Here is a 283,538-nt window from a genome sequence, read left to right as displayed (position 1 = left end):
ACAACTTCTGGACAAATTAAATATTCTGAAAGCCCACTTTTATAATTTATATACACTTATAGGTATTTTGTTTAATTATAGGTAGATACTAAATAATTCCTTTGGGGTCAATCAATCATAGAGCCTCTGTGTTATTGGTCACTTCCCTGTGCTGACATTTCTCCCTCCTTCCCAGATGCAGTCCACGCCCACTTCATAACATCTGTAGCCTTCTGTTCCCTTCTCCAGTACCTCCACCCAGACCATGATCCCTTCAAACTTTCCTGGTTCTGTGGTTAGACTACATGGTATACTCATATCTGTAGATGTACAGCCTGGAACACAGGTGAGAGAGATCAAGTACCCTTTGCCTTTTGGGGTTTTGGTTACCTCATCCATCGTGATCTTTTCTAGGTGAACAGTATTTCAGTGTGCATATGAACTACACTGTCATTACCATTAACTATGCATCTATTGAAGAAAATTTTGGATGTTTCTATTTCTTGGCTTTCATGAATAAGGCAGCAATGAACATTGCCGATCAAGGATCTGTGGGGTGTGAATTTCGAGCACATGGTGTGGGGCATATGCTGAGGAGTGGTATATCTGGGCCGTGTAGTAGGTTTATTTTAAGTTTTATAAGAATCCTTCACTGTGATTGGCTGAATGGCTGCGCCAATTTGCACTCCCACCAACACTGAATGGGTTTCTACTTTTTTTCACAACCTCACTAGCATTTGATGCCACTAGAAACCTCCTTTGTGTGTTTGATCAGGGTGGTTTCGTGATCCATAAACAGTATAGGTTATAAGTGTAGTCTTTGGTTGTCGTTCAGGGGTGGAGAGTGGGCCACCATTGCTGAAGACAGCACACTTAAGGACTTTTGAAGGACTAAAACTGCATCTGACTGGAAAGCCTGGGTCATGGAGTTGAGCTTCAATGGACCCTGAAAATACTAAGTAAGCTTCAAAGGGAGAGAAGCAATTAAACTCTCACCCAGTTTCAAAGCCCATGAGCCATGAAAATTACTTGCATGGCAGATATACATATGATGGAGTGAGTGCTACTTGCATGCTGGTAGCCATCAACAGCATCTAATTAGACATAAGGCCTACTCAACATGAGGAAAATCATGCCTAATACTGGAAAGCTAGCTGGCTTCCCTATACCTGAGCCAGCTCTAGCTTCCTACAGGACCTCACCTACTTATGCTGACCCACAGGTCCCTTCCTGGCAGCCTCCACCATCCTACTAAAATTCCAAACTTCCCCCTTCCTCCTCTAGGGTCTAAGTTAGTGCCCTGACCTCCACACACACATACCTCCACTGCAGGCCACCATCTTTAGCTTAGTTTCAGATCCAAACTTTTACCAAGACGTTTCTACCTCTATAATCCAGGCTTTGGGCATGAAGGCACTTTCTGGATACCAGCATAGCTTTCACCTGACTTCATCCTATCCAAGATATTCCCAACCTCTAGACTCAACCTGTTTCCACATCTTCTCCTATTCCTCAAGATGTTTTCTCCATGACAAACTCAGAACTAACAAAAGAAGTTTAGATAACATTCCACAAGTAACAACAATATGAAAGATTAAGCTAGTATCATCTCCAAAACCTACCAGTCCTTTAAAATGATTGCCAATGAGAATTGCCTACAACAAGGCAAAGAATTTAAAAGAACAACCATAAACTTCATCAAAGGATTTAAAGATTAAGGAGTTTAAAGAAGACAATGAAATCCAGGAAAAAGAGCTTACAAAAAACTAAATATCTGAATGACGCCCAAGAAAACATAGACTAAAGTTTCATGGGAATGGAAAGATAGTCCATTGCTCAGAGATAGAATTCAATCAGGGGATATAAAACACTGAAAGAAACTCAAGCCAAACTGAAGAATTGGAAATCCAATACTCCATCTAGAAAATGCAAAAGAAAGCTTTACAAGTAGAATGAAGCAAGTAGCAGACACAATATCAGACCTTAAAGATAAAATAGAGGATCATACCAAATAATAAAAAGGAAAATTAAGAAAGTTGAAGACATATGAAATGTGAAACATCATTTTTTAAAAAAATTCTTTTGGATTTTAGGCATAGATGAGTGAGAAGAATACTAAGTCAGTGGATAGACCAAACTTTCAATGATACTTAGAAGACAACTTTGCCAAACTAAGGAAAGATACACCCATAGAAATATAAGAAGCACAAAGAACATCATATAAACAAGAACAAAAAAGGAAACCCTCCATAGCATATGATAGTCTAACATTAGATACACATAAAAAGAAAATATATTGAAAGCTGCAAGGGAAACAAATAAACAAAACAAACAAAAAGTTATGTATCAGAATAACAGCTGATTTCTCAGTGGAAACCGAGAAATCTTAAAAGCCTAGAACAATTAATTCCAAGTCTTAAAAGATAGGAAAACCAACCTAGAATAATATACCCAGGAAAACTATTCACCATGATTGAAGGAGAAAGAAAAACTTTCCATGGACACAAAATGCCTTTTAAAAATCTATATTCAACAATCCAAAGAAAATACAGAAAGCATTTTTTATGGCTGAAAAGAGGCATGAATTAGCAGAGACACAGTAGGAAAAATTATAAAGCCATAATAGCTCTTAAAACAAAACACAGGCCCAAGAATACACACACACACACACACACACACACACACACAACACACACAAACACACACAAAAACATATCAAAAGTCAACAACAGAATGACCATGACTAACACATATTTCAACAATACCTTTAAATATCAGTGGCCTCAATTCTCCCAATAAAAAGACACAGATTATCTGGATCAAAAAAGAAAATCGATCTATCTGTGGCCTACAAGAAACATATTTGCTTTAAGGTGGGAGACTGCTTTAGAGTAATTGAATGAAAAAAAAAGTATTCCAATCAAAACAAACTGCTACCATACTATCTGACAAAAGAGACTTCAATACTAATGAACAAATAAGAGGGACACCTCATTCTATCAAGAAAACAGTTAACCAAGAAGACATCACTAGCCTAAAACATACATTCACCCAATCTAGAATGTCTAATTTAATTTTAAAAAGGAAAAGAAAAAAAACTACCGCCAACATTTCAAGACATGCATAGACAGTGCTACAAGTAGCGGAGTAGCTGGGAACAGAGAGGTCTGAGCACTAGGAAAGTGCGCCTCCCCCCCACCCCCCGCTTGGTTGGGGGGGAGGGGGGGAGGAACAGGAACACTGCGTGCAGAACAGGCACTCAGGCCATCTGCCACCAGGAACAGTGGAGATCCAGGGACACAGGCCAGGTACTGACCTCTCTGTTCCCAGGCTACTCGGAGCACTGTCTCACCAGGCCTGTGTCCCTGGATCTCTGCTGTTCTTGGTGGCAGATGGCCTGAGCGCCTCCTGCCCTCACTTTCAAAGACCTCCCATCCCACCTTTCCCTTGCACTGTGCAATTACAGGCTCTAGACTTTATTGACCAGATGCGGAGAAGGTTCACGTGAGATCACGTGAGTATGTGATCAACTTCTGGTCAGGAGGCAACCTCTCTTGAGGAGGGAAAATTGACATCAGAATACAAACAGCAACATGACACGCCACAACACACTAATTTATTAAACCATCACTAACAATATATATAACCGTTTGTTCTTATACCCACAGGTAAGTGTAGGTCTTTACTTTAAAGAAACATTTTTTGGAAACAGATGTAGACCACTACAGAAAACCAGAGCCAAACAAAATGTAGAGTTGTGCAGACCAGTCCTAGCAGATCTACAACACAGCAGATCTGAACCTAAGGCTAATGGAACACTGCTGAATAAGAGGTTAAAAGGTGATAGCCAGAGGCTAAGGGAGTTTGCTGTGAGGTTGTATTGCCTGGCAATGTCAGGAGCTACACTTATAAAGTCTCCCTAATTCAGGCTAAACAACGATGTTACCATTGAGCTTGCAAACTATGTAGAAAAAAGCCCACAAGGCCTTAACACACTGCAGGCAACTGACTAAAACTGGTGGGCAGTAAAAATACAAATATGTGGAAAGCTTTTGACATTGCTTTGCAAGAATTTGACATTGGGTCAGGACAAGGAAGTAGGGCTACTTCAGGTAATAACATGACTTCAGGCCAGGACAGGGAAGTAAACTGAGGGAGGAATCTGATTTTAGGCTAGAACAAAGAAGGAGGTTTCATGCAATAATATGACTTTGGCCTAGGACAGGGAAGTAGGCTCAGATATCTTGGTCATCCTTATAAGCCCTTAGAAACAGTGACCATGGGACTTCGATGTTGCCTTGTTTGTTCCTTGACTATTTGTGTTTATTGTCTTGTTTGTTCCTTTAACCTAGAACTGACCTTATTACTTGCATGTAATTAAAAGGGTATAAAAGCAAACTAGGAAAAAATAAATTTCAAATAAAAAATACAAAACAGCCTTTCAGCCTCAGAACTGTAATGTTACAGTGTTGTCTAATTGTCTCTTTTTAATCCTTACTCTGATACTGGAGAACCTGTTGACTGACTGAGCTGGCTTGATCACAAATAAGTAATATAATAATATACTGAGCAGGTATATATTTAGGAATATATATTTATATATACATTATATATATGCATGCAATAACAATTAGTAAAAACAGGTCTTGTGAAGGAAGTGCTATGTGTGTGCTGGGTGGTTAGATATAGGAAGATTTGAAGGAAGAAAAAGAAAAGGAGACATGTTATGATTATATTATAATCTCAAAAATAAGATAAAAAAACAGAAAAGAGGAGAAAGCATGCTGGGAGGGAAGAAGGAGGGAGAAAAGAGGGGGAGGGAGGGAAAGAGGGAGGGAGGGAGGGAGGGATGGAATGGGGAGGATGACCCAGCAAATGCTACTTGCTTTAAGCTGTGCTTGCGACTGAAGGTTTCTCAGGAGCATCACGCTGGTCTGTATCAGCTATTGCTCAGAATCTCTTGGCTACATCCCCTGGTGCCAAGGTTTCCAAGAGTGTGACCAGTCTTTGTGCCTTAACTGCAGAGGTGCTGCAGTTTCTGTTCTGACTCTTAGGAATATGCTCATTTTATTTTTCCCAGTAGAGCTACATGTCAATCAGGAGACAAATCTCTTTGGTCAACTTTAAAGTTATAAAAGCAGTTTGTTCTAAAATAAACGAAGATCTATACACCCCAGACAACATCTGGGTACCATTTGCTGCCTTCAAACACTTTGTGTGCATTTTCTAAGGAAGTGTTGGTCAGTTGGAGTCATTTATTGCCATCCCCTGTTAAGCCTCTTGTTTTACCCATTTAAACCCTTTATTTTCAAATTTTGTTTTTCTCAAGTTTAACATGTATTTCTCCCCCACCATGCCAAGGGGCCATGCCAACTAACTGTGCATATGTCTCATAAGCACTTGATTTTACTGAGATCCTTCAGCACATTCAACTTATTTTTCATAGAAATTATTTTTCTATCCTTATACTTATTTGATGAAGTAAGATTAGTGATGACAACTTGAAGGATAAGTGGACAGGAGGGACTTAGAAACAAGTGAGTTGGCTCTTGGTTTGCACACAGTCATATGACAGACATTGTAGGTGCAGAAGTACGAGAAGATGAGGCTGAACAGATGGTTGGCTGTTCATACTCTGTGTTTGGAGAAGAAGGGGAAGAAATGTTCTATAAGGAGCCCAGAATGACACCGCAGTGAGCTCATGGTCACTAAGAGATTTCATGTTATCTTGCTCTCAGCTGTCAAAGCCTCCCTTCTGGTGGTAAGAAAGAATTCTCCAGGACACTTAATATCCATCTCTGAACTAAAATTCAGAGCTAGTAATTGGGCTGGCATGTAGGAGTTGAGTGGCTGCATATGCCAGGTACTGTTTTGGGCACAAGTTGACAGATGCATCTGTGGAACCTATCACAGTGGGTGTTCTTCTGAAAGACCAGGATAAATTCTAACCCCCTAACAGGTAAAGTAGAAGATCTCTAGCAGGTAGAGTAGAGCCAAAACTGTAGGATAGCCTGTTCAGTGACTCTTTTTTAGGAACTGACTGACCATAAAACCATAAAAGTTAAAATAACACCTTATAAACAATCTTGAGATATCGGGTGTTTCCCTGGTGATTCTTCACTGGTATTTTTGGCATTTTTCAATGACGTGCTCCCTCCCCCCTTGGGTTGTGTTTTTTTCCTTTAAAAACCCCTTCTCTCAGCCACTCAGGGTCAGACTCCTCTACCCCTGCATAGGATATGAGTCTTGACCCCAGTGCACTGGTTCATCAATAAACCTCATGTAATTGCAGCATGTACTTCTCATGAGTTCTTGGGGAGTCGTGTTATCCCGAGATTTGGGTGAGGGTCTACCCTCTGTGGGGGTCTTTCACTTCTACACTGAGGCTGTTAGGCTTGTCTTCTCTATTCCAGGAAAACTCATAAAGTTACATCTGCCTGACTCGGTCAGTAAAAGATTCTTTTATGGCTGTCCTGAGATGGGATGAATGAGGTGGAGAAATTGTCTCCTGTGTCTGGTTAAATGATGTTATCATTGGCTGCTTGTGCAGCATGCTGTTTATGGTACAGTAGACTGATGATGATGTCTGAACCAAGTGATAGATAAGACATGGTTGCAGTGGCAGCAGAAAAACAGAACAAGGAAAAATAGCTATAATTAACACATAGGGATGCAATTTTGTCTTCTTTTACTGAAGCAATTTTTAAATTTCATATGAGCCCTTTAATTAATGATGTAGCCATGGATTTTTTCAGTTTCAGTTTTTATATCTGCCTTCAAATGACTTTAAAAGTCCTGCTTGCTACTTGCAATAAAAAGTGTCTTGCCTTAATGATAAAAGGCTATTGAAAAGTTTACAGAAATGTTTGCATTGGGAAACATGGCAATTGGTTCAGACTTTGGGCTTTGTGTTATCTATCTGCCTGTAAAAACCAGCCCACCTTTTTTGCCTGTGACCAGTAACTATCCTCTTTCCCTGGCTCCCATACTTCAAGGTAGGGCATCTCTTTTGTATTCACACACCTACTTGAAGCTCTGATAACCCTGTTCCCACCAAGAGTAGCTTCTTCCTCCTTCTCTTAGAACTAAGCCCCAGACTTTGCTACTTGGCCCATGTCATCCCTCTCAATAAGCTTAACTTTCTGCCTACTTCTGCTTCATGGTGTAAACATCCGCTACATGAGCTACCTTTAGAAATGGCCAAGTTCAAATTCTTTAAAGATGACAATCACTGTAATGCTGTACAGCTGGGACAAAGCCTAAAACCTCTGTCTCCTTGAAAGGCCTATTTCCTGTGGTCTCACACTGTGGTGGCTTTTTTTGCTTAGCTCTTACTCATAGGGCACTGCCCTAAACCCAGATAAATGTGCCTCAGGTGCATGGACTGTGATCACCAGTTAGTACACAGGTCCCTTGAAGACAAGACACGCACAGAGCAGAAGGGCACTGTCTGAAGAGACTCGGAGGTAATTAGCTAAATTTCAAATCAGGCTCCATAAGCTCTTCCAGCAACCCCCAAGCTCCCCAGTAAGCTCAGCTGGCACGCCAGGGGCATCTCTAGACCCTTCTCCCCTCCCTGTGCTTTTGATTAACTTCGGAATTTTTTTTTCAGCCTTTGCCAGGCTGAAGAATCCATTCTTTTTCCCCAAGTGGGACCTAGAGCTGCAGGTAAAGGCAGTTAATAAGCTTAACAGGTAGGGACAGAGGCTCATTAATGGTTGCTCTGTGGTTTGTGGCTAGCTCCCCGAGCACCTAAATCTTGAAATAAATATATTCAGAGACTCTGTTATCCCGGAAGAGGACATGGATCATTTTTCTTTCATTTACAACGGGGCCGCTGAAGCAACATTTTTATTTATATGCACACTTCCAAGCCTAAAAGCTTGTCCCTTTAAACCTGCCCGCACTAAATTTCCATCAGCCCTTGATGAAAGAAGACTTATGGAAGGGAGACGACCTGGTAACCATCTGTGCCAGATGCATATTAAAGGGAATGTAAATCCACACAGGACTCCCCAGCAGGTATCAGCCTCTCCATCCTGGGAAGACTTTGCATGCTTAGAGAACCCATGATTGAATCCCCCAACTCAGGAAGCCTTGCTAATGAGGAATTCAGCTGAAGCTCACAGTGGGAAGGTTCCTTCAACAGAGCAAATGTCTTGATAAAGGGTAGATCTAAATTCCTTTTCTGTATATGATATGATAAATACTTGGGGGATGATTTAACTGTAAGATTCTGCTATGCACAGGAGCACACACAGGAACCTTTAAACTCTAAGCTTTGTGAAACAGACTCTGATAGCCATACTAACGTTCTTCAACCTTCCTTGTACACTGATGTACCTCGCTATGGCCTTAGATCTGTTCTGAGTACTGGATGCTAGTCATGTGCTGAGATTAGAACTCAAGATACTTTCCACAGCCTTCCCTTTGAAAACTTTCAGCCTCCTCTGACCTAACCCAAATCCATCAGACAGACTCCTTTCTGTGAATTCGCAGCTGATCTGGTAGGATGAGCTCCCCTGTGAGGCAAACTGGCTTTACTTAGTAGGAAGGTGAATGGCGGCCATCTTCTGACATGAGCATGAGGAAAGAGTGAAGTTTGGTGGGAGTAAAACAAACAAACAAAAACAAAACAAGCAAACAAAACAGACATACAGTGACAAAAGGTGAGCCAGCATTTTATAAGCCAGAGAGACAGGCTGAAGGAGAAACAGACAGACTAAGAACGTGAGACGGAAATTATATTGCTGCCCAAAGATCTTCATGTTTTGGGTCCATGCCTAGATGCAGTGTTTCCCAGGATTCTGGAGTTGGCCATTTCTCAAGTTTGCATCCTATGCTTCACTTGAGTTTGTGTGTGAAGAAAACTGAAGCAGTCTCACTTCTGAGAGAGAGAGAAAGGACAGTCAGTCCTGGCTCTGGCCATCTTCTCTACACGCCTTGGAGTAGATAGATCTTCTCATCCTGCAGAGAGTTGGGAGCTTGGTGTTTGGGATTGTTAGGAAAAGGATTAAGAGAGTGGGGGGGTTATGGCCCATGGAGGGGGGATGAGGCCTGGGGGCAAGGGAGATGCGGCTAGGAGCCCATGTTGGGATTCCTTTCCCCCTGAGGGACCAACCACACGTTGGTATAGTACAGAATAGAGTTTATTCAAGTCATGGGAGAGTTAAGTGGGTAGTAGAGGCACAGAGATAGAGAGAGAGTGAGAAGAATAGAGAAGTAAAGGCTGGCCATGAGCACATGGCGGGGGGGGGGGGGAGGGAAAGAGGAGGAGTAACAGGGAGAGCAAGGGCAAGAGAACAAGAGAGAAAGAGAGAGAGGAGGGGGCAAGCAGCCCCTTTTATAGTGTCAGGTCACTGTGGCAGAGCATACCTGGCTACTGCCAGGTAACTGAGGGGTGGGGTTCACAGAATCCCAATATTCCCCCATTTTGGTTTAATTAAAAAAGAAAAATTAGAGGTGATGGTGGATCAGGAATAGGGTTGTTGTGATCTCTGACTGCTTCATGCTTGTTTGGGGCGATGTTTCTAGAGAGTCCAGAAAAGTGGGGGTAGAGATGTTTATCCAGTCTTAGAGTTGGCTGTTTTCTTGTTGTCCAGGGTCTGTGGAACCATCTGAGGATAGGTCAGAAGGAACAGGTCCAGTGGAAGCATCTGTGTCTGCGAGAGAAGGCTGAAGCATCTGTAGGTTGCTTCTCTGGAGCTGTTCCAGATGTAATGAGCACCTGGACTTGACAAGATGCTGGAATGTCGCGCCCCACCTCGACCAGCAAGGAAGACACGACCCGGGGAAGATCTTCTCCAAGCAGTTTATTCAGGATCCTTGAACAAGTTTGTGCTTCTGTTTCTGCCTTGGTCTCTGCCCCCGGGGGAACGCCCGCACAGGCTTAAATCCCCTTGTGCCTACCAACCCCTGTAAGCCACGTGGGCCCTGCAGATAGGCTGCTTCAATGTGGAAGCAGGCAAGCTGAACAGGCACAGCCAAATAAGGACTTGTTTACTACTGAGAGCCCTCACCATCAAGGAGGTGGAAGGTAGAAACCAGTGCCATCTTTGGGGCACAGCACCTCGCAGCTCTCTCCACTGGAACACACATATGTATACATTATAGGTAGAGCTTAAGTGTATTTGGAAAAAAAATTTTTTTTGCAGGAGCGGTCCTAGTGCTGCCATTCTTCCCCTTCTCTTATCATAAAAAGGAGGAAAAGGAGAGGGGGAGGCCAAGTAAAAGGGGAATGGGGCGCTGAGAATCTCATTGGCTACCTCCTGCTGTCTTGGGGCATTGTAGGGGTACAGCTGGCTTTCACCATTGGGGGTCTGCCTGGCAAATGTTCACATCAGGCTCCTCTATGGACAGTGGCTGGTAATCCTGTAACAGGAACTAATTAATAGTTTGGTTATAAATTTTTATATCTATATATATTGAAGAAATGTAGAAGAAATGTAGAAACAAGATTGATAAGGCAGGAAGCAAATTTTTACACATTTTATTTCTATAGTGAAGAGTAAAATGTTGTCAAAGGACACTGATTCCTTGCCCTATGGCCCTCGCCTCTGCAGGTAATTACTCCCGGAAGTTTCTTGAGATTTGAGTTCCCAAAATAACCACAGAAGGTCCGGATGACCTCTGTGGAATGTTTCAACGCCCTAGGTGTGCCTGGGTATACGGCTGAAAAATGTATGATTCTTCCCCTTTGAATTTCCTCATTGCCCCCTTTGAATTTCCTCATTCTCCCCCTGTCCTCCCCTCTTTTGTGGTTTTTACCTTTATAAGCCCGTTACAAGTTCAAGCCGTTGTCGAACTCCTCTACCCCTGAGTGATGTATGAGTTTCGACCCCAGCATGCTAGCCTGAGATCTCACTCTGTTTCACTTTCAATAAACTTCCTCGTGCGATTGCAGCAAGTCTGGTCTCAGTGCCTCACTGGGTGCGCGCCTCTCCTGAGATTTGAGTGAGGGTCTCCCTTCGGAGGTCTTTCAATAGAACGTGTCCCGGATGTCTTAAAACAGTTTGCCATGCCATGAAGAGGAATAGAGGAAAGGTATGGAGTCATGGCAACATCAGAGTCAGAGTAGCTGATAAAGGGTGAGGTAAGCTTATTAGGCAACATCACCAGGGGAGAATGTAAGTGGCCATTGTGAGTTCGTTTTAGGGGGTATGCACAGCCAGCAGTCTTTAAAGCATCTGGGTTTGGTGACATCAATTGAGATGTATTTTTTCTGAATGTTGATAGTACTTAGTGAGGACCCTGGTTGATTTTTACAATAGAGCTTATCAACAACTTTTGTCTCCCACCTGGGATCCCATGGATCTTGTAAGTGGAAAAAAGAGTTGTAGGCATCTCGAGAATCACCTTAAAAGGGTTCTGGTAGGGTCTAGAAATTGGATGACAACAGAAGAATGATGTTTAGCAACAGACTCGGGGGTCTACCTGAGAAGCTGGTAAAGGAAACATGTTTGTGTTAGTAGGTTGACTAGCTAGGAGAAGGAGCAGAGGGGTTGCTAGCAATCTTGGATTCAGGCAAATAGCAGGAACAAAGAACATAGAGGCTCCCAACTTAGCTAGAAGTTCTCTTTCCCAATAAGGGGACAGGACATGTTGGCACTACCAAAAAAGAATGAGTGAGAAGTACCCCCCTGGAAATGTAACTAAGTGGGGTGTCTGGTGAGGAAGGTAAGGTTGTCATCCTACTGACAATAGGAAAATGGGAGGGAGAAGTGGGTCCCCGAAACTCTGTCAGTAAGTGGCTCCAGTGTCCAAGAGAAAGGAGATGGGCCACCCACATACCATGATAGCTACCCGCGGCTCCCTGCTAGTGATGGCAGTGGTCAGGTCAAGGGAGCCTGGGCCTCTTCAGTTGTCCGTAGCCAAGGCTAGAAGGCTGAAGGGTTATTTGGGTGTGATGTCCCTCTGTTCTGTGTGACAGAGGGCAATCGACAGCCTGATGTCCCTCTGGATCATACCTAGGACATGGCCCCTTTGGCTTGTGAGGGCTGGAGCAAGCTTTTGCCCAATGACCTGTTGAGCACATCTGTAGCAGGGGCCCGGTGGTGTAGCAGTGGCTGGGGCTGGTTGGGAAACCTTTGCCAGCATATGGTATTTGTTTGTGAGCCTTTTTACCTTTCCCAGACTTGTGCTTGTGGAGTTAGGGGTCCCCTCTCTAGCTTTTTAAGCTTGTCTCTTATGTTGGGGTAGCTCTGGGAAAAGAAATAGGTCATTAGACGTTGTTTACCTTCAGTGTTTTCAGGGTGTAAGTTAGTGTCTATCTGTTTGATGGATCTCGTCTGCATGCATTTTTTTCCTGCTCCCAAACTTGCCGGCTTTCCTCAGGAAGTAAATTACTAGTAAGAATTGTATGTAAATCAAGGAATGTCAAGCTATAAGATTGTGACACAGAAGAGGACAAGAGAGGGAGGGAAGTGTCATTGGCGGTGCTTGGGGTGGGTGTCCAAGCCCACACGTGAGTCTCGTGAGTCTCGAGGTGGAGGGGAAGGTTCTGTAAACCTTAGAGTAGCATGAGTAGAAACTGAGGTGGAGGTCTGGATTTTGCAGCCAAGAGTGAAAGGCTCATTGGCTGGGTGGAGAGTTGTGGTGTCATCTGCTGTTTGCCTCATTGCTAATGTCAGTTCACTGGGGTGGAGCATACCTGGCTATTGCCAGGTAGCTGAGGGATGGGGTTTACAGAATCCCAACAGGGATACCCACTCTGTACCCACTCACTACCTGTCTCAGAAGTAGGTCCTTCTGCTGGCCCTGTCTTGCCAGAGGAACTGGGGTTGGGAGAAACAGATACCTAGACACAGAGGAAACTTGGTCAGAGGTGAGAACAAATCCAGTGTTAGCTGTGGGCGACTGCCACTCTAGTCTGGTACCTGATGTTTCCCCACGGTACTTCTGTTTCCAGCCATTCACTGTGCAAGCTGCAGCCTTGAGTCCTGTGCCTGAACAGTGGGTCACAAGGGGAGAGCTATGTAGAAAACAAATGCCCTTCATCCCCCAAAAAGCTTGTTTGCCCATAGTATAGCTGAACCAAACATGTCCCCAGCCTGATCAAAGATAGGCTCTTGGTTGCAGCCCGTGTCTCAGGTACTGAAATCCGTAGGGAGAGTTCACCCTCTGCTGAGTCAACCAGAAGGATCTACTCCAGCTCACTTAGTGGGGAGAGTGGCCTCCCCATATTCCCTCCCCCACCCCTGCCACCACCCGGCGAGCTCTGGAGACCTTGACCAGCATTCCTTTCAGTCTTTGGACTGCCTGAATGAAAAGGAGCAATTGAGCTCCACATGGGACACCTGATCCTGGGAAGTCTAAATATGAGTTAAGACTTTTGACTCTTTTCAGCTCTAATCATGTACTAATTTCTCTGATAACGTCGCTGAAGCTTTCCATTGAGCCCAGACCCTTGGCATCAGGCTTTGGAGCTGTCCTGAGGCTAGGCTGAGCACACCCTGTGGTCTAAGCTCTGGCGGTTACCACATCCCTCCCTCCTGGAACCTTTCAACCTGCTTTGTTTTGATTATTTTAAAATCCTGCCAAACCCATTAAGACTAATGCTTAGCTGAAAGCAGCCAGGACCTCTTTGTTGGCATTTAGCACTGCCAGAGCAGTAGAAACAGGAGGGAGCCCTAGTCTCCTCTGAAAGGGGCCAGAACACCCTGGTTCCAAAGGGGGTGAGAGCAAGAGGAATTGGGAAGTACACCTCCCCCTAAACCTCTGAAGTCAGAGGCCTGCCAGCCATCTGCCCCTGAAGCTACTTTCAGCCCTTTGAAGGTTGCAAGCGGCTGCAGAAGCTCCAGGATTCACAAAAACACCAGCAGCTCTCAGTGTTTGTAATCAGAACACAGTACACTTGTGTTCTGCCGAACTTCAAAGCGGTTAGGAGGGTTAGGAGCTGTGAGGAAGAGCTACACTACAAAAGGAGAGCTGCTCGAAGCCCCATAGCTACCCAGATTATACTAGCGTTCTGCCACGTCAACTGCTCTGTGACCCTGAAGAGTCTACCCAGAGGACACCAGTCTTGTGAGGTCACACAAGATCAGGTCTTCTGGTAAAAAAAAAAAAAAAAAATTCCTCTGTCTCAGGAATGCAGCCCACAATTAAAGAACCCCCAGCAGCCTAAACTTCCGGTCTCAAACTGGCACCTTTGTTTCAGTGCTGAGTGAAAAGTCCCTCCTCTCCTTCTTACCACTCCCTCAGCTCAGGTCTGAAACATTCCGGAGATTAGGTTAAGTCACTTTGTCCTAGTTATGGTGATATCACTGTGATAAAATGCCATGACCAAAATTAATTTGGGGAGGAGAGGGTTTACTTAAGTCACACGTCCACATCACGGTTCATTCTGTATAAATTTGTGTCAACATAAGCTAAAGTCCTCTCAGAGAAGGGAACCAGAGAAGGGAACCTCAATTAAGAAAATGCATTCATAAGACCAAGCTGTAGGTCAAGCACATAGGGCATTTTCTTATTTAGTGATTTGTAGTAGAGATCCCATTGTGCGTGAAGCCACCCCTGGGCTGGTGGTCCTGGGTTCTATAAAAAAGTGGGCTGAGCAAGTCAGTAAGTAAGCAGCACCCTCCATGGCTTCTGCTTCAGTTCCTGCCTCCAGGTTCCTGCCTAGTTTAAGTTCCTGTCCTGACTTCCAACAGTCTCAAACAGCAATATGAAAGTGTAAGCCAAATAAACCCTTTCTTCCTTACTTTTTGGTCATGGTGTTTCACTGTAGCAGTAGAAACCTGAATTACAATACAACTGTTCATCATCAAAGGAAGTCAGGACAGGAACTCAAGCAGGGCTGGAACTTGAAGACTGGAGATGATGCAGAAGGCATGGAGGGAACTGTTTACTGGTTTGTTCACTGTGGCTTGCTCAACCTGATTTCTTATAAATTTCAGGACCACCAGCCCAGAAGTAGTACCATTCAGAGTAGGCTGGACTCTCCCCATCAATGTCTAATTAAAAACACAACTTACACCTGGATCTTATAGAGGCATTTTCTCAACTGAGGTTTCCTCTTCATATGTGACCTTAGCTTGTGTCAAGTTGACATAAAGCTAGCCAGGATGGCCCTTGAGGTCTCTAGGCTCTCCCAGCCCTGGAGGCTCCTCCTATGACTGCCTCAGAGAGTTGTGGGCATGGTGCAGTTACGGTTTCCTTTCTATTCTTCATGCTTGTATTCTCCGAGGAGAGACTGTGTCCTTCAGTATCACGGTCTTTGCCTGCTCTCTCGGGATCTATACTAACCTTTGGAGGAAAGTATTATCAAAGCCGTGGAAGGTACATCCCAGGGCTTGGCTTCCTTGCAACTCTGAGCATGGACACTCTAAGCTGCAGACATACAGCACTATGTCATTTCTAAAGGTCAGAAAAAAGTATTCACGGTTGTCCAGTGAAATCTAGAAAACCATAGCTATCTGGATATCCTCTCTTTCTATACTATACAATCTTCCTGTCCTAGTCTCTGGAGTGTTACTCTAACAAAATAGCAGAGGGTGTGTAACTGAGGAGGCAAAGAAGCTAATTTAATCCCTAATTTTGATTACCAGCCAGTCTCAAAAATATGGCACCCATGTCTTCCTGTAGGACCACTGTCTGAATTCTAACATGGTAAAGATGCAGAAAGGGGCACACACGTGGCAGTCTTCCTTTCTAATGATCTGCTTTTGTGAAAATTAACCCAGTCCTGGCCTAAGTGCATTAAGCCCTTCTGAGGGTGGCGGTATTATGCTTGCAGTAGCCCCGTCGCCCTTTTAGGGACCAATTTCCTGCATTTGAATTTTGGAAGACAAACTTTCTCCAAACCATAACACTCACATCAATGAACTCAGAGGTGTCAATAGTGGCAGCTTCCAATACTTAAGAGCAGTTTCTTTCACTAAGATACAGATAGAGAACATCTCAACTCTTTCCTTAGCAGGAAAACCTAGATCTAGTGTCCATCAACCTCAGGAAGTAATGGCACAAATCTACACCCACAAAGGACCAAGAGTGACCAGTAACCGCAGCAATGTCCACAGGAACGCTGACTGATTACTTTACCTTGGGTATTCTCAGAAGATAATTCTGGCTGAGGTGGGAATGGACAGAAATTGAAATGAGGCTTCACAATGAAGCTCTGAATAAGGATCAATTCACGAGGCTTCTTGGGTAAAAATCCCCAAGCAACAGCAAGAAAGCAACATACTCCTGCCACACAATACCAAGACTATCTGCGCAAGCATGCTTCTCACTAGGTCTCCTGATGCTACAGGAGGACAAGAGACAGTCTCTCATCAGCTTCTTGGGCTCTGTGTTTACTCTCAGGGCAGAAGTGGAAAAAAACAGGAGAATGTCCACTGAGAGCCAGATCCTAACAGAATTTAAATAATAGAAGTGTGAAGAGGGTTGGGGGTGGAGATCAGGTGAAGGTGGTGGATGAGGTAAAGGGTGGGGGGATGAGGTGAAGGGGGAATGAGGTGAAGGATGGGGGATGAGATGAACAGGAAATGAGGTGAAGGGGGATGAGATGTAGGTGGGGGATGAGGTGAAGGGGGGGATGAGGTGAAGGATGGGGGATGAGATGAACAGGAAATGAGGTGAAGGGGGGGATGAGATGTAGGTGGGGAATGAGATGTAGGTGGGGGATGAGGTGAAGGGGGGATGAGGTGAAGGATGGGGGATGAGATGAACAGGGAATGAGGTGAAGGGGGGATGAGGTGAAGGGGGAATGAGATGAAGGGGGGATGAGGTGAAGGGGGGATGAGGTGAAGGGGGATGAGGTGAAGGGTGGGGGGATGAGGTGAAGGGGGATGAGATGTAGGTGGGGGATGAGGTGAAGGATGGGGGGATGAGGTGAAGGGGGAATGAAGTGAAGGAGGGGGAATGAGGTGAAGGGGGGGATGAGATGTAGGTGGGGAATGAGATGTAGGTGGGGGATGAGGTGAAGGGGGGATGAGGTGAAGGATGGGGGATGAGATGAACAGGGAATGAGGTGAAGGGGGGATGAGGTGAAGGGGGAATGAGATGAAGGGGGGATGAGGTGAAGGGGGGATGAGGTGAAGGGAGATGAGGTGAAGGGTGGGGGGATGAGGTGAAGGGGGATGAGATGTAGGTGGGGGATGAGGTGAAGGATGGGGGGATGAGGTGAAGGGGGAATGAAGTGAAGGAGGGGGAATGAGGTGAAGGGGGGGATGAGATGTAGGTGGGGAATGAGATGTAGGTGGGGGATGAGGTGAAGGGGGGATGAGGTGAAGGATGGGGGATGAGATGAACAGGGAATGAGGTGAAGGGGGGATGAGGTGAAGGGGGAATGAGATGAAGGGAGGATGAGGTGAAGGGGGGATGAGGTGAAGGGGGATGAGGTGAAGGGTGGGGGGATGAGGTGAAGGGGGATGAGATGTAGGTGGGGGATGAGGTGAAGGATGGGGGGATGAGGTGAAGGGGAATGAAGTGAAGGAGGGGGAATGAGGTGAAGGGGGATGAGATGTAGATGGGGGATGAGATGAAGGGGGGATGAGGTGAAGGAAGGATGAGGTGAAGGGGGATGAGGTGAAGGGGGATGAGGTGAAGGAGGGGGATGAGATGTAGGTGGGATGAGGTGAAGGGGGGATGAGGTGAAGGGGGGATGAGGTGAAGGGGGATGAGGTGAAGGGTGGGGGGATGAGGTGAAGGGTGGGGGGATGAGGTGAAGGGGGGATGAGGTGAAGGGGGGATGAGGTGAAGGGGGGATGAGGTGAAGGGGGGATGAGGTGAAGGGGGGATGAGGTGAAGGGGGGATGAGGTGAAGGGGGATGAGGTGAAGGGGGATGAGGTGAAGGGGGGATGAGGTGAAGGGGGATGAGGTGAAGGGTGGGGGGATGAGGTGAAGGGGGGATGAGGTGAAGGGGGGATGAGGTGAAGGGGGATGAGGTGAAGGGGGGATGAGGTGAAGGGGGATGAGGTGAAGGGGGGATGAGGTGAAGGGTGGGGGGATGAGGTGAAGGGGGGATGAGGTGAAGGGGGATGAGGTGAAGGGTGGGGGATGAGGTGAAGGGGGGATGAGGTGAAGGAGGGGGAATGAGGTGAAGGGGGATGAGGTGAAGGGGGATGAGGTGAAGGATGGGGGGATGAGATGAACAGGAAATCAGGTGAAGGGGGAATGAGCTGAAGGTTGGGAGGATGAGGTAATAAAGGGGGATGAGGAGAAGCAGGGATGAGGGTGGTGATGTGTGAAGCTCTGAGGACCCAACTTGGAGCCTTGTGAGTAGAAACAAGCCCCAAACTGCTAAGCAGTTATCTTTAGTTCCTGATGGTTTTTGTTTAAATCAGTTTGTTGTTTGAATGTTTTAAACATACAATGTATGTATAATGAACACAGTACATTATAGTCATGCTCAGTACTCTAGCTTTCCCTCTCCTCCCCCACCAACAATCCCTGTCCTCCATTCCTTTCCCACTATCAGGTCTTCTGTTTCAGTTCCGGTTTAGTTTTGTGACTATGCTGATTGGGTGTTTTATTTGTTTGGTTTTGTTGGTTTGGGGGAGGTTTTTGTTATTTTAGGTTTGGGGGGGGTTGTGTTTTTTGTTCAACTTAGCAAAGGCTATAAAGAAAAATACCCTCAACTGAAAAAATACCTCCACCAGATTAGCCTTTAGATAAGCTATGGGCTATGGGGCATTTTCTTGATTAATAACTTATGTTATATGCAAGGACCCAGCCAACTGTGGGTGGTGCCAACCCTGAGCAGATGGTTTGAGTGACTTATGCTAATCAAGCCGGTAAGTGGTTTTACTCCATGGTCTTTGCTTCAGTTTCCGAACCCAGGTTCATGCCTTGAGTTCCTGCCCTGACTTCCCTCCATGATGGATTGTGACCTAGAAGTGGAAAATGATATTAACCCTTTCCTCCCACATTACTCTTTATGACAGTATTATAGCATGGCAGACACAAGGAAAGAAACTGGGGCCGTTACCCAGATGGAGATGGTTGTGGAGCTGTCAGCCACAGGGTAGGTCACTTGCTAGTGGCTGTGCCACTGAAGTAACTTCTTTTGCCCCGTTAGTCTGAAAATGATTTGCAGACCCAGCCACTGACTAATTATGGTCAATGGAGATTTGACACAGACATAGCATCACACAGACTCAACGTCACAAACGTCACATGGACACACTGCCACATGCTGCAGCTTCCACAGTGAGCTTTGCTTGTTTGTTTGGTTTTATATTGGGGAGGGGGGCTTACAAGGTGGAAGGCAGATAAGGAAGAACTGGGAAATGAGTGGGAGTGGGGTATTTGTTGTGAAATTTACAAACTATCAATAAAAATTGTGTGTGTGTGTGTGTGTATGTGTGTGTGTGTGTGTGTGAAAAGGAATGTCTTGTATTAAAATGTTCAAATACTATGGGAAATAACGTGTCTATTTAATTAGCTTCAGACTTCCCATTCCACCAGCCATGTGAAAAGTAGGGAGAAAAATAGTAGGGGCTTGGGGGGGTGCGTCCTATCAATGATATTTTCAATAATGATGAATATATATGAAAGCTCATCCTTTACCAAAAGATGTCTATGTCTTTCTCTTTATGACCTCCCCTTTCACCCCGACCTCAACCAGCTTTCACCCCCATCTCATTTAATTTATCCCCCATGCCATGTGCACTCAGAGCCACGGAGGACCAGAAGTAACTGTCCTGTGAGCTCGTTGTCTCCCCCCCCCCCCCGCCAACTAGTGCTTGTCACTGAACCTGGCAGTTGTGGGTCCTTAATAAATTCTTAAATTGACACTTGTGGTCACTGAGTCCAAAGAAATAGGTGTACAAAATGGAAGTCAGGGACTGATTTCCTGATGTGAAGTCTGCCAAGCAAAAGCTGTGGGAGATTGTGTTGACTCAGGCTCCTGGCTCACAAGGGATGCTGGTCATGAGGTACTCACTGGATGTGACCATATAGAAGCAACTGGTGGCTCTCCCAGATGATTTCTGAGGAGTACATCTAACAGATTCACACACTAAGCAGAAGCGAATAGACCCTTGAGGCATATGATCACGGCAAGTAGGGGACGGGTCAGCAGCTGAGGGAAGACACGAGACTTCAGACTGAACTAGGAAGCTGCCAGCCTTGCTTCTGCATTGTTAGTATAATCTTACTATATTGTTCCACACTGGACTCAGACAACTCTCCTCCCTCTGGTCCTCCTGGTGTTACTTGGATTAAGACTGAAAATAATTACCTGTAGGAATAACCCAGTAGAAGGAGGAAGTTAATGATGTGAGATAGCAAAGAATTACTACAGATCAGTAGATGGGGCCAAGCTTCTGTTCTCAAGTGGATAGAAGGGTTAACTGGCTTTTGGTAGGACAAGGCTTTTCAATATGTGTGGTTTTGTTTCGGAATAAATTACATTATCATTTCCATTCTCTCCATTAGTAAGGACATTACTTTGGTTTATATACAAATGACAGACAGTTCCTCTCACTTTTCCTGATCTACCATAGCCACGTTCTGGGTTTCCTGTGAGTGATTTTATTAAGCATGAAACAAGCAGAAGTAAAAGAATGAGTAGCAAGCAGCAGACAGCAAAACATCTTCAACCTGGGCACATAAAACCCCAGCAGAGGTGACTGCGGAAGGCCCGAGAGATTTCCAAGTAGCACCGAGTGGTTTCCCATGGGTGAACATCTAGCTCACCAGTTCCTCTACTGCTATTTTGTGTCGTGGGATAAACAGGGACAACAGTCTGTTGGAAGTGGCTTATGTTAGAGCTATTCTTTAGGATACATTATTTTTAACATGCTTAGCTGTTTGCTGCTGAGATTGCTCCCTTTACACAGCCAGGGGACATCCTGCCCCAGGACAGGGAGCCCTTGAAATAAGTGCTTGAGGCAGAGACAAGCGGCCCATCTCTTGTTCTCAGTGAGCTCTCACCAAAGCAAACAGCACAGCACATTTGCCAATATAATTTAGATGAGTCAAGTGACTTGTCCAAAGTCACTAGCTGATACTCCATTAGAGCCAGCGCTGATGCCAAGTACATGTCCGGACCAGAGTTCTTTCTGCTTTTCAACATTCAGCTTTAGGCAACAAGCAATTAAAACACCAGTCTCAGGGAGTTAGTTCAAAGAAATTGGGTTAGTGTCTTGTGCAAATTAAGTAAGCCAAACTTTGACAAATTCATTCAAAGGCAGTGTTTTTAACTTCAATCCACACCTGTCTTTCCCCCAGTTATCTTAGAGCAGAGCTTCAGAGCTGGCAGATGGCCGTTATCCCTTGTCAAGGGAGTGCTTCTCTCCAGACAGCCTGCCTGACCTTCCACATGCTTTCTTCTCAGACAGACGCCTTGTCAAGGTTAGTTTTCATCCTGCTAGCAAGCAGAGTAGGAACAGGCTAGAAACACATAGACAGACGGCAGGAGAAGATTCTCTGGAATTACCTGCTCACTAGACAGAATACTTAAACGCACAATTAGTTGACAATTGTTCTGGTTGGGTGATGTTATAAAGGTCAAATGAAGGCATAGTCGATAGTACTTAAATTCGGACATTTACAATTCTTCTCCTCTTAAAATAAATTAGATACTAGGAAGCTTTCTCCCTTTTACGGAATTTTTTTCTCCTCTTTTTGTCAACTCTACCACCACCTAACCTACTCTTTAAAATATGTGCAGAATCCTCCAAGGATTAAACCAAAGTGAGAGACAAGAGCATGCAAATCCGAAAGGTGGCTTTGGCTGTCTTGCCACGTCGGCTTGGAATTCTGCAGCTGGTGGTGTCCCCCTAAGGGGTGGCTAATGAGTCACACAGTCTTCTGTGCGCTGCTGAGGATGCTCAAGGATTTCACCACAAGCTCTGAACATCAAGCATGTGAAGTGTGAGAGCCACCAGACGCCAGCTTCCTCATTCCTCACCAGGTCGGAGTCCTTCCCCTCCAGCTGAGACCCTAACCAACCCCTTCAGCTGGGCTTGTTTTAAATACCTAAACGGTGCTCCCCCTTCCATGGAGATATCTCACACGGTGCTCCTCCTTCCATGGAGTTATCTCACACGGTGCTCCTCCTTCCATGGAGTTATCTCACACGGTGCTCCTCCTTCCATGGAGATATCTCACACAGTGCTCCTCCTTCCATGGAGATATCTCACACGGTGCTCCTCCTTCCATGGAGATATCTCACACGGTGCTCTCCCTTCCATGGAGATATCTCACAGTTCGGTGGATCTTGTCATTGATTTCCCAGAAAGTCACTCGAAATTCATCTTCTGCTAATTTCTTAACGTAAGTCCTGTTTATTCACTTTGGCAACTCACCGGCAAGCAGCCTTTCTCCCTTATTAGCAATGAAACAAGTGACTCTGAAAAGGAAGATCACGAGCCAATCACACCCTCCATTCCTTCTTTCTGTTTCCGTTTTAATGAACACAGTATGCCAAAATGCTTTGGGCTTTGAGCAGCCAGAGTTCTGCTTCCTTTCTGTGTTTCCGGGTTCCGCCTCATCTCCTCCAGTCACCGCTCGAACCGCTCTCAGCTACAGGCCTTGTAGGAGGCTCGCATTTCCTAACTGCACCTCTGAACCCTGTACAGATCAGAGATGGGGCAGACACCAGATGGTATCCACTATGGCCGAGGTCGGGGCGAGGGATTTTTCTCCTTTTCCCACAACCACCGTGTCCCGTCCATCTTTCTACAGCATCTCTCCACTCGGGACACCACAGACACTTTCCTTAAACTCACCCTCTTCTTGGACCACACACTTCTGGTCCCTTTGCTCTCCCTCAGTCTCCTTTCTTCTTTCCTCTGCCTCGGGGCTCTTCTTTGCAACCTGACAGCACCTGACTCTCTCTTTTCTGATACAGACAGCCTGTGTTCCAGGGTAAACATATGTGCCTCCCTGTCTTACAACTTGACGTATGGAGACAACGTGATTAAGTGATCTTAAAATGACCTTTCCAAAGTCATTCAACTATTATCATCGTCACATCGGTCTGCTGGCCTGCCTGTGTAGGCTTCCTTTTGATTATACACAACACACATGCCAGCAACATGCAATAGGAACCGGCTCTACAAGAAAGGGGCTGCACACCTGACTACAATGATTGTATCTGATTTTAGCTTTCTTTTATATAAGGATATGCCTTGGATACTGTCCTACATGCTTAAAAATAAAGGTATGGTTTCTTAAAAAGTGAAATCATTATTATCTTTCTTTTTCATTACATGTAGGTCAGATGTGTTTGCTGAGCAGAAATGCTGAGCAATTTGTAGGACAACTGGAAAGCACTTCACGAGGAGTTTAATTTTGAATAAAAAAAAAATCCATTAGACAAATTTCTAAAGACTATTTTCTTTTACTCAGTACTTGCTCAAATTAAACACCCACCCAGCCAGAAGCAAACACAAAGCTTCCTTTGTCTTGAGGAACTCACCACGGCCCCACGAGCTCTTCTGCTTTAGCACATAGAGCGAGAGAAAGGAAGCACGTCTGGAAGGAGAGCAGTGGCCGGGGGCGCTCACATGTCTGTCCACCGGCCAGCAGATCTCTTCTCACTTTCTGTACAGTGTGAACTGTGGCCAATTTATAAGTGGCAGTTTTCGCTCACATGCCTGTATGCACTCACATGCACCCACACACGAATGCATGAACACATGTCTGTGTTTTCACAGGGCCAACTGCTTATCCAGGACAAATTAAATGAAGCCCCTGGCATGCAACTAAAAGTTTGTCTCACCTAATTAAGCAGCTAATGGGTGTGAATAAATTTGAGATTCAGATAAAAATATTGCTTTCAAAGAGCCTCTCTGATTAGCATTTTATGAAATTGGCTAGGGAAATATTTTGTAAGAATGTTCCAGTATCAGAGAAGTTCCTCTCATGTGTCCAGGAGGGTCTACTCATGGTCGGAAGAACAGGAGAGCCTCTCTCCAGGGCAGGCCTATTTCCAACATGTCCTCACTCAGGAACTTGTGGGTCTCCGCTCCATTATCTCAGCCATTAAGCAGGCTCCTCTCATAAAGGGCCCTGGTGCTACTGGGTCACTGTCACAGCTAGTAGTGGAATGGAGGAAAGAAATGACAAATAGTCATATTCTTTGAGATTTTAATATTTGAAAACTGTTGCTATAATTTCCTGTCATTTGGCTGTGTCTGCTTTTAGAGAACTGAATGTCGGGACGATGATGTCTCTTCAACTAAAAAAAGTCTTTAAACATCATCCTTTATTAGCAACTAAGCTGATATATAGTTTCCCACAATGCAGAGTCATTTGAGAAAACAAAGCATTACAGTATTTAGACAATTTAGATGTCATTCTAAAGTTGGTGAAAACTTTAAAGATAACTGTTTTAAGTTACTGCCATTGTCATAGATTTATCTCAAAGCCTATATCTGTTATCATTGTTCATATTCTGGTTTCTGGGGGTCTCTGTTTGTGGCTTTTAGTTGTCTCTTGCCCATCACTGAATTGGGGAAAAACTGTACATGTGGATTAGTAAACAAGGCCTCTATGATCAAGTCAGGACAGTGCCCCAGCTAAGGGTTCTCCCATCATGCCCCAGGCACTTCCTTCATTAGAGTTACAAGTGAGTTTATCGTATTCTGCATTCACAAAAACTAATGACTCTTCCTAGTTCAGGGCCTTGCTGATCCTTGGTGACTGACTCCCTGTCAGATTTGTTCCGCCGCTAGGAAACATGCTTCTCTACCTGCATACAGGAACGGATTCGTGAAAGGACGGCAGAAACATGGCCATCGGAGAGCGATCTGACCCCTCTCTTGCTGGGATAAGAGTAAAGTGTCTGACAGTGCTAATTCACCATCTATTTTTGGGTGTCCTGAGTAGGCTTCCAGGTGGACAGCTGACAACCCCTCACTCTAGATGAGAAACAAAATCTGTAGATCAAGAGGTCATAGACATTTCTACTGTTACTGTCCACTGGACTCAGGTAGACTCTCCTGGGTTGATTGACAGAGCGCTGTCCTTGCTGAGACCTGTAAGACTGTAGGGTTTTTTCCTTCCTAGAGACTAACCAGAGCTCACAAGGTTGCTCCTGCTCATGCTGAAATTATCTTCAGTCACATTTCTCCTTGGTGCAAGCATGATAGATGCTAAGAATACATCTGCACATCATTTCATTGTTGTTCCTCCACAGATCAAACTGTCAAACCTCATGGCAGACCTTTCAGGGTGCACTGTTGCTCTTGTGGATGAGACAAAATGAGCTGAGAGCAACAATGGTCACTTGTGTTTGAGTGTCCTCTTCACAAAATTTATCACTGTGATCCTAGATATTGAATGGCACTTACTGTGTCCATTCAAGCTTTCTTCTCAGATATCGGGAGCCTGTAAAAGGTCTAGAAACAAGGGGCGGGGCCCTGATCAGCCCTTGTGCCCACAGCAGCTTCTCTCTGGAAGCTGGTGGAGCCGTAAGGGGGCACCTGGAGGAGGAGATTTTCTCCCGGTTGTCAAGGCTCGGCTCCCTATCCATCCATCTCCCAGGCCCAGGAAGTGTTTAATGAAGCTGATTTGGATCAGAGACCAGTCCTTAGGCCATTCTCCAAGATTGCTGAGTGGCTGGGAAATGTGCCCACCTTGGGCAAGGAGCTCAGCGCTTCTCCTAGTTTTATTTTATTTTATTCTATCTTTTGTTTTATGTGTATATTTTGTCTGCACATATCTCTGAGCACCACTGGTTGCCCGGTGCCAATGGAGGTTGGAAGATGGGATTGGATCCCCAAGGTGTGTGATTAGAAAGAGTTGTGAGATTCCTGTGGGTGCAGAGAATCCAGGTCCTCTTGAAGAGCGGCCATTGATCCTGACTGCTGGGCCTTATCTTCAGACACTAGTTTTATTAAAAAATAAAGTAAGAAAAGAAATGTGAGGGGAGCCATGACTAAGAAAATAGCCAAACTACAGCCATCTTGACACAGCAGCCTGTGAGCAGCTGCACCCCCTCCTATGGGAACCTGACCTTTCACCTGAGCCTTCCGGGAAGCACCACAATGGGCCCTGCCAGGAATAGCTACCAGGTGACAAAACAGGATGTTCCGGAAAAAGCACGAGACCATCGGCGCTAGACCACAGCACCACCCTCTTCCGTGTTCTGAAGATTTTGTAAAATTCCACTGCATCCTGCCTTCCCCCTGCTTAAGCCTATATAAGCTGTAAGCATTCTATCCTCAATGAAGCCTTGACACCATCCAGACTGACTCTGTGTCATTCTTTACATGCTTGGCTTCCTTTCTCTCTCGCCCCCATGACTTTCAGGACGAAGGCCTCTTTGAGACCTTAAATAACCTTACCTGCTGGACGGGTCAGAAATGACCCTCTTCATTTTTTAGTTTTCCATTCTCTCAAAAGCTTTCACCTGTTCAAGTCAAATCAATGAGAAGTACACAATGCCTCTCTTCTATGCCAACCGCAGCTGCTGAACACAAGAGTTACTACTCAAGGAGGTTGAGGAACCAGGAGATTATGAGGAGTTCCCAAGTGATGCAAGGAAGCAGAATCCAAGGACTGTGAAAAAAACACAGACAGAGGAATTCAGATCAAGGATTCTACAGGAGACACCGAAGATGCTGTCTGTGTATGTCAAGTAAGCACTCAGAAACCCATTCACAGGGTCATTCTGTGAACAAGTGCTTCATGGTCATTTACAAAATACCAGGCATTTAATAGAACTAGAAAGACAAACATGACCCCTCCCTTCAAGGCATCTGCCTTCAAGCCATAAGACAATGCGAAAACGAGTGAATGACTTCCATTTTGTATGGACAGTAGGATGTAAGGGTCTTCACTGGGTGTTGCTGAAGCAGTAATAAGCACACACTGCCTTATAACGCTGCTAGTCTCTCAGGGCGTCCCTCTCCTCCATATCCCAAGGTGCATTGCCCAAATGATGAACAACAAGGTCCAGAACAATGAGCATAAATGAAGTAAAACTATATGAGCTCCTTTATTTACTTTCCTTAAAGAAGTTTCCTCTGTAAGAGAAATTGGGAGGAGATGTTGAGAGTTATATTGTTTACATTTTAGGATTTGAGTGTGACTATCATTAAAGCCAAGGCCACAAACATTCTGCACGAAATGTTTTTACTATCCTTGTGTGAGGCATCTTGAGGCAGACAAGCACTTCCCACTATACTAGCTGCTTAAATGCAGCCTTCCTGTGGCCTCTTACTTCCCGGTCTTCTAGCCCACCAGTGGGTGAGGAAAGTGGGTAAGGAAGGCAGAGAGCTGAAAGCTAAGCATGAACCCCTGAAAAGTGGAGAGATGTTAGACATAAGCTCTTAGCAAACAAAAACCGGAGAACCCGATGTTAACTAGAAAGTCACAAAAGGTCACCGTGGTTTGAAGATGGAAAGTGCTTCAGGCCTTACAAGGCAGCAGGCCACCACAAGAAGTCTGCTTTTTTTCCTTAAGCTAGAGTGACCCTTGACTACCTTTAACTCAGGCAGTGGCCATTGTAACTTTAGAGTACCAAGTATCGAGCCGGTCTGTGCAGGAAGCAAGTTAAAAACAGATAGCATGGAATTATCTGTGTCTGTGTTTTACAAATCTAGAGGCGAATGGAGGAAATTCATTTGGGAAAAAAAGTAGCAAAAGAATTTACTGGATCATGTAAGGGAATAAGGTAGACAGAGCAGCATGAACAACAGCCTAGAGGAGAAGGCTGTGGGGCACAAATCTCCACTTCCTTAGGAAGGCACCCTCTGCTCAGCCAGTGCTGAGGGCATACAAAGGGACCCATCAAAATAACTAATAAAATAAAAAGTGCCCACAGAGATGCTGTGATGTAAAAATAACAAAGTTTTTATGGGCTCTGAGACTTTTCCAAAACACCCCATTCTTAGAATGTGAGACCCTAAAGACACAGAAATGGTTAAAGTCAGACTCAGAGACTGTCCAGTCATCCCAAGGCTATGAGATCTTTCCTGTGCCTAACAAATAAAAACAATGGCCCAGAGTAATTCTCAGAAACACACACACACACACACACACACACACACAATATGCTGACTGATAGCCACTTGACCTTCTAGAAAGCCCTAGATAGGGTCTTTACACTTGTCATAGTTAACTCATGCTCTAATCACCCAATTCTGAGAAACAAAACAAGGACAAAACCCTCAAAGTTTTGAAATATAGAAACAAGTTTCTGAAAATACAAAAACAAAGTTTTAGTGGACAGGTCAAGCTATACTGAACACGCTGAGTTAAGACAAAACAAAAATGACTGCTTTAGGAACAACTCCCCTACTCCTCCCTGTACTGAATTTCAAGGAGAATGCAAATTGTCAACAACCTTACTGCCAAAGTTTCTCCCCCCATTTTCTCTCCTTTCTCTCCTCTTTCTAAAAATTATACTACTGGTAAAATAGTAGTACACCCTCCTCACACACACACACAAAAGTATAAAAGATGTGTGCCTTTTGAGTTCAGGGTTGACTTTCCCTGCGAGGATGAGCAATGCCGTGTACATGGAATAAAAACCTATTGTTATTACAGAGGTCTATCATCTAATTGTGCTCTGTGGGTCTCGCTCCTGAACTAAGACTCCTCGGGGTCTTACAACAGCTGCTAATTGCCTAAACATATAGGCTACAGTTAGAGGACAGTCCCTGGATCAGTGTTATAGTTTTTTTATGCTTGGCCCAGGGAGAGGCACTATTTGGAGGTATGGCCTTGTTGGAGTAGGTGTGACACTGTGGGTGTGGGCTATCAGACCCATTTCCTACGTGTCTTTCACTAGCAGCCTTCAGATGAAGAAGTAGCTCCAATTCAACATTGTCCTTATAAGACTTGCCTCGGTCATGGTGTCTGCTCACAGCAGTAAAACCCTAAGACAAGCAGTATCCATCTTTGTGTGTGGAACTTGACTCTGATTCTGTTCCTTAATTCCAGCCTTATTCCTCCACCCTGTACCTTGTGGCTCCATTGACTCCTGACAACCATCATAACTTTCAAGAAACACAGGTTGTAGAGTTTAGACACATAAGCAAACACCAAACATCCAGAATACATCCTATGTTAAATTTAATGCACAAGATTATGCTTTTTATAAACTCTTTTTATTGGATTTTTTATTAGATACTCTGTATTTACATTTGAGATGTTTTCTTTTTAACCTGCTCTGCTCCCATCCTCCTCTCCCCCTCCAATTGCCTTCACAAAGGTGCACTCCCTTCTGTTCCCCCTCTCTACCCTATTGCCTTGGCATTCCCCTTCATTGGGAAAACATGCACTCCCTGGAACAAAAGCCTCTTTTCACATTGATGCCAGACACTGGTGTATCTCCAGCTACATATGGAACTGGATCAATAGGTCTCTCAAAGTGTACACAGAGCTTAGTGTTTTACTCCATGGGAGTTTTGGAGGGTTTGGTTGGTTGATAATGTTGTTCTTCCCATGAGGTTGCAACCCCTGTCAGCATCTTAGATCCTTTCCTTAGCAATCTCATTGGGTCCTCGAGTTCAGTCAGATGGTTAGCTGCAAGCATGCTCAGCTGTGTCTATATGGCTCTAGCATAGTCCCTGAGAGGGCACCTCTGTCTGGGTCAGTAAGTACGTTTTGGGATCAGCTATAATGCTTGGATTTGGTGGCTGCATATGTGGTATATCCCAAGGTGAGGCAGCTTCTGAGTGATCTTTTCTTCAATCCCTGTTCCTCTATTTGACCTTGAATTTCTTTCCATGAGAGTTTTGTTCTTTTTTCTAAGGAGGACTGAGGCATATCCATTTGGTCTTCCTTCTTTTTGAGCTACATAATCTCTGTGAATTATTTCTTGGATATTGGTTATTCAGAGCTTTCTGGGGCTAGTACGTACTTACCCGTGAATGCATACCATGTCTGTTCTATTGTGACTGGGTTACCTTACTCAGAATTATAGTCTCTAGATCCATCTATTTGCCTATAAATTTCATGAAGTCATTGATTCTAATAGCTGAGTAGTACTCCATTGTGTAAATATACCACACTTTCTGTATCCATTCATCTACTGAAGGACATCTGGGTTCTTCCCAGCTTCTGGCTATTATAAATAAGGTTGCTATGAACATGGTGGGACATGTGTTTTTGTTATACATTGGAGCATCTTTGGGGTATATGCCCAGGAGTGAAATAGCTGGGTTTTCAGGTAGGACTGTGTCCAGTTTCCTGAGGAACTGCTAGACTGATTTCTAGAGTGGTTGTACCAGCTTACAATCACACCAACAGTGGAGGAAGGAGTGTTCCTCTTTCTCCACATCCTTGCCAGAATCTGCTGTCACCTGAGTTTTTTATCTTAGCCATTCTAACTGGTATGAGGTGGAATCTCAGGGTTGTTTTGATTTGCATTTCCCTGATAACTAGTACTGTTGAGCATTTGTTTAGGTGCTTCTTGGCCATTTGATAGTCCTCAGCTGAGAATTCTTTGTTTACCTCTGTACCCCATTTTTATGATTTTATTCTCTATAGTCTAGCTTCCTGAGTTCTTTGTATATATTGGATACTAGCCCTCTATCAGATGTAGAATTAGTAAAGGTCCTTTCCCAATCTGTTGGCTGACATTTTGTCTTCTTAAACTTGTCTTAGCCTTACAGAAGCTTTCCAATTTCATGAGGTCCCATTTGTCCATTCTTGATCTTAGAGCATAAGCCATTGGTGTTCTGTTCCCTGTGCCTATGTGTTCTAAGCTCTTCCCCACTTTCTCTTCTAATAGTTTCAGTGTACCTGATTTTATGTGGAGGTCTTTGATCCACTTGCACTTGAGCTTTGTACAAGGAGATAAGAAAGAATCGATTTGCATTTTTCTATATGCTGACTGCCAGTTGAACCAACACCATTTGTTGAAGAGGCTGTCCTTTTTCTAGTGAATGTTTTTAGCTTCTTTGTCAAATATCAAGTGATCATAGGTCTATGGGTTCGTTCCAGGGTCCTCAAGTCTGTTCCATTGATCTACCTGCCTATCTCTGTACCAATACCATGAAATTTTTATCACGATTGCTTTGTAATATAGCTTGAGATCAGTGATTCCCCCAGAAGTGTTTTTATTCTTGAGAATAGATTCGCTATTCTAGGTTTTGGTTAATCCAGATGAATTTGCAAATTGTTCTTTCCAACTCCATAAAGAATTGAGTTGGAATTTTGATGAGGATTGCACTGAATCTGTAGATCACTTTTGGCAAAATTCTGCCAATCCACGAGCATGAGAGATCTTTCCATCTTCTGAGATATTCTTTTAGTTTCCTTCTTCAGAGTCTTGAAGTTGTTGTCATACAGATCTTTCACTTGCTTGGTTAGGGTCACCCAAGATATTTTATAGTTTTTGTGACTATTGTGAATGGTGTCGATTCTCTAATTTCTTTCTCAGCCTGTTTGTCCATTGAGAAGAAGAAGGTGGTTGATTTGTTTGAGTTAATTTTATAACCAGCCACTTTGCTGAAGTTATTAGTTGTATAAGTTCTCTGGTAGAATTTTTGGGGTCACTTAAGTATACTATTATATGATCTGCAAATAGTGATATTTTGACTTCTTCCTTTCCAGTGTGAATCCCTTTGATTTCTTTTTGTTGTCTAATTGCTCTAGCCAGGACTTCCTGTACTATATTGAATAGGTTGGGGGAGAGTGGGCAGCTTTGTCGAGTCCCTGATTTTAATGGTATTGCTTCAATTTTCTCCCCATTTAGTTTGATGTTGGCTACTGGTTTCCTGTATATTGCTTTTACTATGTTAAGGTATGCACCTTGGATTCCTGATCTTTACAAGAGTTTTATCATGAAGGGGTGTTGAACTTTGTCAAATTCTTTCTCAGCATCTACTGAGAAGATCATGTGGGTTTTTTTTTTTTTTTTTTTTTTTTTTTTTGAGTTTGTTTATATGGTGGATGACATTGATGGATTTCCATATGTTTAACCATCCCTACATTCCTGGGACAAATCTTATTTGATCATGGTAGATGATTGCTTTGATGTGTTCTTGGATTCACTTTGCAAGAATTTTATTGAGTATTTTTGCATCGATGTTCATGAGAGAAATTGGTCTGAAGTTCTCTTTCTTTGTAGTGTCTTTGTATGGTTTAATTATGAGAGTAATTGTGGCTTCAAAGAACGAGTTGGGTACTGTTCCTTCTGTTTCTATTTTGTGGAATAGTTTGGAGAATATAGGTATCAGGTCTTCTATAAAAATCTGATAGAATTCTCCACTAAACCCATCTTGTCCTGTGCTCTTTTTGGTTGGGAGGCTTTTGATGACTGCTTCTATATCTTTAGGTGTTATGGGGCTGTTTAGATGGTTTATCTAATCCTCATTTAACTTTGATATCTGTCTAGGAATTCATCCATTTCCTCCAATTTTTCCATTTTTGTTGAGTATAGGCTTTTGTAGTAGGATCTGATGATTTCTTGAATTTCTTCAGTTTCTGTTGTTATGTCTTCCCTTTCATTTCTGATTTTGTTAATTGGGATACTCTCTCTGTGCCCTCTAGTTAGTCTTGCTAAGGGTTTATTGATCTTGTTGATTTTCTCAAAGAACCAGCTCCTGGTTTTGTTGAGTCTTTGTATAGTTCTTTTTGTCTCTATTTGGTTGATTACTTCTCTAAGTTTGATTATTTCCTGTCATCTACTCCTCTTGAGTGTATCTGCCTTTTTTTTTTTTCTGTTCTGGAGCTTTCAGTTGTTTTTGTCAAGCTGCTAGTGTAGGCTCTTTCCCGTTTCATTTTGGAGGCACTCAGAGCTATGATTTTCCTCTCACTACTGCTCTCATTGCATCCCATATGTTTAGGTGAACTCACAGGACAGAAGAGGAAACCAACATAGCTTCAAACCACAAGGCTTTGTCCTTGTGAAAGTAAAAACTTCTGCTGAGCTTACTAAGCAGGAAGAGGTAGAAACTGTTGGGACCACTGCATGTGGAGGAGTTTCTTAGGAATGTCACCAGCACACAAGAGGTATGAGTCAGAGAACAGTGGGGTGGTGTCTAGGGGACATGTTCACTTTGACCACTAACTCAGCAGTGTTGCCTACAACTTCCTGTTGTGTGACTACATGTGTTACCTACAAGCGACTCATTTCATACCTAAATAGGCTTAAGGTAGGTCTTCATCCTCTGCAACTAATGAGTGTGGGCAGTGGCTATGAGTGCATTACACTCAGAGAATAAGCCGAGGGCACGGGCCTGATTACGTAAGCAGCAGCATGCTGACAGGTGCAGCTCTGAGGTGTGCCGATCCAGCATCGCTGACACCAGCCCATTAAGCTGGACTCAGCTCCTGAGGCTGAAGCTAACCTATCAACTACTGACATGACAAAATTAATGGTGAATAATTCCCGCCCTGAAATCCCATCACTTTGACAATGAGAGCCAACGCTGCTGGGTGATATGGGCACATACAGTGTGCTGTCAGGTCTGGGCTGGGGAGTCATCAGGCAGGACAGAACTCCACTCCTGTTGTCATGAGGAATGAGAACGCAATCGGAGAAGCATAATAAGGGAAGAGGAGACACTGTACAATAGTGCAAGTTCACACTGGTCCTTGTGGTGCCCTAGATATTTCCCTCTCCCCTCTTCTTTGTGTCCACACCCACCACACACACACACACACACACACACACACACACACTTTCTGAGCTCTCTCCTATTTCAAACGTGTTAGAATTATGAAAACTTACCCAAAAATGTCTACAGGCTGAAAAAGATAAGTATTGTATATTTATTTCCTCTTTTATAAAGAACCTCAACTATATAAACATATATATACACATATGTATGCATACACACATGCATATATATGCATGTATATAATAAAAGTATGATAATACTTGGAAATGAAAAGGTACTGATGAGAATGAGGAGGGAGCTGGCAGACAGTAACTGGATAGATATCAATCTACATGGTATACTTACAAAGATTGTTTGAAACCAATTATTTTGTAGAATAAAATTAATTACTTTTATATTTAAGCATTGTAATTTACTTCATAATAATAATACATGATGCTATAATAAATTATATTAATGATAATTTTATAATTGATTAAAATTAATTAATTAATTGATTGATTAATTAGGGAGTTGCCTACATTTCCCAGAAGCTAGATGGTGAAACATGAACCACATGAACTCTCATCTTCCTAAGCATGTGAAGCACGGATCGTTGCGAGCATAGTTTACAGGCTGGCGTTGGGGAGGTCGTGATAATGGAAGACTGTCACAAATGTAAGGCAGTGCAGTGCAGTGTTGGATGTGTGCCCAGCAGCAAGAACGTTTCCAGGTGCTTTCAGACTGCTTAAGGCTCTGCTGTAACTCCTGCAGCAAAACAGGCAGCAAGGTGAGGGAGGCGGGGCAGGGCTGGGAGAGGGAAATTTACCCAGAAGTCCTTGGGACAACTACACTGAAGTATAGCTGCAGAAAGAAGGGAGGCCTACCTCATGGACCTGGATCTCCGCATGCTCACACTGGTGCCCTGCTCGCCCTCACACATAAATACATACTGAATAAATGAATAACTTTTAAAAGATGCTCTCTTGGTTTACTGATAAGTGCTAAAATAACCTTTCTATATAGTTTTATAAGTATTTTCCGAGGTTATTTACAGTTAAAAACAGACACATAAAATGTTCGACCCTGAGGGATTATTTAACTAAATGCTGGTAATTTATGCAGTAAAACGCTAGGCATCCACTCAATGTCTCTTTCTTTGTGATAGCTGAATGTTGTAGGCTGCAGGATGCCAATCAGATTGAACACTTCTGGCAGGAAGGAAGATATTCTAACGAGAGACCCATCTGTCATACTATTAAAACAATGCTTCTTGAGAAAGATTCCCCAGGAATGACGGGAGAAGGCAGAAGATGAAGCTGGGGACCTCATCTATCGGAAAGACAGGCAACTTGCCAGACCACCTTGCAGGAGAGACCCAACAGAGACGGCGTAGATCCACACTCTAAAGAGAGTGGCCTGGCAGAAAGATCCAGGCAGCCCCAAAACCTCAGGATAGAAACCTTTCCTCAGTCTGTAGGTCTCCCCTATAGAATAATAACCAAAGACCTCCTATAGGGGTAGTCTGTATTAGTGGAAATAATCCGTGCAAAATTCGAAACCTTGGAGATGACAATGGCGCTTTAAAAACTCTAAACTACCATTTGAAGAAAAAGAAGACATCCTCAGCATTCAGTTGGAAAAGATCTTTAAGCCGTTAACGTTAGTAAGACTGAGATGATGGAGATATGTCACACAGCTTGGAGGAAGAAGTTGTGCTGTGTTCTGGAACGTGGTGGTGGGATGATCTAATGTTCTAATCTCTGTGATCTCATCTTCAGGGCCTGCCTAAGACAATGAGTCAGAGGATCTTGTTAGGACTGGGACAAGTGTGCCTTTCCTGACAAGAAATATTAGAAATGCCCACAACATCCAAGAATAGTAGAACAATTAAATAAAAACTAAAAATAATGCAACAAACTTGAGAGAAAAAAATGCAAGTTTTATTTCAAAGCTGATTTTTAAAGTTGTGTTTCAAAAACTAGCCTTAAAAAGCTAATAACTTAAAAACAGCTTTAAATTTCTAAAGTGTTTGATTTCATGACTATGTATGTAAATAAATGTAAAAAAACAAGAGACAGTAGGAATACCAGTAAGTTCACAGGCAGCTTTTGTTTCTTTTCAGCTGTCTACCATGAGTACATGCTGGTTCAGACGGAAAGCCAATACTTTTTTTTGAATGTAGAGGCTTTTCAAAAGAAAAAAATCATTTCATTCCCTTTGTAGATTTCATTGATCTCTAGAATGAAGAATGAAAGAAGAAGAAAATTCTTTGAAAAGGGGTGTATCTTAGATTCCTATTCCCAAAGCAACTTCAGAAAAGACAGTCCAGTGGACCTCCATCTCTTATTCAGGAAAGCAGCCATCGAAGGGGAATGTTCAAAGCCCCAAAATAGCCAAGCTCTCCTGTAGCCGCAAGAGGCAGGGCCAGAGCAGCCTTGTGCCGGCCCACTTTCCTGGTCTCGCACCTCTTCTAGACATGTATAAAGTACTTTCTGAGTACAGTATCCCCACCTGCTCGAATCTCCTCCATCCCCATTCTTCACTCATTAACTCCTCGCGTTCATGCCCTTTTGTTTCCTCAGAGGCGGGCATTTCCAAACGCAGTTTAGACAGAGCGGGCACCGAGGTTCACCAACTCCGTGAGCAGAGATGCCGCACGAAAGTCTGTGCTTTGGCATCATGTACATCTGCCACGCTTTCCAGGTTCCCGTCTTTCCTGTGTCCTAAGATGGTGGTAACATTACTCGGGTTCCTAGGTTACAAAATACAGATCATAATCTTGGTTCTTTTCAGACAGTGTACGCTGGTACAGCTAAATTGACCATTAAACACTTCCGTGCCAGACGGTGAGAAATCCTTCCCTCAGGTCTCCCCACAGCTGCCAATTCACATCTCTCACCAGCCCTACAAGATACACAGAGCAGCCCTTGAATCTTGCTCATGCACTGTCGCAGGTATCCTTGGAAGGATCCCTAGAGGAAACCAGGAGTTGTTCCGTGTTTTGAATATCATCTCTGGTTGTGGAAATAAAAGATGAGTTTTCTGAGTCACGTGGCCAAGATTATAGCCTGCAGAGCCTTGAACGAGAAGCATATGTACAGAGAACCTGTTCAAATCAAGAGGGTATGTTCCCCCTTTGGACCAATAGGTCTGCCCTGAAAATTTATGGAAACTGAATTATGGGATTAAGAGCACAGTGTAGCGAAACTTCAGAGATACTCTCTTAGCCTTTGAGCACTACTGTCTGCCCATGCGCAGAGGAGGGGCAGGCTCGGCGATTCATTAAGCCTCATTATAGCAGTTGGCTGTGTTTACCTTGCTCTTACAAAAGAAAAAGACTATGTGCAATAAAAGTAGTTGTTTTTTGTTTTTGTTTTTGTTTCTTACAAGAAAGTAAATAGCCTTAGACTTGAGCAGATCATCGGAGAGTTTCTGACATAGAAGAAGTCAAAAAGCAGATCTGTTCCACCCCACTTCAACACCGGCTGCCAGGTCTTCAGAAAACAGGGCTCAGAGGGAAAAAAGTCCTGGAGGTATGGCTCTGGTGTTTTCTCAAGGTTACTCACTCCAGTCCCTTGCAAACAGGTATATGTCAAACTTACCGAAACTATTCCAAGGGAGTCATTACTAATTCTGGTACTTATTGTCAGTACTCTTGGCCACCAAATAGTTTAGTGGAAGAGAGACTTTGTAAGGATAAAATCCAGAAAATCTTCTGATACTGAGGTTCCCTTGTTAATTAGTCAAGAAAAAGCATCAAGTCCAGACTTTAGAGACACATGCTCATTTCTGATACTTTAGCAAATGAAGCTATGTAAAAATAACTCCTGTCTTGTCCTTGAGGGCATATTACACAGCAGGCAGTTTCCTGGAAGCTGTGAGGCTTGGTGTTGGAGAGACCACTATCCTAATCTGAGAGCACAGAAATTAGAAAGGATTCAGAGCTGTGTTTCCATGTGTTCACACGACTTTCTGCTACACATTTCCTGTCTTAAGAGGTGTCTGATCACCTCAGTTCCTGAGTCTGGGGGAAGTCCACCACCACACACTAAAGCAGTATCTCTTCTGGGAATTTACATACCACTCTTGTTATATACTAATTTGAAAACTTGATACGTAAACGACTCCAGAACCCTCAAAGTCGATTTCATAAAGTATTAGGTTCTCTTTTTAATCCTCATACCTCAGATAACTTTCTGAGCTCATAACTAGTCTTTGCATGAGGCAACATATACTTAGCAGATGATCTGTCTGTGATAAATGACAAATTGAACTTCCAAAATGTCTCATCTGCTAGCTTTATCTGGTGACTTCTACTTCAAGGTCTTCTCTCTCTAATTAGCCTCCCAATGGGCTGTTTCATACGTAACCACTCCTGTTCTCGCTCTTTTCTCTGACTGGAGAGACAATCACACTTCACTCTGGTGCCATGGTGCCTGTGCTGCCCATTTATCAGCAAATGATATTTAGAGTCATTCAGAACTTCCTTACTGGCAATATTAGATTGTGAATTACTAATGACCAATACATAAACTCTCTTTAATATGCAACCCAATCAAAGACGTTCCAAATATTTAGCTTTCTAAATTCAAATAATTTTCCAAAGTAGATTAGTCTGCTGGAACATTCTTGATTTATAGGATGGTCAACAGCATGTAAAACATTCATACATGTTATTATTGATGTGTTATTATCGACAACAGCATGATTAACAGTGTTAACTCGAACAGCTTCTTAGCTCTGCATCTATGCCATTGTAATGCACTTTTTCATTTTCCTCTCAGCAGCAAATAAAATGTCATAAGATGTTTAGTCTGAAATAGACAGTTGTATCCATGTCTTGTCTTTCCCCTAAAGGCATTTTTAACATTCGCCTGTATTTGTTATTCTGCTCTGAAAGTGAGGATATGGAACAAAATTAAATACACAGCAGTTAAAATAAAACTAGCAAACCGACTTCACACCATGATTCTTTTGATGATTAATATTACAAGTTTTAGAAGCAGCAAACAGCTCTGTCTTACCAAATGAAAGAGAACAAGGAATGATGAGTTCAAGAATCTGGAAGGCTAGACCAAAACCGAGAGACTGGTCAACGTCCCTCCGCAGCACTGTCCAAATTTATAGCCCTGTCTTTTTTCTTTCTTTCCTTCCTTCTTCCTTCTTTCCTTCCTTCCTTCCTTTCCTTCATTCTTTCTTTCTTCTTTTCTTTCTTCCTTTCTTCTTTCTTTCTTCCTATCTTCTTTCTTTCTTTCTAAAATATACAATAGTCTGAGATTGAATAGAGAACAAAAATATTTTCCTAGGTTTGTAAGTTGGTAGATAGATAGCAAAAACTAATTGCATTGTAACAAGATAAAGAACCAAAGAATCAATAATGTGATGAAAAGTCACTGTGCCAATGATGTTACAGGAATAGGAGATGTTTAATTAGTGAGGCAGGAAGTAAAATCCCAGGGATAAAGAAAATGAAAAACCAAGTGAGAGATCAGAAGCAAATTTAAGTACATGCCTCATCCATATCTAAATCCATTACCAAGAGACATTACCGGATTCAACCATGGCTCTTTCCCATTACCTAGTGCAGTGACCAAGACCAATATTTTTGCTTTTCCAGACCTAAGCTTTATTATTTATTAAGGGAAGCTTTGGGCTAGATTAAAAGATTGAAATAAAACAAATAGGTGTTTTGTTTTGTTTAAGTCATACCCCAAGCCCCTCATTAGACAATTTGTGATTCAGGAGATAATAGGTGGGGTCAGTTGACATTCTTAACAGCTTTAAGATGATACTGAAATAGATGATTTGGACCACACATCATCTCTAAGGCCTCTAGCAAGGTTGATTCTGCCATCCATTTCAGTCTGTCACAGTTGCTTATTGAGAGTTATCAGGAGTGAAGTCTTATGACATCTAGTGTACTTCAAGTAAAGACTTGAAATCCATAACCCATGGGTGATGAGGACCCCAGCCCTCATATTACACCCCCACCTTCTGTTGAATTTGCACTAACCTGTCTTCCTAGGGGCACAGGTTAGCTACATGACTGGACAACATGTCCCATCAGCCACAAGATGATACGATTCTGGATTCGGATCCCAGGTCTCTCATCTCATTAAGTCTTGGAGTTGCCATGTCTTCTCTGTCATTTGCTAGACTATCTATTTATTCTTTCAGGAGGCATTGGAGAAATTCTCTGTGTGGCTAAGAGTGCCAGTAGAGAGGTTTTCAAAGTTACTACTCTGAGGATAGATGGAACTTTATTCTCTATTTTTGGCTAAAGACACCTTTGCTTTGGACAGTCTAAAATTTAATTTCTTCCTATGTATTATTCTGCCTCCTTTCATCTTACTCTTCCTATATTGGCATAAAGATGTATTTATATATGCTTCCCCTGTGATACACAATAAAGCATCTTCATGGTTATACATTGTTTTCTGGAACCTTGTCAGTTTTTAATACTGCATCGTTGGTTTGGTCCAGTGCCAAGGGAGCAGCATTGGCACCCACAGAAGTATGGTTTGTCCTTTTAATTCCTCATGCTGGCTATCCTATGCTGTAAGAACATGCCTGAGGCTGTAAGAACACACCCACATCCTTTGCTTAGGTCTTCTCTACCTCACTGCTTCTTTTATCTTCCATTTTCCCCAGAGATACAGCATCATACAGGATATGAAGAGACTAAGAACCAGCCATCAGCCCTCCAGATAATCCATGCCTTTACATGTTACACATGCTGTCATGCCAACCATGGGGGTCTGGACATGTGTCAGAAAGAAGCTGTTGTTGTCGAATAGGCTTCTATCATATCTTCATGGTTTCAATACCAGGAAGCCACGGAGTTGGGCCATCTATGTCTGATGACTTGTATCCTCTTCTTCCTCCTTTTACCAGCCACTCCAAAATGCAAAGAGCTTTCCCAGGTCCATTTGTATGGTTATATTCCCTGCAGCACCTAGCAACCCTGACTGCATGCTAGGGCTTATAATAAAATGTAGTAAGCTAGATTCCCTGGGCTCACATTTGATTTGTAAAAGAGATTTTACCAGAACAAAACAACACCTTTTCCTTTCTCAGCAAAGCCTGAAAGCAATACCATGGACCCACAGTGAACAGTTTAAAAATACAGTTTTGCACTGACAGCCAAAAGATGACTTTCTTCTCTAACCTCCATGAAGAAATGAAGAAGACTATTGATTTAAAAAGTGCAGAGCCAACAACAAATGATTTCTGGGAATGAAAATGTCCACTTACTGCCCACAAAAAAATATTTTCCTGTAAAATAGTGCTCCAGATAGGTCTGCCTCTGGGAGACTCGTCGCTAAGAGAAGGATTTATTGAAAAGCAACAGTTACATGTAGTGCAATAAATAGTAAGCTGCCTACAACCATACAGCTGAGCTGCGCTTCCTCTGTATCTCCTGCAGCCACTATGGCCCCAGCAGCCTGCATACAGGGCATTAAAGGGAAATACACTAGAACTCCGTGCAGTGAGGGCAGATGATTCCTTGTAGGAAACGAACGACACAGACAGTACCAATTCGTCACAGCTCAGTTTCAGTCTGGCAGTCCAGAATGTTCCCCATTCCTCACTTGTGTCACACACTTGTTCAAAAGCCGGGAACCCACAGACCGGCAGATCTACTGCAAGCATTCCAAGAGCTGTGGCGGCTCCTGAGGTTACTCATGGGAATGCCTAGGCATCGGGGCGTTACACGAAACAGTGAGAGGAAGGAAGAGGTATAAGCAAAGGTAAGAGATGGTAATGGAGTGCATGTGGTGTGAAAACATAAGGGAGACCCAATGGGAGGAGGAAGAGGTCCAATGTACTTGTGGGCTTTTCCACTTCTGCCTCCAGTTCCTAAAATGACTCAGTAACTTACTATTTATGAATAAATGTCTAGGCCACTAGATTTGGCTCAATCCCTGACTAGCTAGCTCCTAACTTAATTGACTCATTTATTCCATTCTAAGAGTGCCACGTGGCTGATTACCAATCCTCAGTTTCATGCATCTGTCTCCTCAATGGGACAAATCTCTCCCTGTGCCTGACTCTACTGGGACTTTCACCCCCTATTGCCTGCCTTTAGCTAATAGACCATCAGCTTTTATTGACAGGTGATGCTTCCATATGGGACACAAGGGATCTCCAGCAAGAGGGGAGAAAGAGAATTGGGGAGATCAATGGTGTAGGGGGTGGGGCAGGACAAAGTAAACATCATATACACATACACATACATATACAAACACACATATGTATCATATATTTCACACACACACACACACACACACACACACAAAGATGTCATAATGAAACCCATTAGGTAAAAAAGGTAATTTTAAAGGAGTATTGTAAAAATTGATGAGCATTAAAAAAATTACCACAACCTCTTCCACGGATTTTCATCAAAAACTTGTGTTGTTATGGGAAGGAGCTGCAATATTTAGTTAGACATTTAAAAAAATGGGTCATGATGATAGCTTACTTTGAGGGGAAAACAGATCGTGCATAATTACCATTTGCTATAATTTATCTATTCTTTAAGAAAAAGAAAAAAACAACTTGTGAGTTGGGGCCACAGGTCTGAGCCTGACTCTGGATTAAAGAAGAAAATGGAGCACAGGCACTGAGCCAGAAGCAGGAAGATGGTGTTTGTTACCATAGTGATGAATATCCACCCAGGAGATGATGTTGGTTAATATAGCAATGGAAATCCATCCAGGAGATGGTGTCCATAGTGATGAATATCCACCCAGGATATAGTGTTGGTTACCATAGTGAAGTACATCCATCCTGGAGATGGTGTTGGTTACCATAGAAATGGACATCCATCCAGGAGATGGTGTTAGTTACCATAGCGATGGACATCCATCCAGGCTGAAGGTGCTGTTACTGACTGTGCTGGAGAAAAACACTTTCTTTCTGGACTGTGTGGCTGAGGACAGGAAGATCAGAGATGTCAAAACTGACTTCCAGGTCAGCAGCCTGGATCATGTCTCCACGAAGACACCCAGCTATGGAATCTACGGGTGGCAGTACAGGTGCCAACCTTCTGTGGCCATCTACAATCTACAGTGGCCACTTCAGAGGACATAAAGTACACAAACTCAGAAAGCTAAAGACTTGAACTCTCATTTTAAGCATGAAGTACAATTTCAAGAGTGAAAATGATTTGTTTGGCATCTAACAAACTAGCTTGTGAAAGGACAGAGTTATGGTTTATACCCTGTCATGTCTTACTTCAATCTAACCATTTTGTCAGAGAAGTCCTATTTCTATCAGACCACATGTCATGGCAGAAAAACCCCAACCTCACCAACCATGCAGATGTCAGAAATCCGTGGTGGCTAATCATCACCTCTAGGCGTTCATCACTTCATTCTGTGTCTCCTGAGTTTTCTAGAAAAAGCTGCCGTCCTGTTTCTGATTTACTTTTCTGATTATTGCTTAATCAAATGGTTAGGAAATGATCACAAATGGCAAGTTTCAATGTTTTTCCATTAATGTGATTAATATCAGAATTCACTGGCTGTAATTAGTAAATGGAAGCATACATCAATGCGCATCTGTATACATAGTGCTCACCTAAATGGATTATGCTATACATATTGAGCTAGGATTCTCATCTGCCCAAATCCCTTAACAAACATTTACATGTCTTTATATATAATCTACTTTATCAATTGCTGCATAATGTTCTGCATTATGGATATACAATAATTTTAGACAAATAAAATGCATAAATATTCCAATTGTTTGTAATTTTAATCTACTGTTCAGAGGAAGGGCTGGCAAACTTCCTATGAAGGATCAGACAATAAATATTTCAGGCTTATGCAAACAGAAGGTCTCTGTTGCAATTATTCAATTATATTGTAGTGACAATAAAAACAACTTGAAATAATAAATTTAAAAATGAATATGGCTGTATTCTAATTATACTTGATATTCAAAATTAGGCAGTGGGCTGGACTTGGTCATGGTCCATGGCTTGCTAAGCTCTGATATATAGTTTTGATGTATGTTGTTATATTCACATGGTTTTTCTTCTTCTATTAACTTCTTTTAAATGCATACACACACACACACACACACACACACACACACACACACACACACACACACACTGTGTCAGATAAGGTCTTCATAACGAAGTACCATAGTCTGGAGCCTGAAACAATAAAGTGTGTTTTTACAGCTCTGGAGACTAGGGAGCTAGATGAACACGTGTGCTGTCAGTCCTCAGTAAGGGCTTCTTCCTGTCTTTCAGTTGCTTCCTGGTTCCCCAGATTGATAGAGGTTTTAGAGGTATAGGAAGAAAGAAAGGGTGAAATCTTTTGGGTATCTCTCCCTTCCAAAATTTCAATATACTTAGCTCAATATATTATTTATCTTTGTAAATTGTATAGTATTTAATCTAAAATATAATCATTTTTAACACTCTTGAGTACTGTGTCTTCAAAATTCAGCCTGAAAAAAAATTCAGCCTGTACTTTCCCCCTGACATCTTTCTCCATCCCTTTGCATTTGATTACCATTGTTACATATATACATGTGCTCACATTTATGTATACATATGAATTATAAGTGCAACCTGCTGAGTCCACCAAGTGTTGCTAAGACGTCTATGGTTTGGGGCTGACTACTTAGTGTGGAATGACCAGAACATTTGCTGTGAAATCGTGTCTTCCATACAGGATAGAGAAGTTGCATCTGTGAAATACCAACAGTGGGACAGTCTAAATCAGAACAGTAACAGCACCAGTTCACATACCAACAAAGGGGTGGAAATACCAAAAGCCCCACCCCTAAACATGAGTTATCGGCATTTAATGACTGCTTGTACCGCTAGTCACAAGGGCCCCATGACCATGGCTGTTCCTCTTTAAATGTCGCATTGTAAGTCAGTCTCCCTCACATGAGATTTGGAAGAACAAAACAGTTAAGTTTACAACACTGAATAAAAACATGGATTATAAAGTTATAAATATTAAGACATAATTATCAGATTTTTCAATATTATAAAGTCTTATCAAAGTCTGTGAAAGCCTCTAATTCCCTGCTATTAGCATTAGTAACTTATTACGGCTTATTTTATTATTTGGTAAGTTAGAGGGTAAATGTATTATTTTGGTTTAATTTGCATACCTTTGATTACTCATGGAGATAATAACATGTTGATTGGTGACCTACATTTTTAATCTGGGAATCTCCCATACACACACACACACACACACACACACACATACATACATATATATATATATGTATGTATGTATATATACACACTTTTTTTTCAGTTAGCTTACCTATGTTATCATCTGTCTCATTGATTTTAATAAGTTCATTTTACAAGACAGAGGTCAAGTCTCATTTACTTTCCACATTTGTATGTTGCTATGACAACTAGATGTGACCTCTAATACTCATCGTATTCTGAAGCACTTGTTCCACGTGGCCCCTTACTCAGCAGGTCAAGCTTGTTGAGGTCCAGATTACTAATTCTCATTTTGGTCCCAGCGGTGACTACAGCTTCTGTCTTATAGCTGGTGTACCACACGTGAATGGTAAATAAACTAATGACACATGCTGAAAATACTTACTCACTTTCTTTTGATTGTGTAGAATCTCTGACAATGTTATTTTAGTTCTTATAATCAAATCAGTTGATATTTCTTTGTATTGCTCAGGTTTATGCCAAGGTTATTCTCAAGCGGAAAAAAAAATTTATACAGCCTTGGCTATGCAATTGCATCTTTAGTGTACAAATCAATTTTCACCTGTTTAGGACAGATACTGTTTAGTTTTTCTAATTAGTGCCTTACTTAGCCCTTTACAATAGTATCAAATGTAGTTATCATCATAGCCTCGGTTGGAGTCATGTGGCACTGGCTCATTTTGCTATGTGATGGGTCTCTGTCTGTTTTTCCTCTTTTCTGGCTTCGCTCCTTACTGTATTCATGTAGGAGCACTTCCCCACATGGCGGGTTTCAGGAGCACTTCCCCACATGGCCGGTCGCTGCTGGGTCGGCCAGTCTTTACAGGTTGAGCCAATGAGTAGTGCACTGGATCGTGGAGGCTTCGGATTCAGCCTGGCTTCTTTCTTAGCTCTCCGGCTTTATGCCGCAAAACTTGGAAGGCTCCATCACCACGCAGACCTGACGTGCTTCATGGTTTCTGTGACGCAGCTGGGCGTCATCTGCATCTGAGAGTTAAAAAGCTCCTGGCGCATAAAAACCATATATGGGAATTAAGGACAACACCCCATGATGTCATCTCCGGGAGAATTTACTCAGGGTATCTGAGAAGCGTGGTATCTCGGGCAACAGAGATGAATCCTTAAAACAGCTCACATGTTCCTTCCAGGGATACACTAAACAGCACAGCTGTGCTGACGAGTTACCAGCAAAGCTGAGCCACATGCTACGATTTGTCTCTGCGTGTTACACTCTTGGGGTGGGGGAGCTATAAGCATGATTCACCCAGGTCTTCTCTTGGGTTGGCCTCCCGCACTCCTGAAAAGTTGGTCTCGGGGTGTCCTGAGCCTACTTGGAAGGTCCCTGTGGTTCTGAGCACCACTGTGATCTTGGCATGCGTGTGTCTGGGATTTTCATAGTGCCTCACGTAGCTCTTCCTTCTCTGGCAGGTCACAGGGTCACAGAGTTTATCACAGGAGACAAGCAGGATGAAAGATTAAAATGCTGTTGTCCTGAAGGGCCACCAACTGACTGGTTAACACACCAGAAACTTGTTGCACCCTCCTCTGGTTCCAACAGTGTCAGCCCAGCTCCTCTGGAGAATTTAGGGTCACTACTCTATGGCTTCAGCTTGGCAGCCCCTAACTTGCAGCTAGATCAGGACACTGTCACTGATCTAGTTGGTCTGAACCATGGTGTTCATGGGCTTTCAGGGTGGACTCAGTTGGGAACAGCTGTTTTACTCAACCCCTTCTGAATGTTTCATGGCGCCTTCATATTCTGCCTTCAGCATTCCCAGAGAAAGCTTCAAGAACATAGTTTTTCAGATTTAGGTTGTTTCAGGGGAAGAAATCCCTGGCATTTACAAAAATAAGGAAAACAAAAGTAAGGTTTTGCATTAAGATAATTCTATTCCCAACCCTAGACACCCAAAGGTGTCCAACCAAGACACAGAGACTTCAAAAGGTTATTTGGAAATAGCTGTAAGTGTTGTCATGGGGGAACCAGTTAAAATTCATTTTACTTCATCTGCTGAAGGAACTCTTTCCAATTCAGAAAAAGTGACTAGAAAACCTGATTTTGAAACTTAGCAGTGTGGCTTTAATTAGACCAAGGTAGGGGGACGATTTCCTAGGAGGTAGTGTCCTACAAGGTCCCACAGGAATGTCTAGTGTCATTAAGACTAAAATCCAGACCAGCAGACATCAATCCTGTGTTCCTTCTGTTACTGCCACAGCAAACTTCCTTTCCTTCTGCAGTGTAAGGTCCAGTAAACAGCCGTCCTCTGCTGTACACTAAGAGGTTATGCCCAGCTCCTCTTCCTTCCAATGCCACACAACCCAGTTCATTTGTAAGAACAGTCCAGGTAGCTCTGGCTAGGGTTTGCAGACCGCTGCATTAAACAGTTGGAATTCTGTCTCATCTGTTCTGTAAAATGAGGGTGACAGCAATGTCACATTGCAGTGCCACTGTGAAGGTGGAGGGCAGGAGACAGGTTACAATGTCCACCATGTCAGAATTCATGCTAGCTCCTGTGTGTCAGTGCAAGCATTTCACTTCCATGCCTTCTGAAGGAGGAAGGGAGCCAAAGAAATTGTTAGATATCTTCTTTCTCTTATTGTCCCCCGGCCACCACTCCAGCTCCCTAGTTTGCCTCCTGTATCTGAGATAAACACCATAAACTAAAAAAACAAAACAAAACAACAATAACAAAAAAGCAAAAAAAAAAAAAAAAAAAAAACTTGAAGAGGAAAGTGTTTGCTTCATCTTAAGTAGAGCTCCCTCCCTATGATGCTGCCCCTCTTCTCACTTCCTCATGTGCTTACCGCCAACCAAAACATTGTTGTGTTGATAGTTCATAACTACGATTTTGCGAGTCATGACTCTTAATGTAAATATCTGATATACAGGATATGTGACCCCCAGCTTCTCGGGTATTAAAGCTGATCCAGGAAGGAAGGCTGTTCACCAGCTAGCTACCTGAGGCTTGCTCAGCTTGCTTTCTTATACAACCCAGGACCATCTGTCCTGGGGGTGGAGGGGGGGAGAGGGGATGGAGGGGATGGAGGGGGTGGAGGGGGTGGAGGGGATGGAGCGGGTGGAGGAAGTAAAGAGGTGGAGGGTGTGGAAGGGGTGGAGGGGATGGAGGGGATGGAGGGGGTGGAGGGGGTGGAGGGGGTGGAGGGGTTAGAGGGAGTCAAGGGGTGGAGGGGATGGAGGGGGTGAAGGGGTGGAGGGAGTGAAGGGGATGGAGGGTATGGAGGGGGTGGAGGTGATGGAGGGGGTGTAGGGGATGGAGGGGATAGAGGGGATGGAGGGGGTGGAAGGAATGGAGGGAATGGAGAGGGTTGAGGGGGTAGAGGGGTGGATGGAATGGATGGGTGGAGGGGGTGGAGGGATGGAGTGAGTGATGGGGGTGGAGGGGATGGAGGAGATGGAGGGGGTGGAGGGGTTGGAGGGGATGGAGGAGGTGGAGGGAATGGAGGAATGGAGGGGTGGAGGGGGTAGAGGGGATGTAGGGGGTGTAGGGGGTGAAGGGGTGAAGGGGTGGACTCTCTCAATCATTAGAAACAAACTACACAAGATGCCCACAGACCAGTCTAATGGAGACAATTCATCATTTCAAATTTCTCCTGTGCTGGTCACTCAGTTTGTGTCAGGTTAACACACTGCTTTCTAACTTCATTGTCAGACAAGAGAGAGGCAGTGTCACCTTCTACACTCCCACTGTTGGCTGAGACAAGCAATTTGCCTTCTGTTTGAAACTCTGGGAAATTTTCAACTTTAGACAATATCCTGGCTCCTTGATACCAGGTGCCAAAATAGATTATTTTAAAAAATACTAATTCAGTTCATTTTCATCAGTCGTTTCTAACATTTTAGTGAACGAGGCACAGCATCTTCAAGACCGGCCATGTTTGCCACTGTTGCTCTGGTCCCTTCATTTTCTTTAATTTAAATTGTGTGCACAAAAGGGATTTGCTTTCCTGTACATGTTAAAGCATCAAGAATAAGTATCTGTGTCTCTGATAAAACACTCTAGAAAACTCTCAAACTTCATATCATCTAAACAGGGTGAATTTAGGAGATGGTGGCCCAGTCTTTATGTAGTGGAGTTTTTCTGAGTTGAACAACCTTATCCTTCTAACAACAGTTCAATGGCACAAGCCCAACAGACTGAATTTTGACTTGGTTCTAGAGAACATTAAAATATATAGCTCACCATCGAAGCTAAAACTAGTTCCAAACCTATCTTATTAATGTTTTAATGTTCTGTCTTTGTGGCAAATAGTCCTACCTTTATGGTTGACAAATTAAACTCTGTAGATAGCCCTAAAGTAGATTTACTGTAGACTAATGAATAGGGTTACTTTTAATATCCCATAATAATACCGCTCTGCCCAAACTTATATTTTATTATTCTGCTAACAGAGTGAATACATATTCATTGTATTATTTTATTACAGGGTTCTGGAGTCAACAGACTTGCGCACAAGGCATTTAAATTTCATAATTGTCTTAATGAATCATGACATGGCTATAATTAAAAAAAAACATAAACAAATTAGACATCCAGTCCTTTCCTTTACAATAGATTAAATGTAGCCAACCTAAAGGTTTCTGGAAACTACATACAGACATATTTCTTCTCATATGCTTAATATTTTTAAACCTGTATTAACACACACACACACACACACACACACACACACACACACACACACACACACACTACCACTTGGTTCCATCCATAGACTGGAACGTCTAGATCGGGAGAACAAAGATTCTTTCGTCAAAACCTCCTGTCTGACCTCTTTTCAGTTGTTCTTCCTAGAACTCCCACCAGAGCAGAGCGATCAGGCTTTGTGCTGCAGTTGTCAACCCTCTGCTCTTTTCAATCCTCCCTGGGGACACACTCACCCTTTAGGCTCAGTCCATACCACCTTCTTCTGAAGTCCCAGGGCATCTGTCATTTGTGCTAATTTGATCCTCTTGCTCTCTCATCTCAGGGCACCTTAATTCTGCCAGACTTCTTACTTTAGAGAGGAGCTTCCCAGAGCTCGACATAGGTCTCTTAGTTGAATCGAACACTTAGCTAATATTTATTAATAGACATTATGATAAAACCAAAGCCCAAAAAACTAAAAGTGGCTACCTTCAGACTTGATTAAAAATACCCCATAAGTTCTGTAAAAATGAAGTTGAAGAATTTACTTAAATTTTACATTTCAAAATAGTATTCACCTCACTTAGAAAATACATTTAGGGACTGGAGAGATGGCTCAGCAGTTAGGAGCACTGGCTGCTCTTCCAGAGGTCCTGAGTTCAATTCCCAGCAACCACATGGTGGCTCACAACCAACTGTAATGAAATCTGACACCCTCTTCGGATGTGTCTTAAGACAGTGTACAGCATACTTACATAAACTGAATAAATCTTTTTTAAAGGGGAGGTAAGTTAAATTAAAAAAATATGTAATACACTTAGAAAGATGTAAGACACAAGGTAAGGCACAGAGGCACGTGCTGAGTCTTCTGCTGCAGAACACCAAACAAGAGTCAATCCCCAACTTTAGACCAGATGTGGAAAGCCAACCAAAGACAGATACCTTTACACTAGTGAAGCATGACACACTTAGACACTAGGGACACACTGCCCTCACTAACCCTGCCTTATAGATCTTGGACTAGAAAATAAACCTCTCATCTCTGCTATGAATTAAATCAAACACATGAACAAGTAAACACAACTATAACACAATGCAGACCACGGACATGAAGAATACCAGGGCCCACAAAAATCAATCCTGTCATCCAGTACCATGGCTCTAATGCCTGCCTTACTTGCAGATTCAGAAACTCATGGCTGACCTTTCAATGATACGGTCTATTCAGAAAATGTCTGTGGATATTTAAGGGTGAGAGACTTCAAAGAAGCTAGCCACTACTGACTCACTGCTTCCAAGCCTTGCCTCATCTTCCTCCCTGCTCTGCCTGAGTTTCCTGGTTATCATTGGGAAGGTTCATTTTATGCCTTCGGAGCTGGTCCAATCTTACATGTGAGCCCAAAAGTTCTCTGGGTATATACATCAAATCAGCCTTTCAACCGCCAAGGACTTGTTTGTACTCACATTGTTGCTTATTTGGCAATTTAAAAATTCCTTCTTGACTGTACAATTGAGAAAAAAATCCTCCCCGGAACATAATGAATGAATTAATCTGTTTTATTAAATGTTGTGAAGAGAATGTGAAAGGCTGTCGGCAGCAGTAGAGTCAGCATGACAACCCACATTCGCACAGCTGGGAACACGGCCAGGACGAACACTCAGCGAGGCAGGTCTATGGAGGTTTGCTGTGGGGCAGAGCTGATGCTCAGGGTGTCAGCTTATACAAGCATGTGACACACCATTAAACTGGAGTGACTTGAAGGTAATGTGGTGGTTTGTCATTTCACAAGGACAGGTCTGGAGCTAGTTCACTCAGTGGCTTGTGCTCACAGGGTTGCAGACAGCCTCACAACTGGTTCTCCCACAGCACTGACTTTGATCCTGTCCCATGGAAGGAAGATGGTCACTTTTAAGACAGGGACAAGACCACTCACACGCCTTCCGTTAACTTCCTCTGACAGCTCATTAGCTGCAGTGGGCAATATGTCAAGTCTTAAAAAAAAACAAATGGCCCAGGAATGGAGTTAGACCAATTCAGAACAACATGGTCCAATCCCTGAAGTCCATGATACTTAAATAAAACCAGGGTTTCATCACAAAAGAAGATGGCAGACACAGCATGTTCCATGAAAGCACAACCTTGGAAGAGTTAGAAGCCCAGCTTCAAAAACTTTCATGTTCATTGTGGCCTGGAAATACCCTGAGGGTTTCAAGCAGAACACCATAAGCAAACAACAAACAAAATGCTAAGGAACTTTCAGTCTTCTATTCTTTATCAATTTTTTTGCTTCTCAACATTTCTGTGGGCCAAGCCTGTTGTTTACTTATTGAATAAGTAATTCCAGGACTCCTGTGCTCAACCTGCAAAGCATTACAGAACTAACAAGATGCAGACCTCGCATTTTGGGCAAGTCCAACCTATTAGATGTTGAACTTGGAAAGAAAAGCAAATCAAGAACGTGACCTGAAGAAGAGTTCTTGCTGGGTAAGGGACACCCACATGGTGACCATGCTTTTCCTTCTTCTCGTTCACGCTCGCACGTGCTCCAGAAGAAGAGCCCCTGCTGTGTTTCTCAGCAAAACGGGCACCTGTTAGGTTTGAAATACCCAGGCACCACACAAGGCCAGAGGCTACCGCGTCGGACATGTGCAGAGTTTTCCCTTGTCCAGATTAATCCTTTACAATTTACAAGATTGTTTCTCCTATGAAATCTTTTCTTAAAGTCAAATGAGGTAGATACTCTCGGCTTCCTTTAGTATTCCCATCTAAATCTAGAGTTCCTCAGCAATGCGTTTGATATACTTTGCCTGTCTGACATTGAAATGCCAACTCCCATTCACACATGCTCATCTTCCAGATGCCTTTGTCATAGCCATGGATCCTGATTTTATGTGGGACCATCCACTTTCCCATGTAGCTCTCCAGCTTCTTACCTCTAGATCATCAGTGCAGTCATTGGCATGTGCACTAAAGACAGCCCATGACACAAACGGTAAGACGTACTACAAACAAGGAGATACAGAACTCTTTCTACCAAGCTCTCTGTAACATCTGGATCGACTGGTGGCCATGTAGGCAACCGATGGACAGTCTGAGAATGAGGATACAGTGAAAGGCCAAGCCAAGAGATAAAGTCTGAACCTGGAAAACCTCACACTAGAGGTTTTGGAAGGAATTCCGCAGCCCCCACAGCTGTGCATTCACCTGGGTAGGGCAGCAGCATTATCTAGAACTCTCTCTTACTACCAGCTTTATTTTCTGGATCAATTTGCAAGAAACTCCTTAGCTCCGTGTGCTGATTTGCCCCCATTTCCTGTTCTGCCCTGTTTTTTCCATATATAGAATCTGACCAAAGTCTTCCTTTTACCTGGCTGAAGATGGATCCACGGATCCTACTGCCTAAAAGGTCTCTAGACTCCAATCCAAAGGTGTTCCTGACAGATGTGAGACTGACTAGTATTCATCTGCTACCTGTTCACGACAGAACCAAGAACAGCTACTCCTAGCCCCCACTTTACTCTTCTTGGTTATTAATGTGTTAATATATCTGTTTGCAAATAGGATTAAGAATTACTCAAGGAGACATTGTGCAGGATAAGATTATATTTTATTAGAGATCTTATATTACATATTCCCAAAAAGTTATAAAAATCTTCCAAGAGAAAAATATCAAAACCTGTTGATTTCAATGAGCAAAATAATCAAACGAAAAGTAAACATTTTCTCCTAGACAGAGGACCATGAAAACATTTCAGCACAAGAAAAACAAAGACACAGGAAGAGAATTACAATGTTTTATAACATCATCCAGCATTTTGTTTAAATCAATAATTTTAGAATGCTGCTATTTGAACCATGCACCTCTAAATTAAACTTTCAGCAAGTGGGGAGAGAGTAGCAAGACAATCCTGGTCCATGAGCATCTGGGGTGACAGGTAGGACAATCCTGGTCCATGAGCATCTGGGGTAACAGGTAGGACAAGCCCAACCAAACAGACCCCTGACGTCACATCTGAAGTGTGGCTGGCTGTCCATGTGTGCCAGAGAAACTCAATTGCTTAATTAGTTCATGACCATAACCAAAGCAAAAACCACCCTCTCTTCATTTCCCCGATGTTCGTAATGTGAAAATAACTTCAAAAAGCAGAAACTTTCTGGTTAGATAGAATTTCTGCTTCACCTGTGAGTAAGTAGCTGGTGGCAAGAACACAGGGCGAGCCCTCTGTGTCTGCTGTTTCATCATCATCATTATTATTATTATTACTTATGTGAGCCTCTTGTTTCATTTGGCCTCATCAGAACTTCTGTAGTGATTAAGCACAGCCACTTAACCACAGAGCACAGTGAACGTCCACAGGAAGGTACACACTTAGATACAACAAGAATATAGATCATATTCCTGGGATTTGCACGTGGCAATCCTAGCCAGCATCTGCAGAGATCTACAGAAGGAAGTGGTTTTGCTGTATTTTAGTTGCTTGTTCCCCAACAAGTGAGGAAGGGAATGTACGGCACATGCTTATTGCACGAAATTACACCCTTGCAACATTCCTGTCAACTCTGGTATTTCTTTAATGATTATAGGCAAAGGATTTTATAAACTCCACAGAGCAGTGAATGTAGGAGCTGCATCTTGACAAAGAGTCCATTTGACTATCAGAATAAACAGTGAGGCAGAAATGCTTTTCTCTGTAATGTATTGGAATGACAAGAGGTAAATGGAAGTTTAAGTCAAATAATACTAAACTAGGTTAAGACACTGAGGAGAATTTTTCAGCAGTGTATATAGTCAGAGAATCCTTTCTATACTGAAATTAAATACTATTATTCTACTAAAGAAACAATGATCTCAAGTGAACTTCACAGTCCTGTGATGGTGCGTGGGCTAGAGTAACAGGCTGAGCTTACCACGCACACATCTGGAACATATTCTTTAGTAAGGAACATGGAGATGAGCTATACACAGCAGATTTTAAAATAGTCTATTTTTAAAGCATTCTCTCTTTAACATGGTTTAACTACTGTGGAATGCAAGCAGTATTTGGATCTTGTGTGTTACAAAATCCTTGCTTCAACTTGCAGTTTCCTTGGCAGCAGCATATTTTAATTAACTATATTTTTCTTTCTTGTTTTGTTTTTATGACATCTCAGTACATTCAAATAGTCAAAATATTTAGAGTAACACCATCACAAATTTAATGACACAGATCAGAATGTGGCCAGCATTATCAAGCAAAAAAAATGACATAACATATGTGTCATAGAAAGTCCCCACCCCCTACCCTACCCTCCCAATATCCCACCTCCCAAACAGTAATATGGACAGTAATAAGATTTAACAAGACTTATAAAAAAAATAAGGCACATTTATTTCTGATATGGTAATTTAAAAATAGAAAACCCCACCTTGAAACACCTGTATCCAAATGATCTGTATAGAAAGACACCTTGTGGTACCTAAAATGGAATTGCTTCTTCTGTTTCAGTGACAATGGAATAAATTGCACCCATCCCACGTTGTCAAGTAATGAAAATACACCTTTTTCTACTGGCAAATGACTAAAATAACCACACTGTTTAAAATGTGTGGGTAGGAAAGGGTAGTCAAGAGGTTCATTGGAGAAGAGTGTGAAAACCAACTACATTTATCATAAAGGTTGAGGGATTACACTTTTCCACATATTTCAACACACAAAAATATTCAAATTTGTATCAATGATTAATGATTACAACTATTTTGGCCATTAAGCTGTTACCTATACTACCTGATTTTGCTTTCTACTTAGGTCAAATGGGTATTTCTTTTTAATAAAACATGATCAGAGATAGCAATACTTGTAGAGAGTCTCTTTAACAACCCTCAATGCAAACATACCGAGTTAGCATTTAACCTGAGACACAATCTGTTGAGGGCTTGTTGCTCAGCATTTCTTCATTTTTGTTGCTTCAGGTCACACTGATAATGGTATCGTGGGACAAATTCAGAGAAAGAAATCTTTTTTAAAGGATGGCTTTTTCTTCTTTTCTTATGAGATTGGTTAAAAAAAAAAAAAAAGAATCACAGAATTCATGTCCTCACAGTAGCCAGAAGCTAAAATAATGTGCTTAGTTATTGCACGTTAAATCAAGGAAGGTAACAAAGCCAGAGCTTCCACTCAAATCTGAGGTCAGGTTCACCTCAAGCGGATGCGGAATGTGCTGATCTCCATGGGACTCAGGCTGACTTCACTCACGTTCTGGGCCTCTGCAGGTGAGTGCATCAAGGACAGTGAGGAACGGATGAGACTTTCCACAGCAAACTTGTTGAAAAGTTTTGGTACCGACATCTAAAAAAACAAGTGACAAGATTTGCAGATTCAGATCAACCCGGAGAGAAGATTAGTAGGACATCTATAAAAGCAATTTAAGAAAAGTACAGCAAGGAATATATTTATACGCTGAAGTTCCCTTTTGAGAACATGAAGGAGAGAGGACATTACATTCCTGAACACAAACCATCCTGAACACAAACACATGGCTGTGAGTCACTCTTCTCTGCATTTCCTTTGGTTTTAATTGAGGACATTTTCAATACGAGAGTGGACATCTAAAAACCAAGAAATCCCAACAGTCCCAAGGACTTGAAAATCATCAGATTCTCTGGTCAATATTTCTCCATAATAATGATGGTTATAAGCCAATCCCCTCTCCCCCTTGCCAACAGAATTAAAAAATAAGACAGAGTTTCACAATAACAATGGCTCATTGTATTACCAGTCTCAATCTACGGGTACATTGGGAAAATATATTTATCACCTTGCCAGGTTACCCTAAAGTGTTCCTCTATTATCTTTCTTAAATCTTAATTAATACATTAATTCTAGAAGGTTCCTAGGCAGATTCAGATCATTAGTACGAGAGTGGAAACACACAGGGAAAGTGGGGTGAGCACAATCCATCAAGTAAGCATTCTTCTCAGACCTTGGAGCATGTGCTAGTCTGTAGAGTTGGAACAAGATTGCTCAAATTTGTGCTACAGTGTACCTGTAAAGTTCTTGCCGAAAGTTGGTTCTGCCAAGATGCTGGGTGGACAGACCTAGCTATGTGCAGAGACCAACCAGCTAACTACTTTGTTAGTCCTGGCTCACTCTGAGGCAGGAGATTGGATGGTCATCTTTCCAAAAAGATGCTGATGAACTGCCAGAAGACCTTGAGGAGAAAAATCAGGAACAGGCAACCAGCCAGCAGGGTGTGGACTCAAAGGCTACGTTAGCTCCACGGTGATGACTCACACACACACATCTGGATTACTCAGGAGACACAGGCACGCACTGATTTTCCCCAGATGTCACACCTGACATTACCTCGGCACAGCAGCCTCATGGTATTATTCAGTTCAGCTATTCCGTTGACCATGGTTTTGATGTTTATGCCGTAACATTATCACTGGGACAGTCATCTTCTGGTATTTTAAATCTGCCCTGGCCTTGGTGGAATTCGGGTTTAAACGACCAGGGCCAAGCTACATGGTATGTGAGCACAGATGGCCCAGAGGAGTTCAAAATGAAGACAAGAAGTGTAACAAGCTTGGCAGTCTCAAAATGGAAGACCCAAGAAATGACAGGGATATTGCCTTCAAAAGCGTACAGACTGCAGCTGACAGAACTAACTACAGGTAGAGCAAGTGACTTGTGGAATGAGAAACGAGCTGGCTCACAGGCGAGGAGAACAACTGAGTTTGAGGCAATGAAAGGCTAGACTGTACTGTCTGCAGTGAGGATTATAAAGCATACAGTCTTGACTAAAAAAATAGCCTCTTAACTTACCTTTCCCCGAGTGGTGGAACAGGGCAGCCCTATGCCTCTGCTGGAGAACTGGCAATCAAACCCCTTCCTGTGGAGGACCAAGGCTGCCTCATCCGAATAACCTTTGCCCATCTGAAAATGAGAACACCAGTATATCACGAAAACACTGTAGTGATTATTTATAGCACCTCACACATTCTTTGGTGCTTGCACATTTATTCAACAATGGGATACTATTAATTCATCCCTTCAAAGGTTCCCCACTCACTGGCCCATTCTTTTCATTCTTCCAAAATTCTGTAAGCTTACCTCAATTTCCTGGTTATGTAACTACATGCCTTTGTTTCCCCATAACCCTTAAACAATTAGACTTCTTTTTGGACAAATATCAATACTGTTTTACCAAAGTATCCACAAGTAAAATCATTTATTATTGAATAAAACACACCTAAATGTAGTCCCAATTTGGTCATGTGATGAGTTAATACCAGCCTTAACAGAGAGGGGCTTCTCTGTGAAACACTACATTTGGGGGCTGTACTAACGTTTTTAATCTTTCATGTGTTTCTTCGTTATTTTTATGTAAGAGACATTTAAATTAAATTAGGTATGTTATGCCTGACCATATTTATTAACTTGATATGTCAATTAGTTTCCTACTAGTGATCAAGGGGGAGGGCCCAGACCCTTGTGGGTGGAGCCATCCCTGGGCTGGTAGACCTGGGTTCTATAAGAAAGCAGGCTGAGCAACCCAGGGGAAGCAAGCCAGTAAGTGACATCCCTCCATGGCCTTTGCATCAGCTCCTGTTTCCTGACCTGCTTGGGTTCCAGTCCTGACTTCCTTTGATGATAAACAGCGATGTGGAAGTGTAAGCTGAATAAACCCTTTCCTCCCCAACTTGTTTCTTGGTCATGATGTTTGTGCAGGAATAGAAACCCTGACTTTGACACCACAAAGCATTCTCTTACATGTTCTAGTGATGATCACTCATGACTCTGTTTGAGCACCCCCAGGACCTTACCTAATTCACTTGTCACTACACCTTTATAAGAGAAGATAAGAGGACAGTCCACAAAATTTCCAGCAGTATTTCTCCCCTCTCATTTCCATACTAAGTGAGAGGCAGCAGGGGATGAGCCCAACTCTGATCAGATTTTCCAAGAACAGCACAGGCCACATGTCCTCCTCATTGGACTTCCAAGATATTCATTTAGTCACAGCTAAACACCGTGTAGGAAAACTCTCTAAACTGTCCATAATCTTCAAGAAGTTAGACATTTAGAAACACACTTAGTAACCCACATAACACTCTTCATTGTATTCCGGCAGCGAGGGCTTTAGACAATCCCACACTTCACTGCAAGTCCTAAGACAGAAGAAAGTAACCAGTAAAGATTCATTTTTCAGGACACTCATTAAAATGCCCAGTGAAAGTTCTTGGTGTTGATCAACAAGATAAGATAATGAATGTTAAGGGAAGGTGAGCAGTTGTTATTAGATATGTAAAACAAAGACCACCCTAACCTTCAATTTTCACCTTTTCAGAAGCTAGGGAGATCAATAAAGCACCAACCAATTCTTATAAAAAAGGAAAAACAAAAACCTCAAAGTGCCATTTATAAGAAGAGGGTAGTGGTGTAAGCAAGTGGAGAGGGAGAGAGAGAGAGAGTTTCACATTAGAAGTGACACTGACTTTGAAATGATTGGTTAACTATTTGCAAGAACACAGTTAACCTTAAAAAAACAAATCACACAGAGAACAGAGCAATACGTGGGAATTAAGTGAGAATGTCACAACATAAATAACAATGGAGTAAGTTGACAGAATGTGGGCTACATAGGATTTTTCAAAGCTGTAAAGACGGATGCTGGGCACATCTCTTTGACTTGCTCTGTTGCAAGAGTAATTTGCAGGTCCACCCTGCAGAGCTCTAACTCATGATCTGTGTTCCCTAAGCACTGCAGGGATTTCACTGACTCATATATTTGAATGTATGTTCAAGAATTGGTAGAATTGTTTGGAAAGGATTAGGAGGTGTGGCCTCATTGGAGAAGGTGTGTACAGAGGGTGGTTTTAACGTTTACACACCATTTCTAGTTTGCCTTCCTTTCTACATCCCCTAGTTGTTGTCTCAAAATGTGGGCTCTCAGCTACTCCCGCAGTGCTCTGCTGGCCTGCCTGCTGCCATGCTTCTTGCCATGATGATGGACTGAAGCTCTGAAACTGCAAGCATGCCCCAAGTAAAGGCTTTATTTGTGTATGTTACCTTGGTCATGGTGTCTTAGGACAGCAATTGGGAAGTAACTAGTATAATAACTATGTCTTTCAGCATCTTCCTTAAAAAGTTATTCTTTCTTGATGCCCTGGAATTTCCTGCTTAGTATACTCTGGCAGTGTTCATGTTACCCAGGTTTCAAACCCTTAAAGAAGCTTCACATGAAGTGTCTGATAGAAAAGTGAGGACAGAATGATCAAGAGAAGGCAGCTTACAGAAGTGAGGGTGATGAGGCACGTTAGGTGAGAAAGTTAATAGGCACATTCGCAGCAGCAGCTGGAATGAGCTAGCTCACACCACACTCTGTGACCGGGCTCCTAAGGCATCTGTCATCTCATTACAAACACAGAGGATGGAATTACTTTTCAAACACAGACAGCGCAAATGTAGATATGCCTATATAAAAACATGCACTCATCTACTAATGGAATAATTCCCACACGTTTGGAACTTTCGGAAACAAAAACAGTAATTCTTAAAAAAAAAAATCAAGTAATTTCTTCTCATTCCATAAACAGGACTCAGAAACAGACCTACTAGGGTGTTTTATGTTAATTTAATCTCTAACCCTTATTTTAAATGGAGATAACCTATTAATTTCTAATCTCAAAAGGAAAGGATTTTTTAAATTTTTATTTTAAGCTATTTTAAATAAATTATATTAAGTAATCATTCAAATTGTTATTCAATGTCTAGGCTCTGCTATCCAGACAGACAGAATCAGAATCATCAAGTTGAGTACATTTGTTAAAATCTGTTTCTGAAGATCACAGGCACGAGAGAACCTGAGCACTAGCACTGAACTTAACCAGAACCTCCTCCACCGACCTGTGACCGCTACTCTCACCGCACGCCCAGCCCTCCCCTGGCCTCTCTCACTGCACACCCAGCCCTCCCCTGGCCTCTCTCACTGCACACCCAGCCCTCCCCTGGCCTCTCTCACTGCACACCCAGCTCTCCCCTGGCCTCTGTCACTGCACACCCAGCCCTCCCCTGGCCTCTCTCACCGCACGCCCAGCCCTCCCCTGGCCTCTCTCACTGCACACCCAGCCCTCCCCTGGCCTCTCTCCCTGCACACCCAGCCCTCCCCTGGCCTCTCTCACCACACGCCCACCCCTCCCCTGGCCTCTCTCACCACACGCCCAGCCCTTGCTCTCTCACTGTCTCTGAACCCATAATTATTTTATCCATGATCAGCAAGGGCAACCAGATGAAATTTATAATAGAGTGGCCAAGGATGGGGACCAGAAAGAAAAGGTGACCATGATGCCACTACTTAGAGCTAGCAGGAGAAAGAAACAGTGCCTTCGTTAGATCTACTGGGAAACTGTTAACTGACACACAGGCAGTGCAAACCGTGGGTCTCCCTTAGACACCAATATCTACATCAACAGGGCTCCGTGGGGAAGGAGTTACAGTATCCAGATGATTCCCACTGTTACACACTGAATGCTGGCAGCACACAGAGCCAGACAGCCAACTCAGAACTCTGAAATGGAAGGTCTGATTCACCTGCCAATCCTCCCTGGCTCTGCACTGTTACTTCTTTGGCATCTTCTGGAGTTCTAATGGATACATTTTTAGGCAACATCTTTGTTGAGAAACTACACCAGCTTTTCTGAACAATGACCTTTCCTTTTGTAAAGGTTAAGGGACAAAGAAAAACTTTTTATACCTTTCAATGGATCAACAAATCTCGGCTCTAAACTCAGAACACATGCTCCGAGTCCAAAGCTAACACAGGGCCTCGCTAATAAAGCGGATCATGCAGAAACAGCCTCATATCTTCAGTTCCGGATCCACGTCTTCATGGGACAATGCTGCTGACATTTCAGTTCTTCCTGTTCAAATCTTGATGCATGCTTGTTCTCTGTTCCCTCTGCCCCAAATCTCTCCTTGCTCCTCACAGTCGCATATTGTAAGCATCATAAAAACCTTGGGGCAGGATGGCTGACACATCCCCATTTCATAGACTAAGCTCAGTTAGGAGTCGTAAGGTCCATGAGAAGGCAGGTGACTGTAGTAAGAAGAGTGTAGCACGGGCAGAGCCCAGATGCACAAGGGCATCAACTAATCTGGGAGGCAATGAGATTTTTCACATGCATGGTGCCGGGTGGCCTTAACTGTCATGCACGGGGAAACCCCAGAGTAGCTGTCCTTATTAGCTTGGTTTGTGGCTACGTCTGAGAGGGATTCTTTTGTCTGACTGATATAGATGGATACAGTCCGCTGTGGGTAATCCATTTCCCAGACAGGTGGTCCGGGGCTAGAACAGAACATTAGCTAAGCAAGAGACTGTGAGTAAGTCAACAACAGCCCTCCATGGCTTCTGCTCTAGGTTCCTACCTTGAGTTCCTGCCCTGACTTCCAGAACAGGAAGTAATTAAACTCCTATAATGGAAGACAGCCTACAAAAACACCATTAAGAAGTTACCATTAAAAAGTAATGATGTGAAAAACAGGCTGATCTTTGACTACAGAGGTGACTCTACTCTTCACTGAGTGACTTGGGCGACCAGGTCTTTAACACAATTCCAGGAAAGGAGTCATTGATAAATAAAGCCGAGGAGACACTGGTCAGAATTCCCCCACTGCTAGAACCCTTGCATTAGTTGCTTCAGGCTGCTAATGACTGACCCCTGTACCTATGTCAAGACCTGCGCTGTGGAACCAATCCTGCCCTCTGTGTTTTTGTTCCCTTTCACCTTATGAATTAGTGACATGTTACCTCAAAGACACTACCTACCCCTCAGCTGTTCTTTCCAAGGGCTACTCTGATCTTCATGGGTCAAAAAGACATAGATAGAACTCTAGAGGGAACAGCCTCCCAACACACTTATTCATATGAAGTTCCATCCCGAATGGGCTCTGATCAAGGCAGGAGCCACAGCAACGGACAGAAGACCTAAGTTCCCATACTCTGGCCACTGGTACCGCTCATATCTTTCACATTTGCTCTTCATTCTGCCGAAAGTCTCCTCTCACTGAAACCTGAATGGAAGGGGCCTAAGCAAACATACATCACCTTCTCTGAACTGCTCCTGGCCCCATTTGCTGACCCTCACTCTCACCATCATGTAACAAGTTTATCGAGTTTTTCTTCTGTAGTTTTCTTTCTCCTCCCATGAGAAACTACACCTGAGGAGTCAAGGCATCTGTCTGTCTGTTGCTAGCTGTGAGTGTAGTGCCTGGATAACAGCTAGGATGCTTAACACCTTCTGCATGTTCATCTCACATGGTCATGTTTGTGCACAAACACACACACACACACACACACACACACACACACACACACACACCTATGCAGTGTTTTCATTATTTCAATGCATAGTCTGGTGTAAGTTCCTTATCTTGGATATGAAGTCTGTAAATGCCTAAACATCCACAGTGTAGACAGCCATCCTTTCTTACTCTGTTGAGTGCAGCCCAGCCTTCACACTGAGTCTGTTTGCTACAGTCAGCTCCTCAGCAGCTTGCAACATCTTAACCGTTGCCTGGCACTTGATCTGTCACCAGTCCACATGCGATCTTTGCTACTTTAAAATCTGGGCAAAACTGAAACACACTAGCAGTTACACTGCAAACCTAATCCCAGGATTTCTCAAAGATCCTGAAAGTTAGTTCTCAACACAAGGGCCAAAATTTGCAATGTTTTCAAACAAAAGACATAAAAACACATTCTGCATTTCTCTGACTTTGAGAACACTGGCTAACAAACAGAAGTCAGTGAAGAGTCTGTGTCCAGAACTGAAGAGCCTAACTCTGCCTGCTATCATGAGACCCGAGGCTGGCAGAGGTTTCCACGTGTGGCAAAGGGACAAACTCCGATCCATTTTCCACACAGGACTGCCCTGAGAGGTGAAAAAATGAGTACTGAAATATTTGCTAAACCAGAGAAACTGTCATATTAACAGCATAGTGGCCAAAAAGGGACATTCTTGTAATTATTTCACAGTGCACAGGATGTGCACTTAAAATAACTACATATTACTTTAAAATCTTCATTCATCTATGTGTGATGTTGCTCTTTGTGTGTGTAAACGTACACCTAGAAGTGTGGGGGAGGGCCCCAGGAGTTTAGTTACAAGCAGTTATGAGCTTCTCATCTGGGTTCCTGGGAACTGAACTCATGTCCTCTACAAGAGCAGGCTGCTGAGAACTTCTCCAAAGCTTCCCCCTTGAACCAAGTATAGAACATGCGAAGCAAGTCCATGCAGACGTATTTACCTTTGATTGTATTGTCCGTAGATTAACCAGATGGATATCACAGGGTAGAGAGGACTGCAGCAGAGGAAATTCACTCAGCAGCTCAAAGGTGGAGGAGGGGAGCTGGCCACTTAGTACCATGGGGAGAAAGGGGTGGTTGAGGAAGGACGAAGTCATGTGGCTGAGGAGGGAAGGGTAGCTGACTGGACTCTTCTTGTCTTCTTCCTGTCAAGAAGAAGCACACACGCTTACACGTTTTATATCTTCAGTACTCATCAAATCAATTCACTGTCTGACAAAGTTTAATTTAAAAATACAGAAACACTCTGAAGTATATTCACAAATGACTGTCACAGAAAATACACAGTAGAGTGTCAAGCTCGCAGGACACAAGCCAACAGTGTCTAATAACTCACACTCTAACCACCTCCTGCACCTAGTTAACACGGAAGATACTAAAGACAGATTAATAACTCACACTTTAACCACCTCCTGTACCTAGTTAACACAGAAGATACTAAAGACAAATTCCAGTTCTGATGAGAAGCTTTTTATGAAAACTCCCAACCTACCACAAACCCTTCAAAGTCCAAGAAACATAATGTCACATATCTCACACAATGTCAAATGTCACACCCTCCTTGAGGTGTTGCCCATGTACATGCTAAGCTAGAATGTATCTATCTTTATGAGGCAGATTTATATATGTCAAACATCAAATAAATCTACCAGGGTTAGGAACCTGGTAAGCTAGATAATATAAAACACTGAAAAATCAGCTGGGCCATGGGGGCACATGCTTTTAAGCCCAGCACCCAGGAGGCAAAGGAGGCAGATCTTTGAAAGTTTAAGGCCAGCCTGGTATTCAAAGTGAGTTCCATGACAGTCAGGGTCACACTGAGAAACCATGTGTTGAGAGGGGTGGGAGGGAGGGAGGGAGGGAGGGAGGGAGAGAGAGAGAGAGAGAGAGAGAGAGAGAGAGAGAGAGAGAGAGAGAGAGAGAGAGAGAGAGAGAGAGAGAGAGAGAGACAGAGAGAGAGAAATCTGAAAAATCAATGCCTAGGTAAACCCTTAGCCAATAATGCCCAAGGAATAAAAAGACATTTGGGAAGCTACATTTTATGTATTTAACTTTTAAAATGACTGATATCTTCGGGTTTTTGCATCTTTTGTGTGATATAGTACACAAAGATTTGACTTGTGTATCTGTGTGGAAAGACTAGATTTTTAAGATACAGAGCTTAGACTTCAGAATATCAGATTAGCATTGGACAAAAAGGTGCTAGTAACAGGTGATTTACACTGTGTCAGAGGCCCAGGTAACAGTCCATGTCGTTACAATTTAGACCATGGAGAGAAAAATACTTAAGGGGATCAGAGGGATGTTGCAGTATTAAAATTCTAACAGAAAGTTAGTTGTGAAAGAATTGTATTAAAATGTATCAGTTTCACTTCCTTGGAAAAGAGTGAGTAAAGCACAGAAGGCTTCTCCAATCACACTGCCTTTCAGTGCAGCTTATGGAATAACAGGACTGGAAAGGGAGCGTGTTCCAAAAGGCACTTACCCGGACTCCTGGACCAAACCACTCCATCATCTAGGTCAGCACTGCTGACAAAATCATTTCTGAGTAATGGAAGATGAAAGATTCCAACAGAAAGAAAAACACAGACTTACAAGATTCAAGAGGTGTTCGCTCATTTCTAGGTCACTAGGAAACACTCTATGGCTTGTGTTCTGTATTGGAGGGATCCTGACACTTGGGGACAGAGGAGGTGCTTCACTGACGAATCATCCATTTGTAATGCTAAGCATCTGTACCAGTCATCCAAGCCAAATTTGTTCTCCTGACCCTGTTGTTTCCCTGCTTGGGCTGTCCTTACAAAACACATCCATTGGTCCTACCCCAAATCCACAGAACTAAGTGCTCCAAGCATAATACCTTGGCAACATAAAGCAGAAACCTGCAGATAAGACCCGAGGACTGTGCTACTGGCTGCTATGTGGATCTGAGCTGTGAGCTGCCACCATTGACTATCACAAGGAATAAACAAGGTTCAAAATCATAGATGTTTTGACAAAATGTTGTAAAAGGAAACAGTGCTTTAAATGCAACTACTCACAGAATTAAAGATCTGTCACTTTTATTATTCTTAGCAAAACAAGTGAATTAGGAGAAGGATGTAGTTAATTCTCTCCATAAAAGCACGGCTGACAAATAACAGGGGCTGGCCTGGCCAGAAATGAAAAGCCTCAGCCAGGGTTCCCCGTTCATATACTTTTTAATATCAACAGTAAACAGGGGCTCAGCAGGATGCTTACAGATGAATGGTTCAACTCATTAAGAAAGCAATGTTTTAAACTCCAAGTTTTGGGAGCAACCTAAATTTCTAGACTATCTTTCCAGTAGAGATGTTAACTGCTTGATTAAACTACAAGTGGATCTGCCAGCCATTTAGTTAGCGATACTGCCAGTTACTTCAAACACAGTTTGGTTTCTTGTGGGCTGGAAGTTTTCAGATTACACGAGTCTAGCCTTCTTTGTACAGCTTGACAATAAAGAGTTTCCAGCTGATGCTGATCCAAACCACACAGAAGAGCTGAAATCTTCTTCATTGTGGTAGTCGTTAATCAGGAGCTGAACTTCTCTGGATGTTCCTTGGCATCCTTTATTAATGTTATATGTGTTGTCTGATCTTTGAGCATCAAAGGCTTCCTCTTCACCTAATTGAACCTCATTGATTATGTTTAAGAAAGAGGTCTTCAGTTATTTATTTGTTGTAGATGGAACCCCGAGTCTGGTGTATGTGTTGTGAATTCTCTAGCAGTGAAGCACAGTCCAGCCTACCAATCGCCATTAGAGAAAATTATCTTTGCTTGCACACTCTGACCTAACACAGCATAATACATGCCTATTAACTGAAGAAGCCATGTTTTAGTATGTCTGCATGGCATGAAAGGTTTTTAAAAGCTACCTATTTAGAAACTCAGATTTCAAAACCAACAAGGGTGGGCATGGTGTGCATACCTTTAAATGCCAGCCCTTGGGAGGCAGAGACAGTAGGATCTCTGTGAATTTGAGGCCAGCCTGACCAGAGTTTAGATTGCCAGAACTACCGGGTACACTCAAGACCTTGCTAAATAGCTATTTGCTTTTTGACTAAAAATTTAAAACTCTGAGTTATGATGGGCCAGTGTTGCCATACAGAAACCATCAGCTGGAGCTGACATAGAACTCTCAATGGGACTCATGTCCTCAAGTTTACCAGGACATTCTGGGATGTGCCCTCTCAGGTTCACCAGGTATCTGGTCCCCACTAGCATAAGCATTTGCTCTTTAGCTTGATAAGCTCTCTACAGTAGGCGTGAAGCTGACCTTTCACCATCTGTCTTCCTTATAGGAAAAGACATGGCATCCGTAGCGTGACTGTTAACAGGAGCGCAGCACCATGTCACCAACAACCCTTTCTATTCTAGCCATTGCTGGAAAGGGGAGGGGCGGCGTCAAAGATATCAAGTCCTGAAGAGGTCAAAGGCAGAAATAATTCCCACTTGCCACTTCTGTGGCCCATCAGGAGAAGCAGTGTCTCCACTGGTACCCACACCTCACCTTCCACAAGTCTTTCACCAGCATTATTTTGAACTTTAGAACAGTTGAAATTAAAGACAGTCTAGAGAAGTTAAACCACAGATGCTTATCATTTCTTAATCAAGCGTCTTTTAAATCTATCTCACTGCAAATTAAAATTTATACTTTTGTCTCTAGTTCATTTTTTATTTAAAAGAAACTATGGATTCAAGCTCTAGAATCTATAGTGCAGTAAAAGAAAGATTTAACTAATATCGGATTATAGAAATACCAGATCAAATTTAGATCCATTGCTATCTAAGGAGTCTTGAATGGAATCAACAAATTATTTAGCTTCTAAGTGAAAGCTTCCTAGGTCTAAGATGAATTTTTATTGCTGCAGTAAACACAGTTTTGTATGTTAGTGTCAATAACGAGAAGAAACCAATGCAGCTTTCATGTTTCCAAACCAGACTCTTTCATCAGCGATTAAGGCCAGAAGTCTCTAGACCTGATACAAATTATAACATTTAGAATGAATGTGAATTACTTTTTCCCTAGTAATTCTCAATATTATAAAATCATTTGTGTTAAATCTTGCTTTCATCTCATCAATATTTGATGTATAAACGTTCTACACAGGCAGAGAAGCTGGTGATGTCTGCAGATGAGGTGAACAAGTTCCAGGAGTCTAAAAGGAACACAATTGCACATGAGGCTCTGCAATTCTCATTCACCTACACATGTGGGCAGCCATTTATATGACATATTGGATCCCCCTCCTAAATAGAAATGATCCTAGAAGCAGAGAAAGACACAGTCCAGACATGCTCACAATTTATGGTCCGAAGCAGGAGCTCAAGTAATCCTACTCAGACAGCAGTGTCTCAGATGAACTGGGCATAAGCAGAGATTATATGGGCAGAAAAGAAGTGAGCTCTGGTCTGAACTACTGCCAAGAGTTTCCTTGACAGGATGGAGAAGGGTGTGCAACCATGCTACAGAGCGAAAGGGCACAGAAGGAACTTGGCATCGAATGAAAACAAGTGAGCCCACAGCAGAAGCCACCAGCATGCAAGACACCTAGGTGACAAGGGACTCAACATGAGGGGTCCAAAAGCCAGTGGTAAATTTTTGGTGTCTATACTGACATCAGTGAGAAGATAGGTTGCTCATGGGAGTTCAGCTTGTCCAACTGCTTCACGAAGTGCCGAGGTTTTATGTAGGTTTTATGTCACAAATACTGACCCGCCACCAGGAACAGCAGTGAGCCAGCGGTGAGCCAGGGACACAGGACTGTCAAGGAGACATTCCGACTAGCCGGGGTGCAGGGAGATCTCTGCTAAGCGTGCAAAAAAGTGGGGTCTCCTGGTCCCCTCCCTCCTCACCCCAGCTTGCGCCAGGGAACCAGTAACCCTGCATCTACCTATTCCCAGCCAGAAACACAGTATGAGGAACACACACTCAGACCACCCGCCACCAGGAACAGCAGTGGGACAGCAGTGAGCCAGCAGTGATCCAGAAGTGATCCAGGGACACAACACTGACAACAAGATGGCAAGAGGAAAGGGAAAGAACGTACCCCAGGGAAAGAAAGACAACCTGGCAACACCAGTACCCAATTCTCCCATCACAGCAAACAGCGGAATGACAAACACACCAGAAAAAGAAGATGCAGACCTAAAATCATACCTAAAGACGATGATAGAGATCCTTAAACAAGAACGGGAGGAAAAACATAAAGAATTAAAAGCTTTTAAAGAGGAAACAAGAAAAACACTCAAGACAGAGCCCGGCCCATTTGCCACCCGGACCGGCAGTTCGTAAAGGCTGAAAAACTGGTGAGTAGGAGATCTAGGCAGCCAGGGAGCAGAGAGATCTCTGTGGAGTGCACACGCAAAGCGCACCCTCCAACCTGCCTGATCCAGGGACCAGGAACAGAACTTTGGAACTTCTGTTCCCACCCGGTGACTCTGAGGTATAGAACAGGGCTCGGACCATCTGCCACCTGGACAAGTGGAGATCCAGGGACACAGACCAGATACAAGGGAAAGGCAAGAACATATCACTGACAACAAAATGGCAAGAGGAAAGTGAAAGAGTATATCCCAAGGAAACCAAGACAACCTGGCAACACCAGAACCCAGCTCTCCCATAACAGCAAACATCGGAATGCCAAACACTCCAGAAAAAGAAGACGCAGACCTGAAATCATACCTCAAGATGCTGACAGAGATACTTAAACAAGAACAGGAGGAAAAGCAAAAAGATTCAGAAGCTTTTAAAGAGGAAACAAGAAAAACACTCAAAAAACTCAAAGAACTAGTGGAAAACACAACCAAAGACACGAAGGACTGGAAGAGGGAATTTAAAATGGAAATTGACACAATAAAGAAAACACTAAAAGAGATAACCCTAGAGGTAGAACACCTAAAAAAGAAATCAGGAGTCACAGAAGCAAGCATTTCCAATAGATTACAAGAGATGGAAGAGAGAATCTCGGGGGCAGAAGACAACATTGTAAACATAGACAAAACAGCCAGAGAAGATGCAAAAAACAAAAAGATCCTAACCCAAAATGTCCAGGAAATCCAAGACACAATGAGAAGACCGAACCTAAGGATAATAGGAATAGAAGAGGGAGAAGAGTATCAACTAAGAGGCACAGTAAATATCTTCAACAAAATCATAGAAGAAAACTTCCCTACCCTCAAGAATGAGATGACCACGAGCATAAAAGAAGCCTTCAGAACTCCAAATAGGTTGGACCAGAAAAGAAATACCTCCCGACACATAATAGTCAAAACACCAAGTACCCAAAGCAAAGAAAGAATACTAAAAGCAGTAAGGGAAAAAGGTCAGGTAACATATAAAGGCAGGTCAATCAGAATCACACCCGATTTCTCAACAGAGACTATGAAAGCTAGAAGAGCCTGGACAGACATCATGCACACCCTAAGAGAGAACAAGTGCCAGCCCAAGCTGCTATACCCAGCAAAACTATCAATCATCACAGATGGAGAGATGAAGATATTTTAAGACAATTCAAAATTTATACAATATCTGACCACAAACCCAGCACTACAACGAATTATAGGTGGAAAACCCAATACAATGAGGGAAAATACAGCCTAGTAAAAAGAAGAAAACTCCTAAACAAGAAAACTAAAAGAAGAAAACGACACAGACACAACTCAACCCACAAAAGCAATAATGGCAGGAAACAGAAACAACTATTCCTTGATATCTATTAACATAAATGGACTCAACTCCCCAATAAAGAGACATAGGCTATCAGACTGGATACATAAACAAAATCCAGCATTTTGCTGCATATAGGAAACTCATCCCAGAGACAAAGACAGACACTATGTCAGAGTAAAAGGGTGGGAAAAAAACTTCCAAGCAAACAGCCCCAAGCAGCAAGCTGGAGTGGCTATTCTAATAGTGAATAAAGTAAATTTCCAACCAAAGTTATCAAAAAAGATAAGGAAGGACACTTTTTACTCATTACAGAGGAAATTTGTCAGGAGGAACTCTCAATCATTAACATATATGCTCCAAATAAAAAATCACCCACATTCATAAAAGAAACCCTACTAAAGCTCAAAAAATACATCTCACCCCACACAATAATAGTGGGAGACTTTAATACCCCACTCTCACCAATGGACAGATCATGGAAACAGAAACTGAACAAGGACACTGTAAAACTAGCAGAGACTATGAACCAACTGGAATTAATAGATATCTACAGAACATATCATCCTAAAACAAAAGAATACAACTTTTTCTCAGCACCTCACAGCACCTTCTCAAAAATTGACCACATAATTGGACACAGAACGAGCCTCAATCGATATAAGAAGATTGAAATACTCCCATGTATCCTCTCAGATCACCATGGTCTAAGGCTGGTCTTTAACAACAACAAAGACAACAAAAAGCCCACATACACATGGAAACTAGACAACACTCTGTTAAATGATAGCAGGGTCAAAGAAGAAATAAAGAAAGAAATTAAGGATTTTCTAGAATTCAACGAAAACGAAAACACAACATACCCAAACCTATGGGATGCAATGAAAGCAGTACAGAGAGGAAAACTCATAGTTCTAAGTTTTTCCAAAAACAAACTGGATAGAGCATACATCAGCAACTTGACAGCACAGCTGAAAGCTCTAGAACAAAAGTAAGCAGATACACCCAAGAGGAGTAGAAGGCAAGAAATAATCAAACATAAGGCAGAAAACGACCAAATAGAAACAAAAAGAAACACTGAAAAAAATCAACAAAACCAAGAGCTGGTTCTTTGAGAAAATCAACAAGATTGACAAACCCCTAGCCAGACTGACTAGAGGGCAAAGAGAGAGTATCCAAATTAACAAAATCAGAAAGGAAAGTGGAGAAACAAAAACTGAAACTGAGGAAATTCAAGAAATCATCAGATCCTACTACAAAAGCCTATACTCAACAAAGCTGGAAAATCTGGAGGAAATGGATGAATTCCTAGACAGATACAAGAATCTAAAATTAAACCAGGACCAAGTAAACCATCTAAATAATCCCATAACACCCAAAGAAATAAAGGTAGCCATCGAAAAGCCTCCTAACCAAAAAAAGCCCAGGTCCAGATGGGTTCAGTGCAGAATTTTATCAGACACTTATTGATGACATAATACCAATACTCTCCAAACTATTCCACAAAATAAAATCAGATGGACAACTACCCAACTCATTTTTTGAGGCTACAATAACCCTCATTCCTAAACCACACAGAGACGCTACAAGGAAAGAAAACCTCAGACCAATCTCATTTATGAACATGGATGCAAAAATACTCAACAAAATACTTGCAACCCGAATCCAAGAACACATCAAAACAATCATTCACCATGATCAAGTAGGCTTAATCCCTGACATGCAGGGATGGTTTAACATACGGAAATCCATCAATGTAATCCATCATATAAACAAACTCAAAGAAAAAAACCACATGGTCATCTCACTAGATGCTGATAAAGCATTTGACAAAATTCAACACCCCTACATGTTAAAAGTCTTGGAAAGAACAGAAATCCAAGGCCCATACCTAAAAATAATTAAAGCAATATACAGCAAACCAACAGCCCACATCAAACCTAACGGTGGGAAGCTTGAAGCAATCCCACTAAAATCAGGGACTCGACAAGGCTGGCCACTCTCCCCCTACCTATTCAACATAGTACTGGAAATCGTGGCCAGAACAATTAGCAAAAGAAAATCAAAGAGATACAAATTGGAAAGGAAGAAGTAAAAACATCATTATTTGCGGATGACATGATAGTGTACTTAAGCGACCCCACAAATTCTACCAGAGAACTCCTACAGCTGATAAAGAAGTTCAGCAAAGTGGCTGGATATAAAATTCACTCAAACAAATCAGTAGCCTTCCTATATTCAAAGGACAAACATGCAGAGAAAGAAATTAGGGAAAAGATACCCTTCACAATAGTCACAAAAACTATAAAATACCTTGGTGTGACTCTAACTAAGCAAGTGAAGGACCTGTATGACAAGAACTTCAAAACTCTAAAGAAGAAAATTGAGGAAGACCTCAGAAAATGGAAAGATTTCCCATACTCATGGATTGGAAGGATCAACATTTTAAAAATGGCCATCTTACCAAAAGCAAACTACAGATTCAATGCAATCCCCATCAAAATTCCAACCCAGTTCTTCACTGAGTTGGAAAGAGCAATGTGCAATTTCATATGGAATAACAAAAGACCTAGAATAGCGAAATCCATCCTCAACAACAAAAAAACATCTGCAGGAATCACTATCCCTGACCTCAAGCTATATTACAAGGCAATTGTGCTGAAAACTGCATGGTACTGGTACAGAAATAGGCAAGTGGATCAATGGAATAGAATAGAAGATCCAGAAATGAGCCCTCACGTATTTTTGACAAAAGAGCTGTAAACATTCAATGGAAAAAGGACAGCCTATTCAACAAATGGTGTTGGTCCAACTCGCACTCAGCATGCAGAAGAATGAAAATAGACCCTTTCTTATCTCCTTGTACAAAGCTCAAGTGCAAGTGGATCAAAGATCTCCACATTAAACCGGGTACACTGAAACTATTAGATGAGAAAGTAGGGAAAACCTTAGAACTCATAGACAGAGGAGAAAATTTCCTAAACAGAACACCAATAGTTTGAGCTCTAAGGTCAAAGATTGACAAATGGGACTTAATGAGATTGCAAAGTTTCTGTAAGGCTAAAGACAGTATCATGAAAACAAAACTGTAGCCAACAGAGTGGGAAAAGATATTTACCAACCCCACATCAGATAGAGGCCTAATATCCAAGGTAGACAAAGAACTCAAAAAGCGAGATACCAGAGAATCAAACACCCTATTAAAAAATGGGGTACAGACTTAAACAAAACATTCTCAATTGAGGAATACTGAATGGCTCAGAAACATCTAAGGAAGTGCTCAACATCCTTAGCCATCAGGTAAATGCAAATCAAAATAACCCTGAGAATCCACCTCACACCAGTCAGATTGGCCAAGATCCAAAACTCAGGTGACAATAGATGCTGTCGAGGATGTGGAGAAAGAGGAACACTTCTCCACTGTTGGTGGGGTTGTAAACTGATACAGCCACTCTGGAAATCAGTCTGGCGGTTCCTCAGAAAAATGGACATAGTACTACCTGAAGATCCAGTTATTCCACTTCTGGGCATTTACCACAGAGATGCTCCAACATACAACAAAGATACATGCACCACAATGTTCATAGCAGCCCTATTTATAATAGCCAGAAGCTGGAAAGAACCCAGATGTTCTTCAGTAGATGAATGGATACAAAAATTGTGGTACATTTACACAATGGAGTACTACTCAGCTATCAGAAACAATGGCCTAACGGAATTCTTAAGAAAATGGGTGCGTCTAGAGAATATCATCCTGAGTGAGATGATCCAGTCACAAAAGAACAGACGTAATATGCGGTCACTGATAGTGAGATGCTAACCCCAGAAAGCTCTGAACACCCCAGATACAACCCACAGACTGTGTGAAGTTCAAGAAAAAAGAAAAAAAAAGAATGTATTTTAATTAAAATAGAACTGTATCACATCCCCCATTCCTCCCTCCAGCCCTTTCTAGTCTCTCTCCTATCTCCTCCAATTAATAACCTCTTTTCCTATATTATTGTTATATATATACATATGTGTATGTATATGTACCCACGGATATTTAATTACAACCTTATAAAAATATATTCGTGTACTTTTATGCAAAAATGCTTAAAAATCTGTACATTCATCTTTGTCTTTTAAAATAAAGTTAAAAAGAAAGTAAAGGAGCTGCTCACTGAGCTTCCTTGTGGATCTCTGCAAGCTCACACATGCGTGGGCACTGCACGTTCAACATGGAACTGCAGCGTGTCTTCACTTACAAATAAAAAATATGCACGTATAATCAATTTCTACAAAAGAAAAATACTGACTATGGAAGGCATAAAGTCAGTCTGATTTGTAGTATGATGCAGCCATGAAAATAATTTCACCCAAACTGCTTCCCTAAAATTGTTTTTGGCTACATAGTAAAGGAAAAGAAAAATATGTGGTCAGTTGTAGCCTTTATTTAATATTTTGGACTGACATATTTCTATAGATTTAAGCTAAATCTACCAGACAGACTAGAAATTTTGTTATCTCCTTCAATGCTGGGGAGAAAGAACACCAACTGAAGAAAGGCTAGTTAGTTTTTCCTACCATGTTCACTCCGTTTCTCTTCTCCAGCAGGATTCGAAACAAGTTAGCTGTAATCTTATTATCATGCACGCCCTGCCCAAGGCCACGGTTATCATCCTGCATGAGTCTTCGATCCATGAAGACTTCAATTTGACCTAAAACAAGGAAACAAAGAAATCTGACCAGGATAATTTTATGAGGATATTCATCAAAGACCAGTAAACAGAAACCCAGTTTCCTAGCTTTGAATTAAGTTTCCCTTGAGTTAAGGAGAAGATCCAGATACTCTAGGAGACAACAGGCTATCTTCTGATAATAAGTCAAAGTAGCTACTAAGAATACATAGACCACATTGTTATTTCGGTTTTCCTTAATTATTGCTTCGCAATCCCTCTCCAGTGGCATCACAGCTGGGAGCAGGTCTCAAACATGTGAGGGCAGGTCACAGTACCCACAACCCAGAAAAAACCAAAAATATCTAGCACCACAAGTTTGAACTTCAACAACTTTTTTGCAAACCTGAGTAAACTGCCCGAAACTTCTGGAGTTTTATGTTTTCAATCCAGTAAATCACAGAGATCTCTGTAAATGACAGATAAGCTAGCAAAAGTGAATTTCAGTTGCAATTTGTCCAGGAAATGTTTCCCAAGCCTATGTGCTGCGGGCTGGGTCCTTAGTTATTAGGGCTATTCAGGAAGTGACAAGATCAAAACTAACTCCAAAACGGAAACACATAGGGTTTCACAAAAAAAGGGGCTGTTCCAGGCAGGGCTTAGTTGAATGGGGTCAAAAGCTAGAAAGGTATGTCTTCTCTTTTCCCCTTCCTTCCTTTCTTTTCTCTTTCATTCTTCTTCCTAACTACCAAGATGTCAACTCACTACAGTTTAAAATCAAGAAAACCACTGTGATTACAACCTAAAGCCTCTAAGACTGTGAACGGAAATGTTTCTCTTACTCAAAGGCATTTTTGTTACAATGACAAACTAATGAATACGTCTCAGCCTCCTGTTCCTTACTGAAGACTGAGGGTACAGATCTCTTTAGTTCTCATAAAGCTCCATGGTAACTACTTGTCTAGTTCTTAAAGGAACACAGTTAATGCGGAGGATAATTAATATATTTGAGTACAGAAATGTTATCTAGTTAGAACTAAGAGTTTTCAGAGTGGGACATCAACACATACCAGAAGCCATACTGGAAGCGCCCAAAGACTGGGCGGAAAGCAGGGTGAGCCTGTGCTCAGCATCCTGGATGTACGCCATTGTGCTCATTGGGTAAACGTTGGCTTGAAGAGGCAATTTGCTCATTGTCCTTCTAGGCTGAATCTAGCAAACAAAGCAATTCTTATTTTGTGCACATATTATTCATACATATGATTTAATAAATTAGATTATCTAGTTATCTCTTTCCCAAAGCAAAAGGGCTTGTTGATTTCTGTTCTTGTTTAAGCAAAAAAAAATTTTTTTTAAATTAAAACACTCCTTAAAATCATATGCAGAGACACCACTGCAAGGCCCTCAGAAGACAATTTTCAACAGTGAAAGGTAGAACTTGTCCAGATTTTAAAACAGGCATTTCTATTTTAAGTCACAATAAAAAATGCCCATAGAAGTCTTCTAGCTTCCCATATTTGCATAAAACAAATTATGAAGGTATTAAGTATTCATTTTTTGTCTAGATCTAACTCTGCTTTGTAAGGAATGCTTGCCATCCCCATTCAAGATCTATCATTATTCTTGAGTCAGTTTAATAAACACCACAGAACCTGCCACCAAATCCTCTAACATATTACATTTTAATCTAGTGCTTACTCATAGTTAAAATTTTCAGTGTTTACTCTTGTTCATTTTAAATTGAGATAGTTCTGAAGTCCAGCATTCAGCCTAGGGCTTGAAAGCATGAAATGGATTTTACCTTTTGTGAGGCTGTCAAAAAGCCATTATGTGTTCAGGACTCAGTTATCACTGGGTTCTACTCCTAACACTTCAAAATGCTACTGCCTTGTTTAAACTTGTGAAAGTTTAAAACGAAACTCAAACACGGCAAATGCAGAGTTAGTATCGTGACTCACAAGAACCAAATAACTAGCAATGGAAAGGTGGTCTTGACTAAGATTATCCTAGATCTGACCTTCAGCATCCTCAGCAATGGTTATGCTGAGGGTCTTCAAATTCATACTTAACTATATCATGTGCAACTGATCTTATTTTGAGACAATTGTTTTCAGAAATTGGCATGACCCAAACCTGACATTCTTGTAATAAAAAAATGTGGACACACAGAGTGACAATGTGGGGACATCAGGTGGGAAGGAGCAGGAGTTGTCCCTGGGGAATGTGGCCTTGTACTCAGGCTGACTTTAGACAGTTGGTCTCCAAGAGAAAGAAAGAATAATATTCTGTTCTTTTCAGAGACCCAGTTTGTGGTAAAAAAAAAAAAAAAAAAAAAAAAAACCTCATGGCAACACTAGGAAAAAAAGCAGTGACTAAGACAAGAGAGGGATAGAGGAGAGATGACAAGAGGAAAAGAGAGGGAGGGAGAGGAAGGAAGACAAGGGAGCAAGCTGGCAGGTTACTGCCAAAGAACTGTGTTCCTCTGCGTGACTCTCCCCCACACCTGACCAGACGGTGGCTTTAAAATTATGGAAGAACATGCAGAGATGCCTCAGCTGGGCTCTTCCTGTGCTCCCCATGATGCCGTCTAGTTTTACCCAAGAACTACTATTTGCATAGGTTAAAACGGGGCTTACTATAAGAAATATTTACACTGTGGACCAGAAATAATATCAGTATCTTGCCTTATCATTGGCAACAAAATGCACAGTTTTAGTAATTCAGTTTTTACTAAGTTTTCTTTTTCCCATGTAAACCAACATATACAAATTATTTGTTTCTGAGATTTTTTAAAAATGTTTTCTTTTTGTACATAAGGAAAATAAATCACCATGGAGTCAGAGTTTCACTTGAAACCAAAGGGCCACAGCAGAATTAGTGTGCTAATCAGAATGTTCTCTGAAAATTTTGTTCTCTGGAGAAGGTTTAAAATTTAACTTTTTGCAGGAAATCATAGAAGAGAAAATTATTCAGCCCTTTCCACTTATAGCCAGTTGAAAATCAGACCAAGTAAAAAGCATATGTTGTGAGACTATTTCTATTCATAGCCAGAGATTTTTGAAATGCAAATGCTTCAAAAATATGCCCATGTTTTTAGTGGTATTATTCAAAAGACATGTTGTCACACACATACACTCAAAATAGTATAAATTAAGATTGCAGTCCAAAAGGTTCTCTTAAGCAAAACTAAAAGAATCTGCAATATACAAATAAAATAAGTATTAATATTCTTACCCACTGTGTAATCATGTATGATAGTTTTGATTAGGTGTGCAGCAGCCACAGTTCTAGAGTGGCACACACCTCTCTCTGTGCTTACAGGCACACGTGCACATCCACTCAATGTTGACAGATTCAAAGGACTAGTATAAAACGTAGAGGCTGTCATTACTGTGCCACCGGAAATCAATGATGAGTGTGCGAGTTCTTTATCAAGAGAAAGATCTCTTTCAATCCCCAATTATGTTTCCTTTTATGTATAGTTTTAGAAAAGTGTCTAATATATCAATGGTCATCAGACTTTCATTTTTAAAGATTTGCTTTTTGAAAAATATGTGTGTGAGACACACACACACACACACACAGAGGGGGGGGGGAAGAGAGAGGGAGAGAGAGAGAGAGAGAGAGAGAGAGAGAGAGAGAGAGCAATTATGTTTATCATGTGCATTTAAGTGCCCAGACAGGCCAACACCCAGGGGACTGGAGTCACAAGTGGATATGAGTCAGCGGCATGGGTGTTGAAACGGAACACCCTCCTCTCCAGGTGACACTCTCTCCAGCCCCTTAGCTTCCAATTTAATAAACAATAAAGTTCTATAAGTACATATTCTAAAAATATGAACTTTCTCAAAGATTTCGTCTAACTTTGGGAATCTGACAGTAAACCTACAAATATCTGTGAAAACTGTCTCGATTCTAGAAATAGTTGGCAACTTTAGGAATATTTTATAAATGACTCAAAATTAAGTGGACAACTATCCTTCATTAAAGTTACACACTCCATACATAAACATATATATCTGCTGCAACTACCACATAAATATACATATAAAATGGCATATAAATACAACCAGTGCAGTGATTTGAGAAAATTACCTGGTATCCATTTAGGTCAGTATAATATCTATTTTGATTATTGATTTTAGATGACATTCTCATTACAATCTCACGGTTATGCACATTCCTGATGTCCACAAGATTAGAAATTTCCATGGACTGTCCTTCTATTCCTAAATTAAAAACATACACATTAAGAACTGTTGTCTCCACACTCATTCCACACTGTGAAATCTCGTCTCATATATTTCCTTGTTGTCTGGTTCTTAACCATCTCTCATATATAAAATGGTGTAACAATTTAACGTTTTCTTCTTGAAATCGGACAGGAGATAGTATTTATTTAAGACTATATGACATTCAATAAAAGGCTGAGCGAAGGCAGGATAACATGATTCTGAGGGAAGGAAGACAGGAGTGAGGACAGACAGACCTTCAGGCTGGGCTTTTACTGGAACCTTCCCCTCTTTGAACCCCTAGAATCAGGAACTACTGAGTTTATACTCTGCTCATTCAACATAGGGTGTTACCCCTCTTCAATGTCTTATAAGAAGACAAGATCCCATGAGATAATTTATAGCTAGGGGTTTTATTAACATACTGGTATTTATGGATTGTAATTGGAAGGGAGCCTTAAAATTAAATCAATTTTATTTGGGTTTCCTTGTCCCTTTGGGTCTCCTGATGACATGATCCATTCTGCCTTTTACAACATAAAGGAGAAGGAAGCCTGCCAATGTGTCAAACTTAAATTTTTATAATTCTTTGCCGAATACTAAAAAATAATTTTTTAAATCAATTTGGCCCTCTACCCTAAGTGCATTGTTGGGTCCTCAGGGAAGCCTCTGGTCAATTTCAGAGATAAAGAGAGGTGTTGTGTAGAAATTCAACACATTTAGTAGAGATGGAGTCTGTGGAGGAGAAGTATCGCAGCAGCTTCTTCATAGAGGCAGGGAAAGTAGACAGAAAAGGAGACCTGGCCCTCTGCCAAAGCTGAGCCTTGTGATGTTCCAATTACTCTGGAGATGTGTGTGTGTATGTGTGTAATATTTGTGTATATATGTGTGTGTGTTTGTGTATGTTTGTGTGTGTAAGATTTGTGTGTGTGTGTATATATGTGTGTTTGTATGTATGAGTATATGTATATATGTATACGTATGTGTGAGTACAGTGACTCCCACCAGCTAGCAGACTCTTTAACAAGATCAAATACATTAAGGAAAAGAGGAAGAAGAAGGAAGAGAAAGGAAGACTTTCCCATGGGAGCCACAAAGAACCTACTTACTCCCATAGAGTGACAACCAGTCACAGAGGAGTCTTGGGGTTTTTGGAAAAGGATGTACATACTGTTAGCTCGGGCACTGCAAGTGTCTGCAAGTATACTGGATATTATGAACCATGTTTTATTTAGGGTTTCTATTGCTGTGATAAAGCATTGTGACCAAAGTTACCTGGGGAAGAAGGGGTTATATCAACTTAAATGACCTTATACAGGTCACTGTGAAGAATTTGGAGCAAAACCTGGAGGGAGGAACTTCCTTGCTTGCTCCTCCTGGCTTGCTCAGCCTGTTTTCTCAACACCTTCCAGGACAAAAGCCCAGGACAGCACTGCTCACAGCAATCAAGAGAACACACCATAGGCTTACCCACAGGATGATGGGGTGGGGGAAAGAATTTTCTCAACCGCGGGTCCCTCCTCCCAAGTGACTCTAGCTTGTGTGAAGTTGACATGAAAATAGGCAACACGTAGAATAAATAATAATACGGTACTGAAGATAAGAAATGGGCTGAAACCTCCATGAACAGAATCTGCAAAAATGCACAGAAGTTTGCTCTGATGCATGGCTCTTAAATTCAAGTCCCTAACTTGATGCCAACCTCAGTGTCTCCTGTTTTCAACTCACGGGGTTCAACTGCCAGGAGTGGGGAGGAAGTGGGGGTACTTTTTTAATAGCCATAAATCAGAACTATAAACCAGCTAGTCTAAAAGAAATAATACCTCCCCTACTATTCACAAGTTGTGTGTGTGTGTGTGTGTGTGTGTGTGTGTGTGTGTGCGCGCGAACACACACACACAATAAGGTCTTCTTTGAGCTATGATATACATCACTCTGGATGCAAACATTACTTTTATTATGTTTACAGAAACTGGAATGTTTCTGAGCTAAAATGAAATGCTTGTGAAAATTTAATGAACCTAAGATACACAAATACACAACATGAGGCTTGTGGTGTAGCTCAGTAGTAGAGTATGTACTTAGCATAAGTGTGGCCTCAAGTTCAATCCCCAGCACCAAAACCCTCAAAATTAGATCCCTAACAAAAACGAAAGTGCTTGTGTAGCTCAAAGGAGCACAGATGGTGACAGAAAGCTAATTCTCGCTTACTGGCAGTGCCTGCAGCATTTCTGCTGGTGTTTTATCTTTCCTTCTCTCTAGATTAGATATTCTCTCGAGGGTCAAAAGAATACATGAAGTCTTAACAAGGGAGAATATCATTAATTTCAATTCATGTCTCTCCAGAAAACATTGACAAAGAACATGCTTTAAGGGAAAAATTAATAATTTCATGTTACCTCTGGCAATGATAAATTATTCCATTGAGAAAGTCATCTTTCTCATGCCCAGGACTGTGCTCAGCTCTTGTTGTGACAAAAATACTTCAAGCCTCTTAAAAAAGAGCCCTATGTTCATTCACAAATCTGCAAGGCATTCATTTAAATTCTGAAGCAGGATAGTCTTCTAAACTACGTTCAGACTTAAAATGCCTATTATGAAACAAACAAACCCGTGAGTGCACTAAACGCCAGTCAGATGGCAGAGTCCTCACGGAGACTAGCTAAGCCTAAGCATGGCTAGGATGGAAGGCGGGCAGCTCAGTCTGCTGTCCCCAAATCCCAAGCTCCTCCAGAGAGGCCCGAGGGTTGAGTGGAGAGCACCCTAGAGGCCCGTTAGGACCACTGGTCTGTGCTCCCTACAGTGACAGGGCTTTCGAGGTTCTTGTGGGTTTTCTGTAATCTCGAGATAGAAGAGCTTCAGTTGTTCAAGGTTAACCCTGTCAATAAGGAGGAGCAAAGCCACAGCTGGAAAGGGAGTGGAGGATGCTTGTCCTTACCAACTGAAAGCAAGATTAGAGGTGACTAAGAAGGGTGTACAAACCAACTAGCAAGTCTCTCTCTGAGCTGCTGTCCAGGTCTAAGGTACACTCGAGCCTCTCCTGGAGGGAGGCAGTGTGCCTTCTCAGTTTCCTGGCTTCTCACAGATAAGCTATCTTACGCACCAACCTTACCTTCCGTTTCTAATCTCTGAGCACACTAAGGGCTGAGTCACTGCTCAACAGAAATAACCAAGACAGAAAAACACATCCTTCATAAACCAGAAATAATCAGGCATGGGAGGAAACCAAATTGGCATGTGATGAAGTGAAAGTATCTGGAAAGACAAAGGAATAGCGATTTTCATCATGGGCAAGCACACACGTGAACGTGGGCTCCTTGCAGCGTGTAGGCATGCCAGACGGCCTAACCTGATGGCACACACAAAGGACATGCCAGGAGCGAGCTCACACTGACATGGAGGCCATATTCTTCCCTGGCCACTTACTGAAGCCTGACCCTAAGCCTGGGAGGAAGTCACTTGCTCACAAAACCGAGGCTGGTGGCATCTTTACAAGTTCTATTTTTAAAAGGCCACTTTCTTTAGAAGTCAAGAAAATAATATGTATTTTAAGACTTGGCTATTCTAACTGTATAGGTTCGGTGAGATGTATAGTCTTTGGATCTGGTTAATTCTGGTGGTTTTCATTGCAAGCTTTTTATAAGAAGGTTTATTTTAAAATGACTGTAGACATAGGCGTTGTTCCACAGCAGTTGCTACTGACTGCACTACATGCCGTCTTAGCCAAGAGGCCCAGAAGTGACCCTTTGTGACCTCAGAGTGAGAGGAGCACAGCGGAGTACTGAAGCACACACTTGCCCATCCTCTGACCACCGCCTCTGAGAGAAAAACTCGGGAGAATATGCCAGATGTCCGTAAAGAGAGAAATGACTAGAAAATTGCCGTGCTATAAGGCACAGTGCTGCAAAGGACAGGAACTATCCCGGCAGACAGGCTTCCTGAAGAGAGCACACTCTTGTGTAGTGTTTCAAACCTTAGGCTCAAAACAGACATGAGCACCATGACACGCTTGTCCAGAGGCGTGGAGGTGCCTATGTACACACAAAAACATACCTACATTTCTCCTCCTGAAGAATGCATGGGGCAGAGAGACTCCAAAGGGCTTAACATTACACATACAACACATTAAACTGTGGCATTATTTGTGTTTATGAAAATACGTTAAAGCACTTGGAAAGAAAGACTAATTTCCTACATGTCACATTTTAATTTAGAACAGCAGCTTCAGATGTACAGACAAACAGTTCTGGCATCCTCAGGGCCTGTCCCCACAGAGCAGTCAGGAGAAGGGGGACAAGGCAGGGGTAGCCTCGGCTAAGATACATACTCGTGGAGAGAGCAAAGCTGGGGGTCCTCCTTACTATGCTGAGTGTGGGAGGTAAGGCACAGAGAACGTGCAGAGGTGGGGGGACTCTGCATGACAGCCGGGGTGGAGGATCAGTCCTGGCCAGCAAAACTGTTTCCACTTCCGCCCCTCCTCACTTGCACTGCGCCTGCCCACTCCCTATGTCTTATCTTTGCCACATCTACTTGCAGCTGTCTTTGCCTAACTTGTGCTGAACAAACTGGTGTTGGCCTCTCCACGTCATCTCACTGAACAGTTCTGAAATCCACAGCATATTTTTTTTCCCAAGGGAGAGACGCTGCTAAATCAGAGAGCACCTTTGCCACATCCAATCAGAGGAAATTTACTGAGAGGAAATGGTTAAGATGAAAAGCAAGAGAGCCCTGAACACTTTCCAGCAAAAATCCAGTATCTTGTAAGTGGCCCTCAACCTGTAATTAGGTCAAGAAAGGATGAGGGCATCTGGCCTGTACCCAGCTGGGAAAAAAAATGGTCACATGTCTTTTCCTATGTGGACCATAGCTTCAAATCTTTTGTTTGTTTGTTTGTGTGCGTATCTGTGTATTTAACCTGGAGTATGTGTAGAAACCAGGAAACCAAAATTGGTTTAGTAAGGGAGATGTCATGGCTCTTGGTTGCCCGACATAGATTACTGAAGACGCTACACATGTTCATTGCAGGATACTGAGAAACTGATCTTGAACTGGCCAGGAAACTCCCTGCTGCCTCACTTTCACAGCTCTGGAAGGTGCTAGCAGATGGCTGCGGGGAACAGACACCAATCATCTTAGTCAGTGCTGACCTCCCATGTTACCATACTGACCAGCAGGCAAGATGTGCCCCCTGGTGCATCTGTGGCCAGACTATTTACGGTGGTGTTCTAATTACTTTTGTGTCACTGTGATAAAATACTCCAGGACATATACTATACCTGCAGGTACAGTCCACCACTGAGGAACGTGCACAAACCCACAGACAAGGACGACCTTTCTGAGGGATGGTGCCACCCGCAGTGGGCTTCTACATCCCTAATTCAGACATGCTCACATACCAATCTTATGTAGATAATCGTACAACTGAGACTTTTCCTCTAATTACCTAGGTGCACATGTTGACTCTTATGGAAAACCAGAACCCTGACCACTCTTTTGATTAGATTTGGGATTGTTCCACAGAAGGAAATGAACGCCTGATGCTATAAACATAGTCAAAGATCATAGTAAAGGAGACTCTGGGCCCTAGATCTAGGTTGTTGTTTTGCTGTAGTTATATTAAACTGACTTCTAAAGATGTGTGTTAATCTCCATAGGCCTGCGCTGCCCTCAGCCTAGATCAGAGGAGCTTTTCATTGCAGTGGGTCATGGTCAATGCAGAGACTTAGAACCAACAAAGTCCTGACTGATCATCCACAGATGGGACATCTACATCACACTACCTCCCCAAGGCTCAGGAAACACTGGGGCCTTCTACCAGGACTGTCTTCACTACCACCCCTCCCTCCTCAGCTCGTCAGCACTGGGAGGGACTGAGCAGTGACACAGGAGAAGCAGGGCTACAGCAGCTACTGGGAAGATAAGGGCTGTGGACTTTCAATATTTCCCCGTGAAAATTATTCTCAACTTAATTTACCCAAGGTATGTATGCAAAAACTTGCTATGACAGAGACATGTGTGCATATGTAGGACTGCTCTAGTCACAATAGTGAAGTAATCAAAACAGGTTAGATGCTCACCAATGAATGAATGGAGAAAGGAAATGTGATAGATTAACAATGGCATTTTGTTCATTTGTTAAAATTAAGAAAGAGGAATAAAGAAACTGGAATTTACAGAAAAACAGGTGGACCTGTAAGTCACTGTGGTAAATAAAAGAAATCCCTTATTCTCTCTTACATGGCTTCTAGATGAATGACAGGTCAAGATTCTAGAAGGGACTATGAAATAAAGAAAGAAAAGCTTACGGGGAGCAGAGCAGAGAGAAACGTTACCAGAGCACATGTTAATGAGGAGCAGAGAGAGGGACAAGCAAGTGGAGAGATTAGAGGATAGGATGTTGGGTCAAGATGATCTGCAGTTGTTTCTCACACACAAACCCTGACCCAGAAACATCCCAGTAACTGCAGGCATGAGACAGACTAGGAGGAATGTTCCAGGCCACCAGGGCACCGGAAGTGCAGAAGAGAGTACTTAGTAAGGGGGTAAAGTTCATGTGTTGGTTACGATGAGATCTATAAACTTATAAAGTTTAAAGGAGGACCACCCCTAACCACCCCACCCCCAAAAGGCCTTTTTCCAAAAGAAAACAATGATTTCGTGAATCAGCAGGTTTGGGAAGGATCATGACACATCAAACAGTTCTAGTCTTCAAATCATCATCAACAGGAGACAGTCAACAAGACTGGGCACTGGCCTGGGAAGACAACACAGTAGCTCATCCCCTGGTCTCCTTGGTAACAATGGAAGAGCAGAGAAGTGTACCCACTGGGTACTGGGGAGCACTCTCAACCCGATTCCGTTTAGCTCTCAGACATGCTCCTGTCCCAGGTGCCCTTCAAAGAAGCAGGAAGTTCATAAATCACTCTATGTTCATCTCTCCAAAACTATCTGCCACAGAGCCACACAACAATTTAGCCACAGAGCCACGTAGCAATCCTGCTATAGAGCCACATAACAATCCTGCTATAGAGCCACACTTTTCTTCCTTTTCTACCACTTTTTATAGTACTTCTCCCAACTTACAAATTAGGAGGCACAAAGGGAGAAAGGAGGGATGGAGAAAGGTTGGAGGGAGGAGAGATGGAGGGAGGAGGGATAGAGGGAGGAGGGACAGAGAGAGGAGAGGCAGAGGGAGGAGAGATGGAGGGAAGAGGGATGGAGGGAGGAGGGATGGAGAGAGAAGAGATGGAGGGAGGAGAGATGGAGGGAGGAAGGGCGGAGGGAGGGGAGATGGAGGGAGGAGGGATGGAGGGAGGAGGGAGAGTAGGTAGTGTGGAATGGAAGCACACTTCCCACCCATTCCCACTCACATGGGTGCTGAGCAAATATAGTTTGAGATATTGGTGTCTGACTCGATTTGTAAATGACTATCAAATACCTCTGTCAAACATATTTTCCAACTGTTTGCCTTTAACAAAATTGGAGGAATACTCAATCAGGTTGACAGCCATATGATTGTTAAAATAATTAACCAAAAAATGTTTGATAGTCATTTTGTGACATACAGTGCCTGGCTCAGAAAGAGTTCAGTATTAAATGATAGTCCTGTAACCATTTTCCCATTATCAGCTTCCAACTTGTATAAGTAGTGCACCTTTGCATTTGGTGCTTATGAAAACCAAAAGGTATAGTTTACAGAGAGAAACATCCCCACTAAAGTTTATAAAACAAATTCTCAAAATAGTAATGTTTTATTTACATTGTTTTAATAACTCAATCCAGAAAGACGAAGCACTTAGAGCCTTAGGATGAGTTTTTAAACTTTAAACATCTGTGCACACATATATGCTCAACAGATAGAATTACAGTCTCGGAGAAGTCACAAAAAGTCAACCAACAAACAAGACTCTCAGACACAAAAATGCACTGTTTCTTCCTGCAACAGGACAGCAGGAAGAAAATGAAGATGCGGAGGTGAGGACTGCCAGAGAACAGTTTGTACGACCTACTTAAAAATTCATGACTGCAATGAATTACCACCCGTGGATGTCTATTTTTAAATGTCACTGTTAACTAAAATGACGTACTTTGCAGTTATTTAAATATACAAATAAAAATATGATACACAGGTGGCACAGAGCCCTTCACCTGGGGACCAAGGTTTGACCTAGCTAACCCCCTTTTTCCTTCCTAAGACCTAGAATCCTATAACTCACCCTACACCAAATCTTCCACTTCTCTTAACTCCAATGAACATTCTTTGGTCATTTTAATATTTTAAGTACAAATTATATAATTTGTCTGGCTCACTCTGTCTCTTAAATGAATATGACACTTAACAAATCACCCGGCTTCCTGTATTATAACTTTCGTATCCCCGCTAACGCTGTGGACGGGGAGTCTGCAACTGTTACCATTGCATATTCCCACTAAAGCCACCGATGTGGAGTCTACAACTGTCACTGTTGAGAATTAAGAGCTAGGAATTGCTTATATGCACTTCTTATGTGCTTCTGATCCCTGGACCAAGTGTCGGAGATTAGCAAAGCACACACTTACCAGGGCTGCCATTTGCCCATTAAGGAGCAATGTCAGATGCAGCAGCTACAACCAAGACAGCCTGAGTCTGAACTGGGGTAACTAGAATGCTCTTATGGAGTCTTAAATAACTTCTCTTGTATGCCTGTAGGGAATAATCAGGTTCCGTGCATAGTGACTTATTTTGATTTTTAAAAGTTCCAATAAAAAGGAAAAAGTCCTTAGCAGGCAATTGCACATTATATTCCAAAAATGTTTTAATTACCTAGGTCTGCTTAGCTGTAACTTAATGGTTCCTACTCTTATCCAAATATAGAATATGGCTCTGGGGAAAACAGGAGATTGATTGTAAGCTATTTCAACATTCTCTTGAATCTTTTTAAAGAAATTAGAACCACCTCGGCAACACTCTGAGATCTTGGTTACAAGGGGAGCACCCCAGGGCTGACGGGCCCTGATGCAGGCATCCTTAGCAGACAACTTTAGAATAAGCAGTGAAGCAGAGGAGATCTCAGATGCTTCTGTTTTATGACGATTCTCTGATGGTCCCTCATAGTTAGCTCTGTGCTCTTTCTACAGATTAAGAAACAGAGTTACCGAGAACCTAAGGGATAAATCCAAAGGGTTATGAAGCTTTCTGAGAGGTCACAGAAAGGATGTACAGTAAGACTGGGCTCCCTCATCCTCAGTGGCAATACATCCTGAGCCTCTAAAAGTCAACATCAGAATGAACCCACTGCGTTTTCTAGAGCATACTCAGAACTGTGCAGAGAGAACCACTTGGTGGTTATAGCCCTCTAGGGACACTCAGTCTTCTGGGCCAGAGGAGTCTGTCCTCTGTGCTTTGGACACAGAGAGGGCACTCATTAGGTGCTTGCCTCAGGCCACTTGCTACTTTTAGCAAGATCCATTCCATATATGTAGAACTGTTATAATATGTTGTTGCAAAGAGTATAAAAACATTGCACTTCAGATATTTCCTAAGGCTGAAACATGGCTCCCACATTCTCACTCACAACCACCTGTGCAGAGAAAACAGCCTGAAGGGAGCAGGAATCTGGACGGAGGGCATTCAACAGATTTAGGACATAAAGTTTTTGCCAGTGGAAACATACATGATGTGCTGGTAACCCATAGCAACGTGGTTTTTCAGAGTGTGGTTGATGTCAGAGAACCCGGGCATTAAAGACTAATAAATACAACTGTCAAGAAGTAAAGCTCTGCTTGGCCGTGCCGCTGGCTCATCGGCCATGGGGTTCCTTTTGTACATGTTCAGTCTCAAACACCACACATGCTCAGATTGTATACTATTTCCTGCAGAAGGAGAGCACGGGGGAGCTTCAAACATCAACCTAATGAAAAGAAAAATCAATTCCTATTCCTCCCATCCATGTTTTCATCACCAGAGAACATTTTCCTACAAACGAATCTTCTAGAAGATGATCCAAAATAGCTCCAAGGGGTATCAGATTAAGTCATGTGGGTTATAAATGGAGCTATTAGTCACCCCCCCCAAAAACCCCAAGAATTTCCCCAGACATTGCTGAAGCTGCTCTGATCCTTTGATATTTCTCCCAGAGCCCTTTTGAATGTGGTGTGTGAGAGATAATATAAAGACAAACATATTTGTTTTTCTTAAAATTTAGTTCTTTAGTTGGTTTGTGTGTGTGTGTGTGTGTGGGGTCTGTCTGTCTGTCTGTCTGCCAAAGGCATTCAGTGTCTGAGGAGGTGAGAAGAGAGTTCCTCCAGCAGGAGTTAGGGATGCTCCTGAGCCACTCACCATGTGAGTGCTGAGCATGGAACTCGGGTCCTCTGGCAGAACAACACTGCTCTTAATTGGTGAGCTATTCTTCAGCCCTCAAACACGGTGTTTGTGAATAGCTAAATGACTTTAAGAAATAGTGAGCATTTCAACGGAACCAGTGGTTTTCCAAATCTGTGACGAATGTAAACAGACCAGAACTAATACAGCAGGAGGCTGCACCAAGGCTCCTCTACTCGATAAGGACCAGTGGGCCTGTGGAGTCTGGAAAGTGTCTGATTCATGTTCTTGACAGAAGGTATATCATGCAAAAAGCAGGTGGGACACACACCGAGGACTGCGGGGAAGCTTGGTCAGCTCTGCATAGTTGGGAAACTGAACACTAAGTACAGACTATCAATTGACAGACAGTCTATAAGATTAACCCTCTTTCTGTTTGTCAATGTTGCTAAACAATAATAAAATATGTTGTAAAACTAACAGATAACAACTTAATATAATGTCATGTACATGAGAAAACAATATTAATAATCCCATTACTCCCCCTCTCATTAATTTGGTTCTTGTATGAAATTCCATAAACCCATTATCTTGTACGGTAACTTAAAGTCTTAATTTGGGGGTTCAGAGAATGGACTGCTCTTGCAAGGACACACGCATTGTTCGCAGCCTGAAACACCAGGTCCCAGGGACTCAGTGACCTCTTCCGGCCTCTGCAAGCACCAGTGCCCATGTGTACATGTATACACACAAAACATAAGATAATATTAAAAATAAAATAGTGATAAAAATTTAAATTAAAAAGAAATTTGATACCAATAGCAAACAGGCTTCATTCACTAATACTCACCCAGTAGAAACTGGGCACGCTGGAGAGGACAGGGAATTAGCCTAGATGAACAGTTCGGAAGGTTAAATGATGTGAATTTTGTTACTCTAACATATCAGCTAAGAGTCAGTCCATAGAAACATATGCACTGCATGTAGGTCTCTTTCTACATACGCGTCTGACCTGTTGACTGAGCATTTATTTAGTCATCCAAATACCTGTAATATGTAGCATATTAAAGAACTCTTGGGTGTTTCTAAACACATAGAAACGTTATCATATTTTAAAACCCCAAATATCCATTTCAAGACCCCACATTCCTACCTCAAGTTTTAAGTGACTTCATAAGACCCTCAGTGAACCAAAACACACACGAAGAGTCCTTGAAGACAACAGAAGAACAACTCAGACAGTTGTGGGTCACAGAGCCCAAGGGGAAAGAAAGGCTGTCTATCCTGCCTGTGGCTAATTCCTTCTGAGAGGCAAACCTCAGAGGTGGGAGGTGATATGTTTTAGAAAACAGCCTTTTGGATGATTCAGGAGTCTCATCTCCCAGCCAACCACTTCCATGTTAGAATAAAAAACAAACAAACAAAACCCTGCAAGTGCTCAGGGCTAGAAAGAAGGCAAGGTTTATCTGTCACTTCAGGTCTCTATGCTGACCTGAGGGTTAATGCTGAGAACCAGAACACAGCCCAGCCGAATGAGCACGCTCAGTAAGGTCACACTACCTCACCTGTCATTTTCAGCACATTTCTAAGCACTCCTTCTTTTGAGCTACAAAAATCTAACATTGGCACAAGAATATGTCATCCCAAGTTTATTCTACCCACTGAGAAATTCAGAGGCAATATAGAGTCTGCACTAAAAAACACCAAACCAAAAAAAAAAAAACAAAACAAAACAAAAAACAAAAAAAAAAAAAAAAAAAAAAAACAAACAAACCCCAAAACCTATGTCAATACTGATTGCGCCCTATTCAGAAAACTAACTAAAAGCTTGTTTTAAGAGTTCCTCCATTCCCTAGAGGCCAGACTTGCAGAGATTCCAAGAACTGGAAAGAAATTATTCTCCTAGGTTTGGAAATACTTACATGGCAAGTGAGTGAATAAATTATGAGGGCTGAGAAAAGGTGAGCCCAGGTCAACAACCAGACCCCTGTGGCTGCTGGCTTGCAAGGCTGTTGAGTTCCATAATGAGAGAAACCTGCCCACAGGCAGCACTGCCAAGAGCTGTGCATCTGAACCAGAACAAGGAGGAGACGGAGCGCACAATCCAGGAAGGAAACACCAGGAAATAAAAAGGGCAAAGGAAGGCAGGCAACAGAGGACACTCAGGCCAGCAAATGGGAATGGACTCCGACAGGGGCCAGCAGCTGCCAACTGAACCTCACAGGCCCAGCTCCTGCTGCCAAGCTGCCGGTCGGGCTGGACAGGGCTGCCGTCAGGAGTAGGAGAGAGGAAAGCTATGGGAAAGATGACAGCCACTTAGTTGTGACAGCACAGTTTCCTGGCAGAAGGAAGCAGGCACGTCAGAATGGATTACTTTCTAAATCAGCTCCTGGTCTATGGCAGCAGGCAAAGCCACTGCCACCAGCAGCAGCAGGAAGTATCTACATTACTCAGGGCAGCCTGAAGCAGGACTTCACAGGCCCTGGGGAAGGAGATCCAATGATTGTAGAACTCAATGGAAATAAATGTGTTTAAGTGAGGCTGGACTTTTCAGAGGCAATGTTCCAGTAATGCTTTTGAAATGCCTTGTCTCCTAATCCAAGTGAGGAAGAATGGGACGTAGGTCTTCGGGGCTGCACTCAAGGGGAAGTCATTTTGTGGAAGGAAAGGAGCATACAAGGGGACTAGAGGGGATGAGTATGACTAAAGTACATTATGTGAGTGTGGAACTGTCATAGTAAAACCTGTACTTTATACAGTTGACATAACATGATAACACACGCTAATAACCTGTATTTTCTCAGGGAGGCAATGTTGAGGAGCAGACCTAGGATGTGACTCTGTCTGGGTCACCTTTCCACTACTCAGTCCAGCCCTAGGCTCTTCTTGCTTTGAGACAAGGCCTCACTAATTTACCCAGGCCTTCGTTTAAAGTTGCAAGTCCCCTGACTCAGCCTCTCAAGTAACTTGGGATACACTTGTAAGTATGTAAGTATATAAGTGTATATGTTATAAGTAAAACAAAAGCCACATGTGTACTTTTATGTGTGACATTATTTTTCACCTATTAAATGAAGTAGTTGGCAACAGTTGGAAATCTGAGAGCTCCCAGGGGGGAATTACTACGAATGATCAAAGTGACCCCAACCCTCCCTCATGGCTCTGTCTCACTGGAGGTTTTGGGAAACTCAAAAAGGGGCTATTTTATAATTACAGGCTTTCCTGTGGTGAAGGGCCATTCTGTAACACAGATGTCACAGTTGGGCACAAAGGTCATGCCTAGAGTTAGTTCTTCCATCTCTCGTGGACTTGGATGTGTGGACTGTAAAGTGTACTGTGCATCTCCCCCGAGCTCTGAGGAGAAAGCAACTGAGCATGACTAGTTACAGAGAAGAAGGAAAAGCTAGTGAAATAGGAAGGGACACAACTAAACAAAGGCAAGATTAAGTTTAGACTGAAATCAAGACGATGAACATTGATGAACTGACAACCGAAAGACAACCATGCGCGTCAGCGGTGAGCTGCCGTCCGGTCAGGGGTGGCGTTCCTTATTCCTTACCATAGAGAGGCTGCAGTGCTCTCCTTCCTGATTCGTTTCAGCGTAGAAACAGCAGGGCAACTACACGCGCTGACTCCATAAAGCCTCTTCTAAGACTGTTGAAGCTACGTCACTGGCCGAGTGACTTCACTAACCTATTTTACAAAACCACACCTAAATACTGAACTGTTTTCAGGTCTCCAACATAAGGTTATGACTGATAATCTCATGACTACGTCAGCTGCTCAGGAGGAAGAAGGAGATGCAGAAAAATAAATGTCAACCTAGCAGATGAAAGGCTTCACCATTCCCATCATCTGAAGGCAAATACGACATCAGAAGTCAGAATACAGGTACAGAGTCAGTTTCAAAGATTACATTGTCTCTAAACAACTCACAGTTCAGTAAGAAAGACAGAAAAAAGTAGGACACCCCCTCCCTCAGCATGCCTTCTTACCCTGTATGTTGTACAGCCGGACCTTGTGAGTAACGTGTTCAAGAAAGCAGGTCACATCTGAGTAGATCCTTCCACGTGTCACTCTGACAAAGGGCGGTCTCGGGAAAACATATGGCTGAAGAAGAAAAGACATTTTTAGAAAAAACACTTTGGTTTCTAAACTTTCCCAAGAAGAGTTTAGGAACATAGTGTGAAATGACAAATTCATACAGTTCAATATCCATAGCTTGATGTGAAAATCTTTTAACTTATCAGAATATGCAGGATATCAATAATGAACACATGGTAAGATTTCTCTTTCTTATATAAAATTATAAAGACTTTATTTGCAAATGCTTACAATCTGATTGGTCTTAGATAATCTACAAATATTCTCCTCACTTACAAACATTCCTAATCTACACTCTTCTACTTCCCATACAGTTATTTATTGGAAATAAAATCATTCTAAGTAGTGCCATCTCCCAAGCCAGCACTTGTAACCCGGTCCCCCTGATGTCAAGAAGATAGATATATGCTGGGGCTAAGCAAATCAGATGCAAGACTCAGTTTACTCACAGTGAGGCTCACTGAGTGCAGGGCTACTCTGCCCCCTGGCATAAAAGAGCTGGCTAAACAAAGGGCAAACTTAGGAACTTGGAAATTACTGGTTTAGATTTTGTTATTTAGCATCAAGAAAATTAGGGAATGAAGTGCAGAGTTTATGTGACGTGAGACTAAACATAAAGCATCTAAGTAAGTGTTATTTATTTCAGCTCAATGGGAGCACAAAGCAAGGCTTTCGATAGAGTAATAAGAGACTCTCAGAATCGTGTGGCTCTATTGCAAGCATACTTCTTTGCCCATAGAAAACCATAGGAAAGCTAATAAAACACGTGCCATTCACAAGGTACTTCTGCAGGATTATCTCACATCTACGAGATGGGTAGAGGGCGAGGGAACCAGAAAGGAGGTTCTGGGCACTAACTCTCTTCTGACATCATCAGCTATCTCCTTCCCTGATGCTACAATACTGTTACTTCATCCTTTATCATATTTTCTTATTCTTTTCATCTAGTATTATAGGTATTTAATTTAATAATTATTTTCCACACATAATATCCCATAGTCATAGTTGGAGGCTGAGGCAGGTGGACCATGAGTTTAAAGCCAGACTGAGCTGCAAACATACTGAAACCAAGTCTTGAGGGGAGGGGGGTAGAGAAGGGGAGAGAGAAAGAAAGCTTGTGAGTAAGTTTCCCTGCCCATTTTGGAATAGGTCCTATAAGCTGTTACCTGCATCTTTTCACTGGCTTGAACGTAAGCAAACCAACCACCTCAGGGTGGCCATATAATCCCTAAAAATCTAATAATTTTACTGTGCTTCTTCTGTAAAGTGCAGAAGAAAAATAACTTGCTCAGAAGAAAGATTAGTCACTGAGCAGCAAAGCATCCAGGAGAGTAAATCATATTGGGGTCAGGGAAACAGGAAGGCATAAAAGCAACGGTGTGTTAGGGAAGAAGTTATAAGCTACGCTTTTCCGGGCTAATTCTCCGAGCTTGGGCCAGAGCTCTGAGACATGGGTGGGAATGAACTTTTCTTCAGGCTGTCCAGAGGTAAGAGAATCAGTAGACAGACAATCCTTTGAGCCTGGCTTCATACACTGACCCAAAACACCTCTGCTTGGCTTCCCAGGAAACACTCAGACTGCATGAAGAGAAGCCACAAAGAAAGCCTGTCACAAGTCACTCCAGTGAGGACGTGTGACAAACTGCCGCAGAAGGAGACTCTGAAATACAGAATTACACCCCAAAGCACGTGCCATAAGATTGAGCTTAAAGTGAAAATCAAAATATGTAGAGGTAGTAAGACAAAAACTCAAAACGGGGGATGCTCAAATGTGGAGCCGCTCCAAGAAGAGAAGACCGCGTCCGACGTGGGCACTGATGTCCATGGCGCAGACTACTGCCAATTTAACTGCTTCCTCATGTTCCCTACATTTACAGTGTGCAGTATGAAAAACTGCTTATTAAATCCCTGAAGAACAGAGAGAGGTGATTCAGTGACTCTTTCTCCAAGGAGCCGAGCATTTTGTGTCTCTGCATACACAGTGCAGTGGGAGCTAAGACTGGAACATTAGCTTTTCTTCATGGAGAACGTGCCCCCTTTGTGTGTTACTAAGTGAATCCCAGCTCTGTCACATGTAACTTTCCAGTACATACTGCCAACCTTCAATAAGGATAAATACAATTCCACAACCGAGAGCTGATCTGTGTCCAAGTATAAACTAGAGAGACATTCTCATCTCTGTCGCCAGCACCGTTAGAGTGGACATGCACAGCCCCGTCTCTGCCGCCGTCTCACCTGGCCCTGCCCGTCAGGCAGGAAGAGGTAGGCACCGCTCTTGTCCCTTTTGCTAGTGGTTCCATACCACAAAAACTGCACCTTCAGTTCATGCTGCTTGCCGTCTTCTCTCCTTCTCACTTTCTGAGGATTAAAAACAAGATAAATAAACAGCGGCTTATTACCAAAGTGCCACTAGATGAAGTCAAGAATGAAAGCCAAGCTATGTAGAGGCAGTAACACAACTGAAAACGGGATTGTGGATAAACTCAAAGGAATAAAAAAAATAAGATCTACCAGGATAGGTTAAAAATGCAGCCAGGAGTGACGCTCAGTTGCTGCTCTTGCAGCAGAGGACCTGGGTTTGCTCCCAGTGCCCACTTGGCAGATCACTACCACTGACAACCCCAGTTCTTGGTACTCAGGTGCCAGGCATCCATGTTCATACACGCATGAAAAGAAAACATGCAGTCACATGTTTAAATGCTCATGTAACTTGAAAGGCTACCGTCTAAGTTTAAGGGTAGCCTGGGCTTAATAATGAATTCAAGGCAAGCCTGGGCTACATAGTCCCATCCTGTTTCAGAAAAGAACAAGAGTGGCAGAGTGAGACTAGGAATGCTGAGGTAAGCCCCTCACGTGACAAATATTTGGTTAGCATCAAAATTTCATAGTTGGCCTCAGATTTTAAAACCTTAAAGTCAGAACAAAAGACTGCACTATCTATACCTCAGCAAGAAATAAAGAAATTAGACCCGTGTTTCTCAAATTTTCTGTAAAGGGAGACTTATGTTAATTGCCAATATGCACAGGCATGTTTATAAAACATAGTAAAAGTGAACTAAAATCAGAATTAAAATTTTTTAAATTCACTTTGCATTATACCCAAGAGGAATTTTATTCTGTTAAATTGCTTGACAGTTTCAATAAAACACTTCCAATGCTGCTGGCCATGCTTCCAGCAGCAGGAAGTCGTCAACTGCGGATCACCCCATCTCTCGGAGTTCTGCTGCAGCCCTGCCTAAGAGGGTTCTCCCTCTGGATTGTCATGGACACAAAGTAAACACAGTGAGATCTCTGGTTGTCACAACTTTTCAGAACGTACCTCCATCAGTCCAGATCGGTCAAACCAAAGTGTAAGGAAGGAATTCTCTATCATGATGGCATCTCCGGCACCGACCACGTTCTTTGTGTGGAATATTCCATTTTCTGCTCGTCCGTCATTATTGTATAGGAAATATTCTGCCAAGTGTGAACTTGAAGTTTGTGACTCTAAGATCTTATACACTTTTAGTCCCAATGGTGGTATCTGAGCTAGAAAAGCAACCTTTCAAGACAAGAGGAGGGATTGTAGAGAAAAAGTTACATACTGAAGGCAAAACATTTCTATTTGTGGTAAAAATATTAATCAGATTCTCAGAAAGAGGACATACTGTTACTGTATAAATGCTTCAGTAACTTAGTGAGGTTGTTCACACCTCAGTCCAGCCAGAAGTCTAGTCACCCCAGGTTGGAGGGTGTCAGGGGCCTTCATGTTTGTACTCTTCAAGTGTCCTGCAGTGTTCTCCACAGATGTTTGGAGGGATAAACTCTCCAGGCAGGGAAGGACTTAATGTAAGTCATGCTTTCTTCCTATCAGAAATCTGTCTGTAAAATTCTACTTCAGTTAAAAGGTTAAGCATAGCTGTACAGGTGGGACAACGCTGAGTCGCCTTGGAGTCAGCAGACACGGAGCGAGGGAGGCATGACGAAGGCACAGCGTGAGCTGCCGGTCTTCCGAGAGCTGCGTCACTTTCCAGACAGGCTGCTGCCTATACAATCTGACCTGAACGTGGACTCTACTTCCAATTCTTATTTGTAGGATGATTATCTTAGTTGTACCAGCAGTAGGTTTTCAAAAGCAGAAATAAGTCCCTCTTAAGTTGCTAGTTTATCACTGTGTTTCTATAACTCTTTAGATCACCTCAGGACTCTGAATACTTAACATTACTAGTGAAATGGGATTCATTTAAAAGTACTTATCTAAGACACACACATATACACAGACTCAAATACAGATAAACACACAAAGACACATAATAAACACACACACACACACACACACACACACACACACACACGGGAGCAGGGGGGGATTATTGGTTGAGGTCAGTGTTCCATAATTAAACCTCCAGAAAAAAGATATTTTAATGATCTTCGTTAGTCTGTCTCGCAAGCTGTACAATGTCAGCCAAACAACGTTACTGTTAAGAACAGCGCCATCTATTTCAGTTCTATGTGCATAATTATTATTGAGCTAGACATGAAAATTTCAAAATTTATTAGCTTCTTATTTTAGAATTCAGCTAAAATAGGCATACTTAAAAAGATACACACCACTAGGAAAATGCCACCTTCTAAAAACATTAATATTTGTTCTGTGTCACTCAGCCACTATTAGACATGACAGTTCAGTGCCGTGCTGCGGGTGGCTTTGCAGGTACAGGCCATGAGTCCTTTCTCCCCTCCACCCTCCCTACAGTGGACCCAGGTGTCCACGGCCACCACGTACCTCATAGGCTGCTTGTGAAACTGTCCTCACATCCTTCCAGACGGCGCTGACTTGAGCCTCCACAGGGTTTCCTGAGTCGGTCAGCACTTTCACTGTGGCGGAGTTAACGTGGACGGACACCACCGAGTGTCGTTCTTGTTCAAAGGGATTGTAGACCACGAGGTACCTGCAAAGCCAGCTGTGTCAACACTGCAACCTCAAAACGCCACTGTTACTAACGCGCTTCCGAAGGCTTCAGTTCCCAGCTGAGCATGGCGGCTCATGCCTCCACTCACGTGGGGGCAGAGGCAGAGGCATGTCTGAGGTGGAGGCCAGCTTGGTCTACAGAAAGAGTTCCAGGACAACCATGGCTACAGTGAGAAACTCTTCCATGAAAAACAAATTTCAACCAACCAATCAACAGAAAAAAAAGCCCTAGGGAAGAACAAAAAGGGCCATCCCGAGAGACCCCTCAGAGACACAGAGGCCACACCGTACATGCAGTGAGAGAAGCGTGTTCTGAGATAGGAGCCTAGCGATGCTTCACTTTATATGCATATTAAACATGTTCCATGTGTTCCAAGTGACATCTAAGTACTGTGTTCAGTACTCTAACATACATCCCTGGTGACCTGTGCTGACCAAAAAAAAAAAAAAAAAAAAAAAAAAAAAAAAAAACCCAAAACCCAAAACCAAAAAAAAAAAAAACAAAACAAAACAAAACAAAAAAAAAAAAAAAAAAAAGAAACAGACAGACATAAAAGAATTTGCCTTTGCAATTTAGGCATAATTAACTTCTAATAAAAATCTGACACTCATGTTTAGATGGGTAAAACATAGTAACTTGTAAGATTACATATGCAAATGTCACAATGCACACACGTATTTTATTGATTGTACTGGTTGTTATGCTCAAGAAACTTAGTTCGGGGGATAAAAATGTGTCTACTGAAAGTAAATATACTTATCAGACGGGTCAAAGTCTTATGATAAATACTATTGAGAAAATAATGTATTTCAGCCAAACAAAGAAAAATTAAAGCTATAGGAGTAGCTTCTGTCAATATTTCCAAGAACATGCGATTCTTAGTATAAACAAAACATGAACTGCAGTCTTGTGAGAATCTTTGACACTCCGCACAAGCACACCATAGCACATCTATTTGTACAAGGTATCTGATGCCTTCCTCCGTTTCCTGTGCTGTTCCCCCAATTTTCAGTATTTAAATCCTCCACCGAGCACTCACATCCTTTCTTTCCTTCCTGTCATAACTCCTAAGGCCGCTTCAGGCGGAACAGAAACTGCACACTAGCCTGACAGGACCTCGAAAGCCCCAGTGACTCACGATCTCCCATTACAGCTCATTTACATGGTATCAACTCCAAGTAAAGCAGCGGTTCCAAAGGTGGGAGGCTCTTGCTGTGCACTGACTCACCAGTGAATGCTTTTATGATCGAAAAGGTTTTATTTTCCTAGAAAACATGCTAGCTGCACAAACATCCACAGAATAGTGAAGTCTCCCCACTAACATGAGCTTCAGGGTGCTCGTGGGCTAGCTTCTATTTGTCCAGCTACATCTGAAAGTTGCCATACGTGTGTTTCCTACACACCTTCACTGTCATATACATTACAAGCCACTCATTAAAAGATAAGTACCTAACAGCAAAACAAAGGATGAAGAAAGAAAAAATGAAATAAAGATGATTAAGCACAAAATCTATAAACGATTTCACATATAAATTGCTTAACCAAAAACACAGTTATGCCTTAAATACAATTTTAAAATACATTAGGTGATAGTCAACTCTAAGAATGTGTCCAGCCCTGTAGGGATCACTCTGCACCAGGACCAAGGACACTTGTAGCCCCGCATTCACCGACTCACTGGTATTCCATGTACATGGGCAAGAACAGATGAAACACGCCACCAGCCACAAACATATCTACAAGAAACACTGAACATGAACTCACTAGAGCCCCATCTTAGCGTCTGTTGCGCCTGGGATGCTGTGGAACAGATTTACCCAGGCAAGGCTCCCTACCATAGGCTTTGCTTTGTCCTGGCTCTGCTCTGATCATAAACACACTAGGACAATCACAGTGCCGGTGTTTGTGTCCTCAAAAGGACTATGTTAGACTCTAAGGAATACTGGGGACAGCTGACGGTCACATACTCCAGAGCACCCTAAATGAACAATTTACTCCATCTACAGCTTCAGAGGCATCTAAAGCTAAAATGGGAAGAAGTCCACAGGCCTGGAGCAGATCCAGTAACCGGGCACACACTCATTTCTACAGAAAACTTGAAAAATGACTCACAGTTAATTACAGACTTAAGCATATATTTGGTTTTGTACAGTATGAAATCACATTGTACAGTAAAGCTGTGAACTAAGTTTTGTTTTGTTTCACTTAAGTAGATAATTAGTATTTGACCAGAATATGTTTCTACTGTATTGAATGATTATGTAATTACTGTGCCAAGAATCTATTAAAGAAACTAAATATGTAGAATATTGATGAGTAAGACACAGAGATAGAATAATTTCCACACAATTAGAGACTCACAGCATGCTGCTCAAGGACATCACAATACAATTTATCTGACTTTACTCATCGTCATGAATTCTACTCTGTTAAATAAGTAGTCCCTCAAAATTAACTAAACCCTATGGCTATAAACATGGTGGTCAAGTAACTACCAAAATAGTAGCACCAAAGTCTCAGCATGAGTTCTTAAAAAACCTATTGTTTCACAGAGTATTTTATACAATCAGTTTCTGGTAAGACTCTGTTGCTGAAGATGCCACATAACTGAGCCTCAGAACACGAGACCTCGAAGCAGTGCTGATGTGAGAGCTTCCTCCCTCCCGGACAGCTTTCCCAGTACCTGAAGGGGCTGCACAAGCCACCAAGCGAGACACGTTATCACCAATCTCACCGTAGAATGAACCCTGCCAGCCACAGGTGCTAACCCAGCGAGGCGTGCAGACTGCCGCCCTAGTGGCTCACACACCGCAGGAGTGAGCAAGAGCTTTCTTTAGTCCTGTTGAGTGTGAGCGACTTGAACAAATTTCAGTATCTATCATATCACATCATATCATATCATACCATATGATGTCATACTATATCATATCACATCGTACTATACCATACCATATCATATGATGTCATATTATATCATACCATATCATACTATATCATATCATACCATATGATGTCATACTATATCATACCATATCATACTATATCATATCATACCATATGATGTCATACTATATCATACCATATCATATGTCATACCATACCATATCATACCATACCATACCATATCATCACCTGCATACGTATCTGTACACCAACAGTACTACTGAAACTGGAAATGGGAAAGGTTTGTTTCTCTTTGCTGTAATTCTTAATTGAATAGTGACCTTGTTTTATTAATAACTTTTTTCTCCAATTTTGGTTACATTAGCATTAGGTCCTTAGACACTTCTAAGTGTCACCAAGTCAAGTCTGGCCCCCCAGGGCTTCGAGACTTGGTGTCATGGGCAATTATTTCAATTCTTTACTAGAACAGCTCATCTCAGGAAGAAAAGGCACTCATTTGTTACCTGTCAATCAAATTACAAAATGAGAATAATGGATTTTGGCAAGGAGAAAAATAATGAAAGGCCACTCGAATGTTCGTGTCAATCTGGGGACTAATAGAGGAAGCAGAATTTCACTGAGAATGGGGTCTTCAGAGTCCCTCGCCGTCTGAGCAGAATAACTGACATCGTGCCAAAAGGACACCCGCAGCAATCACTGCATCCTCCCCATGGCACAAAGAATCAGGGCCTAGTAAGTACTGTGTGCAGTACTCCTTATGAGTGGGCGGTCCTCAGGACGGGGTGGAGCCCTGGTAGTTCAGCACTCCGTCCTTCTCTGAAGGGGGGTTCTGACAGGTAGGCATGGCGCCAGGACCTAGCCAGCAAAAAACACCGAAAGCTGTCAGGAAACTTGGGGAGAACAGAGAGTGATTTATATTCCAAGTATATTACCCGACGGTAAAGAAAACTTACAAAGAAAAAAAGATGGAAGAACAGAAAAATCCTTACAAGATATACTTACTGCACTGCAGTCAGTAAGGCAGAACAGTACTGGAGAAGACAGCTTAAAACACTACATATTTCTATGACTGTGTACGGAAGACTAAAGTAAAAGATACTTTGTGGGTCCTCTGCACATGCAAATTCAGAATTTCTCAGCAAGTGCAGGGAGGGTCTATAAAAATAATTGTAACTTGCTATGTGTGCCATCGCCTGACATGAAACAATGTTCAGTACAGAGCGGATGAATAAATACTCTAGAAAACTCCAAGTCAGAGGATTTATCACTTATAAATAATACCTAGTGTAGGGCTTTATCATTTTACCAGTGCCTTTTATTTTCATTATTTTTATTCTGCAAAATATACAAAGATACGTAATCAAGTCCTCTGTGAAAATGAGGAGAACAACAGACCTGACCAAGGTCACAGAGAAAGTTTGGAACAAGAAAAGACTGGAGCCCATGTTCTGTGATCCCCATCAGTGAGAGCACAAGACAAACTCATCTTTTCTAAGTCTAATTACTGAGACATAGTCTACAGAACATAGCTCAGCATTCAGAAGTCTGTATGGAAATACATGGATTAATACATTAAAAAACATGGCAAATTTGAGATGTTAACTCCTTTTACATTCTATCTCATTTCATAGGAGAATAAATACTTCCAATGACTATTACCAGAAAAGGAAAGGTATTAAAAACAAACATGATCTCACGGAGATGTCAGACTTCAAAACCTAGTGCTGTGACTCCTGGGATCTGGAAGTCAGGACATTTAAGGCAAATTACCACTGTGAGGTTAGATTATTGCATTTCTTCAAGATATAATAAAATGAAGTGAGATTACTATTAAGAGTTAAACAGGAAAATACTTAGAAGATCACCTTGCTAGCAGCTGCCACAAAGCAAGACTGATTACGACTCATTTCTCCATCATTTATCTTAGTCACAGTTGCTTGTCAAAGATCCTGGTCATCATCACACCCATGGAGCAATCATTCCAACTCATGTGCTTGAGTGTGTGTACACATGCAAGCATTTGCATATGTATATGTGAGTATGTATATGTGTGCACGTGAGTGGGTGTGTGAGCAAGTATGTGTGTGTGTAAATGTAGACCAAAGAAATAGTGACAAGTGGGTTGTCACTAACATGGTGGGCAGGGTGGGAGATCCATAGAAGATGAGCACATACAAAGTACCACACAGCTTGTAAATGATGTAAGAGATTAGAAGAGAAGGAGATGGTGGTGTGTGCCTGGCTACAAACACATGAATGTGAATAGAGTCCCTGACACGGAAATACCATCTACAAAGACAAGGGAGACTGATAACTGATTTCAATATCAAATCAGGCAAAAATACATGTTTCTGTCACGTGTAACGTGCACAGACTGAGGGCAGTTAGAATGATTAAAAAGCAAACAGGAGACCAATCAATTGCTTACAAATCCATATGATGCCAAACGAAGTGGACTATACAGAAGTTGACAAGATTTTACCGAGAGAAATAAAAGGAGAAAACAAAAATAATATAAAGTCCCTCCTAAATTAATTTGTGAATCTTAATGTCAACATTAACATACTGATTTCTGTTGAATTTTAATATTAAAGTGGGACCTACAGAGGAAGAGTTGGAAAGCTAGATTCAAAGTGAGATGAAATTCTTCAGCGCAGTTCAGCACACTCCAGGTTACAGTGACATCAAGTCTCTGCACATTGTCTAACACTCAGTACAAATTAGGAAGCATCCCAAAAGACAAAGCCGTGTGGCTAAGGATTAAGAAAAAAAAAATGACTACAACAACCTATAACCCAAATTTTGGTGTAAGCTGGTAACTTTAAGATATCTATGTAACATCCCAGAAAAATCATGAATAAGGCACTTGAGAAGATAGAAAACTACACGCAGAAATCAATTCATTACAAAAAACAAACAAGATCCCAAGAGGATGAATGTGCAAACTGGGCACAGCGGACAACTGTGGCCCTAGAGTGAGTGTGTTCAGAGGCTGCCATTAAGCACCCAGTGGAGGTGTGTGTTAATGGAGGAGGGGCACAGGAAGTCCGTGAGGGGAACAGCAGACATTACGGAACAGAATTACCTGTGTGCTCCTCAGTACATATGACAGACCATACTGTCCTCGATGTGTGTGTACACATGATAGGCCATGTTGTCCTCTGTGCACACTTACACAGTACACATGATAGGCCATGTTGTCCTCTGTGCACACTTACACAGTACACATGATAAGCAATGTTGTACTCTCAACTTCAAAATCCTTCAAAGCAGCTAGGGAGATTAAGACAATAGTGTCAAATCAAACATGCAAAATTAAGCCCATCAGCAACATATTTGAGACAAGAGAGTAAAGTTTAAAGTGGTTAGGAACAATAAACCCTCCAACTTTGCCACCAGTATTCAGAAAAAAAAAGTTCTCTAGAAAATTAAAGGATAACTAGACAGAAATTGAGAATTTTGGTTGCCATCGAACTTGTAATAAATAAAATACTAAATCCCTTGAGCAGAGGAAAAATAATCTTGGGGAACCACAGAACTGTAGACAATTAAAAGGAAACTCGAAGCATAAAGGGAAGCTGGCATCTAGGAACCACACGTGGAAATCTGCTGGACAAAAGCTGCAAGTTGAGCGTGACTACACTAAATCCTCCATGCTTCTGTATGATAAGCACTGACATCACCGTAAAGCCGTCTGTAGCCACTAGCTGGAGTGGAAATGCAATTAGAGTCAATGCAATTAAATCCAAGCTCTTGGAGTGGGGAGATTACCTCAGACTTCAACTGGGCCAAACACACCCCACAAGGGTCTTTACAGGGGTGTGTGCAATGGAAGCAGCTGCCTGCAAGTCAGAAGGAGGGGGGCACACAAGAAGGCTGTGAGGAGGAAACACAGGGAGGCTGTGAGGAGGGAGGCACACAGGGAGGCTGTGAGGAGGGAGGCACAGGGGGGCTGTGAGGAGGAAACACAGGGAGGCTGTGAGGAGGAAACACAGGGAGGCTGTGAGGAGGGAGGCACACAGGGAGGCTGTGAGGAGGGAGGCACACAGGGAGGCTGTGAGGAGGAAACACAGGGAGGCTGTGAGGAGGGAGGCACACAGGGAGGCTGTGAGGAGGGAGGCACACAGGGAGGCTGTGAGGAGGGAGGCACAGGAAGGCTGTGAGGAGGGAGGCACACAGGGAGGCTGTGAGGAGGGAGGCACAGGGAGGCTGTGAGGAGGGAGGCACAGGGAGGCTGTCAGGAGGGAGGCAGGCACAGGTAAGTCCTCTCTTTCTTGGGGTTGTCAGAAGCAATAAATCAAAAATGAAGTATAAAAAATGAAGAAGTTTCCCACAATTTTAGCAAGAGAGAAGCATTACAGCCATTAGTTCAGGAGAAGCATTACAGCCATTGGTGTTATTATTGCTGTTCTTTTGGGGAGTTATGAATAGGTCGGACTCAAGGGCCAATGAAGCCACATTTGCATAGATAGCTTTGCAAGGATCTTCACTGTGTTGAGAGAGGCACAGCAGAGAGCTTCTGCTGGCATCCATGACGGTCCTGGTCACTCCTGCTGACTTGTGCTGATTCAGTGGAGGCGTGGCTGTTCCTGTCAGATAGGGCCACCATTGCTGATTCCCGTGTGCTATCCTGACACTACTGAGCTGTTCTGCTGGCATCTTGACAGTTGGAGATTGAAATCGCTCTGAGGAACTACTTCTAAACAGCCAACAGCAGAGCCTCCTGGCTTCTGGACAGACCTGCCACTGCTGATTCATGTGAACTGACTGCCGACATCCTGACAACGCAGACTTGCTCCAAAGAGCTCCGCCTCCCCCATATCCTAATAACCTTTCTTTTCCACTAATTCTGGTGGGTGGTAGGCATTTAAGAACCTTTATTAAAAGTGGATTTTGAAAAACTTAAGCCTATGAGACCTTGAGAGAAAAATGTAAATAGTAGAAAATGTTATACTATTAAGTAAAAAAGAATTATTATGAAACTATATAAAATCTTAAAGAAAAGCAAATTGATAATTGATCCTTCTAGATTCAGAGGTTCTATGGTCTATAGGAACAGTGCAGATTGCTGTTTAGTTACCTGCAGAAAATTATCAACAAACTCAGCTTCTCCTCCGACTACTCCTCTCTCTGCCTCTTCCCGAGCCGTGAAGAATCCAGTCTTCTGCCTTTTCACCTACTAGAAGCTGTGACTGCAAATGCGGGTTCCTCCCTCCGGTTTCCAGCCCTCTGCTTCCTGTTGTCATGTGGGCTTTTCCTCTTCTGAATATTCCTCTTCTAAGAATCTGTATTTAACGCACTATTTCCATCTTAAACAGACAGAAATGTCACCCTAGGATCCTGACTTTAATAGGTAAATCAAGTTAGGAAATGTTCTCAGTTGAGGCTCCCTTTCTCCAGCTCACTCTTACCTATTGACAAGTAGATACAAAACTAGCCACACAGGACCTCTGTCTCACCTGGAATCCTGATTTCTATTTCTCTACTGGAGAGCTGAGTCATCGTTGTTGCTCAGAATCAGTCTGCTCAGATGTCCCTCAGGCTGACTGGTACAGGGGTTTCACTTATGAAGTCTAAACCTGGGCTGCTTATCTGAACCTTCAAACCCTCCCAGAACCTGGGCTTTAGTGCTCAGATTTGATGATTAACGACATTGTTCCTAACCCATCCTGAGTACAGACCAGGTAAAGCCTGGTCTTTTACCTTTTCAACCCTTGTCTTTTACCAGCCTATTTGCCAAGGAATCCAAAAGTGCCCTATGATTCATTTGTTTCTACTAACTTCTTACAACAGATTTGTAGAAGTAGTAACAACTAAAGACAGATACTATTTTAAAATTATTTTTCTGACCTTTACAATTTGCCTAATTATAAATATTAGTTATGAGAAAGTATAAAGTATTCTAAGAGTGGATCACAGTGCCACATTCTGAGAACAGCTATTGCTGACACTTGCTAAGGGTCTCCAAGTTTATTCCTGTGTTTGCATCTGTCTCTGTCCAGTTTTCACCTGCCCTCCTGACCTCTCTGGTCTGCTTGTTATGCACCTGTGAGTGCACAAGTCTCTTGTGAGTGTGTGGGTGCATAGGTCCCCCGTGAGTGTGTGGGTGCATAGGTCCCCTGTGAGTGCATAGGTCCCCCGTGAGTGTGTGGGTGCATAGGTCCCCCGTGAGTGTGTGGGTGCATAGGTCCCCTGTGAGTGCATAGGTCCCCCGTGGGTGTGTGAGTGCATAGGTCCCCTGTGAGTGCATAGGTCCCCCGTGGGTGTGTGAGTGCATAGGTCCCCCGTGAGTGTGTGGGTGCATAGGTCCCCCGTGAGTGTGTGGGTGCATAGGTCCCCCGTGAGTGTGTGGGTGCATAGGTCCCCCGTGAGTGTGTGGGTGCATAGGTCCCCCGTGAGTGTGTGGGTGCATAGGTCCCCTGTGGGTGCATAGGTCCCCCGTGAGTGTGTGGGTGCATAGGTCCCCCGTGAGTGTGTGGGTGCATAGGTCCCCTGTGAGTGCATAGGTCCCCCGTGAGTGTGTGGGTGCATAGGTCCCCCGTGAGTTCCCTGTGTGCTTTATTGACCCACCCTACCACATGAATTCTAGTGATACTCAATGCCCCTGACCTGAGAAACATCATTCTCATTTATTATGTTCTCATTTTCACCTGGAGAATATCCACGTGGCTTCACCCTTTTCTCCTCACCCTCTTTAAAACAACTGTTTGTTCTTGTCATTGAAATGTTAAAGCACTCAGGGGTTGTGTCCCCAGCACAGAAACATGAACTACAGCCTCAGAATCCTGTCACCTTTCCCATCCCTCTTTAACCCCACCTCCAGCACAGATTCTTCAGTGCAGCAACCCCAGTGGCACAGGGTACAGATGGCATGGGTGACATCCTGCCAACCCCACCTATCCCAAGACACACAGTAAGTGAGATGGAAGTTCCAGAAATATGATACATGTTAGCGACACAGGCTCCACCTCTTGCTCAGTGCAGGCTCTGACAGTAAGATCTGACACAAAGCAGTGTCACACAAATGATGGGGACAACCATGTGCTCAGTGTGCAGCAAATGCAACTCCAGGGCACAGTCCGTCAACCCTCAGCACTGCCACACACACTGCAGGGCTTCTGCACATCCTAAAACCCATCGCCACAGTGATATGTGTGGGCCAAAGAGAGCCAACATGGAATTGTGACATTTTCACGAATCAAAGTATACTAAAGAATGCTTAGTACTTTAACCAGAGCACAACAGTAAAAGAAAGAAAATATTAAAAGGATAAATATTCCTTCTTAAGCATTGTAACTCTTCAGATACTAAATCAATTAAAAAGAAAACAGACAGAGAAAATCATATTTAATTTAGCTGATCCCAAGAGTGTTGTCACCAATCAAGTTGCTTTTACTCTAAAGAGTTTTGCCTAAAACAAAAATACCATCTGTTTCACCTAAAACATTAAGATGTTCTATTTTCTTGTCAATTCAGAATCACATGTGTAGTCATTTCCAGAAATGACAGCAAAAGACATTATATTTATGGGTGACTGCATAAGAAATGATTTTTCAGTCAGAATGTAATTTTCATCTACTGGAAGGAAATTTCATTTCTCTGATGAGTAAATGCTGTAAGTCTGGAAGAACATACGGTACATAAACAATGATTTCACAAATAAAAATCGTAGCAGTTAACTCAGTAAGATGAGTTGTTCTGTTGTTAAAGACAGAGTTCATAGTCACTTGTGTGTCTCTGTTGATGAACAAAATCTAGCATCTACAACATTTCCAGGTAAACAGGGAGAAAACGATGTTTTAGTATCTTTCTTCCTCTCAGTGAAGCCATCACACAATGGTAAAGACAGAAAAACTACAAACACAATGGTTCCTCATCTCAAAAACAAAGTTGGAAACAACACTGGTCCTGGAAAAGACCTGTGTATTCCAGTGACACAGAACACCAAGACACACCCCTCAGAGGGAACACACAATGTTTTGTGCAGCACATGAGAAACACTTTCCAAAGAAAGACAACACTGCCCACCTACTCAGCTGACCATGAATCCCAGGGATGTCTGTGGCCCAGTTTTATATATAATATTCTAAAATAAGGCTACTGTCCAATGAGGATGGAACATGTAAATCCAAAGGCTCTATTTATTTAAGTTTTTGTTTGTTTGTTTGCTTGCTTACCACAAACTTGTGAAGAGCTCTCAAGTCCCAGATGGGCTCGAAGCCCTCCCTGACTGTTTCTGGATAAGGAGACCTTCACTAAACTCCCTTTTCTTGCTCCAGTAGCAGTGCATGCGTTATTAATGTGCACTTAGCAGGAAAAACAATCCGGTTCAGAAGAATGAAGACCTTAAAAAATGCCACATCACTTCCTTCTAAGATCCTAACTGCTTTCTTTCTCTTAATAGCTTTGTGTTCACAGCTCCGGCAGGCCTGGGGAACAGCTGAAGGAATCTCTGAGAAGGTAGAAACTGGATCTAAGACTATAGATGTGAGAAGCCAGAATAAAATGAACGACATTGTAATCTGTTATGTAATCATCATTTACATCTACCCTACCTTGAAGAGCCTTAAAATCACACATATCCCATATATTTAAAGAACTTACTGAATTAAAGAAAATCCAGTTCAGCAAAAATGGAAGTGTTAGTCAATTCAGAGCCCTGCCAGAGACACCAAACTCAGGACCAGCAGCCATGACACTGTGACTTCCTTAATGTTACAAACTTCTAGCATCCTAAAAGTAGAAATTACCACAATCTTGGCTGGATTATGTGTGGTATGTCTGCTTATCTGACTTCATATCATGAAGGATTTAAATATTTCATAATCCACATATACAGGTGGATATATTCCCTCCATATCTTTACTCCATTAATTATGATTATTAAAGGGAGAATACACAATGTTGTGACCCCCCAAACTAGCCAATTTAATTTCATCAGACCAACCACATAATTAAACTATACTGTGTACAAATTTAATTAATTATACAATGATCTGATAATAAAGTAGACCTGCATGGTTAGTTAAGAAAGTTTGATTCAAAATATGTTAAAGGACAATTAGGAGAATTAGAATACAGACTAAGCAGGCCACTTGGCAGGTGGTCTGTGAACACGTAACTGCTTTGCCACTGCATTGCAAGGAAAAAAAATTGAAGGCACAATTTTAATGCAATCTTTCTAGTTACTTCCCCAAGTAAAAGCTAAATAATTTGTTCTAAGGAACAAAATCACAGCTGACTAATTATAAAATTTCAGGAGTGAGCCTTAGAATGCAAGAGACAGTAGGAAAGGTACAGCCTCAGACAGCATCCCTCAGAAGCACCAAGGAGGCGGGCCATACTGTACATCTCTTAAAACTAATAAGAGACAGTGTCGCACCAAGAAATATTTTCTTCAAGCTTTTAAATGACAGCTAAAATGTATATAATTCACAATTGCATCATCTGAGGTGAGCAATTATAAACATTGATCTGCCTGATGGGAGAATTAATGTCATTCTGGGAATTGCAGGACAGACATTCCCAGGCCTGCTTTACACTCAGACAGCTTGGCCAGCCATACCTCTGGAGTCACACTGTTCAATGGGCTTTAAAGGCCCCTAAATTCAGACAGGGAGAAGAGCCCAAACAGGACATCCAGGAGCAGTTAGAACTCAGTGCAACTCACAACAAAGCTACACCCTGTGGTAGTCTCTCTACTATGACATGATTAACTGTCAAGTTCTTAATTTCCCAAAGCCATTAGTCTACTCTTACTGACAGCTCATCTGTTAATGTCCAAAAGGCTCTGGGGAAGAAAAACAGAGGCTTTCATAACTCACTGGGTGCAAAGACCTGCAATGAACTCACACAGTGCAATAGAGCATCCTTATCATATTTGAACATTCAGAAATGTTAGCAGTTTATGCTATGGATTCATACATACTACTTTCCTAACAACAACAACAACAACAACACAGTCCCTCACAAGCATAACTCTCTCTGAAGGCTTCTAAGGAAACTAACTTTCACCAGAATCCTACACTGTAGATCCTATTTCAGAGACCACAACAAAAAAGCCATTGTGTGGATTCTGGAGGAGTAACATTTAGGAAACTAAAGGGTCAAGAAAACCTGCCTCTGCATGCTGCACGAAGAATGCAAGGCAGGCTCGCCCCTGAAAGGATGACAGTGTGTGGGTAAGAACCTCATTTCTCCATGGTCCTAGTTATAAGAGACTGTCTATATTCAATTTTTTTAATACTTGACACCTCAAGTTCTAGCAGGAGAGATATAATCTCATTTCACTGGCTTTTATCTTTTATCTTTATTTATTCTTAATCTTTCAGGATCTAATTATGTCTTAGTTTTAGAATCAAAATGAATTTCTCATCACCATGAATAAATATTTAATACTATTTTCTACCTAACCGATGTCTTGGGGTCAAAGTTTTAAGATTTTTTTTTTTTTTTAGCTTACAAAAAAAGCTCATTTACTAAACATATCCAATGGTACACTGTGGAGAGTTCTAGTGAACAGTGATGGGGAAAACATCAACAGCAGCCACTGTTTGATCTGGTTAACAAGCCTGAGCAGAAGCAGCAGCTGCCGACCCAACAATTACCGATGAATAGAAACCCAATTTGCTCGAAGATGGCAACAGTTCCATTTGGGGATAAAAAACATCTGAAATGCTGGTAAGAATACAGTTGAATGGTAGGTTGAACACTTGCCTTTCGTGTACAAATCCTTCTAGCTCATTATTCCAGTTGGTGGAGATGCTGAGCAGTTGTTAGGTTGCATTGATGAAAAGCCTTTGATCACTTTCTAGATGGACACACATGCACTGAAGAGAGAAGCCTGAGCCATCCGGAACCCACAAGAATAGAAACTGTAGGTTGAAAGTGACAGAGCAAAGGTAAGGGGAGCCTGGACTATTGAAGACCCCAGGGAGCCTGCATGAGACCTTAACTGTCTGTAGGAAACTCCTTCATAGGACAAATCAACTTCTTTCTGTGACGACACTACAAGTTTCTGTTACAGTGTCTGGGCACAGTACAAAATAGAGCACTGCACTTACAAGAGCAATGTGAGGTTGCAAAGGAAAACCAAAAAGCATCAAAATCATAATCTAAGGAGGTAACACTGATTCCAAAGTGATTGTAATTTTTAAATGCCTTTGTAAAAATGGCTCTTACATTCTGAGACTGGAATGTCTGCTGGACCTCTGGACCTCAGAGCCAGCACTAGGAAAGGATGCCTCACTGTCAAGAGTGGAAGATGCCCTTCCAGAGGACCAGGGTTTGATTCCCAGCACCCACATCGCAGCTCATGACCATCTGTAACTTTGGTCCCAGGGGATCTGTCACTTCTTCTAGCCTCAGAGAGTACTGTAAGCAGGTGGTGTGCATACTACATGCAGAGAAAACACCCATACAAACAGGATAAAAAGGCAAATAAAACGAAACAAAACAACTTGAAAAAAGAGGCAAACAAAGTAACCATCAATCCTACTCGCTTTAGATTTCCCATGTAATCCACATTTTCAACCTAAACTAATGCTCCCGACTCGGGGGGTGGGGGGGACGGGGATGGGGAGAGATACAGAAGTTGAAAGACACGTTTTGAAATTTATCATAAAAGCAGCCATTTATGGATATTGGTTGATAAACAATGTCTGGGTTGCTGGGATCACTAAGTGTCTTATGAAACTGATTACTGGAAAGTGTCCTGTTTCTTACAATGCAATGCTTTCTGTGCTGTTCAACAGTGATGTCCGTGTACAGACACAGAAACAGACACACATACACTACCCACAGACACAGAAACAGACACACATACACTACCCACAGACACAGAAACAGACACACATACACTACCCACAGACACAGAAACAGACACACATACACTACCCACAGACACAGAAACAGACACACATACACTACCCACAGACACAGAAACAGACACACATACACTACCCACAGACACAGAAACAGACACACATCCACTACCCACAGACACAGAAACAGGACAGACATACATCCACTACCCACAGACACAGAAACAGGACAGACATACATACACTACCCACAGACACAGAAACAGACACACATACACTACCCACAGACACAGAAACAGGACAGACATACATCCACTACCCACAGACACAGAAACAGGACAGACACACATACACTACCCACAGACACAGAAACAGGACAGACAGAGACACAGGGACAGACTGATAAGAGTCTCAGGACAGCCTTCAGGATGGCACAGTTTCAGACTCACACTGAAATCATGAAGTCTGGAATTCAAACCTGGATTTGCTCTTTGGTTAAACCCTCCAGGAGGAGGACAATTTGGTTCACAGACAAGTTTTGTATAGTTAAATAACAAGTGTAAATTTTTTCTAATATTTTACCATTCCCATTTCCAATTTTTAGTCATTAACTTAGTGAACATTCCATTTTCTAAGTAGACCTGATATACTTCACTGCTCAGTTCCTTTAACTCAAAAACATCATCTTTTTCTTCTTTAAGGAATTTTAAAGGAAAGCTTAATCAAATCTTAAGCTAAAACCTCAGAATTTACTATTTTCCTATTGTTCTTTTTATTATAAAATGCTATTATGATAATTTAAAATGTGTAAGTTTCTGTAACATTCTGTAAATACTGGATTTTTTTTTCAGTCCATTCTCACTGATGAATAACTTACTCCTTTCAAGATGTTTGCTCCTCCGCAGCCACACAGCACTGAGAAGCAAGCCCTGTGCTTCTAGCCAGCCCATCTCCACACCTGATTGTTGGGGGGACTGATTCCCTCCAGTGCAGTTCACAGATAAAATGCTCCTTGCCACACCGCTTTCCTCATGGACTGCTAGGTGAGAGGTGACAAGAATAAACCAGAAACAGCTTACTTGTCAAGGTGTACACACAGTCCCTTCAGAGGGGCATCATGAGCATGGTGTTCCAGTGGGAAGGGATAGATGTCAAAGAAAACTTCGGCATGATGTTAACAAGTAAGCTGAGTCCTAAAAGGCTTGTGACCAGTGTGGCCAAGATAGGTGGGATGGGTTTTCAGTGGTGGTCTAGTTTTGTTTCTGCGAAGCAAGGACCTAGAGGTAACTGAAAGGATTCTTGGCAGACAAAATAAGCCAATTCAAGTCAAATTAAAAGGCAGGTTTACTGGGTCAGCTCTTACGCAAATTCACTGATCCCACAGGAAGAGGTCAGGGAACTTGCCTTGAAGACAGGGAGATGGGTGTGTGTGTGTGTCACACACAGCAAGAGAGAAATGGAAAGAGACAGCAAGGGGTAGGGAAGTCAGTGTTCAAAATGCTTGCATTATATACAGAAGAGCCTCTGGGGGAGGGAAAGCCCAGTTCAGGGTAAAGGGCTGAGTATGCCAGTCATACCTGTAACAGGTAAGGACTGAAGGATGCTTCGAGAACCGGGAGGCCGACTTCACTCTGATATGTTAAAGAGGCACCTCAGCCAGTCATCCTGGGTCTGAAACCCAACAGTAACAATATAGCATCTCTGAAAATTAGCAGTTACCAAGAGGCTGTAGCAGATAGGCCAGGCTAGACCTGCAAAGTTTCTATTTAGGGCAATGGAAAAATATAGGTTTTGAACTCAGGCATTAGTATACAATTACAACCACTAGTCAAGTGTTAAGGTTTATTCTACTGTGCTCATACAGATCACTTTATCTTGCCCACTCAACAATAGTTTCAGTCGCCCAGAAAGTAGCACTGGAATAATAGCATTTAATACACAGAGGACAAATCCAGTGACAGGACCAAAACCCTTGTCTCGGATCTGCTATGTATCTGCACACAAGCTGAACAGAAAGGTCAGGGTCCTTGGAGAATTTATGGTAGAAATCAATAAACATTTAAATGAAAGGAACCACTCATAAAAACTGTAACAGATGGTTACTCTGAAGCTCAAATGGGAACAGGAGTACTGTTTCAACATGCTGAGAGACATGTGCAATTGGACCACACTCCAGTCACACAATGGTTGTGTGTGTGCATTTGTGAGCACATGCAGGTATGTGTTTCTGAGCAGAGAAGTGGACAGTGAGCTGTCACATCATGAAAGCAATGGACACGCGACTACCAGCGGTGGCAGTCTGCCAACTTCCTGAGGTAAAGAGCATTTTGAAGGAATTGCACCTGCTTCAGAAGGATGTCCGGAAGCTGCAGGCCGACCTATGGCACAGTAAGCAAACTTGCTCAATGCTTTAAAAGTTCTATGAAAAGCCTATAGAGACATCTGCCCACAATTTGGTGTCAAAATAAAAACATACTAATTCTTTTTCAGTTTTCAGTATTAATTCCAATACCTTTTGTTTTATTTAATTGTGAAATTTAATCTATACTAAAATATATACTATTCTTCGAGAGGTGCACACATATACACAGTGTTTTTCAACTACACATTCCCTCCTCTTCCCTCTGACTCTTCCCAGATTCATGCACACTTGAGAACACACACACACACACACACACACATATACACCCCACTCCCAATTTCACGTCCTTTTCTGTTTTATATATTACTCACTGAGACCACTTAATGCTTTCCACACAATTGTGAGTATGGGGCCATCCACTGAAGCACGGCCAACCTACCATGGACCAACCATGACACCAGTGAAACTGACTTCTTTCCCAAACAGTCACTAACTGACATGACAATCATGAACTATCCAAAAATTGTTGTAAACAAAACAGTCTTCTTAGCCGTTCTTCTACTGGAGAATGTCTGGACACAAGTGCCGGGTTCAACCACTGTTCTACTTCATTCTCAGGCTGACTGTGGCTCGTGCAGAAATAAGAAGCTGCTTAACTGGACCTCAGTTGACTGTGGGCAGGGCATCCAAGTAAGGTGTCTTAAGCCAAGGAGGTCTAGTGCAAAGGAGAAAAGTATGGCCGTTCTCTGGGTCCTACAGTTGCCATGAGCAGACTACTCTGAAGAGAGCCAATTACATCTGCTCTTAGCACTTTCTCCAGGTGAATGATAGTGAATTCCAGTAAGATCAGTATATAGCCTAAGGATGGCAGACAGAGAAAGTTAAGCTAGGATTAAAGAAACTTAAAAGGAAATAGAACTTCTGTGTTAGTTCTTAACTAGCTCCTGACACTCCATCCCCAAATTTAGACTAATGATAAGCTAGGGGTCATTTAAGAATAGGTGTCATAGCCTGAGAATGGTACTGCACACCTTCAATCCCAGAGTTCAGAGAGACAGCCATTGCTGGACTGATGGACCACAGGCTGTAAACCTCTAATAAATTCCTGTTACATATTAAAACAATTATTGTTAAAAGTAAAAAGGCATGTTTAACGTTTTGACATATGAAAGTGTCTTTTCATTGCCTTCAAATGAGAATTGTAACTTTGAGGGGCTGCTGACAGAGCTTACTGACAACAGTTGTCTAATATGCATGAGGCCCTAGGATTAATCTTCATCACAGAGAAGAGAGGGGAGGAGGCAGGCAGTCAATGTTAAAGTACCACATTTTATCACACAGCATTTCAGCTCCTTCTGTGCTTCATCGGTATTTTATCTTCACATTTAATTGAACTGAGTTACAAAAGTATTTAAAGAGATAATTATTTTTTAGTATAAACATCTTTTGTGAAGGAAAAAACCTTCAAATGTGTGTGTGTGTGTGTATGTGTCTGTATGTGAATATATGTGTACACACACATACTCACTGTATGCTGAAGTGTGTTTACTAAGGACATCTTCATACAGACTACAATGGAGACCAAGCACATTCCTCTTTATCCCTCCATATGCTTCCCTTTCTCTACTCCCCTGTTGTCCCCTTTGTTTAGTTAGTTTCTGTCTACTTTCATGTCAAATGTCACATACTTCACATATCTAAACTATTTCTAGGAACCACAAATAAAAGCACATACACACATTTGTCCCTTTGAGTCTGGCTTAATTTGCTTAACATGATTATCTCTAGTCTTGGACATAACACAACCTCATTTTTTATGGCTGAAATAAAATTAATTGTACACATAAACCACATTTTATTTGTCTACTCCTCTGCGGATGGACACCTGACTTCTCTATAATTCAGTTATTGTGTGGTGCTGGAGTAAACACTAATGGACAAGTATGCCGGTGATACGTCCGCTTTGAATCCTGTAGGTAAATGCTCAGAAGTGGTATATAGCTGGATCATACTGGTCATATGCGTTTTAGTTATTATAGGAACTACCACACTGTTTTCTACAATGGCTAGGACATTTTACATTCCCAGCAACGGTGTTTAAGGATTCCCATTTGTCCTCCGATTGGTCAGCATTTTCTATTTATTTTCTTAAGGCCACTGCCATTCTTACCAGGGTGAGATCAAACCCTGATGTATTAACCAGCCTTTCTCTCATGCTGAAATTGGATTTCTTTCTTTCATAAGATTACTGGTCACTTGTCTCACCTTTTGGGAACTCATTTCATTGGGCTTGTTTGATTGCTTGCTTAGCTTGTTTATTTGAATTCTCTGTGTAGATGTTAATTTTCTGTTCAGATGTACAGCTCCCAAAGACATTCTCTCATTCTCCAGATTCTATAGAAACATGAGGTCCCTGTTTGTCAGGTGTTAGTGTTCTGCCTCTGTAACTGAAGTCCTGCTGGGCTTGTTCGTCTTTTGATATTTGACAGTAGTGAAAAGGAATCTTTCCATTTCTTATTAGAATTAAAGCATTAAATACACATAGCAAAAGGACTCATGACTTCCTCAGACTATTCTTACAAGAATTTGTTTCTCCTTCCATCATGATGGATAGTTCTGTTAGGTATAGTAGCTTGGGATGGGAGTGACTGTTCTGTTAGAGCTGGAAATACATCACTCCAAGTTCTCCTTGTTTTTCTAAAGTTTCTCTTGAAAAAGTTGATGTCTTGAAACCTTCAATATACTCTTTGCTATGTGTGCTTAATGCTTTAATTCTAATAAGAAATAAAAAGATTCCTTTTCATTACTGTTTGTCTGGCACTCTAGATGCCTCCTACCTAGATGGTCATGTCTTGTCTTAGATTTGAGAAAGTTTCTGTTATGAGTTTTGACATATTTTCTATAGTTTTAACATGACATTCTTTACCTTCCTCCTAGGACCATAATTCACAGATGTGGTGTTTCAGTACTGCCCCACATATGAGAATATGTTCTGTACATACTTTATACATCTATCTGTCATTGCCTGAATGCTCTGATTCATCAGCCATGTCTTCAAGCCCTGATTTTGTTTTCTTCTTACTTATTCTGTTAAAGGCTTTATGCTGAGCTTTTTTTCATTTTCAGTATTTCTGTTGGTTTCCTCACACTATTTCCACCTGTTTATTGAATATCAGTTTCATATTTTGCCCTGACAACTTTATTTCTTTCATTCAGCAGTTTGTTTTCTTTTGAAATTCATTTGGTTTATTTCTGTCCTTTTAAATTTCTTTCAACATACTTGTAATCATACTTTTGAATTCTTTGTCTAGGATTATACTTGACTATACCTTTTTCCCTACCTCTAACATTCATGACACACCTCTAGGTAGCCCTTGTGACATTTGGTCACAAATGCTGTCACAACTGTAGTTGGCCATCTATGGTCCAGTTTCAAATGCTAGCTCCACTGGGTGCTACTTCTTAACGTCAGGAGTTCCACTTGCTATCTATGCCTGTCTCCATAAAAGCTTCTGGGTCTGGCCAGATTCTATTAAAGAATCCTTGTCTTTTAAAGGAATTCTGTTGGTCACATTTTATATCATGGTCCCATAACACTTGCCCAGGTCCCAAAACATGTAGCTCTTGGCAGGTCTGGGGCAGCCAAAATGCTTGCTCAGCTGGCTCTTTTTAAAATGGCATCTCTGCTACTCTCAGTGAGTGCCAAGGAGAGAGGGTTTTCTTAGCATCTCCTCCATCTGCCACATGCAACTTTTCACACCTTTCTCCACCTCACTCTCTTTCTCTCCTTTAAAATGTCTCCTTCTTATAGCCAACTGGATTTTCCTAGTCTCTGTTATGCCATAGCTTTAATCACCGCCTTCTCCGAGAAGGGAAGAACTCTCTAAACCATGCCACTCCCTCACTAATGGACTCTGGATTTCTTCTCTGGCCTCTTTTATAGTTTCCTATTTTGCTTTGCTAGGAAAAATAATTTTTTTCAGATGTCACCTCACCTCTCTGACAGCCATTCAACTTTTGCTTGGAACCAGCCCTCCATGAACAGCCTCCTCTCTTCCTGCTCTGAGCGTCTCTCAACGCTCTTTCACGTCACGTGCACATTAGAATCACCACTGGACATCCTGTCACTGTTTACCCAACAGTTTTCACTTTATCATTCCCCCCTTTCGATACCACCTGGAGATTATATGTGTGTGTGTGTGTGTGTGTGTGTGTGTGTGTGTGTGTGTGTGTGTGTATTTATCTATGTATGTTTTTCCCGTTGCCTCTATTTTCATTTTCTAGCTTTTTTCTTTCTTTTGTTAATTCTGTATAGTATTTGGAACTGAGCCCAGGACTTGAAATGCTAGGCAATCACTCTGCCACTGAGCTCTATCTCCAATCAACCTTTTCCTTTTAGCTTTCTATTTCAATGTACATATCTTAGGAATCAATGCTCAGGTTGCCAGAAGTATAAGTAGCTACTTTCTCTCTTTAATGTCCTCAGAAACAAATCTTTTAAGCAGTAAACTGTTTCATATTTTCTTGCTCCCAGGTTCTGGTCATTGTGTAATCTTCTGAGTTGACTGCAGAGTTTTCTCTTCACTGATCCTCAGGCAGTGGCCCTCCACACACTCAGAGGCTGCATCTGCTCAATTCCCTTAGTCTTTTCTGTTTTAATATTAGTTGAAGTCCTTCTTCTAGACAGTTAATCTGACAAGTATTTGTGAACAATCTACAATGTGTCAGGCATCTGCCAGGGAATTTACTGCCAGAGCAAACTAGTTTCTGTCCCATGGAGCTAATAGTTTAGCAAAGGAATTGTACAGCAGGTAATGGAAAGATGGAAGAAAGGATGGAAAGGAGAAAGGGAGGAAGGGAGAGAGGGAAGGAAGGAGGAGGGAGGACAAAATCATTTAGTTAGCCCCATGAAGAATATAAAGAAGACAGAAAGGAGTACCAGCAAGCTCACAGGTACAGTAAGTTTCCAGAAGGCAAGCATCCAAGATGGCCAGGCCTGATTGGTATTCAGTCTTCCACCTCAGCACAGAGACTCTGAACAAAGGGAGAGCTTCTCTCTTCAGCACCAAGCATCACATCTGGCCTATGCTGCCAAAACCAGCAATTTCATAGAGCAAACACTTCCCTTGATCATTGATCTACCATCAGTCTCAATGTGTTTCTAACTCATTTATTTCTCACAGATTCAGTTTTCCAATTCATTGCAAAATACACTCAGTGAAAGCATTGTGATCAATATGACCAAAGCTGGCACCAGATCTGCCAAATCAAAGAGGTAAACTTGACCTGTAAGTATAAGCAGTGAATCCTTACATAAGCATGTATTATTATTCTCAGCATTTTACTTTAGCATAAAAACATAAATGTGTATCATAGTCTAGACAACTGATGTTAGAGCAAAGCCTTTGCTTTGACAATGACACTACTACTTGAAGTTTTATGCATTACCTTCTACATAGCCAACTATACATAAATCATCTGTGGTGTTAAGTGTGGGTATCCTATAGAACTTAGATACTGAGCAATGTGATGACAGATTGTGTCTATCTTTTTAGGATTCTTTCGATATTGTATACAGCCATTTACCCAATGTTCTTCAGTGACTCCGTTTCATGGACTCTTTCCAAAACAGACAATATTTAAAAAGCTCTTTTCTATAATTTATTAGTTTCATAAAAATTAATCAAGTCATAAAAGAAAAATAACAATGAAATGTGGTTTGAAAATAAGTAGCTGATTCATGATAATTACACAACTTGAAAGCTCGATAGAGAGAAATACACGGGGCTTGCAAGTAGCATGGAGCAGACAGGACTGCGAAGCACTGTGAAGGAGAGACTGTCAGTGAAGGCTTTGTGTAGGGAAGGGAGGGTGCATCTACAAGAAAGCAGCACTTCCTGCAGAAGAACATTGTCTACTCCCCTAAGCACAAGTTACCAAATTTTCAAAGCCAATGGGGTAAACATTTGGAAGCAGGAAGGGGTTTAATCCCACATGTGGATCCAGCAACTCACACCTTGTATTCACTTCCAGCTGCTGGGTAGGCAGGTTTTCCATCCAGTTCCACCAGTCTGTGCAGCACAGACTGTAGGGATGGGATCACTGCCAGTGCTCCTGAGATCTCCACTGTTCTCATGGACACTGACAGGAAACTGAGGGGTTCTTGGGGTCCCAGGTCAGTAATCATGTAAACTGGAAATATCAAGTTTTCCCCACTGAATATAACAGGTACACTTCAAGTCAGGAGAGGTTAAAATAATATTTGGAAAATTAATATTCATGATTTTTGCTGTTAAGAAATAAATGGAATATTGAGGATGAGGAGAATATAGGAGGAATGGCAGAGGCAAAATCTGTCTCCCTACTAAGGCAAAACGTGTTGTAGGTGCATGTTTCTAGCTCCCTTGGGCCCTTCAGCCTTTTTTTTTTTTAAGTTCTATATTCTATTTAACTCTTCAGGCATATTCTAAAAGTATTTCAACAGGAACAGGAAGATAAAACATGTTTTCATGTAGTCAGAAAACTGGTAAAATGCTATCTTTAAAGAATCAAAATTAACAAGAAGCACCCAGACACAATAGGTACAAACACACAATTGCTTTTAACATGTGAATTATATGTAAACAAAAGGCATTTCAGAAGAGTGTAATCAACTCAGGACTTAAATCTAATATAAATTCATAAAGTGTTATGTTACTGTGCTTAGAGGAAGCTGTACTAGGTTAACTCACTTGATCTGACAAGGAGAAGCCACATGCTGAGTGTGAGACCAGTCCTGAGGACCCAGTGCTGAGTGTGAGACCAGCTCTGAGGACCCAGTGATGAGTGTGAGACCAGTCCTGAGGACCCAGTGCTGAGTGTGAGACCAGTCCTGAGGACCCGGTGCTGAGTGTGAGACCAGTCCTGAGGACCCGGTGCTGAGTGTGAGACCAGTCCTGAGGACCCAGTGCTGAGTGTGAGACCAGTCCTGAGAACCCAGTGCTGAGTGTGAAACAAGTCCTGAGGACCCAGTGATGAGTGTGAGACCAGTCCTGAGAACCCAGTGCTGAGTGTGAGACCAGTCCTGAGGACCCAGTGCTGAGTGTGAAACAAGTCCTGAGGACCCAGTGATGAGTGTGAGACCAGTCCTGAGAACCCAGTGCTGAGTGTGAGACCAGTCCTGAGGACCCAGTGCTGAGTGTGAGACCAGCTCTGAGGACCCAGTGCTGAGTGTGAGACCAGTCCTGAGGACCCAGTGCTGAGTGTGAGACCAGCTCTGAGGACCCAGTGCTGAGTGTGAGACCAGTCCTGAGGACCCAGTGCTGAGTGTGAGACCAGTCCTGAGGACCCAGTGCTGAGTGTGAGACCAGTCCTGAGAACCCAGTGCTGAGTGTGAGAACAAGGAACATAGCACATGGTTTATGTATAATGGTGTCTGAAGTTTAATGTTATTCTTAATCAATAACTAGATAAACCCTAGTAAATTTTGATAATGATATTTACTACATTAAAGACACAGGCACAGAAGTCAGTTAATTAAATATGTGTGTGCGTTTGTGTGTGTGTGTTTGTGTGTTTACAAAAATGAAACAATCCTAAATGAGAGCCCTTACTTTGTGTTATTAATTTTTACGTGGCGTATAGTATTAAGAGTAGAAATAGTTTCTACTGCCAATGGGTTATAATGAAGTAAAATTATTGTAACATTATACTGGCAGAAACAAGCCACCATCAGCTGCTGAGCCCTATAAATGAGATGCGTTCAATGTGATAAGGATGGAAACGTTAAGGCATTACCACAATAGAGTCCAGACATCCTGGAGGGTGTTTTGTTTAGTGTAAAGTAGGTGTGTGAGCGATGATGCACAGGAGAGCACAGATGAGTCTCCAGTCCCTCTGTTTACCAGCGCCATCATCCCATGTGGGCCAGTACATGTTTCTCCAACATCCTCAACAAGGGCCACTGGCCACGCCAGACAGCTGCTGCATAAATCCAAAGAGACTAACACATAGCACCCTGTGCAAAACTCAAACCCAAATAGATCAAAGCCCTCAACGCAGAACCAGATACACTGAGTATAGGAGCAGAGAAATTGGGGGAAAGCCTGGACTCATTGGTACAGCAAACAACCTTCTCAAAAGAACATCATTAGTACAAGCACTAAGACCAACAATTAATAAATGGAACCTTGTGAAACTTGAGAAGCTTCTGCATGGCCACAGACATTGTCACTCTAAGTGGTACCTTCAGAATGGGAAAAGGTTTTAGCAACTCTATTACAATTCTAGCTACTCTCCAAAATATATAAATATTAAACCACATATCAAGAAAACACACAACCCAATTTAAAAAAATTGGTACTGACCTAAAGGGAGAATTTTCAAAAAGGAAAGTCAAAAGGCTGAGAAACACTTAAAAAAAAAAATGGTCACAATTTTTAGCAGCCAGGAAAATGCAAATCAAAACTACTCTGTGATTCCATCTTACACCTGCCAGAATGGTCAAGGTCAAAACCACGAGTGACAGCTCATGCTGGCAAGGATGTGCAGTCAGAGACAACACCATCTGATGTTGCTGGGAATGCAGACTTGTCCAAGCACTAAGAAAATCAGTAAGGAGTTTTCTCCGGAAGCTAGAAATCAGTCCACCTCAAGGTCAACTTACACGACTCTTGGGTATGTACCAAAAGGACGCTTCACCTACCACAGAGATGCTTGCTCACACATGCTGCTGTTCTGCTCACAACAGACAGAAACTGAAACAACCTAGATGTCCATCAACACAAGAAGGAAATAGAAAATGTGGAACATTCACAGAATGAAGTATTATTCAGCTGTTAAAAAATAAAATAAAATTTTCAGGTACATGGATGAAACTAGAAAAAAATTCGTCTCGAGTGAGGTAACCCAAACCCAGAAAGATAAACACAATGCATATATATATATATATATATATATATATATATATACATATATATACATATATATGTACATATATATGTATATATATATATACATACACACATGTACATATATATGTATGTATGTATGTTTATATGTGGATATTAGCTGTTAAATCAATGATAACCAAGCCACAATCCATAAAACCACAGAAGTTAGGAAATAGAGGATGGGGTGAGGGGAGAAACCGATCTCCCTAGAAAACAGAAATAAGACAGATGGTTATGGGTAGATGTGAAGATCAAGAGGAGACGTCAAGGAAAGGGTAGGTTGAGAAGGTAAATAGAGGAGAGACAACTAAAATTAAGAGCCGTTAGAAGAATAGTATGGAAACCTAAAACAATGCAAGCTTCCTGAAATATATACATGAAATGTCATGAAATAAATCTATGAAGGAATGTAAATGAAATTGCAAACTAATGAGGAAGACAGAGCCACAATGGGCCGTCTGTTGTCATCCAATAAAGCTTCCATAACAACATTAGGTTTCATCTAATTGACTGGTTGTCCAAACAGTCCCATGGGAAATCTGCAAATCGGGCTGTTGCCAAGAATGCAGGTTGTGCTCCACAAACTTGATAATGGTCCCATTGCTAAAAATGATGGCTGTACAGCTTACTGAACATGGAAAAGAAACAAACTACTCTGAAGGGAGGGCTGCAATCCCAGATGCCATGGCCAACGGAAATTTAACTCAGTGGCACCATCTTTGGAGGTTCCACATCTCAAGTTGTCATGCCAGGGCTCTTCCTTTTTTATTTATTTTTAATCTGATTGTTCTTTATTTCTGTTTTATATACTTTTCTTTTATGTTTATCCTACAATTCCCTGCTGTAGATCTTATCACTTCCAGTTTGGAGGTTTTGTTGGGATTCCTGAGGGTGCAAATCCTCAGATGGCTTCCTTTGGCAGCCAATGGGAACTACGACCGCATTCCCACCAACATGGGATAAGGGTTTTCTCTAACTCCACCTAGTCACCCACACATAACCAAGATCAAAATGTAGAGTGAGAGGCTTAGAAGCTCTCAGTCCCGAGTGGGATGTCATCATCAAACCTCTTCCCTTGGGCTCAGGATCTATGTGGGAAGAGGTGACATGATTGTAAGAGGCAGAGGGGCTGGAAGACATAAAGGAAAGGGGCCTTCCAACCACAACAGGACAGACACAAACAGGGACTCACGACGTCTGGCAGAGTGCACACAGCCTGCAATAGGTTCAAGACAAACAGACTCCAGCATGGAAGGTGGAGATGCCGACACAGCCTCCACCCCAACCAAGACACTATCTGCAACTGACCATTCCTTGCAAAGGGAAAATTAGTCTCCTCCAGTGGAGTCTCAGTGTGTCTATTACTACACCGCAGGGCAGGCCCATGCCCAGGAGTAGTTGGACAACACAACATAAACTCAATGGTATTTTGTAAAACTTTATTCTTACTTGCTTTGTTTGGGTTAGGCTTGAGAGTCCTTAAGGCACTCCCTCTGGGAACTAGCCACTCTGGAGGGGACATAGGTAAACACTGGTGAATTACTGCCCCAATAAACCTCAGCCACAGACAGCTATGATTTCCAGCCATGTGAGCAAGTCTGCCAAGATGTGGGGGCCTGCCAAGCATGGTCCCCATCTCCACCCTAAGTGGAAACTGGCCAGCAGTTCTCCAGAACCCTGAGAGGAATAATAAGTTGTATTCACCATGACACAGTTGAGATAACTTTTGTTTTCTCATTGTTTTTAAGGAAACAGATTGTTAAATCATGAGTATTTGTCGTACTTCCTACAATAGGTAATAAAATTTCCTGGAGCATGAGGAATGTTCTGAGAGCACTGTTTTTGAACAGATGCCACCAGTACTTGCAGGTAATAAATTACAACTATAAGAGACCAAAGACTAAAGAGCACAGAGACTACAGTCACTCACGCAGAGCATAAAAGGCAGCTGAGGACCACAGGGATAGGAGGAGCCCATGTCAGGGAGAAGGGGTAGCATAGTGGACTCTGCACTCAAGAGTACTAGAAAAGAACAAAGGTGAGGTCAAATGAATTCTGGGGTCAGACCATAGAATAAAAGAGAATATGGCTATCTAACACATTGGAATCCAAGAGGAAAGAGGAGGAATGGGAGAAAATAGAAGAGAGACTAAGAGGATTACTTGCCAATAAATGCCTTACAAAAAATTAAAACCATTTTCAGGTAAATCTGTAATGGTAGTTTAAATAAATTTATCTCAAGCTAAAATCATTTGCCATGGTTTGAATGTTCTCACAGTTCTTATATAGTTCTTACATTATGTAAGTTCTTATATAGTTCTTACATTAAGTGAGTAAATAGTATTGAGCGCTGAGGTCCTGAACATGTACCTGGGCAATCTGGGCTTTGCCCTCATGAATGGAGTGACTAGTATCAGAGGAATGAGTTCACTATTGGAGAGTAGTTTCTGATAAAATGATGCATTCGTCACCACAACCATTTGATAATCCACCTTCCACCATGGGTTGACTGACTCTGCAGGACTGGATGACTCAGCAGAACGCCATCCTAGGATACAGCAACTCCATCTTGGACTTTCCAACCTCCAGAGCATGAACCATTTAGATGTAAGGTCACTAAAATTCAGCCAGTCTAGTTTTTGTTGCAACATCACAAATGAAGTAAAACAAAGAATTTACTTAAAAATTTTTCCATTCTTGGGTTTAACAAGTTATTATAGCACTGCATATATGACCTGGATTCTTAGTGATGTTTTGGAAAATCCACCCTATAAAGAAGCTGCCTTTACAAATGCTCATGGTGCATGGCCATCTTGCCTGTATGAAGATGGGGTTCATTCTTATTTTTCCCGAATAAATAAAACTCGGTCTTCAAGTCACCTAAATTATACACACACCCTGCACAAGTGTTGCTGGAGACACTAAACTTTCTATTTGGGCTCTTTGCAGTTGGTTTCTTAGAAAATACAGTGTAGGAGAAACAAAGAAAACAAATCTTTCTGAATTCAAGCATTACTTGAAGCAAATTATTCAAGGTTCCTACATTGTAATTCTTATATATTTGTTGTCTATACAAAATCTATGGATTCTTACACTAAACAGCTCACAAAACCTTGGGAATTAACTAAGCACAGCAGGTTACCAATGTCACTGAAGTAAATTACGTTAGGTCATCGTCGCAATTAACAACATCACCAACATGATTAAATTCATTTGCATGCATTATTTAAATTTATATAAGAATCCTTCTTACTGCTTTTGCATTATCAACTCTCTAAGAACTCTTTACAGAATTTATTTTCTAGTGGCCCACTTAATACTAATACTATATGTAACAGTTTACCTGTTCCAAATGCTATATATTAAGAATAATGTTTTTCACCTTCTGGGTGTCATCTTCCCCACTGCAAATGTTTGGTTTCTTTACATTAATAATTTGGTACATCCAAGAAGTTTCTAGAAGATTTACAAAGAATACAAAAGCTCTCAGTACCACAATTCTCACACTTTCCATTTAAAGACACAGAGCGGCTATTTACTTTCCAAGGCCAGTGAAGGAACACTGTCAGCCCCACTCTGAAGGCCGCTGACACTCCTTTAGTTCTTTGGCAGTTTTACTAGTAATTTAATAACTGTGGTGCTTTGTAGATACCAAGTAAAAACCAAATTTTAAAACAACAACAAATGTAGGTGTTGTCACGAGGTTCTCACATACAGAACTGAGACAGAAACAGAACTCAGCAAATGGAATTGCAGGCGCTGCTGCAGGGACGTGTAGGAGAAGAGTCTCTTCTCTGAAGAGACACCATGGATGAAAATACGGCTTAAGTACGAGCTGGTAAGGGCAACTTTTACCAGAGTCTCACAAATTCCGTCCATGCTAATACATGAGTGAAGGCCTGTCTCCTTCATTATGTTTCTTCCTCTGATCCGCTGAGACAGTAGCCTGCCTCAACCCACCACAACATGCAACCAGAGAGGGCCACAAGAACTGTCACAGTCACCTGTGGAAGTACTTAGGATCCTTAGGACTAGCAAAACGAAAGATTTTCCAGGGTCAAGACAGAAAGTAGGGAAAAGGTTACTGTTATTCCTGAAGCCAAAGGGCTTACTACTCTATGGTAATTAAGAAGCAGACATCTAGCCTCAGATGCATTCAAGTATTATTTCTTATAAAACAAAGAAAGCATTTCATAATTGATGTTTCTTCCCATGCCATTATCCACTAACATATTTGATGACGTCAGCGAAGTTTCTAAGCATCATGTAACTAAAGAACAGCAATTTCTTGTTCTTAGGTGTGAGCTGGGCAAGGCTCTACTTACAAAGCAGTTGGACACCATGGACTTCATCACAGCCTCACCTCACTAGCACCATGGACTGTCTTCAATGGTGCTGCATTCATTTTTCATAATTTTAATAAATCATACTCAGTTAAAAGTTATAGATTGCTATCAACTATCTCCATGAAAGGCTACTGCAAAAATCTGACAACAGCATCAGGAAGACAAGGAAATGCTTGGGTCGTAAGCTACAGGTTTCCCTTCACTTGACTTCCTTTTATAAAGACATTACAATCATAAATCAGGAATCACTGTGCTCTCAGAATACAACAGTCATGGAAGAAAGCCTATTTCTTCAGAAAAAAAATGTAATTGATTAATAATTGATTTAATAAAATTTTCCTTAAAGTACATGTTGAAAAGAGGTCAGGAATACAAAGACAAAATGGCAGGAACTGAAAAGATATTACACACTTACCTCGGCTCCTGTGAACTCAGTTGCATTACAGTTTTTTGGGGGAGAGAATCTTGTGAACTTTGCTTCATATCCTGTTTTTTTTAAAAAAAAGCATAGTGTTTTTAAATTTTACTTTTCAAAACCAGTCAACATAACTAGCCAATGCTACCTTGCAAAAACTTTTTTAAAAAGTATACAACAGAGGTCAAAAATTCTCTTTCAAAGTGCATGAAGCACATTAAAATTCAAAGCAAATAATCCTAATGTTCTGTGTGAAAAAGAGGGAAAGAGAGAGACAGAGAGGGAGAGAGACACACACAGAGAAAGAGAGGGGGATAGAGACACAGAGAAAGACAGGGAGGGAGAGAGAAACACAGAGGGGGGGAGGGAGAGAAAAGGGAAGGAGAGAGAGAGACAGACACAGAGAGAAAAGGGAAAAGAGAAGCAGAGAGGGAAAGAAAGACAGACAGAGAGAGAGAGAGAGAGAGAGAGAGAGAGAGAGAGAGAGAGAGAGAGAGAGATGAGCAGAAAGAGTATCAGAGTCAAGCACACTGCTTTACTGGGTTAGAGTCCCCACTGAAACAATGAGTCCCTCCATTTTAACCAAATAGATCTGCATGCTAGAAAATATCCTCCAGAAATCTTCACAACCTTTATCTCACATCCTTAGGAAATATACATCCACTTCTAGTGTTTCTTCACATTAAAATGAAAATTTGTAATCATAAGTTGATTACAAGCATTCATCTAAGGAAATAGTGAAGTTGCAACTCTAATTCCAAATGTGTAATTCCGAATTGCATAGAAAACTCAAAATCCTAACATTCACAAAGTATAACTAAGTTACAGTTTTAAATATCCAAGGTGTCAAGAGGCATGTAGAGGGTGCCAGTCAGCCTCCTGCTAGGGGCTCTTCCCAGACGAGGACGAGCCCTCCCTTCCCAAGCATCTTCTGCTCTGTTAGCTCTTCAGCTCACAACACAAGCCAAGGCAGGCACTACCTCCTCTGTTACAGACAAATGAAAATGAAGTATAAAAACTCTGTCAAGGGCCCCACAGTCTGGCAGAGGCTAATCTCCTAAATCAGTGGTTCTCAACTTGTGAGTCATGACCCTTTTGGGTCAACCCCTTTTATAGAATTCGCCTAAGATCTTAGGAAAATGTAGGTATTTAAATTATAATTCATAATAGTAGCAAAATTATATTTCTGTAGTAGCAGTAAAAACTAATTTTATGGCTGGGGGTCAATACAATGTAAGGATCTGTAATAAAATGCTGCAGCATCGGAAAGGTTGAGAACGACTGTCCTAATTCCTTAATCTCTTCTCCATCAATGCCCATGTCTCAGCACTGCCCATATTTTGCAATGGACCTCTCCGGCCACCAAAAGGACCATTAAAATCAGTTTTAGCCAAAGCAGATCAGGGGCTTAACAAAATTCAAATATCAAGACCTTTCTAATAAAAGGCATGCAGGGTAACGGATCATAGTACCTAAAGGAAATGTTCCAAAGCCTATCTATTTTATCTGCTCTGGAATAAATTCACTGAGACTTAGGCAGAATGAACTGCATACAGAAATCAAATGCAAACACACTTACAGAAAAGAGATGGCTAAATATGCAAGCAACATATATAAAGTGATAAAAATCCTAATTAATGGAGGAAAAACAATTCTTATACTTTAATATTCTCTTAGTGGAGCCTCTTGTCTCTTTAATCCAGGAAGAAAAGAATCACATGGTTTTTACAACTGCAGACGGGATCAACTAACCATCTCTAAGAAGGCTTTGGAAGAATCTGACTGGTACAGCTTTTTGTCCTTTAAAATGAGAAGAAACACGGAATCCCCAATTATCTTCTCCAAAGAATTTAATGACTGAAAGAGTCTGTAATGAAAGAATTTATTAGTTAGCTAACTCAAAGATTTGCACATACTTTTATTTATAAGACAATGGAAAAGCTACCAACATTTTTATCTTATGTTCACAAAGCTAAATACATAAAGATGCTATAATGAACTAGCTCTCTGTTTCCCCTGGACTAACTTACTGAAAGTGCTTACAGTTCTCACAAACATCATGCCAAATGAGAAAGTCTACACTGACTGCACAAAGCAATGATTTACCATCTTCACCCTAGGGGAAAAGAATTGAGGGTTAATAAACAGCAAAAGAAAATACGTTATTAACTCTATGTTAGCAAGAATAGCCGATCTGTATGAAGACACTTCCCTAAGCATTAGCACTGATATCTGGCTGTTTTCATGCCATGTCCTTGTTCACGACAATTACAAAGAAAAGTTTTCACAGATGGCGATGGCAGAACAGGCTTTATCCTTGTTGCTTTTCCTGAGCACTGGCATTAATAACTATTCATTTTATTTTCTGCCCGAGGAACAAAAGCGAAGCTAAGAAGCCACCAATTCCCAGCTCTGGAGCAGCACCCAGTGGGAAGAGACTTGGTGTAAATTATAATTTTCCAAACATGTGCTTGTACGGGGCTTTACAGACCGAGCATCCTTACACAAACACTTGTGTAGAAACCTGCGAGTAAACTTGGTCAGCCATGCCAGATATCGATCAGAATGGCCTGTTCTGCATCTATACCCAGCACCATTTTCTCCAGTACAGGAAGCAGCCTGCTATGTATGCTCAAACATTTTTTCTGGCATGTAACAACAGCAACAAAAAAATCTATAAAAGAAGCTGGACCTGGGTATGATCTCAGCATGCAGGAGGCTGAATCAGTAAGAACACCACACATTTGATACCATCCAGGAAATGGTACTGAGTTCAAACCTGAACTACAGAGTGAGACTTCGTCTCAGAGCAAACAAAAATCTCTCAACAAATTGGAAAAACAAAACAAAACAAAAAACTGACAGCTTCTTTTTGTAGAATATAAAGCCTTAAGTTTTCAGGAATCAATATTATTAGTTAAATAGGTTTACATACGAAATCTACATTAATAGCAAAATCTTATGAGCATTATCCAGATATGTTTCTCAGCATAGACACACTTGTCCATAGTAATAAGTGTTCTCCACACTAAAGACCAGACAACTGAAGTTAAGGAAAAATTTCCTTCATCCCATGGACTTCTATTATCCACATAGCTATCCTTATCTGACAACTGAACCTGAAGACGAAGAGTCAATGTTCTACAACAGCTTGAGCCACACACGGATCGCAGCACATTACACAGTCCTGATTAACAGGAGGGAGAGACCCTGACTGAAGCTTGATGCGTCCATGCACACTGTGTCCTAATGAGGGGAGGCATGAACTGGAGTGTGCCACTCCCCAAACAGCTCCTCAGGACATAAAAGCAGCTCCATTTAAAACAGAGTCAAATGAAGCACAGTAAATGAGTTCAGGAAAGATGGGGCAGAACAGAACCGTTAATGTTTACACTCTTCTCAGTGTGAGACTAACAATGCCCCCAGCGTCCTAACGTGAACTTGTCACAGTGATGCAGGTCAGGGTTTAGAGGCAAGCACTGCGGAACGATGCAGGTCAGGGTTTAGAGGGCAAGCACTGCGGAACAATGCAGGTCAGGGTTTAGAGGCAAGCACTGCGGAACGATGCAGGTCAGGGTTTAGAGGCAAGCACTGCGGAACGATGCAGGTCAGGGTTTAGAGGCAAGCACTGCGGAATGATGCAGGTCAGGGTTTAGAGGCAAGCACTGCGGAACGATGCAGGTCAGGGTTTAGAGGGCAAAGCACTACAGAATGATGCAGGTCAGGGTTTAGAGGGCAAGCACTGAGGAACCAGAGCTCTTCTACTCATGGTCAAGCCTGCTCTTTACACAGCTTGTACCTGCCTGTCAGTCCACAGGTTCGTCTGTGCATCTGTCCCTCCAGCTCACCCTTCACTACTGTGGCTACAGCACGGGGATGAGTGGAAAGCTTAGATCTTCATGTCAAGGACTCCGCCCCTCTCTGCCAGCCCCACTACCCATCATCTGGTCCCAGCAGGCATCGCTCCTTCCCATGTCACAATTAAAAGCAGCCCTTAAATATGCCATTGAGCAATTCTCTTTCTCCATGTTACAGAGTTCCAGGACAGCCAGAGCTACACAGAGAAACCCTGCCTCTGTGGGGAAGCGGGAGAGACAGACAGACACACAGGCAGGCAAGCAAACATCTAGGCTACAGTTGACAGCAATTCTCAAACAGGAGAGAGGAAGAAGCTGGAAGGCCTGGCTTCGCCCATCCCTGTGGAGTTGACATCCAGACCGGGTGATCTACAAACTTTAAAATATGGGAACAAACAGCAGGATTAATGCTGTTTGGAGTTGCTCTTGGCACCCATCAATCCCTCACTCACACCACTGTTCAAGGGACACGCCTGCCAACGAGCGACAGTCAACAGCAGAGTGTGAGGGAGCACCAGCAGCCGCTTTGCCTCTGATTCTCTAACACGTTTTGAAATTTCCTTCGTAAAAGTGTCTGTGCTAATGACTTGATAATTGTTTACGGCTTTTCTGTTGAAGTGTGAAGTACTGGCAGAGTAAATTTACAAATGTCAAGTACAATTTGAAAATTACTATGTCTTCCTGCCACCTCTGACACGCAGCTCTGCACAGCCCTGGCATTAAGCTAAAAGCATCAGAAACCACATGGGTACTTAGGGACTGGCCTCCTACAAAGGTCATGAGACAGAACGTGGACAGATAAGTCAATGTCCTATAGCAGGCACATTTGCTATGACGACCAGATAGAGCGGAGAGCGGCTCCCCACTGTCCTGTGTGTCCGAGACTGTCCTAGAAATTCTCAGTCAGAGGCAATAGCAGTGGATAAGGACAAGCAGGCCATCCTTCCTTTCAAACCATTCAACGAGAGAAACAAGCAGCGTTGCCAGTAATGACAGTTCAGCCTCTGTGCAGAACACAGAGGAGAAACTGACAAGATACTCAAGTTAAGATCTTAAATACACTGTTTGAAGGACTGAAGTCAGTAGTGAGGCATTAAGAATATGTTTCCTTTTCATTTCTTGAAAACCAGTTAAAATATTAAGACTAAAAGCAGCAGTGCTCAGCACAATGGGTAATGCCAACTGTAAACCAATTATTTAGGATTGATTTGATATGCGCTATGCTCTTTTCACTACAAACGTAAAATAGTAAAAGTTTAAAATGTGCACAATGTATGCCTCATAATTTTAAATATTACAAAGTATAGCATGTTCTATGCATATTTTTAGCACAGAGGATTAAACTATAAGGTCCCACACACGGTATACAAATTCTCTACCACTGGATCCCATATCCCTACACAACAATGAAACGTAAGAAAATCTAGATGAGACAAGAGTCTAAACATAGTGAGGCAGCAGGGAAAACCCTGTGGATCCTCATGCCTGCTTATCAAACTGATTAAGGACAGAGATGTCACCAGGACAGGTGTGCTTCTCCATTACTAGGCAGCACTGGGGACCAAGATCTCATCCTTTCCAAGCCTCGGTGCACACAAAGCTTCTAATCCTTTAGTGATACCTCAACCTAAGAATTATTTTAGATCTAACTGAGTACCTGCTTCCTTAGCTGCCTGAGGAAGGTCCTTCCTTTCAATGCCCTCCACCATTCGCACTTCCGACAGCTTGCCTCCCACACAACTGACTTACTACAGGCCTTGCTGGTTAACCCCTTGTCTGGCTTTCCCATCACTGTCCCTCTACGACATGTCAAGCATCCAAGGACAACTGGGTATGAAAGAGGACAGGATTAAGCTGCTGTACAGTGGAGTGGCACTGGATTACCTGCCCAGGTTACAGAAGACTGATGAAATGCCACACTATACTTAGGAGAAAGCCAGCTTTAAGACAATGCTTAACACCTGGAGATGAGGACAAAGACTGACGTTTACAGCTGGGGTTACGGTGACACTGCCTCATGGTTCTTAGAAGTTGGTTATGTTTGGCTATAACAATATATAGAACAAATAACACTTGGGATGTGCTCTGCTATACACTAGCAGCTTCATCTCCAGACACATACATGCACATGCACCCATACACACACATTAAAAAGATTTTACTTGAACTTGTGTTTCTATAGTTACCTTACCTGGTACCATAGTCCACAACCACCCAGTCTTTCGATGTTCCTGTGATGGCATCATGATGTTGAAACAGTCCTAAGTTCCTTCTAGCTTCTGTCAGTGTTGTGTAATGAGGTGAAGTAAGAAATTTATTAATCTTGTATTTCTGAGCTTGTTTCAAGGCCAAATGGTAAAGAATCTCAGCAGCCCTAAGTGCATAAAAGAGTCGTTAATATATTTTTCTGGAACAAACTTTTAACTTACATTCACTGATGCTTTTGTTGTTGTTTTTATTTTTGAGACAGTGTCTTACTTTGTGAACCAGGCTGGTCTTGAACACATAGAGAGCCACCTGTATCTCTCTGCCCACCACCGTCACTCCACACTGGTGCTGGATTAAACCCATACACTACCATACCTGGCTCACTGACGATTTTTAAATACCAATGATAAATTTTTCTATAAAACCAACACTGTAGTTATCTAATGTATTTAAGTTCTCAATGACCAAAGACTATTGTGTTTACAGTGATTCTGGAGGTAGCAGTATCCTGACAATAACCTGTTGGCAGGAAGGTAAGTTTTTCTGTATGGAAGGAACACCGTGAGAAAAAAGAAAGCAGGCAGAGTGAGAGACTGGGCCTGGTGTTAGGTTTGGAAACCTCACAGCACAGTGATACACCTCCTTCAACAGGCCACACCTCCTAATCCTTCCTAAATAGTTCCATCAACTGGGGACCAAGCATTCAGATCTGTGAACCTAGGTGGGCTTCCAACTCTTGCAAATCCTCCTGCATTGGCTTCTCGGGTGCTGGCATGAATGTATGCTTTAAAGACTGGAATGGCTTTGGGAGAAGAATCTGAGCTTATTATCAGCAGATCATGCTTCAAAACAGGTTTCTTTCAAAATGTTTTTAAAGACAACATGGACCAAAAGGCACCTTAAAATTGTATAAATACTCAGGAAGAAAGAGGTATTAAAAGTGTTTTCATGAAAAATTGTGAGTTCTTTAAATTGTAAAAATAAGAAAAAGATAGAAACTAACTCCCACTTCAAATTTTTTGTCTTTACTCATGCCATGGAAGTGAGCAGGTCAAAGTTAAATAAATCATGAATGCCCACTCACATCCCCGGTGAACATTCCTGCTTCTGAAAACCGTGATACACTGAAGCACTGGTTCTCAGTCATCCTACAGCTGCTGCCCTTTAATACAGATTCTCCTGCTGTGGTGGGCCAGCCATAACATTATCTCATTGTTCTTCATAACTGTAGTCTTGCTGCTGTTACAAGCTGAAATGTAACTATTCTATATATACTGTATCTGTTATGCAACTACTGTGGGGGTTGAGATGAACTACACTATAGGAATATCTCAAAATATTCCACTGAGGACTTTGAAATGATCGTGAGTGTGTGTGTGTGTGTGTGTGTGTGTGTGTGTGTGTGTGTGTGTATGTATGATATGTCTCAGACATGTTGAATAATCCCTACTCCAATATGTTAAAATGACCAGACTTTCTTTCTTACACCTTCCTATCTACACTTTACAAATGAGAGTATAATAGTACCATCAGACAATACATTTGTTTTACATAAAATAATAGTCAGAAATTTAAAACTATTATATATTTTTACTTCATCTTGCCATAAAGCATAAAGTAAAAATAAATTCCTAGTCATAACCACTGTGCCTTGAACATCAGTATGTTAAATATATTTACAACTCTTTGCCATTAAAAAATAATTAACATTCAAAACTCACTAATCCATTGCTATAAATCTTTATACTATATCATTTATTTCATTGTCATAAAAATTTACAATAATAAACATAACTTCACAAACATTTCTTTAGTATATAAAATCTACTTTTTAGTAGAGTAAACATGATGCAAATAATAAATATTTAAACACTCTTCTCTCATACCTGAGATATTGTGTTAAAGAAATTTATGATTATGTCTTTCTAAAATGTATTCACAAGACATTAACACATGGGTAAGATCTAATTTGGTAATAATATGAAGACTCAGCTTGGAAGGCGTGGGACAACGGCTCGTGAGCAGTTCAGAACACGATCTGCTCTCCCAAGAGAACCTAAGTTTGGTTCCTGGTCCCCAGTTCCAGCACCCAGACGGCAGCTCATAACTATGTGTAACTTCGGTTCCAAAGATCTGATACCTTTTTCTGGTTTCTGCAGGCATCATGCATACTTCATTGTTCATATATATACATAAGTAATATACACATACATAAAGTGAAAACAAATCTTTGAAAAATATTATATTGAAAATAAATTTCTCTGCTGGGTCAGAGGTGAAAGGAAAAATGTTGGCATCTCGGGATAGTTCATGTCTCAGAACATCTGACTTGGTTTCTTAGAAATCTGTTTCCAAACATATCTGTGTGTGTCTAGAGGCATGTGGACGATATGTAGACTCCAGTTCATGGGCACAGCGGACACATTTCCAGTGTTCAAATGTACAAGCTTCCCAGTGGTCAGTGCAGACAAAGTCTGTCAGTGACTGGAGGGATTGCTCTGTTTATGCTGCTGTGCTTTCTCCTGGCTTCTCTACAGAATCATTCCTCCCATCACCTGCTTCATCATCAATTCTCAACTCTTTCCAATTCTTCTAAGAAGAAAAGTCTTATCTATGGGAGGGAACGTAAAGAAATCAGAGCTGAGATGCGCTCTGAAGTTCCCCCACTTCATTTTAGAGTGTGCACCAAGAGCCCCACACACAGCTGCTCAGAGGCGCTGTGTGCCTCTTTGACTCTAACAACTCAGCCTGCTGGCTTAGCTATCTGTGGATGTACAAGTATCATCTAATCATAGCACGGGTCAGAAACAATACGGGAAAATTAATTAGAAAAACACGAGATGCAAAGGGAAGAAAATACAGCTAAACAAATTACATTTCCCTCTGAAGCGAAACTAAAAAGAATGTGATTATCTGGTTACACTGGAGAGACATAGTCTGATGGCATTCACACACAGTACCACAGAAAGAATGTACACAAACGCTACTAAAACAGTGTGACAGCCAGCAGGGACACAAGTGGAGTGAGGGGAGTCGAGTACCGTAAACGAGACTCCATTATCCTGTTCATTCGTTTGTAGAAAGGCCTGGACGTGAAGTAGCCGCTCCAGTAATGGTCGTCCCGGTCGGCATAGGTGAAGAAGTCTCCACTCAGGGCAGGGAACACGGACTGGCCATCCTTCTCAGCTGCCACAGACTTCTCCAAAGCATCAAAGTAATCTGACAAAGTTCCAAATTGGATCTAGAAAACACAGTCATGTTTTAGTTATTCGCTTAAAATTAATTAATACTTTACATTATCAACTCATTAATAATATAATTACTGTGCAGAAAGGAAAAATTAGCAAATATTTAGAAAGAGCTCCATGCTGGCGCGGGCACAAAGGCTAAACTCAGAAATGATAAGAGGGGAGTGTCCAATGCCAGTGACTTTTTCTTTGAATTGTACCAAAGCCCAAGTTTAAGAGAAAACAGTTTAAATAACTATTTAGATCTACAAGTCTATAGACCCCAAATCATACAAAGTCTCAATGTGCTGAGGTATTTTTTTTTTAAAGTGGTTCAGATGAACATAGACAGGGCAGCAGTGAAAATGTGAAAATGTGCAAAACGCTCCAGAGATCTGGACATTTTTACCCTCAAACACTTTTACGTCTCATACTCCTCCACCTTAATCCATGAGAAAGAGTAGAGAGGCTTTTGGAACAACAGGCCATTTACAAACTGGTCTCCCCTGTCTGAGCAGAAGTGAGCTGGAGATGACAAGGACCGAAAGGCTGGTGCCAAAGAGAAGCCAAAGCCTGCGGGGCCAAACCACTGGGAGAGTGGGACACACGCAAGGGCTATGCATCCACCACACCCAGCACGGGCGCCCGTCCGGTCACTGAGACATAAAGACCCAGCAGACGATACAGACAAGGATGGTCGACAGAACTTGACACCAGCCATAGAAAATGGAAAACTCAAGGTTAGTAGATATAAGCTTGAACTACAAAGGCCAACAGCATAATTATACACAAAATGTCAGATTTATGATGCCCAAAAGATAACTGTGCTTGTCTAGCACCGCGGGTAGACACAGCTCTGACGAGATAAAAGTTTTGTAGGTTTTCTGTTTTGTAGGAATTAAGAAGTTTACACAGACATGTGGAACTACATGACTATGGCCCCGTGCATCCTCATGGAGAACTCTATCTCGATTCTGACCTCACTCGCTCGATTCCAGATCATTTACAACAGCCGAGGTATGGAGCCTGTGCAGACGGCCGTGAGTAACTACACGGTAAAGAGTATGTGGATTATTACTCAGCCATGAGTGAGGAGGAGTAGGGGAGAGGGAGGAAGAGAAACCGCCACCACCAGCGGCAGCACTATACTGGATACAGTAAAATGGGGGACATAGAGCTCATCCAGATAAATGAAATAATTCTCACTCAGAAAGTCAGAAAACCAAGTAGAATGTTTTCTCTCATATGTGGACTCTACAGAAAAAAGGACCTAGAAATGGGACTATCAGGGGTCAAAAGGGACTCTTAGGAAGAAGCAGGCGGGGTCAGCATGGAAGACACGAGCATAAGGCCTGACACATTTGGAAGCGTCAGAGAGATACATTATGGAATGCGACCAGGACACGATAAAGGAGAAGAGGACACAGTAGCAACTGACTTTCTTATTCCCAGGGAAATGGGAAGTAAGCCACCGCACCTATTCTACGGTTTTGTTCTCCAGTCCCCAAAGGCTCATGGGTGAACACTGGGTTCTGATTAGGTGGCTCAGTAGGAAGTGATGGACACGTTAGTGGGTGGGACGTGTGTAGAGAAAGCAGCTCATTGGCTCTTCAAAGCAGACTGGGACCCTAGTTCTCTCCTCCTTCTCTCTGCTCCCTGGCTGCCACGAGGGTAGCACCCCTCCACTGCGCCCTCCCACCATGAGGGTCAGCATATACACTGCGCCCTCCCACCATGAGGGTCAGCCTCTCCACTGCGCCCTCCCACCATAAGGGTCAGCATCTCCACTGCGCCCTCCCACCATGAGGGTCAGCATCTATTCACTGCGCACTCACACCATGAGGGTCAGCATCTATTCACTGCGCCCTCCCACCATGAGGGTCAGCATCTATCCACTGCGCCCTCCCACCATGAGGATCAGCATCTATCCACTGCGCCCTCCCACCATGAGGGTCAGCATCTATTCACTGCGCACTCACACCATGAGGGTCAGCCTCTCCACTGCGCACTCCCACCATGAGGGTCAGCATATACACTGCGCCCTCCCACCATGAGGGTCACCATCTATCCACTGCGCCCTCCCACCATGAGGATCAGCATCTATCCACTGCGCCCTCCCACCATGAGGGTCAGCCTCTCCACGGCGCCCTCACACCATGAGGGTCAACCTCTATCCACTGCGCCCTCCCACCATGAGGGTCAGCCTCTCCACTGCGCCCTCCCACCATGAGGGTCAGCCTCTCCACTGCACCCTCCCACCATGAGGGTCAGCCTCTCCACTGCGCCCTCACACCGTGATATGTACTTGCCTCACCGCCAGAAACACAGATACAATGGGACTCAAACATCGGAAACTATGAGGCATGAGAAATCCTCCCCATGCACAAGATATTTCTTTTTCTTCAGTTTCCATCAAGAAACAAACAAACCAACAAAAAACCAGCACATTGATCAGAAGAACTGAACTCTGGTGAAGGACATTGGCTACCCTTCCAGAAGACTGGGGTTTGGTTGCAAGCACCCACAAAGCAGCTGATATCCTTCTGTAAGTCCTGTTGCACAGAATCTGATCCCCTCTTCTGGCCTCCTTGAGCATTTCATTCATGTATTACACAGACATATGTGCAATGCCCGCATACAAAAAAATAAAAATAAATGACTTTTAAAACCATAAAAATGGGAGAAAACGCAAGTTTGGTAATATAAAGTGTTCTTGAAGCTGTGAATAAGTCACTCCCTAGAAACCTGCAGCTGAAGATCTCGATGGAGTCCTTTAGTGTGCCTACTAGGTGACACAGACTCCATGTCTCACACATAGAGGTTCTTAATGATAGCCAAAATATGCCTAATATGTTCAAGCCGTTTAATTTATATTAGAAATAACAGAAAGCAATCTAAATACCAAACAAGTGAAGAAATGTTTAAAGTAGCCTATAAACACTACATGGACCCCAGAGATCCAGACAGCACACGGACGGTAAAGAGATGAGAGTCTCCTTCATGGGGTGATGACATCTTGGGTCAGTAGCTATCAGGACAGTGAAGGGAATCTGCTGGTACTTTCTGTCTCCAAGGAATGCAAGGTTATACCAAAAACATCTCACTTTATACATAAATACCATGGCTGCCTCACTATGAGCTGAACAGAGACAGCAACAGTTATGCCAAAGTGAATGGGAAAAGCCTGAGGCCTCAACCCCACACAGAGAACTACAGGCAGCCAAGGAACGCTAAGAGGGGACAACTGCACACAAAAAAACATGCATACAATTAATATTGTGCAGACCGAGCAGGTTATATTTAAGAATATGTATGTATACATAAGTGTGTATGTACCAAGCACTAATAGAAAAAGAGGCCCTGAACTGAAAGAGAACAAGAGGAGTAGTAGAAAGAAGGGTTTGGAGGAAGAAAGGAAGGGAAACAGAATGCAGTTATAATCTCAAAAATAAAATAATTTTTCAAAATGAATGAGGAGGGTGGTTGAGACTCAAACATCACAAAAACAGGCAAAAGCTTGGGATTCCCACAGGTCTCAGGACGAGAGATGGGAGTGAGAGATGTGGGTGCCTGCATGCTTGTGTGCCTGTGGGGGAGGGGCTATGCAAGAAGAAGATGCTGTGGGTGGAAGATGGCTTAAGCTTGATTCTAGATGATGCTTAAAAATTCTCTGCACACTTACAGCTTGCACAATTCTCTGTATACAGTACATCGTTAAATTATTTTATAATTTGTTTTAATGACCATAAAAAATCGGAAATGACAAAATTATGATCTAATTCTTTAGGGTCAAGTAAGATTCATAAGATGCATTTAGAGGGCTGGGGAAATGGCTCAGTGGAAAAAGCGCTCGCCACAAAGCATGAGGACTGGAGTTCAGGTCAGCAGTGCCCACATAAGAAAGCATAAGCCAGCTCTACAGAGGTGCAGACAGGTGGAGCTCCGGACTCATAAACTCCAGATTCAATGAGACTGCCTCAGACACAGGTGAAAAAGCAGCAAGGAAGGTACTCAGTGTGAACCCCTGGCTCCACACTCATGTACAATGGATGGATGAGTGGATGGATGGATGGATGGATGGATGGATGGATGGATGCATGCATGGATGGATGGATGGATGGACGGACGGACTGTGCATTTAAAAGTAAGATACATTCTATGATCATGTACGAGCTTCACTTTTGAGGGTACAGACCTCATTGGCTTGAAATTTTTGTTGTAAATATTTAGGATAAATTTAAAAAAATATTTATTTCATGTTACAGACATTTAATTAATAAACTTAAATTCTTACCACATAAATTATGATCTATTATGAACTGTTAAAAAGACATCACTTCTTCCTGCAGATCTTCAATGTGCTGTGGATGGATTTGTGACTCTAATAAACATGTTTAATAGTGAATGTCTTCACACATAGGGTTCCCAAGCTACATCTGAAGCAAAACTTTAAAAGGCTTTGCTGTCCAGATGCAACATATGTGTCAGATTTAAAACCTGTCTCAAGTAAAGGATGTTTAATAAGACCAAGAGAGTTGCATCCTGTTTAGATCCCTGTTACTAAGTTACTGCTACTTTTTAAGGTTATAGATAAAACATGGCACCTGCCATTTGCTCCCATAAAAGCTAGAGAAATCATCTAGAACAAGAGTGGCCTTAAGCTCCTGAGAGCTGGGACATGGTCATGGAGACAGTTATCTCTGCTCTTCACACAAACAATAAACAGACAAAACAACAGACCCCATAAGCAATTGGTTATTTTCAAAATCATCCTGCTTAGGAAAAATGAAAGTGTATTCTCTGAACACAAGACATTCTTCAAACTCATGAAACACTCATTCCTAAGAGCCAGCCAACCACAGGAGACGACAGGCAGGAGAAGACGTAATCTCTCTGTGTTGCAAATAATGCAGACAACCCTGAGGGAGAAGCGGGGACTTAGCAGGTGCACCTTTTTTTAAGCCTCTCTAATCCCCAGGCACTAAATTTCCTCACACAAGAAGAAAGGATGACTTTTGGAAATGAGACCACAGGGTATGGAAAACGTATCTCTGTGTTTAATGCAGACAGTCCACCACACTGGATACTGTGGTGGGGTCACAGCGAAGGAGGGCTTCAACCTCAAAGACGCCATTAAGGTTTTCTTCTCACCTTCACGTTAAGATGGGGCTGAGAGTTCATGTAATTAAACAGTTGCTCATAGTTCCTGTATTGCAGGTCCCATTCTGTGTACTCGCTGAACCGAAAATCGTCTCCTAGCGGAGCCAGAAGAACTTTAGTGCGGAAAAGTTTTGACTTTTTCCGGTACTGATCCAGTAGCATCTGAGCCCTGCAAAAGGGAAGGGGAAATGTAAAAAAAAAAAAAAAAAAAAAAAAATATATATATATATATACATATATCAAGAAAAGCTGACACGGCAGCTCAGGAAAAAGACAGCTTAGAAACTAAAGGTGTATTCTATGAAAAATATTAATTTCTTTTAATTAGGTAAATTAGGTGAAATTTGTAAGAGTTTCTCCATTGTGTATTGTCTGTTTGAAATGGCTACAAATCCTTACCATAGGGAAGTCACGTCACTTTTCAATAGATACCTTTTGAGATGTCACAGCCAACTATGACATATATGTCACAACCAATGTCCTCCTGGAGTCCCCTTCCTCACCACAACAATTAGCACACAGCCCGAGTTTTACAATAACTTCCTACGGGAAGATGTAAGGTTTCCCACCTACTCATCAATACTGAACTTTGCTCTACTTTAATATCCCGCTGTTTCACAATAAAAAGTCTAACCGTCTGGTAAAATGTGGAAGAAAAGCAAATTTAGAAAACAATTAAAAGGTGTAGATCATAACGCCAGATATTTCCTAGAATTTTAATATTTTCCTTCCAAAGGCACAGCCACTTCCTGTACAGCTGCCACCAACCCCCTGGCCACTGTCACACTGTCTCACAATGTCACACTGTCACACTATCACAGTGTCACACTGTCACACTGTCTCACAATGTCACTGTCACACTATCACAGTGCCACACTGTCACAATCTCACAGTGTCACACTATCACACTGTCACACTGTCACACTGTCTCACAATGTCACACTCACACTGTCACACTGTCTCACAATGTCACACTTACACTGTCACACTGTCTCACAATGTCACACTGTCACACTGTCTCAATGTCACACTCACACTGTCACACTGTCTCACAATGTCACACTACCACATGTCACACTGTCTCACACTGTCACAGTGTCCTGCTCAAGGTCTCCTGCTTGGCACCAGGATTTGCTGAGCTGGTTTGCACCTTCCTGGGCTCCAAACCCCCAAGGCCAGCCACATGCACACAGCACGGAGAGCTGACGCCAGCAGCTTCTATGCTGCAAGTCAGTGTTCTGGAGGAACTCCTTTTGGGGACACTGAGTTGGGATACCACTGAGGAACCAGAAAGATATGCTTACAGAATGAATTAATAAACAAGCAGATGAAGCCAGAGCCATTCAGGGAGAGGGCCAAAGCTTATGGAGCTTGTATTTAGATGACAAGAGTGGTTTTTCACCTGGTGTCTCAATCTACTTCACGATTATCCCAAAGTAAAGTCCAATTTCCAATATGAAACCTATGGAAGTACCTCAAGGAACATCAGTATGTTATGAAAAATAACATTTAATTAAACTTAGAATCCTATACGGACATTTTGAAATTTATACTCTCTGAAACTGCTTTGCAAATGCAAATTTTTAGCAATAATTTAATGGTTTTAAAGTATTATCATAATAATTTCCTATAATATAAAATTCTTAGGTTTAGTGGTTTGATGAGTAAAATATAACCATAGTGACTTCACATAATATATGACTTTTAGTTTTCTGAGATTAGCATTTGGTAAGATAGTTAATCTTTATTACCACATACTTTAATTCCGCATTTTCTAAATATATTTTAATTATTTGTAATTTCAAATGCACATGGAAAATGAAACAGAAGTCCCTCCCCCAGAAAAAGAAATTAAAACATAGCAACAGATAAAGCATGTACTACAGATGAGCGCTCAACTATGTGCCTGAGGTGATAATGATGGTGATGATGATGATGATGATAGTAATAATAATAAGAATAAGTAAAAGTGTGGACTAATAAATAAACCAAAGCTTGTATGTGGGGTTTATACACAGAGAGAAAAGACAGCATAAGCATTTTCACACCTTTACCTTTGGCATCCTTTGATGTACTATCATGTCTATTTATGTGAAATGTTACTCAACCATCCCCATGTAGCCTTCCCCTTGCTCTAACTCATAGCCTGCTTCTTTAATTACACACACATACACACACACACACACAAAATTGATATATACCAGACAACTCAGAACTGTTACTTTACTAAGCTATTTAAAAGTAACAGATGATAGTACATAATTATTAGTTTATTCAATTTATTTATGCAGAATTTGGTGTATCTATATTATAAAACATTTCTAGTTTTATGTGTAGTAAGTGAACTTTATAGGAACCAAAATGAGAAACTATCCGTAACTTGAAATGAGAAGTTTCCTTCACTATTGCATTTTTTTCTGAAGTTGTCCATCCTTGCCATTTTTATTCAAATGTATTTAAGTATTAATAATTCTAATTAAAGTCTTCTGTAAGTCAAAACCATCAGAAATAGACAAGAATGTGTATTCATCCGAACTGTGCAAGCCACCATTACTGAAACTGTTATCAAGGTAAGAGGTAATTATACTCCTTGTGTGCTCCATTTTAATAAATGTGCTTTTGCAGTTGAGCTGCTTTTCTTACCACTTCATACAATGAGGACGAAAAGTCTTATTATCAACAGATGTATATGAAATCAATCAAACACAGTAGAAAGCTTTTATAGTGAGTAAAAAAGAGATGGTAATAACAGCATACTGTAAGTTAGCCATTGCGTATTGATCTGTCATCCTCGCTTGCCCTTAGATTACAGCGTGCAAAGGCATGGTGAGGTGCTGGCATTCTGCAGTTACATTAGACTTGGTCTGAATGAGGATAATGCTGACTGCCAATACCCTTCTCCAATTTAGCCCTTCAACAACGGAAGTGAGTGGCCACGGTGTTCTCGATGTCTTACAAAACACACATTTTAATACCTGCTTTGGACATTTCCAGGAGATATTGCTTCTGGTGGTACTCCCCAGGGACAACCATATCTGCCTCCAGGAAGCCGCTTAAAATCAAACTGGCAGCATATTTTAGGATCAGGTCCACAGGTGTGGGGGATGTCATAGCTGTAGAAGGGCATCATATGGCACAAAATGTCTGTGACAGATCCAAGATCTGAAATAGAAAGTCAACATATTTCCACTCATGAAATTGTTTCTCTCCAAAACTACCCAGATGCCACCACATTATACAAATCTAGGAAATGCAAGCTGTGCAGTAAATCAGCAGGCATCTTTATAATCCAGGAGCACTTCACAGCCACAGCTGAAGGAAGGTCTCCAGCTCACCCTCACTCCCCTCTTCCATCAGTAGAACTGAAACAGAAATGTCCCTGGTGAACCAGCAACTGCTGACCTGGAAGACACAACCTGAGCAAAAACAGTTACAGCTGGCTTAGGCAAAATGTCGACCTTGTCAAAGCTGGGCTTTCCTGGGGGCACACTGTGACAGTTAGTCAGCCAGGGAGGCTGTGAGAAGAGGAATAGCAGGAGCTGGAGGAACAAAGGAGGAAGGGTGGACAGAGGAGGAAAGCCCTAGAGAAAGGCCAATTTTTACGGCAGGAGAGAGTGCAACCTGGGAAAGTCTCTCCTGATAGTCCCAGGAATGAGTCAGCGGTATTTTCCATCAGAAAGGGAACTTCCCATTCAAAAAGCAGAGCAAACCACAATAGTATGTAGACTGTGTACTAGCCACTGATGGAGGAAGCTGTGTTGGTTAAGACCTCAGTCTTAGCACGGGACTACTGCCCAGTCCAGGAAGCCTGGAGGCTTTCGGGGACAATGGCAGGCTTTAGCAGCTCTCTCCTTTGATGTATGTGTGACCTCCAGTTTCTACCATGGGCTTTGCTTCTTTAATAAGGACAAGGTCGTAAGAGAATATTTTTAACAATTAAAGTAACTGCTTCATAAAACAAGTTACACCTAATTTGAAAACATCTTTCAGGAAGCCACATTCTCAAATCTACCTGAGAAAGCCTGACAGGTTTTAATGACATCCTTGACAAAATTTTAAACTAATCAAAACCTGTGCTGTCCCCTGCAAGTATCAAAGAGCTGCACCCACAAGTTTGACATCAAGGACAAGGGTCACTGGTGCTTCCTTCAGGCAGACCAGCTGTCATGAGTCCCAAAATGGGTGGTAAATAACCTCCTGCTTTCTTCTTCGATCAAGTAGAGCCTGGACCTGGTCCTTCCTAATATCCTCCAGTCTGCAACTCACGTTACACAGTTCAGTCTCCCAGTTGTGTCTATACTGAACTACATAATAATTTACATGTAAAATATAATTTCCTTATACACAGAGTATCTTCTAGCTGTGCTAATTACACAAAACTACTCAATCATTTCTTACCAGCTGGTAATTCTATGTAACTTGAAACACACCAATTGTTTAGGCAAAGCTTCTACAAAGTAATTCTTTGTTTTTTTAGATTAAGATGTATTTGGTTAAACTATAAGATCTGTGCCTTCTTGATGAGATAGATAGTGATAGATTAGATAGATGGACATAGATAAATAATAGATAGATGATAGATAATGATGGGTAAATAGATAGATCAATGATAGATAGATAGATAGATAGATAGATAGATAGATAGATAGATAGACAGACAGACAGACAGACAGACAGACAGACAGACAGGTAGGTAGATTGCAGATGGATGATATTGATAAGATTAAGCAACTCGACCCAACCCTGAGATGGCTCCAGGAAAGAGCGTCAGACCCCATGGGAGAATTTCATGTACCCAGCCTCAGACTATTTCCCTAAAACAACTCTGATAAATGACTTCTCAGAAAACCTGAAGGCCACCTGAGCCTCTGGGAAAGGAAGCACCCCCTAGGGTGATTGCTGTCACTTACTGAAACACGGGGACATGTATGAGAAGGTTATTTTCTTAATATAAAAACATCTTTTTTTCTGAAACACTGGTGGGGAGGAGGGTTGGATCACTCAGGAAGCAAGTGTAAGGTAATCAGTCTATCATGTCTTTTCCAAAATCCACTAGAGCTAGCCTTGATCCCACAACCAATGAACTAGTCTATTCTGGCCTCCTCTGCCTACTCTGCAAAGGAGTTCTAGATAGTAGGCAGGATCATCCCATCTATACCATAATACAGAGAATCACCCAAATCATATACAACCTTTCAAGCCAGCACTATCTACCTTCTAACTCCAGACTTGAAACAGGAAGCACAGTTTATATACCAGCCTGGTTCTCTTTGTCCATTTGACTCCATTCCACCCAAGCTATACCCAACCATTAGGTCTAACACTGCCGGTATATCCTCTACTCTGACAAAGCTGCTCTGTCCAGAACACACTCAACTAACAAAGTTTTCACATCCATATCTCATCACTAAAATACAAGCAATTGTAAAGATGAAGCAAATTTCTTCTCTTCCTACCAGTCCTGTAGAAATGTTTATCATCAGACTTACATAGATGAACCCCAAGATAGAGGATTTAAAAAATTCATAAAATTCATCAAAAAATTCAAGGAGTTTATATAAATCACAAGGAAACAAATCAACAAACTTAAGGGCAAAAAGCTTAAGGAAAACAAATGCCTGAGTAATAACTAAGAAAACATAAAGAAGAAAGTATGGTGAAAGTGACAAAGGCCATCCAAGACTCGAGAACAGCAGTCAAGAAATACGAACATTGAGGAAGACTCAAACTGAAAGACAAATTTGGAAATCCCAACAATTCAACTGGAAAACTCAAATGAAAGCCTGCCGAGAAAAATGCATCAAGAGAAAACAGAATACACAAACTCAAAAATAAGTACAGAATCTAGGCAGAGTAAAATAAAAACGCAGGAAAGAAACACACAGCAAGTGTGGGAATAGATGAGAAAGGAGAATCAATTCCAAGTCAAAGGCAAAGACTAGATCTTCAACAAGATCGCAGAAGAAAAGCTCCCAAACAAGGGAAAGCACACGTACTGGGATAAAAGAAGTTCAGAGAGCAACTGAAACAGATGGTAAAAGAAAATATCCACGCCATATCATAGCAAGAACACTAAGTTTATCTAACAAAGAAAGTATATTAAAAGATGCAAGAGAAAAAAAAAAAAAACACAAGTCACATACAAAGGAAAACCCTCTAAAATAACAGCTGATTTGTCATTAGAAACTTTAAAAGCCAAGGAGAGTCTCTAGAAAAGCAACCAAGTCCTAAAACTATGATAGCCAACCTACAATAATATACCCAACAAAACTATCTGCCATGATTGAAAAAGAAAACAACATACAAAAAGAAAAACAAAAAACAAAGCAACTTTCTATGATATAAACAGCCTAAATAAAAATATACCCAAGTAACCAAACAGAAAAAATTCAGGAAGCATTATTTCAGGCCTAAGAGAGAACTAAACATAGCAAAGAAATTATGGAAAGAAACATGGAGCCACATTATTAAAATACAAAATAATAATGAAACCATAAACAATACCAAATATTAACAACATGATACTTGAATGAATGGGTCAATAAAAAAAAAAAAAAAAAACTAGGAGAGATGACTCAGGTTAAGTACACTAGCTGCTCACTGCAGGACCTGAATTCAATTCCCAGAAGCTACATGGTGGCTCATAACCATCAACAATGAGATCAGACACTCTCTTCTGGAATGCATATATATATATAACACATAAACAACTTAAAACCTTAAAATGAATAAATAAAATCTGTTATCTACAAGAAAAATCACAACTCAACTATAAAGATAGGTACCACCTCAGAGTAGAAGGAAGGACAAGAGTTCTCCAATAAAATGGGACCACGGAGCAAATAGGCATCACTACCTAAATATCCAGCTAAGTAAACTTCAAACTAAAGTTAATCAGAGATAGAGAGGAACACTTTATTTCAGCCAAGAGAACAGTTAACCAAGAAGATATTACTATCCTAAATCAATATACACCAAATACTGGGGTACCCAATTCTATAAACTATCTATTACTGCATTTAAAGAAATAGAGTAGTATGACTCAATTAGTAATAGGTATTTTCTATAACACACTTTCTCCAACAGACAGGTCATTTGAACAAAAATCAAACAGAAAAACATCAGAATTAATTGGCATCAAACAACAAACAGACTTACAGATATCTACAAAATATCCCACACAAATACCAAAAAATACATTCTACTCAGCAGCACACAGCTTCTCCAACAGAGCCTACATCTTGCATGTGGGCACATGTGTGTATATGTATGTATGTATGTGTTGCACACAGACAGACAGACACACACACACACACACACAAATCTTTACAAATTTAATGAGGTAGAAGTCTTTCTTTTTACCCTTTTAGACCATAATGAAATAAAATTTAAAACTGACAGCAAATGACTAATAAGCAAGTTCAAGAACAATAAATAACTATCATAACTCCTAACAACAATTTCAACATCTTTATTACACCTAACAGTAACTTTAGTCTTCACCCCTCATTGAGAAAACTGCTCTTTGCAATGGATAGAGACTAGTGCAGAAGATCACAAACAATCCAAATGCATAGCTGTAGAGCCCGTCCCTACATATAGGTCTACAAAACACTCCCACATCTAAGGCTCAGGGACTATTGGAGAAGAGGAGTTAAAAGATTGTAAGAGCCAGAAGACAAGGGAGTTTGCTGAGGCCGTGCCTCCTGCTGATGTCGAAAGCTACACCTATAAAGCTAAGCAATATGCCTGCCCAAGTGGGACCTGACAGGGACAACAGTGGACATGCTAAGTAAATGAAAAAAAGACCAAAGGCCTTGGAACTGTGCACACAACTAAGGAATGCTGAGAGCAGGAGAAGGTTTTCCCCAAGGAAGAGCACACCAATTGGTTTTCCAATAACAAAAGGTCAACCCTGAAAACATAAGTACAAGTAACAATACAGAAAATATATTTTGTATATACGTACATGCAGTAGCAATTAATGAAAAAAGACAATGGATTTGAAAAAGAGATAATCTATCAGGATACATGGAAGGGTCTGAAAGGGGCAGGAAGGAATGTTTCAGTTATTTTATAATTTAATTCAATCACATTATACTCTCAAATATAAATAAACAAGATGTTCTTATTTAATGTGGGTTGGAAAAGGCAAGACCTCCCATATATGCAGTCTCCTCCAGAGAAAACAGGGTAAAATCTGTCTTAATTTGTCTGCATACAGGTAAGATGGATAGAATTCATGTCATTTCAAGGAAATTTATTACAAGACACAGAGACAAGAGAGAAGGAAGGGACACCAGCTGGGCCTATGATGTGACTGCATGAGTTCAAAGGCATGCTCACTTCCTGAGAATATAGTGCTTGTCCCACTAGACCAGTGGTTCTCAACCTGTGGGTCGTGCCCCCTTGACAAACTTCTCTCTCCAAAAACATTTACACTATGGATAATAAAAGTAGCAAAATCATAGTCATGCTATAGTGACAAAAGTAATGTTAAGTCTGTGGCCACCACAGCTTAAGGGACTGTACCGAGGGTCACAGCTCTAGGAGGGTTGAGAACCACTAATGAGCCATTCTTACTACATGGAATGAATAAATAAAGTCATCATTATAAAAACCAGAGAAAGTAAAGATACCAGCTGGCGCAAATACTAAATGTTCCTATTCATTTGCTTCTGTTGGTCATAAAAACAACTTCACAATTTTCCAAACATGAATTGATACCAATATTTCTAAGAATCTTGACACAAATACAATGGAAAATAATTGTCCTATAACAAAAATTCTCTTAAAGTTGAGTGCTATTCAAGGCCTGTACTATAAATAACATCCTCTGTGAGGTAGTGTTCTGAGTGAGAAAAGACTCTCAGGCTCATATGTTTGAATGTTGGTCTCAGTTGATGGAATGTTTTGGAAGGATCAGGAGGTATGGCCTTATTGGAGGAGGTGTGGTGGTGTTGGAGGAGGTCGATCACTAGGCTGAGCTTTGAGGTTTTGAAAGCCAGTGCTATTCTGTTTTGCCTAAACATGTAAGTTCTTGGCTACTGTTCCAGTGCCATGTCGCCTGCTGTAGGGAGCTGTGCGCGCCGCGCCGCTGTGCCGTGCCGCTTTATCACTCCCTAAGATGGCGCTGGTGTCCGCCCCCTCCAAACAGTAAACACCCTAGGAGCGCATGCGCCTGTATCACGCCACTATCACGACACATTACGGACCAATGATGCTATGACACCTCAGCTATCGGACGGGCGGGGAGGATAAAAGGAGAGAGCCTCCCAGGCTCGGGGCTCTCGGGAACCATCAAAGCATCAAGAAGGTGTCCTGAATAAATCTGCTGAGAGAAGAACCTGGTCCGTGTGGCGTCTTTCCTTGCCGGACGAGGCTGGGCACAACAGCCTGCCTGCTGCCGTCCTGCACACAATGGGCATCAGGGATTCTAGCCCTCTGGAGGCTTAAGCTCCCAAAACTCTTCTTTTATGAGTTGCCTTAGTCTTGGTGTCTCATCATAGCAACAGAAAAGGCACCCACAGTGCTGTAAGTTCAGAGCCCCTGAGACCTTACACCTTGGTCAATGGAGTCAGCTTCCATCAGATTCTACATACCCCAATTCTGTCTCCAGAAAAATTCCAGCGTTCTTTGCAAAGAGAAGTGTTTTTTCACTGAATAATGGACTCTCTGGATGAGCATGTGTGAAAATCCAGCACGTTTTAGAAGATAGGCCATTGTGGGTGAATGTCCAAAGGGATCTATGGCCCAGCCTGATCGAGGTTTCACTCCTGTTGATAAAGAAAAGAAGTGTTAAGTGAAATAAAAAGTTATGCTGCACTGAGACGTACCAGAGCTCCAGTCTCCTGGGCTGGAGGATGAAGATGCTCTCACTATAGCGCCTCACAGACAGGACTGCATGACTGCCCACTGCTGGAGGCAACCTAATGCCAGTCTGCAGTGGGGTCACACAACCGAGGAACTACTGATCGGTCCATTCAACCTACACCTCCAAATCCCAACAGTCCACTGACACCCTCACACAGCCCAACATCAGCACATCTCGGTGTCAGAACGGATGAAATGACTTCACAGTGTCCCTGAGTCTCCAGAGTCTCTGATGCTCTTCCTTTACCTCTACCTACAACAAGGTTGATGAAATGCTTCAAACATGGTTCAGATCAGTTATAGGAGCCATCAGCTAAAATGTGACTCTGTTTCAGAGAATAAATGTGGCAAGCATAAATAAATGCATGGGTTACAGTTAATAACACAAGAATATTCATCTAGCATTATACAAATCTGGTCATTCAGTTCAAGACTCTCAAATGAGACTTCTGCACAGTGTAAAACTTGGCATAACTAACAGAACTCTGCACAGGGTTGCTTTGGTTTGATTTGGTTTGGTTTTCACTCAGGCACCTGTTTAGCACTCTCCTATACATCAATGAATATGGGATGGGCGATATTTAACTCAACACTGAGTTAAAGCTGACCCTGGCTTTAGTAGGAAATACCATTGAAATAGCTATGACCCAAACTCATAAGACAGCAGAAAAACAGTGCTGAATAATTCTAACATATACTACAGGAAGCCAGCAAAGGAGACTGAGAAGGAAAGGTCAAACAGGACTCAAGTCAAAATACAAACACACACACACACACACACACACACACACACACACATGTAGGATACTTCTTACTCTTTGTATCTCCTACAAATTTATTATATCTTATCTTTATTAATTGTGGTGATTAAGCTTATGTCTACATAAACAATGGTCATCTGAGAGGAGGTAACCTCAATTGAGAAGATGCTTCCATAAGACTGGGCTGTAGACAAGCCTATAGAGCATTTTCTTATTTTGTAAGTCATCCCCAGGGAAGGTGGTCCTAGTTTCTATAAGAAAGTAGGTGGAGCAAGCTATAGGGAACAAGTCAATGAGCTGCATTCCTCCATGGCCCCTTCATCTGCTCCTGCCTAGAGGTTCCTGCTCTGTTTGAGTTCCTGCTCTGACTTCCTTTATGATGAATGGAGATGTGGAAGTGTAAGCCAAGTAAATTCCTATTCCTCTGCAAGTTCCTTTTGGTCATGGTGTTTCATCACAGCAATAGTAACCTAAGACATTATTTGTATACCTGGTGGTTATGTGAACATAGATACGGGTACCCATAGAGTTCAGAAGAGGCAGCCGTTGGATCCCAGCCACTAGGATTAATTATAGGTGGTTGTGAGCTATGAATTACATTTGGGTCCTATGGAAGATGAGTCACTGGTCTTAATCGCAGCATCGTATCTCCTATCCCTTCCTTCAAACTATCACTTAGAGAGAGAAACTTTAATGTATGAGAAATAAGTTATCAGATACACCTTAACAAACTAATAAGGTTAGTCAGCACAGCGAACGCTGGTACAGGGAGATATCCTGTGTCTCTAAGAAGATGCAGGGGATTAGCAAAAACATCAGCACAGATTAGTTCTAGTCAGAGATCAATTCTACAGTAATAATTTAACCTAACCCTAAGGAAAAATTTCAGATTGACATACTTTTTCCAAGACTGGCTTGTATTCTGCAAAATACTGTGAATACTGTGGTCAAAAAACTACCCCACCCGAGACAGAAGGAGGTTGTGCTCTCTCGGTTTGGGTGGCCCGGAAGGGAGTCCCGTGGTAGAGGTGACCGGAGCTGAGCATTTCAGATCTGCTTAGTGAACCGGTATATCACCCACCATGTTGGCTGCAAGGCTTGTGTGTCTCCGGACTCTACCTTCCCGGGTTTTCCAGCCCACTTTCATCAACAAGTCCTCTCCACTTGTGAAGAGTTCCATCACAAAGAACCAATGGCTCTTAACACCCAGCAGGGAATATGCTACCAAGACAAGAATTAGGACTCACCGTGGGAAAACTGGACAAGAACTGAAAGAGGCAGCCTTGGAACCATCCATGGAAAAAATCTTTAAAATTGATCAGATGGGAAGGTGGTTTGTTGCTGGAGGAGCAGCTGTTGGTCTTGGAGCGCTGTGCTACTATGGCTTGGGAATGTCTAATGAGATTGGAGCTATCGAAAAAGCTGTAATTTGGCCTCAGTATGTAAAGGACAGAATTCACTCTACTTACATGTACTTAGCAGGAAGTATTGGATTAACAGCTTTGTCTGCCTTGGCAGTAGCCAGAACACCTGCTCTCATGAACTTCATGATGACAGGCTCTTGGGTGACAATTGGTGCAACCTTTGCAGCCATGATTGGCGCTGGAATGCTAGTACAGTCAATATCATACGAGCAGAGCCCAGGCCCAAAGCATCTGGCTTGGATGCTACATTCTGGTGTGATGGGTGCAGTTGTGGCTCCTCTGACAATCTTAGGGGGACCTCTTCTCCTGAGAGCCGTGTGGTACACCGCTGGGATTGTGGGTGGCCTCTCTACTGTGGCCATGTGTGCACCTAGTGAGAAGTTTTTGAACATGGGAGCACCCTTGGGAGTAGGCCTTGGTCTTGTCTTTGTGTCTTCACTGGGGTCCATGTTTCTTCCCCCCACCTCTGTGGCTGGTGCCAGTCTGTACTCAGTGGCCATGTATGGTGGGTTAGTTCTTTTCAGCATGTTCCTTCTGTACGACACTCAGAAAGTAGTCAAACGTGCAGAAATAACACCCATGTATGGAGTTCAGAAGTATGATCCCATCAATTCGATGTTGTCCATCTACATGGATACATTAAATATATTTATGCGAGTGGCAACTATGCTAGCAACTGGAAGCAACAGAAAGAAATGAAGTGACCGCCATGGCGTCTCTGCTCCCTGATGTCTTACGTGTTCAGTGGGAGCAGATCGTCATTACAGTTTGCACCATCAGAATTCCTTGAGGTTTAGAAGAACCTGTCACTATGTTTAAATGTTCAGTACTGTGACCCTTCAGGCCTGCCTTTTCTTTTAGAGAATAAATGCAATAGGTGTCTTCCAAATAAGCACATACACTTTCATCCGTCACGCTTTCCTACTTTGAAAATGCTTTGATGAATGTGTGAACAAAGAAATATTAGAAAATTTCAATATTGTTTTATTTATTAGATAAGTAAAAGTTAGCGACTTTGTGTGTCTTCATATTGTGGGAGTCTGAAGAATATTAAAATGATGTTGTGAATGACCAGTTTTGGTATAGAGGTCAGAGAGATTGAAAAAACCACCTGCAGTCATTTTGAATGTGTAGGACAGCACTGATTGGTGAACCAGTGAAAGACATCAGAGATGTGGAAACGGGACCACCTTATGTGGTGGTAACAAACCGGTGTTTCTTCTGTGCTGTTAAAGGTTGTTAATTGACTACTCACTGTCAGGACAGTCCAGAGTGTTAACCATACAGAGAATCCCTGCTAGAATGCTGTGTATATGAGCTTTACTATGAAGTCTTTTAGAACAAGCTGGGTGCATGTGCCTTTAACCGCAGCATTTGGGAGGCTGAGGCAAGCAGATCTCTCAGTTCAAGGCCAGCCTGGTCTACAAAGTGAGTTCCAGGCCAGCCAAAGGCCTGTCTCTGAAACAAACAACAAAAACCTACCAGCTATGCTCAGTCTAACATACTCCAATGCTCAAGATTCATTTATTTTCAAATGTATGGTATATTTGTAGTTGGATAGGGTTTTTTGGGTTTGGTTTATTTGAGGGGGATTGTGGGGGGACATTTTCTTAGTGTCTAATTGAAAGCATGCTTGCTTTTCTCAACATGGCTTTGACAGCTGTTAGAAAAGCCTCTTTATGGCTTATGCTAAGATTAGGGTTGGTTTTTCTTCTAGAACTGTTGGCTTCCTATGTCCCTGTCAGGTTAAGCATGAACAAACAAAGCAAACTTAGTTGACCTTGGGAATAGTTGAATGAGAAGTGTACTGAGGAGGTGCTTCATTAGACTCCCCTATCATTTTCTCTCTTGTCCAGGCCATTTATAAGGTTTTGATACAGATCACTTTGCAGTGAGGGGTTCTTCATTGAAGTCTGTATGCACATTTACAAAATAGCTATTTTTAAGAAGTATTTATTATAGTAGTCCATAAATAACTCTTTATCACTTTAAAGTATATCAAATGCTTATTTCTAAAATAAAATTTTCAGCCAGAAAAAAAAAAAAAAAAAAAACTACCCCACCCAAAAAAAATGGCTGAGGAAATGCTCGAGATTAAAGCAAACTAAACGTGATAACTGAATGTAACACATGGTCCTGGACCAGATCATTATAATAATATACATCACATACATTTATAAACCATCTGTTTCTTCTTGCATTCTGATGAAATGTTACTGTCCTACTTTTCTACATAGAATGCTAATTATTTATATAAAAGTACTGTTTAATACTAAGGTTGCTATATATAATTATTATGTTACACTATAAATAATAAAAATGTTGGTAAGGTTTGATTCCCTATAGAACAATTTACATCAGATTATATCTAGAATTAGGTAAATATTTTTAACGTAGATTAAAAGAAAATCTACCTATAACAGAAGGTTTTGTGGGCATGAACTCTTACAGTAAGTTTTTCAAAGGTCCATAAAATTCTTGAAATGTAAAGGATGCAATCTGACTAGTTATTTATTAACTATCATAACCCAGGAAACGACAGACATAAATGTAGCACATTAAGAAAGAAATCTAATCTCATTTTTGAACACAAATATAAAAATCATAAAACACTAAGAATGAACTCCACAGCACCCAAGCCAAATGGAATTTGCTCTAGAAGTCAATGACTTTTTAATTGATCAAACTGCTATCACATTCAGAACAAATCAGAAAAACTGCATATGGTTAATAGACATTTGAAACAAATACAGTAGTAACTGCAAATTGAGAAGTATGAAAAAGAATTTCCTTCGAACTATTAAAATATCTACATAAGCTAATAGTGTATTTAGCATGTCTAAGCAATTTCATAAAATATCTTAACTATGAAAGGGAAGTATCACTGTTAATATGTGTCTACAGAAGACCTGAACAAAACAAACAGACACATGGTCTAAACACTAACTGTATTATACAGGTGATCTTCATATTTAAGGAAGTATATATTTATGACATATAATCAACTGTATAAACTATTAGTAATAAAAGACAAAGTAAATGTGCTATTTAGATTTATACAATTATGCATTCACACATATAAATCAAAAGTTGTCTTAAATATTAGTATTAAAACAGTGAAAAGAAACAAGATTAACACCATGGCTAGTGTTCATTGCACACGTGATGGACCGTGGGCACAGCTGTGGAGATTGTCTTGACTGTGTTAACTGATGGCTGAAGACACCTCTTGATTGTAGGCTAGGGCTGGCCTTTGCAGGGCAGGGTCAAGGCTAATGTGTATGTGGGGAGGGAGGCAAGCTGAGCTCTAATTTGTCTTCACCACTCTTTGTGGGAGAAGCTGCTTCAAGCACTTCCTTCAGCTTCCTCATCCTAACAGGTGGTAACTGGCAACCATGAGTAAAAAAAATCAACCCTTTCTCCTTTAAATTGCATTGTCAGAGTATTATATCACAGCACCAGAAAAAGACACTAAGGTGGGCATTACTGAAGATAAAGGAACATAATCTAGTAACCCGATACATACATGCCTGTGTATCCATTCACAGACCACAAGCACACACAAATGCACATAGAGGGAGAACGAGAGACCCAAACAGGGACAGACAGAGTAATAGAATCTTAGGAAATCTCCGCACAGTATACACATGAACAACCACTCAGATTCTCACACAGAAACGGAGTGGCCCAACTGAACCACAAGGGTGAAAGAAAGACTAGAAAACATCAAAACAGGCAAAACCATGGGGAATGAACACCAGCCACACTCCTCAGCTGAGAAAGAGACTCAAGGAGAAACAAAGTCACTTATGTCTCCTGAAACTGCTACCTGCAAAAACTGGCACAAGAAATACTGGGCAAAACTATGGAACAAATTTATTGCTGGTTGAATGTGCAATAGTAAAAGTGCTTTGGAAATATTCCTCATACCAACAGCAAGTCTATTCTCAGGATTCTTCAATGACAATGAAACACATGCCTAGAAAGAGTCGGTGGTAACCGCAGGAATGCCTGTGTCATGCAGCTAACACCTAGAAGCACACTGTGGAAAGCTGACAGAAATCTAGTTTAAAAATCAAACACTACTCAGCCATCAACATACACCTGAAGCTATCACACAAACTTTCTTGTAGTGAAAAGATATAAGATTGCTACACACACACACACACATTAATACACACAGCTATACACACTACCAGTAACTATTTCTAACTGAAATTTAAAAAATAAATCCCATTTACAATGTCAGCTAACAAAAATAAAGTCTCTAGCACAAAATTCAACAAAGAAGCAAAACCTTCACAATAGAAGCTTCAAAATCATTACTGAGGGGAGCTGGAGATCTACAGGAATCATGGTTGTGCATCAGGATTTGCCATGGTTAACATGGGACAGTTTCTTATTTGGTCAACGTAGTCCATATATTTCTCCTGCATTTATCTAGTGTGTGTGTGTGTGTGTGTGTGTGTGTGTGTGTGTGTGTGTGTGTGTGTGTGTGTTTACACCAGTGTTTTGCCTGCCTGTAAAAGTATGTGCACAAGTTGCATGAAGTATCCAAGGAGCTGGGAAGAGGGCATCAGATCCCGTGGAACTGGAGTTAGAAGCAGTTATGAGCCAATGGGCTTTGTGTATCCCAGGCCTGGAATCTACTAGGTACACAAGGATGACCTCAAACCCCCAAATCCCCTGCCTCCTCCGGAGAGCCAGGACTACAGGTATGTACCACCACAGTTTAAGTGATGCTAAGAATCAAATGCAGGGCCTTGAGCTGAGTCACATCTAGTTTTACATGCATACCATGTCACTTTGTTGACGGTGCTCTGCATTTGGTATCTGTGGGGAATTCTAGGATGAATCCCCAGAGCCATGAAGGCAGAGCTTATTACAAAAAGGGAAAGATGGAGCCTGGGACAGAGTCACATCAGACTTTAGGTGAATGCACTTTATCATTCATGAATCTATCTCAATAGGATTGTAAGACAAAAGTATACTGAACAGATGCTGTGAGTCCGTAAGTGAGTTCTTCCAAAAGCAGAAACCTCCATAGTCACAGGGAGTATCTGGCCGGAAGGTGGAAAGAAGGTGATGAGAGAGCAATCCTGGGTGAGAATGAAATGAGTAAGTATGTTCATCAAAACTCACCAATCTCTCAAGATCTATGCATTGTACTATGTGTAAGCTATATCCCAACAAAAGCAAAACATTAAGAAAAATCCAAAAGTCATGTTTGTCTTAGCTTAGGACAAATTACAATGTTTAAGGAAATGAGCCATCCTATACAGGTTGGTAAGTTTCCCCCCATCCCCACACAATCACCCTGGGTTTGCTGATTTGTTAAAGCTTCATCCCCTCCCCAAATCCCCAGGATCCCTGCCCCTCACTGACTGCAGCACTCAGAAGAACTGGCCCCAGGGTTCTGAGTAGTGCTGGCCCAGGTGTGAGAGGGCAGCTGGCCCTGCCACTCTGCTGTAAGGTGCTGTACATGCTTCCGTGATGATATCCTCCCTTGCTCTGCTAACGCACCACGTGCAGCACAATGGAGCTGGCACTAGAGGAAAGAGCTGAGAAGCTGATCCTGCATCCTGCCAATGGCAGCACTGGGCCAAGCTGAAGCAGTGCTGGAGAGCTCACCCTGGTGGTGCAGAAAAAGAAGAGCTAGTGGGCTGCCCAGCTCAGCTACCACCCAAGCTCAGATCGAAAGTTCGAAACTGGCCCACCCCAATATCTATATTATTTTCGAACAGTTGGGACACATAAAAGGGCCAGGTCCTGGTGACACAAAGCTGCAGGATCTCCATGACAAAGGGCAACAACAGGGTAACTGGGAGGAATCCCAATGAGGATGGTGTCACAGGATCTAGAGATCCTCCAGCCAGACCCATGACTCATTGCAGTGAACATTTGCAAGTAAAGATGTGTGAACAGGAAGTACATTGTGGGACACACTGTGACACACTACAGCTTCTATGATGAGATGTTTCCTATGGGACACAGCATGACACACTACAGCTTCTATGATGAGATGTTTCCTATGCATTGTCTTTTGTTGGTGGTGGTGTTGGTGGTGTTGGTGGTATGTGGGTGTGTGCATGTGTGAGCATCTGTTTTATTTTATCGGGAAGTTTGCAATGATAAAAAGTAGATATAAGGGGACAAGAGATGATTGGGACTAGGGTACATGATTTGAAATTACAAAGAATCAATAAAAAGTTTAAAATAAATAATTTATACATGAACACATAAAAAAAATAAAGAATTAAAATATCATCTCAATGAACTTTTCCTTTGGCTAATACAAACTGTCCTGTCCTTTTGACTAACTTTGCCTTGAAGTATATTTTGTTAGATATTAAAATGGCTATACCAGTTTGCTTCTTAGGCCAATTTTCTTGGATTATCTTTATCTAATCCTTTACTTTGAGGTAGTATCTATTCTTTGATGTTGAGGTGTGTTTTTTGTATGCAGCAGAAAAATGAATCCTATTTTTAGATACCCCCCAAAAATAACCCACCATGAACTTCAGAATACTGTCACACAGCTGTGACTTAGGATACAGTAAAGGCACCAAAGATTAAAGGACTGTGGACCACATACAGAGGAAGACATGTTCCAATGAGTCTGCCCCACATGCACATGTAATTCTTCTAACAACTAATCAGAAGAATATGCAAGACATGCCACCAACTGAGAAACTCATTACACGTTCCTGGACTTCAACTGGGCCCTGCTCACACAAGCACATGCACTCCAAAGTGCCAGGCTCCTGGAGGAAGCAAATTCTAAACACACAATATGCTTCTAAAAGCAGTAAGTCACTCAAATTTAAAGAGTAATAGCCAAAGGCAGACTCACAAGTGAGGCATTTGAGGTCAGAATCTCAGCTCAGCTGTAGCAATACATTTCCACAGATGCAGTATCTGAAATATGTTCTCCAAGTTTCCAAAAACAATTGCCACCACAACAGTGGAATGAGAAGAGAAGAAAGACTGACGTGAAAGTCATAATGTTAGTGGATATGTCATATGTTAGGCATGAGTGAAAGTTTTCTAGGATTACTTCGCAGTAGATTTAAAATTGTGTTAAAATAAAAAGTAAAGAAATAATTATTATAGACTTTGATTCCCTAACAAAGAATAAATAAAAATTACCCAGAAATAACTTCAATAAAAATCACAAATGCTTATCATAAAGAAAACATAAAAGTTATATTAAGGTATGAGTATTTGTGAAGAGATTCATGTCATGTGACATGCATAAAGAAGATGCCAGTGAGTTCTAGGTTTTGGTGAGTTCTACAGAATGTCTGATGCTGTCAGCCCAACATCCTCCTCCGTGGGTCCAGTCACACAGAGGACCGGCCATCACAGTTCAGGTGTGATGCACTCACCGTCCTAAGAGAGCACTGCCATCAAAACATGTCCTGTACACCACAGCATTAAGTACCTGGCTGTTAGGCCAATGAGATAAAGTATTGAGAAGAACAAAAAAAAAAGAACTTATCCTGGTTGCTAAACTGGAGTCAGGGGGAGGGGGAGGGGAGACTCTCTGCTGCCCAGGGCCATCTTTCTTATACACTTCGTAGAAATAACAGGGCACAGACCAACACACAAACAAGGTGAGCCCAAGAAAATGAACTCAATAGTGTAAGTTCAGTTCCCTGGAGGGAACCATGCCGGGAGCTACCATAACTCCTCTCCCACCAGAATCCTCCATGATGATCCATAAATGCCTTCTGTTTTTATTCCTTAATTTGATCTGAATTAAGCTAATAACAGGGTGTTGACTCTTACGAACAAGTATTAATATATACTTAAAATAATAAACTTTTAAACAAATGAAAGTCAACAAATAAGATATAAAGCAAGACTGACAATATTCAATGAAACTATCATATGTCTATATAGTTGAGACCTAATAAATACAATTAATCAAGGATAAATTATTCAACAACTATTAGGAAAATTAGTTCAGATCCCCTAAGTGTAACTTCCCAAAAAAGCCCAAATGAAGGAGGGGAGGGGACAGACATAAATACATACCTAGATTTTTTTCCAACCATTGATGCCCTTCAATTAGCTGGTCAATTAAGGCAAAATAATGTGAAGTGGCTTCATCAGGCATGACCCAGCCACCAGTGACAATTTCCAGCTGACCATTCTGTAGTAAACTGGGGAAGAAATGAACAGACTTAAGATAACAAAGTTCACAGACATAAAATACATAAATTTCTCTAAGATCAATCTTCACAAACGGCTAGTAGTTACATGAGGGAGGGCAATTTGTCTTTTTTAGCAGGTAATTTAGTTTCAAGTCCAGGCCCCAGGGATGAAGAACTCATAGTTAAGGATCTTGGGTGACCCTTCTTTTCCTTGGACACTTTTTCCACACAGGCAGAACACAAAGGCTCCTCCTGGCAGGAATCTCACGGACTGTTTCTTGATCTCACGGGACACTGAATTACTCAGGCCATATGCTTGATGCTGGCTGGAGAGCCACCATCTCAAGGATGGTGTCTGCTCCAATATACCACATCAAAAAGTGGCATTTACCTTTGTCCCTGGGACACAGTGACGGTAATTAAGCACACTGCTCAGTAAGTACAGTCAGTAACCACTATGCTTCCACTTTCCTAAACTGTAGGATATGTGGCTCATCTTTTTATGATTGGTGGAAAAGCTGTGTCCTTACTGCTATTTGTCTGTTGAGTATTTCTTCACTATAATATCACACGAGACAATGAGTACTAATTGTTAATTATTAGCATAACGTTTTCCAAGAGGAAAAGAAAATTATGAACTACCAGAAAACTGGAAAGTATCCTAAGAAGTAGAAAAGTCAAAGACTGTCAGGTGTGGAAGTCCCGAGAGCCAGGAAGCTTTCATCAAGACATGACCAGAAAGAGCTGGAATTTCTAAAAACTGCATTTATTTAAGAAGCTAACTAAGTTCATGACCACGGAGCCCTCCTGTCTCGTGGACAACAGGCTTTTTTAGTTATCTGTTCTGTGCTGACCCTAATGTCTAACTCTGCCACACTCGAGAGGCCACGTGGACCTGACCTTTGTACCTGAGTGCAAATGTGTAACCCTATCCATCAGACATGGATGTTCTAACAATTTTATCTCACTGCCCTAATCAGCACATCTTCTGAAAATGTTCAGATACAATTGCTTAAAAACAAATTATTTGCTGGCCTTGACTAGAACCTACGAGTTAGTAAGAAGAATAATAATTCTAAAGACAATTTTCCATTTCAACATATATCAGTTTTATTTTGACAAAGAAAAAAAAAGCAAAAAAAAAAAATACAAAAACAAACCAAACAAACAACAACAACAACAACAACAAAAAAAAAAACCCTCCTATCCTAAAGGCCTGAATGACATCCAAGAGCCAAGCTAGAAAAGCATTATACATTATGTACAGTGAGAGTTTCTCCAGCTGCATTGCTATTAGCCAATGGTCTTCCTTGGGAAGCCCTGGCTGCTGCTCTGACACAACACCTAGGTTCTGATCTGCATAAGATCGTTTCTCTAAAGACTAAGCCTCTTTCTTACTAAATGTTACCAAAGCAATTTCATATTGCTCCTCTTCATCAACTTGGTGTCTCAACTCAAATATCATTTATCGAGAAGTCTCCATGAGTCCCCAAGCAATTCAGCGTTCCTATCTCCCCTCACTACACAACAGCATAGCCTTCATCACAAACTAAAATTGCCTGTTTATTCTTTCCACCTGCCTCTCCCTCCTACCCACCCACAGAATGCAAGAGTAGGGATGAGAGCAGGGATTAGCATGTGCCGTTACATTAGCATGTGCCCTTACATGGCTGGCACTGAGCACCCTGCTTTGAGAAAGAGATGCAAGAGACTGTTTAATCCTAGTAATTAGTGAGTAGATTAAATAAGGTCAGGCTCACATATAAAATCAGTCAATAATGATAAGGTCATTTATGGAGTCTCAGTTATGCTGACAGAGGTAGAAAACACAGAAGCGGAACAGAGAAGAGATAGAAACGCATGTCTGGGAAACCTGGGCATGACTGGAGCAAGAAGAGCAGAGAGCTGGGGACAGCACAGGTGCCTGGGGTTCCCGAGTCTGCACAGTTAATAGAGAGACGTTAATGAGCACTAGGAGTGAGGAGGGAGATTGCTTTGCGGTGATGAGCATGATTCAGTCTGGGGTGGTTAGTGACAGCTAGATTTCCAAGGGGGATGGACTGCAGTGGAAAGTCAGAGGAGGAGCTGCCTCAGTCTCACAAACTAGGAGAAAATGGTGCTTGACAGTAAATCTTTAAAAAGAAAGTCAAAAGGGTAGTTTCAGGTCAAGTAGGAAGAGAGGAAGTGTGACTGATAAGAATTGTTAGATACATCCAAGAGAAACAAGGGGAAAGACTGAAGATTCGAAACTGGCCCTTACAATGGTGAAAAGATTAAAGTCATGATAACTAAGAACAGACACAAAATTGAATCCAAAGCTGAGAGGTGGGTTGTTCAAATACTGGCATTCCAATAGACATCAGAGAGAATCTTCTAAAATCATATGGAAAAGCAAGGATCACAGCATAGAAACAAAGGGACTTCCTATAAAATGTGTGTCTTTTCCCCATAATCAGTAGGCTTCTAAAAAAATCTGCATGAGCAGGCCAAAACCAGAGCAAAAGCATAGCAGGAAAAGAACAGTTTTGTGGGGAGAAAGAGCGTGAAAGATAGTACTGATTCCCAATCGACATAATGGAAGCTCCAGTGACCCTAATGGAGGGTAGGCTCTTTCCTCTGCTCCCAGGAGGTCAGGCCCTTTTCACATAGCTACAGCCCGTGCCCGGTACCCCCCCCCCCGCCCCTGTTGAGGTTTGTGGCCATCAGTCTTGTAGAAGCAGGACCACACCCCCCAAATATGTAGATGAGGTATTCCCAAACTCTCAGGCCAAGCCAACAGCAAGCACCTGCTGCCAGACATCCCAAAACTGTGTAAGAATCTTATCCAGAAGAAATAAAGGTGTGCAGGAATTGCTCCATTGTTCGGTCTTAAGAGCTGTAACACCACTGCCTGGGAAGAGATCTACTCTACTGAAATTGCTACCAGAAAGAAGTTCCCCTGCGCACCAACTGCTAGTCAGCCTCCTGCTGGCTCAGCCATGCCTGACTAGCGGTGGAGCAGGAAACGGAGGCGGGGCAGCAGGAAACGGAGGCGGGGCAGCAGGAAACGGAGGCGGGGCAGCAGGAAACGGAGGCGGGGCAGCAGTTAACGGAGGCAGGGCAGCACCAGCAGTGAAGTAAGCATCAGTTCCCCCTGCCTGCCTGAGTTCTCTCCCTAGCTGGACAGAGATCTCCGTGGAAAGCCTGTAGTATGCAGGCCCACACAATTTTAGTTATCTTAGCATAGTTTCTCCAATCAGACAAGACAGAACACTAAGTGGAAGAAAACACTATGAATCTTAGAAGATGAAGCTACAGCCTTTTTACTATGTCAGGGACAGAAATGACCAAGTTAGCAAGCTCACCTGTTCCATGGCAGCATCTGTTTTCCTGCCATCTGACCCTTTGAATCATCCACAGAAAAAGGAAAACAAAAAGCAAAATACCAAAACAGACTATGAAGCCAAATGTCTCACAGGCAGAAGCGGCCTGACAGAGATGCTTACTGAAGACAGAATAATGTACCACGCAACCATTCACCCACTCACCACGAGTCAACAAGAACAAAAAGCCAAAAAGCTGCAGGCAAAGCTGTGTGAGAGTGAACACAAGTAGTCACACTGAAATCCCTGCTGTTTGGCATCACATGGAAATTAGTAAGGCCAGAGCAGTAATCCTAGACTTCAGTAACAGAAAGAGTGAGGAGTGGATAGCCTGTGCCCACAGAAGCATTAACTAGAATACTGGCACTTCTGAGAAGTGGGCTAGCCTGTGCCCACAGAAGCATTAACTACAACACTGGCACTTCTGAGAAGTGGGATAGCCTGTGCCCACAGAAGCGTTAACTAGAATACTGGCACTTCTGAGAAGTGGGCTAGCCTGTGCCCACAGAAGTGTTAACTAGAACACTGGCACTTCTGAGGAGTGGGATAGCCTGTGCCCACAGAAGCATTAACTACAACACTGGCACTTCTGAGGAGTGGGATAGCCTGTGCCCAGAGAAGTGTTAACTAGAACACTGGCACTTCTGAGGAGTGGGATAGCCTGTGCCCACAGAAGTGTTAACTAGAACACTGGCACTTCTGAGGAGTGGGATAGCCTGTGCCCACAGAAGTGTTAACTAGAACACTGGCACTTCTGAGGTGTGGGATAGCCTGTGCCCACAGAAGTGTTAACTAGAACACTGGCACTTCTGAGTACGCAGTGTTCAGCAGCATCACATGACACGTTTCTACGTTTCTGTGAGAAGCAGAGTTACAAGCAAACAACACGTCTGTCCCATGAAGCTGGTTTCTTAGTCTCCACTGGAAGGCTCTCAGCTTCCTCGGCAACTTTTCAATGTACATGCCATAATCTTAAGTGATAGGCGTGTGAGCTGCATGAAATGGGAAGGGAGAGTATACATGGAGCGAATTCAAGAAGCCATGTGCAAGTTGCCGAGTTTAAATCCGCCGAGCTCACAGGTCCCCTCTGTAACGGTGGCTAATGCCCAGTGGCAGACATTAACCCCATCTCCGCTCAGTGCTGGGGACTGGGTAGAAAGCGCTTGAAGACGTGACTGATCAGATAGGCTGAGCATGTCTATCTCCGCTCATCTTGCCCCAGACACGGATTTCACACTTCAGGATTTACTGCAGAGCTCAAGGAGCTGTAAATCATTTTCAGTGAGGGTCATGTCTTCCTCCACGTAGCCACCAGACATTGGGAATTTTGTCACACACAGAAGGATATACTCAACGAGCTTTTCTCCCTAATGGGGAAATTGTTACAGACAACTTGGTAGCAAACAATGCATCATTTAGCAAGCTTCAAAGAATCACAAACTAATTTCACATGAGAAAGTGAGATGAATTTGTAATTGTGATTGTGGGAAATATGAGATGCTGTGCGGTAACACTGGGTTCCATTCTTCAATACAAAATTAGTTACATGGCATCTCCCACAGAATCAGTTCATGCCAGAGACACCTGCGAATCCGGTCACCTGATGCACAAGCCTTCTGTGTGCAGGTCCAGTGGGAAAGCAGAAGGAAGACTTGTTTTAAACCCTTCCATGAGCTCATCTGGGATCCTTGTATTCACTAATATTCTGGATGGCAGCCTTCAACGATGGAGTATAAGAAAACAACTGCTGCTCCTTCCTAATTCCATTTGAATTTGTCCCTTCCCTCAACCTGCGGGCAGCATCTTACCAACCTAACACATCCTCCCTTCTAACACTGGTCTAACACTGGCTCTTATGAACACATTGCCAACCATCACATCCTACGCAAACTTCAACAAACTTTCATAAAACCTAAACCCTCTCTCATAACAGTCATAACTGAAACGAATTATACACCTGCATCTCCACTGTCGTCTCCCTCCAACGGAACGTAAGTTTCAGAAGGGCAAGAATTTCCTGTTGATCATTTAATATTTAGGAGTCCCTAACAGCATAAAATTGTAAGAAATTGATACCAATAACACACAAGACAGACAAAGAAAAAGTGTTGGAAATTTCAGAAATAACTCATCTCCCAAAAGGAAAGGGAACCTTACTGGGAAAACCGAATGGAGAGTGTGCGGGGTGCTGAGTCTCACCGTCAGCTTACAAAGATCTGAAGGCTACACATCAGTCAGGGAAGCCAGATGGCGGGAACAGGTATTAGCCCATGCTGCTCCCACGGCCTATCCACTGCAGACTGCACATACACCCAAAATCACCAGAAAAGTCAGACAGTATGAACACCAAAGGTAACAGCCGCATTAGCAAGGGACAAGAAACAAACTGCAGGGCAGCTGGCAGTGACTAAGCTAAGTCCCTGTCATAAAAGATTTCCTAAAAATTCTTCAAGACATGGATGTCAAGGCTGGGCAGTGGTGGCACATGCTTTAACCTCACCACTCAGCAGACGGATCTCTGAGTCTGAGCCCAGCCTGGTCTACAAAGTGAGCTCTAGGAAAGCAAGCGCTACCCAGAGAAACCCAGTCTGGAAAAAGCAAACAGAGGTGTGTGTCACTAACTCGTCTCTTCTTGCCAAGCAGCATTATATTGGTGTGTTAGTCTACCATCTTGATGGCAGACACTTGAGCCATCTCCAGTCTGTTGTGTGCACACAGGAGTCCTTTTGTGACTATGATTTCAGTTTGCTGTGTGCACACACTAGTCTTTTGTGACTATGATTTCAGTTTGCTGTGTGCACACACTAGTCTTTCGTGAATATGATTCCATCTCTCTCAGGTCAATTTCTAGATCAACTCCTCACATCCAAAGTCACTCCCTTTAAGTTCTAACAGCAAGCCACTACAAGGTTCCAGCCGCTACACTTTCTCCCCAACCTTTGCTCCCCACCTCTTCTCCACAGCCAGCAGCAGTGAATTCTGGTGGCCTCTCATATCTCCTGCCTGAGTCCATGCCAAACACAATCTCTTCAGGTGTCTGAGGAGCTACATTCTAGCCAATCACAATTTTCTCCTCAGAAGGTCCAGTGTCTTCCCCATCTTCTCACTTCCTCTTCTTGACTGGAATTTTAGTCACCCTCAGATTTCATCCTGAATACTACATGTTTCAAAAGCTCACTGAAGACATTTTTTCACAATGGTGTACTTAACTGTGCCCTCTTTGTTCACTGAGGGCTTACCCTGGATCTTAGCACAGTAAATATTTGTTGAATGAAGGACACAGTAAGTAGGGAAAGGCTTCTGAGGTGAGGTAATGCCTTACCTGAGTCATAGGAAAGATTAGATAAGAAATTACTCAATGCATAAAACAACAGCGTGTGTATGATGTCAGCAGCAGGTCAGTATGCCAGAAGTCTGGGACCATACCAACCTGAACATTACTGAGGCATACTAAGGGCAAAATACACAGTGGGAGGCAACCAGAGAAAAAGACAGACAACTGCAGAGAGAGCTGAGCAAGACTGAGCTCAGGGATCAGGGCTTAACTGGGCATGGCACTAAGTTCTAGGGAAGCATCCCGACTCCAGTCCTTCCTCCAAGCCCACACGAAAGTTCACACAGGAAAGCCAAAGGTATGAGGAGGCTTAAACATGCCTAGCACATAGCAAACACTCAATAGATTTTGGATCTTACCAAATCATTAACCATGGAAGATGAAAGAAGTCAAGACTGGGCTTTAGACTTAGAACTACTTCCAGTGCTGGGTAAGAGCTTCCTGGAAGAAGGGGTGGACAGATCTCTATGGGTACAAGCCTTACAGGTAGTTCCAGGGCAACTAGAGCTAACACAAAGAAACTGTCTCCAAACAAAGCAAAACAAAAACAGTGACTGAGCATCTCAAACCAACTGTCACCTCACAGGTGAGGAAGCAGTCACCTGAGCACTGATGAAACCCTACAGGCTCCTCACACCATCTCCATCTGCAACGGACTTCAAACTTCACCAGGCTCTGTAAATTTTACAGCAGCCTTTGGTTAAACACCATAAAATCCGACCAGTATCAATGTATAATAATGAGTCTGCATAAGAGCATTAATGGCCCATTTTTCTGGGAAAACCCAAAGTGTGCATGAGTTAAGTCGTAGGATTTAAACAAGTAGTAGCAAATATTTCTGAGCTCGGTGAAATTTTTACTTAAATATAAAACTTTAGAAAATATAACAGAGTGGTTAGAATATTAGATGAAAAGCCTGTGCCTTCTTGAAAAAGTAACAAAATGCATAAATATGATAAAAATACAGTCTATACCAACTGATGTGCAACAAACATGAAATTCATATTTCACACCAAAAAAATAAAAATACAAAGAAGAACAAAAAAAAAAAACAACCCCCAAACCAACACAGTGTGGCTGGTCAAGACATGAGTGAAGACAATATTCTAGGTTCCGGCCAGTCAGCGGCTTTCTGCACTACACACTGGTCATGACAAAAGCTGATGCAGCCTAGAGGCCATCCCACTGTCTCCGGTGCCCAGGGCATCAGAGCTGAGCCAGCCTGAGGAAAAGCAACACTGACAGAGTCAGACATCGGTCAGGCACCTCACATTCCAGTGGATTAGAAACATCACAGTCTTCACCACAGACAGCAGGAAATACCAACATGGAAAACCAGACAGGTAAACAAAGCAAGTGTGGACAGAAAACGTGCTGACTGCTTAATGGACGTGAGTTTCTTTTAAATCCTCGGGACACATGCTCGGAGAGGGCACTGCAGCTATAACTGATTGAATTACAAAAGGCAGCAGAAAGCTCCGTGCTGTCTGCATGCATCTCTCCTTTAGTTAACCTGAGTTTCATTTTTAAAAGTTCGTGATGCTGAATGCTGCACCACTGTGGGGACAGAACAAGCGTTGCTTCTGGCTGGCCACGTGACACTTGTGCTGTTAGGTCTCGGATCAATCCCCGCCCTTCAGGGACAGGGAAGGACCTGCCACCATGCAGTACCTCACTCACACCTTTTAGGTTTAGACATTTCTCTGTAGCTCATTTCCATAGAGAAAAGAACACTGCACAAACATTATACAGGAGTCCCAGGTTAGCACTAGTTAAAAACTGTCAGTAATGGGAACAAAAATCTAAGGTTGTTCTGAGCTTTCTGCAAAAGACATGTGGCCTACTGCTGGGGCACTGTGGACTCTCAGTTCAAGTAAGGAAACAAACGTCATTGCCCTAGATGAGCGTTCTCACCCTGTGGGTTGGGGCCCCTAGGGGTAGGGGGTTGGACCTTTCCACAGCAGTTGCCTATGACCATCCAAAAACACAGATATTCATATTATGATTCATAGATATATTAAAATTAGTTGTGAGATTTAGTAGCAGTGAAAATAATGTTTATGGTTGGGTGGTCACAGCTGTACCGAGGAACTGTCTAAAGAGCCACAGCGTCGGGAAGGCTGAGAGATAAACTAGACCTATAGTCAGGCAGCAGAAGGAATACAGTATTTATAACTTACAAGAAAATTTCAGCAAACTTAAATAAAACTCAATTTTCTGAAACAGTTTTATGATTTTTTTTTTCGGTCAAACAAAATGACGCCATTCCTCCACTAAGCCCTTTTCTTCCAAAGACTTTTCTTAAGATGGCAGACTGAGTGGCCGATTACCAGCCTGTTTTAAGTACGGAGCTGAATCATACAAACGTGGCATTTCTGCACATAGCAAAGCCAGGCAGATATTACAGTTTTATATGGCTCTGCCTACATAAGTGGACAGCAGCAAAGGGAAAAAGAGAGATGAATGTGCACCAGGGATGAACAAAGCCGAGGCCACCATTTCTCATCAAGTGGGGAAATATAACCCCATGGCTGACTTTCTGGAAAGGCAGACAGAGTCCTCTGCCATGAACTTGATCCTCAGAGGCTTTGGCACAGTCCCTCTTTTGTAGAGCCAAGGACTATAAGAAAGCTGAATGTTGGACACTAACCACAATGTCTTTTTTTCCAGAATTTTCCCCCATGCACACTGCTATTATTAGCAGCTCGAATCTATCCTTCTACCTTGGTTTCCCTGTGTTTCTAGAATTAGGAAAATAATAATTAGCAAACAAACAAAAAAAAACACAAAAAGGGATGCATTTACAGTTTGTCAGAACTAGAGAGAGAAAGGCTGTACCTTCCCAGTGTTATCATTCTTTCAGTTCTAGAGAAGAGATGAACCAAGGGCCACAGAATAGGCATGTGCTGATTTATTTGTGTGGAAGTTGTTAGACTTGGGTAAAGTCTTTTCTAGGCTGGCTCCTCACCAGCCTGGGGATTCAGCCTTTCCTCTATTAGCTCGGAAAATCTTAATTCCTGAAGGTCTGTTGTTTTAGGGTTCTAGCTTCACTTCCTGCAGTACCTGACCAGCAATGTATGAAATCCAACCCTGCCCCCACTTTAGGAAACACAGGAGTCAGCATGCGCAGTGCCTTTCTATCTTCTACCATAGCAGGACTCCATCTAAGTCACTGATGATGTGACAGTCCATATCTCCTACACAGCCTACAGGTGACAAACAGACTCAGGGTTTCATCAAAGAAAAGAGAAAAACAGCAGCTATGGGCATTTCTTCTCCAGGGCTTCCTAACAGCAACCCCAGTTCCCAATTCCAGTTTCCTCTGACTCACCTGCTAGACTCCTAGACGCCCGACTCTCAAAAACTCTTCTAGGATTCTTTTTCCCAGCAAAGGAGCAGAGGAGGCTATCACTTAGCTTTCTCAGAACAGAAACTGCGTTGGGGGAAGATTCTGGGGCACACGCAATCAAGGACAAGGCTAAAAGTCCAGGCTCCATGACGGGCTGGAGGGAAATGAGGGCAGGATGGACGGTCCACAGGCCCACACCACAGGACAGACTGCGCCTGTTTGTTGCCCTCCCTCTTTTGTCAACCCTCGTCTCATTCAGGATTCAAAGTCCTGAGAATTAATAGCTGACTAGGTGACTGTCACCTGCCTGGGAAGGGCAGAGTGGTGGAGTAGGGGACCATTTCCCAAAACAAACAGATGAAGTCACGTGATAAATACCAAAGAAAATTGGCAACGTTTGGATGGAGAATCAAGGGCTGTCACGCACTTTAGATTGTATTCGAGAACAATTCCCAGGGAAAGATAAACCTGTTTACACTCAAGAATGAACATAAACACTTGGTCGTATGGACAATCATACATAATTAAAATTAGGGCAAAGCATTCAATGAGAGGAAGAAATGGGCTCATTGGAGAAGGGGGAGGGGCGCACCCTTGAGAAAGAACTTCAAAGATGCAATAAAATACAGTGAGAAAATTAACACTGAAATGCATGAGGAGGAGGAGCGGGGAGCGGAAGCAGGAGCAGCAATGGCAGAGCCAAAGCCCAAGAGTCAGACAGAGGGGTTCTAAGACAAAGGAGAAAACAGCACCCCCCAGCTGAGGAGGGCAGAACACATGCGTGGCGAAGGTCAGGTCAAAGTGCTGATGAAAGAATAAAATGTTCCACGCTACAGAGATAGTAGCTGGGTGAGAACTTAAAGAGTTCCATGTGTTTGAATACTAAAAAGCTGGTGAGCATAGGGTTAAAAAAAATCTTCAATGAAGCATTACATAAGCAAGCTTTATAAAGACAGAGAAGATACATAAACTTATAATTAACTTCCTGTTATAAGATGAAGACTTTCAAGATGACTTCAGGACTAAAACTTACAGGAAATGTCCAAGAAAAATATTCTAAGTAAAAACTAAAGTTATAAAAATCAGAGCCACTAATATTTACTAGTAGTTCTTTAAAATCCTCTGTCAGGCTCGGTGTGTTTGTGTGTGTGTGTGTGTGTGTGTGGTAGTGGACACATGTAGTATTGAAGAGACCCTGGGTTTGACTCTCAACACTGCAAAAATAATCAATGAAATGTGTTAAGTAAGCATTGTGTTTATATTAATTCAATCCTTATAGAACTCCAACAGAATAGGCTCCAGTGTTGACTGTATTTGACAAATATGCTGCAACACAGAAATGCTAAATAATCTGCTCCAAAATAATGAAACTTGTCAGGAATTGAAGCCAGGCCGCCTGGCTGCCATACTCAGCCCGGGCATTCTTTCCCTTCCAAAGAGGCTGGCCTTGAAGTATAAGGGAGCAACAAAGTGACCGTGAGAACAATGCTAGACATTACGGGGAACCCAGAGCATGAGATGCCCAGAGCCTTGCAGTCCCTGTCCCACACCTGACTCTCGGGCATAGGGAACAAAGGAATGATCAAAGGGTCAGGAAGAAAAGAGGGAGACGGATGAAATCTAGAGAGGAAAGAACAGCTAGAAAGTTGTCAGCTCTGCCATGAATACCTGCTTCACAAATGAGTTTGGCCAGAGAGATGGTTCTGTGGGTAAAGGTGCTTTCTTACCATCAAAGTTGACCTAAATTCAATTCCCAGAAACCGTGTGGAGGAAACCAATTCTCACAAGTTGTCCTCTGACATCTGCATGCCCATGTGGACACAACACATACACAAACAAATCAGTGTGGGAAAAAGGAAAATTTGTTCCAAAGCACTGCTTGATCCCACCAGTGAAAAACTTGCAGTGTCTTTGTATCATTTAGTTCCTGGGAAGCTGAAGGCCAAGGACTGGGACTAGGTGAGCCCAGTCCTGCAGGAATGCACACATCCCAACTTTGACCAATACACTCGGCACATCATGATGCAAGTCAGACTCACACATCCCGACTGCACCGTTTACATCAGCTCCAGAAAACACTGCACAGTCCCACAGTAGCTCAGCTCTGCCCTCCCGACACCCACATCCATGAGCACACTTTGGTGCTATTTCAAGATAAACTGATGGGTGTTTTGTTTTGTTTGTTTTTTTTAAACATACATGCAACTCCTCGCTGATTGAAAGTATATATCAAACTGGACTGGGCTCGCTCTTGGGTCTCCTATTCCAGGGTCTTTTGTATGTCATTAATGACACTGTTGAATGCTCAGCAACTCACACTTATCTATTTTTTATGACCCCTGTGTTTGCACTGTGCAGTTGTTTTTAAAGAAGTGAACGTGGCACAGCAGAAAAGTTGACTGCACACAGCTGGCTGTACATAGTCATAAAAATGCTTACCCATGAAATTCACGTAAAACACCCCCCTCTGCAGGCCCCAACACAGACTTCAACACTCCTCTCGGAAGACTGAAGCTTGTAGAGTTCATACTCGAAGACCACTAGACAGCTACACTGATGTAAATAAATACAACCGGAAAAGCAGCCCTTACAAGCTGCAAAGTATGCTCCAGCACGCTCAAGTCAAAGACCAAACCAACAAAACAAAGGCAAAGCAAAGCAAGAAAACCAAACAAATAAACAAACAAAACCACCTGTAAAGTGCAGCTGCCAGTACTTCAGTATTCAGAGACAATATAAAGAGGGAGAAAACAAACCACAACAAAACCACACTACTTAGTTAAACTAGTCCTGAGAGGAAAGTGGGCAGAAGCCTGCTGTCCACAAGGACAGGTGGGTGCACATTCAGCACCAGTGCAAGCAGGGAGAAAGAATTTGGAAAGGTGGAGAGCCAAAAAGAGAGAGGGCAAGAGCCAGAAAACTAGACAGCCCCTCTGGGTGGTATGGGAGCCAGCAAAGCCCAACAAAAATAGCAAAAGGTTTTAGGCGGCCTAATTTTCAAAATAAGGGAAAAAATCAGATAAATGACTTTGAAAACAAAAATAAGTATAAGTGGGATAAATTCACAATGTAAGCAACGTCTAATTTTCTGTTACATTTTTGAAACTCTGCATGGATGAGTAAGATGGAAACAGCCAGAACTCTTCTTAAGTCGTAGATAAAGCCAACAGCAGCTGTTCTACATAAGTTCTTAAGAGTTCAGAGTTTTCAAAAGAACCAAAGGGCAGGTGGGTCGAATCTATGGGTGCAGAATGTGGTGTGGTGTTCTCTCTTCTTTCCCTCTCGCTCTATGCTTGTGTGTATCACGAATCTCAATCACTGTGTCTGTCTGTTCTCCCCCTCCCTCCCCTGTGTGGGGGAGGAGGGGAAACAAAAAGAGATAATATGATGTTAATCTAAAGCATTACTAATATTTCAATTTAGAAAGTCAAAATATATAACACTTTGGAATTGCAAACTGCAGATTCTCTTGTGTAAACTGGATCCTGTCAACCCTTGTTGCTATGGCAACACTCGTGATGGAGGAAGAATGGCTTCCCCTATGACCATGCTAGTTCCTCAGTTTATTCTCAGGTCCTCAGAGCCTGTATCTCTCTCCTAGCTAACCATGCAAGGCCAGTGAGCACAGACAATCTCCAGTGAAGATGGTAGTGGTCAGTTCTCTTCAAGTTACTATTAAATGTTCATACCAATCTATTAAACCCATAGATACTTTGTGATGAGGTAGGAAGACACTTAAATTACTTCCAAAACCCTTTGGGAAAATTAAATTGTTGCTCATTAAAGGTGTTTTAATACAGAAGGGCATATTTGAGTTCTCAGTTATTGAAACATTATAAAATTCCAATAATTTTAGAAAAACATCACCAAAATCCATGACACACATAAGAAGGTTCAAGTTAAGTGAATATTCTAGTACATTCTAGATGCCACTTCTTATCAGTGAAAAAGGCTGGACACGTTAAAACTCAGAAGCACCATGGGTGCAAAGGGCTCAGCAAGTGGACTCCTGAAGTGGGTGGAGCACCAGCTGTCAGGAAGAGCACGGTGATCCGCACCGAGCCAGTGTCCTGGACTGCAACCGGCATCACAGAACCGGGCAGAGAATTGCCAGTTATGGTGGCAGTACTTGGGGCTGTGACGACATTATAAGCGCTACACAGACACAATAAATGAGTATCGCCTCACAATGCCTAGCTCTTCAAAAAAATGCACTTCGATCAGAAATCCCCCCAAATATCAACTTCTAAATCATTAAATGAGGATTTGAAAACCTCTGGATTCAAAATAAAAGTAGAAGATAAAAATCAACTCTACCGTAACTGTAGATTGAGAAGGAGCTAGCTCTGGCAGCAACAGCAAAGAACAAAGCTAACATCTTGACCGCATAAAAAGCTGCTCTGCAGATCATGGACTAAAACAGAAATAAAATCCTCAGGAGAAGATACAGCCCTACAAATGAGTAAAAACGAAGTGCTGAGCCACACCACCAAAATAAAACCAAAACCAACCAGCTTTGATTATATAAGAAATAGGCAAAATTATTGGCAAAAAATAAAAACAAATCCTTTTTCAGACATGTTGGCCGTGGTTTTGAAAACTTACATTGTTGAAAAGAGGCAGAGACACTGGCACATTTATATTTAGAAAACCAAGCAATGACCCTTCTGAAAAGCCCTTAAAATAACAACGCCTTTGACGTAGCCCATTTCTAGGACAGAAGATGAACATAAGGACTTCAATGGAAAGACTTCGCTTCCCTTTCTTGGAGAGGAACTAAAATCAATTCAATGCAAGATGTGAAGAAGACTGTCAGCTGCAAAGCTAAGAATTCACCTCAAAACTCCACATTTGTTAAGGATCTTTAATATTACTAAAATAAAAAGAAAGTTTTGAAACAAACCTTTTAACAGCTTCCTTCTTCGGGTTATCTATAATATCCCACCATTTTGCAAGGTAAGAGATCTCAGACCACATAAACTTCCTGCTTGAGTCTTCTTTCAGCTTTAGGACCATGTTATTAAAAATATACTGAGTCTTGTCTCTAAAGTAGTCATTGAAAGTCTTCAACCAACCTAAATCAAGACACAAATATACCACAAAGGTCCAATTGATATGGCTGATTTCGACTTAGGCACATTCCACCGAATTACCATTGGATACCATTAGTTCTTCCATTCAAATAAAGATCACAGTTTAAATGCTAACACTTGTGTTCAATTAGTGAGATTCTCTTTTAGTTGACAGGAAAGTAAAACCTTACTGCTACTTAAATGATAAAATATTCAGACATTGCCCAAAAATTCAGACAGAAATGAAAGCAATTAACTAAGGCTAAAAAAAAATAAAGCAGTCATTTATATTTAACAATTAAATCAATTACTTATCTCTAGGTAAGGATGTTTTATCTAAATAGTACTAACAAGTACTATTTTCACAATTTGGGATCAGAACTGTTTCCTCTCGTCACACAGCTGAACTCCCCACCCATCTAATAACACTCAAAGGAAGGCACAAGCTAAGCTGTAACACCCACAGCAAAGCAATGCCGTGACTACAGCACTCATATGAACACTGAGCACGCCATTCTGCCAAAAACAGGCTTGTGTTCCCAAAAGATGTCATCGTGCAGTTTTCTAAGAGCACAAAGTAACACGAACTAAACAACAGAAGTGACCATGTCAACATTACCTGCCCACCCCCACAAGTAGAAAACGTGGTCCCCTAATTTATCCAACTACTTCCCAAATAACTTGGAAATTAGTCCCCCACATCATTAGTAATTGAGCCGTACAAAACATTCTTAGGAAGTCCAAGCACAGGTCTACCAGGTGGATGACTAGGATGACTCCCATGCACAGAGCCACCAAATGCACAGACTGAGGGTGGGCCAAGTGGATCCCAGGGAGATGATTCTTTCCCATGTCTAAAACCTTAAAGGGAAGAGCGCTGCTACTTCCAGCTGAACCACTGTTCAACTGTTACCAAAATTCACACATTCAATGGTCCTGAAAAGTCCAAAGAGCACTTTCTGCCGGTAACTTGAACTTCCAGTCCATACTGCATTTGCTAGTAAAAAAAAAAAAAAAAAAGTTAAAGGTCCCCAGGGAAGTGCATATATGATATGACACCTGCTTCAACGGCATATTCTGAAGCTGTCATGTCTGGAAATACTCTGCTGTTGTGGCCATCTGCAATACTCAGCGGTCATACTGGGAGCCGAACAGGAATATGACATCAGATTTCTTTGGTAAGACTTTCTTAATCTAGGGCACAATTGAGCTGGCTTATTATCAAAGAATGTTTTTTGGGAGATCTTACTTTTGCCATGTTAGATTAAAAAGCTTGTAGCATCAGCAAAACTCCAAGATCTCTTCTGTAAGATTGGTGTGCAAGGAATCCCATCTTTTGTAACCAGGGCACTAACTACAAGTCTGCATCAGGCACTGGATAAGGACTATCTAGATTCCCAGAGAGAAGCAAAGAAATTGCTATCTGCCCTTAAATGAGGGTGTCCCTCCCAAACTCATGACTGTGAAGATATGAGTGCTCAGGGGAAACATCTGGAAGGAGGACATGCTATGGAACCTAAAGTAAGAGAATGACTGTCCTTCCTCTTTCCTGTCAACAGCCTGGCACTGGTCTTTCCCATCTGGGCAATTACTTGAGGAAAAGGCAAAAGTTAAAAGGGCCTTGAAATCCTAGCTCCGCCTTCCTCAGACTGTGACTGTATTGAAAATGAGGTCTTAAAGGAGCTAACAAAAGTAAAATGGTGTAATGAAAGGAGATCTTAATCCCATACAATACTAAGACCCAGGGATCCAGGCACAGAGAAACCTGCCAGTGCAGAGGAGGAAAAAGGTCATTAAAAGCCAAAAAGCCAAGGAGAAAGGAAGAAAAAAGCCCATCCACCAGCTGAATCCTTGATTTTCAGTCTCTGACCTTGTGTTGCACTAAAGCCACTCGGTGTGTGATGCTTTGTGACAGAGGCAGGGAGACTGATGCAGCCCCAGACCGACTAACAGTACCTCCTTTTAAAAACTGAACATTCCAGTATTGATTTATCAGCCCCATCACACTGTTGGATTTAATATTCTGTATCCACCTACACAGCACAAGATCAAGCTGAATCCACAGATATAAAAGGAAACACTAAGACATGTGTGGGATGAGGACCACTGAAACTCCTGAAGGGTCCAATTAGAATATCAGAATCTTTAAAATATTGCCTATATCCCTGCGTGACTAGCAATGGTCAATACTAATCCTCTCGACAAAGTGAGGGACTCTGGGCAGTGGAAAGCCTGCAAAATAGAAACCAAAACCCTCCCATAATCAAGCATAAAAGGCAAAGTAAGAGAGCTGCTTTAATCAAAGACCTCTGTAAAAGTGTGACTATGTATTCCAACAGCAGAAACTTGTTCCTAACAGAGATCACTGCATTTCAAAGACAGTTATCATAAGAATTTTCATGGAGAAACTACAATGCCTGATTCATCCAATGCCTTCAACACTTCATTTGCCCTTCAACAATCAGGCAGAAAATATGTCAAAGATATTTACGTGAGGCAAAATACAAGCTCAGAGACGTCAACTAAAAAGCCTTCCATAAAACTCATCTATAATTGATACTAATACCGCTACAATATAGTACAATTAATGAATAAAGGACTGAGAGTTTCTTGCAGCTTTCAATATTGAGTAATATAACAGTAAATTAGCTTTTATTGCTCTTATACAATAGACTAATCAAGTATTCCCTTTTACCCTGAATTGGTTCTTTCTTCCTCTAAATCACTGTAAAAACTACAGTTGCATATTAATGTGAGACCAATCAGGAAGATAATATTTTATGCAAGGCTGCATGGGATGAAATTTTGTGATATAAAATTATACTCCTACCTCTAGATTTAATAACCTGAAGACACTGAGTTGCAAGCCGGTTTACTTAAATGGTCAGTTCACAGCTCCTCTCTCTCCCCTGAACACACTCAGAAACTGAAGACAGCAGGTCTGTGGCTGCAGTAAGAATACCCACCAGCGAAGCCATCTTCACCAGAACGGTGCTCTCGCCCGTGAGAGAGCTAACACCTATCTTAAATAAGTTAGAAATTCCAAATGAGTAAATAAGAACAAGTTCCCCAAAGACAGTGGGAACCCCAAATCTAAGGACACTAAAGCCCCAACTGTTTATTTCCTATGTGCAGTTTAGCAACTTAATACTTAGGAAATGAAAAACCATTTGTGTATTTTGAAATCTGGATTCAATATGGAAATGTAGAAATCCAATCCTCTTAAGGGACACTTCCTTTCTAACCAAGTACCATGCCCCCGAACCTAGGCAGAAGGCAGCTGGCCAGAGAACAGAGATCCAGGGCTATTCCCTCATTATCCCACTGGCCACATCCCTTTCTACAACAGTCCTCAGGGCAAAGAATTTGCCCAATCAGAGTATGCCCTGCCCCAAGCTGACTTTCATATCCTGCTAGGTCCCACTTTATAAAGCCTTCATTAGGACACTCAGCCCTACTGTAGGACCTTCTGATCTGAGAGTATCCAAGAGGCCACCATTCAACAGCATATAATTGGCTGGGAACACACTGAGTTCAGGGAGTAAAGAGAGCATGGGCTCCCCACAAGGCACCTCTTCCCAAATATGCCATGCCATTTGTGTGAGAAACTGAGGCCTGAGAAGTCTAAACCCACATTTCCTCTATCAGATGACCAAGCTACCCCAGTGTCTTCAGGTGAGAGGGATGCGCTCCCCACCCCAACCTCAAATATCTAGAAACAAAGAATGTGGGCCTTTGTCTATTTAGGTGCTAGTTCTTGAAAAGTTTAGAGGCAGGGCTGGGCATTCCTCACAGCTAAAGCTTCAGCCAGTTCTCAGGGATCCGAGTCCAGTGAGCAAGAGCATGACAGGGAAGCAACGCCAAAGGACGGAGACAGCAGCACGTGGGTGACACCGGAAGTTCATCCAACTAGAATGAAACCAAAGGCTTTGATGTCTACAGTCTGCTCCCCTAACCACCACTACCCAGTATCCATATTTCTTCGAATGTCACTGGTGGGCCTGCCTAAATAGTGCACACCTTTAATCTGAACACTTGAGAGGCAGAGGCAGGAAGATCTCTGTGAGTTTGAGGCCAACCTGGTCTACAGCGTGAGTTCCAGGACAGCCAGAGCTACACAGAGAGACCCTAACTTAGAGGGAAAAAAGTCTACCGTGAGTGCATTCATTCCAAAAGGAACCTCTCTTATGTTGTACTGTGAGGATCACTGCTACTACAATCACTCTTAAAATAAATCAATTCCAATCAAAAGTTAAATAATCACTAACTTTTAGGAATTCATAAAAAGACTTTTGAGTTGAAAGTAATTATATTCAGGTAAATGGCATACTGGTGGCCACATATAAAACCAACAACTTCAACCATGAATTGTCCCACTGCACTCTTACAGTGTCCTCAACCCTGAATTGTCCCACTGCACTGTTACAGTGTCCTCAACCCTGAATTGTCCCACTGCACTCTTACAGTGTCCTCAACCCTGAATTGTCCCACTGCACTCTTACACTGTCCTCAACCCTGAATTGTCCCCACTGCACTCTTACAGTGTCCTCAACCCTGAATTGTCCCCACTGCACTCTTACAGTGTCCTCAACCCTGAATTGTCCCACTGCACTCTTACAGTGTCCTCAACCCTGAATTGTCCCCACTGCACTGTTACAGTGTCCTCAACCCTGAATTGTCCCACTGCACTGTTACAGTGTCCTCAACCCTGAATTGTCCCCACTGCACTGTTACAGTGTCCTCAACCCTGAATTGTCCCACTGCACTGTTACAGTGTCCTCAACCCTGAATTGTCCCACTGCACTGTTGCAGTGTCCTCAACCCTGAATTGTCCCCACTGCACTGTTACAGTGTCCTCAACCCTGAATTGTCCCCACTGCACTCTTACAGTGTCCTCAACCCTGAATTGTCCCCACTGCACTGTTACAGTGTCCTCAACCCTGAATTGTCCCACTGCACTGTTACAGTGTCCTCAACCCTGAATTGTCCCCACTGCACTCTTACAGTGTCCTCAACCCTGAATTGTCCCCACTACACTGTTACAGTGTCCTCAACCCTGAATTGTCCCCACTGCACTCTTACACTGTCCTCAACCCTGAATTGTCCCACTGCACTGTTACAGTGTCCTCAACCCTGAATTGTCCCCACTGCACTGTTACAGTGTCCTCAACCCTGAATTGTCCCACTGCACTGTTACAGTGTCCTCAACCCTGAATTGTCCCCACTGCACTGTTACAGTGTCCTCAACCCTGAATTGTTCCACTGCACTGTTGCAGTGTCCTCAAACTTCAAAGATAAGTACAAAGGGAGTTTATAGCTTTAAAAAAGCATCTTTATCTGAGCAGAAAAGTTTTTCTCTATCAACAAATGATCAGCAGGTTTCTCTCATCACTTGTTAGTCTTTCAATATCAAACTGCAACATCCAAACTTATACTTAAGGGACAGCACCTAATCTTAATTGTTGTTACCATTATTTGATTATGCTGCTGATTAATTTTAATTCCAATGTTTCTATTATGTTAGGCCCTTCTGTCCCCCTCATAAACTGGAGCTTTCATAATTCCAGTTTACTCATTCAAACATGTACTGAGTATGTAGTAAGGGCTAAGCAAGTAATAAGGCCGAGCTAAATGAAAACAATCTAGAGAATCTCAGAACAAAGCGCTGTGGGCAGAGAGACAGCGGGTTTTAGCCGGATAACAGAGGAGTCCCAGAATATGTATCGCTGGACAGAGGCAAGAGCACCTGAGAAATGATAAAGAACTCAGTCCATCAGGGCGCCATGGCCGCCAGGGCACTGCATACAGTACAGCCGCACTGCAGGGCACTGCCTACAGTACAGCCGCACTGCAGGGCACTGCCTACAGTACAGCCACACTGCAGGACACATGACCAGAACATGGTGAACAATTCAATAAAGCTGGAAGTGGGTACTAAAAATCTTCCAAACACTACCTTTTCTTCAGAAAACACAGGAAGAAGAAAGCTGAGGTGTTCTCTCATCGCATGCCCATGTCTACACGAAGACTAGGAGCAGGTGAACAGGCTGAAGAAAACAGGAGGACCACGGGCAAAGGGAATTTTCAGGATGTAAAGAGTGCAAACGAGGCTAAGGCTCTGCCAAAGACTCCACAAGCCTACAAACCTGCTGAGTCCTCTAAAACTAATGCTTTGAACGCCAGGTTCCAAACGCAAATGACCTTCCGTCCTGGTGGCTCAGCATCATCTAACAGACTTCTGAGCATATCAGCCTCACTCCTGCAACACTGTTTGAGAGACGGCTCGTTTTAATCGTCTGAGAAGCCCACGCTGGAAATTTCATCTCACACTACAGAACTGATCTGCATTTTCCCTAATAGCTGAGAGCGGGCTCGTCTTGCAGCTTCGAAAAGCCCAACTGAGCTTCTCCTCGAAAACTGTTTGCTTAAAGTCAGGACACCTGCAACCTTGATATCTGATATCAAAAGCTATGAGATCAGGCTCTAAACAAGTTATACAGCGATGTTAAGCTTATTCTTCTTCCCTGGTAAGGGGACTTTAGAACATCACCACCCAGCCAGAGAAGTCCTCCCCCACACAGTTGCTTAAAATTATGGGCGGAAGGGTTTCATATTAAAGACCTCGGTGGGTTACTCTTTGGTAAATAACCTAGTTATTCAGACTTAAGGTCATAAAAGCTCCAAAGTCTCACAGCTTCTTGAAGCCACTTTAAAAGCTGGAAAACATTGATTCTAAGTCACTTCTAATCGTAAGGAAAATGTACAATAAGGAAGGCCATGTATTAAAGACAGGACGTCCACTTCAATGTAAATACATCAGAAGGAAAAGGAATAAGAAAGAGCATGTTGATATGTGCACTTCTGCAAGACAGTTAATAAAATTAGTTTTGTGTTTAATAAAACTAGCATAGATGGTGTTAACCATGACAGTACCTAATTTCCTCATACATTCGCCCTGCCTGTGGCTCCAGTAATGTTACCAATGAGTGGTAGTTTTATATGAAGGAGCAAATGTCAAGTTGAGGTTTGGAAGCCAGGGTTATGTACCAAGTCCACTCTGCCACAGGCAGATTTACCCTCTCTCCTGCCATTTCTCTATGAAACAAGGTATAATATTACCAGTGCCACTGGGCGGAGTAATGGTTCTAATATACGTAAGGCTCCAGCAGGCGGGACCTGCCTGGAACAGAGCCCAAGTGTCAGTGCTGACCTTTATTACCAGGCCTTAGCAAGCTCTCATTCAGACTACCAAAACAGAGGGAAGCCAAGAGAGAGAAGTCAGGAGACGGACAATGATCACCGGCATCTCTCAAGAGCAGCTGACAAGTGTGGTCCTCAAGAATGAAGTCCACAGATAGCCCGTGCACAGATAGTACAAATCACTCAAGCTTTCCTCCTCTGCAAAGAAACCTCAGTACTCATAGCTTGACTATCTCTTTAAAAGCAGAATGCCAAAAGGTATCATGACTGTTACTTAATCCTCAAAAGCTATCATTCAGATAAAATTCAAAATGCCAACTTAAATCTGAATTTAAAATAAACATCAAGTGAACATTCAATATAAATATGATCAAATTAAATATAAAATACACAAACTAAAAAACTATCCAGTTTGCTAGAAATTCAAGTTTGACTGTGTGTCCCATACTTTTATTCGATGACTTAATTAATGATCCAGAAACCGAGATAAACACGGTAAGTTGGCTAATCTCCATAAAATATGATTAAATAAATATTTTAAGATATAGGATGACCAATAGCAAGAACATGGATTTTAGAGTCAGACAACCCTCAACTGTGAGTCAGCTCTGAGACTCACTGACTGCCAACAAAGCACTGAGCGTGGCTCAACTGGCTCCTTTCTCTTCCGCTTCCTTGGTGCGAGAAGGGCAAAGACCCTAGCTCTCCATCCTCTTCATTCCTCCTCATGCTGTGCGGGCTGAGGAAGGGAGGCTTCCTAGGATGGCCATCAAAACCAAAAGCACAGTTTAGCCTCCACCAGCAAACAGTTGGACTTCCTCCCCACACTGACCCCCATGACCCTGCTGCTGTGTTCCTTACCACCTCCCTCTTCCTCTTTGATCTATACAGACAACAGCTGGCCAAAACTGTTTGAAAATTCACACGGCAATTTTATGTGTTTATTCTTCAAACTTTAGAGAACACATGTATAAAACAATCAATTTCTAATTCTTATATAATACTTAATGCAAAAATGTATTTTCTCAGTTTTAAGAATGGGCAAAGTTCCATCATTTGTTACAGCAATATCTTTTCCTAAAGAGTTATAAATGCTCTTTATGTAAGAGAAAATTATTATCCAGCTTTACCTGAGGCACTAGCTCTCCCTACTGTTTGGAGCCACACCATAAGGTGGATGCTCTAGCGTTCACTTTATAAACTAATTCACTGAAAACAGGCTGTCCAACCTCCGTCCAGCATTCCTTATCTTTTCTCTACACACAGTGATTTCTCTGAAGGAAAATCAACACGTATTTTGGAAGGTAACTAGTGGGAAGTGAAGAACTAAGATTGTAGATACAAAGGTGCTGTAATTGTGTTCGAATAAGCTTATTAAATATAACATGAACATGTATCAATCAACTCATATTTAATGTCATGGTTTATGATTCAACTTTTCAAATCCATAACAAGACGAAGTTATCAGCATTTACCTAACAATTTCTTTCCTGTTTTTGTTTGAATCCATGTAAACCATTTCAATATTGTATGACCTATATCCTTGTGGCCTGAAAGAAGGCTTAACTAGGAAATTTATTAAAACACTGTTCTGATTTTTTAATTTAACTTGTCTTGCCTAGTAATACTAACTCAACCCAAAAGAAAAACAATCTACACACACATGTGCATATAAGTATGTATGTATAAAAACACCATAAATTCTTTGTTAGGGAACAAATACAGAACTTGCTTTAAAAATCTTATTTCAAATATTTTTATTCCCAACAGACATAAATTCACTGATGAAACAAACTACTGAGCCAAAGCTTGTTTTAAATTGTTGCTGCAGAAAATGCAAACAACTCTCTATAAATCTCATTTAGAAAGTAAATTACCTAATTGCACATTCATTTGGGAGTATTCTACAAAGATTTCCCATTACAGTCATATTTTGACTTAGAATACACATGCACATATTTTTATGTTTTCTCCCTATTAAGACAGTGATTTTTTTCGTGACTGAATGTTTCCATTTTTCACAGGATAATTTAGGTTATCAATATTCTACTTTTGCTAAGGAAGAGCAAAAATTACTAAAAAAAAGAAAAAGCCAGTGGATTCTTTTCTAAGCCATTTTACTTCATCACACACACACACACACACACACACACACACACACACATACACACAAAAGCCTTAGGTTATCAGGTCTGTTTCTGACCACTATTTTTAACTTAAGTGAAGAAAACCCTAAGGGTAAGGGTCATTAACATCCCCTACTAAGACAAAAGATTCCACTCTGGTTGCTAGGATACCAATAGACAGATTCATTTATTGCAGTCAGAAACAGTTATTAAGGATGTCCTCTAACAAAATAACATACTACAGCAGGAACCATAAAGCAAACAAACAGGGGTCTAAGAGATTCGTGCCCAAAGAGTGTAAAACTGCTGCTGCTCTAAAGAGTGCAACAGACATTTTAATAAAATGCTTGGTACCAGAGTAGGAAGAAGGAGACACCAGAAAACACCGGGGTTAATGGGAAATACGAGACAGGCGTCAAGCCAAGTGTTTGACAGTAACTTAGAGAGTCAATTATTATTGCAGGGACTTGTAGGCAGAAATGAATGATAGGTGCCAGGTGTCAGCTGCTGGTCAAGCTGTTCACAAAGGGCAGCCTGTGAGACAAAGCCCTAGCTCTTAGTGAGGGTAACCTCAGTAAGTGGGCAGGGCATATTTCTACATGCATACGTGCAAGTGTGGGTGAGAGTGTGAACCCGTAATAAAGCACTATGTAGACAGGTCAGAGAAGACCTTCCATACTGACAAGTTATCCTATGCCGAGTATTAGCTATGCATACCCAACATTCAAGAGGGGTACCTGTTCTTTGCCACTCAGGTTTGCTCTCTAGAGAGAAATCCGGGTGACCTTGACAGGTCGGACTCCAGTACCCTTCCGGCCCAGGTCACCTTGACAAGATGGTAATGCCTTTGCAGTGAACAGTACCACCAGCCTCTCCCAAGCATTACACGGTTGCAAACCAAACAGCACCCTGCCTGGTAAACTCTGTCTTTAATATTCCAGTTAAGTGCTAAGAATAACAAGAAAAGGAGTCAGTGGGGACTGAGCATCAGGGAAGGGGAAATGCAAGGGGAAAGACTTCAGAGCAAGAGAGACACACTCGATACATCGTGTTCACACCTGAAGTTGTGAGTCACACTTAGATCACAGAAAGTTGTCATAGAAAAGAGCGCACTGGGCACACAAGTAAAGAGTGTGAGTAGCTGAGGTGGAGGGAAACGGAAATCCTCGAAAGTGACTGTGCCTGGAGAGAACTGGAGAAAAGGTAAGGACACAAACTTAGTGACGGCCTTCAAAAAAAGTGTTTAGAAATGCGTCCTCAAGAAATGCTGTACTGAATCTACTGGGTACGCTAAATACATGCTGTGCCGTGCATTCACGCCTACAAGTAAGCACATCAAATACGTGCTCCACTTAAATTACAGCAATTACCCCTTACCTTGGGGGTGGGGGAAAATGACTGACCCAACAAATAAAAGCCTTCATGCGAAATGACAGTAATTACAAGGATAGCAGCTATTTCTGTGTCATGCCTGATTCCTTTGCATTTCGCCCAGGAAGATACTGTTATCCTAATTCTACTGATGAAAGCCTCACCCACTGGCCGGGGGTAAGTCACCTGCCTCAGCCACCTCATCTCCTGTCTGACAGACGGAGGAACACCAAAGCTCCCAAGGCACTGCTTTCTACTTCTCTGCATTAACAACTCGAGTTCCCAGTGAGCACTCACAGGTATGATTTAGTGACTCTTTCATATACTATTTTTTAATTTTACACTTATTTCACTTTTTGGTGTGACTGCCTTGCCCACGTGTCCATGTGCATACCTCACACTGCTGAGGTCAGAGGAAGGTGAGGTATCTTCTAAAACTAGAATTATGGGTAATTGTGAACCACCCTGTGGGTTTTGGATGTTGAACTGTGTGCTCTCAGAGTGGTAAGGGCCTAACTTCTAAGTATCTCTCCAGCTACCCATGAAAGACTTCACCAGAAACAAGTAAAGTATCAGCTCCCTGGAATGCATGGTTAGAGTTCCCTGCTCTGTACATCCTAGCCTGTGAAGGCACAAACGGGCAAACTGAGGACACGACTTAAGAAGACCGCATCAGGGGGAAGTCAGAGAGACGTGAGCTCTCCCAGGCTGGCACCACAGGACGTGGGTGCTGGACAGGCTAGCCGGAGCTATGAGGAAGTGGAGCCGTTACCTGGGTCATTATGGGAGTGTGGCACCACAAACACTTGCAGGGGCTCATGGGCCCACTCATCAGCTTCATAGGTAATGTCAAACCCTTGCTTCCAAACTCCACCATCTGGATTATCAAAAGGAATCAGATCGTAAACATCCAACATCTAAAAATACGAAAGAAAAAAAGTTAAACTTTAACCATTGTTAATTTATACTAAATGCTGGACAATACTTCCTTGGAGATATCCCTTGCTGTTTTTTTTTTTTTTTTTTTTTTTTTTATCAATATATAATAAAATTTTTTAAAAACCTGCAAAAAAAAATTAGTTGAAACTTTTTAGGCCAAAGGCATCTGATCATCATTCAAAGGCTTAGAAAGCTATTTGTGGCCACATAACTACCAGATACACAAAACCTCCCCACCTGCCTTAGAGAAATATGATTTCATTTGTTTATCAGAATTCCTCCTGCTCTTGCTTTAAGTGCCAATGTGATTTAATATGAAAACACAAACACAGTTAGGCATCCAAAATGGTGGTGCTCAGAAGAAAACAAAGATGAGAGCCATGAATCACTAGCAAACTAAAATGACAAAGATCAAACAAATCATGGCAACGACACCACTAGAGCCCAGAGCTCAGAAACTTATAGACTAAAGCGGACACAGAAGCAACCCTGAAAACAAACAAAGGGCCACTGAAGACCAGAGGCTGCCCATTACCTGCACATCCCGGTGCTGACTTCTGCTCTGTGAGGCAAACAAACAGTCTCTGGGGTCAGCCTGCAGGGCTGACTGTGAAGAGTGCAGGTGTGCCGAGCCTTGGCTGGCATTGCCTGGTGAGCCCCTCGGGCCGTCCTCCACAGACTCGCTTAGGTTGATGACCGAGTCTCTGATATTTGAGATGATCTCGTTGTTCTCAGCTAGCAAACGCTCCAAATGGTCAATCTTTTCTTGCAATATTGAAAGCTGGCCCTGAAATAAAAGGAAGAGGCGGCTATGAGAATTATGAGTGAGGCTCTGGAAAGCACATAGAGAACCAGCACTCACCCCACATGCCCACTTCTATGCATACACACAGTGTACGGGCAACTAGAACGGAGGTTCCATCTTACAGCATGAGACCGTTCCAGAACCACCAATTTATCGAGTCTCATTTTTGAAGTGTAAGAGAATGACTGAGATATTCACAATTGTTTCCTAGCCCCCAATCCCAGGTCTAGCTTCTCTGTGGTCCTCTAGGGTCACTGACGCAGACATATGTTATATTCAAGAGTGAGATTTTAAAGGACTGTGGTTAATTTGCAGGGTCAAAAGCATACGAACTGAATGAGAATATTCCACCTCAGCTTATTAAAACATACTGAACAATCTAAAGAAAAATCCATTTATCAACTCCTAACTACCATAGCTATAAGCAAGCCCTAATAAGCCATTCAGGGCGCTTTGTTTTTAATTGATCCCCACATTAAGAGGCTTGGCATCCCAACAACCTTGTTTTACTGATTACTGCAGCTAATGGCAGGAAGAAATATCTCTGACTTGTTTAACCCTGGATGTTCAGTTCAAAGTATAGAAAAGATATGTGTGCATTTGTCATGTTTCTAAGTAACAGCTCTGACCTGAAAGCCTAGGGTTGGGCAAAATGCCACACAGTGAGAAGACAAAAGTATCTAGGAATTATATATATTGTCATATATATATGTATGTATGTATGTCTTTGACTATACAAGATAACAATATAAGCTACACACATGCGCACGCGCGCACGCACACACAAACACATATAATAAATCTTTAGAAAGTATAGCAAGAAACCAGAGCAAAGGCTCTGTGGTTAAAAGCTCTGTCTGCTCTTCCAGACAACCTGGGTTTGGTTCCCAGCATCCACATGGTGTCTCACAAACATCTTTAACTCCAGTACCAGGGGATCCGACACCCTCTCCCAGCCTTTGTGGGCACCAGAAAAGCAAGTGGTACAGAAATACATGCAGTTAAAACACCCATTCATATAATTTGTTCTGTCTTATTTGGATTTTTTAGACAGGATTTCTCTGTGTAGCCCTGGCTATTATGGAACTTAACTTGTAGACCAGGCTGGCCTTGAACTCACAACTCTACCTGCCACTGCCCCCTGAGTGTTGAGAATAAAGGTGTGCAGCACCATGCCCAGCTTCTAAAGTGATATTTTAATGAATACCAAAATCTGAAGACCTTAAACAAACTAATCTGTATAGAATATTGCTGAAAACTGACAACCCAAAGGAAGCAGAAGGAAAAACATAGTAGTATCTACAATGGTGCAATTTTGACAACACATCTAAGTAAAAATTGGTTGAGATGTCTGAATCATTTTTAACCGATTCTGAATATTTGTTGGTTTAACTGTGAGGGAATGATTTAATTATACTCGTAACACTGGGTGGGCTTAACAAGAGAAGCAGATGAAGTGCAAAGGACACAGCACCAAGGAGACCTGGTTCTCAATTCAAGACCGACTCACGGATCAAACCAAGCTCAAGAAATCATGTGGGCTCCAGATCAACAGAGCCCGTTAGTAATAGGCTAGCCAGGAGCTCCTGCAGCCCAGAACTATAGATGTGGCCTAACACCAAAAGCATGAAAACACGAGACTTTCTATATGGCTATTTTCATAACTAGAATGTGCAATTCTAGAGCACAGACATGTAGACTGCAACACCATGGCCCTGCCAATACAACGTAAAAAGGCTGGCCATGTGTCGGACCAACAAAGGCCATGCCGTTGTCCGCCATGACAGCCAGCAGTCCTTTGCTACCCAAATACCAAAAGCTCTCTTCTGGTGTAGCTCCCTGTCCAACCAAAAAGAATAAAAATGCTGAAGAGTCAAACAGAGGCATCTCTGTTCATACGCCCATCGCTGCATGGAACGAAGTGGAGATTTCTTCACACATTACCACAGAACAGCCTGGAACTTCCTGCATTGTTCTGACATATCGTGCTGAGGAGTTCCAGTGTAGAAACCAAAACTCCCTCCAACGGGGCCGTCTTACCACAGAGGCCTCAGACAAGCAAGCCTACACAGAATGGAAACTCCGTTCTGTGCAGGCTTAGACTTTCAGATGTGTCACACACATCTCCCTAAAATGAAACTTTAGTGTGCTCTCCGAGCTTTTGGAGATTATAATACACCTTTCTAGAGCTATCTGTGCTCGGAAGGCACTGCCTGGGGCCCGCATCCATAGCAAGTGGCCTACGGCAGCTCAACATTCAATGAGGAAGAAAAGGACCACTCTAGGGAAAGCTGCTGTGCAGCCTTGCTCACAAAACCTACGTGTCAGAGAAATAGTCAGTATAAACATGGCCAGCGGTGGTTCATGAAGAGGACCCAGCAGACATTAAAGACGACTTTCCGCTCTCACAGTAACTCCAAGGATGCAATTAATGACCAGTGCCCAGGACTCTATATTAACTTAAGTACAGGTAGAAGAGTGTGGCCTGGGGCTCTGACAGCATTAATGGCCTAACGAAAACCATTTTTTAAGTTATATTATGCACTAGAATAAGGTTTCCCTCAAAACAGCCAAAATCCTTACCCTACACCTCATAGGCAAACTCCATACACGTGGCCAGGAGGAATGGCATGACCTAAAGGGATATACCCATGGTGTGCACTAAAGACACAGAAATGATAGATAATGTTTCAATTACACTGAGGGGCCAAAGAATGCTGATAGGAATATTGAAAGAGTCAATTTTCTGTAGGGCAAGGAAGCCACGGGTGAAAAGAGCATGCTATCCTTTGATTTGCTGATCAGTTCTATAGGAAGGCATCTTCAGCGCTGTTCTGCTGAGGAGGGGGAAGAAGGTTATATTTGATTTTCTTTGCTCGTGGTAGAAGAGAAAAGCTGAGAAAAAGCCCTGCACATATCAAAGACATTGGGCAGAGCTAATTTAGAGTCTACAACAAGGCAGGCCAGGGTCAGTGCCCACTCCATCCTAGGAAGGGGATCAATCACTGCCCACAGCCTACTCTGAACACATTACATAATGATCTGCCCCAGGGATGACACAGGCTGCCTGCGACTAGAGTTACTGTGACCACTCAAGCACAGATGATTGCGCATCTTTTTCCTCAGGCTCCACCTGCATAGATGGCTGCCTTTCCCTCTACCGCTCAGAGGCCTCCCATGCAGAGGCCAGGGCCCTTCGAATGTCAGAGCCCATCTCTGCCATCCGCTGAGGCTTCACTCCTGGTAACGTCCCCCTGACGACGCAGTGCCAAACTCCCCTTCCGGTGGAGCAGCTGTTCTTTTACACCAAACTCAATAAAGCAGCCAGTCTCATGTGCCCGTGGTACCATGTAGCCTCATTTTTTCTTAATTTTACATTAATTTATTATCATGTGTATGTTTTGGACTGCATGTTTTACTCTATATTATTGTGTGTATAGGGTTTGTAACCGTGCACAGGTCTCAGCCCCACATGTGTGCTATGCCGAGGGAGGACAGAAGAGGGCATCAGGTTCCCTGAAACTGGAGGTACAAACAGCTAAGTCACCATGTGGGTGCTGGGAAAGGAACCCAGGGTGAGCAATCTTTCCTGGCTCACTATCTGCATTTTTAGAAGTCAGCCACACCCCTATGCCTCCCTTAATTACAAGAAGTGGCTGGTGGGGATGTCATGTAACTGGACTCCCAAGGGATTTTGAAAAGAGGCAAAGTACAACTATCTGCACTTAGCTTGATTAGCTTCTGCTAATCAGTGCTGGGTCCCTACCTTCTGACAAAAGGGAAAATTCAAGCATGTCACCCTGAGCAGCATCACGGGGCTGCCACTGCGTCTGGGAGGCATTTTTAAGGAGCGTTGGGCCAGTGGGCTGGGTGGGGAAGATCTGCTGTAATGTGGAGCATCTGTCGCCAAGGGCCTAATGAGGTAAAAATGTACAGCAGACTACAACAGGTCCTTCAGGCTTTTTATCTCCAGGACTCTGCAATAGATTCCAAGCTCAGCCTGAGTGACAGCAAGGCCTTCCCAGGGCCTGGGCCTGTGTGCTTGGAGAAAGACGGAAGTGTGTCCGTGGCTCTGTCATCTGCCGACAGCCCATGCTTCTCGGACTCTGCACCCCCCCTTTACCATCCCAGCTCACACAAATTCTCCCATGCACATATGTCTGGCCTGATGCAAGGCATGCTGAGATCTCATCCTCTCCAGGAGCACACCACAGAGTATCTCCATCCCGGAAACTGCAGTGACTGATTAGATTTGCGGTAACATTTGCACTTGGCTTTCTTCCTGTGGCCTACTTTTGCTGGCTTCTTCTCTTTCTGACCTCTGAATATGAGCCTCCAGGTTAGCTCCTAAGCCTGTTACATCTCTATACTGCATGATCTCATCCACTCAGAGACTTAAATGCCACGTTGTACTCATGTCTCTGGTATTTACATATTCTGTGGAAAACTCTGGAAAGCCGTCCAGTTATTCAAGCACCTGCTGATTGCTCTATTTTACACTGACCCTGTGTGCTGAACACACCCTTCTCCCAGAGCTGCAACGTCCTCACATCTCCAGAAAGCAGCTCTGGTCTCCCCAGTTTGCTCCTTCAAAATGTTGGCGTCCCGATTTTTCTTCTATCCTCATACCTCCATATCCAGTGCCTTTCTGTCTCCAAAGTACTTGTTGAATCAATAAACCGCTCTCCCTCCACCCTCCGAATAATCAGCTTGGTGTCCCGACACGCATGTGTAGTCATCCATGCCTTGCCCAGATAACAGCGCCTGCTGTAAGAACCACTGCTATCTTCTTACTGCATTTGAAGCATTCTTCATCACAGTTGAAGCACAGAGTGACCCTCCGTTAACACGGGGATGCATGCAGCACTCTTGCCCAACTTAGCTTTGCCCTAACCGCAGCTCCACGCCAGCTCCTTCTTGCTGATTCTTGGTACCTTCATGCATTTTTTCCCTTGTACAATGCTCAACTCTCTCCCTAAAAGACACCTTAAATGCCTGCTCAGCTATTACATCTAAAATAGCCTTCTGTATTGTATTCTTCCTCAACAGCACCTCCATTTTCTCCACGGCATTATCACAATTACCCAGTGTACTACCCATGCAAGGCGTCCCTCTTTCCCCACTAAGTGGGCATCTGTTTTGCTCCCCATGCCTGGTGTCTGGCACAATGCCCGACTCTCAGGAGCAACTCAATTACGAATTACAAGAGAAAACCAAGGAATGCAGGAATGAACAGCTGTTGCCCACCACATTCGAGAACATGAAAGTATTTGGCATATAATCCACAACCTACTTCCCAAACTACAAATACTCATGATCTTTTATGGAAAAAACTAATCTTCATTGTATCAAAAAAAATAAAGTGTAAAGTAAGTAGAAATAAGACTGGCAAGGTGGCTCAACTGTTAAGAATACATGCTGTTCTTCCAGAGGACCTGGAGTTTAATTCCCAGCACTGACACCAGGCAACTTACAACTGTCTATAATTCTAGCTACGGGGATCCAACACCTCTGGCCTCTGTAGTTCCTGCTTCCATGTGCATGTGCATGTGCATGTACACACACACACACACACACACACACACTTAAACATATATTTTTAAAGGAATGGAAAGTCTTCATTAATAGGGTGGTCTCTATGGTCCAGTTGAAAATGAATGTGACCTAGGGTTGGCCACAGGGTGACAAATCATGACCTCTGAGCAGGACAGTGTATGTGGCTCCCATCTAAGGGCAAAGATTCTACATCTGTCCAGATCAACCACGAGCCTTTAGCATTTGCTACAACTCGAGAGGCTGCTCTTCACATGCGATGGAGGATGCGAAAGGTTAAAGGGAAACTCAAAACAGTCCTTTGTCCCATCTCCATGATACATTTTGTGCCTAAGTTTCTAATTAGAACAGTTTTAGAAAAAGCTGATTGATTGCCTGGTATGTATAACCACTGGAGGAGGAAAGCCTCGTCCTGACGTGCGCTTGAGCTGATCAATTTCACCCTTTCTTTTTACATCTTTCTTTTCCACTCTAATGATGTGGGAATCCAAGTATCACCCCACTCCATCAAGACCTTCTGAGGTAGCTGAGCACTAAGGAGCACCTGGTGCTGTCCCCGGGAACCCGAGTCGCATTCCTAACACCCACATCTGAAGCTCCAGGGGATCAGACGCTCTGCATGTGCCTCCTCCATGAGTCTGGGATTGAATGTGCACATAATGTAATACCAAATAATGGTTAATAATTTTCTAAACACGTCCTCATCAGGTAAAGTCCCTTTAGCAAAACAGTGAAGCAAGCTGGCCGTGGTTCCAAACACGCGTTGCAATGTTAGCACTTGCTATCTGACCTTGAGGTGGGAACACTCTGAGAGAACAGATGCTAACTCCCACTGCTTGAAACAATCATGTGAGGACTTAAAACACAGGAGCCACCCAGCCCTGGAGGAGTCGTGACGACAGCTACTGTAAGGATACATTAGATGCCTGCAGAATAAGATGCACCCTGATTAGAGAAGCTAAAGAGAAGTGGCATGTGAACTCAGACATCACTAGCTGGTGGCAGGGAAACCTGGACATATTACGTAACTGTCCTGTCCCTTACTTTACCCACCTATAAAATAGGTGCAGCAAATAATACCCAGGTGGAGAGAGTTGCTGAAGATTACTTAATACATACAAGTAAGTTCAAATCATGCTCACTCACAGATGCCTATGGCCCAAATCCAGAAGCTAGAATATGGTACATGGATGGTGAGCTTTGCTGATGAAACTCAAGATTCTGAGATGGTAAGATTACCCTAGAATGTCCAGAGGGCACAAGGATCTCAAAGAGAAAAGAGAGCAGAGCCTGAAAAGGAAGCCTGAGGACAGAAGAGGGGAAGTAGGGTGTCCATCCCAGCCTGAAACACAGAACTCACAAATCTAGAAGCTGGAGAAGAACAAACTCTTCCACAGAGCCCCAGAATGCTGTGGCTCTGAGCCCCCTGAGCTCCCCACCCAGCCCCACCTGCTTCACACTTCTGAGCCGCAGCACTACCAGATCCCCTTTCTTTGTTATGTCTGTTACAACAGCACAAGCACAGGGCTGGCCCTAAGTGAGCGAAGCTGAGATACAGTCTTCAGCATCCCAGGAGAACTAGAGACTCAAGCTTCTTGCAACAAAGGAGGACCAGCAGCAGCCTGTCCCCAAGGCACAGTTGGGTCAGAAGTCTGCATGAGCTTCTTCATAAAGGAAATGAGCAACCAGTGACTGTCCAGGATCCTGGAGAGACAGATCTTCAGTTAAGAAAGAGCTTGCTGCTCTTCCAGAGGACCTGGGGTCAGTTCCCAGCACCCAGTGACTCAGAACTGCCTAGAACTCCAGTGACAGGGGATCAATTGTCCTCCTCTGGCCTCTGCAGGCTCCTGCATACATCTGATGCACAAAAACTCAGTGCTGCACACATACATACACATAAAAATAATTTAAAAATCTTTAAGTGAATTTAAAATGTATTCAATCTACTCTGGAGCTCTGAAGGGACAGATACAGCTCAGAAGGGACCCCAGCTTGCCCAAGCAAAGCCATGTTGCTTGGTCTGGGTTGGGACAAGCAGAGGTCCAGGAAAGAATGTGGCAGGAAGGAGGTCCAACACTGAGAATAATAAAGGCAGAAGGTGTTCCCTTGGTGTTTTACTGGGGTGACTGGATAGGACAGCGTCACTCAAGAAAAACAGGATGCTAACGGAGGATAAAGGGTCAGAAAACTGATGTGCGTGGCAGTAACAGGTTTCTGTATGATAGTTATCAGTGTGGATGCTAGTCTGGAATTAAGGGGAGACGTCAAGGCTGATTGTATACGTACTCAGCACAGACAGGAGTTTCAAGCATTGGAATAAGTGTGGTTTGCCTGGAGAGAGTGCACAGGCCCACCTTTTTACACGGGAAACAGCTTACTGGGCAGTTGGAATAAGTGTGGTTTGCCTGGAGAGAGTGCACAGGCTCACCTTTTTACATGGGAAACAGCTTACTGGGCAGTTCTCACACATCCTCAGTTAAGAACCTCTGCAATCAAGCTAAATATAGGAACTGCAACTTGGTTCAAGAGGGTGTCTTCCCAACCCACCGGTGTCATGGTTACTGAGCAGTATCTAGTCAGTAGTCAGCACTAACACATGTATGCAGAAAAATGCTGCTAGCCAATCAGATGGCAGGCAACTTCACAGGAAGACGTTCTGGGTTTTATAACACTTCAAATGACCACTTCACCCCCAGAGGTCAAAAGAAAACAGTGACCTGGTCTGTGGTCACAATCAGTCAAGTCACAGGTCACTGCTACAGGGGATCTGGAGGGTGACTGCCTTTGTGCAGTCATTCATTCATTCAGAGAACTACGTGGCATCACCGTGTGACCATGAAAAGTATTGAATTGTTCCATCTTCTCGAAAAACTCAGGAGCAATACATACACTGTCACCATTCATAAATCCCACTTCCTAGGTAAGACAGTAACTGAGGTCCCTCTTATACACAGAGAGAACAGGAGTGCCAAGTGGCTGAGAAGAGCCAAAGGTCCCTGACAGCTGCTGGTGCAGGCAGGATCCTATCCCTGACCAAGAAGAACAGCTTGTCACCTTCCTACTGCTTCACTCCAAAACAGAGGCTGGACCACCAGTGGTGCCACCTCCCAGCCACACGTTAGCACACTGTTCCCACCTCCATGCTATCAGGGCTCAGACGTGTGTTCAGATGCAAACCACATGGCCTTACCTGCACACACCCAAATGCATGCAGCCACCCCTCTTCACTGAGGTGACAATTTAGGCACCTAGTTATCATAGGACGTGACATTTTGCAGAACAGACCAGCTACCAAAAACCTTGAGTGGAGGAGGAGTGTGTGAGCTGGATAAATACCTGGACCACAAAACATTTAATAAAATGCAGTCTTACTATTTACACCTAACAACCATAATTCATCAGCACTGTACTAATTATCTATCACCTAACAGGCCTTTAATTCAGCACTTTCAAATCTGTTTAATAGATAAATCTCCCCATCCTCCCCACCCTCTCTGCCCACCCCTGAAAATGTCTAGGAATCACACTACTGGTGTTTCTCCCATGACGTATTTTTAATATACTTGCATTCTTTTGAATACTTTGTATTTCTATTACAGTTATTTATTGGGAGAACATGCACCTGCCATAGTGCTCGTGTAGAAATCAGAGGGCAACCTACAGAAGCTGGCTCTAGGCCTCCACCATATAGGACCCTGGGATCAAACTCAGTCTTTCAGGCTCGGGAGCAAGCATCTTACCCACTAGGCCAGCCCTGATATACTGAAACACTTTTTCTTAGCATTCTGAGAAAAATCTATCAAGAGTAGATCTACTCCCCACCCAAGAAATTACAAGTAAGCTCACAAAGTGTTCCTGAGGTAGCAACAGTTCACAAACAACCCAGCTCTGTCGCTGGATATCAAGAATGGCTGGTCTATTCTGGATTCTGACTTCTATGCCATCTGCTTATCTCTGTAGACACAAGGCAGTTACGAATGCATATTTATATGAACACACTCTGCAAAGATGAAGAGCCTGTATTCTGTCTTAGAATCTGCTGGCAAAGGTTCTGTCAACATACCAATTTTGAGAAAACACAATTTTGATGTAAAAAAAAGAATAATGGTCTGTAATGGAAAACGTCAAAGTGAACAGTGTTAGCCTAATAAAGCAAAGCAACTGGCATGCCTGACATAATTTCTCATTCAGAAATTGTTTGGGAAAGTCTTTAAAAATGGGGTTATATTAAATAGATTATCAGTCTCCACTACAATCTTATTTATAGGAATCATTCTCCAAATAGGTTCCTTCTAATCTTTACTAAAAGAAACCATTTATTTCGGCAAGATTCATCTAGGTTCATATAAACTCTGAATTGCCTAGACATCAAAGACTGTAAAGTGTTACAGCATTTCTTCCAAGTGCTCACTGTATAAACAATGAGCTGGGCCGACGGGCCACAGGCAGAGTCAGACAGTGAACATCAGCAGTTCCCATGGTGAGTTCCGTGGCCAAGAACACTCACTGCTCATGCAGGGGCCCAGGGTCAGCTCAGCACCCTGTCCAGCAGCTCACAACCCCCTAATATCTCTCCTCCACTCGGAAGGCACCTGAAGGTAAACACACACACACACACACACACACACACACACACACATTTAATTAAAAATAAGATGACTCATTTTTGCAAAGAATAGTAACAAACTTTTAAGAACACATCAGCTGTAGAAGGCATATTAAGGATGAACTTCTTGGCTCTCACATGTTATGTTTTCAATAGTTGCTGGTTAGATCTTTTTACCCTGAAAGTTACAAGAAATAGTTTGCATTTCAAGTACTGTAGCTCTGCAAAGATTTCAAGAGATGGTCCTGGGCCAGAACAATTTTTAGTTCTTCCACATGTGGGCCAGCCAAACAAAAGGGGCTCTTGGTCAGTAACAGGCCATTTGGAGGGTGTTTTCAGCGAGGTGACTGACTTCTAATCCAACCTGTAACTGCCTTTGACTCTTTGTGAATCTCTCTCCATCTCCCTCCACCATACACACAAACTAATCCAACCTGTAACTGCCTTTGACTCTTTATGAACGTCTTCCCCTCCCTCCACCATACACACAAACTAATCCGGGTTCTGTCTCATAAACTAAAAAAATAAAAATAAAAACGTGGTCCCATTAGGTGCAGTAAAAATAGGAGGGTCCTTTGGGCTTCCTATTGAACAGCACGTCTGAAATGTTTCCTCCTGATAATGTGTCATCGTTCGTATGTTCCTCCTTGTGCTCATTCCTGACACTGAACACAGCTGTTTTACGTCATTAACATCTGCTGTGCGCTGATCTCAATGTAAAAAGTTCAGATCTTGGCTAGAAGAACTGTACTTGCCCAGGGCTCTCCTCTCCAGGCAGTCTCAACTGAGATCCTTCCTCCTCCACCCTGATGAAGCCCCAGCACACGGCACCTTCCCTGTCTCTTAGCTCACTTGGTTATTTCCAACAACATCCAGTCTGTCATAAATAAAGCTGAACTTGGCTTCACAGACTAGCTCGTCTCTCAAACTATTTGTCTGCAAACAGTATAACTTCCCTCCAGTGTCCCAATGGGAAAAAGTCAAGAGGAAACGTGTGACTCCAACCACCCACGTTGTCCTTTGCCATCCAGCAGAAAATCCTGGTGTTCTCCTCACAAAATGTCTGTACACTTTTTCTCCTTTTTGATTGCAGCCAATTCAGTCCTGGAACAAAGATTTACTGCCTTATGTCTGTTCATTACCTCACGCGGATTCTCAGCTGCCTTCCTGTTTCTAGGTCTTCCTACACGCTGCTACCAGAATAATGGAGATTGGATATTCTCTTCACTCCCTTCCAGGTCTAACATCTTCTACAAGATGAATTCTCTAATACTCCCTCTCTCAGGTAGCTTCTGGGAACACGGAGTGACTCTGGGAAGATAACCACGGCCTTAGCCTGACTCCAGGCAACTCGAAATTTCACCCCAAGCTGCTCTTTTTGTTCATTTTTTGTTTTTGAGACTGGGTCTCTCTATGCAGCCCTCACAGTCCTGGATGGAATTCATGGTACAGAGCAGACTGCCCTTGAACTCCAGGAAATCTGCCTGCCTCTGCCTCTGGAGCGCTGGGATTAAAGTCTGTGCCACCACACCTGACTCCAACCTACCTCTTAAAACACCAAAAGACTTCTCTAGATCCAGTCCTCCTCGCCCCTTCTCAAATGCCTACATTCAAGACAGCAAGGCTGGAGAAGGGCTGTACTTGAGTCCAGCAAGGATGTTGCTGCTGCCAAGGCTAGTTACACACATCCAACTTCTCCCCTTCTTTTTGAGGCCAACCAACTTGGCCACTGCCAGAATGCAGCTCTGTTTCTGAGTTCCCTTTTAAGTCTTAAGTCTAGGTCTTGAGAAATAAGAACGTAGACAACTGCCTGCATATCCAATGCACAGTCTAGCAACGTACATAGAAGCCAGGATGGGCATGGCATGGATGAAGGCCAGCATCTGCAGACATGTGCCTCATGTCACCAGGTGTGAGGCTGGATGCCCTGGACTATGATTTTATTCACTGAACACCTTACATGTGGCCAGTACCATTGTAATCTCATTAACTCCTGATGCAAAAGCAAAGGCACTCGGCTATCTGTTTGGCATACAATAAGTATGTTTCTCAAAATAACTTAAGAAACACCTTCTTTTTCATTTTTATTTATTTATCGGAGGGTGGGTATGAAGCACTTTCTAAGTGAGAAGCATATCTAGGATGCTCACTGAAATCTCTGTAAGATCTATCATCCTTCTAAGTTTCCATAAGGCCCAACCCACGAATTCCACACCAGTGGCACAAAAGAACGCCGAGTTTTATCCCATCTATGCAGGCATGTCCACTAGTGCCGTCCTCAGTTCATGTCTTCAGTCAGCCATAATGTTGAGATTTAATGGGTGTCACTTTCCTGTCATATCTAAAAGATACACATCCTACAATGTCCCCTGAGCCTCAGGTATAGGGTTGTTATGTTCTAAGTGCAGCAACCCACTGTTCAGTTATTCTTTGCATGTTGGCCAGCAGTAGCTTTCTGTAATGGGTTCCATCTGCTGCAAAAAGCTCACTAGAGAGGTGAGAGCTACAGGTGCCTGTGGCTGTAAGCCATACATACAAGCTACACTGAACACACGAATCAGATGGCATTTACATGTGTGCATTTACACTTACACGCACACACACACACACACACACACACACACACGCCTGTGTAAACCAATTATAATTAAAGAAAAAGAAGCTATTAGTTTAAAAGCAAGTTAGGGGTATGGGAAGAGTTGAATGGGGGGGTAATGTAATTATATTTTAAAATTTAAAACTGTCTTTAAAAAGAATGCAAACTCTCATTTTAATCTTTATGCAATCATTCTACTGCAAACAAAATGTATTTAAGTCAAATAAAATGCAAGCAAATCCATCAATAAAAGAACTCAGGAGGAACACAGCCAAGGAAGCAGGGCCCAGTGCCCACGCTGACAGAGAGGCTTCTCGGGGAAAAGGAGACAAACTAGAGCTTAACCTGGAAGAAAGTGGCACTGTGTCAACATGGACTGTGACCAGCAAGCTGAAAGGGCAACAGCTCTTTCTTTTGATCCCACCAAACCCTGAGCGTGCGGACACATGCACAGCTATAAAACTGCTTCTAACAAACAGGATTCGATGACTTCCACTTCCTCCCTCAGTAGTACAAAGGAAAAATAAATTAGAAATAGACATAGAAAACAAAAAGCTACCCAAGGAAGTCACAGTCCAGATGTGAGGGATATGGAAACAGCATGGTTCTAACAGCTGGAATCTAAGACACAAGAATTCACTTGCCCAGATGCCAAGGAAGCGCAGTACCACTCGTCTTCCCTGTGAGGAAAAATTACCTGACACAGGGAACGATGCTATGCTATCAATATTTGCAATGTTCATTACGTTCAAACACTCATGTATTTTGATTGGTAACAAAATCATACACATACAACATGCTGCTCTGAAACGCCTGTACCCGGGGACTTTCAATCAACTTATTATATGTACAACTTCTCAAAATTCGCACCTCTGTGATAAGAACCCTTAGAATCTACTCGCAGCAGTTTTGAGGACTGCTCTTACTCAGCTGCCACAGTATGCAATAAGTCTCTTGGGCTTATTCCTCTACGGGAAACCCTGTATCCTATGTTGATTGGTTTCAACCTTTGTAGCTGATACGTAGGCAGAGCATGGAAGACAGGAAGTCCTGGAATTAAATGCAAATGACTTAAAGCTGATAGGTGGAAAAACAAACAACAAACTGATGGCTCCAGAAATATGGAGAATGAAGAGAAGACAAAAGAATCAACTGGAAGACGGTCGGAAACACCACTTTCCCTATCTGATGGGTAGGGAGTTGAGAGCTCACATCTAACAATGACAGACCAGGAAAGCAAAGGGTTATGTCCTTCTAAGCTATTAAGGATATCAAGCAGAAGAATTAAGTACCAAGCCAATATGAAGAATCCCTCATCTTTTCTAAAAGAAAGCATTAGTTTGAGGTGGAACAACAGGTTTTTCAGGAGTGGAAGTGAATGTTTCTGTGAGGAACAGAGTCCTCATTGAACTGAAGACTCCTCAGAAGCAGGACTAAGAGTGAACTAGGTTGGCTGGCAAAGAAGAAAGGGCTGTCAGTGGACCTCTCTGGTTTTGAGAAGGGCTTCTTTCTTTAATTATTTCCACATATACCTATGCCCTCACTAAAGGAGTTAAAAGATGGATCACTGTCAAGACTGCCAGTTCTCTTGATCCAGGATGAAGTGGCTCAACAAAAGAAGCACAGCATAAGGTCTGATTCAGGATCTGAAGGAATAAAAAGAAGAAAGAAAGGAAGGAAAGAAGGAAAGAAGGAAAGAAAGAAAGGAAGGAAGGAAGGAAAGAAAGAAAAGGAAGGAAGGAAGGAAGGAAGGAAGGAAGGAAGGAAGGAAGGAAGGAAGGGGAGGGAAGGGAAAAAGTAATATCCTGGACCAGAAAAGAAAGTCCTATGCCAAATACACAAAGCACAAAGCACAGGCTGAAGGGGTAAAGAAAGAGAAACAGCACCATAAACAGTAAGAAGTAACACTCCCACTTGGTTCAGACCAAAAGTGCTGTGCTTTAAAGATGGTACAACCCCTAGAGACAGAACCAAGAAGAAAGTTACACATAAACTTTAAGAGCAATGAAATAGAAAAAGGAAGTATTCTTTAGTGAGCAGAATAGCTTCTGAACTACAAAGAGAATTATCCTGTTCTGTATAAATAGTTTATGAAAGATATCCACACATGGGCTTTGCTTCAGCACTCCTGACTAACCCAAATATTCAGATTGGGCTCTGTACTCCAGCCATGTCAGAGTCACAGAAATAAGACCCAACAAAGCTATGGGCTCCAGTCCTGAAGGTAGAACAGACGCATTCTGCTTGGTTCATGATCAAGAACGCTCACGCACAGGGCAGTCGAAACTTTCAAATTTTAGTGTCTGATGTGGCAGGCTGTAATCCTGGCTACTCTAGAGGCTGAGGCAAGAAGAAAACATGTTCAAGGCCTGCCTAAACTACAGTGAGTTCTAGGCTAGGCTATACACCTCTTTGAAGACTTTGTCTCAAAATAAAAAGGGGGAGGAAGGAGAAAGACAGGAAGGTGGGGTAGTGATTGGATTGTGGTTCAGTGGGAGAATACTTACCTAATATGTGTAAGGCCCAAGGTTCAATTCCTAGCACTCTAGTGATGCTAGTAAGAAAATAAATAAATGAAATTTAAATTTCAGGTGACAAACAGGAAGTAAGTTAAGTATCATGCATCTTTGTTCTCTTGAACAGACGTTCCCCTGGAAATCTATGAGGAAATCTATGTAGACAAACACAAGTTTTGAACCCTGCATTTAAGATACAAAATTTGACCAATGCACGTTTAATAACCAGTTTATAAGAATTTTTATCAAGGACTCTATCTTTGCTTCAGCACACTGTCTGCCTCCAACAACAGAGTACAGTTTAAACCCAGGATTACCTAACCTTTTCTGAAAAACCTTAGATAATAAATGTTTTAGCTTTTGTGGCCCTGAAGGTTTTAGCCCAGACTGTTCTAAGAGGGTTCACATAAAACTAACTAGCTATGAACATGCCATGGAATGAAATTAACTATTCAAAGATGTAAAAATCCTTTTTAGCAGTGGCCCTACAAACATGAGGCCAGCCTACCTCACAACTGGATGCCGTGGGCATGAGGACATCAGAAAAATAAGACAGAGATTCACTAAGAACCTGTTTTCTGCTCATCTCCCATCCAAACCATCTTTAAAGATGTTTTTTGGAAGACAGATTGCAGCGAACACTTCCCAGCCCCCAGCCTCCGCCTCTATCCCCAGAAAGGACAGGAAATGACATGGCCAGATCATCACACTGAACAAAAAGAAAAGGAAGCTGAGAAAACTTCGGATTCTCAAATAATGCTTGCAAATGGTCTGCATATCTTACCTCTGCATTCTAAACAGCAAGGAGACTAAATCTGGACTTCTGCCAACCTCCAGTGAGCTTAGAGAAAGCAAAACTGCCCAACAGCTATGACGCGAACAGAACACTTTTATCAGAGTGTGTCCGTCTGATTAGTAAAAGTAAGTTAACCTTCCCTTTGTTTCTTGTCCTTATATATAACATATTTATCTTTATGTTTTCTATAACATATTGCAACCTAGCTATGTAACTGAATTTTAGGCACCCAGAGAAAGAATACAATATGGGCATCTAAATATACCACCTATCCTTCTGAGCATTAGAACCAGGGCCTAAAGTCTCACTTTCCTAAATTGTAAAATGCCCAGAAAGAACTCCGTGCAGGAAAAAGACAGGCCTTTGTCCAAACCACAGCTAAACTGCTTTCCAATAGGGACAGTTGTCCACCAGCAGAGACTACAGCTAGCAGATGTCTGCGGAGATTTTTTGATTGCTACAAATAGGGGCAAGAAGGAAAACAAGTGGCTGCTGGTGTACACTAGGAAGGAAACGGGGTTCTGCCAGGTGCCCCACCACACAGATGGAAGCCAACACTGTCTGACCCAACAGCAAAGGACTAAAAGCCCTGGAATGCAGGAGTGAAAAGATACACACAGTTGTAAACTCAAGACCTCTACACAGGGCTTTTCCTTAGGAGATACTTTGTTAGACTTAGGAGGTTAACACTGAAAGATTGCTGGGAACTTCCATCTGTATAAAAGTATAAATGGCATTGCCTTAAACACACTCTTTCTCCAACATTCTATCTAGTCTTACTCAACAGACAGTTTATTCAAACCAAGTGACTTACTTCTGTATCAGGAGGCAAATCCAACAGCATCCATTCAAGGGCAGGGCATAAGCTTGTCACATAAGCCTGCTCTCAAAGTCAACCATGAAAGTAGGAAGGGCTTAGGAAGGGCAACTAAAACCCATTTTGATTCGTTTTGATTGCTCCCATGATCGATCTCCTTACTAACTAGTATGAAGAGGTGAGGGTCTCCACTCTAGCGTCCCTCTCTGTAGTTCTGGAGAAGCTGCCACATCAGAAACTGGACCACAAAAGAAACAGATCCAAAAATATAACAAACCCTTTAGAAATCAGAAACCACAGCTCACTGGAGCAGATGAATAACCTTTGATTTTCCTAACGAGTTTTCTATGGAAATAGAGACACAACCAGGGGAAACTGAGGTCTCTTGACAGAGAAAACTGGAGAATCAAAGGGACCAGCAGAACAACCCCTCAGTTTTTAGGCTGATGTTTTAACATCACAAAAACACTAGCAAGCTCAGAGTAAAAACCACACAAAAGTGGTCACTTCATCAATGTTCTGTCTAGACACAGAAATCCCTTAAGGCTAATGAATGACTAATGGAACAATCCCCTTTCAGTAAATACAATCATGACACCTGTTATAGAAGCCTCCAGATCAAATACAGCCAGGGCATCTGGTCTAGTTTATTCCCAGAAGCTTAAGTCTGAGACCAGTGCTCAGCAGAAGAGTCCCAGAGACTACTGACCTCAGGAGGGGATGGAGACGGCCCACCTCACAACTTAAAAGTTCTTGAATTTCTAATCATGATTGCAATCAAAGTTCCATCCCTTCCCAAAGTCCTAGATCTCAACCATTATAGCCCCGGAACCCAAGCAACTCCCCTGTGCTCCCTAAACAAACCCCAGCAGTAAGGGCTGTTGTCATAAATACAGTGTACTGCTTGGGGGATGGGGGTTAGGAAATCACTTTTATTAGCTATCATTCTTCAGACTAAACAATTATCTTTAATTAGATATCATGCTTCAGACTAAACAATTTATAAAAAACAAAAACAAAAACAAAACAAGCCAACAAACACCCAAGGAAACGACAGGCAGGAGATCTCATCAGTTGCTGCTGTGAATCGATTTTTATTAACATGCTCTTTGTTGAACTCAAGTCACAGGGTGTTTGCTTATAAGTCTACATAGCTTAGGCTGGTGGCCCCAGGACTTGCACCAATACTCCTGCCTCAGTTTCCCAAGTGCTAAAAGATGACAGTGGTGTGAAGCATATAAGCATACTCTATAAATACATCTAGTTGCAAGGTTCTTTGGTTTGGTTTCGTTTATTTATAGCAACAAAATTCTTATCATAATGGCTTTCAAATCAACTACTTCAACACATTTTTATTCTCCCTCTTGATAAATGCTCTCTGAGCCCAAAGATCAAGTCTGGACTTGGCCTGCATGTTTTCATGATTCTCCAACTTCTGAAGAAACATTAGTCCCTACATCATGTGATACAGTATCAAAAGACCAACTCTTTGTTATACAAATTCTAATTCCTTGTCTTTTTTTTTATTGAAGAACTTTATTTTATAAAACAAAGATAAATGTACAAATTTTAAGCATTTTTGCATAAAATTATAAGAATACATTTTTGTCATTGCTTGGCTTTTTTTTTTTAAGGTTTTGATAGTATGCATTAAGATCTTACTAGTTACAATGAGCATAAAGTACATGTAAAACAGGATGTAACCTGGAATTAGTCAAAGTTTTCTTGGTATGTACTAATTCCTTGTCTTAATTCTCTAGATCAAGAATGCAAGTAGTTTTTCTTGATGTGCACACTAGATTGCCTGGTGGAAAGACCAACCATTCCAGGGAGATGTAACATTTCTCCTCTCTGCTGAGTTTTTCATAGTTAACATACAGAATTTTCAAGGCATTAGTCCTGGCCCACCTCTCATACAGACTGGAGGTTTGGTTTTGCTTGATTTTTACTTTTTATTTTTTTTAACTGAGATCAAATAACCCTAAAAATGTAGGCCACCTTCTGCCTTGGCCTTAAAGGAATTCTGAAAGTAACATTCAAAGAAAGCTCTCTAAGGGTGTCCCTTAGGCAGTGAGATGGGGAGTATGGTTGGGGTGGTCCCTACCCTTGCTCGCCCTAGGACTGAACAGGTGGCAGAAAACAGAGTTGCTAAAGAAGGTAAAAGAACAAAAGTCCAAAGAACAGCAAAAACAGATTGCTCTCTCAACTGGAGAGGGCCTAAAAATAGTTTGCAAACTAAAAAGACCTTACTGGAGTTTCTACATCCAGAGAAAGAAACTAGAATAAACAATGTAAACTTGCTGGTTGAGTAAGAAACTAGAATAAACAATGTAACCTTGCTGGTTGAGTTGATACTGCCCCCAAACTCAGCATACACTGACAAAAATGAGCCCTACTGAAACTCAAGAATTCCACCAAAACCTGTTCAAGAAACAGAGCCCAACACAGTTGTGCTACACTTGGGATTGTTGTGAAATTGAGGTTCACATACAGTTTAGACATAGAAAAAAATTAAAGAATGTACATGTTTGGATGCTCTGCTTCATAATGGTTTTCATCCTAATAATGTCTGGCTGTAAAGGTAAATTAGAAAACTCTCTGCGAGAGCATAAATCTGAAGCACTGAATGTTTCAGCAAAAGGACCACATTCATCTCATCTTCATAATAAAACGTATTTTTCCAGGAGTGGTGGTCATAAATTTAGACACCACCAGCAAGGCTAATTCTGGCAACAGGCAGGCTGGGGCCCAACTCTAGAGACGATTCTAGGAGGCAAGACAACTTTGTGGCTCTGAGACTACACTCTGAGAGCTGCCTGCTCAAGTTCCAGATTTTTGTCTGTGTGACCTTGGGCTCAGGAATCTCTCTGTGCCTCAGTTTCACACCAGCTGAACAGTAGCTGGAGAGGTAAGTTCATCTATGAAGCTAATGTCAAACACATGTGACTTACTAAGAGGACTCGTGGGGTTTATCTATTGGGAGATCCAATAGCCCGCCTATTCTAAACCTTTTCTCTACAACTAAGTCCAGATAAAAAAAACAAAGGATACCACTCCCGATCCCTCTCTCTGAATGAAAACACACCACTGCAGGCCTTCTGAACCCGCTACCACTGCTCTCTGCCAAACATCGCATACTCTAGGCAAGCCTTCAACTTCTCAGTGAGCTGGGGCTTCATACGAAAATAGGAGAACCAACTGCATGAGATTTCTCAGTCATGGAATGAGTCACCCGCTGCTTCAGAAACAGGGAAATGTCAAGGTTGCCAGAGAGCCCCATGCAGATGTTCGCATAAATCAATGTTCAAGTGATCACCAGACAAAGCCAGAGGACATTATTAAAACATCACTGGGTAAGAGGAGTTCCATTTTTATATTTCCTGCAAAGGAGAAAACTTTTAAAAATAGAGTTTCAAGAAGAAACTCCAGAATCGGAGAACACATGGGACAAAGCTCAGACCTCCAGGGCCCTGGCTGGCGGAATTGACCTGTGGTCAAACTGTTTACTCCCTCGTCAACAAGGCTGGTGCGAACTCTGAGTTCAAAATTTAAAGGCAGCCGAGAGCACTCGTTACATATATTCTCTCTCCTACTCTATAGAGGAAGCAGAAGCTGTAAACATTTGGAAACATCTGTCTGCAGCCAGCTTTTTAATTCCACACTTGTTAAAAAAAAAAAAACCCTTCTAGTGATGTGTAGTCAAGACGGGATCCATAGATCCTCGTTTCAATTTCATAATACTTCAAGTAAAGCTTGTACCGTCATTTAAATTCCCACCAAGCCATTGACCCTAACATATCAGAAGAAGGGCAAGGATTATTTTCGGTCACTTAGACTGTCATGTTAAACAAAAAGAGAAACATCAGCCATCAGCCTTATTCGGGTATTCTGGAGATTTCAATGGTGAGCTTAAGTTGTTAGCTTGTCAACACTTGGATTCTTCGGATTTCTCCACAATCTGCTTCTAAAATGTGTATTTGTCAACAGCGAAGAGCTGTAAAGGCCACTCGCAAGTGTTCCATACAGAACCTAGTGCATCCATTTCTTTATTTTTAGTAAGTTTTCCTGAAAGGCTCCTGATGGGTCGTTTGTTCCAGTCCTTTGCCAGTTTGACCACCCCGCAGAGAACTGAGCGCCACACAGCTTCCAGTAGGAGTATCACAGCGCTTTCCTATTCTCCTCCAAACCAACCTGAGGTAACAGCTGAAGAATGACGACATTCTTCAATCAACCCTACTATCCACATCTCAAAGGGCTGCGACAGGAAATCAACTTTTTATCTCTTTAAGACACAGTGAACAGAGAAGGGGTCGAAACAGAGATCTGCCATGGTAGGCTATATTTAACCGATTTAAGCGACTCGTTGCGCTCATGGATCTGGGCAGCCTCTGGCAGCTTAACCCTGAGCTAGCTTAGGGACGACACTCGAACCGGTTCCCCAGCAGCATATGGCCGAGGCCACTTCCACAGGCCCTAGTGTGAATGTGGGTGAATGGCTACTTCTGCCTAGCGCTTAGGCTGCCATCGCATGACGCCCAGCACTTTGCGAACTCAGCGGTCCGAGCGCGGCAGAGCCTCAGCAGGATGAGGCTCCCCGGTCGTCGGGTGCGGCCTCACCCTGCCCTGGCGTTGAGCGTCGACGGGAAGAAGCGCGAGCCCCTGAGCTGGCCCTCCAGCCTGCGCTCGCCACCAGGTGCTTACCTGCGGGAAGGAGCCCTCCTGGCGCGGGCCCCGAGGGTAGTCCAAGTGACCCCTGTCCAGCATCAGGTAGAGTGAGAAGATTACTACGCAGAAGATCGCGCTGCCGAACATGGTGAACTGGCGACTTAACTTCATTTTCCTGGATGGACTCGGGGCCAGGACGCGATCCTCACCCGAAGAAGGCGAAAGACTGAGGACTCCAGCCAGTGACCGACCGGCGAGGGCTTCCTGCCCCGGGCTGCACACCCGTCGCGCGCTACGCCGCGGGTCCGGGCTGCGCTCCGCACCTCGTCTCCGGAGCCACCATGCGCCCTCGGCCTACGCCCTGGCCCGCTGCCCTGCCCGGGGCTGGTCGTCCCTGCAAGGCGGACTCCTGGGAAGCAAGGCAAAGGTCCTCACAAACTGCTGTCTTGCAGGGTAGCGATACCCCGTAGGGCGGAAGGAGCAGTCAGAGGAAAGGTCTCTGCCCGACTTCCTGCCACTGCCGCCACAACTGAGTCGGCAGGAAAAGTTTTCTCTCGACAAGGGCAGGCGTGTCCTCCGCACCCAGAGAACGCGCGGGTTGCGCGGGTCCCGAGGCTCCGGGGCCGAGCGTGCGGCGCTGGGAGCGAGGAGCGCGCGGAAGAAGGAACTGGACCTGAAGGCGCCGTACCCCCCAACTTAGCGCCGGGACACCCAGGCCCACCCCCGCAACACCGCCCCCGCGTTCCCGCCGGAGCCCCTTCCTGCCGCGGCTACTGCGGGGGTCCGGCCAGGGTGCACCCTGTGCGCTGGGGCGCTGCGATCCAAGACTTTTCTCAGGGTGTGCGTCCGATCCCCGGCCTCTCCGGGCCCCCGCCACCCCTACCTTCCCCTCGCCGGCCTGGGCTGCACGCGGAGGGCGCAGGGGGCGGGCGGCGCCGGGAGGAGGCAAGCAAAGCAAGGAGGAGAGGACCGTCCCCGGAGAGGAACCCGCTCCAGCTGCAGCCGTGGAGCACCCCCTCCTTCCCGCCCCGAGAACGCGGAGATGGCGGCGGCAGCCGCGGAAGGAAGAGCCGGTTCCCCAGCGCCACTCGGCGCTCCTGTACCGCCGGCCACGAGCCGGAGGAGACGGCGGCGGCGGCGCGGCGGCCGTTGGGTCAATAGGCGCCCGTAGCCCTGGAGCTGGGCAGCCTGCAGGCCCCGCCCCTCCCGACGCGCCGGGATGAGGGGGCGGGCTCCCTGGCGCCCAATCACAGCGCGCCGCTCTCCAGGCCCGCCCAGCGCCTGCCTCACTGGGCCCTGACAGTAGGAAGACCTCAAGAGGCTTCAGTGACAAGGGAGGCGGCTTTGCAGGAATTAAGGCCAGCAGAGAGGTGCCTCCAGGGCTCCAGAGCCCCATAGCCGCTGTGGTTCATTCCCCAGGTTCATCCTCTTGTTGCGCCTTCCATCCTGGAACGCCCAGATCAGCGTGACTTGGAAAGGTCTGTGAAGAGCTGTAAGGAAAGGTAGACAAGAAATCTGAGGAGCCTTTTTGGACTCATCTTTTCCTCTTGCTTTTGGCGACATCCTGGTGAAATCTGGGAGAAAGGAAGGCTGGCAAAGCCTCTTATAGGCAGATGCAGACATCTGGTGACAGAATCTCGTAAGAGGGTATCTGAGAAATGCTTGTAACCACTATTGAAATATGGTCTCTCCGCTCCAAATTCACCCTTTTCCACTGCACTGTGAAAATGAATCTGGGCCTTTTAAGGTTTCTCTTCGCCCTTCTGGGACACTGTGTCAGTAGAGGGTGCTGAAGACACATTACAGGAAATAAAGGAACTTGCTTCCCGGTTCCAGTACATCTGATAAGCAATTTCACCTAGCATAACTGACTTTTTCAAGTCCCAACCAAGCTCCTTGGTGGCCAACAGTTCTGACGTGGTGTTGGGCATGGATACTTTCCTGGCACCCTATTAACAATGTATAGCAAGTTCGGATGTCTCTGCTCGTTGGTTAACCACACTGCAGTCTCCATAAAGTCTCTATGTTAGCTCTTGACTGGATGGGAAGCCCATCCTTTGGGGGTCCTTTGTCAGTTCAAGAGGTAAGCGTAAGGCTTGCTCTTCACAGCTGCTGTCTATGTTCTCCCTGGTTCTCCTCTTGCTAGCTAACCCTTAGATATTTAACTCCCCATTAAAGTTAAGTATTAGTTTTATTAAGCCCTCCATGTCCAAGAGATAGACCCGAAAAGTCCGATTCAAAGGTCAGATTGGTTGACTTTTGCCCAGAGCTCCTTCCAAAGGAAAAGAGAGTGGTAATTTGGGTTATGAAAAGCAACAAAGTTAATTAAGCAGTCACCTGTGGCTGATTCTGATGACGTGCCAATGAGGCAAGTACATGGTGACTAGGTGACAGCTACTGAAGTGACTATAGCGACCAGGTCGGCACTGGATTTGCTTTTGAATGCTTATTTAAAGAACCGAAAATGGCAAGGCCTGGTTCATCAGCTCTCCTGATGAAGGAAGATCAAAGAGTGTCCTCCTGTGCCAAGGAGAATTATACAACTGAAGATCAAATGCTCTATTTTGGTTTTGGAGTTACTGATTTATTGTTAACTATTGAATTCTCAGACATGGCAAGAACTTTTTTTCCTCTAAAAAAAAATTGATGGATTGATTTGTGAATGATAAAACCCTAAAATTTGGAATTTGTCAGCTAAGGCTAGGACTAGTGGTTCTGTCCTGCATGGCCCATCCCATGCCCAGCACAGTCCTGTGCCGTGAGTCTCAGCCTCCCTTACGGGGAGAGGTAAGTTGTCATTCTGTGGATAAACCGTGGCTTATCTGTGGCTGGGTGTTTTTTGGTTTTTTTTTTTTTTGTTGTTGTTGTTGTTTTTGTTTGTTTGTTTGTTTTTTGCTTGATAACTTTCTCACTTTGGACTGGACAGGTGGATGGCTTAGTGGACAAGAACACTGGCTATTTGTCTAGAACAGTGGTTCTTAGCCTGTGGGTCTTCCCCCATTTGGAGACTGACCAACCCTTTCACAGGAGTCAACTAAGACTCTCAGAAAACAGATATTTTACATTATGATTCATAACAGTAGTAAAATTATAGTTATAAAGTAGCAGAAAAAATGTGGCTAGGGGTCAGCACAACATGTGGAACTGTATTAAAGGGTGGGAATTTTAGGAAGGCTGAGAACCACTGATCTAAATAACAGACTGAGGTCCTGTGCCCTCATGGCACTTCAAGAAGCCATTCCTCAGTTCCATAAGGATCTGGTGCCTTCTGGTCTCTTTGGACACTAGGCATGCATGTTGTGCCCAGACATACATGGAGGTAAAACATCCATACACTGAAGAAAAAAAAACATTTTAAATTTACCATCTTTCAGGTTTGGGGCTTATATGCATATTTTTTTCTAAAATACTCATCTGTCCAAGAAAGTCCACCAGAAGTGGCTGTCCTTATCTGCGCAGATTCTTTTACATGGAATTCAGATCTTTACCAAAAGCCACCACAGCCAACTACCTGAGAATATGATCATATTGTACATGTTCTTGTGGCATAGAACTGAGCAATAATCCACACATCAAAATAGCCACAAATGGGTCTAATATATGTTGGCAAAAATCTGGGAACAATGTATAGAAATGGTTTCTAAAGATAAGGCCATGACAGAATGTAACACAATGTATCGGAAATGTTTTACCACTCTGGGCCGGAAGCTCAGTGGCTAAGAGCACCTGTTGCTCCTGGAGGGCTCAGGTTGTGTTCCCAGGACAACTTGCAACCCTGACACCAGCTTCAGAGGACCTGATGCCCTCTTATGGTCTCCTCGGGCACAGCATGCATGTAATGCTCAGATATACCTGCAAGCAGATGCACCAAGGTGCAGAAAATGAGAATCAATCTATTTTTAAATGTATTTCTCTCTTAAGCATTAAAGTCCCACAACTCGGGGTGACTGGTGACTGGTGGATAGTGCATGAGATGGAGATGTCAAAGCTTCAGGGAATGGAGTGGAAAAGGAAATCCAATGATTTAAGGGGCAACAAATGCTGTGCTGGATTTATCACGTGCAGTTTGCAGGCCCACGCCCCAGCTGGGCTCCAGGCAGCGCAGAGAAGATGTCCCTGTGACTGAAGTTTTGAGAAAGGAGGAAAACACCACTGCGGGTTCTCCCATAGGCCAGGCATGGCTGCAGACAGTGGTTGGGTTGACCCACCTCATTCACATGAAGACGACAGGAGTCCTGAGAGCAGAGGCCCAGGCCCAGCAGTGCTTCCGCAACAGAGTAGACTCATTTGTCTTTAGAGTAGCAAACTGCCTAGGCCCACCGAGAAGTCCTCAGAAAGCAGTATGTAGGCAACCTAAAGAGGATATCAGTTATTTTCATCAGACAGAGCTCTAGATCAGTTAGCTAAGTTGCCACAATAGAGAGACATAAACTTTCAGTCAGCTTTCAGGCCCAAGTCACGCCACAGACCTAGAATCATTTGGTTGCTCTTTCAGGCAAGACCTTGTATTATAGCCACAGTACACAAACGGAACAGCAAATCACTTTGCAGGAGAAGTTGTTTATTTAGTGTAGGGACTATACATTAACAAATTTCAGATGGAGCCACAAAGTTGGAGCCCTAAGCTAATGTAATTGGTGTCTTTATAAGAGAGAAACACGTTAATATACATGCTGCACACATGGTCATCTGATGGCATGACTCGGAGCACCAAGAGACGAACCAGCACCATGGACACTTCGGCTTTGGGCCAATGGCCTCAGGGCTCCGGGAAAATAAATTTAGGTTATTTGTGGTACCCTATCTCATTGTGACCGGCTTGGTATATGTAGACTGGTACAGAAAGCAGCCACCCACCTAGCACATAATATGCAACAAAACTATGCAACTCACAGGAAAAACAACAATTTTAAATAGGTAAGAAACCTAGATAAGTTTTTTTTCATAGTAAATATATAAATAGCCAACAGTTATATTTTTTTAAAAAGTGTTCAGCAACATTAATCATCATGGTCTCACATATTAAAATCACAATAAATACCACTTCATACTTGTTATGGCTTTAGAAATGAATAAAGTAATGTTGTTGAGCATATGTTATAAAGGGGACCCTTTGTAAACTGTTGCAGGAATTGCAAACTCCTACATCAATAGAAACACTTTGTAGTTCAGTTTCAAACAGCACCATAGAGATCGGAACATTTTATGGAAAACAGTATGAAAATGTCCTCCATACTGAAAATAGAACTGTCCTATGACCCTGTGAGTAAGTATGACTATGTGTGTGTGAGTGTGTGTGAGTGTAAATGAGTGTGTGAGTGTGTGTGTTTACAGTCTACAAGCAGCTTCTCTTTTCCAGAAAAAAAAAAATTTATATCATATTACTTGTGATTTATTCCGCTAAGACATTTTACTGTGGTATTTTGGTTATTGGGAGTCATGTTGCAACAACATCAGAGAACAAACAGTATCTAATAAGACACTGCCTTGCTCAGGCTGGAGAAAGGCCCAGTAGTAAACCACTTGTTTAACAAACATGGCGACTACAGGTTTGAGCCCCCAGACAAAGCTGGTCAGCACATCAGTGATTCCAGCGTTTCTATAGCATTATGGGAGTTGGAGACAGGAGGCTCCCTAGAAATTGACCGGCTAGTCTAGCACATCAGCACAGTATAGTGTTGAGCAAGAGATGCTGTCTCAAACAAGTTGAGAGTAAGGAGCCATAATCAAGGCCGTCCTCAACCACAAAAGGTCAAACCTTCTAAAGATACTATTTCACACTTTTCCAACATGTGCCTTTGTAATGCGGAAGAAAATACTTTTAATGTGTGAGTTGGTGCCTCCTAGAGTTGATAATAACCATTCTAATGAGGGAAGTGATACCTCATTAGATACATGCTCTCTTATGCTCACCAAACTTTTGGAAATCTTATAGTTATGACTGTAGAAAACCAAAAGGTATAGAAAGTCCAGACCTTTGATTTCCTGGCTGTTGAGAAATTCTGTCTGCGAAGGGCTGAAGCATTCCTTTACATTGTTCCTGAGAATTATGCAGAGAAGGCAGGGCCTGACCACACTTCCAGTGGGGCCACTTCCCAGGGATGCCTTTGTCAAAAATACCTGAATAACCAAATGATAGTTCCTTCCAAAAAGCCAGTTTGCTTACCACATGCCACAGAAATAGGAAATACCCCAATTAGATATTCCTTGACTATGACTATAAAACATAAACTATAAAGTATATACCATAAACTGTACCTGTGATTTCCACCTGAACCCTCTACCTTAGACACAGTAGGACTAAGACACGGGAACCCAGAGCAAACTTGGGTGTGTCTACTGGCTGTCTCCTATGTCTACCAGTACTTTTGAAGCAGTAATTGACTACAGATCCTTTTGAGACAGAAACCACCACCCTCTCTGTCTGGCTGCACTTTGGGGGACAGAGGTAAGTGGAGGAGGACACAGGCCCCCGAAGAGAGCAGTAGCAGCAGAAGACAGGTGCTGGAGGGTCACAGCCTTGTCTCCAGAATACTTCCCATCATTGGTTAGCATGGCTTCCATCTGTCTGTCCCAGTGATATGAACTCCTGCAAGTCTTATGGTTTGCCACCATAACTCAATGCGCAGAATAATGCCTATCAATAACAAGGCTTAATGGACACCTTTTGAATTAATGATTGCCTACGCTCTGAGGCACCAGTTGGAGTGAGCTTTGGTAATGAGTTAGTTTCCCTGGCTAATTACAAATGTCTGTTTGCTAGTCGATATTTAAAGGTGTTCTTAGTCCTGGAGAGACATGGCTCATTGGATAAGGAAACTGGCTGTTCTTCCAGAAGTCCCCCCTCACAACCATCTATAATTCTAGTTCCAGGAGACTCAGCACCCTCTTCTGGCCTACGTGGACACCACACATGCACTTGGTACACAGACATACACACATAAAAACAAAAATAAAATTTAAAAAGATAGTTTTAGTTTTATGAATTGGCACTATTTTTACCAAAGTATTTTCTTCAAAGCCCTTAAAAGAAGATTCCTGAAAAGAAACTGTCCTAATCTTAACCACTACAGGAAAGCCAATATTTTGATAGAAAGAAATGAAGCAAGTAAGTCGATGCTGGGTGTTGGAGATGTTTCCTCATTTAGCTTTTATAATTAATGTGTTGATAACTGTTTCTTCTATAATGAAACTCAGATGCTGAAAGAATAAATAACTTGGTTGAAAGTGCATAACTATTAAATGCATTGCTTGGTTCTTTTTTTTTCTTTTTTTAAAAACTGTTATAATAACTTTAATTTATCTTGCATTTTACAGAAGTCTATGAACGATTTTAAAAAGCACCTCCTTACCCCATCACGTTTCTCTGACAGTTGTTAAAGTAGGCAACAAGTGTGTCAACAGCTTGAATAGCAGTATCTTACAAGGATTTCAGAACAATCACTCGCCAAAGAACTTGGCAGTTTTTCTATCTTGTTTTTAACTCAATGGTACATCCACTCTGATGGTAACCTGTCCAGCCAAATCTCCACCACAGTTTGGAAAAATCAATGGTGATTAGCAAATTAGTTAGCTTTGGCACGGAGCTGTGCTCGCTTGCCTGTGACAGCCTGGAAGCCAGTTTTGATACTGGCAACAGAGCATCAAGAATGACAAGTGTCACACTGTAAGAAATAGAGTCGGTGTCCTTCTGTAGGATTGTATCCAGTGACCGGCATGTGTGACAAGTGACATATTCCTTGATATATCTTCTCAAGACATTTTCTATCTGTTTCTGTTGGAATCTTCCTTTGATTACAAGTTGGTTATTATCATCTATAGAACCACTTGTACCCAATTCTGCCAGTAAAAATGCAATGAGATGTTTGGGTTGACGATGTAATAGTTTACAGATATCTGTAAAATTGACAAAAGATGTTTTCTTGGTTCCTACTCAGACGACCTGTGGAGGTTTCATAACAAATTTCCTCTTCTCTCCAGCAAGCATATCTGGATTCTTTTCTCTCATGATGCTGACACTCGGTTCCGCACCTCCTCATATGTGTCGTCTCTTTCTGAACCCCAAGCAGGCCCAGTTTGGTTACTGAATGAAATGCCATCATCTTTTTTGCTGTCTTCATCTTCTAAAGCTTCATCTTTTTCTAGTGTTTCATCTTCATCTGGGAACTTCACATTCTTCTTTTTCTTCTTTTTGTTGCCAAGCATATCGAGGTCATCCTCTGGCTCAGCTGCCTCTGAGCATCACTTTTGATTTTAACATCCTTTATAGCTTCTTCAGCTTCATCAGTATCAAATATCGTTTTTGTCTTTTTCTTCTTTTTCTTTTGATTAAAGAAGTTCAAGTCATCTAAGTCATCAGAAGCATCTTTCTTCCTACTGTCTTCTTCATCAGCTTCCACATCTTTTTCTTCAGTTGGTTCTGGCTCGACTTCTTTTGTCTCTGAAGGCTGGGTTTCTTTTGTCTGGGCATCACCTTCTTCATCTAACATAAAAGGCTTCTTCCTCTTCTTTTTCTTCTTGCTCATAGTAGGATCAAAAATCATCTCGTCCCCGGACATGGCTGATTTGAGTGGGTTCGGCAAAGATGAAAAGTCAGACCGGTCGGTCTCACACCCCGGAGTCAGCGTAGCTCCTACTGATACCTCTCACACCACTGCACTAGGCTCTTGCATCAGCGAAAGAGAACGACAGCCCGCCCTCTTCTCAAACGTTGGAAGTGCTGTTTCTTTTATTTTTCAAAGTCTTCTGTTCTAGCATTCTATAGAATTGAGTTCACTATCTGAGCACTCAGGAGACAGAGGCATGTGGATCTCTGAGTTCAAGACTAGACTAGTCTACACAGCCAATTCCAGGACAGCCAGGGCTACACAGAGAAAAACCCTGTCTCAAAAACAAAAACAAAAGACATAAAACTGAACATAATGAGTGTGTGCAAAACGAGTAGATTTTTCCATGATTACACATGGGACCGTGTTCTTCAGATTCGGGGTAGACCACCATGAACATGTCTAGGTTCTTTAAGTTATTTAACAAGGGACACTGACAAAGTCCATGCCCAGAGTGTCGAAGTGGGAGCCAGAAGAGCCTCTGAAAATGACTGACAGAACAATACCGAGCTGACCCATCAGTGCGGCTCATAGCTCTCATGTCTTCTGGAACAAGATCAGTGCTCTGTGGGTTCAGAATCATCACCCCACAAGATACATTAGTGTCTAAACACTACTGCTGTTCCCTGCCAAGGTGTCTAAGTATGAACTGAGTTGCACTGGTACAGGAAGAAAGGAAAGTCACTGGCTGGCCAGGAGGAAGCTTATACCACTGTCTTCCAAATCTGCAATGAATATTCCCAATGGACAAGCACAACTCAAATCAGCCTGGGTAAGCAGTCTAGGAGATGCAAGCCTCTGGTCTCTGCAGGAAAGGAACTAGGAACCGGCATCAGGGGCACAATGAGGGAGCCAGCCTACTGCATTAATCACAGGTAACAGTTCAGAAATGACGCTTCTACAGAGAAAATGGATTGTGCTAAAACACACACAGACACACACACACTCACACACACACTCTCTCTCCAGGAAGACCTGTAATATATAATGCATGATAAGTTATTCAAACTCTGACTCTTGACATCACAATCATAATGATTTACTCTGAGGACAATGTCTTCTAGGCACATGATAATTAAGGTCCATAATATACCTAAATATGTACACATCAGAGATAAGAAAGCTGTTTGTGATGTAAGATCCTCCTTCCATTTCAACAGCCCTTTGCTCCCTGTCACTGAGACTGGCACAATGTGAAGTTAGGCTGGCTTCCAGCAGCCCTAAGCTGTTTTCTCTAGATCCTCTCTGGCTCTTATTTCTCATATGCCATACTCAACAAGGAACAGATTAGTGACTGAGTACTCTAAAGCTTCAAAGACAGTATATCCAAGTCCAAGGGACAAAGCTTTGCCCATGGTTTCAGAAAGTGCAGGTAGGAAGCCAAGCATCTAGTTTTCTATCAGAAGCTTTCTTCCTTGTAACAAAAGAAGCCTGAGATTGTATTCTGTCTAGATATCAAGTTGGTGTTGTGTATACTTGTGTGAATAAGTGTGTGTGTGCACGTGGTTGTCTGTGCATGCACTTGTATGTGCCCTTGTGTGTTTCTATCTACACCAAGTTCAGTAACAAGCAAAACTCAGCTATCTCTTTAGGGAAGTGGTCTTGTATGTTTATGAAGCAAAGCAAAAGCACTAAGTAACAAGCTAAGGGGAAGGAGGGTGCTGTCCTGGGAAAGAGGAAGGAAAGTGCTCTCACTGAGAAAGGGGACACAGTGCTTCAAGATGATGACAAGTTCCAGAAAACACAGCTTTATGCACACACACGCACACACACACACACACACACACACACACACACAGAGTTCTATAAATATATTTATATACATTTATATATATTCATACACATATATATTTATATATGTATACACACACACATATATATATTCATACACATATATATATATATGTATGTATGTATATATAGATAGTTTCCCCATAATTTTGAAGTCCAATACAACTGACCTTTGGCCTTTAGATTTTTGGGTAGAGCCAAGTCCTTCTTGTGGGTCATTTGACTCTGACAGGAACACTCAGAGAAGAACTCTTGTTAGCCCTGTTAGCAGATAAGAAACTGAGGCCCAGCCTGTGTAGTTTTCTATGCTGCTTTGTAGCAGAACTGGTAAATAACAACATGTCTAACAACAAACTTGCTCTGCCCAACAGCAGCGTTGCTCTTCTCTACTGGCCGGAAGAAACTCACTGAGTAGATATCTTATGCAGCCCTATTTTATTACTATTTTACAATCAGAAAAGTTAAGAAACACAGGAGACAAAATTAAACACACATATAAATCAGATTACATCTGTTAAAAATAAGCACACATGAGTGTAAGAGACCAGAACACAGGGCACTGAGGAGTTAAGAAAATACAAATATGCCTTTCCCTTCTGTTTTTGAGATTTATGATAAAGTAACCATATCAAATTACAATGGAAATATGTGTGTGTGTGTGTGTGTGTGTGTGTGTGTATACAGTCTAATATTTCTGCTCTCTCCTTTCCTACAGCCTGAGAAACCTCTTCCACTCAGTGAGTGACTTCACCAAACTGATGGCACTGATCATCCCAGCGATGCAAATCACAAGGCCAAAGCTGGCTGAGGAAAAGCAGATACAGAGATTACATTAAAAATTAAAGCAATGCATAGAGACATAGAGATAGTGTGCTTACAATTATTTCTACATATTTAATATTCATGCAATTACAAAGCCAGTCATGGAAAATATTAACTCTTGAATCAGATTCCCTTTGCCCTTGGATATTGTGACCTTGAACTGCAATTGCCAAATAATACATAAGCCAGGGCTGCCTGAGAAGCATCTCGTCAGATGATAAATGAGACACCTTTTTCTTTAAATGTGACTGGAGTGCTTCCTGGCTTCTGTTTATTGTTGCCATCTTGTGTCTCCTCACTCTGGTATACTTTGATCCCTCTGAAAGGCCCAGCTTTGTGCTTCCACCACGTTTGGCTGTATGGTTCGCTGCTGCTGCTCTGATGTGATATGTTTTCTGTCAGAAAAAATTTACAGGCACATTAGCCTCCCTGGCAGGCACTGTGAGCCACCAAGCTTTCCTAAAGAGAAGTTTCCTCAGCCTGGGGTCTGCTCTGTCCCTGGACCTCACCTCTCGAGCCCCACTACACACCACAGTAGCTCAAGAAGAGACCCAGCCTCGTGGCCTGTGTGTATTGCCTTGAATCCTGATTTTAATTTTCCTGTGCCCAGTGCACAGCATCAGAGCGATTCTGCAGTAATTAATTCATGTTTCCCCAGCAATCTGATGACTTCAGCCTCTGATAAAAGCTAATGCATTTCTTTCCCTATAAACCATATAGAGGCTAAGGAAGGGATAGGTAGAAAAAGTCCTGGACACCAAGAAAGACAAGTAGCATTCAAGACACATAAAAACAAAAAGCAACATAATCAGCTTTTGTTGAGATTATTTCAAGAGCAAATTCTAGAACAATTTTCTCAGTTTTTCTAGAAAAAAATTTAATGAGAAAAACATTATTAAGAATTTAAAAACAAAGTTAGACAGCTAAAAAGGTAAATTATTTTCTTAGAAGATTTCAACTAAATGATAATATTTTCCCTCAAGATTGTTGGGGAAGCAAAAGCCCATTCATTTTCAGACACTTGCTGTGTCTTAAGGAGCTAAGATGGATCAATTTTGGTTCTGGTTCATTCGTGTGATAGCCCATGCTAAGGTCTGTGTGCTGTGTGGAAGCCTTCATGCCTTCCAACTAGTCACTGAGGGGAGTTGTCTATTTTGAGAATGTGACATTTGTCTTCTATATGTTTGAGTCCTCTACATATGTAACCCACAGAAGTTACTGACAATAGTCTGAAATCACACACATCTTCTGTGAGTCTTGTATTTACCAAGCCGGTCTATAATAGTGGTCTGAGCTACTCGCTTCATGGGTAAATAAAACAAGGAAACTGGTGTAATTTGCAAGCCAGGAATGGATGAATTTCTTGGGACTCACTCTTTAGGTAAGTATCCAGGAATATACTTGATTGCTATCCTTACCTTTCTGCCTCAGCCCATGATCCCTGGATGTTTCAAAAGAGCCAGCTCCAGATGCATTCTTGCCTACTGCCACTGTCCCTTCCATCTTTGGAGTTCAAATGAGAACTCTCCCTTATTTTTAGTAGCATGTTAGTTCATAGAAGAGACTGGCTCATTCTGGCTTTTAGCCTAGTTCTTCCCTACTCTGCTTTTGCACACTTGTGGGTTGATGTCTATGTGCAGGTGAGGGCAGACACAAGATAAGGTAAGGCCTGTGATTGAGAGGTGGGCGAAAAGTTCTTGAGAGGCAGGGAATACAGGAGAAGAGGAAGAAGCAAAGACGGAAGAGAAAGAGAAGAATGACCCACCCCTGTGTGACTTTAAATAGCCACAGGTAGCTATAAATATCTTATAAGGGATGGATTATTACAGGACAATCTGTTTTGTCTAGGTGGGCAGTTTGTACCAGTATCAGTTGGCTTTGAGTTTATTGTGGGGACATTTTGTGGGGCGAGAATTTACTGATATAAATCTGACTGATTTACAAGCCTCAAGAGTTTTGATTTTACTGTGCTCCTGGGAATTGTGACGATAACCACAGGGTGTGAATGCTGGGGATGTGAGCAGAGTCCACAGCAGAGAGCTGAGAAGGCGCTGCTGCATGGGGCTAGCCATGGAGGCAGAGAGGCCACCGGGGACAGAGTAGCAGGAGGTAGGGTGGCATGGTGCTTGGAACCATTCATTGTTTATTATTTACTGCTACACATAATGACAGGAAATCTCTGGGTCTTTTGCAGTCCGGCTTCGATCAAACACTTCGCAGCAGCATGTCCCCAGTACAGCAAGCCACTGGAGAAACACAGAAACCTGAAGACAGAGAATCTTCTACCCTGACACATTGCAAACCAGAGCATCCAGCACTAGAATTTGGTATCCAACCATTCTACATCCAAGGGTATTTAGAAAGCCGTCCCCTTTATCTAGAGAAGTTGAGTAGTCTTGCCAAAACTGCTCGGGATAGATGATTAACTCAAGGTGTCGTAAGTTTGCTTTCGTGCTGTTTTGTTTAAGTCATGAGGTTTTAAAACAGCAACTAAACATTCATTTCATAAACAATGTATATTCGTGTTTATATATAAATCACTGGGACAGGTTTTCTAACTTCCACATAGAGTTTTTTGAACAAATAACTCTCAAATGCTGACCATGTGCCAGGGAGCCCCTGCTGTAGGCACTCGAAGTACATTAGAGAACACATACTAAACCTTTTGTATACAGGCTGTATCTGATGCTAAGGATTCCCAGGACCTACACACACACACACACACACACACACACACACACACACACACACGCACGCACGCACGCACGCACGCACGCTCCATTCCTGGATCAGTCAATTTTCTATATTCTCTAAATCATGAGTTTCACTGTCCACAGACATCTTCTAGCACCAAACCTGAGACTCCCCAGCACTGTGGAGGCATCCTCACCAAGATGAGAACCTCCAAGAGTTACATTTATCGTCTTTATCAAAGTCTCAAAAACCTGTTGTCTTTGCCACTGTGAGCTCTGCTGAAACTCTGTTCTAGGTGGATAAACTGACAAAGGGACCCTGGAGCACGGAAGCATTTGGCAGCCTGCATGGCCACACTCAGCCGTCTGGGGGACACTCTGTATGACATGGATACAGAGGGAGAATTATTGGAAGCCTGGCTGTCAAGAGAAAAATCTAAACCCAGGAGCTTTTCTCCTAAGAGCCCTGTGACATTTTATTCTTTAAATAAATCTTTTCTTCCTCTCTTTAGGTGAGAGATTGACAGTGCATGGTTAATCACCCTCTTCTTTGCAGGTTTGAGACCGAGAACAAGATAAATGAAAATTAAGCACAATTTCCATTTTTTAAATAAAAGTGCCCAAAATAGGTGTCTACTAAACTCAACACAAAAGAAGAGATGCTGTTTCCTTCAACAGCCTTTCTCTGTGTGGTGGTTATCCCAGTGTGTTTGGATGTCAAAGTCATGTCCTGTTTTTCTCTCTAAGATTCATTCTGAACACACACACACACACACACACACACACACACACACACACCTGCTGCTTGTATATCAGCTGAAAGCAAAGCATATTATGCCAGGTTTTTAAGACTCCATTATGGCCAAAAATGCTCCAGGCCTCCAGAGCACTCTGTCTTGCTGGCTTTTTTAACCCCTCTGTTCCACAGATAAATTGAACTTTTTACTGTAAAACAGAGAGCTTCTTATGCTTTTCCCACACATGACTCCTTTTCACAGAGATATTTTTCCTATAATTTCCAACCCCAATAAGCTCATCTAAAACACACACAATCCAGTTATTACATTCATGAACCATGTGTGCAGACTGGGCAGAATTGCACTGTACTGACTTATTCTCCAGCTATGAGACACTTTGTTACTTGTGGTTTCTCCTGAGCATCTTGGCTTCCTCCTCGTCATCGTCCACCCTCTCTCTTTCCCCCTCTTCTCTCCTCTCTACCTGCCCTCACTCACAAAGACCTCCCACCCCACCTTTCTGCTCCACTGCCCAGTTACAGGCTTTAGTGTTTATTGACCAGTCAAAATGGAGAGAAGTTTCACATGAGGTCACCTGAGGATGGGATCGACTGCTCCTCGGGGACAACCCCTCTTGAGGAAGCAGAATTAATTACAAAACTCAAATAACATCAGGTCAACCCACAACACATATATATAGTAGGTATATCAACCAAACATAGAACATAAACAAATTCTTTGCTATATTTACTAAGCACAAAACAAATTTTTATACTACTGAGGCAGGTGAGCTAATTTCTTTTACATAGAAGTTGTATCTTGGCTAAATATGCAGGACATACAGCATCTTCAATATTTTTCAACATTATTTGAACATTCTTTTGATCTTATATCCTCAATGCTGAGAATGCTACTTCTCATAAATACATAGCAAGAAATCATAGATGTTTGTTTAGGAACTTTTAGAAATTAAGAGAAACTCTGTTTTAATTCCCAAGACCAATTCTTTAATGGTTTTCTGTGGGGGGGGGGGAGACTTGGAAAACTTAGAAAACAATCCTATAATCAAATCACACAGCACAATCCAAAAACATGCCGAGAAATGACAACAGGAAAGTATTGTCTTTGTTTCCCACGATCGTACCTTTATGGTTCTATAGAAGCAAAATATTTTGCATGCACAGTGAAAACACTGTATGTACATGACACACAGTAATCTTGACTCTGAGTGTTTCTGTCAACACTGTGAGGCATGGTGGCATGCTTACAGAAAGGACATGTGTATGTCAGGATCCAAAGCTGCTGTGGCATGGTGCCATGCTACACAGATGATACTCCCTTGGGACCTCAGGTACATTTGGCAGATGGTAGGGAATGAATTGTTGGCTGTTGCATGTTCAGAAGCCTTTTACCATTGTCAAAGTTTCCACAGCCTCCGTACTCCGTTACAGAACCCACACTTTAACAAGCCAGAATTATTATATGCTAATGCTGAATTTCCCCCTTCGTTCATACTAGTCAGTAGTAAGGACTTGTCCCTTTACTGTAACAAACTACCTTTGATAGAGATTAAGGGGCAGGTAGGCCGTGTTAGGAACCCTGATTCTCTGTTGAGGCAGTTGAAGCCCTGGAAATGAAAAATGAGACGGCAGGAAGCTTCCCAAACTCTCGAGAATCAGGAGTATTCATACTGCCATAAGCAGCGCACAGCCCCTCAGGGCGTTGGCCACGCCCCAAATCCTGCCTCCACAGGAGGATGTGATGTAGACCCCAGCCAGATTGGCCACGCCCCAAGTCTGTTCCTTGCAGGTAGACTACAGGTCACATAAACTCCAAGCAAAAGCTCAAATATGTAGACAAGGTCTTCCCAAGCCCTCAGGCCAAGCCAATAGGAAGTACCGGTGGTCAGACTCTGAACCATTTCAACACTGTATAAAAGGGCTTGGGGTGAAAGAAAAGAGAGACACGTGTAGAAATCATTCCTCTGCCTGAGTTCCCTAGTTCTAAAGAGCTAATAACACCTCTGACTGGAAAGAGATTTTCTCTCCCGAAGCTTCTTGCATCCAGCACTGGAGCCTCTCACTGGCTGGGTTCAGCTTGGCCTGGCGGGAATGTGCGTCCCGCCAAGCCCAGTAGCAGAGCTCTGGTGTCACCAGTCCAAGCCTGAGCTTGCACACGCCTGCCAGACCCCGCGGCAGAAGTGGCAGAGGCTGTAGCCGTTGGGATTTCTGGCACCAGGTCTACAAGAGATAAGAAAGGCGGGGTTCTTCAGGGTCTTTGTTTGAAGAGTTAAAGCACCCCAGTGCAGAGAAGGCGGGATATAGAAGGAGCTGGAGGGAAGGAGCTGGAGGTAGTTACTCTGCGTATTCAGGCAGGAAGCGAAGGAAAGTGAATGCAAGTATACAGTTTGTGTTCTTTATTCCCTTTTATTCAATTTACAACCCCAGCCGAAGAAAAGAGTGGCATACACGTACACACACACACACACACACACACACACACACACTGAGTGTGGGTGTGGAATCAGGGCCTCTGTTAATCTTCTGCAAAATTACCCTCACAGATGCACACATCTGAAGGTGTGCCTCCATAGGGGTCGATAATCAAAGTCCCAATAGAAATCAGCTGTGTTTCGCCACTTATTGTCTGTAGTAGGTCTATTCGTAGTTGGCTGACCTCTCTTATAGGTCAGTTTTCTTTAGTGGCTTAGCTCGTTTTAAATCATCTTAAAAGTATAATGGCTCTTATTTCACTAATCCAGCCCAGCAGGTACTTCTTACAATGTGCTGTGTAGCAAGCATTGGATAAGTGCTGGATGCAAGAGAATCTTAGGGTGCTGGCTGTGGTGAGAGGCCTAGCTGAGGTCAGTCAAACCCCTTCTGTGGGTGTCTTCTCTCTAACGAGTATGTTGCCTGAGCCGGGGCAAGGGTCCCGAGACTGTGGCTCTTCCTCTGCAGACAGAGTTATTCGGCTTTCGTCACTAACACTCTCTTGCTGCTGCAGAGGGAGGCCAGTGGCCCCACAAAGGCAAATACTCTCAAGGCTCCTAAGAATTCCTAATTCTAATCCAAAGTCTGATGCCAAGACTTATGCCTTCAAAAGGCCCTAAAAGATATTTTAAGGAAATATGTACGTATAGCAGTTACTCTCTTATTTATCTAAGTATATTCTTCTGACCCTGGCTTGTTCTATTTCCAGGACTCTGCGAAATATAGAGAGTAATCCTCGTATGTGCATTAGAATCCCAAGCACCATGATCTACCCCGACAGGTCACTAACTAATAGCACACAGGATTACAAAATCAGACTCTAAGCCCAGATACCGCCAGACATACCCTCATGGCACTCACTTGGGTCACTCCTTCCGTATTTCCAACCATTCCTGAGCAGCCGAGTCCCTCCTTCCATGACGGTGATTTGTTTGTATCAGTTAAACAAGTATCTTTGGTTTGCACAATAACTGCATTTTTGCTTATGAGCAAGCCACTAGAAGTTCTTTTCAGTATCATGAGAGATTTGCCCTTTTCCCCTTCTGTCTTCTCACTGACCAGAAAGGTGTTTTATAAAAAATGCTTTCTCAAATTCAACCCAACTTGAAAAATAGGCAACAGTTGGTATTGAGGCTAGGCAGATTATTTGAAATTCAGCACAGTTCTCCAAATTCTAACAAAAAAACAAAACAAAAATAAAAAAACCAAACATACACCACACACACACACACACACACACACACACACACACACACACAGTGGTGGGGGAGCACAGAAAAGAGAAGCTTGTGTTCCTTTTTAGATCTTATCTGTGCACATTTCTATTTAGTACATTTCAATTTCTTGTATCAAAAACCTATAGCCACTAACCATGTACTATGGGTGGAAGAGGACAGATTCTAGACTCAGTTTCTAACAGTGAACCCAACTGGTATATCATACGTTTAAAAAGTCAAGTAGTACAGTGTGAGCTATAGTGAGGCACTCTCTCTGTTTCCCTGGCTTTTTAATAACATTTCATGGTTTTCTCTTCTTTCTTTCCTATAAACATCAGAGCTGACTGACTTTTACACGGCCTTCCGTGCAGGCTCCTCAGGCCTGCAAATCAGCTCCAGATTCTGGGAGCCATCTCCCAGTCTCCTTCCCTCCCTCACACAGTTTCCTGGTGGACCTTGGGCAAAAAAGGATGCAAAACTCACAGCACAGAAGGTGGATATGACCAGCAAAGCTCAGGTTAGATTCTTGACTGCTTGCGTCAGTTACTAAGGCCTCCTTGGTACTTGGGACAGGGAAGCTGCTCCCTAAGATACTTTCCTATTGAGGGGGCAGTAGGAAGTCTGTTTAGATAGACACCCTTGGTAATGGAGAACCAAGACACAAGGACAAAACAGAAATGGGGACAGACAAAATTATACAGCAGAGGCTTCCTACAAGCAGGAGTTCTGCTAATGCTCTGAGCACAGTTGCTCTTTCAGCAACTGTGGAATTCACTCTAGTTGCCAGTAACTAGAAACAGTTCAGTTTAACACTTGGACTGCTGTCTTCCAGACTGCCCTTAGCACGGAGCACTCATCTCTCACTCTGCCTCACTGGCTTACCATTCCGAAGTGCAAGAGCGGAACCTAATGACCAGCATTTTAGAGGGCGTAGTGCTGAGCTCTGTATTTACTCACATGAGTACTCTCATTTAACAGAATTATTCAACACTCAGACCCACAGGAGCTCAGTCTTATAAATGAGAAAGACGAGACACAGAAATGCCGAGTGACTCATGGAGGTCAAATCTAAAATGGCGCCAGAGCAGACATGTCTCCTCAGCACAGCACTCCCCTCTTGAAAGCAGATGCCCAACATCACTCAACAAGTGGTATTTGCTGATGCTGTCTGGGGACTCAGTGCAAACATTACCTAACCTTGACTGGAACTAGGTTAGGTGAAAGTTCCATTCTCCCCGAGAGTCTTAGACTATACTGGGCTGTCTGATTTAACCACATCCACATAACAACTAAATTAATCCCATCACTGACACTTCAATGGAAAAGGGATACACATAACATTAGATGTTCCACAAAGCTGATTAACGTATTAGAACATCAGTGATTGAAACATTAAACTGATACAGGTACAGACCCAACTACCTTGGTTTATGTTACTCCCTTAAACAGACATTTATTGCCCACTTTTGTGTTTGGCCTAACATCCTTCCTTTTAGCTGAAACCTTTTGAAATATACAAGCAGACCCTTAATTTCCAACTACGCACTCAAAAGTTAAGAATATCATCATATGGTGTCTGAAGCCCGAAGCTGTGCCTCTCTGCTGGGCTGTAGTTGTCTGTCTGATGTTTCCAACAACACATCTGTAAAAATGGTTTTACTTTCTGGGTAACTGTTATTCAGGTTTGCCTCCAGAATAAGTACTCTCTTCTTTCCTTAGAGATGGGAGCTAAGTTTGGGTCATCAAAACTGTAATCCCCAAGTTCTTCTAGTCATACTGCAGTTGCTACTTAGATACCACAAGCCACTTCAAGATAGGAGCTGACATGCACTTTCCCGGAAGGACATTTGTGGAGAACCTGCTCTGACTGAGGCATGCTCAACAGTCATCGATAAGGAGCAACAGGCATTATCTTCATCCACCTTGGAGCTGTCTCAGACACTGCCAGAGCTAGACAGTCTCCAGGGAGTATCACTTTAATGAGGCAGATTCAGGGAGCAAGGAACACAGGGGCCTAGAAGATGGACGTCAACGTTGACTTTGGGGCAAGATTCAAGCAACACTTTCTGAGGAAAAAGAAATCTAAACTAGGGCCTTTGCTGGAAGAAGCTATAAGCAAATATGAGCCAGAGGAGGGGGAGGGATATCCCTGAAAAGAAGAACCGGGTCCCTGAAGACTCTGGATGATCAGAGAGCTTATCAGGCTAAAGGACATTCACAAAAGGGCAGTAAAATTACACTCTCTACCCTTTCTGTCTCTTCAGCTTTTAAATTTAAGTAAAATTTTTCTCCTCTTCTTCCTCATCTTCCTCTCCCTTTTCTTCCTCATCTTCCTCTCCCTTTCCTCCTCCTCTTCCTCTTCATCCTCCTCTTTCTACTCCCTCTCCTCCTCAAGCATTTTATCTAAGATGCTGAACATTGGAGAAGAAAAAGGCAAGGAGTCATTCAAGAGAGTTCCAGAAGCCAGCTATAACTAATAACTCCCACACACTCCCATAAAATGTCCATAGACAACACCCTTTGACTGACAGCAGCCAAGTGCCTGCCCTGCAGGAAAGCAGGCACTAGGCACCAGGCAGGGTTACATCAGCATCTTTTGACTTAACCTCAGCACAACCTTAAACCTTTCCTCCCATTTGTACTCACAGAATAGAAATTTGCTAGATCTGCCTGAGATGATGAGTTCTGTCCATCTGCTTGAGTGCCAGGCTTTAATGAGCCCCAGTGTTGTTACTGCTGGACAATAAATTATGAAAGCTCTTTTTAGTAAGAAAATACAAGTCTCCCAGTGATTTCTACCCCTGCCCCTGACTAGCATTACCTAAGGTGACATTAGGTAATAGAAGGTAATTTAACTGAATGAAGTCATGGTACAGAAGCCAAATAAAAGAGCTAAGAAGAAATGTACTTCAGAGAGATGGAATACACCAGTTACATGTTGCCCCTTGTACTGGCTAGTTTTGTGTCAACTTAACACAGCTGGAGTTATCACAGAAAAAGGAGCCTCAGTTGAGGAAATGCCTCCATGAGATCCAACTGTAAGACATTTTCTCAATTAGTGATCAATTGGGGAGGGTCCAGCCCATTGTGGGTAGTGCTATTCCTGGGCTGGTAAAACTGGGTTCTATAAGAAAACAAGCTGAGCAAGCCAGGGGAAGCAAGCCAGTAAGTGACATCCCTTCATGGCCTCTGCATCAGCTCCTGCTTCCTGACCTGCTTGGGTTCCAGTCCTGAATTCCTTTGGTGATGAACAGCGATGTGGAAGTGTAAGCTGAATAAACCCTTTCCTCCCCAACTTGCTTCTTGGTTATGGTGTTTTGTGCAGGAATAGAAACCCTGACTGAGACACCCCTCATACAGCAAGTTACTTGGGCAATGCCCCACCCCCTGTCTTTCAGAAGCTAAAATCAGCCAAAGATCTATCAATATTCACTAATCACAGGAGAATTTTTCTTCGGGACTCCAGGTTTTTCCAGAAAAGTATTCAAATAGGAACATCTGTGGTTGTTTTCTGCAATAGTGCAAGCTGACAGAAAACATCAATGGCCTAACCCCAAGCAGACCCTCTCTGAGAACTCCCACCTGAAGATCACCTTAATATGTTGGAAGAGATTTTATGACTGAATACAGGTAAAATAGCTGTGGCTCAGATCTTGGGATAAAATGCTTCATTCACATCAAGCAGTGATTAAATACGCAGGGCATGAAATAAGCAGCAAGCTTGGCTTCGAAGCCATCTTGCAAATTGTACGCCATCCAAGTCAGACCATATGCCTTTAAATCTAGATGGCTACGTACCCAGGAGAGATGGAGCTGCTTCTGCGCTGCAGGAGCCTTCAGCTGAGGAAGAGGCAGTTGAAGGCAGCCCTCTGATGAGTCTGATAAGGCGTGCCAACAGGTGTGCCTGCCCCCGAGACTCAGCTAACCACTCAGCCATTTCTTTGGGCATGATTATTCTGTTCAATCAACAAAAACCTTCAAACTTGCAACTCGAACCAATATGGCTCCAAAGTACCTCACTGTGACATCTGTGGTAATCTTTTTCTAGGAAGCTTTGCCACCATTTTTCCCCCTGACTCCTTCAAAAAACTCCTCCTGTAGGTATTTAGTCTAGGCTCCGCCCCACAGTTACCTGGCAACAGCAAGGCAGTCCTGACTCACTATAAAAAAGGACTGCTTGCCCCCTTCTCTCTCTTGCTCTCTGGCTTTTTTTTTTTTTTTTTTTTTTTTTTTTTTAAATTCTGTCCTCTTGCTCCTGCTTCCCGCCCTCCCCATTCCGCTTCCCCTCTCTCTCCAGGAGCTCATGGCCCACCTCTACTCCTCTTCTCTACCCCCTCCCTCCCTCATCCCCCCTCCCCCCCCCCCCCCCCCCCCCCCCCGTCTTTCTCTTAACTCCCCTCCCAATGCCCTGATAAAACACTATTCTATACTATACCATCCTATGGCTGGTCCCTCGGGGGAAGGGATGCCTCTGCCGGCCCACGCTGAGGCATCCCTCCCTCCCGCCCTCCAACCACATACCCTACCTCACCTCCACCCAAATATTAGCTTTTTATAAAACACAACACCTCCCCTACTCCACATAGGGCCTGGCCTACCCCCTGTGCCTCTTATGCCCTGTCCCCTGAGCAGAGGGTGCAGGTCAGTCATGAATACGTGAGAGGAAGTCTTTCATCCCTGGGGTTAACTAAGCTAGGAGAATGGGACCAGGAGTATTCTTCCCGTCAGATGAGGAGCATCCATGGGGGAACCACATCAAGTATGAAAAAGAAAAACGAGGGGCAGGTGGAGGGGGAGCAAAATAGAGTCCCAAGAACAGTGCCAGAGCTCTTGATTCTGTTACTAGCTCAAGTAACCGAGGAGCCTAAAACACAGCACCTGACTACACGGGGGGGGGGGGGGGGTCAAGAAATGTTAGCAATCGTCCACTGTTTGCTGTACGTGTTTGAAACATTAAAGCCATCCTTGGCAACGCTCCTGCTTGTCTCTCTTCGGAAAGCCGGCGAGATAGAAGGAAGTAGATGGCCTGCTGTCCAGCCTCTCACTGCGAGCTCGCGGAGCGGCATAGATGGGGCTGTGACCAGAAACATCTTTCCCCACTGTGTTCTCATACTCTCACACTGGTCCCACCATAAGCAAGGGAGTATTTTTTAAAATGACACCCCTTTTCCTGGAGGAGGAAGGAAAAGAATTAGTTAAACCCTGAAGTGGAAGCCACGGCAGGAAGTGAGTTACATAAGCACTTGACAGGCATGTGGTTTTCTAAGGATATGAAGCACCAATCTGTGCTTGCTTGGCTGTTAGCCAATGGCACCGTCCTAGGAAGCAGGCAATTTAGAGTGTTAAAAATACAAAATTTATCAACTTGACAGTGTTTAACCTCATGAAAACAAGAGATCACGATGGTAATTAGTGCTAAATATTAATTGTGATTTAAAATTCAATTATGATAGGACAAGTGAAACCACCATTAATGGATGTTGTCTGCAAATATACATCTTGTCACCTCTATACATTTGGGCAGATAAACCATTTGCTAGTACAATAAATGCTATTGGCTGATGATCAAATTGGGTTGTTTTTTGTCATACAATCTGTGTGGGACAAAAATCTTAAAGGTAATTCCTAAGACCTTATGTTTGTGATATTTTCAGACTCAATAAGCAATGCCATAAAACTGAAATGGATCTTACAAAGAAAACTAAGGCACAGAAAGGATTAATGAACCGGTAAACGGCAAGGCTGGGACCTCACGTTGCGTGCTCTTGATTTCAGCTGGACATCTCTCTTTTATACCCTATCTCATGAGCAATAACACAGAACATTAGTGATCTAGAGGAAAAGATTCTTGAAGACATCTCATCTAACTTGTTCATTTACAGGTAGGAAATGGGGCTCAGAAAATGAGGTTCTTGAAAGGGTGGAAAGCAGCCAAGCTAAAAGTATTGATTTCTAAGACAGTGTTCTCACCCTCTTGCCACAGAAAAACATGTTTATCAGAAGGCACAGAATATCCTACCATTTAAACGTCTGCAGAGTGCAAACAAATTTACAAATACCCAATCATTCCCAGGAATATCCTAGGCAAGTTAGTAAGATTTGTGAGAGTTATGGGGTCTCTTAGTCAAGCAAACACATGGTCAAATATAAACAGCTGAGCTAAAAACTAGAACCTCCCACATACATTTCTGGTGTCTTACGTTTTGTCCATACCTACTAGATATAGAGGCTGCAGCTATTTCTGAAAGTAAAACTTGCCTAGCTTCAGAAAAAAAAATGTTCGTAAATAGCCTAAAATATCAAGTTTCCTTTCTGGTTAAGGCTCTTTATAATTCTGCTGTGATGCTGTGGGGTTAAATGCTGCATTCATCTGTGTATCTCAGTGTGGAGGAGATTCCTGAAGATGGTCTCAGCTACTTCCCTCCTCCTCTCCCCCCTCCTCCCACCCCTCCACCCCTGCCTCTGAACATTAGGGGAGTTAAGTCATTCTATCTAAGGAAGAGATGGAAGATTAGAAGCAAGCCTGAGAGTTGCCTGTCCGCCTACAGGAGAACATTAACATTGTTAATGTGCTGGAGGCTTGGCTTCACTTCCCAGGGGAATGGTTGGAGGAGGCAGAAAATGTTTCAGTCCTATCTTAGCCAGGGGGAAGGGCACACTGGTTACTGTTTGTTTTATCTTGTTTTACTTTGCACTATCTAGAAACCTCCTGGTTTGGTATTACTAAGGACAAAGAACAAATACATGTCAAATCAGATTAAGGAGGAATTTCCAACTGCTTTCTCTCTTCAAACTTCCTGCTAAAACCCTACCAGATGTTCAGAAAATAATACTGTCCTTGCCCTTAAAGAGTTCATGGACCTGTTAGAACAGGATATTTGATAACAAAAACAATAACATATCCTGCATATGTGTTGAATTGGGGTAGGAAAGAACAGTAGTTCTGAGTAGCGAGGCCCCCCAGGATGAAGGGAGTCCCTTTGAACTCCCTGTGATATAAACAATTTTATTTTGTTTACTTGCTTTCTTTCACTTCCAAGGATCAAAACTCTTCCTGTGACCTTCACACTACCTTCAGGTCCTACCCTCCTGGTCTTTTGTATTGGAAAGCAAGATGCCCAAACTGAGAGGATGAGAAGTCCGATCTTCACTTTCTGCTTACCACATTGTTAGCGCAGAGAACAGAGACTCTGGCCAAACCCTCCTTTGATCCTTATCCTGAGAGATTAGGTCGAGATCAAATGTGAAGCCATTCTTTCATTCTTTGAGAACAAGATGGTTGGCTGTGTTGCTGGTTTTTATTTTTCTATTTCCCCGGTCTGTGTACCTTGGTCTTTTGTACAAATAGTTCCCCTGTTGGACTACCTTTGTTCTTAGGTCATATTCTGATTTGCCTGAGACTTGAGTAAACAAAGCAGGCTGCTGCCACCATCCTTAAACAAAGAATAATAGTCAATCAGTCTGTTAATTCCTGCTGGGGCAGTGCATGTGTCTGCCAGCTCCTTTACAGAGCGTGTTAGAGTTTCAGGCAGGGAACATGCAGCCGTGTCAGTCCACGATCCTGTGAATTCCTAAATCAGGTTTTTAACCTTTCAGGGTCTGGCTCTCCTCATCTCTCAAGCAGTGATGATAGGATGTCCAGAGGATAAAATGGAGTCACAAAGGCAAGTTGATAAATGTTGCACTGTGTGTCAGGGAGTAGGGGAGGGGTACTTGATCCATGGATGGGTCTTGGACATTGGCTTTTATTTTTATCATTATCCTTAACATTGATTTGGGTTCTCATTCTACTTCAGTTTTACTGACAGATGTTGGAGCTCAGAGGAAGTGCACAGCTGACCACCAATACTGAAGGGACAAAGCTGGATTTGCCTGGCAGTGATGTGCGAAGACCACAGAACTTTGGACAGTAGCATATCCACCATATGGCAAACATGTTAGCAACATTCCTGCTACTCCTTCACCTAAGCAGTTAGTGATGATTTTCCATGGTCTTGCCTGACATTGTCTGTTGTGTTTTATAAAAAGTTAAGGAGGAAGGGACCTGTTTGGTGGAGGCATGGTATAGTATGGGAGAAGAGGATGTCTCTGGGGTGCACAAGGGGGGGGGTCTATGCTGAGGCATCTCTTACCCCATGAGGCACCAGCCACAGGATGGTATAGTATAGAACAAAGTTTATTTAGGGAATGGAAAGGGGAGTTGAGAAGGTAGAGACAGAGAAAGGCAGAGAGAGAGAGAGAGAGAGAGAGAGAGAGAGAGAGAGAGAGAGAGAGGCAGGCCATGAGCACATTTGGGAGAGGAGAATGGATGGGAGGAAGGTTGGAAGAGGGTAAGCCAGGAGCAAGAGGAGAAGAAAGCAATAGCAAAGGGGGGGGGGGCAAGCAGCCTTTTGTATAGTGAGTCAAACAGACCTGGCAATTGCTAGGTAACTGTGGGGCGGAGCCTAGACTGAATGCCAACACTGTAAAACTTTGCAGTTATTCTTAAGGATACTTTGTATCCATTTGAAAGGCAAACCATTCCTTGAGTCATTACTGACTACTGACTACATGCTAAGTACCTAGCATCCACTAAGAAAATAAGGACACAAAGAAAAGAAAATCCCTTCAAAAAGTTACAATCTAGATTAAATATCAGATTTGTTTTGTTGAAACCACACACACACACACACACACACAGACACAGATTTTTTTGGAGGACATATTTACATGCTGATAATGAATTAAAGGACTGGTTAGAAAACAGAAGGTATGGCAGTTGGAATGGAGGTGGCTGCCCTAGGCTTGCTCATAGGGAGTGGCATTATTGGAGATATGGCCTGGTTGGGGTAGGTGCTACCTGGTTGAAGGAAGTGTGTCACTGGGGGTTGGGCTTTGAGGTTTCAGACACTCAAGCCATCGCCATTGTCATTCTTTCTTCCTGCTTCCTGGGGATCCAGACGCTCTCCAACACCATGTCTGCCTGCATGCTGCCATGCTTTTCACTAGGATGACAATGGACTAAACCCCTGAAGGATTTTAACGATATAAACAAAACTTCCTGAAAAGAAGCTGTATCTGCAGAGACTGGTAGACTGATTAGGATTTCAGTGCTGTGGGAGGTTGGGTTGTTAATGGTCCTGAGGTTAGTTGTGTTATCTTGAGTTATTCCAGCTCTCAGAACAATCATTCCTTGCCCAACTCTGTTAGAACTTATATCCTGTGACCAAGATACCTTTGGAATCTATCAGCTTGCAGATCATTAGCTTTTACTAACCCGAAGCTAGGAATGGAGTCAGAGAGCACCTTGAGCCTATGGAAAAGCTTTCTCCATCTTGCTGTGTTTGCCTCTTTGATACACCCACTGCTGTGTTTTAAAATTGCCTTTACTTATGACTTTTGGGGTTCTATATAACTATAAAAATGGCCTGAAACTGTTTTAAGGTAGGAATTTGGTGCAACCTAAATCTGTGTGCCTGGGCCATGGTCACTCACAATGGCTCCACCTTAAACTGTCTTTACTCCCTTCAAGACAAGGACTGCAGCTCTTGCATTGACAGTGAACTGGAAAGATGGCAAGGTGGTTAGAGCACTGGCTGTTCTTTGGAAGAACCAGGGTTTGATTCCCATATACAAATAATAATTCTCAACCATGTGTAACTCTGATGCTAAGAAATTCAACACCCTCTGGCTTCGTGGACATCAGGCATGCATTTTGTCCACAGACATATATGTAGACAAGACACTCATGCACATAAATAATAGCACTTAAAAAAAAGAATAAGACTTTAAATAAATGAAGCGTGCTATGTGGTAGATTGTGAGACCCAGTTCATAGTGAGCACCTATGATAGTACTGCCCAGGAAGCAGAAATCAAGAGACAGTAAAACAGGAGAAGGAGCTATTTGTGAAAATGAGGTCATTAGGCAAGGAAAGAGAAAGGATGTAAAGATAAAATCATTTGTATGCATTGCTGGCTTCAGCATCCATAGTTACCATGAAACAGAAATGCTGATCAGAAAGAAAAACCACTCACTGACAAAAAGGTTAAAAATGCCAAACAGCATTCACCAAATACCCAGATGACAACTAAAACACGGAAAAATTCTACAAAAACAAACGAGGAGCCTGGGAGATGGCTGAGCATGCAAAGGTGCTCGCTTTACACGTCTGGTGACCTATGTGCACAGTCTCTGAAACCCACATAAAGGAGGAGACAGCTTCCTCTGACCCCTGTAACCTGCTGAAGTGCTCACGTGCATGCACACACACACATAAACACATACATACGCTGTGCATTCACATATGCAAACAATAGAAAAACATTTTAGAGTTTTCAAAATGACATGGGTGCTGTGCAAACGCTTTGGCCTGACTTGTTTTTTGGAGGAGTGTGGTGGCTTCAAACTCATTCTGTAGCCAAAGATGGTCTTCTGCTCTGAGCCTTCTGCCTCTACCTTCCCTTCTGAGGGCTGGGATAAAAAGTATGTGCCACCATGCCCAGCCTATAGGGACACCCGTGAATCCATTTTTTAACTTGGGATAAACTTATCAAGTAACCAATCAAAAGTGTGCACAGACCCAGCTTAAACCTCAATAATCTGTAACTTTCCTAATAAGTTTTTTTTTTTTTTTTTTTTTTTTTTTTTTGCGGGCTACCAAGATGGCTCAGTGGTTAAGAACACTGACTGATTTTCCAGTGGTCCTGAGTTCAAATCCCAGCAACAACATGGTAGCTCACAACCATCTGTAATGAGATCTGATGTCTTCTTCTAGTGTGTCTGAAGACAGAGACAGTGTACTCATATACATTAAATAAATAAATCTTTTTTAAAAGAAGGTATTCCTTGCTTTCAATAATCCATTTTCCTAAGTCTTAACCTACTTCCACAGGAAAACGAGAGTATCTAGCAGTGTACTCAACAGGTTTCCAACACAGAGCTCGATAAGCAGGCTGAGAATCTTTGCTGACTTGGTGGCATGTCTTATAAATTGTTGAGCTTTGTGTCTTTCCTCTCGTCAGATTTATATACTGGCTGACAGGATGAGTACTTCAAAGGATATTTGTCCCTTTTATTAAAAGTAATCCTTGAAATATCTTCTGTGTCCTTAAAATGAACACTAAACATTATGATTTCAGGACAATAGAATACAATCAGCAGGTAAATAAGCCAATGTTTTATGGATATCCATAAGTAGGTTATAAAATGTGTGTGTGTGTGTGTGTATGGTGTGTATTTATACAAATGAATGTAAACTCACAGATATGGAGAGATAGTCAAGATAGCCAATAGATACAGAAATATACTTACATAATTCCACCATGCACATATTTGATACACTTTAAAAGCAGAAATGTGTGTGTGTGTGTGTGTGTGTGTGTGTGTGTGTGTCTGCAAGATGATCTGGTCAGCAAAGGCTGTAGGAATATGATTGTGGTTAGGCATATTTGTGCTTCCAAGTTTACTTTCATATCTCTTAATATTTTATGGAGCTGGAGAGATGGCTCAGTGGTTAAGAGCACTGACTGCCCTTCCAGAGGTTCTGAGTTCAATTCCCAGCAACCACATGGTGGCTCACAACCATCTATAATGTGATCTGGTACCCTCTTCTGACCTGCATACAGGCAGACAAAACACTGTATACATAGTAAATAAATAGATATTAAAAAATAAAAAAATCAAAAGAGATTTTAGATGTGAAAATGTATCACCATAATATAAACCAGTCTTAAAAAGAAAAGCTGTCTGATTGAAACTAATGCAAGTGGAGTTAATGACAGAAATCAAATATATCCAGGAAAAACTGGGAAGCCTAATCACGAGAACACATCACTAGGTCCAAAACAGGAAGATGAGTAGTTTTCAGTCAAAATAAGTGACATCTCATGACTCTAAAGCAATACAACAAGAAAGGAGAATCCAAAACAACTCTAGAAGCACATTACCAGCCACATGCTGACAGCTCAAACCACACACCAGACTGAAGTCAATGGGTCGCTCTTCACTCTATTGCATTGCCTGAGACTACCAAGAATCAACCTTCTTTTTGTTTCTTATTGGCACACTTTTATTCACTCACTGATTCAATATTTACAGAAACTAGAAGGGTCAGACTGCTGTGCCATCTCCCCCATGGTTACTATGCACAGATAAGGGCCTGCCTGGATCACCTCTATCTAGCAGAGGGCACAGGGCTATTTGGTGCTAGAGCTTGAAGCAGTCTGTGCTTACTACGCCATTGGCATCCAGCTCTATGGAAACACAGAAGTTCTAACTCCTCTCGACCCTGTCCTTCCCCTAGTGCCTTGCAAGAGGCCAAGGAAGCTGGTGCAGTGGGAGAACTGAGTAGTGCCAGCTTCATTCAAGCATCTCTGCCTCTGATGTTCCTAAGAGGAGACATGGTGATACTGAGGGACTAGGTAGAGGCTCTGCTGGGCCCCAGAGACAGAGATTAGAAGCCTAAGGTAGGCCCTTGGCCAGGACCACAACACTGAAGGCAAAGAGCCCCAGAGCCTTGCTCTGACTCACTAACAAGTCTGGATGGTACTAGGACAGGCTGCACGCCACTGGGACAGTTCAAGCACTGCTTCTATAGCTGTGGGATGCTGACAGGCTGTGTCCCACTAGGATATGCCCATTCCAGCTCAGCAGCCCAGTCCCTGAGTTTGGTGCTCTCCCAGGAGGAATAAAGAGCAGGCCAAGCTTCTACACAAGGACTACTGGCTAGTGCCAGAGCACCAGGACCAAAGCCTTCTGAGTTTTCCAGCTGGGACTGTGGTGTGTTATAAGAGACCTGGCCCCAGCAGAATGACAGCACTGGGAGGGAAAGCTGAGTCAGGAAGCTGGCCATATTAATACAATGACTAGATGGCCCAAAGTTCCCCCAAAAAGACATCTGCGATAGGCAGAATGTATATCCTGCTTTCCAGGTGGCAAGGGCAGGTCCTGCTACTCCTCAGATAGCTGTGGAGACCACAGCACCCTCCAATTCCAGCAACTGCTTCCTGAGCATTGTGTAGCTCCTTGTCCCTGCCAGACCCCAAAACACAAAGCAGAATACACATCTCATTCCCACTCCAAGGGCCTGGGCTCTAGATTCAGTAATATTTGGAAAAATGGGACAGTGAAGGGACCAGTCAAGGGCCTTGCAGCAAGAGAGGCTGCAGAGTCAGAGTCAGAGGTCCTTATTGGCATTTGGCCTTGTAGGAGCGAGAACATTTCCACTGGTCAGGCTTCCGCTGCTTGTGAAGCTGACAAATGCTGAACCCTTGGTGGTGCTGCACTGAGATGTTCTGTTCCACTAGGTTTGGCCTGCATTCCTTCCTGAGCCAGCATGGGTATGCTGGCCATCAGTCTAGAACTTCTTCCTCTTCTCTACCGCCTCCTTGAAGCAGGACTCATAGTGCTAGCAGCTCCTTGGGTGAGTATTTCTCTCCACTCAAGGGCTTGGTGGACCTGTTCAGCTCACACTTGTCTCTGCTATCTGTGACTTCCACTGCTCCTTTTCCTCTAGGCTGCTGGACCGCTGGCTGCCTTGGCTTGATCTGGTAGAAGGTGAGAAACCCTCCCCACCCTCTCTGAGTACCAAGGGACCCAGTATACCATCTTCAGCAAGGTGCAGCAGGCTGGTGCTAATGACAGGACCCAGGTCACAGACAGCATGGTTGTAGCGTATGCAGTCAACACGAAGTAGGCTGTCATCTTCTCCAAAAGCACCTTGGAGATGTGAGAGGCGACAGGGCGGGAGGGCCATGTTGGGTTGGCCGAGCGGATGGGTGAGCACAAGGGTGAGTTGAAAGCACTGCTGATCTAAGAAGTTGTGTCTGTGCCGTCATTGCTATGGGTGGGTAAAGGCTGTGGGTGTGTGGGCACAGCCACAGCTGACTCCCAGCCCACTGCTTGTCTTCATGGACAGAGGAATTGAAAGGTCTTCCTGAGACTCTTGACAGTTGAGACTCACTTAAGACATTGATGGTGTTGGGCACAGCACTGACAGCTGCCCATCTGAAGAACTGCTCAATGATCCTGGCTTCCCTGTCCCTTTCCGCTTGTATCTGATGGCAGAATTGGTGTTCTACACATCATCCTCGTCATCCTCAAAGTCATCTTCATCATCACAGTACTGCTGGGGCGGTCGGACTGGAACTCAGCTGTGGCCCACACCTGCCACCAGGTCTTCCTCTTCCTGCACAGGGAATTTGGCATAATCGTAATTGTCCAGAAAGGCTGGCAACTGCTGGACAGTAGGGTTTGGGGGAACCCCATTGAGGCTGCTTGCAGAAGGCTTCACCACCAGCTTAGATTTGCTGGGAAGACTATGAGTTGTAGTTTGTGGGCACGAACCAGCCACCTTCTCTGCACCATCTGTGTGAGTGCACTCAGAGTCCTACCTCCAGCCCGAGGGGGCACTTGCTGCTGGCTGGCTTGCTCTCCTCAGGCAATTGTGACTTTTGAGATTTGTGGGTCTGAATCAGCTCCGGCTGTGTTACTCCAATCAGCTGCTGCAGGGCCTCCAGGACTGTTTGTAGGTTCACATGTGGCCTGGCCTCATACTCCCTGCGGTCAGGCTCCACCCGCCATCAGGTTGAAGGGAATGTCATGGTAGAGCTCCCCTGCAGCAGCGAAGCCGATTCGCTCCATGATGACCCTGAGGGCTTTATCTGTTGACTTTTCGTCCTATCCCCAGGGACATGATCGATAGGGTAGACTTTCAACCAGACGCCCCGTGATAGGCACATAGCTGACAGTGTAAGGCCTCCATGGTTGGCACCGCACTGAGGCCATTCTGTTTCTCAGGAAGGTGATGTTCTGACCTGGCATGGGTATTGTGTGCGTGGCCAGTTCACGGGCATTGCCAACTGCGTATCCTTTGCTCTTAGGGCTGAAACCTTTGGTGAAATCCTTCATTCAACTCAGCGTGGGCCCCAGACCCACACTGCTGCAGTTCAGAAGCGTGCTCAGTGTGGGCCTGAGTGGCACAAGACTTGGGAATCAGCTGGTGAGCAAAGAACATGTTATTCACAATATCAGTCACAGATGTATCATCCACCAACACAGAAAACCTGTGGCAGGACCTGCGTTCTTCAATCCATTTGAACAGGAAGATAACAGGCCCCTGGCATTTACTCTGAAGGTCATAGATCTCCTCTTCTGGCACCCCTTTGACACCAAACTCTTCCACCAGGAGTGTGAAGAGGCCTGGGTCACTCTCCAGCTCCAGCCAGCCCTTATTCATCGCCCAGGCATCACTAACCCCGCACTGCACCCACCAGGAGCGCCCACCGCCCTTGGGGCTTCTCAGCCCCACACAGACACGGCCACGCTGCATCTCTCCAAGAATCAACCTTCTAAATGAAACTTTTCTTAAGAAACTTTTGGAGTTCCCCATGAATATGCATGGAAAAGACAGAAGGCCTCTCTCCCTGCTTCTCAAGCACACTCGCGTACAGACAGCTCCTCCGTGCACTTTGAACATATGCTTACTCCTGAGGGGAATTTCATCTCATGACCTACCTAAAATATCAGCATCTAAATGTAGACACTCTTCCCATTGGACTGGCTGTGCCAGCCATACCCTTACAAGGTAAAGGACAAATCCCAAGCAACTTTTGTGATAAATCAGATGAGGAGATGTATCTGGTACCTTGCAAAGGACAGGCTCGGGTGACGGGAGGGGGGTGGCAGCAGATGTCTCTCCTCCTCAGGTGTGCCTGCTGTCCCTTCCTGAATAAAAACTCAGAAGAGGCTGGCTGTGCCAAACTTTGTATTGACAATGGGAAGAGTAAAATGAGAATTCCTCAGCCTGTCATGGAGAAAGAGTATGCAAGATGTCGGAGACAACTCTGCAGACAAACGCTAAACAGCAGGCTGACACGGGTTGGTGTCACACTCCTGACAGGCAGGCAGGTGCCCAATGCCTCAGTTTCTCTTCCTTGGCAAGATGACTTGGCCTCTATTTCAGTGTTTGGTTTAGTTAGGATTGAGTTAACTGCAAGGTCTTTAACGCGTTTATTTCTACTGTAGGAGCTACTTCTGTTGCCCCCTTGTGATTGTGCAGATCCAAATTTGAGCACCGTTAGGCGGGTTTGGAGGGCTGGTGCTGAAGCTTATTTCTCAAACTTCTCTGCTGTTTCTTTCTGCTGTGCAGGATGAGAAAGATGCTGCAGACCTTTTCAGTGCGAAATTCTAATTTACACTTTTTTAAAAAGATTGTTTAGTGAGAAGAAGTGGCCATAGGGCTCTTGCTTGAAGTCACTGTTGAAATAACGGTGCAGCTTTGCAGAGCTGCTGGTTGCCTGGGCCATGGCCGTGGGAGGTTATACTCCTGTACTGGGACATTATCAATTTCAGGACTCTTGTCTCCAACTCCAAGGACACTTCCCTATCTAGCCCAAACAGCTTTCTATGAGATTAAGACTGATGCAGTCATTGTGAGTATAAATGTAAGATGCTTGAATCTGAGAAATATGCAACAGATGTTACAAAATATATGTGAAGATTCAAAACCATGTTGTACTAAATGCCTCTGAAAAAGGAGCCAGAAACGTGGAAGTGTGAATACTATGGTCTCATTCATGAAATAAATAAGGGAATAAGAACACATGCATACCTGCTTAACCAGCACAGAGAGGGGGAGGAAGGGGGAGGGAGGGGGAGGGAGTGGGGGGACTGTTGGGACCTTATAGCAATGTAACTGGACTGGATCCCCCTGAGAGATTAGACCACAGTCGAGATACCAGGGCAATGTATCTATGAACAACCAGGCAGCTCTGTGATGAGACCAGAGCAGGCAGACCATCGGCAAGCCAAGATGCCTCCAAGGAAAACAGGCTACAGTGTATTGATCTGAACTGCCAGTCCCCAGAACCTTGAGAAAATAAATATCCATCACTTAATTCACACACTGTATGGTACTTTGTCATGGCTATCCTGGCGAACTGAATTTAAAGGATAAAATAGAAAAACAATAAAGTTAATAACGTCTATGGAATTAGGGAATGAGGCATGACAAGGTATAGGGAGAAACTTCATTTCTCTCTTTGTAGCAATTTACAGTGCTGAGGGGTTTAGAAGTGTGTTGATGTTCTACAAATTTAAAATAAGGTCAAAGCAGTCTTGGTAAGACATACGGGGGAGGGGAACTAAAACAGAAAACAAAGGACAGCAAATGCATGATGGATGACTCCATGGATGTCACGGCCATAGTGAGAGAGGAGGAACTGATCCCAGAAACTTCCAAACAGCATGCATTGGTCTGCATGCTCTGAGTCTTGGTTGCAAGGTAAAACAGGTAATTGCTGAAAAAAAAATACTAAGCTTCATTAGATTTATTTATTTGTGCAATAGTATTTGAGCAAATTCGTATGGGAGCTGGATTGGATGCATTATACAGAATTAAGCAAATGAATATACGTGTTTATATTGTTGAGAGCAAAGACTGTAACTATGGAAGAACCTACAAACACAGAACAACAATAAAAGACAAAAATTCACAGGAATGATTTAGAAGGCACCAGTGTGAATCCATGCTTCCTAAAATGCATGTGCTTTTATACCAGTACATACAAGTAAACACATATAAACACACACACACATAAATGTGTATGCTTATGAATGCATGAATACTTCCATTTTCTAGTCTTGACCACTGAAAATACCTAAAGAAATTACATGTGGTGGTTTGAATAAGTATGGCCATACAGGTTCATGGACTTGGTACCTATTTGGTGGAACTGTTTAGGAAAAATTAGGAAGTGTGGTCTTGTTGGAGAAGCTGTGTCATTGTGGATGTGCTTTGAGATTTCAAAAGTCCACATCATTCCCAGTAGCTAGCTAGTGTGCTCTCCTCCCCTCCCCCTCCGCCTTCTGGTTTTTGTCTCAAGATGTAATCTCTGAGTTACTGATCTGGCACCATGCTCCCAGCCATGATGGTCATGGACTATATTGCCTTCTGGAACCGTGCACCAGGTGGGAGGAGAGTAAAGGGGACTAGCAGAATACAGTCGATGTAGTAGGGGAGGAGGTCCTTAGAGAGGGGGAAGGGGACAAATATATATATATATATATAAGAAGGAAGTAAAATAACAACATAAATGGGTGAAAAGGTCACAAAGAATCATGCTTAACTATTCACCTAAAACATTCTACAACTCCCATAATTCTCTGAATAAATATACATGTATACTTTTAATGAACCCTGTAGGATGATGTCATTATACAACAAAGCAGGTCAAGCCTATCATTGGATGAGAAGGAAATATAGGCGGGGAAAAGCTTAGAAAAGCAGAAGAGGAGGAGAAAGCAGGAGATTGGAGAGGAGGCAACATGGAGGTAGATGTGGATATTTCTCTTCGCACATCTCTAGATGGTTAAAGTTGTTATGATTAGTGCTAGTGAAATAAATCATGGTCACTGAAAGAGAATCTACAGCCACTAGTTCACTAAGCCAGCATATTTTCTACCAACAATCTATGAACATCTGTTCTTGTTCCCACAGATAAGTATAGTCTTTACTTCTCACCAACAAAAGTTCTCTTTGCAATCGATGGTGATCACTACAGAGAATCACAGCCAATAAAAATTGCAGAGTTGTTGAACCCCAGTCCGGATACATCTTCAACTCCTTAGGCACCTAAAGCTGGGAAACCTTTCAGAAAGAGAAGAAACATTGTAATAAGATCAGAGAGTTTGCTGTGAGATTGTGTTGCCTAGAGTCTCAGCCATTGTTCTATCCCTGTGAAGGAACAGGATGAACCAAGCAACTTATAAAGAAAGCATTTAATCGGGGACTTGTCAGCAGTTTTGATGAACAAAGCAACTTACACAGAAAGCATTTAATCGGGGACTTGTCTACAGTTTCAGAGGTTTAGTCTATTATCGTCGTGGTAGGGCAGCAGACAGGCAAGCGTGATGCCGGAGAAGTAGCTGACACGTTCATATCCTGATCCATAGTCAGAGGACAAGAGTGAAAGCCTTCATGCATTGTGTGTGTGCACGCACAAGAGTGTGTATGTGTGTTGGGGGGTATGTGTGTGGTATGTATATGTGTGTGTGTCCTGTGGGGGGGGGGTGGTACATGTTTCCTTACAACTCTTTTGGGATGTTGATGAAGGGACTGATCAGTGAGTGGAGTCTGGAGTCTGAGCCATCGGTCTCAAGTTCGAGGTCTTCCATTCAGTGTTCAGTGTAGAACTTTTGGCCTTACCTCCACAACACACCTGGCACTGCAGGGTCTCGTCTAAGAGGGGAAATGGGTCCCTGGACCGGAACTCTGCTGCCCAGTGTGCTCTTGTCAAAGCTGTCCTCACCGGGAGCCTTGTTTGGAACATGCTGTAGCTGGTTTAGTCGACAGCGGCTTCCTGGAGCCTCTGCTCCTGGTCTGGAGGAGAACATAGCTTTTCACACACTCCATGTTTCACATTTTTTCTTATCTAGTGTCACCTTTTAGCTTGTCTTCCCTGGCTGAAACCCTTTGCTGGGTGTTAACACCCTCAGCCTGTTGGAGGGTCATAGGCTCTATCCCAGGAACCATTTCAGAAGCCCTACTAGGATGAGATTCTGAGGCTTACATAATGTGATGCTGGAAATCTTGATCAGTGTTGTTTTCTTACAACTTCTCCAACACTTAAAAAAACTGGATCTGTCTTTCATGCATAACAATGTTTGTATGTGTATCTTTACTTAAGCATGTGCTATTTGAATATGTTTGCCTCTGTGTGTGCACACATGTATGTATGTGCATGGGGGCGGGTGTGTGTGTGTGTGTGTGTGTGTGTGTGTGTGTGTTGTGCATACACATGCACATGTGGAAGTCAGACAAGAGTCTTAATGTCTGTCCTCACCTTCTGTCTTGCTTGAAATAGTGTCTCTCTTGTTCACTGTTTTGTAAAGCCAGGCTAACTGGCCCCAAATCTTTAGAAAATTCCATCTCTACCTCCTGTTACCAGGTTTATGGGTCTCTGTGCTCCTGCATCTCATTTCTGTGTAGGTTCTGGGGAGCTGAACTCAAGTATTTGAGTTTCCATAATAATACTTTCCTACTGAGCTACGTCCCCAGACATATATATTTCAGTGGGAGTATTTTCATGGGATTGTTCACATACAAATGCTTGTAAGTAGGGAGGAGAGGTAACTAGAAGCTATGGCTGGGTCACAGCTTTTGGCTTCTCATTCCCAAACTGGTATAGGATTTTAGACAGCTGGGTCATGGGTACCTACCTATTGGGAGCTTACTGACATCCTTGTCTGAAAGAATAGAAAGCAGCATTGCAAATGATTAATGGAAAGGTTTCTGGGCTCTGGTGGCCAGTCCTTTTATCTTCTACCACTTTGCAACAGAATTGAAAGCGAGCATTGTTTTGCTGGCACATTATGTTCCTGTGTGATACACTGCTTCCCGAATATCAATCTGCGTTTTAAGACTGCAGCTTCCAATGCAGAGAGGCTGTAGGAATCCACGTGCCTCTCATGCACACCGCTGTCATTTCTGACAAGGCACACTACCGGAAAGATACAGCACATCTCGAGTGAGCAGTTAAGGAAAGCTGTCTCTTGGAAGCTCTGTGGCTCAAGTTCAACACACTTCCCTAACATTAATAGACATGGCTGGCAGCTGGCAGAACAAACCTCGGTACAGGTCTTTCCACTGGTCACAGGCATGTAGACTGAGGCCACTCTTTCATGTCAGACATATTCTGTTCAGTGGCTGCAGATGCACGTGAGCGCTAGCTTTTGGCCTGTGTATTGCTGTTGAGACCTCTCGATACCTGTCTGGGAACTGCTATTTCTGAGACTACAAAGAAGTAAAGGCAGAGCCTATTTGAGGCAAAACAGTTTCTTCCAATATGTTCCTACTTGGAAGGATTCGAATGGTAAGGCCTTCTTTAATTTCTGAAGAAAGTTTGCTCAAACTTATCTAAATTGAGATCATCTCAATAGAAGCTAGGAGAGAAGTTTGAGGAACCTACCAAGAACATAACCATGCTATTGATGGAGTACAGAAACCTCTCCTTACTAACTGCACTTACTGTGTATCTAACAAGGTGGCTTCCTAGGACATGAAGCTTGTTAGCTTCTGACTTTTAAAATGTAAATACAAATACATAATTTATCATATCATAACTTAGTTAAAATAAATTATTATATTAATGGATAATTATAGCATCATAAACAGAATAGACTAGGTAGATGACATGGAAAAACATCTCTAATTGGAAGTCTGCATTAAAGCTTCCTGATACTATTACCCTTTCTGTTATCCTCGTGCTGTGGTGACCCACAACTATAAAATTATTTTCATTGCTCCTTCATAACTGTAATTTTGCAGCTCTTATGAACTATAATGCAAATATCTGCCTTGTAGTGGTCTTTGGGGCTGTGACCCAGAGGTTGAGAACCACTTCATTAAAGAATATGTACATCTTACTCTCAAATTGTTCTGGAAAAGGTGCCATACATAATAGATATAAATCATATGCACAATCATTAGAACCAATATTGTAAATTAATAATCATGAATCTGGCTAAAACTAATATTTTCTGTAGTAATAATATTTATTCATTTTTGTGTGAGTTTGGAATTTTCACAAACAAAAGGCTTTTGGGAGGCTTCTCTTAAATCTTTGTGCCTTTCATGACTGTGAGATTCTCTAAGAGGGTCCTCTTCTGAAAAGGTTTCTCATTGGAACAGTTCCTATGTGCATGAGGTCCTTTCTCTGTTCAGAGGACACTGATCAGTGGGAAGGGCCATTATCAGGAAAGCAATGCAAGAAGCTGATCTGGAAAAGATGTCCACATCCTACAGTAAGAGGTCAGTAGCTCAAGAATGAAGAGCATTTTGGTAAGGAGATTGAAGGTTGCAGTGTATTTATATAAAGCTTTAACACTGAATGAGAGATGCTCTGTGTGAGCCAGACAGTGATATTATTTCCTGCGGTGTGGGTAAAATATCTTGAGAAGATGAAACACCAGAACTCTACAGACCTCAAGTAATAACCACTGTCCCCTCTTGGTCACATTCCCCTTAATGTATGCTTAATTCTATTTACTGCTCTATTTTGATGTGCAAACAGCCTGCTTGGCTCACCTCTCTTCCCTCAGTGTGGCTCAGAGAGTTGATGTTGACTTAAAGAACAAAATATCCCTACCTGCTGAGCAGCTAGATGTAGTTTGTTTTTAACTTTTTATTTGGGATGTGTGTGTGTGTGGGAGGGTGGATATGTGGTATGTGTTTCTTTGTAGCTATGTGTATTTGTCTGTGTGTTTCTGTGTAGCAGTGTGTATTTGTGTATGTGTTTCTGTGTAGATATGTGTATTTGTGTGTGTGTGTGTGTGTGTGTGTGTGTGTGTGTATAGATATATGCAGGTATACATTACGTTTATGTACCTGCCCATGAAGGGTGGAGGTCTATGTTGGGCATCTTCCTCAGTGTTCTGCAAACTTGTTTGTTTAGGAGACACAGTCTTTCATTGAACCTAAGGTTCACAGTTTTGCTGGGCTCTCTGGCCACTGCGCTTCTGGGACCTGTCTGTCTTCACTGCCAGCGCTGGTATTATAGGTCTGGCCTGGTGTGCCTGGCATGTCACATGGTCCTCGGGATCTGAATTTGGTTCTCATGTGGCAAGTGCTTGATTGGCTGAGGGGTCTCCTGAGGCCTCTGGTTTGGGATTTCATCATGTAATCCTTTCTGGTGTAGAACTTATGGACATCCTCCTTGTCTTGCTTCTCAAACACTAGAACTGCGGGTGTGCCACCAGCATGGCTAGATTTTATTTCTAGTTACAGGACTATTTGGCAACAGTTATTCTACACTACTAACTTGTAATTTAACCAGTCTCTCCAAGAAATGCTAATTTCTAAGAATTCTCCTAGAATTTTTAAACAAGCATTCACAGTAAGGGACATAAAACTATCTAAAATGCTACAACCCTCTCATAAACTGTAGGCTACTCAGAACTGCTTTACTTTAAACATTTTTTTTTTTTTTTTTTGGGTTCTGGAAATGTTAAAATGTATGTGGCAGGAGAGAGCCTCCTCCTCACACAGGGATGGCCATGTACTGACCACCCTGCTTCAACCATGTATGTGCAATCTTGTTCTGACCAGAACTGCAAACTTACCCATCCCATCCTTAGTGGATGGCTTCTGAAGAAGATATCATGTGCCTATCACTTCTTTTATAAGCACAGCAACATTGTTTTCTCATCAGGAAAAATACAGCATTTATGCAAAGTAACTTAGTGGTAATTTGAATTAAAGACATTAAAGTTTCAGCCTCAACAATCATGAGGTCCCCTTGTTTATGGCATTTTTTTTGGCATGTGGACTGTACTTAGTGTGACACCTCCACACACATACACACGACAGACTTTGTTCTTATTGACCCCCACTTCCATCCACTTCACAGTCACATTCTTGATCTTTCTCTTTGATCTCTAGCCTTCTCTGAACCATGGTGAGACACACAAAGGCTGCAGCTTAGCTTAATGTCCAGAAACCTCCAGCTTGTAGGTGGTCCACAGCCATGCTCAGAATTTAAAGCTGCATAGCTTTAATATCTTAAAGAATACTCTAAGGAAAACAAAACGCATATATATGAAGCCGAGTGGATATATTTTAACTTTTACAAGATGGAAACTGTTTTAGCTACCCCTAAGGTCAACTGAGATGTTCCCATGGGAATCGTCCCAGAGATTGCCTTCACCCAAAATCTCACTGACCCGACTTGTGTGAGTATCTCAGAGCTCCGCTGCCTGCAGCATAGGCCTGAATCCAGACATCTAGCTGCAGAAGCTTGCTTGCTTTCTTAGTATATGTGTCTGAAGCAGAGTGTCTTATAAGACAGAGCCCATGCTCATGGCATTGAAGGATTACTGCCTTCCTCGTCCATCAACAGTAGCTGGGTTTGAAGGCCTTCAGCAGTTTTCCCTTTGATGGATCATTATGATAGCAAAGTGTAGGCACCAAAACCCACACAAAGATCAAAAGCAAACATTTTTGTTCTCTCAATGTAAGTGGACAAAGATGCTCCATCGATTGGAATTTACAGGCTTACATCGAGGTGGGAGCACAGAGCACATTTCATAATCTCAGCCAATCCTGGGAACCCCACAGTGAGCATCACACCACATAGTGATTAATGTTGTTGCTGGTACAGCCTCCTTTTAGTTGTCATGGTGATAGTCCCATCCTTTACCATGGACAAGGAGTTAGGGGATCCCGGGGGTAAGAGGTGATTTCCAGGCAAAGGTGTTAATATATAAGATGATTAGTATAAAACAAACACTAATATATTCTGTAGCATTTTTTGAAAAACTTTAATCCTATGGTTTTATTGATTAGGAGAACAATATGGCTCAAAATGACAGCTATATGACTGAGAGAAATATGAAGAAGAACATGCATCCCCATGTGAACCCCAGCTCCCTACCTCTCAGCCACAGCGGTCAGACTTGCCCACTATGAAGTGGAGGTTCAGACACAGCTCTTTCTCTGGAATGTACCCACGGCAGAAGCAGTGCCAGGAGCCTTCTTCCAAGGAGACAGGAAATAATTGTAAGATATTCATCTTCATTTAGGTTTCGTTGTCAGACTTAGGTAAGAAGGGAACTGGAAAATATGTCTGCATTAATATTCATATTTGATGAGGATTACAAGAACATTACTGGTTATCACTTGGTTCTTGTTTAAATGATTTGCATCTTGATAAGAATAAGGATTAGAATAAATTAACTAATCACATATTTTGCTTTCAAAATTTTCTCTTTGTATGAAAGTAATCGATGAAAAAGAAATCATATGGTATTGATTGGCTACTATTTGTAATAGGATATTATTATGAAACTGATTCTCTTTCTCTTGAAATTGCTTTATGAAACCTCAGAAAATAATATAGATTTAGAAAGTTTTAAGGGGCTAATAAAATGCAGTACTGTTAAATTTAGGCCATTCTTTATTAATAAGATAAATAATTATAATGTAAATATGCATATAAACTAAATGTTTCTGTGTTGATTTACATTTTCTATTAATATTATATATGACAACAAAAGCTCAGCTAGGAAATCTCATTTTTCTATAAAACTCTGAAGCTTTAGTTATATCAGGCTTTAAATATATTTCTATATCACATATTTATTTATCCTTAAAAAATTTTAAGACACCCCTCTTTAATAAACTATTTTTATAAGCATTGGTGTTTTACCTGCATGTGTATCAGTATGAGGGTGTCAGATCCCCTACAACTGGAGGTACAGACAGTTGTGAGCTGCCATGTGGGTGCTGGAAATTCAACTGGGGTCCTCTGGAAGAGCAGCCAGTGCTCTTCGGTCCCCCTATCCTTGATTTTTTTTATTTTATTATTTTTATATGTTATAGGAGACGTGTGTACGGCATAGTGTATACGGTGACTGGACAGCTGTGTGGAGTCAGTCTCTGCCTCCACTACTACATGAATCATAGGCACCAAACTCAAGGGACCATCACTCACTAAGCCATCTCCTTGGCCTCCTTCACATTTACATGATTAGAGATTGTTTATCTTGGCAATCCTGCTATCCCATTAAGCTCTTGAAGACTCCTTGTCCTAATGTTATGTTACAAATTCCCCCAATGTGAGAGAGCTTCGAGATCCAGTCATTATTTCTCAATCATCAAACCTGTCTTTCTAGAGGGTGAGAACTATCCTACTTCACAGCTGGTTTTCCAAGGTCATCTATCAAAAGTCTCAGTTTACCTGCTCATTTTGGGAAATTTTAAACACCACCATGACTTATTCCTACCTTTTTACATGACACTGTGGCAGCTCTAATCCAAAGAATATTCTTAAAAACAGCTTTGGCAGTAAATTCAAAAAGCATGACATCTAGTTTTTTTTTTTTTTTCCTCCTTCCTGAGAAAGGCCACAGGTATTTCCTCCTGAGGAACAACTATTGTCTGGCTGTGTCTCTCTGCCAAACACTCCTCCTCATAATGAGGCAATAACCTTTCTATATACAGAATCTCAAAAGAAATTTTTGTCCCTATTGTAAAAGGGGAGCTATCTCTGCCTGGGTGTCTGTAAAGCACTGCTTTTGTGTGCTCCCTCCCGATTTTCATGAGATTTAAAACATCCTTTTACATTGATGTACCAACAGCCATTTGGATTACAGGGCAGTGGGCAGGTTATTAAAGGAAGTTTTACAAAAGAGAACCGCAAGAGCCTATTGTGTGCTTTACATTTTGAGTGAGCGTTAAGATGTCAACGAATTAATTTTTATGTGATCTGAGTACCTTTTGACTGTTGTAGGAAATGTGAGTCCAGTGATCCTGCTCAAAGTTAGAATCCTCACGGTCGTCCTCGGGAAGCACAAACAGGCTAGGAGATGAGGGCATACATTGTTTAATGTGTCTTCCCACAATTGTCAATCATGCTAATTGTCAATCAAGAGAACATCTTGCTTAGGCACTTTATTGAAATAGGCTCTGATCTTTTTCCTATCCCTTGCCCCTCCCCCCTCCATGCCATTGTCTTTAATCCAGCAGATCAGAAAATTACTTATTCAACCATCAGAAGTATTTATGGAGGACTGTGTTCTTGCAAGTCAATCCCTAGCACTGGAGAATATTCAAATGAGCTTAAGAAAAGCCCCTGCTTTCAAGGACCAGTCAGTATGTTGTGGTCTAGAAACCCACAAAGCAAGCAGCACTGTTTGTGTGGTAAAGGCAAGGAAGATACATATTGATCATCTAAGTGCACCAACGTGTGATCTCTTACCATTCCTACAGCCAGCCTTCCCCGGGAGAATTATTCTGATCCATTTTCTTTCCAAGATAAAAAATGAAGGCACGTGCTGAAGGTCATGGGCTTGTAAGTGGCTCTGTCTGAGTCTTAAGCCTGCCCTCACTCTGAGGGAAGAAAGAAAGGCCACCAGCACAGGAATGCTCAAGGGTAGCAGGACTGAAAGGAGAGACTGCAGAGTGTTCTAGGGAAAGGCTCGGGTATGGGAAAGACAGCTCTTGCTTGGTGAGCAGCAAGGACCAGTACAGGTTCTGAAAATGAAGCCAGAACTAGCCAGAGTGGCCCCAAGGCCTGGGACCACTAACAGACTGTGGAGGCTGTGCTTTATTCTGCAGGGCCACTGGGAACTTCAGATTGAGGTCAACAATCAAGTTTTCAAAATCATTGTCTGCTAGTTTTGGACACAAAAGACAAGGCAGAGGGTGGGATACATGCTCCAACTTTCCTCTCAGCCACACTCCTGCTTTCTGCCTTGGCCTCAGACGACTGTCAGCTCTGCTTTCTGTGGTCTATGGTAGACATGTTCATTCCTGTCTGAGACAGCCTCATCTCTCTTTCTTAACTGGAATTCTGCCTCACAGAAGTGCTCCTATGTCCAACAAGAAAAAGAGAACAAGGCAAAAGAAATGAAGGAGATTCAAGTTCGTTATACTATAATTAAAATAATAATTTCAATCCTTAAGAAAGCTTGGTGATTTATGTCTGAAAAATTTAGAATGAAGCAAATGTGCATTTAAGTGTGGGAGGAAGCTAGGCTCGAGTCACTGATGGTACACAGAGACCCTGTATGTACTCATATTTCAAACTTGGGCTTTTTTAGTTCTAAATTCTAGAACTGAATTCTAGAATCTGAAAGATCTGGGTAGAAAGGAATGGGCCACTTGTCTTTCGATCAGGAGGTGATGGTGGCAACAGTGGCAGCAGCATGGGTGTGACTTCAACAGTGGCAGCAGCATGGGTGTGACTGCAAGTGTTCTCCTGGATGCTACTATTAGAGGCTGGAGAGAGGGCCCTGCTAGAAACACAACACACTCAGATACTTTAAAAGTGCCCAAGGCTTTCATATCTGCGAGCTTCCATTTTCCTGGCTCTCTGGGCTGGTCTCCTATGAGAATCATGGATCACTGAGAGAAAAGAGGAAGAAGGGGCTGGGAAGGGGAAGGGAAAAGGAGGGAAAGGGAAGGAGGAGGGGGAAAAAAGAGGGAGAAAAGCATGTCTAGTTTTCATGTACCTCTATATCCAAAAAAAAAAAAAAAAAAAAAAAAAAACCAAAAAACAAAAAACAAAAATCAAACAAATAACTGACCTGGGGACATTGTTCCTGTTTCTAAATATGAGGCCTTGTTTACAGAGGCTATTAGACACAAGATTTTAGCCCACAGTTTGATAAATTGACCAAGCTTTTAAAAGCTGACATACCAACAAATTTAGTCACGAATCCTTTGATCTTCAAGCAGTAAGTTGAGCATCTGTGGCATTAGAAAAAAATTAGAGAGAGATCTGACAGAACAGGACTAGTCATTAAATATGCCTTTAAAATACATCTTGGACAATAGTTAGTCAGGAGGTAGATTTGGCAAGGGCATTATTTTTTTCCTCAGGCTACATATGTTAAAACGCTGAATTTACACCAGCATATATGAACTCTGGAAAAACTATGCATCAAGTCTTATTCTTGAGAAGCATCCTGCCTATGTGAGCAGCAGGCTCGCTGCAGAGGAGCCTGAACTCAGAGGGTCTAGGCTGGCACTATGGTTACTCATGGAGAAGAGGGAGGGGCATACCAGGAATTCTGCCAGCACAGGCAAACACCCAGCCTTGAACCATGCTTTCAAACATAGGATGCACCAAGGGTTCAAACCCAAATCAGGAACACAGGGCAACTGGAACCAAGCATGTAAGACCCCAACCTACTTCTGTTGATCACAATGCAAGCTGCTTCAGACACACCGATAAGAGAGATCAGAAATTGTTCTACTGGACGAACTGACTTGGGTAACTGTGTAAGCAATTAAACATGCAAGATATAACTTTATTGTTGATGTTCATTTCTGGTATTCTTTCTGGGAAAACTGATGACACACTAAAACTTAATTTCTAGAACCGGTTTTTAGAAGCTACAAATTTTTATTCCTATTGGTTAGTGATAATGAATAAGCAATCTCAGCCACACAAGGAAACCACTCATGATTTCTGTTTTAAATAATACCAGGCCTAGAAAAACACTAGCAACTTTTTAACATCCTGATTTCAAAGTGAACAAATATATCTACATGTAAATTTACTAAGACAAAAAGAAGACTGAGCATTTAGGAGTGCAGACATACAACAAAACATCACAGAGGGACTATTTTCCATTGGCACTTTTATATAAAGAGACTCAAGAAATAATTACTGAAAATTTATCAGGTTCCATGCCAAGACCTTAAAAAAATTATTAAAAGGGTCATCTCACTTTTGGACTGCATCTATGCCCAGATCTTGAGCTGGTTCACCACCATGAGGACTCACAGCCTGCATACAGAAAGCTGAGCACCCAAAAGCACTGTGTCTTCCTGAGCCCACAGGCCCAAAGGCACACAGGAGAGACAAGCTCTAGACAGAGACAACAAAATCAACTAGCATCACAGACAACAAGATGGCAAGAACCTAAGCAACAGAAACCAAGACAACCTGGCAACATCAAAACCCAGTTTTCCCACCAGAGCAAGTAGTAGATATCCCAAAACACAAGAAATACAAGATTTAGAATTAAAAATCATACGTCATGTTGATGATGGAGGGCCTCAAGAAGTACATGCGTAACCCCCTTAATGAATTATAGGAGAATCAGAAGAACACAGGTAAACAAGTAGAAGCCCTTAGAGAATTACAGGAAAACACAAGTAAACATGAAGGAACTGAACAAAACCATCCAGTATCTAAAAACAGAAATAGAAACAATAAAGAAATTGCAAAGGAAGACAACCCTGAAGTTAGAAAACCTAGGAAACACATTGGGAGTCATAGACATCACCAACAGACTACAAAAGATGGAAGAATCTCAGGGGCAGAAGATAACATAGAAAACATTGATACAACAGTCAAAGAAAATGCAAAAATCAAAAAGCTCCTAACCCAAAATATTCAGGAAATCCAGGACACAATGAGAAGATCAAAACTAAGGATAATAGGTGTAGAAGAGGGTGAAGACTACCAAATAAAAGGCCCAGTAAATATCTTCAACAATATTATAGAGGAAAACTTTCCTAACCTAAAGAGATGACTATGAACATACAAGATACCTACAGAACTCCAAATAAATTGGACCAGAAAAGAAATTCTTCCTGACATATAATAATCAAAACACCAACTGTTAAAAACAAAGAAAAAATACTAAAAGCATTAAGAAGGGAAAAAAAAGAAAACACAAGTAACATATAAAGGCAGACAGATCAAAATTACACCAAACTTCTAAACAGAGACTATGAAAGCTAGAAGATCCTGGGCAGATGTCATACAGACCCTAAGAGAACACAAATGCCAGCCAAGGTTACTATATCCAGTAAAACTTTCAATTAGCACAGATGGAGAAACCATATATATTACAGGACAGAACCAAATTTAAACAATATCTATCCATAAATCTAGCCCTACAAAAGATAATAGATGGAAAACTCCACCACAAGGAGGGAAACTATACCCTAGGAAAAGCAAGAAAGTAATCGTCTTGCAACAAACCGAAAAGAAAAAAAAGCACACAAACATAATTCTACTTCTAACAACAATCACTATTCGTTAATATCTCTTAACATCAATGGACTCAATTCCCTAATAAAAAAATATAAACTACCAGACTAAATACATAAACAGGAACCAGAATTTTGATGCATACAGGAAACTCATCTCAGCAACAAAGACAGGCACTACCTCAGATTAAGTGGCATGGAAAAAAAATTTTCAAGCAAATGGTCCCAGGAGACAAACTAGAGTAGTCATTCTAATATGAAATAAATTAGATTTTAAACAAAAAATTTATCAAAAAGATAATGAAGGACACTTTTTGCTCATCAAAGGAAAAATCTTTCAAGATGAACTCTCAATCCTGAACATCTATGCTCCAAATGCAAGGGCATTCACATTCGTTAAAAAACAAAAACAAAACAAAACAAAACAAAACAAAAACAAAACAAAAATGAACAAAAAAACCCCCAAAAACTAAGGGTCAAAGCATATACTGCACCACATACAATAATAGTGGGAGACTTCAACACCAGACTCTCATCATGGAAGCAGAAACTGAACAGAGACACAGTGAAACTAACAGAAATTATGAACCAAATGGTTTTAACAGACATCTATAGAACATTTCATCCTAAAACAAAAGAATATATCTACTTCTCAGGACCTCACAGTACCTTCTCCAAAACTGACCATATAGTCGGTTACAAAATAGACCTCAACAGATACAAGATCAAAATACTCCCATGCATCCTATCAGATCACCATGGATTAAGGATGGTCTTCAATAACAACAAAAACAACAAAAAGCCCACATACACATAGAAACTAAACAATGCTCTACTCAACGGTAACTTGGACAAATAAAAAATAACGAAATTAAAGACATTTTAGAATTTAATAAAAATGAAGGCACAACATACCCAACCTTATGAGATAAAATGAAACCAGTGCTTAGAGGAAAACTCATAGCTCAGAGTGCCTCCAAAAAGGAACTAGAGAGAGCATACACTAAGAGCTTGACAGCACACCTGAAAGCTCTAGAACAAAAAGAAGCAGATACACCCAAGAGGAGTAGACAGCAGTAAATAATCAAACTCAGAGATGAAATCAACCCAATAGAGACAAAAAGAACTATACAAAGAACCAACAAAACCAGGAGCTAGTTCTTTGAAAAAAATTAACAAGATTGATAAATCCATAGTCAGACTAACTAGGGGGTACAGACAGAGTATGCAAATTAACAAAATAAGAAATGAAAGGGGAGACATAACAACAGAAACTGGCGAAATTCAAGAAATCATCAGATCCTTCTACAAAAGCCTATACTCAGCAAAAATGGAAAATCTAGAGGAAATGGACAATTTTCTAGACAAATACCAGATACCAAAGTTAAATCACAATCAGATACACCAACTAAACAGTCTCATAACCCCTGAAGAAATAGAAGCAATCATCAAAAGTCTCCCAGCCAAAAAAAAAAAAAAAAGACCAGGACCAGATGGGTTTAGTACAGAATTCTATTAGACCTGTATTGAAGACCTAATACCTATACTTTCCAAAATATTCCATAAAATAGAAACAGAAGAAACATTACCCAATTCATTTTTGAAAGCCACAATTACATTCATAACTAAACCACCCAAAGACACTACAAAGAAAGAGAACTTTAGAGCAATTTCCCTCTTGAACATAGATGCAAAAATACTCAATAAAATTCTTGCAAACAAAATCAAAGAACACATCAAAACAATCATTCACCATGATCACTCCAGGGATGCAGAGATGATTCAATATATGGAAATCCATTAAAATAATCCACTATATGAACAAACTCAAAGGAAAAGAAAACATGGTCATCTCTTTAGATGCTGAGAAAGCATTTTACAAAATCCAATACCGCTTTATGTTAAGTCTTGGAAAGATCAAGAATTCAAGGCTCATACTTAAACACAATAAAAGCAATATACAGCAAGCCAGTAGTGAACATCAAAATAAATGGTGAGAAACTTGAAGTAATGCCACTAAAATCAGGGAATAGACAAGGCTGTCCACTCTTCCCCTACCTATTAAACATAGTACTGAAAGTGCTAGTCAAAGCAATTAGACAACAAAAGGAAGTCAAAAGGATATAAATTGGAAATGAAGAATCAAAATATCACTATTTGCAAATGATATGATAGTATTTTGAAGTGGTCTTCTTTCATCAGAGGTCTTCTACAGCTGATAAACAACTTCAGCAAAGTGACTGGATATAAAATTAACTCAAACAAATCAGTATTCATCCTCTACTCAAAGGGTAAACAGGCTGAAAAAGAAATTAGAAAATCGACATCCTTTACAATAGTCACAAAAAATATGAAATACCTTGGTATGACCTTAACTAAGCAAGTGAAATATCTGTATGACAAGAACTTCAAGTTTCAGGAAAAAGAAACTGAAGAAGATCTCAGAAAATGGAAAGATTTTTCATGCTCGTGGATTGGCAGGATCAATATAATAAAAATGGCCATCTTGCCAAAAGCAACCTACAGATTCAATGCAATCACCATCAAAATTCAACTCAATTCTTAATATAGTTAGAATTTGCAAATTTATTTGGAATAACAAAAACCCAGGATAGCAAAAACTATTCTCAACAATAGAAGAATTACTGGGCGAATCACCATCCCTGATCTCAAGCTGTATTACAGATCAATTGTGATAAAAAACAAAAAAGCCTGCATGGCATTGGTACAGATACAGGTAGGTAGGTCAATAGAACAGAATCAAAGACCCAGAAATGAACCCACACACCTATGTTCACTTGGTCTTTGACAAAGAAGCTAAAAACTTTCAATGGAAAAAGGACAGCTTCTTCAACAAACGGTGCTGGTTCAACTTGTAGTCAGAAGGCAGAAGAATGCAAATTGATTCATTCTTATCACCTTCTACAAAGTTCAAGTCCATGTGGATCATGGACCTCAATAAAAAACAAGATAAACTCAAACTAATAGAACAGAAAGTGGGGAAGAGCTTAGAACATAGGCACAGGGCAAAATTTCCTGATCAGAACACCAATGGCTTATGCTCTCAGATCAAGAATTGACAAATGGGACCTCATAAAGTTGCATAGCTTCTGTAAGGCAAAGGACACACTCAATAGGACCAAATGGCAACCAACAGATTGGGAAAAGATCTTAACCAATCCTACATGTGATAGAGGGCTAATATCCAATATATACAAAGAACTCAAGAAGTCAGATTCCAGAGAACCAAACAATCCTATTAAAAATGGGTACAGAGCTAAACAAAGAATTCTCAGCTGAGGAATACTGAATGGCTAAGAAGTACCTAAAGAAATGTTCAATATTATCAGAGAAATGTAAATCAAACCACCCCAAGATTCTGCTTCACACCAGTTAGAGTGGCTAAGATAAAAAATCCAGGTGATAACAGATGCTGGTGAGGATGTTGAGAAAAAGAAACACTTCTCCATTGTTTTTGGTGGGATTGTAAGCTGGTACAACCACTCTAGAAATCATTCTGGTGGTTCCTCAGAAAATTGGACACAGTACTACCTGAATACCCAGCTATACCCCTCCTGGGCATATACCCAAAAGGCGTTCCAACATACAACAAGGACACATGCTCCACCATGGTTATTGCAGCCTTATTATAAAATATTATAAAATAGCAGAGCTGGAAACAACCCAGATGTTTTTCAACTGAGGAATGGATACAGAAATTGTGGTACATTTACACAATGGAGTTCTACTCAACTATTAGAAACAATGACTTCATGAAATTCTTAGGCAAATTGCTGGAACTAGAAACTATCATAATGATTGAGGTAACCCAGTCAAAAAAGAACATACATGGTATGCACTCACTAATGAACAGATACGGGCCCAGAAAGTTTGGAATATTCAAGAAACAATTCTTATACCTTATGAGCTCAAAAAGAAGGAAGGCCAGAATGTGTATGCCTCAGTCCTTAGAAGGGAGAACAAATCATTTATGGGAGGAAATACAGGAGCAAACAGAGGTGCAGGGACTGAAGAAAAGATCATCCAGAGACTGCCTCACCTGGAGATCCACCAATCCTAAGTACTATTGCTGATGCCAAGAAGTACTGGCAGAAGCCAGACATGGATGTCTCAGGAGACGCTTTGCCAAAGCCATACAGATACAGATGATGATGCTTGCAGCTAACCATTGGACTGAACACAGGAACCCCAATGAAGGAGGTAGAGAAAGAATTGAAGGAGCTGAAAAAGTCTGCAACCCCATGGGAAGAAAAACATTATCAACCAACCAAACCCTCCAGCACTCCCAGGGACTAAAACAACAACCAATGTGTTCACATGGAGAGACCCATAGCCCCAGGTACATACACAGCAGAGGACAGCATTGTCTGGCATCAATGGGAGGAGAGGCCTTTGGTCCAGTGAAGGTGTGTTTTCCCAGTGTAGGGGAATGCCAAGGTGCTGAGGTGGGAGAGGGATTGGGAGATGGAGCATCTTCATGGAAGCAAGGGGAGGGGGAATGGAAGTGGGGGAAGGGGACAACATCTGAAATGTAAATACAGAGAATATCCAAGAAAAACAAAAACAAAAAGAAAGAAAGAAAGAAAGGAAGAAAGAAAGAAAGAAAGAAAGAGAAATAAAGAGTCCCCTCACAATACAACACTCGCCTGAGGCTCCTTTTAGAAGAATAGTCATCTATGGTCAACACGTAGTAGTGGCAGATGAAAGACCGAGTCCAGGCACTGTGGTGCCAGCCCCAGCAAGAAGTGAGAATACATGTTACAGTTCTCAGCTGTACAGAGCAGAACATGGGTGGCAAGTGGCTGGCATCCAACCAGGCATGCTCAGTCCTGCCTGTGATTTCATTTGCGTCTTCACTCACTCTTTGACCTTCAGGCAACAGCTTCAAAGTGATGGAGTCAGTCATGGTGGCAGAAGGAGCCAAGGGCGTGACTGCTGAGGAGGCCCAGCCCCTGCCTTTCCCTGCTCCTACCCCCACCCCAAACTCACCCCCGCCCCCAATGCTGCCCCTGCCTCTATTATAGTTCTCCCTGTGTCCTGAAATCTCACTTTCCAAACTTTCTGCTAAAGGAATGTCTCTGGAGAAACAGTGGCAATTGAGGCACAGAAAACCAACCAATCACAGGTGGAACGCTAAGTACTCCACACAGACCCCTCCCCCTTTCAGCCTATCTCCTAATCTGCTTCAAATAAATACAGTTAAAGGGAAAGCCTAAAGACAGGAACTCCTTCAAGATCAAGGTTAGTACATAGCACAAAAGAGGCCAGCGCTGGGATTCTGTAAACCCCACCCCACAGTTACCTAGCAACATCCACCCCAGTTACCTGACACTCTAAAAGGAGTTGCTTGCCCCCTCCTCTCTCTACTGACCTCTAGCCTTCTTGCTCTCTCTCCCTTTGTTCTCCTCCCACCCCCTCCTTTTCTCCTTCCGTCCCCCCCCCATGTGCTCATGGCCAGCTTCTACTTCTCTACTCCTCTCTTCCGTCTCTCTTCCCCTACTACCCTCTTAACTCCAGTCCCCATGCTGTGAATAACTCTGTTCTGTACAATATCTTCCTGTGTCTGGTCCTTCAGGGGTAAGGGATTCCCAACATGGGTTCCCCAGAGGCACCCCCCTTGCCCACATGCCTCACTGCACCTACATGGAGCATATCCACCCCACTCTCTTCATCTTTTTCCTAATACCTAGGACATAGGACTAATGATTTGACCTCTGACCCCAAAGCCTTTTCTGCAGCCCAGCAGGATCTGGTCAGTTTTCTTGAGAATCCCTGCCCCTTAAGCAGGGACTTGAGAATGATGATGATACCAAGTCAGACGTAGAAGTCAGGGAACTCAAAAGGCCAAGAGGTTGTTGTGAACTATATTTCTCAGTCTTTTTGTTCACACATTGAAATCCTGGGTGGTAGATGTTATTATCTGTGAATAAAGAGATTGACGCCTGTGAAAGGTAAAAGCCCGGCTTCGGGCTGTAGAGCTGAATTTCAATTCTGATTCCTACTGTTTCAAGATGAATTAAGGTACTTCACAGACTCATTCTCACTCATAAACACACCGAGGCTGCAGGAGGTTGTGTGTTTCTGAGATCACACAGAACCATGTGGCTGAACTGGAAGCTAGGATGGGCTCTCAAAGTTCTCGGTGTTTTCTTCCTCTTGACTGACATGTGCTGTGGGGTAGAGGAAACGGTGTCTCAGAAGTGGCCTTCCACAATTCTAGAACGGTTTGAGAACTCTTTCCAAGTTAAGGGAGTGGTGTCGACGTTGGGAAGCTGTAGGGATTTGAGTTTTAGTCTAGAGGGATGGAAATGGAGGTCAGAAGAGCTCAAAGCATACCTAGAGATGCCTGAAGGCAGCCATTTATACGAGCATCTTAACAAACAAAATCAATTCAATAACCAGGAGTCTTTCAGGACCAGAGAACATGTTTAAAAACAAAAACCTTCTGTCACCACCAACAGACTCAAAACATAGCCATAACATTTACACAAAAACAGAGGCAAACCACAGTTATGGACTACCTACATATAGCTTTAGCCAATCAGCTAGCTGGCGTTATTGTTTAAGTAGTTAAATGCTTAAAGCTGATATAATTGTCCAAAGGGTTTCCTACCACCAGTCAAATTTAGTTTCTCTGATTAATCTATATTGGTTGGTCCAGAACTTTCCGGGTTCTTATTTGCCAGAAGAAAGGGTAGAGCATTACCTAAAGCCTGCTAAGAATCTAAACCCCGGCTTCCTGACCCTGGAGACAGGACACTCTAGTACATCTGGTTCCCCACAGCTCTTCCCTTCAGGCCCATCCCATCCGGCCAGGTGGAATTTGGCGACTTGTGATTCTAAACAAGAAGAGCGCACCGAACTAAGTCTTACGGAGGTTCCGTGCTTAAGTGGATTGGAGCCGAGGTCCGGAGGCAAGAAGCTTACTGAGAGGAGGCAGACAGGCGCCTCAAAGGCAGTTGGGGAAACACCAAGCTGCTAATATCCAACTTGACCGCTCTGCTTGGGGCTGGCGAAATCTGCACATTCTGAGCTATCATCAGATAGAAAGGGCTAATGAGAGGAGGAACAGGTCACAGAAGGTAAGGTAAGATAAATTGGAAAGATTTCCTGCCTACTATCTTCTCTAAAAACCAGAAACAAGCAAATATGCACTTACAGCTGTTATGGCTTCCCATAGAGACCAAGGCCACCCTTGGCAATCCCTGCAGTACGCAGCAGCATGCTTGAAATTACTTATGGAAATGCTTCTCATATTCTGCATTTCATTCACTGTTTTTAACCATGGTACGAGTCCGAATTCTTTGTATTTGTGGTAAAGTGAACCACCAGATTGATTTTCAGTGACAACACAAAAGTGTCTGCCTCCCTAAAGAAGGAAAAAAACAAGTTACAAATGGTGTTTGGTCCCGTGTGGAAAATTCTGAAGGCCTCTTATGGTGGGGATGACTCATGGCAGTTGATATCCAGAAAGTGCTCCACGTTCATGAAAGACTGACTGCTCACGTGACTTGGTGGTGAAGGTACAGTCAGTCATCGGTGTGTTAACACAGACTGTGGAAACAAAACTCCCTGAAGTCTTTGGGATTGAGTACAAACAAACCAAAAGTCTCAGGAACAAACACCCATTGCCCAGAAAAAGCCTCATTTCCGTGGCCACTGAAGACTGGTGACAATGACAGCAGACTGGCAGGGACCTGCCCAACAATCCTGAGAAGACACACCCTGTTTTACACTAACCTGAAAATTCTTGGGTTCCGGTTAGAGAACCAAAGCTGTTACTGAGAGACTCTGGTGGTCGACAGCTGCCATTTTCACTTCTCTGAGCTGTTTCTGGAGTCTTCTGTGGCAGGGCAGGAAGCCTTGGGTCTGACAAGAACTTCAGGCTCTACCAGTACTGTGCTGGGCTGGTTATGAAGGCTTTGCCTGTCACCAATTGCCATGGCTTCGAGGGGACAAGAAGGACATGCTTCCTTTGTAAGTAGCATTTGCTTTCCTTCAGTAATGAGACAAGTTGCAAGGATAAACAGGCACTGCAGAGACAGACTGCAGACAGAGCCGCCCCACTTTGATGGACGAAACACGGAATATGAAGCTAGGTTTTGCTTGGATTGTGGTTTGGTAGATGTAACCAAAGGTCTGAGTGTACAGGTTTGCAGTGTTTGAGGGTACTGTGAAGTTAAAGGGCATTCATAAGTAATTAGGGGTATGCCCTTGAAAGGGTTTTGGACCCAAGCCTCCCCTTCCCTCTCTTCCTTCTGCCTCTAGCCTTCCCAGCTTGGGGTGTGACTTCTTGCTCTAACAAGTGCTTTGGCCATGGTCACCTCTTCTAGTGACTCATTTTGTGTCTGTACATTGTGAACCAGATAGATGTTTGCTCCTTCTCAGTGAAACAACACAGGTGTTTCACTGTGCTGATAGAAATCTAATGGTTTCTCAGTGCCAAAGTAACCCTCTCTTTGGGTGGTATCCTGTGGAAGATGCATAAATTCTGTTCTACTGAGGTGCAAACTGTCTGAACACACTAGAATTCTGGTAACAAGTACAGCCTTGAGTACATACTCTCCTTGCCTGGTCCTCCATTACAGTTGTATATAATTAGGAAAGTGTTCTCACTGCTTTGCATAGAACAGAAAGGCCATCTTATTGATGGAATACCATCTTATTGATCTAACCAAATCAATGTAATTTTTCTTGGCTGTTTAATAGAGCCTGAACTATAGAGTGAACTAGATCTTGGTTAAAATTCTGACTCTGACACATAATACACGGTTTTTTTCTATCAAATGACCTACCACCTGTCACTGTAATTTTTGAAATCTGTTTGAAGCCGATCGTCACTGCACGGTGTATATGGCAGATCTAATGGGACACTAAGTTTCACCAGAAGACAGACACAGGCAGGCCTCATGCTGAATCGCACATAAGGCATGCTGGCAGGTTCCCACTGACACAATTCAGCACTAGGCACAAATGAGTCAATGCTCGAAAGACAAATGCAACCCAACTCATTACAACAAAATCACCAAGCTGCCACCTCACAGCCAAAATGGGCTCCGGTGAGATGAGTTTCTTTGCAGATTCTTATTTCAGATTCTGACATTTCCCTCCAGTTTGTTTGAACGTTCCCTAGAGTAACTGAAAAGCAATTGTATTTTTGGTAACATAGACTCTCTCGGAGGACAGAAAGAGGAGACTTTGCTTGATTACAGATATTCTACCAGAGACTCAAACGTATTTGTGTGCACTGAAGAAATACAACTGACTTACCTTCGTCTCTACAAATAACACTCTTCTTTGCCTTTAATACAAGATGTAGATAACTTACCAGGACCAAATGTTCTTCCCAACAAAACTCTTCTCACAGTAAAACATATGAGGCTTTAAGAAAATAAATAATAAAATGGATGACTTAAGAGAGGAGATGAAAGAATAAAACTGGGTTGATATCCTTCGGGTGTTAATCAGGAAAGCCAGTCCAAACTTTGTGGAGACAGAGAGCTAAGGCTGTTTTCCCTGCCCTTCCCTCATACTGTTCTCAGCAGTCTGTTTGTTTGTTTGTTTGCATTAAGTTTTCCAATGAATCTTTTAACTATTTTTAATTGCCTCTGAGTTTTTGATTACATAGTGATGCACAAATGCCTCCTCCTTAAGAAGAAACAGATCATGAATTTTTTTCTGTAGACTACCACACTCAGGTTTGGTGTTTCCTCTCAATGCACTCACAGGACAGTGTGTCTTCTTCTATGGACATATAATACTACCCTTTCAGAGTAAGGCTTTATATAAATAAGAATATACAGTATGTGTCATTCTCTACTTTGATTTATTTACTAATACTATTTTATATATTTTTTCCTCATCAGATTATGATCTTACTCTTTAATATGAACATGGTAATTCAATACATTCCACTATATATATTTATGTAGTTCTAAAGTTTGCCTTTTTTTAATTTAAATCTTTAAATTAGCTTAAAAATTTTATACATGAGTGCTATTTACCAAGTTGCTCTTATAAATGATGCTACATTAACATCTTTATATTCCTCTCTATATTATCTGATATTTCCTCAATCCCAATATCTAGAAATAGTATGAGCATGTGAAACTTAAAATTAATTTTGATGAATGAATTAGTTGACTATTCATGAAAATAAAATTCTACAAACTTAAAATCTGTAGAATTCCTGCTGACGAGATTGTCACAACGGACAAGATGGCACTGAGATAACTCCCTCTGTGTGCCTCAGTTTCCCCGTCTCCAAAGGAGATAGAAATAACACCTACTTCAATGAGTTTTTCTGAGAATAAGGATCATAAACAAATGTAAAATACTTAATGAGAGCCAGCACAACACAATTTAATGAATTATCTACTATTCAGCATTATCCACTATTCATAGGACATTCTTATCTTAACAATACACTGAGTGTCTATAGCTCCATACTCTACAGCACAATGGCTCCTTCTCTCAGCACTTAGAGGGAATATTTCTGCCAGGTATTGAAGGACCCTTAGGGCTTTTACAGTCCCACACCCTCTTTACAGCTTCCCCCGCCCTCCTAGGGATAAGGCTAGGCCAAGTTCCATTCTCCACCCAAAGGAACATTCTTGAGTAAAAAAATCCTCAGAATGTACTGACTGACCTTCTGAAAAGCCTCAGGTAGAGTTCAAATGTGTGTCATGCTTGCTAGACAATAGATTTAAAGGTCAATATGCTTAACCAATAAGTTTGAACTGTAACCTTGTTGATGTAACTTGTGCCCCTAAAATATTTGAAGGCTGCTTGTTATAGTCATTTGGGGTTGCCTTCCAGTCACTTGCCACAAGGGGCTGATTGAAGGTTGACCCTGAGGCACTGGAAAATAAATCTCTGGCATTTGCATTGATCTCAGATCTCTTGTTTCATTCACGGGAGTCTTCAGGTAGTTAAGGCTCAATTCAAGTCTTACAGTATGAGCTGAGGACAGGACTCTAGTCCTCCTTGCCAGCATCCCTGGAAGTCTCCATGGGAGACAGGCAGTAACTTGGCAATTTGCATCCTGGAAGCTGATGTGGAATTCCTTATCATGTCTGCATTACTCTGCACGACACTCGTTAGCCATATTGCTGGACTGCAGTGGGCCAGATGGTTGCCATATAGCTGGGGTTAGGGAAGGACTGCAGAAGGGGCCACAGAGCCTTTCCTGTAGGATGGGAAAGAGGCTCAGGCAAGGGAATGTATTTCCGCCAGCCTGTAGGGCCAGCTTGCTTGCAGAACTTTTTCCGCTTTCCATACCTGCTCTAGGTAAAAAAAAAAAAAAAAAAAAAAAAAAAAAGGAGACAAACAAGATTCTCTGCCTGTGGGTATGGAGCCTCCAGACCCGCCTTCATCAGTCTCCAGGCAGAGGCAAGACGAGATTCATTTGCAAGCCAAAGCACTATTTATTTGGTTTCATGCAATAAAATATTTTTTTCTTTCTACTCATATGACTCACTACTGTTTTTGCTTCCTGATGATATTGTTGTATTTATAAAAAGATAAAGAGAGAAGGAATATGTTTTGGTGGATGTAAAGTCAGGTGTGGGGAAGGGGGTCCCTTGGGCCCATGCTGAGGTATCCCTTCCCTTGAGGGACCAGAATAGAGTTTATTCAGGGCATGGGGAGGGGAGTTAAGAGGGTAGTAGAGACAGAGAAAGGCAGAGAGAGGGAGAGAGAGAGGGAGAGAAGGGGGGGAGAGAGGGAGAGAGAGAGGGAGAGAGAGAGTAGAGAAGTAGAGGCCGGCCCTGAGCATGTGGAGAGAGAGGTGGTAAGGGAATGGGGATAGAGAAGTGAAGGGACAAGGGAACAGAGCAGGAGTAAGAAGGGAAGAGCAAGAGAGAGAGTAGAGGGAGTGAGCAGCCCCTTTTATAGTGAGTCAGGTACATCTTGCTGTTGCCAGGTAACTGCAGGACAGAACCTAGACAAAATGCTAACAAATATATCAAACATTTTTACTTTTTGAATTCTCCTTAATTTTACTTTGAGACTGACTAGAAACAATTTAGTATCTCTTCGTATTTCTTTAGCTTTGACCATAAACTGTTTTCTGTCCCATGCTGTATAAGTAAGTTTGAGGAATCACTTTAGCATTGCTAATTTTCCAACGAAATATCAAATATCTACTTTATCCCAGACATCATCTGGAGTCTATGAGCAATAGGGAGAAAGGTCTCAATTCTCAAGTTGCTTATAGTCTAGGTTGTTTTCCAAAGCTGCAGGGAAAATATGTTTCTGAAACTGTTGTACACACACACACACACACACACACACACACACACACACACACGGTAGGGAGGGGTGTACTTACAAGATAGACAGACAAACAGAAACAGTATTACAGAGAGAGAGAGAGAGAGAGACAGACAGACCACACACACAACTACACAGAAACAGGTGGTGAGGCAAAGACTTACAGACAGACATACAGAGGGGGCAGAGGCCAACAGACAGACAGACATATACAGAGAGAGAGAGGGAGGGAAATGGGCAGAAACTGACAGACACACACACACAGTGGGGGAGGGAGGACAGAGATGACAGACAGACAGACAGACAGACACACACACACACACACACACACACACACACATAGAGGAGGGCAGAGACAGACCGACCAATGAACAGATAGACAGACAGACATACAGGGGGTATAGAGACCAACAGACAGATAGACACATATACACACACAGAGGAGGGCAGAGACAGACAGACAGACATGCACACATGAAGCAGAGACAGATAGACAGACAGACAGACAGACACACACACACAAACACACACTCCCTGGTCACAGTATTTAGAAAATGCTATACACAGTATAAACCAGCATGTTAGAAATGCTGACATATGGGAATAACCATTTTATTTTACCCAGATAAGTCGAAACATACCTTTTATGTAGCATATATCTATTGTCCAAGAAGCCAGCACTTTTTTTTCTCCAAACAAATGATGAAAAATACAATTTGGAGGAAGATTTTGAGAACAGCCCCGATCCTTACATTTCCCCTGCAGGTTTTTTGAATTTGTAGCATTTGGAAGAACTTGCTACATATTTGAAAATGGTGTGTGTCAGTGGAAATTACACATTATCATTGTTTCTTCTGTAGCTAAATTTAATATCCCTCAGCCTGTATGAAGAAGTGTAAAAGGTCAATGCCACTTTCCCTGAGACATAAGGTGTGACCCAGGAGCTCTGACCAGGACTTTGTTTATTGCTAAGCATCCAGGCTTAGAATGTCTGAGCCTTTGTCTTTGTTTCCACTGTTGTCCTTAGCAAGATCTCAGAAGGATCACATGCTTAACTGTTTGGCAGGAGTTTGAAGCAGAAGCTCTGATCCTTTGTGGGAGCTCTGCCCTCAGTGGGGGATTCCTGATAGCATATGGCTCTGTCACTTTCCTGCTTACTCTGGAGCAGCTGCCCCTCACAGCAGGGTGGCTCTCAGCGATTGGCTAGGGATCCCTCTTGCAAATGACAGCTGCAGGGTGGTTTTGGTCATGGCTGCCAAGAGGCAGAAGTTGAGTGAAAACATTATAGAATTTTCGTTATTCAATGCCAGTGTGTACGCGGTCAAACAAAGGGAGCACCAGTAGACAGCAGAACAGAAACACATTGGGTCTGTTTTCTTCTCAAAAGCTTCTTCGCTAATGGATGGATGCTCTCTCATGGCCAGAAGGAAGAAATAGATGAATCTGTAGACACATGAATATTTTAGCCCCATCCTTGGCCCGAGGAACTAGATTTAGACCTACCTTCTCAGAAGGTACCACTTTTTATAATCATTATCACTTTCCCCTTTAATACCCACGTGAAGTAGCTGCTATTACTCAGATGTGCACGTCTTAAGTTTAGGGGAATGTATGACTTGCCCAGATTTGCTACAGGGCAGCTGGGAAGACAGAGACTTGAACTGAGACCAACACAAGCAAAGACATCCTTGGAAACCCATGTCCCTGCTTCAAGACTGGATGAGTTTCTGAAGTCCATTGCAGATGTTGATGGTGACCACATTCAAGATGGCTTTTCCCAGGGCTATTGTTGACCACAACAGTAAATCGAAGTGGTTTATCCACGTAGAGGTGAATATGGGAGTGAGTTCAGTGACTGAATCCATGTTTTGGCTTCTAAATCTCAGCATCAGCTGTGCCGTCTTTTCTCTTCAGTAAGTACAGCCACAGATATTAAGGAACTGCTTTTGACATGACATCTAGTAGCCCAAACATCCTTGTTTCCCCTGAAATTGAGGTGACTTGATTACTGTTCATTTTTGTACCCTGAGCAACGACTTGTCACCAGATACTATGGACTGAGGCGACAGATTATTCAGTGCCTAACTCCCTGCTATGATGACTGGTGGGCTATAAAATATATATGAACAGGGCCTGAGATTATGAAATACAGTCATTATGGGCAGCCAGATACAGAAATGTCATGATTCCTGTGGGGACAGGAAACAGTCTGGTGGAAATGCCATCTATGCTAAGGCAGGGAATTCATGACAAGGGGAATACATTTGTATTTCTTTATGGGTTCTTGAGGGTTACTTTGTAAAAAGCTCAAAGATCTTGTTTCCTTCTTTCTCTGTCTGCCTCTATCTCTATCTCTCTGTCTCTCTCTCCCCTGTCTCTGTCCCTTCCTCCCTCTCTTTCTCTCTCCTCCTCCCCCCTCTGTCTGTCTTTCTGAGACTAGAAAGGAGGGACTCCAGTATATGTACCCTGTTCTCTTCAATATGCTTCCCAGAGGCAGGGACACCATGAGTTTTGTTTTTTTTTGCCACTGTGGATACCACAACAGTTATCAGAAGACTTATGACTGAGAGCTCAGCTATTGGCTCTGAGATGGTGAGGTGAAGGAGTCTGCCCAGATGTAATTGTCTCTCTCTCTCTCGCTCCCCAGGCTCACAATTCATCCTGACTTCTTCATCACCTAGTTTTGACACAGAACGTCTTTTCCGATAAGCCCAAAGGCTTGGGGCTGCTGCTCAGGCATCTTCTGTAGCTGGTGCTAAAGGATTGGTCAGTATTTGAGATAAACTTTTATTGGAGTGTTTCCATTAAGATGCCTCAAGGCCATTACGTCAAGGAATGAGACACATCTATCTTGTTCTGGTTTAATTGCAAAGAGGAAGGTTGGTTTTATATGCTATAAAGCTGCTTTCAGGGAAGATAGGACTCCGTATCTCTAGTTACAGGGGTTCATTTTGTGAAAACCTTCAGTTTCTCTTAATACCACTGAAATTATAATGCTGTTTCACTTTATGAGGCTCCTGGAATGTGGTGATAGTCACTGTCTGGCTGACCATATTGGCAATGGGATCTTCAATATGAAGTGTGGGAGCCAGCTCAGACAGTGCCTCAGCAACAGCCTCGGGATTTACACTTGTGGCTCTGTGGCCATCTGCTTTCCCTCCATTGGTGATGTCCTTGGCCGTTTTGTTGGTGAACGCTGATTTCCTCTCCCTTTCTTTCAAGTTCTCTGACCTCTAAGTTATAGTGACCTTTGTGTTGCTCACTGGGCAAACATCTCTCCTGCTTCCTCCCAAGCCACATGGGCTCTCTGGCGTGTCTAAGCTAAGGTAGCCACAGCTCTTGCTGCCATGAGTCAAGTCTGTTCTGAACACCATCTACTTCTGACTGCATCAGTTGAAATGGGTTAAGCCCACCCTGATTTCTTGTGTCACTAAAGCAAAATTACTACTTTTTGTTTTCCCAGATGGAATTTTTCACTTGAAGAGCGAAGCAGGAATAAACCCTAGAATCCTGTCAGAATCTGTTTCCTGTGGTACTAGGCTCAGGGTTCTCTTTTTTTGGATTAAAAGAAGAGATGATCAACACATCCCAAGCTAATTAGCCCTTCCAAGTATGGATACAGAAGCTCCTTCCCAAGTCCATCATTAATACTACAATGATAAGATCATGCATCTTACAAATATATTCAGGAATAATTTAAATCTAAAGTTTTAAAAGTTGGCCCTTCTCTATGCCAGATGAGCCTAATATAATCTTTCATCATACCAGTGTTAAAGCTATCAGAACACAAGCTATGTAATGCCTTCAAATTCCAGTACATCCATTGCATCAACTAAAAATCCAACTCTTTGATAATGTTTTTCTTAGCATCAGGGTTGACTCTACAGCTCCTATTGCTTTTTCCAAATAATGGAAGAACTTCTAAAGTCGTGTTTATGTGAAAAATTAGCTGGTTTCATCATGCATTGAATTTGTACATTCATGTTGATAACCTACACCTTGAAGGCAGAGTCTTCTAATGAAGATTAGGAACATACATGCATATGGTCACATAAGCAACACAAATAATAATGACAGAGAATTCAAGAACTGGTTATTGTTTTGGCCAGTCTTGAAGTAAATACTTCTAAGAAACGAGTTGTTTCATTTGGGAAAGCAAACACAAGGCTACTGCTTCTCGGGTCACCAGGTAAGGATCTTCACTCTTTGTAGCTTCCATAGTTTTCATTGCAAATATAAATTGTTGTTTAAGGTGTAGCTGAAGGTCTGAATGTGCTGTTGGATGATAGGCCAAGTGCAGTCATCTTGCTGTATTCTGTATGTTCATATTGAGAGGCCAAATCTTTTAAGTTCAGATTCCATTTTAGAAAACCTGACCTAAGTTTGAACTTAGCTAAATTAACAGGCTGGTACCTACCATTAGTTTCCAAGTTGTGGTCCAACAAAATCCAATCCTAGTTCCTGTCTCTAGGTTAATCCCCAACAAGACCAGCACCTCCAGGTTATTGCCCCAACAAATCTGCACTCCCAGGTTACAAGTCCACACCCTGATTAATGACTACAATGCAGAGGGAAGCAGAAATTAAGTTTATGATGTGACTCCCAGCCCACTCCCACCTGCTACTTACAATAAAGTCTTGCCCCAGTAGAAATTTGGGGCTCCCTCACCACCAAAACTGTTCTGCATGACAGCAGTGGGTACATAGGGGGGTCCCGAGCTGTGGGTTGCATCAGATCTGCTCCTGTCTGTTTTGGGGGATCACTACACTTCCCTGGCACTACAACATGAACACGGTGTCTCACAGCAAGTCCAGAGGCCTTCCACTAAGTGAACAGGGAGTGTGGTATGCTGTGGGGTACAGTAGGAGGGTGCTGACAGACTGGCTCTGAGTATGCTCTGTCTGGGTCCACACTGCTATAGGACACGGCTTCTTTGTTTCCTGTCCTGTTTTCTTCATCTGCCTTATGTCTACTTGAAGGATTGACTCCTATACATTTTTTATGAATACTATAATTAACTTTTGATGTCATCAAGACTGATAGTGGAACCATCCCAACTTTATCTGTTCTGTTATTTCTCTTTATCTCTGTTTGATCTCCCTTTCTCTCCCTTCTCTTCCACACCCATCTTTTTGTTCAGCTGCTCTCATACTGTGTAGAGAACAAAAATTGGTGAATATCTGTGTGGAAGAGAATGGAATATGACTCACAGTTGCTGGTCACAATTTTATTTTCTATTACATAAAATTTTCATTTCACAGGATGGTTTCTGGGGGTGGCTTCCTGTCTGGTTGGTTTTGTGGAGTTTTGTTCTGTTGTTTAAGAGAAAAGCACATTTTTATGGAAGTTTTCTCTTCGTGTGATTAGCTACGGCAGAACATGGCAGAACACGATAAAACCATCATACCTTGTTCAATGTGTTCCTGTGTGGCTGAAAGAACCCTCAATCCCCGTGGAGCATGGGCAACTGGAAAATCTATTTAATAATTGAATCGATTGGTTATTAATTACCTGGGTTACCCTCACGAAAAGTAAATTCACTAAAAGCAGCAATAACAGTAATAAAAGAAATTTAAGGAGAGAGGCATGGAGTGCTCGAACCCACACTTCCCTTCTCTAAGAGAAAGAAACAAGCTCATACACAGACATAGTTGATAGCAAGGGACACTTACTGAAAGTATTGCAGAGCTATGTTTATAATTAGTGGCCCCGAATGTGAGCAGTATCAGGTAGACAAACTTAGGGTACAGTATCGGAGGAGACAGGTGACATTGCCCCATGTCACTTCCAACTGGAGGACTTTCTTCCAGCAGCACTTGGTGAGAGCAGGTGCGGTGGTGCGTGGGATTTGTCTGCGTTTACAGTGGGGGATGAAATGACCCCTTACCCATCGTAAACGAATGAGTGACAGGGAAGGATATTTAATGATGGGGAAAAAAAAACTGGAGTTTTGTTTTGCTTTGTTTTCTCTAAATGTTGGAAGCAGGGTTTTAAAATCCAAGCAAAGGATTTCTTTGAAAGCAGTTCGGAACTCCCTGAGCCACTGGATGGAATGTTTCTGTTGTCATTTCCCACCAGGGAATAAGCTAAAACAAGTTTAGTCCTCAACAGTATTTAGCAGAGTCTAGGGAAAGTATTTGCCATCCGTGCCCTATTCCCTTTTCCACAGAGCTTCAGCACGCCAGTGAGGAACTCACATCACCAGAGACAGTTTCGGAATGCACAGCTCACAGAAGGGGAATGCGAATCACTTTGTTTTGATGCAAATTCTCACAGGCTGGGGAGAGCTGGCTCGGTGTTTAAGAATGCTTACTGCTTTTGCAGGAGACCTGTAAATGTTGCCAGTACCCAGTACCTTAAAGACTACTGTAACTCCATCTCCTGGTGTGCTCAGGCACGTGCACACAAGCACACATGCACACATGTGTACACAAACACATGCACACCACAAACATAAAAACATAAAAATATTAAAAACTGTTAAAGAGGTGACGAAAGCTTTTAGTGCTAATAAGAGAAACACAAATTAAAATTAATCTGTTTTTATCACTTTTTTATCCATCAGGGAAATATCCAAAACTATATATCTGTTGTGGGGGATGAAGCCTTAGACACTACTCATGCTCGTGGACGTGGTCACACCCTTTAGCGATGGCGTGTGTCCATAGCATCTAACAAATGCACAATGTGCTTGTCATTTTATCCAGCAGGTCGCTTTCAAGAAGTATAGCTCTAAGCATACCCAGAGCTACTGCTATAGGATTAGGTGTAGGATTTAAAATTGTCTATTTTAATACTTTGATTACAGGCTGCACACACAAAATTCTACCAAAGCATAAAGGGGCTGACTGGTTCACATATTGGGATATATTTCAAGACATGTTGTTAAGGAAATAAAGCGAGAAATATTTAACTTGTTTCCCTTACCATATTTGAAATTTACAAGCACATGAGTGCACATAATTTATTTCAAAGATAAATTTAAAAATAATGTTCCAGACCAATGCTGTTAGTTTTAAAATGGTCACAGAGGCTATAGGTCATACCATCCTAGTAAGAAAATCCCGTCCGAATTCATAGAGTCCTGGTACACCTACTACCATGAGTGCAAAAGCTTATTTAATATACTCAGTTGCTCGTATTAATAATCTCTGACCATGCCTTCATGGAGATGTGGACAGAAACAGTCACTGGAGGGTGACTGCTCCAGTCCACAAAAGCTCAAACTATCTCCCAGACCGATAGCAGAAAGACAGGACACGCTCCGTTCTGTAATGCACAACACACCAGACTCCATTCTTCCTTCTGCTCTCGCCCTGTACTTGTGTGTCTCTAGAGAGTATTCCCTGAGCCCTTGCCCATGGGTGACTTGTGTGCACGTGCCCTCCACGTTCCTAAGTACCCCTCCCTTGTTAATAGCCTGCGTCACCGGAAACCTGTTCCAGGGAGGCAGCTTCTTTGCTCCTCTCAAGATGGCGGTTCTGCAGAAGAGTACTGCTCACTGTTCTAACCTTAGCACTTGCAGAAGCTACCCAGGAATATTCTCCATGACTCACTGAATAAAAGAATGGGGGAAGTTTAGTCAACGATTTTGTAGAGGGTTCGGTCCTGAATTGGAATAAAGAAGGCAGAATTGAAACATAATCCCTTAGCTACTTTTGGATAACAAGGATGCTAAGTGAGAAATTTCTGATTTCTTTTCAACAAAACATTTTCAAAGGTGCTATGCTGCAACCTTATCAAAACGCTAAATACATCTTTATCTTTTAAATGCCAATAACTGTTAAAGATTACTTTTGGGTTCACAAAAACTCTGAGGTGAAAACAAAAAGATTTCTCATTGCCTCCCCTCACACAGAAACAGCTCCCCTATACCAACACCCCAGCAAAACGAGTCAGGAGCGAATCTGTGTCATTCTAGCAATGTATCACCATCGTCATCATCGGCAGCGGCGGCAGCATCTTCCTCTTCACCATCACCATCCTCACTGCCACCCCCATTCCTTAGTTTGTGTTATGCTTTTCCCTTGATGTTAACATGATGCTTTGCCCTTGGTGTTAGACAAATGGACGGCGACCCAGGCGTCATTAGCACCATGTGGACTAGTTTCATCAAAAGTGTCATCTGTCCTCAGCGCTCACATCCAGTGTTCCTCAGAGAGCAGGACAGGGACAGTGACTCCTGTCTGTGCCCTTCCCACTCCTGGGATTCTATGGTAGTATGACCCAGATCCTCAACTCAAAAACCAGCCACGGGAACACTGCTCACTTCCATCTCTTCTAGCCAGACAAAGGATCGTTACATTGAAACACAGTATTTTCAGAGGCGAAATAAATCTGTGGGAGAGCACTTAAAGTTAACGTACAGAATTATTGTTGAGGAATCTATTTTACTCCTACCAAAATGTGTGCATCCACAGACCAATGGCTGGTCAAGGTGGAGCATGAAGCCAGTTTCTCTAGTGTTCAGACTTCAGTGCTGATATTTGCATTTGATATTTATATATTCATACATACTGCCCAACTTGCTTTCTTTTCCTTAAAAAGCCAGTGAATGTGTACTTCTCTAGTGTTCCGAAGTACTGCAGAAGAGACCTAGCCACTTAGGAGCTGCAGCATCTAGAGCAAAAGATAATATTTAGAAGCTTTTATAATTAAGACTATAATATAATGTTATCAATATATTATAATGTAAAATTTTATAATTAATTAAGAGGCTTTCATATGCTTCTATAATTAAAACAAATATATTGGGGAGGGAGAAAACATTTTGTGGTTTGACCCTTTGCTATACAAAGGGCATCTTGCCTTCATAAGAGAACTTCTCAGAGCATCTTTTCTGGAAGCATTCTCTTATGTTGTTGTTGTTTTCTTTTAAAGATTTATTTATTGATTGCACATGATTGCTCTATTTACATGTACTCTTGGCTAGAAGAAGGCATCAGATCCCATTTCAGATGGTTGTGAGCCACCATGTGGGTGCTGGGAATTGAACTCAGGATCTCTGGAAAAGCAGCCAGTGCTCTAACCACTGAGCCATCTCTCCACCCCCTTGTTAAGACTGGGAAAGCTTTACTAATAGCAATAAATAAACAAAAGTATATTCTTCTCTCACAGTCTCAGCTGACCTCCGTCAGATGGTATCCAGGACCAAAAGGGAAAGAACCTAACACTTTCCTGTCTGCCCTCAGTTAGCCTAGGAGGGAGGCTCACACCCCTTGGACACAGCAGGAAGACCCTGCCTTCCTTCTCCACAGCTCCCTATAG

General features: G+C 42.4%; 2 protein-coding genes and 2 pseudogenes across 4 annotated transcripts; 1 reads left to right on the top strand and 3 right to left on the bottom strand.

Moving 5' to 3' along the window:
• Positions 1–54,626: 54,626 nt before the first annotated feature.
• On the bottom strand, positions 54,627–214,202 carry MAN2A1 (mannosidase alpha class 2A member 1). Its single transcript, XM_080932675.1, has 22 exons — positions 213,172–214,202; positions 191,317–191,568; positions 190,615–190,759; positions 178,977–179,148; positions 163,910–164,037; positions 153,414–153,587; positions 146,787–146,973; positions 143,803–143,980; positions 138,466–138,665; positions 135,408–135,590; positions 131,112–131,226; positions 129,360–129,430; positions 98,394–98,559; positions 96,948–97,169; positions 95,864–95,986; positions 93,520–93,634; positions 79,088–79,221; positions 76,063–76,204; positions 74,901–75,034; positions 63,589–63,792; positions 57,106–57,216; positions 54,627–55,626 (listed from the first exon to the last, which is right to left on the bottom strand). The coding sequence occupies exons 1-22, from the start codon at positions 213,304–213,306 to the stop codon at positions 55,474–55,476; spliced, it is 3,444 nt and encodes a 1,147-aa protein (XP_080788801.1). The 5' UTR covers positions 213,307–214,202; the 3' UTR covers positions 54,627–55,473.
• On the top strand, positions 155,420–157,488 carry LOC308432856 (growth hormone-inducible transmembrane protein-like). Its single transcript, XM_080932695.1, has one exon. It carries the CDS (start codon positions 155,528–155,530, stop codon positions 156,566–156,568), a length of 1,041 nt encoding a protein of 346 aa, XP_080788821.1. The 5' UTR covers positions 155,420–155,527; the 3' UTR covers positions 156,569–157,488.
• Positions 214,203–220,640: 6,438 nt separating the features above from the next.
• On the bottom strand, positions 220,641–221,693 carry LOC308433376 (eukaryotic translation initiation factor 2 subunit 2-like; annotated as a pseudogene). The gene has a single exon. The product of its transcript is annotated as a eukaryotic translation initiation factor 2 subunit 2-like (transcript).
• A 22,963-nt stretch (positions 221,694–244,656) lies between these two features.
• Positions 244,657–246,707, bottom strand: LOC308433158 (ubiquitin carboxyl-terminal hydrolase BAP1-like; annotated as a pseudogene). The gene has a single exon. The product of its transcript is annotated as a ubiquitin carboxyl-terminal hydrolase BAP1-like (transcript).
• Positions 246,708–283,538: the final 36,831 nt, after the last annotated feature.

The sequence above is a fragment of the Micromys minutus genome (genome assembly GCF_963924665.1).
Source record: "Micromys minutus genome assembly, chromosome: 19".
Taxonomy (NCBI): Eukaryota; Metazoa; Chordata; class Mammalia; order Rodentia; family Muridae; genus Micromys; species Micromys minutus.
Note: the sequence above shows the minus strand (reverse complement) of the source record. Positions and strands in the feature narration are given on the sequence as shown.

What these genes read in the sequence shown, in the direction of transcription:
- MAN2A1 (XM_080932675.1), bottom strand. Translation starts at nt 213,306, where the DNA reads ATGAAGTTAAGTCGCCAGTTCACCATGTTCGGCAGCGCGATCTTCTGC. An exon ending in ATGGTTGGAAAAAAATCTAG is followed by an intron (nt 153,588 to 163,909) that starts GTATGTATTTAT and finishes CTTTATCAACAG; the next exon opens with GAGTGAAACCTCGATCAGGC. An exon ending in CTGAGTTCACAGGAGCCGAG is followed by an intron (nt 98,560 to 129,359) that starts GTAAGTGTGTAA and finishes CTGGCTTTGCAG; the next exon opens with GTACCTCGTGGTCTACAATC.
- LOC308432856 (XM_080932695.1), top strand. Translation starts at nt 155,528, where the DNA reads ATGTTGGCTGCAAGGCTTGTGTGTCTCCGGACTCTACCTTCCCGGGTT.